This window comes from Pelmatolapia mariae, linkage group LG18, assembly GCF_036321145.2.
Source record: "Pelmatolapia mariae isolate MD_Pm_ZW linkage group LG18, Pm_UMD_F_2, whole genome shotgun sequence".
In the NCBI taxonomy this organism is placed as follows: domain Eukaryota; kingdom Metazoa; phylum Chordata; class Actinopteri; order Cichliformes; family Cichlidae; genus Pelmatolapia; species Pelmatolapia mariae.
Window position 1 is genome coordinate 21,403,106 of NC_086243.1, and position 288,358 is coordinate 21,691,463.

The following is a 288,358-nucleotide window of genomic DNA, read 5'->3' on the forward strand; positions in this document are numbered from 1 at the left end:
GACTTCATCTCTTTTTCTTTATTATTTTTTGGCGTGACAGTGCAATTATTTGCATATACTTTGAATGGTGGACTTCACCAGTGTACACCTGGCGGGTCTTATTCCGACCTTTACACTATGCGGGCTTAAGGAGCTTTAGGTAGGATAGTTATGGAAGTTTTTCAGTTAGATTGGGTAGGTGTGCTGTTTGTTCTGACAGCTAGTGTCACCTGGGGGTTCAGGGGGTTTCTGAGAGGGTTTTTGTGTTCGACTGTCCAAGTTAAGAACCAAGTGTTTTGTGTTTCTTGTTTGAGCAACCAGCTAAAAGTTTTGATATATTTTCAATGGTTACCTCTATTGACTTAGTGACCTGGAATGTTAAAGGCCTGAACCATCCTATTAAAAGAAAGAAGGTTCTCACTCACTTGAAAAATATGGGTGCTGATATAGCCTTTATCCAGGAAACCCATCTTAAAATGTCAGATAGTGCTCGTTTAAAATGTAGTTGGGTGGGGCAGCTCTTCCACTCACGTTTTGCAGCGAAGGGAAGAGGTGTAGCAATATTGGTAAATAAAAGGGTTCCTTTTACCCCTTCTTTGACTCTAGCTGATTCAAACGGACGATATGTTATCAGAATCAGAATCAGAATACTTTATTGATCCCTGGGGGAAATTATTTCTTTGTTACAGTGCTCCATTATACACCAACATTAACAAAACAGACAACACGCTAACTAAGAATAGCACAATATATATATATCTATATATATATACATAAGTCACACAATAATAAATAGCAGGAAAGAAACATAAGTCACACATTAATAAATAGCTGGAAAAGAACCGTGTAGTTGTAGCAGTAACCAGTATGTTAAGCAGATGCATTATACAGGGAGATGGCCACAGGCAGGAATGATTTCCTGTGACGTTCAGTGGTGCTTTTCGGTACTCTCAGTCTCTCACTGAACGTGCTCCTGTGACTGACCAGCATGTCATGGAGTGGGTGGGAGGTGTTATCCAACATTGTCTTTATTTTGGACAGCATCCGCCTCTCCGACACCACCTTGAGGGAGTCCAGCTCCATCCCAACAACATTACTGGCCTTACGGATCAGTTTATCGAGTCTGTTGGCATCTGCGACCCTCAGCCTGCTCCCCCAGCATGCAACAGCATAGAGTATCGCACTGGCCACAACAGACTCGTAGAAAATCCTCAGCATTTTGTGGCAGATGTTGAAGGACCTCAGTCGCCTCAAAAAATAGAGACGACTCTGGCCCTTCCTGTAGAGTGCTTTAGTGTTTTTAGCCCAGTCCAGTTTATTGTCAATGTGGACTCCAAGGTATTTATAATCCTCCACAATGTCAACACTGACCCCCTGGATTGAAACAGGGGTCAAGTGTTTCCTTGTCTTCCTGAAGTCCATGATCAGTTCTTTGGTCTTTGCCACGTTGAGCTGCAGATGATTCTGCTCACACCACGTGACAAAGGAGTCGACCACAGCCCGGTACTCCGTCTCATCATCCCTGCTGATGCATCCAACCACTGCAGAGTCATCAGAAAACTTCTGAAGATGGCAGGTCTCTGTGCAGTGGCTGAAGTCTGTGGTGTAGAGGGTGAAGAGGAAGGGGGAGAGGACAGTCCCCTGTGGTGCCCCTGTGTTGCTGATTACCTTGTCAGACACACACTGTGGAAGACGTACATATTGTGGTCTTCCTGTCAGGTAATCAACAATCCAGGTCACCAGAGAAGCATCTACCTGCATCGCTGCTAACTTATCACCCAGCAGGGTCGGCCTGATGGTGTTGAAAGCACTGGAAAAGTCAAAAAACATGACCCTCACAGTGCTCGCCGGCTGGTCCAGATGGGCGTAGACACGATCAAGCAGGTAGATGATGGCGTCCTCTGTTCCGAGACGAGGCTGATAGGCAAATTGAAGGGGATCCAGATGTGGTTTGACAATGGGTCGCAGCTGGTCCAGGATGAGCCTTTCAAGAGTCTTCATGATGTGGGAGGTCAGTGCCACGGGCCTGTAATCCTGGGGGCCACTGGGACGTGGCGTCTTTGGAATAGGGACGAGGCATGATGTCTTCCACAGCACTGGGACCCTCTGCAGACTCAGACTCAGCATAAACAGTTTATGAAAGACTCCACTCAGCTGGGGGGCACAGGCCTTGAGGATGCGGGGACTCACTCCGTCTGGTCCAGCAGACTTGCCCGAGTGCAGTCTCCTCATTTGCATCTCCACCTGGTATTGAGTGAAGGTGATGGGTGGGGGAGGGGTCTCAGGAATCTCACAGGAGGCAACAGTGTTATGTGAAGAGAGAGGCAGGCACAGTGGTGTGGCTCTGGATTCCAGGCTGACTACAGGTGAGGTTGTGGGGGTGTGAGCAGACACTGTGGTGTCGAATCTATTGAAAAACAGATTTAACTCGTTAGCTCTATCCTCACCTCCCTCAGCTCCCCTGCTGTTGGTTGGCCTGAATCCAGTGATTATAGTGACTGGATCAATTTTTAATATTAATGTTACATTAGCAAATATATATGCCCCAAACTGTGACGACCCCAATTTTTTTTCACGCGTCCTCGGCCTCCTGCCTTGTTTGAATTCCCAGTTACTTATTATGGGTGGGGACTTTAATTTGTGCTTGGACCCTGGGATGGATAGATCGTCTGTAAGAACTGGATACTCGACAACAAAGTCAGCTTCTTATTTACAGTCCTTTTTTTCAACCTACGGCATCTCGGACATTTGGCGTTTTTTACACCCACAAGACAGACAATATTCCTTTTTTTCAAATGCTCATCAAACCTACAGTAGAATTGACTATTTTTTTACTGATAACAAACTAACCTCTCTTGTTAAGTCGTGTGACTATCAGCCTATTGTAATATCTGACCATGCGCCCTTAATATTGACACTGCATATATCCGGTATGGAGTCTCCTAAACGGATGTGGAGATTTAACTCTCTTTTGTTAAGTGATGAAAACTTTATAGAATTTATTTCGGATCAAATTACCTACTTTTTGGAATTTAATTTAACTCCAGATATTTCTATCTCGTCAGTCTGGGAGGCTCTTAAGGCTTATCTTCGCGGCCAGGTTATATCGTTTACAGCTAATAAGAAACGCACTTCTACTTCTAAACTAAAGGATTTGGAAAAGCAAATAGCAGACTTGTATAATAGGAACTCTCGGAACCCCTCACCAAAATTATATAAAGAACGCTTGAAACTGGGTGCAGAATATGATGTGCTCGCCTCACATTCTATAGAATATTTATTGTTAAAGAACCGCAGTGATACCTATGAGCACGGAGATAAGGCGGGAGAGATTCTAGCAAGACAGTTGAAATGTGCAAGAGCCAGGCAAACTATTAATGGGGTCGCAACCCGAGATGGTGGAACTGTTACAGATCAACAGGGGATAAATGATACTTTTCAGCATTATTATTATAAGTTGTATAGTTCCGATAATACCAATGATTCGAACTTCCTCTCTGATTTTTTTAGAGACCTAAAGATTCCAACATTGTCCCCAGATGAGGTTTCCACCCTGGATGCACCTCTGCAGCAGCAGGAGATCATAGCGGCAATAAAATCATTACAGTCTCGCCGATCACCAGGCCCTGATGGCTTACCGACCGAGTTTTACGCCGCCTTTGCTGGGAAACTAGCCCCTGTGTTAGCTACGTTATATACTGACTCTCTTGCCAAAGGTGTTTTGCCTGATAGCCTTAACCAAGCTTGTATAACACTACTTCCCAAAAAAGATAAAAACCCTTTGGAATGTGGATCCTACAGGCCGATTTCACTCCTCAATTCAGACTATAAAATACTAGCGAAGGTTTTGGCCAACCGATTGGAAAAAGTTTTACCCAACCTAATCTCTTCAGATCAGACTGGTTTTATTAAAAACAGGCACTCCTTTTTTAGTATTCGTAGACTACTCAATATAATGTACACTCCCAGTCAAGCTGCTTCCGAATGCCTTCTCTCCATGGATGCGGAGAAGGCTTTCGATAGAGTAGAATGGGAATATCTATTTGAGACCTTACAAAGATTTGGGTTTGGAAGTTCCTTTTTATCCTGGGTGAAATTACTCTATGCCTGTCCTTCAGCTATGGTACTTACTAATAACCATTATTCTAAACCGTTCCGCTTACATCGTGGAACCCGTCAGGGCTGCCCCCTCAGCCCCCCCCTTTTCGTGTTAGCTATTGAGCCGTTGGCAATAGCTATAAGAAGTAATCATGCCATCCAAGGCATTTCGCGGTATGGAACTGAGCATAAATTATCTCTCTATGCCGATGATCTCCTGCTGTTTGTATCCAAGGCTGAGGTAACAATTCCCTACATTCTTGAACTTTTTGATACGTTTGGGCTTGTGTCAGGCTATAAATTGAATCTACACAAGAGTGAATTACTGCCTCTAAATATGCCTCTTTCCACATTAGCAAACATTACTGTTCCCTTCAAGATTGCAACACACAGCTTTGTCTATCTAGGCATAACTGTGACGAAAAACTTCAGTGAGCTCTTTAAAGAAAATTTTACTAAGCTACACCTCAGTATGCAACAAGACTTGTCGAAATGGTCGCTGCTTCCGCTCTCGTTAGTTGGGAGAGTGAATGTAGTTAAAATGTCTGTATTACCCAAATTTCTTTATCTGTTTCAAAGCCTCCCTATATACATTCCGAACGCTTTTTTTAAGAAATTGGACTCTGTAATTACATCATACCTTTGGAACAATAAGAAACCACGTTTGCGTAAAACACATCTGCAAAAGTCAAAGCAAGACGGGGGCCCGGCCCTACCGAATTTCCGTTATTATTACTGGGCCTCCAATTTACGCTGTTTGACCTACTGGCTGCACTATCAGCACGATTGCAGTGGACCTGTATGGGTAGAAATGGAGAAGCTCTCTTCTGGTTCTTTCTTGCTATCGTCTGTCGTAGGTGCATCTATCCCGTTACCCAAAAGCCTGACAATTGAGAATCCTGTAGTAAATAATACTATCCAGATTTGCTTTCAGTTTAGAAAACATTTTAATCTTCTGAAGATCTGCTTAGGGAGCCCGGTAGCTTCCAACTATGCTTTTTCCCCTTCAATGTCTGATGCCACATTTCAGGGCTGGCAGAGGCGAGGGCTGAGATCTTTAAAAGAACTATTCATTGACGGCACGTTTGCCTCATTTGAACAGCTGGCTAATAAATACAACTTACCCCCTTCTCATTTTTTTGGGTACCTACAAATACGACACTTTCTTTCAGGCTCTATCCCAGGGTTCCCAAATGAACCCCCTAATGATGTAATGGATGACATTATGTGTTTTAACCCGGCTAGGAAAAAAGCCATATCATCACTACTTGTTCTGATTTTGCACTAGGGTTCTCCTACTGTGTCTGCAATTAAGCGATCCTGGGAAGAGGATCTTAAAATCTGTATTACTGAAGCAGACTGGGGCAATGTTTTAAGTAATATTCACTCGTCCTCCATGTGTGCAAGACATTGCCTTCTGCAGTTTAAAATAGTGCACAGGGTTCATCTTAGCAAATCAAAATTGGCAAAGATGTATCCCCAGATTGACCCAACGTGCGAAAGATGTAAATTGGCAGAGGTGACCTTGATCCATATGTTTTGGTCCTGTCCCAAAATACAAAAGTTCTGGACGGATGTCTGTGGGGCTTTATCATGCATATTTGGGATAAGAGTGTCGCTTAATCCACTTTTATTTTTATTTGGGGTCAATTCCGATGGTCTGGCACTACCAGCAGGTGGTCAAAGACTTATTGCCTTCTCTACACTACTGGCAAGACGTCTAATACTTTTGAAGTGGAAGGACGCAGCCCCGCCCACAGTTTCGCATTGGGTTAAGGATGTATTATTTCATCTTAAATTAGAGAAAATTAGGTTCGTTTTGAGAGGCTCTGTAAATAAATTTAATAAGGTCTGGAAACCCTTTTTGATATTTTTTGACCAACCATCTAAACAGGTTCAGGAATGACATTTATTTATTTGTCTATTTTTAATTATATTTGTTTGCTTATTTTTTCTTCCTTCTTGTTCTGTATACCTTGGCTGGTGTTATTTTGCACTGATTGTAAGTATTTTCTTTTAAACTTTTGATTACTTGACAGCGAACAGGGGTGTTGTTTATTAGGGTGGGTTTTTATTTTTATTTATTTATTTTTTCTCCCCTCTTTTACTTTTATTTGATGCCTTGTATTTTTGTATTTCATTGTGGAAAATAATAAATATATTAAACACCAAAAAGTGAAAAATAGATTTGGATGACTTCAAGTGATTATGCAAAAGATGCGACATTAAATAAATACAAAGTGTATTGTATGAAAGTATTTACATACTGAATCAATGTTTAATTTAACAAGTGGCCGTTTAATGGAAGGTTGTGCAATTCCAACTGAACAGCAGATCTCTGTGCAGTGAAATCTACAGTCTGACCGGTGTCTGTCTTTCTGTTCTTCCTGCACACATTTTCACTGCGCAAAAGATTCAACAGATGCTTTCACAACTTCTGCGAGAGCATACACATCAGAGGTTTTACCCAGCAATGAGAATACGTAAGTTTTTCACAAATATTGCAAGTGATATGCAAGTATTCCTGTGCCTTACAATCTTTGGGTATATAGAAAGAGGTGATTAAAAGCCAAATATGGTATGGCCCCCAGCAAATAAAAAAGGCTGCAATAATAGAGTGGTGCACCACCCTCCAGAGAGTGGTGCGGTACTCTGAACGGATAATTGGAGGTGAGCTTCCCTCCCTCCAGGACATCTACAAGAAGCGGTGCCTGAGGAAAGCAGGGAGGATCATCAAAGACTCCAGTCACCCCAGCCATAAACTGTTCAAACTATTTCCGTCAGCCAGGAGGTACTGCAGTATCCGGTCCCGAACCAGCAGACTGAGAGACAGCTTTTTCCATCAGGCAACTTTGACATTATGCACTCCACATGTACATCTATGCAATTTCTTTTGCACAATATTCAACTGCTGACCTCTGTATATTTTATTTTATTTTATATGTATATATATAATTAGTATACATATCTAGTAATGTGCATACATTCTTATATTTGTACATATATTTATTATTAAAATTCTGACATTCCTGCTCTTACATTCAGTTGTTTCTTATGTTTATTGTATCGTACCTCTGTTGCTTGTGAAGCTTGCACACAAGAATTTCACTCATATGTGCTGTACCAGTGTACCAGAACGTGTGATGTGACAATAAAAGCACAGCTATAATCCTGTACCTCTCTGCCACCCTCAAGACGGTATTGCTAAGCCTTGCAAACCACCACCCTCAAGATGGTTTTGCTAAGCCTTGCAAAACCGTCTTGAGGGTGGCAGAATAGCAGAAAGTAATGACGGCAAATGGGAGGAAGAATAGCAGTGGTGCTTGGAAATAATGTCCGAGTTTGTCATCAGATTTGATACAACAGTTAAGCTATGCCAGTTTTTAACCTTTACTTTCATAGCATCACTGAGATGCTGATGACCCAGGCAGATATACAGGCATCAGTTGCATATTTTTTCCTTTTAGCGTGGTTGACCTTCAGCTTGTGCAGCAGTTATGAAACGATCCACTGTCATGGCAGTCAGTAGAATGGCACTGCTGTACAAACCAACAGGATATGCAGCAGTCATGAATTTGCAAAGTCCCCAATGATCCAGTGGTGCATATACTCAAAAACCCAGAACAGAAATGTGATGGTGAAGATCAAATCAGAGCAGGCCAGGTTCAAGATAAAAATATTTGTGATATTTTTTAGGTTCTCGTAGATGAAAAGAACACATAAGAGGAGGCTGTTGCCTATGATACTGAGGATAAAGATCAAGATGAAAAAGGAAACAGTGATGGTGGGAACATTAGTATAACAAATGTATACAGCATGATCACTCACTTTGTCGTCAGTGGATGTGAAGTTTGCCATTTTTAATTTTCTGGTAAATATGAAACACAATTGAACACAATGATTGAGCAGTTTTCTCTAAAATGACAGAAACTGTTGATTGTGGTTCTATTTTGTATATTATATTGTGGCAGGGCTTCGTCTGTGGTGCAGCTGCGGGGGAGGTGAGCGGCATCAACACACACACCTCACCGGCATAAATACACAGAACTAGGTCCTGTTGTGGTTGTTGTTGGTATGTGGTCGACGGTGAGCTGAAAAGCTTCAGCCATAAATAAAAGTGTATGCTGAAAAGCATGAAAATGCATTTGGGTCTGTTGTGGATCTTTCACATATATCAAACCAAAAGGACTAATAAAGTACCAAATTTCAGAAAACCGACACAGCAACTTACTCCAAACAACAACTGTCAAGTCTTCCGTTAAATTTTACTGTTGTGAAAATGCTGTAGGATGTTCTTTTGAAATTTATTAGTTCCTGTTTTTGTTTCCCACTAAGTCAGAGATTACACAAAAAACCCAAAACCCCAAAAACGACATCATGAAAAAAAAAGGTTTAAAGTAACTTGTGCAACAATTTTTCACATGAAAAATGAAGCTTCATCAAAACAAACCTGACAAATAACTGTCTATAGTGCTAGCTAAACAAAAACCATATGGTGACTGGAGCAACATCCTCTTTTTTCTTTACACTGAAAATGAACAATAAAATCTATGTTTATTTTATATATTTTTTTTAACTAACTGAAACAGACTCAAAAAGAAATGTAACTTTTGTTCTGTGTTTTTTTTTGTAAAGCATGAGGGTATGTAAAATTAAAATAAATAAAAAGGCAGAAATCCCAGTATTCTTTTGGAAGGAAAGTATTTCTTGCTGAAAATATGTAAACATGATATTAATACATATAAATGCAAAAACATAACATCAAACACAGATCATCAAACTGACGTGGGTTAATGATATTTCTAAGGCATAAAACAGGAGTCAAACATACTAAAATTGCTAAACTAGCATAAAGCTACAGATTTTATTTCCATGTTTTTTTTCCATGGTTAAAATTTTCAAATTGAAATATTTTCCTCACATGGTATATTGTGGTTATTTTCATATCCTAATTTCATTAAAAATGATTCCTAATAAATTCATACAACTAACTTTTTAGTTTGCTAAAATTTTGTTAGATATACAAGCAAATTACCCTGTCGTCGTAACAGGTAGGTTTTCAAAACTCAGGAACTTAGTGTTAAGTGAAGACATGAGCTGTCCACTGATTACCACTTGGTGATTTGCTAGATTACTTTATGGAGGAAGAAATCCTGGGCACCCAGACATATTAGCTGTGTCTCAATTCAGGAGTTGCATCCTTTGAAGGACCCGGCCTTCGCGGTCTATGTGGGCCGGGTCCTCCAAAGACTGAGAAGGCTGGAAATGTGAACCTCTGAAATGGGACGCTCTAGCCTTCAGGTTTGTATCACCGCTGTCTCAGTGGAGTTTAATAAACCCAGCCATCTGCTCCTTGCTATCTAAAATATAACAGGACACTGGAGTAAATTCTCGACCGTCTCATACTTCTGTTTAATCAGTTTTCTGTTTGATGTTTATTCAGCTGTGTAAAAACTGTAACTTTAATCTCAGCCAAACCGATTTGCTCGCAAACAAATAAAACACTGAAAAAAGCCAAACAATAACATTTTGAAGTTATCTAAGTGACTTATAATCATGTTTAACCTGAGTAGCAAGAGACCCCGCGGGGTCTGAAAATGATGTGCCGGGAGTCCGGTCAGCTATTGAGTTGGTGGGTAACAGACGTCTCCGAAAACGTCGGAGCACTTTTGCAAATATGTGATGTCTTGATAAACCAAGCAGATATTTGAAGTTTACACAGCTACATTCTCACCTAAAAATATGTTAAAAGTTTCTTTTGTGACCCAGAAAGAGTAATATTTCAAACTCTTTAGCCGCACTCCTCTGCCACTGCTGCGTTTGAAATGTATTTTTATATTATTATCAAAATATTATAAATTATAATTTAATTAATGAAGTATTGAAAAGAGTAATAAGAGTAATATTGCAGCTAAGTGGGTGCCGCTTAAAACGAAACTGGAATTGGCTGGGCCACACTATGAATTCTGGGATAGGTTGGACCACGAAGAATACACCCGACCCATCCTTTAAATGCGGCGAAATGAAGGACGCATTTGTCACATTTGGAGCAGCGTTCGAATTGGGACAGCCTTCGTCGCCTAGCTGTGACGTAATCGGCCTTCAAATGCGGCCTCCGAAGGATGCAGCCCCTGAGTTGAGACACAGCCACAGTGTGCTATTTCCCCCCGTTTATCTTCTACTGATGAGGAGGACGTCACTATGTTGAATTTTTGAGGCAATTCTTCTTATTGGATGAAAAACAGAGAAATCCAAGGTAACCGGTTTGGATCGGTGTGAGGCAGAAAGGTGAGAAAAGAAAAACAAAACAAATCAAACAAAAAAGAGCAAAAAACACCAGGATAAAAGTGTGTTTTCAGTGCCATTAAAACCCACTAACAATGTTTAATAATAGTTAAATAGATGCATGAAATGAACCTTCAATTCAGCAAAATTACTGTGAGCTTTGGTTATGTAAACTATGAGCTGTATCCACTCCTATAATCACCCATCTGTGTATATTTAGTTGCTGTCTCCCCTTTTTCTCGTGTCAGAATGTCTGATTGTATTTCAAAATCTGTTCGACTTGCCTCATTTTTTCGTATCTCCAGTGTGTTTTCTGTAGTTAAATATTTCAGTCTGTGTATTTCTTTAATTTTAGGTTTTAGTAGCTGTAGTTTCAGTTTCACTTTTTTGGATTGTGTTTTTTTGCAATTTTGTTTTTTCCTTTTTGGATTTCAACAGCCTGGAAATTAATAGCTTACTTTAAAATTTACCTCACTCTACCTCTGCATGTCTGCATATTGGTTCTCCATTCAATATTTAGTCTGCATGTCTCGCAGATTACGACAGTTAAATGCAACCACAGTTTCCTGAACAAGAGGACTGATATCTGCTTACTTAGTTTGTGACTTATTTCACAGAAGTGGCTCTGAAAACAGCCTAACATTATGCACAGTATCATTTTGGAGTCTTTGCAGTTATATTTCTATATTGACCTCACTTGCAAGTTGCATAATTTTAACAGAAAATATATTGGGTGTTGTTGTTCGGCTTATTTTTATTTTTATTTTTTTACTGTTGCCTTGCTTAAATGCTTGAACTACTGCTATATCAGTCTATAGCATCTCTTGCTCTCATGCTCAGTGCACAACCTGTATCTTGGTTTAGTTGTTCAGGCCAAATGTAAAAAAAAAAGTGGTGATTGTTTTCATATTGCAGCATGTGGGGAAAGAAAAAGGTTGCCCAAGTGATTTTGTTTTTTCATGACATGACTGGACATGATATGGTTTTTGTAAGGCGGCGTCTCTTCTTGTTTTTTTAATCTCCAAAAACATCACAGCTTTTTTCTCACAGTGAAATTCAACAGAAGACGTGACAACTGATGCTTACGGTACGTTTATCAGTACTAGTTATACTCTGAATTTGGTACTTAATTACTCTTCATGCTTTACTACTATACAAAAACTAAAGTACACGTTTCTCTCATTTAAGTCAGATTTGCTAAGCTAATGTGTTTAATTATAGTTCTGTGTTTGTGTTTTCTAGAGCATTAAAAATGGCAAACAACATGACAACTAATGATGGAGTGAGGGATCCTATACATTATCTTTGTACAGTTGAATTTCCAATTTTTACCGGGACTTTCTTCATTTTAATCTTCATCATTAGCCTCATAGGCAATGTTCTCCTCTTATGTGTTCTTTTCATCTACGAGGGCCTGAAAAGTATCACAAATATTTTCATCCTGAACCTGGCCTGCTCCGATTTGATCTTCACCATCACACTTCCATTCTGGGCTGTTGCTCACCTACAACAATGGGTCTTTGGGGACTTTGTCTGCAAATTCATGACTGCCGCATTCTTTGCTGGTTTGTACAGCAGTGTCATTTTACTGACTGCCATGACAGTGGCCCGTTTCATTAGGGTGGTGCTGCCAAACTGGAAAAGCAACCGTGCTATAAGAAAGAAGTGTGCAGTTGGTGCTTGTGTAGCTGCCTGGATGATCAGCATCTCAGCGTCCCTGAGTGATGCTATAAAAGTAAAGGTGACAAACCAGGATGGTATAAACTACTGCGATGATGAATCTGTAAATTTCGGACATTATCTCCAAGTGTCACTGCTATTCTTCCTCCCATTTGCCATCATTATTTTTTGCTATTCTGCCATCCTCAAGACAGTTTTACAAGGTTTAAATAGAAAGAAGCACAAGACTGTAGCTGTGCTGTTGTGTATTGTTGCAGTCTTCTTCATTTGCTGGGGGCCATACCATATTATGCTTTTAATTACTTCCCTTTATGAACCCAAAGATTGTAAGGCAAAGAAACAGTTAGAAGTTGCCTACCATATTTGTGAAATGCTTGCCTATTCTCACTGCTGTATGAACCCTCTGCTGTATATGCTCTCAAAGAAGTTGCGAAAGCATCTTTTAAATCTTTTGCGCTGTGAAAATGTGTGCAGGAAGAACAGGGAGAGAGACACCAGGCAGAATGTGGCTTTCACTGCCCAGAGATCTGCTGACAGTCCACATAGTCAGTCATTAAATTAAACATTGATTCAGTTTGTAGATGTAAATGTAGAGACTGTATTTCTTTCACATATATGTATATTTATTTGTGTCTGTATGATTAGTTTTATTCTGATTTTAGTGTTTGCTTGTGAGTGTAGTTTTGATTTTATTTGCATGATTTTATTCTGATATTTGTATTGCATGTTTCTAGTTGTTTGTTTTATTATATAAATATATAACGTTGTTTTAATCCATTGTGGGCTGGCTGGACATGGGACAGTTTAGCTAATAGCAGGCACCTGTTGAGGCGTGAGATTGTTGTTTGTTTTTTTCTCCCTCCTGGGACTAGGCTGGGGTGGTCCCCACGTCAGAAGAGGAGTTCCTGTCTCTAACTTTTACACACAAGGAATATTCGTCTTGGGTTGTTGGACAATTGACTGGCAGGAATGTGTGGGATTTTGGTGTACAACGAACAACTACTTTTATTGCAAGTTTCTTTTCTTTTTTTGTCTTTTAAATCAGGTTTTATTCCTGCTTTCTGCATCTGGGAATACTTTTTTTTCCAATTAGACGTGTTTGGTCTCTGGGTTTCTGATTCACTTGCTCCCCCCGTTGTATTCAAAGGACCTCCTGGTATGACATTTTGGCGCACCAGCTTTAGGTTCTACGTGTGTGAATATATATGTAAAAACTTACATTCACTGCTTTTATTTGCAATGTTGCCTCTGTACAAAATAACAACAATGTAATCAGTCAAAATATAAAATACAGTCAGAATGTTAAATAAAACTTAAAAGTAAGGAATGAATTGTGCTATTAGACAAATCATAAAAATGTGCAGGTATTTAACTTTTACAAATGAAATGTTGGCGTTGTGATGAAAGCAGCAGTGGGTTTTTTTCTTTTTTGTTGCTTTTTTGGTAACGATTCGTTTCATTGAGTCACAGTGACCCCTGTAGATGTCATTTATAGATCTCTGGTTTCATGTCATTGTGCCGGAACACAACATCTAAAGTTACCCACGTTATTTAAATTTTAGTCAGTCTTCTGACTATGGATGGAAAAATAAGACATCCCAGATCTGAATTAATGAAATATTCTTACAAAAATATTCTTATACAACAAAATCACACAAAAATTATCAACGGAAATCAAATTTAACAAGCCATGGAGGTCTGGATTTGGAGTCACACTCAAAATGATACATGGTGAAATGGCCTGCATTTGTATAGGACTTTACTCAGTCCCTAAGGACCCCAAAGCGCTTTACACTACATTCAGTCATTCACCCATTGGTGATGGCAAGCTACATTGTAGCCACAGCTGCCCTGGGGCACACTGACAGAGGCGAGGCTGCCGGACACTGGCGCCACCGGGCCCTCTGACCACCACCAGTAGGCAAACATGGGGTTAGTATCTTGCCCAAGGATGTTTGGCATGCAGCTAGGAGGCAGCCTGGGATCGAACCACCAACCTTCTGATTAGTGGCTGACCTGCTCTGCCACCTGAGTTACGGCCACCCCGGAAAATGAAAGTGGAAAAACACACTACAGGCTGATTCGACTTTGATGTCATGTCCTTAAAACAAGTCAAAAGAGGCTAAGTAGTGTGTGTGGCCTCCATGTGCCTGTATGACCTCCCTACAATGCCTGGACATGCTCCTGATGAAGTGGACTGCTGACACACTCCAGCCACATGTGGTCTAGCATTGTCTTGCATTAGGAGGAACCCAGGGCCAACCGCACCGGTCTCACAAGGGGTCTGAGGATCTCATCTCGGTACCTAATTGCAGTCGGGCTACCTCTGGCAAGCACATGGAGGGCTGTGCGGCCCCCCCAAAGAAATGCCACCCCACACCATAATTGACCCACTGCCAAACCAGTCATTGCTTTAGTTTTCTCAAGCTTTTACTCATTTGTACCATAATGCATGTATTAGTACAACAAATTGTAAACTTGAGTTATATAAATTTGGCAAATGAATATTATATCCTTATTCCTTCATTCGATCAATAGCATTTTCCTTCTAAGGCCTGAAAAAGTCAATAATGGCCATGAACGTGATGATTATGACTACATCTACGATGAGACTGAAATCAGTGAGGTCAAGCTTCACACTGACAAATTAGCACTTCACACATTTTTTTTCATGACTGTGAAGTCAGATGACACACACACCAGTTATTTAAACTTACTTCTTATTAATCTCTGACTCTCTTCCACAGTGTGTCTTTTGTCCTGTCTCCCTTCCCTTCCCCCCAACCAGTCATGGGACATGGCTGTGCCTCCCTGAGCCTGGTCAAGTAAAGGCTTTGACACATATCATTAGTAAATCTGGCCCTCTATGCCCCTCCTTTATAATCTGGTGTCAGACTGTTAAAGAGAGAAGTGTAAGGTCATTCATATTCTCAGCAAACCGTTCTTCTCTTTTCCTGAGCGCTTATCAGTTCTCCTAGTTTCAGCGAGGTGTAGGAACCATGTGAAGGAAGGGAACGAAAAAAAATGTTTAGGAATAGGAGATACTTTTGAAACGCACCCTTTGTGTTTCCCTGATGAGCATCAGTGATACAGAATCTTAGATGCAATTTAGGACACCTTGTAGTGTTTGTGTGTGGCCTCCATGTGCCTCTATGACCTCCCTACAATGCCTGGACATGCTCCTGATGAAGTGGCAGATGGTAGATGGTAGAGGAGATCTGGGAGGGATCTCCTCCCAGACCTGAACCAGAGCATCTGCCAAGGTCTGGACAGTCTATATTCCAACGTGGGTTTGGTGGATGGAGCGAGACATGATGTCCCAGATGTGCTCAATTGGACTCTGGTCTGGGAAACGGGCGGGCCAGTCCATACCATCAATCCCTTTGTCTTGCAGGAACTGCTGACACACTCCAGCCACATGTGGTCTAGCATTGTCTTGCATTAGGAGGAACCCAGGGCCAACCGCAACGGTCTCACAAGGGGTCTGAGGATCTCATCTCAGTACCTAATTGCAGTCGGGCTACCTCTGGCAAGCACATGGAGGGCTGTGCGCCCCCCCCCCCCAAAGAAATGCCACCCCACACCATAATTGACCCACTGCCAAACCAGTCATTGCTTTAGTTTTCTCAAGCTGTTACTCATTTGTACCATAATGCATTTATTAGTACAACAAATTATAAACGAGTTATATAAATTTGGCAAATGAATATTATATCCTTATTCCTTCATTCAATCAATAGCATTTTCCTTCTAAGGCCTGAAAAAGTCAATAATGGCCATGAACATGATGATTATGACTACATCTACGATGAGACTAAAATCAGTGAGGTCAAGCTTCACACTGACAAATCAGCACTTCACACAGTCTTTTTCATGACTGTGAAGTCAGATGACACACACACCAGTTATTTAAACTTACTTCTTATTAATCTCTGACTCTCTTCCACAGTGTGTCTTTTGTCCTGTCTCCCTCCCCTTTCCCCCAACCAGTCATGGGACATGGCTGTGCCTCCCTGAGCCTGGTCAAGTAAAGGCTTTGACACATATCATTAGTAAATCTGGCCCTCTATGCCCCTCCTTTATAATCCGGTGTCAGACTGTTAAAGAAAGAAGTGTAAGGTCATTCATATTCTCAGCAAACTGTTCTTCTCTTTTCCTGAGGGCTTATCAGTTCTCCTAGTTTTCATCGAGGTGTAGGAACCATGAGAAGGAAGGGAACAAAAAAAAAAAAGGTTAGGAATAGGAGATACTTTTGAAATGCACCCGCACCTGGGCAACCGTGGCTCAGGGGGTTGGGAAGGGCACCTGTAACCGGAAGGTCGCCGGTTCAATCCCCAGCCTCTCTGTCCTGGTCGTTGTGTCCTTGGGCAAGACACTTTACCCTACCGCCTACAGGTGTTGGCCAGAGGGGCCGATGGCGCGATATGGCAGCCTCGCTTCTGTCAGTCTGCCCCAGGGCAGCTGTGGCTACAACCGTAGCTTGCCTCCACCAGTGTGTGAATGTGAGAGTGAATGAATAATGGCATTGTAAAGCACTTTGGGTGCCTTGAAAAGCACTATATAAATCCAATGCATTATTATTATTATTTTTGATTAGCATCAGTGATACAGATTCTTAGATGCAATTTAGGACACCTGCACTATACTTGGTGACCTCATATCTAATTTATATGTAGACTATATTTGAATGTTTTTTAAATATATTTAATCTTTACACTCAAAAGTTTTAACAGCACTGAGACTGCAGCTGAAACAATTAAAAGAACAAACTGATAACATCCGAAGTGGTTGTGGTCTGAGGTTTGGTTTAAAATCGACTGCAAGTGCAACGTTTTACCTTTAGTTTCACTTTGATCTTGATCGAGGAAACTGAAGCGATTTTCTCGTTTCCGTTAGCAGGTTGGGAGACATTAAAGTTTCAGAGATGCCGTTTAAAACAAACATATTGCATTTTTTAAACAAAATTGTTATGTATTTGTTATTTTTATTGTCTGTAGTATAGTATATTGTATCAGGTGTTGTTTAATCACAGAATGTTGTGATGTAATAATGTCATACATTTTAAGATAAGACTTTATTGATCCCACGACAGGGACATTTTTGCATTTTTTTTGCGTTACCTCAGCTCAGGTACAGATATCAGAAGGAAATACAAAAGTACAAATAAGTACAATCAAAAACGTAAGATAATACACTATATACAATGGTAGCTTACACAGTATGTGATTATGGATATGGTTGGAAATATGCAAGACATAAATTATATAGCTTGACATAACTATTATACCACTACTATTCCTATGTATAGACATGTACAGACATAGACATATCAAATTTTAAAAATCTATGTGGATTTCCGTTAAAGGAAAATTTGTTACATATTGAAGCAATTAGACAGAAGGAGATGTAATTACTAAAATATCATATTGTGGCATGTTGGGAGTGGCTAGTTATCTCCCATCATGCCTTGGGAATATGTGTTACTGTTTAAGATGTTTATTGTTTATTGTTTTGTGACTCTTAACTGTTCTTTTTGATGCTGCAGTATAAATTCACTGACAGTTATTGTTTGTTGGAAATAATTTTTTACCATGAGAGAGTTCAGGCATGTAGTTATTGACCCTCTGAAGCACAGTGTAATTCAGTGAAGTTCTCCCCTTTTCTGCTTGGGGTAGGATAACATGCTCAACCACACTCATATCAGTGTTAGATCGTTTCATCCACAAATGACGAAGGACCAGGAGGCAGAAAGGATTTTACTCATAACTGTGGAAGTGGAGTCATTCTTAGAGCTGTCAGGAGATGAGATGGAGGAGGGCCAGACATTAGAACAAGAAGGTAAAAACTCAGAGGAGGAAATTTCAAGTTTTGAGGAGCCTTAGAAGTAGGGGTGGGTTTTGATTATCGATTTTCTGATGAAAATCGATTCTAGCTTGAATAACGCAATCCTGAATCCTGAATTCTGAATTGATTTTTAAATATAAATTTATTTTGCCCCAAACGACAGAATCTCAGGTTAAACCTCACCTGGAAATACTAGGTGCTGCAAGCGCCCGGGTGGCTGCAGCTCAAGAGATAGAGTAGGTCACCTACTAATTGAAAGGTTGATGGTTTCATTCCCCAAGTTCATCTCCAGTGCGTCCGTTAGAAGGTGAATGGTAGATAGAAAGCATTTGCATAGGAAATCCAAAAAGCACGTCGAGTCTACGGTAGTGCAAAGTCTACGGTGACCATAGACGATTACGTCTTTTCATTGGCCCGGAGTCTACGGTGTCTACGGTGTAGACTCCGGGCCAATAGGAGCGCTGAATCCCACTGTAGACTACCAATCGTATGTTGACGGAAGTTGGAGGAGGGCGTCACCAAAACAACAACACACGGCGGGACAGCTAAGAAGCCAGCGGCAAGTCCTCTATTTTTTGTGGAAACGGGCATTTCTTTTATGTTTACGGTAAGTTACAGACTCTAAGACGCTCCTGGATTTAGCTGAAATTACATGAGGCTGAATAGCCCATTTAACTCTTTTACTTTAGGGTACATCTAATGTATTACGCCCATTTCTAGTCTTTTCAGTGGCTACAGCTGATGATGGTGACACTAGCAATTCGTGTAATAAATCCAGATGCCCCTGCACCTCGTCAGTAGACCGGGTGAGAAGTATGGTCTTCACCAAACCTCCACAGGAGCTGCTCAGCCGAGTCGCTGCCTTCACTCACGCACAGAGGGTATCCACGTGCCTTCATGTGGTGCTTTCGGTGGCTCGTTACAAACGATGTGAGATATATGAAGTAGTAAGTGTATCGTGTATTTAATATCATACTAGGCAGAATTACTGAACTGCCATTTACTACACATTTACCCGTGTATGACTATTGTCAGTACATGTTTCTCGTAAACTTTCTTTAAGTGTGCAACATTCACAATGATATTGTGGCATGCAGAGGAATCTTAACAAAGAAGTTCACAGAGAGATTGAGCTTGTTGTTCAACCCCAAGCTGGTAGGGGGAGCTCTTTATTAAAACACTTGCCAGTGCTACAATGGGCCTCAAGGGTCAACAACAGCACAACAGAAGTCACTCATGGTACAGCACTCTCTCTACAAAACAACAACTGTCAGTGACTCTGCACCACAGCGTAGACACAACATTCAAGATAACAGTTAAACGTAACGTATCCATAAACAATAAAACAAGAACATCTAAACAGCAGCACATGTCCCAAGGCATGATGGGAGAGAACTAGCTGCTCCCCCAACACGCCACACAGCCCCCACCTGAGTGGTTAGCTGTCCCCAGCAACCGGCATGTCCATAGCGAAGTCTCTGAGGTGTTGGGGAAGGCGGCGGCGTCGTTGAGGACGTTCCATGGGTCCCTCAGCCGTCTCTGAAGCCAGGTTGGGGGCCTGCAGTTGAAGCTGGGACCCTGCCTCCTCCCTGGGTGGACCCAAGGGCTGATAAGGTGCCAGGCGATCACGATGGAGTACGACCACCCTGTTCCGTTTGACCAGCCGCACCCTGTAGACCACGTCGGACAGCCTCTCGAGAACAGCGCAGGGTCCAACCCACTGGCTCATCAGTTTGGGGGAAAGCCCTTTCTTCCTCTTGGGGCTGTAGACCCACACATGCTGACCTGGCGAGAGTCCTTCCCCCTTGCAGCAGGTATCATAAGCTCGCTTCTGCCGGGAGCCTGCATCTCGGAGGGCCTGCCTGGTCAACTGGTGCACCTCCCGTAGCCGGGCAAGGAGGTTGTGGAGGTAGTCCAACCCGGGGTCCCCGTACACTTCCTGCTCGGGGGGGGGGGGGATCCAAACACCAAGCCCACTGGGGTACAAAGCTCATGACCGAACATCAAGGCCACTGGAGTGCACTTAGTAGATTCCTGGACTGCAGAACGGTAGGCCATTAGGACCAGGGAAAGGTGTTGATCCCAGTCAACTGGCGGGAGGTCAGGATAGCAAGCTGGGTGGCCAGGGTGTGGTTGAAGCGTTCCACCAACCCATCGCTTTGGGAGTGCAGTGGTGTCGTCTGGGTCTTCCTGATACCCAGCTGCTGACAGACCTCCTTGAACACCGCAGCCTCAAAATTCCGGCCCTGGTCGCTGTGCAGTTCCTCTGGTACCCCGAACCGGCAGAACATCTCATTGACCAGATGCTCAGCGGTGGTAACAGCACTCTGGTCAGGGACTGCATAAGCCTCAGGCCACTTAGTGAAGTAGTCCATGGCAACCAGGACGTAGCGGTTCCCCTGGTCAGTGGTGGGGAAGGGTCCCAGGATGTCCACACCAACCCGCTCCATGGGAGCCCCCACCTGATACTGCTGCAAGGGGGCATGAGAGCGTTGGGAAGGCCCTTTCTGAGCCGTGCAGGCATCGCACCGATGGACATGGAGCCCTACATCCTGGCGACACCCGGGCCAGTAGAACCGAGACCGAAGTCACCGCAGAGTCTTGGTAACTCCAAAGTGTCCTGCCCCCACCGCACCATGGACCAGCTGGAGGACCCTGGACCGCAACTGTTGAGGTACCACGAGCTGGAAGACCTCACGGTGACCCCCGGGAGCCTGCCAGCGGCGATAGAGGAGGCCGTTTCGGCTTGTGAGGTTGGCCCATTGGGAGTAGAGAGCCTTGGTCTCGAGGTCCAGTGCAGATACTTCTGGCCATGATGGTCTCTGACCGGCTCCAATCCAACACTGAACCTGGGAAAGGGCAGGGTCTTGGTTCTGGTCGTGTTGCAGCTGTTGGGGATCCATGGCCTCCAGACCCTCGGTATCCCCTGCGGCGGACTGGACCTGAAGACTGCTACAATGCCCACCCGGAACAGAGTCATTCTCATGGCCGCCCTGTGGTGACGCGATCACTGAAGTCATGCCCTCCCGGTCCTCCAAGCGTTGGCAGTACCTGCACTGTTTTTCCTCACAAGGGCGTCGGGAGAGGGCATCTGCATTGGTGTGGAGACGTCCCGCCCGGTGACGAACCTCAAAGTGGTAATCTTGCAACGTCTCCAACCACCGGGCTAGCTGACCCTCCGGTTCTTTAAAGCTGAGCAGCCAAGTGAGGGACGCATGGTCTGTGCGCAGGAGGAACTTCTTCCCGTAGAGGTAGGGTCTGAAATGGCGGAGACCCAGGATGATGGCCAGCAGCTCTCGACGGGTGACACAATAGTTCCTCTCCGGTCTGCTGAGGGAACGGCTGTAGTAGGAGATGACCCGCCCCCCCTCAGGGCCTTCCTGCGACAGTACAGCCCCCACACCCGTGTTGCTGGCATCGGTGTCCACGACAAAAGGAAGCTGCAGGTCTGGGTAGGCTAGCACCGGTGCCTCAACCAGTGCAGATCGGAGCCGATCAAATGCCACGGCACAGTCCTCACTCCAGTGGAACTCCCGGCCCTTCTGTGTGAGCCAGTGCAGTAGCACTTTTTGGGGTTGAGACGAAGGCCAGCCTGGCGGATAGCATGGAAAACAGCAGTCAGGTTAGCCAAGGCTTTCTCGAAGTCTGTCGCGTGGACGAGGAGGTCATCCAGGTAGACCACACAGCAGTCGCAGGGAATGTCAGCCAGAACCCTCTCCATTAGGCGCTCGAATGTGGCTGGGGCATTGCAGAGGCCAAAGGGCATCACCTTAAACTGTCACAGTCCCTGGCCAATGGAGAAAGCAGTCTTTGGGCGGGCCTCTGGCGTCAGCTCCACCTGCCAGTAGCCACTGCGCAAATCGAGGGAACTGAACCAGCAGGACCCAGCAATGTCGTCGAGGGCATCGTCAATCCGGGGCAACGGGTAGGAGTCCTTGCGTGTGATGCTGTTGAGTAGATGATAGTCGACACAAAACCACCCAGGGGCTGTTTGAGGGTTCGATGATGCCCGCCTTTGCCATTTCCCTGATCTTCTGCTCTGCTGCGGCACGCTTGGCAATGGGAAGGCGACAAGGGCGGAGGCGGATTGGCCGTGCATCCCCAGTGTCAATGTGGTGTTGTACCAGGCTGGTTTGCATGCAGTCCTCATCCTTGGCTGCAAAGATGTCGGCAAACAAGTCGAGTATCTCCTGCAGCTGCCATTGCTGATCAGCCTGGAGACCCTCGCAGCTCCTCTGGTATAGGTCCTCGACAGCTTGCTTGGTCTCTGTGGACAGTTGCTCTACTGCTGGTGAAGGAGAGGCCCCGTCCACCACCAGCGGCGACAGGTCCTCAGGCTTCCTGACGCTGGCTGAAAAAGTGGAGGCAGGCAGCGGGACTTCCTTGGTGGTGTGGAGCTTCACAGCCTCCGTGCTCAGGTAAAGGATTGCTCGGGACACGTCCACTGTGGCCTCCCATTTGGCTAGCAGGTCCAGACCAATGATGCATTGGTCCTGGATGCTGGCCAGCCAGAACTGGTGGTCCACTGTGCAGTTAGCAACAGTCACCGGGAGGGATCTTTCCCCCTTAACTTTGGCACGCTCCCCCGTGACTGTGGTGATGTGGAGCTGAGTAGGCTGCCAACCCTGCGGTCTTGGGCCGTCAGTACCAGGGAGGACTCCGGCCTGTACCAAGGAAAGCGTGGATCCCGTGTCTTTCAGGGCTCTACTGGTGGTGCCGGCAAGGTCACAGTCCAGATACAGTCCCCGTGTCTGGCCCAGCCGGCCAACCCGCAAGTGTGATTCGGAGGACAGAGTGGTGCCGGGGGGCAGTTCCTCCCTCCATTGTGCCACCCCGCCTTAGTTTAACGGCAGCTGGGGTGCCAGGCTTCGTGGGCTTGGTGCTGGACAGTAGCGTGCGATGTGGCCTGGTTCTCCGCACCAATGGCAGTTGTCCCTGGATTGGCCACCTGCTCGTCTATTCCCTCGCCGAGATCGCCAGGGTGGTGTGATGGTGGTTTGGAGGGCCTTCTCCTCCTGGTCGCTCCTTTTGTAGTCCGTTTGGCGTACTCGGTGACTTGTGCCAGGGCTGCATGCACCTGGGCTGAGCATATGCTCCACTCTTTCTGCCTCAGTTAGAGCTGTTGCCAGGGTTTCTGGTGCGTGCAGACAGATGTGCTCTTGTAGTCGTTTTGGCTGGAGACCCCGAACGAAAGCCTGGAGAGCAAGCTCTTCTTGTGCTGCAGCATCAAAAGCAGGGTACCCTCTTCGTGCATAAAGACGTAGGTCGGCAGCATAGGCACCCAGACTCTCCTCCTGTCTCCGTGGGCGGCTAGCAAGTTTATCTCGGGCATCATCTGCATGTGTACGGAGGCCAAACCTGCTCTGCATCGCTCTGGCGACAGCAGGCCAACTTAAACGCTCTTCTGGCTGAAGATCTGTGAGGATCTGCAGGGCCCTGCCTTCCAAGGCGAGGGTGACTTGGACAGCTGTCTCCTCTGTTGACCATCCGTTTAGCTGAGCAGCCAGCTGTACCTGGATAAGGTAGGTCTCTGGAGGTGCCTCCCCATTATAGCGTGGCAGCTTCATGCTCCCCCAGACAGGAGCCCCTGATGGTAGCGATCGTGGCTCAAGAGTTGGTAGTTCGTCTTGTAATCGGAAGGTTGCTGGTTCAAGCCCCAGCTCGGACAGTCTCGGTCGTTGTGTCCTTGGGCAAGACACTTCACCTGCCGCCTACTGGTGTTGGCCAGAGGGGCTGATGGCACAATATGGCAGCCTCGCTTCTGTCAGTCTGCCCCAGGGCAGCTGTGGCTACAACTGTAGCTTGCCTCCACCAGTGTGTGAATGTGAGAGTGAATGAGTAGTGGAATTGTAAAGCGCTTTGAGGTTTCTCGAAAAGCGCTATATAAATGCAATCCATTATTATTATTATAGCGCCAGCTGTACTTGATCCAGGAGGCAGTTGGCGTTGTCCCCCTCAGCTGCCAGCAATGAGGGTGCGCTGCTCCCAGGCATCACCATGAGTGGAGGCTGGCTGGCTGCTTGTGGTCTTGGAGCCTGCAGCATGCCTTGGCAGTTCCGACAGCTTCCCAGTGGGCAGGGGTGTGAGGCTCCATCTGGTAAGTTCAACAGATCCTCCCCTGGCTGGCTTGCTGCTGCCCGGGGCTCTCCCCACTTCTTCAGTCGTGCTCCATTCACCGCTTCCAGGCAAGTGATAAGCTCCTCAATCTTTCTTAGCTCGTCTTCCTCTTTCAGAATAGCGGCCATGCTCTTGGAATCCCACTTCTGACACCAATGTGGCTCACAGAGAGATTGAGCTTGTTGTTCAACCCCAAGCTGGTAGGGGGAGCTCTTTATTAAAACACTTGCCAGTGCTACAATGTGCCTCAAGAGTCAACAACAGCACAACAGAAGTCACTCATGGTACAGCACTCTCTCTACAAAACAACAACTGTCAGTGACTCTGCACCACAGCGTAGACACAACATTCAAGATAACAGTTAAAAGTAACGTAACCATAAACAATAAAACAAGAACATCTAAACAGCAGCACATGTCCCAAGGCATGATGGGAGAGAACTAGCTGCTCCCCCGACACGCCACAATATTGTTGATGATAACGTGTATGATTCCAGCATACCTGACAGGCACTTTTGACTTTTTGTACACAGTTGATTATGTAAAGCCCCTCGCATTGCATTTATTATCAAGTTCACTGATTGCCTATCCTGCAGTGATGTTTTCCTGTATTCCTGTTTCATCCACTTTAATAAAGTGTCCTGTGTTACAGTAACAGTGAGTTGTGGATTCACTTAATGAATGCCTAAGTTGGGCTTAAATCTGCCTTAGACTTACTGACCTCCTTTGAATCAGCATCACAATAATCCTAAGGGCACTGACAAAACATACAAGTATAAATAAATAAAATCTATAGAAAGGGAAATATGTTTGATATGTTTTTTATTTAGTTGCACACAAATAGCTTTCTCTGCCAACAGGTTCAGAAGACACAGCTATGTAGAAACACATAATAGACCAGAACCACAGAAGCAATGTGTACAAGCAAGTGGCAAACACAAGTATTTGTACAACACATGCCTCTGCAACGGCTTCAGCGTTTCCTGGAATTGATTCAGAAACACTAACAGAGCTATTATCTGACTGTTATGACAGTCAAATTTCCCCCAGATAGTCTTGGTTGAGGTCTAGTGACTGTGAAAGATATGATCACACCATTTTCATAATCAACTATTCAGTGACCCCTCTTCAAATACTAACGTCACAATACAAAGATAATATCTCATAGCAACTTTGTACTGATTTTACGACTCGTTTCCCTTTGACAAGTGGACCCTAACATGGCAGCAAAGTGCAACAATGTCTCTCTGTGTGGGGATCAGAAGTTCAGGGTATGCCTTTAATTTCTTGCTTGTCTGTAAATGACAGTACAATGGTATGAATAATCCTTCTCAATTTACCAGTATAAAAGTAAAACAATTACATCGTCTCATCGGGGCACTCCTCCTATGGGCAGTCTTTGCACATCATAATAACACAGAAGAAAAGAAAGCAATTCATTCTCAATTGCTGTTAATTTCAGGGGATTGTCCAACCTGTTTTGGTTCAAAAGAGCCAAAGGAAAATCCTCATCGATGTTGGAGTAAAAACTAGATGCCTTTATTGTATGTACACTGATAATGCTTACTGTGCTGTCATTGTAAACCACTCAAAATAAATAAATAACACACTGTGATCATACTGAAGACCACAAACAGCAGTCCAGGCATCAGTTGGGATAAAGGAGCTGGAAACATCACCTGATAAAGAAAAAAGACAACAGACTGAATAAAAAACAGAAGTTTCCTTCATTGCACATTTTTCACCAATCACAAGCCTCTTCTTCCCCCTTTTGCCACCCTAGACTTTTCACCAATCACCGATCTGGATGAATTTCACTACCGTACTGTCCGTCCCCTTTCTTTTCTTCTGTGTTATTATGATGTGCAAAGACTAGCCATAACAGGATTCCTATCGGGCCAAGTTCTACAGTGTCTACGGTCACCGTAGACTCCGGGCCAATGAAAAGACGTAACCGTCTACAGTCACCGTAGACTTTGCGCTACCGTAGACTCGACAGGTAACTTCTCCTGAAATTCAATAGAAATTACATGAATTTTTTAATTTTAATGCGCCAAGTAAAAGTAAAATGTATGCGTTTAAGAATCTGCACTTTTCTACTGCATTTTTACTAGCAATGCTGTTTTTGTAAAAAACTAAAATAAAATAAAATGTTGCTGAAATCCAGTGAAGCTGTTTTCACTTCTCTATTCTCTCTACACATGTCATGATAGGATAGGCTAGATGGAAAAAAATGCAATGAAAGCAAATTTCTGTGGTCATATTAGTATGAAGTGTAAGTGTATTAACACAATCAGTGAGGGAAACACAGAGTGCACACACAAGGTAGGCTCTTCTTGGCTGTCTTTCTCTTTTGAATTAGATGATAACACTCATGAGAAATGATTCATGTAATAATAAAATATTAATATTTATTATTTATCATAACAATTATTTATTTATTATTAGCAAAAATAAATGTTGTGACAGAAATATAGGAAATATGAGGAAATGTAGGAATATGGAGTGGAATTTGATATTACTGTGATATGAATTAACCAGAGTATATCATAACATTCTGATTAAACACATTCTATTTAAAATGGTTTATTTTGAGACGAAATTCAGTATCTTCTGTTTTTTATTCCATATTCTTGTTTCTACATTTAATTTTTCCTGAATGCTGTTGAAGGCATGAATATTATGCTGTTCAACTTTATAATCATTGGTTCTAAACTGCATTAGTTTTTATCTTGACTAACATATTTGTACCAAAATGCATTAATTATGTTACTATATATAAATAAAAAAAAACATCTTCACATTATAAGATATTTTTTTTCATTTCCTCAACAGTACTTTCCTCACAAGACCTAAACAAGTAAATCATGGCCTTGGACAGTGACAGTTATGATTACATACACTTTAATGAGACTCAAAGCAGCGAGGCCGAGTATGACATTAAGATATCAGAACTTTACTATCCTGCTGCTGTCAACAGTCTTGTCTTCTGCATCAGCCTGCCTGCAAACAGCTTCCTGCTGTGGGTCCTCTGGATGGAACGAGCTTGGAAGATCACATCTGATATTTTACTTCTTCAGCTCACAGTTTCTAACCTCTGCTTCACTGTGACATTGCCTTTTGCAGCCTGTAATGCACTCCATACGTGGGTCTTTGGAGAGTGGGCCTGCGGAGTAGGTGCAGGGATTTATTTTCTGGGACTGTTCACCGCCGTGGTGATCCTCACTGCCATGTCTTTGCATTCTTATGTTACTGTGGTTCAGCCTTGGTGCTTGTCTGCACAGGCCTTAAGAAAATATGGTGTTCTGATAGGTAGCATTGTGATGTGGCTGGTGTGTGCTGCTGCAAGCATTAAACTGGCTGTGAGTGGTAGAGTCATCGAATTCGCTGACCTGAAAGTGTGTGTATATTTGGTGGAGTCACTAACCATGAAACTCACTGAAATCTACACACAGATTTTTCTTTTCTTTCTCATTCCTGTCCTTATCACTTCATTCTGTTATGTTCACATGTGGATAATGATGAAGCAGGGCAGGATAAACAGCCAACAACAGCCTTCAAAATTGATTTTAGGCATAACTGTCAGTACTTTTCTATGTTTGGCTCCTTATAGCATCCACATGTTTATACAGTCCTTGCTACTATTGGATTTTTATGAGTACACACATGAACTGATATATGCATTGCACTATGCTTGGTTGATCATTCATCCCATCATTCACATCTACTGCTGCTTTATCCCTTTGGTGCATTTAATAGGAGTACAAAGGTTTAGGAGGTATCTTCCCATGCCGTGCAATACATTATCACTGTGCAGAGATGAGACTAAAACTGACAGTCCAATGGCATTAATCCCTCTCCAAAATGCGGAAGAAATTTGAATTTACTGTAGCATGCATGCATTAGGATGAGACAGGTAGATGCTGGAGAATTTGATTAGATAAATTAGCTGAACTTAATATAGTACAAGCAACAGTAACAACAAAAAAAAGCGGTATGATAGAGTCTGACTTTTTTGATGCCAAAGCGGTGTACCACAAAGCAAGATTAATGGCTTAGTGACCTGAGTTTTCTGTTACGAAAGTGACTTTGCTTTTACCTGGCTAAATCACCATGGCAACATGCTTAATCGAGGGCCGGGTCCTGCAGATTTTAGATCTCACCCTGGGTCAACACACCTGAATCAAATGATTAGTTCATTACCAGGCCTCTGGAGAACTTCAAGACATGTTGAGGAGGTCATTTAGCCGTTTAAATCAGCTGTGTTGGATCAAGGACACATCTAAAGCCTGCAGGACACTGACCCTCGAGGCCTGGAGTTCGAGACCCCTGATATAAAGAGAAACATAAGTGACAATTTCAGTTTGACATTGTGCAATGTGTTGTGTTTCAATACCTTTTCTTAATGTTTTTAACTGTGTTTATATACTTTCTGATCAGAATCTTCTATTTTATACTTCTACTACTCCAAAATGATCGCTTGATTATACTGTATTGTAGTAGTGATATTGTAGATCGGTCACTATGATTACATGTCTCCAAAAGTTGATTCTGTTCATCTGGACGTAGCGTTTTCAGTGGGAGAAATGTTTTGTCACTCATCCAAGTGACTTCTTCAGTCTCAGCCGACTGCAGGTTTCCCCAATCTTATAAACAGTACATTTGCATAATGACTGAAACCAGCCCACTTAAAGAACAATGGGCTGGGAGGTCAGTTCCTTCATCATAAATATGCAAATTCTCATGACCATTGATCAACAACCACTGATCAAGGCCCACTGATCAAAGACCACTGATCAATGGCCATGAGTACCATTCACAGAGAGTTGGGGAATGGCTGCAATCACAGCATTGTAAAATGGCAAATGATGTACCCTTAGGCCCCCTCCTCCTTTAAAAAAAAAAAAAATCACTTTAAAAGTTGTTGTTTTTTTTATATACATTTGATATTATGATTATTTTCACATTTTATTTCATGTAAAGTATTCTCAATGAATTTCATAAAAAAAATTAAACTAACTTTTGTATCTTGTTGAAGTTTATTTAATATGAAAGAGATACCTTTTAATATTTTCTTAACAGCATACTTTCTTTTTCAACAAGCGAGCAACTAGCAAATAAATTGCACTTTCGACTTAAGAGGTCGATTATGTAATCATGTTGGACCAAATTCCTGATGCAGATCAGTTAGAGTGTAGTGTCAAGAAGCCTGCAATAACTCACTTAGCATGATAATAGAAAAGGCTCAACGATTGATCCAGTGTGTTAAAAACCTTCCATGTTCGGTTCAACAAAGCAGGCAAGTTCAGCAGGTGCAGACTCAGCCATCAGATTAGCATGTATGAAAAACAAACAACAACAAAAAAAAAACTTGGTTGCTGAACGTCCTTAATTTAACCAGTTAAACCACTAATACAACATCTTAAGTTTCCATATTTTATATATTTAATTTTTTTTTATCACCTAAACAATCTTTGGATGAGAAGGAAAATGTTTTAAGTTTTCTTCATGCACTTACCTGTGACAAAACTGTTCTTAGATCAAAAGAGCCTTTTATTGCTGTACTACTGTAGTAATTATAAAAGTATATTCATCTACTGAGTATGCCACATTACAGATATCACTTTGTTGTTCAGTTTTAGGGGTTTATGTTATTATATCAATTAGTTTTACAAAGTTTTTTTTTATTATTTCCATTTTTTTCAGTATGATATATTTTCTTCCCAAAAAAGTAGCTTATTTTCAAACTTTATATCATCAGCATTTTCAGGCTTTACCAAATAAAAAAAAAATCAGATAAATAAAGCTTTATCTTTATCTTTTGATCAGTGCAGCAAAACTATAGACAATTAGTTGTGAGTAATATTGAAACATAGGTGTAATTTTGTTTAAGTTTCATTTTAAATGTGGACAAAATGTTTGTTTGTTTTTTAATGTAGTTTTTGTTTGGGCGTTATCTTGGACTTAGTGTGAAACAGAAAGAGGAACTGTTGGTTTGCTTAAGATCATCGCAGCTTTTCCTGAACAGTACAGTTCAACAGAAGACTTGCCGGCAGATACAAGAGGTAGGTTTGTGTGTTTAATCCCCTTTATTAGTCTCTGTTTTACATATTAAACTAAAACTAAAATCCACAGTTTCTGTCAGTATAGAGAAAACAGCTAAGTTATAGTATTTAAATGTGTTGAAAAAAATCTTATTTTGTGTTTATATTTTGTAGAAAACTGACAATGCCAAACAACATGACAAGCGATGAAGTCCATTATCTTTGTGACAGAGACTTTCCCACTATTACTGGCCCTTTCTTCATCTTGATCTTCATCCTCAGTGTCATAGGCAATGTTCTCCTCTTATGTGTTCTTTTCATCTATGAGGGCCTGAAAAGTATCACAAATATTTTCATCCTGAACCTGGCCTGCTCTGATTTGATCTTCACCATCTCGCTTCCATTCTGGGCCGTTGATCACCTACACCACTGGGTCTTTGGGGACTTTGTCTGCAAATTAATGACTGCCGTATTCTTTGTTGGTTTGTACAGCAGTGTCATTTTACTGACCGCCATGACAGTTGCCCGTTTCATTAGGGTGGTGCTGCCAAACTGGAAAAGCAACCGTGCTATAAGAAAGAGGTATGCAATCGGCGCCTGTATCGCTGCCTGGATCATCAGCATCTCGGCATCCCTGAGTGATGCAATTAAAGTAAAAGCCATAAACTGGGATAATCATAACTATTGTGATGATGGATCTGACGACAAGCTTGGACGTTATCTCCAAGTGTCACTGCTATTCTTCCTCCCATTTGCCATCATTATTTTTTGCTATTCTGCCATCCTCAAGACAGTTTTACAAGGTTTAAGTAGAAAGAAGCACAAGACTGTAGCTGTGCTGTTGTGTATTGTTGCAGTCTTTTTCATTTGCTGGGGGCCATACCATATTATGCTTTTAATTACTTCTCTTTATGAACCCAAAGATTGTAAGGCAGGGAAACAGTTAGAAGTTGCCTACCATATTTGTGAAATGCTTGCCTATTCTCACTGCTGTATGAACCCTCTGCTGTATATGCTCTCACAGAAGTTGCGAAAGAATCTGTTTAATCTTTTGAAATGTAAAAATTTGTGCAGTAAGAACAAGGAGGAAGATAGTGGCCAGAAAACTTCTGGTATTCAGAATGTAGCTTTCACAGTAGACAACTCTTCTGTTAACACAGAACAACGCAATGATCCATTTAAAAGTCCCTCTTGAAATTAAACACTGATTCAGTATTTAAATACTTTTACAAAACAAAGGTTGTATATAATTCGACATGTTTTGCATATAGGCTTGACATCATATACACAGATTTTGTTTTAGCCTTTTTAATGTGCAAGGTCAAAGATGTGTGTAAAATTGTGCATTTCGCTGACGTAGTTTTATTAGTATTTTTTGTAGAAATGAAAATGTTGCTGAAATCCAGTGAAGCTTTTTTCACTTCTTTGTTTTTGTGGTATGTAATGTCAGATGAATTAGAAAAAAATGCATTGACAGCAGTTTTCTGTGGTCACCGATAGAGTCAAAGTAGTGTGTAGTGTAAGTATATTAACATAATCACTGAGGGAAACCATGAAGCGGAAGGGAAGTCTCTTGGGTATTTAATCTTTCTTTGAAATGGATAATAATGTATAGAGTCATGTAATAAAAAATGAGAAAAGTTTTGGAATAAACAGAGGGAAACATGTATATGAATGTGAGAATATGGACATTAATATTACAGGAATATAAATCATAATAGAAAGAAAATTACAAAATGTTAAAGCTTGGACATATGGAATAAATTATGCTTAACTGACAATTCATACAGGTTTGCAGGTATTCTACAGGTATGCTAACTCTTTGTTTCACTGACTCACAGTGACCCTAGACTCACTTTATCATTTATAGAGCTCTGATGTCATCTCATTGTTCTCAAACACACCATTTAAATTGCTCCACTTTATTAAAATTCCATTTAGCCTTCCCATTTTTTTCCATATAGTTGATTTCATATTTTTTTTAACTGTCTTTGATAACAGGACACATATGCTGACATGCTGGATAAATGTTATGATCATTCTGGATGCTTTTGAGCAGGATTAGTTTCATCTAGCTGTGGCTAATATAGACCTGACACAAAAAGTGAGGAAATTTTTTGCTGTGCTGGAAATGTTGTAATATTCTTAAGCAAACTAATAGCTTCTCTCTGCTGGGTGTTTAGATTGGAAGGTGAGTTGAACCCAAATTCAGACATGAGCAGGCAGAGGTTAACAAAGCGAACTGTGTATTTGATTGATGGCAAAAAAAGCAACGAAAGCAGCAAACATCCAAATGGGTGAAACAAAAGCTCAATGGGGAAAACAGAAAACTAAACTTCTAGGAAAAAACACAATGAGGTGGCATGACGAAACACACTAGTACTGAGAAACACAAAGGACAACGGAAAAAGGAACTAAAACAGATACTCTGACAAAGGACAGTGCGCAAGGAACACAGGCTCACTAAAATAAAACAGGAAGCATAAACACAGAGAGACTAAGATACCCAAACTTGACATTGACAAAACTTAAACATACATGGAGACATGACAGACATCAAGGAGACACAAAAGAATAAAACACAGACAGATGTCTAAAGGGGCAGGAGGAGAGCTAACAGACAAAGTCATTTCTGACTAAACTAGAGATATAAAATAATAGAATAGGGAACTAGCGGGAATAAAAAAAAAGAGTCATAAGCACAAGGAAACCCAAACATAATTAAAGCTGCAAGCAGCGATATGAGGGCCCTCGCACCCCAGCACGTCGAGCCAAGCCCAACACCTAAAACCAGTGCGTCCAATCTGATGTCACATTGATGGAATTCATGCATTTAACCACCAGCTAGCATTTCATCTAATTCAACCATTATTATAGTCATCCCACTAGGTGGCGCTCTAACCATTACTGACAAATGGCATAACAAACATTTCCGAGCTCGAGTCTCATCACGCCTGCGACCTTTGGGAGAGATTGGACATTGTGTTTTTGAGTGATAGCAGATTACTGCTTTTTGGCGAGTGATTGAAACTCCACGTGCCGCCATGACCACCCCGTTTCCCTGAACGTAAAAAGCTTCGCAATTTAACATCACAAAGGTCTTTAGATAACACGTGCTTGAGATCGGGTCAATCTGATGAAATTCCTTAGAGGAGTTCGTCAAAGTATGAGGCCTGAAAAGAGGGGAAAATGTTGCCAAAATTACACATTAATTTTAAAATGGCTGACTTCCTGTTGGATTTGGGATATTGCTCCAAGAGACTTTTTTGTACATCTTGACATCTCCTATAAGCTTACCAGGTTTCAGACTCATACATAAAACACAGATCAGGGGCTGTTGTTTTGAAATTTTGTAGGGGGCGCTGTGGAGCCATTTTGCGCTATTCAATGAAAATGGTAAAATAACAAGAAAGGGTTCATCACATTGGAGGTGTGTGCCAAATTTCAAGACTTCTTAAACTTTCCAAGCCCCTCAAAAGCCACTTCATTTTTCATGGTGAACCGCTTTGCCACCAGGGTGCGCCGTTCAGTTTAAAGTCACAATTTTCTCGCTGAAGCATCAAGAGGGGCTGATGGTGATATTCACCGCTTTTGAAGTGGCCACGATGAGCCTGTGAAAATCAGTACAACAAAGTGAAAGACATGACATTTCCTGTTGCCACTAGGTGGCGCTCTACGTAGTCCTGACAATGGGCACATCAATCTGTTCAGGGTGGGTCTGACATCATCCTTGTAATGTCTGGTTCTGATCAGACTGGATTTCATTGAGTTATACTAATTTGTTTCTTCATGGCGAGACATCAAAGTTCGCCATGCTGCTGGGGTCACACCCTTTCGCAAAAAGTCACAGTTTTCACCATAACCCAAGACCAACTCCTTAAGGCTTTCTAGGAGAAATTTGAGGCTGCAAATCTCACCCATCACAATACTGTACCCCAAAGTGTAAAACATGACATTTCCTGTTCCCACTAGGTGGCGCTCTCCTTGGTGTCAAATATGGCAGTTGAAATATGTTCAGGGATGGAGCCTTATCATATGTGTGCTCTTTGGTCCAGATCAGACAATGTATGACAGAATGAGAGGCAATAAGATTTTCATGGCGAGTCATCGAAATTCGCCGTGGCGCCACGGCCTCACAGTATCGTGAAAACTCAAAAGCTCCGCAATTTAACATGGCCCAGGTGTGTAGTTGACACTGACCAAAGATGAAGCTTATACAACCAAATCCCAAGGAGGAGTTCGCAAAAGTTCGAGGCATGGAAATGGCAAAATTAGGGTCAAAATGTCACGTTCACTTCCAAATGGCGGACTTCCTGTTGGGTTTAGGACACGGCCATAATAGACTTTTTTGTGCGTCTCCTGACCTTAGATATGTGTGCCAACTTTCATACATGCAAGTCATACCCATCTCGGGGGCTCGCGTTTTTCATTTTTCTAGGTGGCGCTACTGAGCCAATTTTCCCTGGACATGTCTACGGACATTGAAATACGTAAATTTTCACCAGGCCTGACGCGTGTGCAAAATTTCATGAGTTTTTGAGCATGTTTAGGCCCTCAAAAGGCCTATTCATTTGCCGTAATAATAATAATAATAATAATAATAATTAAAGCTGCAAGCAGCGATATGAGGGCCCTCGCACCCCCAGCGCGTCGAGCCACGCCAAACACCTACAACCAGCACGTGCGATTTGATGTCACATTGATGGAATTCATGCATTTAACCACCTTCTAAAATTTCATCTCATTCGATCATGATTATACTCGTCCCACTAGGTGGCGCTCTAACCATTACTGACAAATGGCATAACAAACATTTCCGAGGTCGAGTCTCATCATGCCTGCGAGCTTTGGGAGAGATTGGACATTGTGTTTTTGAGTGACAGCAGGTTACTGCTTTTTGGCGAGTGATTGAAACTCCACGTGCCGCCATGACCACCCCGTTTCCCTGAACGTAAAAAGCTTCGCAATTTAGCATCACAAAGGTCTTTGGATTCCACACACTGGAGATTGGGTCAATATGATGAAATCCCTTGGAGGAGTTCGTCAAAGAACGGGGCCTGAAAAGAGGGGAAAATATCGCCAAAATTACAGATTAATTTCAAAATGGCTGACTTCCTGTTGGATTTGGGATATTGCTCCAAGAGACTTTTTTGTACATCTTGATATCTCCTATAAGCACACCAGGTTTCAGTCTTATAGATAAAACACAGAGCAGGGGCTGATGTTTTGAAATTTTGTAGGGGGCGCTGTGGAGCCATTTTGCGGTATTCAGTGAAAATGACCACATAACAAGATAGCCCTCATCACATTGGAGGTGTGCGCCAAATTTCAAGACTTTTTAAACTTTCCAAGCCCCTCAAAATCCACTTCAACTTTGATGGTGAACTGCGTTGCCACCAGGGTGCGCCGTTCAGTTTAAAGTCACAATTTTCTCGCTGAAGCATCACGAGGGACTGATGGTGATATTCACCGCTTTTCAGGTGGCCACGATGAACCTGTGACAATCAGTACAACAAAATGTAAGACATGACATTTCCTGTTGCCACTAGGTGGCGCTCTACATATTCCTGACAATGGGCACATCAATCTGTTCAGGGCAGGTTTGACATCATGCCTGTAAAGTCTAGTACGGATCAGATTGGATTTCATTGAGTTACACTAATTTGTTTCTTCATGGCGAGACATCAATGTTCGCCATGCTGCTGGGGTCACACCCTTTCGCGAAAACTCACACTTTTCACTATAACCCAAGACCAACTCCTTAAGGCTTTCCTGGAGGAATTTGAGGCTGCAAATGTCACCCATAACAATACTGTACACCAAAGTGTAAAACATGACATTTCCTGTTCCCACTAGGTGGCGCTCTCCCTGGTGTCAAATATGGCAGTTGAAATATGTTCAGGGGTGGAGCCTTATCACATGTGTGCTCTTTGGTCCACGTCGGACCATGTATGACAAAATGAGAGACAATAAGATTTTCATGGCGAGTCATCAAAATTCGCCGTGGCGCCACGGCCTCACCGTATCGCGAAAACTCAAAAGCTCCGCAATTTAACATCGCCCAGGTGTGTAGTTGACACTGACCAAAGATGAAGCTTATACATCCAAATCCCAAGGAGGAGTTCGAAAAAGTTCGAGGCATGGAAATGGCAAAATAAGACCCAAAATGTCACGTTAACCTCTAAATTGCGGACTTCCTGTTGGGTTTGCGTCAATGGGCCCACTGACTTTTTTGTTCGTCTTGGCATGATACACATGTGTGCCAAATTTCATACATGTAGCTCAAACGATGTGTTCGTAGGGCTGCATTTAACAAGGCATAGGTGGCGCTACAGAGCCATTTCCCAGTGCTCATGTGTAAAACCATTAAAATACAAAATTTTTCACCAGACCTGGCATGTGTGCAAAATTTCATGAGTTTTTGAGCATGTTTAGGCCCTCAAAAAGGCCCTTGTTTTGCCTGAATAATAATAATAATAATAATAATAATAATAATAATAATAATAATAATAATAATAATAATAAGAAACGGAGCAGATACAATAGGGCCTTCGCACTCTCGGTGCTCGGGCCCTAATAAGAAACGGAGCAGATACAATAGGGCCTTCGCACTTTTGTGCTCGGGCCCTAATAAGAAACGGAGCAGATACAATAGGGCCTTCGCACTCTCGGTGCTCGGGCCCTAATAATAATAATAAGAAACGGAGCAGATACAATAGGGCCTTCGCACTCTCGGTGCTCGGGCCCTAATTAACAGAGTCTGCAAACAAAACCCACATCACAAAATCTGTAATGTAATTGCAAAAGCTCAAAACCCTTGGTCACCTGACCCATAACTATGACATCCTCTTTTTGTTTTGAATCAACTCAGAGATGCTTCCTTAACTACAACAATTTACTTAAATGTTTTTCTCAGTAAAAAGGCATGCATGACTAAATTGGTGCACCAGCAGGTGGCAAGGATTGGCTAAAAGCTAACTCTGATTCTATGGACCAAGAGATGCATCAGTGTATTCCACAATCCTTTTCTACCTGACATTTCTGCTGATGAAAAACCACTGTTTGGGGTGAAGACAGTGAAGAATTGAGGAGTTGTGGGTAAGACAGTTTAAATATATATAAAACTGCATCAGTGAAACTAAAGGTCAAAGGTAAAAACATAAAGGATATATGACTTTGACTATGACTGATTTCAGGCAACTTGTTGCAATCCCTTGAGTCCGGTGCTCTTCCCAATCCTTTTTCTCTAATCCTCCTCATTCACTTACTCTCTGTAGCTTTCCCTCTTTTGCTCTCTCCTTGCCTCCTCCTCTCCTGCATGCAGGCATCACTACATTGCTCAACTAGTTTGATATAAGGATCAGTTTGGCCTTAACGTGATTTTGGTTTGAAATGCTTATTTTCTCCCAGGGAAACTTCTATGTCTTACTGTGCTTCGTGCTTTCCTCTTAGATCTCCCCTTGGCTGCAGTTTGGCTCTGAAACCATGTTGGAAAATAAAAAGCTGTTAAGATGATAGCGCCTTGCTTTCCTCCACCATCTTGTGCAGCAGATTGATAAAAGCACTACAATGTAGGAACCCCGTTAGATGTCTGCCTGGCCATAATATCCTGCAGTTTCTGCATTTCACTCTCTGAAAGACATAAACTAAAACAAACTCCCCCTTTAGTTACAACTATTATAGCAAGGTGTCATCTTAGTAAATAAGTGAAGGTTTTCTGGCTGGGTCACAGTAGGAACCTTCTCAGTGGACTTTGAAGTACTCACTACCCCCCACAAAAAATGTCAGCTATTTTTAGAACAGAAAAAGGAAGTCGAAAAAGAATAAAAATGTATAAATAATGTGCAAACATTACCCATTTGAGTTTCAGAGAATACTGAAGTGTCAGTATACCATCAGAGTCTAAGGAAGTGTTTAAGAGAGGAAGAGAAACACTGAGCACCAACAACCACAGGGTACTTTCAGTTTTACAAATGATGAAATAGGGATTTACTCATCCTTACCAATGCTTAGTAGCGTGTCGTTTACCATATCTTATGGTGTAACAAGTTATTACAAAATAAATGTGAAACTCTTTGTGCAACTAAAATGTCTAACAGTATGCAGATTTAATGGGCAAAGGGTATTTTAACATTATAGTTTCATCATAAAGAATAATGTAAAATTTCCTGCTTCAAACTCAGTATGAACACAGAGAGAATGCAGAGGTAACTACAGGAATGGCCTGTTTAGGATGGAAACACGGTTATTTCCCTTTTCCCTGTTGTTCAAGTAAGCAACATACATGTGTGTTGCTTACTTGAACAACAGCACCTGAAATGACATGGCCTTCTAAAATTAGCCGGACCAGACTGAGCTAGGATAACACAAAAACATGTTGGTGTTATTTTTCATGGTATTGCATCGGGTTTCCTGAGTAATTACACTTTGATTCATTTGTTATAAGTATTAGCCTTCAGCAGGAGCTTAATCTTAGCCAGTATAGAAGGAGCTTGCCCCCTGCTTATACTACAAGGATACAAGTGCGACACTCACATGATGTCCTCTAGTGGACCAGCCAGTGTATTACATATTTTTTCCATGTTACTGGGCTGCTGGTCTTTAGTGAAATGAACTGACTGCATGTTCGTTTATAAGCTAATTTAATTATTATTAGTAATCACCTGTACAATAGCACTGATACTGGGTTGTATGAAGACCAGCACAAACTGCAGTGGGTCAAAAACGACAAATTAATGCAGCTTCCTCATCTGGATGGGTCCTGCGCTCCACCTGAGAATGACTATATATAATGTAAGTGCAGTTTGCAGTTGAAATTAGGATTAGATGCTTCGTATTAGAATTAGATAAATTACCTGAAATTTATATCAGCATCAGATTTGTGATAATAAATAAAGCTGTAACTTTTCAGATCATTTTCCTTAACACTTCTTTTGTCTGACAGTCAGAAATTACTGATGATTGGGTCTTTATCTTTATTACTGGTTGCATATTGCTATCATTTGATTAAACATGAATGTACTAATTTGTTCATTTATAAGGCATATTATTTCAGGTTAAAAAAGGAATGTGACCTTTGTGATTTTAACTTTTTAGTTCCATAAGAGCTGGCTCAAGGACAAGGACTCAGTTAAATGTTACCCATTTTGGTACTTACACAGCTACATCAGGCGTAACATGAAATATGTTGTTTTGATATTACATTTTGACAATTTGCAACAAATTATGTCCCCAAAACTCTGTTAAATCATGTTTGTGTAATTCATTTGAATGCAATTTAAAGTTGCTCATTGTTTTCTTTGTGAGCTGATCTCTGTGTAGAGATGTAACTTAAACAGGAAGCTGTTTTCACTTCTCTGTTCACACAAAATGATTTTGGTATGTCACAATAAACTGGACTGGGGAAAAAAAAAATGCACAGACAGCACTTTTCTTTGGTTCACGTTAGAGTGAAATTAGTGTGAAGTTTACATGCATTAACACTATCATTGAGAGAATTCAATTCAATTCAATTCAATTCAATTTTATTTATATAGCGCCAAATCACAACAAAAGTCGCCTCAAGGCGCTTTATATTGTACAGTAGATAGCACAATAATAAATACAGAGAAAAACCCAACAATCATATCATATGACCCCCTATGAGCAAGCACTTTGGCGACAGTGGGAAGGAAAAACTCCCTTTTAACAGGAAGAAACCTCCGGCAGAACCAGGCTCAGGGAGGGGCGGCCATCTGCTGCGACCGGTTGGGGTGAAAGAAGGAAAACAGGATGAAAGACATGCTGTGGAAGAGAGACAGAGATTAATAACAGATATGATTCGATGCAGAGAGGTCTATTAACACATAGTGAGTGAGAAGGTGACTGGAAAGGAAAAACTCAATGCATCATGGGAATCCCCGGCAGCCTACGTCTATTGCAGCATAACTAAGGGAGGATTCAGGGTCACCTGGTCCAGCCCTAACTATATGCTTTAGCAAAAAGGAAAGTTTTAAGCCTAACCTTGAAAGTAGAGATAGTGTCTGTCTCCTGAATCCAAACTGGAAGCTGGTTCCACAGAAGAGGGGCCTGAAAACTGAAGGCTCTCCCTCCCATTCTACTTTTAAATACTCTAGGAACAACAAGTAAGCCTGCAGAGCGAGAGCGAAGTGCTCTAATAGGGTGATATGGTACTACAAGGTCATTAAGATAAGATGGGGCCTGATTATTTAAGACCTTGTATGTGAGGAGCAGGATTTTGAATTCAATTCTGGATTTAACAGGAAGCCAATGAAGGGAAGCCAAAACAGGAGAAATATGCTCTCTCTTTCTAGTCCCTGTCAGTACTCTTGCTGCAGCATTTTGGATTAACTGAAGACTTTTCAGGGAGTTTTTAGGACATCCTGATAATAATGAGTTACAGTAGTCCAGCCTGGAAGTAATGAAGGCATGAACTAGTTTTTCAGCATCACTCTGAGACAGGATATTTCTAATTTTAGAGATGTTGCGCAAATGGAAGAAAGCAGTCTTACATATTTGTTTAATATGTGCCTTGAAGGACATGTCCTGGTCAAAAATGACTCCAAGGTTCCTCACAGCATTACTGGAGGCCAAGGTAATGCCATCCAGAGTAAGGATCTGCTTAGATACCATATTTCTAAGATTTTCAGGGCCGAGTACAATAACCTCAGTTTTATCTGAATTAAGAAGCAGGAAGTAAGCGGCCATCCAGGTCTTTATGTCTTTAAGACATTCCTGCAGTTTAACTAATTGGTGTGTGTTACCTGGCTTCATGGATAGATAGAGCTGCGTATCATCTGCATAGCAGTGAAAATTTATGCTATGTCTTCTAATGATGCTACCTAGGGGAAGCATGTATAATGTAAATAGAATTGGTCCTAGCACTGAACCCTGTGGAACTCCATAATTGACCTTAGTGTGTGAAGAGGACTCTCCATTTACTTGAACAAATTGGAGTCTATTAGATAGATATGATACAAACCACTGCAGTGCAGTACCTGTAATACCTACAGCATGTTCTAATCGCTCTAATAGGATATTATGGTCGACAGTATCAAACGCTGCACTGAGGTCTAGCAGGACAAGCACAGAGATGAGTCCACTGTCAGAGGCCATAAGAAGATCATTTGTAACCTTCACTAAAGCTGTTTCTGTGCTGTGATGAGCTCTGAAACCTGACTGAAACTCTTCAAATAAGCCATTCCTCTGCAGATGATCTGTTAGCTGTTTGACAACTACTCTTTCAAGGATTTTTGATATGAAAGGAAGGTTGGAGATTGGCCTATAATTAGCTAAGACAGCTGGGTCTAGAGATTGCTTTTTAAGTAAGGGTTTAACTACAGCCACCTTGAAGGCCTGTGGTACATAGCCAATTATTAGAGATAGATTGATCATATTTAAGATTGAAGAATTAATTAATGGCAGGACTTCTTTGAGCAGTTTTGTAGGAATGGGGTCTAAAAGACACGTTGATGGTTTGGAGGAAGTAATTATTGAAGTTAACTCAGAAAGATCGATTGGAGAAAAAGAGTCTAACTTAACATTAATGGTACTAAAAGTAGCTGTAGACGATATTACATCTGTGGGATGATTATTGGTAATTTTTTCTCTAATGATAAAAATTTTATTTCTGAAGAAGTTCATGAAGTCATTACTAGTTAACGTTAAAGGGATTGTTGGCTCAGTAGAGCTCTGACTTTTTGTCAGCCTGGCTACAGTGCTGAAGAGAAACCTGGGGTTGTTCTTATTTTCTTCAATCAGTGACGAATAGTAAGATGTTCTGGCTTTGCGGAGGGCTTTCTTATAAAGCAGCAAACTATTTCTCCAGGCTAAATGATGATCCTCTAAATTTGTGACACGCCATTTCCTCTCCAGCTTACGAGTTATCTGCTTTAGGCTACGTGTTTGAGAATTATACCACGGAGTCAGGTACTTCTGATTTGAGACCTTAGTTTTCACTGGAGCTACAGTATCCAGAGTCGTACGTAGTGAGGAGGTAAAATTATTAACAAGATAATCGACCTCTGTTGGAGTAGCGTTCAGATAGCTGCTCTGCTCTATGTTGGTACAGGGCATTGAAGATGATAACAGTGGGTGGATTATATTCTTAAACTTAGTTACAGCACTATCAGAAAGACATCTAGTTTGATAAAGTCTACTCTCCACTGCTGTGTAATCAATTATTGTAAATGTAAATGTTATCAGGAAATGATCAGACAGCAGAGGGTTTTCAGGAAACACTGTTAAATGTTCAGTTTCTATGCCATATGTTAAAACAAGATCTAGAGTGTGATTAAAGTGGTGGGTGGGTTCTTTTACATTTTGAGAGAAGCCAATTGAGTCTAATAACAGATTAAATGCAATTTTGAGGCTGTCATTTTTAGCATCTACATGGATGTTAAAATCACCCACAATAATTATTTTATCTGAGTTGAGCACTAAATCAGATAAAAAGTCTGAGAAATCAGAGAGAAACTCTGTGTAAGGCCCAGGTGGAGAAGCTGTGAGCAGGACATATCCTGACACATGAGCACATGCACAAGGTAAGGAGTCGATTTATGTAAATGGGAACGTTTGGGAAAAAATGTAATGAAAAATCCAAGAATATGGAGTGAAACTTATATTACAAGAATGTTAATCAAAATGGAAAAAAAAAACATAGAAATAGACTCTTAAATCATCACCATGAAAAAAAAAAAACATTTTGATGTTGTTATACATACAACAACACTTGTTGTGACAATTTCTTTAACGACTCACTATAACTCTTACAGAATACGTTTATGTGCCATTTATGGGTATTATAGTGCTTTAGCACATTTCATTTTATGTGGTTCATTCTAAGTTAAAGGCATGATACATACGGAATTGTGATATTTCTAATAAATATCATTAATAAGCATTCTGATCACTTTGACTGTTTATGGTTTGCCTTACAAAAAAGTGCAGTATAACACAACCTCTTAAACACTTCAAGACAGTTCAAGCTGTGTATTAAAAGATAGGATCTGTTATGTTAGGCTCCATTAGTCTTTATCTAGGTTGGCCTAAAAAAAAATTACATTTTTAATGTATATACTACTACTAATAATAATAACAATAATATATTCTCACTTCTTTGCTAGATCAACAGTAATGTCCTCACAAAGACTCATAAATAATAGCCTCAAACGGTGATTTTAAACTCTTAATTAGACTAAAAGCAGTGAGGTTGAGCTTCATCATGGTTTCACTAGTAGGGATCCCAACCCCAAATACACATTACAAATGTTTAGTGATCATGAAGCAACAAGCTGCAGTGGCTTTTGGACTTGGCAGATCCCCAAAGGGAGCCCTTCTAGGAGCAGAATGAATGTACATGCACTTGGCAGGTGGTCGTGAGTGTAATTAGAATGAAGAGAGATGCATTTGGTGCTATGGGATTGTCCTGAAACCTGACAGCAGTGTGGAAGGTGGATGAAAGGAACTGGTGTCTAAATTAGACAAAACTGATGCCACTGTGTTCACCTTTACTGTACACATTATAATTCACAGGAATAGATGGGGATAGGATACAAACGCAAAAATTATATGTTGAATAAATATTATGATTACTTTGAATTAACTGCTATTACATTAAAAAGCACTCATGGTATTTCTTATAAACATTACAGTATAACACAACAGTCGCCCCAAACGACAGATTTCCAAATCATAACCTTTTAACTTTCAACACTGTTGAAGTTTGTATAGTGTTGTGTCTATTACACTGGACTGGATTAGTTTTTATCGAGATTTGTCTGATAGATTTAAACCACAACAAAAAAATGTAATCATTTATGTATATTTAAAAAAAAAAAAAAAAAACTAACCTTATATCTTCACTTCTTCAATAGATCAGCAGCCATTTCCTTACAAGACCTCAACAAGTAAATAATGGCCTTGAGCAATGACGAGTTTACACTCTTTAATGAGACTGAAAGCAGTCAGGATGACTTTCGACTGTCAGCACTTGAATGCTATTGTGCTGCTGCCATTGTTCTTTTCTTCTGCATCAGCCTGTCCGGAAACAGCTTCCTGATGTGGGTCCTCCGAAAAGAACAAGCTTGGAAGATCACACCTGATATCTTACTTCTGCAACTTACAATTTCTAACCTTTGCATCACTGTGACCTTGCCATTTGAGGCCTGTAATTTACTCCATAGTTGGATCTTTGGAGAGTGGGCCTGTGGATTCATGACAGCAGTTTATTATCTAGGACTGTACGCCTCTATTTTAATCCTCACTGTCATGTCGTTGCATTATTATTTTTCTGTTGTTCAGGTTTCACGTCTGTGTGCACAGGTCTCAAGAAAATGTGGTGTCCTCATTACTAGCATCTTGGTATGGCTGGTATGTGCTGCTGCAAGCATAAAGCAGTTCATGTATACCGAAGTCATATTTGAGGTTCAAGTGTGTCTGTTTGCATGGACCCAAGCTCAATTCTACACAGAGTTTTGCCTTTTTTTTCTCATTCCTTTCCTTATCACTACATTCTGTCATGTCCACATGTGGATAATGATGAAACAGGGCAAGATAAACAGGCAGCAACTGCCTTCAAAAGTGATTTTGGGGATAACTTTTGGGACTTTTCTTTGTTTGACTCCTCTGCATGTCTGGGACTCTGTAATGTCACTTATAATCTGGGGTTTTGTGAAACACACACATGCAGTGATGGAAGCATTGCACTTTTCTTGGTTTATCCTTTATCCTCTGTCTCAGTTCTGCTGTTGCCTTAGTCCTCTGTTCCATATAATTGGAGCACAAAGTTTTAGGAGGTATCTCCCCATGCTACATAATCCTTTATCACAAAGCAGAGACATTAGTAACAATGGGAGTTCAGTTGCATTCATTTCTCTAAAAGCCACTGAAGAAATCTGAATTTGTGATGCTTAGCATTAGATTAGATGTTTTTAGTTCAGATAAGATATTACTAGATCTCTAATTAGATTAGCCTCTTAAGCCCCAAGCCTAACTGATCTCCTGCTTTTTGCCCCCGTTGGGGCTTAAGAGGTTAAATAAAAACAAACAACAATCAAATTGAATAGCAGCTGTTTATAACAGAGACTGATTTTTGTTAATGTGAGGATTGAGGAAGATATTATGCAGTGGTTAGTGCTGACAAATATACCAAAGATACGCAAACCGCCAAACTTTACAACAAGGCCAGGTTTCTTGTGCTTCATTCATTTGTGAGTGAGGTTGCTGGAGTTCTTGTATTAAACTTGAGAGGTTCGACAGTTCCATGTATTTAGTTTTTCTAACAGGAAACATGCCTAAATTGTTCTAATAGTTTTGTATTTTTCAAAGGTTTTTTTCTCCACCAGAATGCCTAGTTTATTTTAACTATTATAAGTTAACCTAGTTTTTTGCTTTTTAAGAGTGTGACCATGACAAAAAAAATATCCAATACTAATTTATGTTTCACAACCTTTTCACTTTAAAGAAAGGGGCTGGTTGAACTTGGATGACCTCGTGTAATACGTGTAATGTGTAACGTGATGTGTTTCGTAACGTTTTGGTTTTTTATGTAAATATCCGTACCGATCAAATTTCTGATCAAACTCTACTGTGATCAAGATTGTTTTTATTTTAATTCTCATCTTTTGCATATTTGCCTTAGCTTATATATTTTATCTATCTTACATGTTTTTATTTGCCAAGTCAAAAATGTATGTTTCTGAAATCTGAATCTCATTCCTGCATTTCATTTGCTGTTTTTGTATAAATGAAAATGTTTCTGAAATGCTGTGAAGCTGTTTTCATTTATCTAAATAGTGATTTTAGTATGTTACAATAAGCTGCACTGAAAAAATTGCAATGACTAAAGCTAGTTGATGCTACACTCTGGTACTTTGTTTTGTTTTGTTTTAACAAAAAACAAACAACAATTAAATTAATGGCAGATGTTTATAACAGAGTTAAAACTGGACATTTGATTTCTAAGATTGAAATTGAAAATGAATAAAAAAAAGAAATAAAAATAAGTGCTCTGACGATGTTTGATTGATTATATGAATAAATAAACAGCAAAAGGAACATTATTGTAGTACAAGTCAACAATATTAATTGAAGTATATGTCAGTAAAATGCAGACAGTTCATATTTTCCCTGACCTTTGACCTTTGACAACGACTCCTTTAGTTGTGATAGGACACTTTTTTTCCTTTCTATATTATGTTGCACGACAAAGGTTGATCAAATAGATACTGGTTTCAGTACTGTTTGTAGGAAAGAGCAAGAATGACTTAAAATTTATCAGAAAAAAAATGTGACTTGAAAAATGCACTTTATAGCTAAAGTAGATTATAATGAAGGAAAACCGTATCACTGCAAATGATTTAGTTTAAAAACAATGCATCCTTTTGTACCTAACCTTTTGTAGGTATGTACAAGATTACCGTATGGGAACAGCAGATCTTGCAATGAGCATTCAAAGGTTAAAGACATATTTGGACACTACACTACACAATTAGCACGGAAGTGCTAGAAAGGAGAACTGTGCACCTACCTGGGAAATCAGCATTTCAGCATCACTGAAGGATGATATTAAAGTGAAGGGACGACAATGTTAATAAGGTTCTTTTGAAGGACCTGATGACAAGTTGTCATGGTTTAACCACTATTATTCCTCCCAGTTACCATAATTGTTTTCTGATATTCTGCCACCTTCAAGGCAATTCTTTTTTTAATATTTCTTTGAAATTATATAACATGGTTTTCACTTCCCTTCCATTTGGACTATTGCAACTCTCTTTACCTGGTCCTCCAACTCTCCCTCCTTCAGCGCCTGCAATTGGTCCAAAATGCGGCACCACACCTCTTAACCAGCGCTAGAAGGCATGAGCACATCACCCCTGTCTTCGCTAACTTACACTGGCTTCCCCTCAAATATCGCATTGATTTCAAAATCCTTCTGCTCACTTTTAAAATTCTAAATAACCTGGCCCCTAGCTATTTAACTGATCTCCTCTATCCTTACAACCCAAAGAGAGCACTAAGATCCTCCAGCCAACTGCTCCTAATGCAAGGAGGTCTCATTTAAAAACCAGAGGTGACCGTGCATTTGCCATCACTGCCCCTAGACTCTGGTATAATCTCCCAGTCAAAATCCGTAATTTGGAATCAATTCAATCGTTCAAATTCCGTTTAAAAACACTCTTGTTTAGCTTTTGAAACAAATTCATTTGAATTTCATTCAGCCTGCACTACACCATGTAAATGCAATTTTAATTAAAATTATACTATTTGTTCTTTGTTCTGCCCGCACTGCGGTTTTATTGTGAAGCAATTTGATGTACACTAGTCTTTTAAATGTGCTATATAAATAAACTTTGACTTGACTTGACTTGACTGTTAAGTTTTTAACTTTCTAATGTAAGGAGTTATCGCCTTGACAAAAGTAAAGCAATCTCTTTCATCTGAAGGAATGCCGTCATCAAGCTCATCAGTTTATCTTGTAGCTGCAGTTGGCTATTGTTAAGCTCTGCTTGTTTCATACTAGTAGGAAACTGTAGCTATCTCAATTTTATGTGTTAAAGCTACTACAAACATATGAAACAATATGATCCTGGACATGGACATTACACAGAATATAAAAAAAAATTAAGAAAGAAAGAAAGAAAAGAAATCACTTTTTTAGATTATTATTATAATTTGTATCTCAAGTAGAATGAAAAGTACAAGATGCATTTTACTACTATTGTTATTATTTATTACTATAACACTGTAACACTAACACTATTGCCGTCTTTTATCTTTGATATGCATGTCATGAATGATAGCATAACTGCAGGTTACATCAGTGCTGGTAATCTAACTGTTCACTGATCAGATTTTTTGCTTTTCCAAAGACAAAATTCAACCTCTAAAATATGGAGGGATTACCAATTTACTTTACCTGTCTTGCTTAAAGCAAACCTTCATCTGCAACACAATAATAATATTTCATCTTAAACTGTAGGCTAGTCTTTAATTTTAATAAAATTTCAAAATAACACACATTGAAAGGCATCAAGGGTAACAAACAAACAAAAAAAACCCCAACTCATTCATTGTCATACGCTGTGTAAAGGAGAAAAATGTGAAAATTCTAAAATTAAACCTTTGTATATTCTCAGTTGTAGTTCTTCTAATTGTTACTATCACTGTAATTCTGTAATTACTGTACTGAACAAATCAACCCACAAGGTGGCAACAAAAATGACAGTAATGACAGAAAGTAATGTAGATGGAAATGTCTTGTTGTGTGTTTTTCTACAGAGAAAATAGACATCATTATTCAATGTTATTATTTGTGATTATTTTTATTTTAATATTGTTAATCTTTTTGCTTTGATTTAACGAACTTAAAAGCAGATTTTATACATGGTGTTTATACAATTTAACCCTATATTTTCAATTTAAAAATAAAAAAAGCACAACAAGACAAAATGACTGAGAGCGTTATAAAACATAACAACTGCATTTGTTAAAGATCAGTGTTTTGTGTTGTGACTCTCACAACATATTTTCAATCTGTCAATCTTTGCAATAACATAGATATTATATTAGTTTTCTATTCTCTCTGGCGTGAGCTTCACTATTTGACACACATGCAAAATGAATTAACTCTCTGAATTATCAGTAGAATAATAAATTCTCCATATAATTGATTAAAGTCAAATGAACATTCTGACATCCCTGCATTTACCTCAAATTATGTTTGGGAGAAAGACAGTTATGCCATATTATTTCAGTAATATGAACACTACATGAACCAATTCCCTGTTTATTTATGGCCTAAATATTTTAACTTTAGTATAAGTAATGCATCACTTTTGGGGTCTGTCAGTGTTCTTGATTATGGTTGACTTGTGAGGCCATGATGGCTCCACTGGGGGTCCTGAGAAGAGTGTATAGGGACAGCTCAGTGGGCCTCTCTAACAGCACTCATATCTGTCTCTAGGGCTAGATTAAGCTTAATTAACTAAACCATCCAGCACGCTTGGATGAATGGATACAAGTCAAGGGCAGAGCAGTCGGGAGTGTGCTCACACTTTCTCTGGCAGAGAATTAGGGAGGGTTTTGTGCCAGATATAATTTCAGTACATGTTGTTTGTGTAATAGCAAAACGTGAAATTATACTGTAGCATGATCAAGTTATGTTTGCACAACTCAGCAAAAATAATGGGCTTTTTAGCGTGTACTATCAGTGACCCATTAGAGCCTACATTTGGTTCCTCTTTCCACACCAATTTGTGCAATTCTCTTGAACAAATTTTGGAGTTATCAGCTTTTTCTCTGTTTGAGAAGGAAGTGAAGGAAGCATTTATTTATCAGATTGTATCCTTTCGTGGAGACAAAAGTTTCCTCTTCTTTCTTCTTTTTTTTTTGTGTTTGTGTTTTTACATTCACAGAAAACAACAGATTTAATAACATCAAAGACTGCAGAGAAAAGATAAAAGTCTAAAACCTACCCCACAGAGTCATCCCATTTCTTATCTTTGAGCCAGTACAATCTCTTTTCCCAGATCATTTTCTTAGCAAATGATGTTGTTGTTCAATCCTGTTTTTAGCCACGAGCGAAACAGCTGTTGTTGTTTTCTTATGGAGTTTCTGCTACTAGCCTCCCTGGCCCTCACATTCACTCCCTGCTCTTCTTTTCTCCAGGGCAACTCACCCTCCTTTTTCACATTGATATCTCCCCTTTCATTTTAGTTATCTATAACGATAATTACTCCAACCATATGTGAATTTAATTGATGCCTAGCAAATGTGTAAGTGCGTGTGTGCATATTGCTAATAAAGTCTTATTGCTTGTTAATCTGGACTGTCAGGGAAATGCGTGCAAATCGATTAAGTGTGTCAGCCTTATAATTACAAACAACTGTTTTAGAGAACAAATATAGATGACTTATCATTTCGTGACACACACTGGCATGTAAGACATTTCACTAATGCACCTAATCCTGATCGAATTTGTCATGGGAGTCTTTTTGTCTTTCCTTTTTGTTTTAAGGCGTAAAATACTTAAATTTACACTTACCATACACACTTTGCAATTTTTTTTTCAATCAAGAATTCAGGTGGGTGACATGGAGCTTTTGAAGTTCACTCTTAAGAAAAAAATATACTTAGAATTGATCATTTGTTATGTTTCATCAAGCATCTTGGCCTGTCTTCTGCCAGAAAGAGTCTTTTGCCACTTGCAAGGCTGCAAGTCTCCACTAGAGGGGACGTTGGTACAGGTTTATGCTGCTTCTTTCTCCACAGTATAACTGAACCAATTGTACTTTCATTTGAGCCATAAATAAATTAAGACAGAGATGTATGCTTTAACAGATCTGACAAAAAATGATTATTCCCTAAATTACTCCACTGCTGTGAGTGGATTTCTGTGTTTATTTTGTTGACTGAACAACTTTTTTGGCTGCTGGTGTGTTTTTCAAACATGAACCACAAAGAACAAATGCAGCTTGTCTCCACATGTATCAGATCTCTATATTGTAGGGTCATTCTCCTCTTTTTACCTGCTGTTGTCAGATGGAAAAAAACAACATGATTAACTACCATGGAGACTTAATTAACAAATCAAACATCTGGATATTCAGACTTAGCCTAGCTGCCTCAGAATGGCCATTTGATGTATCAAACAGTGCGTCCTGATGTTTCTTGCAAAATTTTTCCATCTGGCTTGTTTTGTGTCTTGACTTTTTCAGTTTCTCTTACTTTCTAACTTTAATTTTTAATGTCTCTCATTTATAAGTTTTCCCCTTTTTTCTGTTTACTTACTTCTAACATCATGGAAGAGTTCATCATGGATCAGAGGAGAAATGAAGAATTAAAAGACTGAAAAACTGCCGATGATGACCTGAATGCAACCAAGTGACAACCTCTAAGACTATAAATTAAGAAGTGAGTCCCAAAAGCTGCACATGATAACAGTAGAGTTTGATCAAAAAGTAGATCAGCACGAATAACTTACACTTTACACATCTGTATGTCAAATGGAAGTCTCACATCTCTCCTGGTTTTAGTGCACATTATTCTCTTGTTTTGAGTCACTATTCAGTTTCTAAGGTAACTTCTCAATGTAAGCTAAACCCAAATGTGGTTACATATAATTATAATAACAGCAAGAAGGCGATAGGCAGACATTCCAAATTTGAGGCTTCAAAAAATTAGTTCACAAAACAGTGGCTGACATGGGGGCTATATTTGCATTTTGTATTACACTGTAATAAAAAAATGGATTAAAAATAATGACTTTATTTCAAGCATAAACGGTCAAAAAAGGAAAAAATGAAGGTAATGAAGATGTGCTTAAGGCTGCATTACTTCTAATGACCAGTAGGAGGCAATTCTTTTGCAAGTCTCAATTTATAGGACTAAAGGAAAAACCCTACTGCCTCAGTCAAGCCTTCATGGTGGTCTCAGTCGCTAGTTTCAGATCAAGTTGAATATTCATTTTACATTTAAGTTAAAATAAATGATAAAGCAGAGTATATTTGGGGCGGGGGGGGGGGGGGGGGGGGTACTTTGTGATTGACGGTTCACTCCCCTGTGAGCATGTAGGATCCTCGGTTTCACAGCTCGAGGTGTCACTTTTACATTAGTTTTTTTTTGTTTGTTTGTTTGTTTGCTTTGTTTGTTTATTTGATTTTTATTATTATTATTTGGGGGTGGCATCTGTAAATGTGAAATGTAAACGTATAAATATTTTTATGTAATATGAATAATATGTGAACAAAAGCCCAAGATGCTTAAACTCGTCTATTTGGGACAGGAACTTGTTCCTGAGTATGAAAGCGAAGCCAGCTGTTCCTACCCTAAACTGCAGTCATGAGCTGTGAGATCAGAGACACAAGTGGCAGAAATGAACTTCTTCTGAATGGTGTCTGGGTTCTTCTATAGGACAGGGTGAGGAGCTCTGTCATTCAGCAGGGGCTCAGAGCTGCTACTCCACCCCACTGAAAGGATCCAGATAGTTGAAGCTGACTAGGATAACTCCTGGGTGAAGCATTTCGGACTTGTGCTACTGAGAGGAGGCCTGGGGCCATCCCAGAACTGCTGACCCTACAAACTGGACCTAGGTAAGTGGCAAAAAATAGAGACTAGATGGATAACAGATATGTATGATAAAATTAACTGGCATACTTTTGATTTTTGATAAATACAACCAAGCAAGCAGGTACACCACATCAGTACAGTCCTCTGGAATTTTATTATTATTATTATTTATTTTATTTTTTTTACATATTTAAATAAGCAAATATTTAATCCTCTTTGGAACAGTGCTGACTGAGCAACAGCATAAAAGTTTCAATAATTTATTCAAGGAAAATATCAATATATTAAACATTCTGCAGTGGAAAACAAAAGTACAGCCTTGGTCTCTTAAGTAGGTATTGCCTCTTTTAACAGAAACAATTGAATGTAGCTGTTTTGCATAACTGTCCTGGTGAAACAGTCTTTCAGTTAAATGCATTCGTTCAGTTACATGCATTTGTTTAAAGTCTCTCCCTCAACATTTCAGTAGGATACAAATTCTGGGCTTCGTTTAGCCCATTCTATAACACTCTATTCCTCCTGTTTCATTCATTCCTTCACAAGATGTTTGCTTGTGGGTTTACAGTCATCATCCTGTTGAAAGGTCCCCTTCCGGTTCAGTCTTAACTTACAGACAGATGGTCTCATATCACTTTAAAGTATACTGTGACTTGATGCAGAATTCTGAAGCTGAATCAGTAACTAGAAGCTTAGCATTGCCTAAGGCAGTGAAGCAACCTAAATCTATAACATTTTCATACTTCACAGTTGGAGCTCTTCTCCTGAGAAGCTGCTTTTGGTCTGGGCCAAACAGAACTATTCTTACTGCTGCCAAACGGCTCTATCTTAGATTTGTCTGTCCAAAACACATTATTTTAAAAGATACTTGCCTATAAACTCTCTCTGAAATGAGTTTTTGAGTTCATTTTTTATGGACAGCAATGGTTGTTCTGTGACACGTTTCTCATACAAGTAAAAATTGTGCTGTATCCTTCTGATTGTACACGAGTGTTCTTTGACACCAACTGTTACAACAGTTGCCTGCAGATCCTGTGCTGGACAGTTGGGAAGACTTTGGGGGATGAATTTACTGGGGCAGTTAGTCCTGGACAAACTGGCAATCATTAAAATTTTACCCCACATAGTGACAGTGCAATCACTGAGCTCAAATAATTTGGAGATGTCTTTAAATCCCCTTCCAGACGAAAAGGCATCCAAAATATTTTTTTTTTGTAGGCCTCTTTCAAGCTTGGCATGAAAACCTCACACACTCCAGTACTGAAGAGAAGAGCAAGCCCCAAGGGTCAGAGGTTTAAATGAGACAGGTTCCACCAATCACGTCACCTAATCTGGAAGCCAGGATTCAAAATCATGGATTAAAAGAGCAACAAATGTAAGGAGCTGCAGACTTTTTCTCCATATATGTTTATGCATTTAGATAATAAAATATAACTGTTAATAATTATATTATGTTATTATATAATTATATAATTATAAATTGTAAATGTCATTTGAATTAATAACATTTTTTCACATATATTTTGCACATGATTGAATTTTCTATTATTAACATAACATATAACATAACATGTATGAAATGTTATATTTCTGGTCACACCTTCATATAAGGGGCATAAAATAACATCACAGGATATGCCATGAAATGTTTCTTCCACTGTTGTTTTGCAGACAAATGAAAGCATTAATCGACATAGACTAACATGACTTATATTTAATATGTTTTAGATCAATGATGGATCAGCTGTATTCCTATTTCTATATTTCTGTACCTATTTTACCATATGGGAAAACACCTGGTATATATGCTGCTGGAAATTAAAGATTAAGTCGTTATTTAATCATTTATATTATGACGTGCACGTCATGCATCATATTACATGACATACTTTTTGCTTTAAAGTGCTTTGCATTAACATGAATGAAAACATTTTTATCTTGTATGGTCCCAGTGAGAACCTCCAGACCTGGCACTGACTCTTCAGTGCTCTATTCACTGAGCAAATATCCTACAGACCTTGCTTTTTGGCTTACCCTTCCTTAGCCTCAGGCTGCACCAGCTGCTGTCTACCTCCGACCACACTTCACGCCCCTGATATGTTGTCCTCTACCTACCTCGTCCCTCCTCCTCCTCATTTGTAGGTGTTCTATCTCCGATTTTTGGCCGCAACTTTCCAAAAGGTGAACAGAAGTGATTTTCGATAGCACCGTGCATGACTAATGGTGGAAACATGTTAAAATCATCGCAGAAATGTCCTTGGGAAGACAAATGAATTTTCAGCAGAATAATTAACTTAATTAACAAATTTGCATGCATATTCATCAGGGCCATTGAAGTCTTTCCAGCTCAGCTTGATGAACGTTGCTGTGTAATAACCAGCTCATTTACATTCTGCCATCCACTGCCATTTGTGTGGATTACTGAGAAAAGGCAAAGTGCGTGTGTGGGTGTGTGTGTGTGTGTGCCTGCATATAATGCTAAGGCTACACTCTATGTGCGCACACTTTCCTCTTTCCTTTAACATCTCACACTGAAAGCTTGATGAATTGATTTGACATACAGTTTTGTTGGATATACGCCCCAATATTGGTCCCAGCTGTCTTTCCTCACATACGCAAACACGCGCTGATAAGGGGAGAAGCATTCATATACGTACACATGCATGCACACATACCATGAGGGAATGTGCCGAACAGAGGCCTGACTTTATGTGCGCGTGCTCCTCTACACCCATAACTCTCTTCATCCCCCTCCCCCACACCTATCTCTCTGGTGGGCAGTTCTTGGCACCGATCCTGAGTTGTAAACCCTCCTGGGTTGCCAGACTGTGCATTGTTAAAAACGTGAGGCCCTCCGTACCCCCTCCCTGTCTCTGCAGGGCAATCTTTAAAGGCAGCAAGGTGTGACGGCACAGACTGGCAGCTTGGCAGCCATGCCCGAGGATACCAACACTCTGTCAGCCGTGAACGGGCACCATCACATGGGCTCGCCTAACTAATATGCTCGCCGTACATGTGCCTTTCTCATGCCTCATCTGTGCCAGTCAGAGACAAAGGAATTCATTAAGAAATTTCACATGGCATTGTTTTGTCATTTTGTCGGGATATAGTTAATTGGGAATTTCACACAAATAAGGTAACTGAGGGAGAGATTAGTTGGGAAAAGTTAATTACACTCACTTGGCTTCCATGCCCTTGATCAGGTTGGGCAGAGAAAACAGGAAAACATACTTGTAAATGATTTTTCTCTAACAATATGTTTCCTTTCACATCTTGTTTTTTTTTTCTCCCTCTAATTTAGGAGCTGCTGAACACCATTAGAAACAGATCCTTCCCAGCATGTTACTTTCCAGCCTGTCAGAAAACTGCTGTACCAATAGAATTTTCCCCCCGACATAAACAAGAATGCAAAGCATATTTCTTTGCACCTTTAACATAATCAATATGGTGCACTGTCCCGAGATTTTGAAATAGTAATTATCACATTTAGAGGAGGAAAAAAATGCCTCGCTTGACATATAAAAACTTGCGATATTCAGCATACTTTCCTCTCTTTGCCTCCGTGATAATTTCTCCTTCACTTTTTATGCAGACATATGTGTGGCACTTGAAGCTGTTATCATAGCTCGAAGTGTGAAAGAGAATTGTTGCAGTAATATGCTGCTCTTGAGTGTTGTGACAGGAAAATGCTTTTCAGATACAGAATTGGCATTTTCAAGCCTTGTCTGACACAAAACTGTTTGTCTTCCATACTGATAACAATTAAGCCAAGTTTGCAAATTAATTTCTGCAGCACTGCTTTGATAGTCTCTTTGGAGAACAAGTTGTGTGATATGTTGAAAGACTTATTGCATTTTTTAATGACATGTTTTACTCATAAAAATATCTCATTTATAGCGCTGTCTGACCCTCTTTGTTTTGAAGCTTCCACTGAAGCAAGACGAATACAAAACACAAATGGACCATTAAACTGACCTTCAAACTGGGCCCTATGAAAATCAAATGGCTGTCAACACAATGATGGGGAAATTTACAGAACTGCAACCTGTTTCCCTCCAGTGAGACTATGAAAAGTACAGATCAGATACACATTTTCATGATCCTCCTGTTTGAAGTAACAACTCTCTCAGCTCAAGTGAATAAATTCATGAAAGCTTCGATCACAGAACATGAAAGGGGAGTTTGCTTGGATGCAAACGGAGAGCATCCTCGGCAGACTTGCTTTGTTGGCCCGCTGATGTGATTGTTGCTTTTCTAAAGCAGCAGCACATTATCGTTAAAACTCTGATCTCTGGCACAAACTCCTGTTCCATCGCAGACATGTCTGAAATTAAAATAAAACCTGGTTTGCCGTGGAGGAATCTGGATCTACCTTCCAGTCATCTTCCCTCTTTCTGCCCGTGCTCTGACATTTCTGTGCACGTTAACAGAATACTGCGACTGCCACATTAGCCTCGCTAACTCGCCCAAGTATATCAGAAAATAAAATCTTGTAACTTCTTTGTAACCCCTTCTTTGAGGTAGAGGGAGGCTATATTTGACGATGGTGCCGTTTGATGGTGCAATTGATGGGAAAGTTCTGAAGAAAGTCCCAAAGCCTCAGAGGAATTTGATTACCTCCATCCATTATCTGCACAGTGAGCAATCGCGAGGCTCACCATCTGTCATCCGTTTCATTTGCATCGTCAACACCTGCCCTGCCTGTTTATGCCTTCACATTTTTTATAAGCTGCCTTTCATGGCAGGGAAAAATGTTGACTTTTCCTTCTAAATGCATTAATTTCACAAGTTCAAAGAACATATTGAAGACGAATAACTTGGTTTATGTCTAATAGAATCTGGAAATGCTTCATTTTTATTTCTGCATTTTTGCAAAAAAAAGGCAAAAAAAAAAGTTTCTCTTACAGCTCAGTGTAGATAGATAGATAGATAGATAGATAGATAGATAGATAGATAGATAGATAGATAGATAGATAGATAGATAGATAGATAGATAGATAGATACTCAGTTTCAAGTCCTCCTGTCTGTTACCAACACATTGTGCCACATAAACTCCCTCTTCTCTCCCTCCCATCCTCCTCAGTCCTCCCCCATCCATCCATTCCGTCTCCCATATCCCCAGGTGGTGCCGACGGCTGCGGGGCCCATTAGCGACAGAATTCCTGCCTCCAGCAGGCCATGCGTGTCCCGAGTGACACATTTTTGGACCGGCACCAAGAATCCAACCCTCCACAGACAGCTCACTTCCCTCTGCTGCAGTCACCACAGTATGAGCATGTGTGTGTGTGTATGTGTGTGTGTGTGTAAGAGGGAGGGAGAGAGAGAGAGAGGCCTTGCGAACACAGCATGAGTCCCACAGGAAATACTTGAAAGGCAGTATGGGACAGATTGGTGATGGCATAGAATGGACTAGAATACTAAATACTAAAAAGAAACTGAAAGATTTTCTACAGCACCAAGATCACACACCGATGAGACTCTAACGCCAGGTTGGGACATTTGTTATAGTCGTAACGTCCACAAAATCCCCAACTGTGCATCCGCATCTCTTACAATGCAAACTGCATAGAAGTAGTCTCTTTCATTGAAAAGATTTAATTGGATTTCGCTGATGCACATTGTTGTTTGTGGATGCTCTTTGCCAGCTGATGCATGTGTACCAAGTTTTATCTTACAAACACATCCTGTTCAGGGAAGAGAACTACTTCAAAATGAGATTTTTATTAACTTTGCATTCACTGCATGAGAGTGACACCTCGTCTGAAATGATCTACACAAGTGATATTTGATGCTCGATCAATATTCTTATAAATCATAAGGAGGCGCGATTATGAACCAATACGTTATGAGTTAAGACAGAGGAGCAAGTGGTTTAAGAATAGATATTATGAATGAATTCTTTCTCCATACTAATAGATAGTTAATTATCTACCTAATGACTCCTCACAAAGCTCCATTTAATTAGTCTAGATGAGCCGAGAAAGTTCCTCCTTGTTCTTACATGTTTAATGTTGGTTATTTCTCACTTGCAAATGGGAATGTAATATCTATCTATCTATCTATCTATCTATCTATCTATCTATCTATCTATCTATCTATCTATCTATCTATCTATCTATCTATCTATCTATCTATCTATCTATCTATCTATCTATCTATCTATCTATCTATCTATCTATGTTGAAAAATATCCATATAAATAGTAATAATCTTCATTGTCTTAAATAGAGTGTTTTCTCATAATAAAGTCAGTTTGCTCTCTCAAACACTACCAACAGAAATTCCTACAGATCCCACAGGTAACATTTGAGGCATCTCAACATAATCATTTAAAATGGATTTACAGATAATTACTTAGAAAATGTATAATTTATTTGACAAAAAATGGAAAAAAGTTTATTTTGATACATTTAATCTAAACCATGTATCATGGGGAGTACTTATTACTTACACTTATTTTAGCATCCTGGACTGGTAAATTGAAATGTCACTCTATAACAATGGTCTCTGTAAATATTATTTTATTAAGGGTAATAAACTAGGTATTTATTTAATGTGGAAATAATACAAGTTTTCTTTGCATTTACAGTTTTCTTACTGTGTTGTGTGACACTTACCTTATCCAATACTGTCACTCAAAGAATTCACAGAAATAGTGATCCTGATGTCTAAGCTGTCATTGCCCCAAACCATGACCCTTGTGGAAATGAGAATAGGCATGTTTTTTGTTTTGTTTTGTTTCATTTTGGGGAGGTTGTGTGTGTTAGACTAATTTTGTTATCTGATTGACTTTTTTCTCACTAAAATTAAGTGTTTCATTCAGGTTTATCCCCAATGAATGCTTAGACATCAGTGGGTTAACAGGATTAGGTAGCTGTTCACTATCAATGTTGCCTTTTCAGTCATTCTCCCACCAACTTCCAGTTTTTCTCAATGTCTCATTTTTGAAGTTCTCAGCAGACTTTAGACTTGCCTTTCGCATCTTCTAAATTAAATAAGAGTCTTTCCCCGCAGTATCTGTTCCCTCTAACACTGAATACCTGCTGTCCAAAACTATGATTTGGAGGATAACTGCTTTTGTGTATGAAACTCAAGCAGCTTCAGATGCTGATTCATGAGATCACCACAATACATTCTTCTTTTCAAAGCAAAAGCCCTCCTACATGTATTCCACATTATATTACAGAAAAAAAATTCCTGGGAATAGCTGACTTACTGTTGCATGTGTACATTTGGCACCAGTTTCTCAGCAAACACCTAAAGCTCTCCCTTACAAAGTAATGGAAGAGATTCACTGTCCACTCTTGCATTTTGACAGCATTTGGTTGTTTTCTCCACATTCTGACTCCGCTTTCCCCTCCAACCCCAGTGAAATGAAACTACACAGCTTAATATTTTTTACAATATTCATGGACACAATTTGTATCTGTGGAACTTAAAATAATTTACTTATTTGGTAGATTAGAATTTACACTATGCTAACATATTTTGGAGGGTAAAACTATTCAACTGAGAAGCATAACTTATTTTGGACATGCAAAACCCAGGATTTGTTTTTCATGTTGCACTTTTTCATTTGCCTAAATGTGTTAAAATGTTTGCAAATTGTAACAAAGAATGAGAAAAACTCTTTCTGCTGTGAACAAGCTTCAAAATGTTGTGAAAGCGTTCACATATTTTGTCAAGAATTGAGCCAAAGCAACTGAGAAAAACATTATTCTTCTCTCCTTATTTAGAAGAGCTGACTGTTTTTTTGTTTTTTTTATTTTAACAGATGACTGCTTGAGCTAGTGAACAGTGAGTAATATGATTAATTCTCCAGAACACCAAGATAACAAACATGACCTAAACGCTGCTCTTCAGAAACACCCTGTCTGCTTGCCTCGGTTAGAGATCGGGTAGCTACAGCTCTGAGGATGCATTTCACTAAACTAACCTAAAACTATAACTTGTGTTTCACAGTGAAGTCAAGCATTGCCTACACAATAAAAAGCTCCTCGAGCTGTGTGTAAACCAAGGCAATCAAAATATTCATTTTAACAGAATGACAGCGGATTCTGGAGGTGCGTCTCTCATATTTAGATTTTCTTGCAGTCTCGCCCTGCGTCTCATCAGTGTAACCGAATGCCTGCTGTATTAAAATGCCATTTTTTTTTCTGAGGATAGTTAATTTGGTTTGTGTAGGAAAGTGAATAACCTTCAGATACTGATTTCAAGAACTTAAGGTTTCACATTCTATTTCTGTTAAGAAAAGGAAGTCTGTCAGTTGCATATAATGTGAGGAGAAATATATTTGCATACAGCTATTTGTCCAACACAGTTTTAGAAAAACAAAAAAATGACACAGAACTGTAAAGAACAAAGCAACGTGTAGTATGGACAAAAAACATAGGTCTGCTAAGTGCAATGGAGCGTCACACAAAGAAAAAAGTGCTGTGATTCTCTGGACATCCTGTATCTCCTGTCCCTTTGGTCACAGACTCTCATCAGCGCTCGTGCCTTCACCGATTCTTCAGTTGATTTGCAAAGTAATGGGAAACATGTATGTTTGAACCATCCTCTGCATTTCCAACTGTTTTGAGCACAAAGACATAAAAGAAATATGCATTCAAAATTCACTCATGTCCACAGTCGTGTGCGCACTTTACAAACTGTTAAACCTGTCAAACTACTCCTGGAAATAAATATTAATATATAATAATAAAATATTATAGTGACCAATCTTGACCAGTGTGTCCTCTGCTGTGCTAAATTTAACCAACATTGTATAAGGCCGCATGTAAAATGACTGAGACAGGAGTCTCTTCTAGACACTCTAAACCCACCGACACAATGTACATTTCAAATTCCTTTAATTTTAAATATGTTCATATTGTCTATTTTGTAAACTCCTCAGATTGTCTACTCTTATTTAATTCGCTTAATAAACAGAATTCACCTGCTTGCTGCATACATGCTACTACTGCACATTCACGTAATGTATATATTATATATAATGTATATATAATGTCCCCCCCACCCCCCACCCCCTGCACAAGTCACTGTGTGTTATACGAATAAACGAATAAAGAACCTTGAACCTTGAAATGCAAAATGATCTGGCGAGTAATTCAGCAGTTATGAGCGTTTTCGCAGCAATAGTGAAACATTTCTTTTTGATTGTTTATGACAGTTGTCTGGAGCAGTTGGGTGCATCTGAGGATTTACACAATGTCCATGCTCATAAATTTTGCCCTTTATCACATTACTCATCATCTGACTTATCCATCTTACTTACTTCTCATGTGAAAGTAATATTGAATCTATCTATCTATCTATCTATCTATCTATCTATCTATCTATCTATCTATCTATCTATCTATCTATCTATCTATCTATCTATCTATCTATCTATCTATCTATCTATCTATCTATCTATCTATCTATCCAGCAGATGCTCGCATTCACAGTCGAGGGAATGAAACCACATCACCCAGTAGCACCCGTCTCTTTCTGCCCTGAAATAGGGTGTTGCTGGGGTGTCAGAGGATCACACCCCTATGTGTTTCCCACCTGCTCCAAAACCCACCCTATACTCTCTGGTATTGTAGCCACAGACACACAACCCACACACACTCACTCGCATACACTCAACTACAGTACCCCTAGACAAAGAGCACAAAGCACAAAGGTGATGTAGTGACAGATGCTCCTGTCACATGCTTAGCATATCTCCACCTCCAAAACAGCACAAGTGCAGAAGTCAGTCTGTCTCTCTCGCTCTGTCTGATTTCACTCTGTGGAAATCATCAGCGCTACTATTTTCATGCATTTCCACTCCCCGACGGATAAAAGCGGCTCTTAAACTGCAATCCTTTACCCAATATTTATCCAATCTGACCAAATACTATAATTAATGCCTCTGTCTCTCCTCTCCTCTCTCCCCGAGGCCAATATATCCCCCACATCTCCCTCCCTGTCTAACCTTTCAGTGCCAAGTTCACAGATAGAGAGAAAGTACTTCCTGTGAGAGGCCGGGCCGGCTGCCAGAGAGACTGATCCACCAATCTGACACGTTAATGAGATCCTGGCCCGTAGTACTGGAGTGTCAGGCCTCCTCTGCTGCAGCATCAGCCCTGGCGTGACCTGCGCCACACACACATCCACGCACACCGACGCCTCTGCTCATACGTATAATTTTTCTCACACGCTCACAGGAATATAAGCATAAATGAATCAGAGTGTTTCTACACACACACACTTTAAAGGAGAAAGGGGGGCTCCAGCTCCTTAAATCTGTCTAATTAAAACACCAAATCCCTCTACTCCCCTCACCCACCATCCCAATCCTCACTTCTCATCCCCACCCCACACCCCCTTCTTCTGCACACACACACACACAAACACACGCACGCACGCACGCACCCAGCCCTCCTCCATCCCCACTGCCACCACCCCCGATTCCGCAGGAGAAATGATTATTAGGAATTTAATGGGGGAACGTTTCCCATCCCACACCATCTGGGGCTTGGGAATGGCACAAAATTTGAGGATGCTTGCCGACGTGGCGGGGAACATTATTTTCATTTTTCTTGACTGGTGCTCAGATTTTCAGACATCGCAGGAAAATGCTCCTGATTATAATAAATTACCATAATATATCACAAAACAGTATATTTTTATATATAAAGATGCTTTTTTTTTTGCGCACGCGTTTTTCTGCGCGTGGAGATTGCACTAAACTCTTCACAACTTCTCTGATGATCATTGTCATTTTGCAACTCATCGCTATAGAAACGCGATGATTGTTTTTGCACTAATTATGACACCACGTCTCCGATTACAAATGTACCTCCGTACAGTATATACCCCACATTACTGTCCTTCACCTCCCACACAGAGCCGGGCCATATGCTCGCTCGCACCCTCTCCCCCTCTGTCTCTCTTCCCCTCTCCATTTCTCCTTTACTTCTTTCTCCAACTGTCTCTCTCGCTCTCGCCACCAGGCTTAATGAGCTGCATGAATTGAATGTGCCTGTACACGTTTGACCCCGTGCTAAACTGCAGCACGCCGCCCTTTGAACCCTGTGGGCGTGTGGCACCCTCCTCCCTACACTCCCACTTACCCTCGTCAGCTTCTGTAGGGAGCTCCACGAGGGATTTGAACCTACTTCGCCTCAAAAAAAAAAAAAAAAACACGCTCGCAGACACACACACATACACACCTACACCCGTGTTAGTTGGACTATGAATGGGATTTTTTTTTTTTTTTTTTTTTTGAAAACGGGTGTGGGTTAGAGGGGAGCTCTAGCAACTCTAACTGGATATGTGAGATACTTTTTTTAGTTAAAATAAATTTAAATAATTTTAAATAGAGTTTTTCTTCACTGATTTTTGTGTGGGTTTTTTGTTTGTTTGTTTGTTTGTTTGTTTTTTGAGAGGATGTTTCTTAATTTTTGGAAATAAAGTTCTGTAAATACAGTTAGAGTTATACTTTCGACATCAACGTAAATAACACAAATAAAATGAGTTTGGTTTTGTCTGGTTTGTGAAACCACTTAGAAGTTTGAGATCTATCTGTCACTCCCGATTTGCGATTTTTTTCCACCGGCTTAACTTTCCATGACGGAACTGGACATTTATCAAATGCAACGACAAAATTTGCGCAATTACTTTAGGTCTTACTTTATTTGTAATACACACACACGTGTGTCTGTGCTACAGTTAGGCGATGATTTATAGCCAAACTTTTCACTTTCGGTCCTCTAACTTCCGACGAGTTGAACAAAGAGTTCTTCAGGTTCTCACGTCGTTTATGTAAAAACCGTAACAGTTAGCCTGAGTTGTTTTCTGCTAAATCAGTCTCTTTCTTCAAAACTTAAATCCTGCAGCGCCAATAAGGTGAGATTGCTGAGAGTTTAACTAAAACGGGGAATTGTAATAATTATTGTTTCATCGTTGATAGTGATACAGTAAAGAAAAAAAATGAATAATGAGAATAAAACCCCGGATTCGTTATACATCTAAACCGCACAAATAATACTACTAATAACAATAATGCGCTATGGAGGGCGGACTGTTCTTTATCGCGATGACATAAAAAAGAGGAACCTTCCCTTTCCCACTTTTTTCAGTTAAATAAACAGAATAACTTTACATGAAATTTTAAATCACTTTGAAAAAAGTAACTGTAAAAATTTCCCGACTAAGACGGTATCAGCAAGTGTAACCTCCATTAAATTTAATCACATCATCGGAAGAGAAAGAAAGGCATGTAAGGAATAATTTTAAAACACCGGAAATGTATATGAAGTTATTATTGTTGTTGTTGTTGTTATTATTATTTATTGTTTTTCTTTTTTGTTTCTCTGTAAATTGGACTGTCGGATTCACTTTTTTCCACACCGGGAGCTTTGGGATTTGGATGGTAACCAACAGCTCGTGGGCATTTGACACAAATCAACCATCTGATCAGCTGAAATTAAATTAAATTTTATCGGAAAAACCTTTTTAGACACAGAACTGCAAAATCAAGTTTTAGAGTTCTTCAATATTATTATTATTATTATTTTCAATGTAAGCGTGTGTATTTTTAACATGGCTTGCTGGAAACTTGAGTCTGTGGTTGCTACGATAGCCCTGTGTCACCTTCGAGGTTATTTCACGATTCATTTTCCTAAAAATAAATACATAAAAACGCTCGGGGCATTCTTATATTAATTTTTTTTCTAATCATTATTTTTTTTTCTTAATTGCCGTCTGCCGTCGATCACTTTCACAGAAAGCTGAGAAGCTGGGCTACCACATGAAGCCTCTCACAGCCTCTACATTTTATTGCGACAAACACATCACAAAACATTAACACATTACTTCACGAATATTTCGATCCATAACGAGTTTTCAGGGGTGTGTGTGTGTGTGTGTGTGTGGTGGGGTTGAAGGGAAGGGTTATCAGTAAATGCAGAAATAAAGGAGAAACATCCAAAAATCATTCAGCATTCGGTTAAAGTTACAAAATCAACAGAATTTATGAGCAGTCACCAACATTGTGCAGAAGTACATGAAGTGCATCACAGCTGCTCCTCGGGAGGAACAAGGAAGAGTAAAAAGTTCACATCAAACTATCCAAAACTTTCATTTCGTTGCATATTGATGGTCATCGTCTCTTTTTAAGGCATGTTGTTAGGATTCATATAGTTTTTGATGCATTTTGTTCACCTGACACAAAATGCATTTCTGCTGCCAGTGCTGGACTTTCAGCTTGTGGTGAAATTTATCACAATGCAACGTAAACAAACTTTAAATGCGTGGAAATGCACATAAGAGTCAACACTGTTGATTTTTTTACAATATTTTTTTTTTATAATATATTATTCACATTCAATTTGACGGACTTCATTAAATAAGCTCAAATAAACAAATACAATAAAAATTTACATTCACCGCGTTAACACGCTCACCTCTCCAAATACGAATGCGTTCAGCTGTGACGTGTTTTCCCCCGCAACTTCCTGTATTTATAGGAGCAATCCGGATGACATCATTGGATGACATATCTCCTGAACTCACTGGCTTTCTATAAAATATCTATGTGGCTGTAATTGCCGTCTTTTCAATTAGATCTTAGATTGAGCGGGACGCCTTGTGAGGAGAAGTAGACATATATTATTTTTAATAAGCAGAGATTGCATTTGGCTGCCTTGCATAGCTAAATTGACCTTTATTGCTAGGAGACTGAATCTCTGAACTCCAATCATGTCTCAGTAAACGTCCCCGATAAACTTTTATTTGTTTTATTTTTGTTTCTTTTGTTTTGCCTCAAAAATCGGTTTAACTGACTGCAGTAATGTTTTCAAATAAGCAGAAATTTTAATTAATCATATCTGCTTTATGTAAACTCAATTAGCGACATCTGCACTATGGCCATTAACGAACACGTAAAAATAATGCACTGTAACTGCAAACGATTTACTCCAAATCTGCACCTTCAATTAATTATTTTAGACCACATCTGTTTGAAAACAAATGCTCTGCATTGTACCAGTAAATCATGAATTTGGGCCTTCAGACAGATTTCCCCCCCCTTTTTTTACGAAACAAAACCTTCAGGTGGTGTGTGTGTGTGTGTGTGTGTGTGTGTGTGTGTGTGTGTGTGTGTGTGTGTGTGTGTGTGTGTGTGTGTGTGTGTGTGTTTAAAGTCTATATTGAGACGAATGAAACTGAACAACAACAAGAAACTTGTGAATCCCTTTCATCTGAAATTCTGGCTTCGTATCATCTTTCAAAACACACAAAAAATGACTTGTTTCAGTTGGCATTTTTGCAGTGCATCAGCCTGTCTGAGTCAATTTCATTCCACTCACGACATCTGTGGGGGGAAATTGCATCGCTTCTCAAGCTTGAACTTTGTCCAGCTGATTGATTAATTGTGGAAAGAGCCATTAACTTCTCCTTGTGCTTGGAAGGACTGGCTGCGGACGTGCAGATCGTAAGGGAAACGGGCCTCTGGGGAGACTCGGTACATGGAGTTGTGCGCAAGAGCCGTGCGCCCTGGCGCACTGCAGTAGCGCATGCCATAGTGGCTATTTTTACCGTACTCTGGCGGGTCGTCGTGTTTTAGGGAGAAAATCCCGTTAAAGTTCATTGGTGGGCTCAGCTGACCGTCGAAATGCGGGCTCCCGCTCTCCGGGGACTGGTTCTCGTAGTAGGTTTCGTAGGCGCTGCTGTAGCTGTAGTGACGGAACGGCTTGGCGCTACTGTCCAAGCTGCTCCCGCTGTGGCCGGGGGGCGTGTTCATGTCTGATCCAGGATACGAGTACATGGCATCGTAGGGCGCCCTCCCAGAGAACATCACCTCTCCGTTGTGGTCTGTGAGGAAGTTTCTCGCGTTCAGCTGTAAACAACCCGCCACCAAATTGGTCGTTGGTTGAGATAATCCTTTACACAAAGTCTGTACGAAGGCGAGGAGGTCCGGTCTCTTCCCTGCGCTCAGAGTCTCTGACAGAGCCCAGATGTAGTTTTTAGCCAGTCTGAGGGTCTCAATCTTGGACAGTTTCTGAGTTTTGGAGTAGCACGGCACAACTTTGCGCAGGCTCTCTAGCGCAGCGTTCAAGCCGTGCATCCGGCTGCGCTCTCGGGCGTTGGCTTCCTGGCGCCTGAGTTTGGCCCTGTCAACCTGCTCTTTGCCCGGTTTCTTTTTTCGGGGGCCTCGCTTTTTAGGAAGCCCGTTTTCATCCTGATCGTCCTCTCTCTCGTCTTCATCTCTGTCGGAGATGTCGTCCTCGACCTCCCTCATGTCTGAGTTGGATCTGTCAGGGTTATGTTGTCGCTCCTGCTCCAGGCTCTCAGGTAAGCTTTCACGGGGATAATTGGCACCAAACCGCGGCTCACACATTATATGAGGTTCCTCGAATGGCAGTGTCAACATATTTCCTGTAAAATCAAAGCGGAAACATAAACTATAAGGAAAAGGTAGAACCCCGACGTCTTTTGAAGGTTGTCAGTTAATTACCTCGTGAATGAGCCCTCCCAAGAGGAAGAGTAACAAATTGGCAAGCAAGGCCAGTGTCACAGCTTGCTACCTTTTCAAAGGCATTACACTTAATTGCCTTTAGATTTGTGAAAAATAGCCATGTTTTAAACCTTATATTACATCACATTAAAGTTTATGTTTGCTCCGAATCAGAGTCCAAAACTAGCCAATTCTACGCCACGTATTTAACCACGTTTTAACCCAGAATAAAAGCGCATGATCAGTCAACAAATTGCGAACAAAAATATTACTAACCTCTGGTCAGCATGTACCTTGCATGTTCCCGAATATCTCCTCTGAATCTGCGCCTCAGCTTCTTCACTCGCAAGCTACCAAATTGGAAGAAAGAGCTTAATTCTGCGCACTCTCTTTTCTCTGCCTTGCTGTGATCTGCTCTTCCCTTCCCCTCTCTCACTCTCCCTCCCTCTCTTCCCTTTCCCTCTCTCTTTGAGGAATGACACTCATGCCAACAGCGGGTACCCATGCCATCTGCCGCTGACGTCTTGTGGCAGCCGAGACCACGTGTTCATTGTCCCACGGGACCTCCGCTCCGTACCGATCATCTGGCAGCTCCGGTAATGGGCACCGGGAGGCCCGCGTTTACCGTCAGAAACAGAGACCGGAGAGGGATAACAACTAATATCTGCATCTCCCCGTAAGAAAGATGAATTAATGTCTTTTTGTCTGGAAAATTGGAGGGAGTTTGCAGAGATTCTCAACAGGTAGACAGATTATGAATTTCCGCACTATGTGATCCATCCAGAGCTAAGTATGCGCAAATAAAAGCTGTGCGGCGGAGATGGAAAGCTTAAAAAACCCTCTCCTACATCCCAAATTAAATTACATTAATAAATTAATTAAAACAATTGGAAATGTATTTGGGTGCAAAAGTAAATGGGGGGGGGGGGGGGGAAGCTCTCATATTTGGGTCAAAGGGGATTCAATAACAGCGTTTAGTCTAATTTTTTGTCAAGGGTTCAGGACCCACTTTAACAGCATGAGCGTCACAGGTTTTGTGAGAATTCCTCATAAGCAACATCTCAAAAACAAGAGATGTTCTACACCTGTGAGTGAGTGAATCTGTGAGTGATGCACTCTTTGCATCATGACTTCTGTTAAATATTTCCAAAACATTACAAAAAAAGAATCTTTGACCTCTCCGGCATCTACAAAACCCCAGATTATATCAGTAACAGTGGTAACAGTGTTCATTTCTGTGTCTGTTTCTTTGTGCTTTTGGAAGCAAAAGCAATGTTTTTGTTAATGCAATGCTCATATGGTCAATTTACTATTTAATTACCCTCACCGAATGCACCGCCCTCTTGGTGGCAAAGGGAAGGGTTACTTTTAAAACGCTTAGTTAGTTAATGAATACTTTTTTAAATTCTCCTCTCAAGAAACAAAAGAGAAGCTGTTAATGCAGTTAGCAAACAATGTACTTAAGCTGGAGTGCATATAAAGAATTCATAATGATTGTTACCTACATAGATGGAGTGTTTGGGTCTAAGGTCATATCTCCCATATTACCATCACTATTCTGACTGCCAGTCAGATTTTGAACTGATTTCATAATTGTTTTTTAGGCATTGCTTGGGTTGGCAACTTTTTACCTCTCTAACCTTTGAAGTTGGCATGCTCCCTCCAGATTACTGAAGTCTGAAGCTGAGCAAATGTTCACACAGAGGAGATCGAGCCTTTGCAGCTCCGAAACTGTGGAACAAACTGCCCCTTCGCATCAGGATCTCTCCATCATTAGATACTTTTAGAACCTGTTTGAAAAGCCATTTTAATTCTTAACTTTTGAAATCAGTTCTTTTATTTTAAGTTAAGTTTTCTCATTTTATGTTTACATATTAGAAAGGTAACATATTAACTCGAGTGGTATCCAGCAATGCAGTTAGGCTTTCCCGTATTTTATTATTGTTTACTTATTTTAGTGTCTTTGAGACAACCAACACTAAGATTTCTATAGTTAGCCCATTACAAAAGAGGTCATCTATTTATCTGGTGAACAATATTTGATTGTTGGATCTGTGAAATAAAATAGTTTTCACATTTTCCAGAGATACCTTTCCTTATCCAAGTACAAGTCCAAATCTCCAAGATATTCAGCTTACTGTGATGGGAAAGATAGTAAAAAACAGGTAGGTTCAAATTGGTTTAAGAAATTCCTACAGAAACCTTAAATGCAAAGGATGGTAAGCATAAAAGAGGTGGCTTGCGCAGTGTTGGTACCTCAGTACCATAGACATTAAGCACACCCAGTGGAAAAGGCCCAGTGGCACGCTGCCAATTCCACACTGGGGCACAGCTGGCACTCGATATGGGTATATGCACACCTCAGTTATGTGGAACACACATACACAAGCGCACTGATTCACACACACACACACACACACACACACGGAAATGTATGTGTGTGAATGACCTTGTTGAAAGGATAATCAATTAAAACAACTTATCAATCTCTCTGTATTGGACATTACAAGACATCGATCAGCAGAATGAGCCACGGAGAGCTGATTACATCTTGGTTTGACTTCCGAGCACTGAGGCCCAAGTAAGTCGCAGTTTCTACGGTGACAATGACAGCATGTACACACAGCACCGAATGTGCAAACACTTAGCCTAATGTGTGTGAGACAGGCTAGTGTGCATGTGGGCCAGCACATATACTTTACAAGAACACATCCAAAGTACATGTATAGATCTATGAAAGAAAAAAAAGCATCACTGCCTTCCCCCAAAAATGCCTCAGCTGGTCTGCTCAGGGTTCTGGTCCAGCAAACACACACACACACACACACACACACACACACCTCTCACACATACACATGCACACGTACTGAAGAGTCAAACTCCCCATCTCAGACTAATCAGTTGACTGCACTAATTGCAAATGCAAATATGCAAATTTATATTAATTAATTACTCCACTAATTAGTTCTCTTGTCTTTTCAGGTAATAAATCATGGTGTGGTTGAGAGAGAGAGAGAGAAAGACATGGCAGTGATCTTTTGTGTGTTAGAAACCCTTGTTTCAGATGTTTACTGGGCAGATTTTATCAAGCTGTCATCCACCGAGACTCCTTAAGTTCTCCTTCATTCACAGCAGTTCTAAGTTCAGTCATTATTGCATTTGATATAATACGTGTACACTTCAAGGGTGGAAGCATTGTAATTTGAGAGGTTTAATAAATAGCAGAGGTTGGTAAATCAGAGTGTCTCGCTGACAGTTCTTGCTGTCAGCTCTTTTAATTATCACATTATCAGCTTTTATAGGCACGGTGCGTGGTGCAGAGCTGCAAATGAAGGCGCCATGGATCGCACGCTGAGTTGCAAGCATTTCTCAATTGATGTCAGCAGTTAAGGGGAAATTGTGTCTGGATGATGAGTGTAAGGTGAAGTGGTTGGAAAAGATGGCAACGGTGTGGTAGTAAAACGTGATCCTGTCCGAAATGTAACGTGGAGTTTCTTTAGAAAAAAATCTCTGCATCTGACTCTGATCTCACACTGACGATGTAATGAAGCCTTTAATGCCAATTTTCAGCATCTCAGTGGTATTTTTATTGCATTGCCTTAAACTGAGCTGCATGTACAATTACCCCAACTCAAAACACAAAAGCTAAATGAGGAAGTGCTTACAAAGTGCCACATACGAGTGCGAGCCATTTATTTTGAGTACTTGTTGATACCCAGATGAACACTTCAGTTGCTGTTGATAATAATTCACACCATAAACCTGTTGTTGGCACATTTATCCTTTTAGTGTTGATGATAGCATCCTCCCAAATCTATTTTGCTCTTTTGTAAAGCCTCAAGAATATACTGTCCTTTTTACTCTTTTCCCCTACATTTAAATAGACCAAGCTGCAGAACTTCAGTATCAGTCACGAAATATAATGAGAACAAAAACTGAATTTTAAGTAAATAAGTCAAAGTAAGTCAGTTTTAACTGTTTTAAATTCCTAATGAAGCCCTAACTCTTTCTGAACAGTAGTGATTTTAATGCCCAAGCATAAATATGAGCAAAATAATTCATACTTTTGTAATTGTGACCAGATATTGTGCACAGTAGAATGCAGTGGATGTTTTACCAATACATTGAGCATGAATGCTTGCAACTTGCAAACAAAGAAAACAAAAAAAAACTTTATTATTACGATTGTTATTATTATTACTATGTAAATGCATTGTTTACAAATACAACAGGCATTATGTTTGTTTGTCTGTCTGTCTGCTCATTTTCTGTTACTACAATAGTAACGCTGGTCTGTTTCCAGGAGTTTCTATGAACATTGTGCTTCACATATCCAGAATAAAAACAATATCTATTGAAAAAGGCTTTGGTTAGGAATTTAAGCTTTCGATCATATTAAGCATTTAGTGGACGTGGAAACAATGTGAGGTGATCATTTTCTGGGAAACATTTGTAAAACCTGACAAGCAGAACCCAGTTTGCAATCTCAGCATATTGGAAAATAAATAAATAAAAACAAAAACCAAACAAAGAAGAATTTGTGATTTTTATTTCTTTGTTGTGGAGCAATCACTCCATGACTTGATACTGACATCGGCAGGGGAGAAAACAGTTAACCTTGAGCACTCTGGTATGCAGGGAGTTTAAAAAAATGGAGCCCTCATTTTTGGATTAAACATGGCTATATCATGAGAAGAAAGGACACATATTTATTTTAGATTTATGTGTCCATATAATACACACATACATTAAAAAAAAGAAAAAGGTAAAAAGAAAATAAAAAAAATCGAGAGCACACTCTGGGCACAATAGAAAGATTGCATCGTGTGGCTGGTTTGGAATCATCTTGTTGTCCTCCTGGAAAAGCCCATAGTAAAGGCTGTGCCCACAATTCAGATAAACAGGAGAAAAATGGATGGATGGATGGATTTATTATATATTACACAATATGTTTTAATTTGAAGTTACTGGCTACTTTTCTCATTACTTTTTTACACAGCTCATAAAATAAAAGACCTTATCACATCACATTATATAAAGCAATAAAACGGTCTCTGCCTTGACCATTCACAGCAGTAAAGTACTGCACGCATGCAAACATTGCTGAAACAGGAGCCGGTTCAGAATTCTGAGCTCTTTTAATTTTGATATTTTGCCTTAAATTCATGAATGAGGTCTTCTTATTGCACGCTGTGTGACATTAGTCTACATTGAGTCATGCTCCAGCTGAAAACCTCTAAGTGGACAAGTTTCTTGTTGGTTACAGTGTTGAGACTGAACCCCACCTGCCCGCCTATCAGTGGCTTGCATGCAGCCTGGTGGATGTGCAGAGGAGGGCTGAGGATTGTGGGACTGATTACCAGAGGCCAGGTCCTGGACTGGAGTCCTCCAGCTGTGCTGTTCTACCCAATTAGAAACTCCATATGCTGCCCCACTCAGCTGCTGAGTGGCCACACCCCCCACCCACACAGGTGGAGCATTGTATGTGTATGTGTGTGCACTTGCCTTGTTACCTATCAACAAAATCACTCTAGTTCGAGGTAAAAGGGAACTTTCTCCAGAGTCCTTTTGTGTTTTGAATCTAAAATGCCCCAGTATACAGTAATAAAATCACCTCATAGATCTAATTAAATTTTATGTGATGGTCGACCACTGCACCGCTTTCTTAATCTCAACTCATTTCTTTATGCACAAAGTAACTCAGACTGTCACTGCTCCTTTGATAGCAGACACCCAGGTATTTAGGTGGGTGGCACAGAAGTGCTAATAGCATTAAAATATGGAGATATGAATAATGGATATGTTTTTGAAAATGTATAATGTAAAGATGTTGGTCCCGTTTTCAGACAGAGTCGGGACGCAGACGTGAGATGTTGCTGCAGGCGCTCGTTTCTTTTTCAAAGCACAATCTGTTCACACACGCTCAAAGTGGCTGTGACAATCTGTTGTGGTAGAAAGCCACACTTCCATACGCAGAAAGTGATAAGATGAATAAAAATGTGTCAGATATCATATTTAAGTAAGACTCACATCTTTACTTTTATATAAGTATTGCATGATATGGATGAGAAATACTATTTGCTGCAGTAGAAAAACAGAGGCGGTGGCGTCTGACACCAGCAACTATATACAGTGTGTCGACACAGAGCATAGGTGGAGAGACATGAACATGATGCATAAGGCAGCAGACAGAGTGCTATTTTACTTTACTGAGGGATCAAAAATTTCAAGTGTTTTTAGTGTGCGCACGACTTCAGTGATTTGCCAACTTTTACACATTTTTTTTGTAACAGCTCAGGATTTTTTTTTCTCAAAGGCCTGGGATGATATGATTGACAGGGCTGTGATGCTGTTTCCTCACCTAATTGACACTTTTGGTGTTGATATGACTTTTTCTTCCTTTCCCCTTGGCTTCACTTTTCATCTTTTAATGTCCTCATCCATTCCAGCAGTTCTTATTTTTTTGTTTTGTTTTTAGTTTTCACTCATCTCTTGTGGTCTCTTTTGCCTCCTTTTGTTTTTCTGTTGTCCTTTATGTTTGCTGTAAGGCACTTTGAAATTTATAAAGTTCTTTATAAATAAAGCTGAAAGCTTCCTCATTTCCCCGATCCCTTTTGAAACTGAACAGTTTGAACATAAAAGAGAAATAATTGAATTTGATCATTTTTAGTTTAATTCAGTTTACTTTGTAGTGGTAGTGGTAGATACTATTGTGTCAACTGTCACCAGCCTGCAGACACATTCGTCTCATTACTTTTGGTGTCAATTTTTGGTGTAGGCTCAAGGATAGTCAAGCTTGTTTTCAGTTTTAGTCAGGAAGGGAGGGTAAACTGTTAAAACGATATATATGCTCCATTTGAGAGGACACCCTTAAGAGCTGGGTGATATGTTCTGTAAAAAAAAACATGTCATCCTCCTTGTTCTGGGTACAAAATCTACAATAAATATTTCTGCAAAAAGACATCTGAAAACCAGGTCTCACAAGATTTTCCTAACAGAGCTCATATTCACTGATAAAGAAAACATTTTGGCAAATGTGCATAAACATTGTCTTGCCAAATGAAAATTGAGTATCACTCTCCTGTCTGCTTATTAAATATGAAAAAGATGGTAGAAGGTTGGCTTAGCGGTGTTTGGTTCTGTCCAAATCTCAGTGCCAGTCCTGAAGGATCAGCTGATAATCTTTTACACATCCGATTGATAAATCTCACATAGGGCGTGCTATTTAAGCTGCTTTAGCCTGCTCGTAGCTTCTGCGTAGCTGCAAGCCACTTCGCCACCCACCTCTACACCAGCTCCTTCTTTTGCACTATATCTTGCCAAATCATTGTCATTTCTCTCATTACCGATGGCACTGTTATGTTGCTGCTCTTCTCCACCCCATCTACACATGGAAAGGCAGGGTGCCATACCAAATATGAAATTACAGCAAATGGAAATAATGTTCTTTTGATTGTAAGGGTGCAGACTTAAACATCAGTCATTTGCTGATAGTCTATATATGATGGACAAAACCACAGTGACCCCACCCAGTGATTTTTTTAAGCCCACTTTTTGAAGCTTTGGTAGTCACAAGGTTGTGACTTTTTGCAAGCATAAAAGCATACTCTGCATTATCCTCTTTTTTAGGGAAGATAATTTGCATAATTAACCTCATGTTTTATTCAAGAAGACCTGAAATTAGCAATTGAGATCATCACTGAACTATTTGCTGAGGTCAGAGATTACAATAGTAGAGTTGTTTTCTGATAGACTTCAATAAAATGTGATGTTAATTTATTTTATTAATTTAAATCAGATTGTTTTCCACCCTGCTGAACCTCCTTGCTGTCTTCACAGACTACTCCATCTTTCATTTACTGGCTGCCACTAACACACAGCTGCTTAAAAAGGTTATTTAAAATGTATATATTTGAGTCTTAACAGACTGAAATTCATCTTAGTAGGTATCCCAACACATTTATGACCAGCATCAAAATATGTGGTCAGCCACATGCAAGTGGATGCTCAGTTATAGTCTAACAGATAGACATGATTACTACCTGAATTCATGGGTCATGGGTTGCCAAGTTTCTAACCCCGTTCCTGTTTCTTGTCATCATAAATAAGAGTTTCAGCCTTCTAATGTGCTGGTCAACAGAGCAGTGTTTTACCTTTAATATTTATTTAAAAAGCCAATCATCTAAACTATTCACTGTCCAACATTAAATGAATATTTGAAGATTGTGTATTTTCTTCCAGAGAGTATATGTGCTGAAGTCTATAAGGAATGAACTGGGCTTAGAACAAAGACTGTGAGTGTTGGGGCTTTATAGTCAGGCTTTAATGAAGGTTATTGCCCGAGGTACCTGTGAGACATGAAAAATGATCTAGGAAGTCCACATCACTTAACAGGTCTGTGATGCTGAAGGTTATTGAAGGATAATAAAACACTCACACGTTTGTTTGTTTTCATTTTAAGAGAGGAATTCTCAGCTCTTCCTCCCAGTGCTGGGATGGTACCGTCTCTGTGCCACAGAACTGCTTTCTATCAATGGAAGAGGTATTTAAGATGGTCAAAAACAGCCTTATTAATGTGCTTGTTCATTTCATTAATGTGATTAATGTTTGTTCATTTCTGAGGGGAAATTTTGAAAGCAAGGATTAATGCTTAGGGGTCCATCACCAAAGATCATTTTTCAGTTGTATATAAAAATTGCATAAATAATTTTGTTTCTTTACAATTTCATGCACCATGTAATCTGAAAAAATACAGTAAACATAACAAAGAAACATCAGTAAATGCAAGTAAAACATAACAGGCTTTTAGTACAGTGACATCACTCACAAGGCCAGTTCAGTTCTCACATTGGATGTATTTAGTTTGCAGCTGAACACAAAATACTTTTGATATATCTTTTAATAGAAGGTACAAGCTAAAAAATGTTCGACCAACATTCATGAAACTAAGAATGAGTAATAACGCGGGTCCAATGAATGTTAGATAAAATAAAACCATCACTTTAAAACATCCTTGTAATTTTCTGTCAGTACATTATCTGCTCTTTTTAAAGCAGATAAAGCAGATTATTTTTAAGTTTCCATAAATGGTAAATGGCAAAATGTATTATTAACATGGAGGATTTCTTCATTTTAAAATGATTTATCATTCACCTTCTTATAATTAAGAAGGTGAATGATCCCAGCTTGAGGACTTGTCTTTTATATAAAGACTGAGGCACAATTGCATTTGTATATTTAGGTAAGGTGGTGTAAAGATTTATAATAATAATATATGCAGTGTTCAAGACAACTCTTCAAAACACAGGAAACCTCCGGTATAGTCACACTAATCCACAACAGAGGACTGAACAACAGCAGGTGGCTGGAACAATATTTATTTAATTAGTGATTTATTTTTAGAGTATAACATATCAGAAAATATGAAAATGCCATTATGAGTGCTGAAGGCTCAAAGATTATTTTCAGATTGGTTTTTTATTATTTATTTTTTTTATTTAAAGTAAAACTTTGTAGAAACACATTGTGAAGGTCAGTAGTGACCAAACAACATAGCAACAAACCATATTTCTACAGCTCCTGTATGCATAACTAAACAACTGCTTTCTGAATTAAAACGTGTTCACGCCTTGCATTCGCTGCTCTTCCAAATGAGCTGCTCACAGTTGTCTGGGATGTTGGAGTTTTTCTAAGCCATTACCGCTGTAGTCTTTTACAGAGGATCTTTGTCTTGAGACATTAGGGAGCTCAGTGCCCTCTGTGACTTGCATCATCTGCTGCGTGTCACAATGCTGCAGCCATGATGAGGGTCTGTCCTGCCCCCTGTGCCCACCTGAGGGGGTTACAGTTGGCAGCCACCACTCCTCACCTGACAGGCTTCCAGAAAAGCAACCACTTGGCTGCCAGTAGAAATAGCTTCTTCCTATTTGGGGGTCGGCCCCCAGTCAAGATGAGGAAAGCTTGGCTCTTTAAGATTTGGGCCAATTCCCAGACACACTAGCAGCTCATGCCACAGGCCCCTTTGATTCTGGGCTCTCGATCAGTCACTCTAAATACAGCTCTGTGCGCCTTCCAGTGGATAGAAAGGGTTTAATTTTTATTAAACAGCTTGATATGCAATGTCTACTTCACACACCGAATCACATGACCGCGTGTAGTTAAGTGGCAAAAGCGTGCTGTTAATTCTGGTTAGGTTAGAGAATGGCGTCCTGAAAGGTCAATCGTTGTTTTGCTTCAGTGTAGTACCATCGCATTAGTGCTCCATTTGTTTTCTTATGTGATGGTAAACTGAACATATTTAGATTGTAGATTGATAATGTTACAACACAAGCGATTTGCAGATGTCACTCTTGAGTCCTGGGAGCGTTTGTGTCTATTTTATAAAGCAACATCATCGATGAAAATAATCTTTTCTCTTTTTATTAACATTGCATTTGAGTGTATGAGTCTAAGGGTGTATGAGTTTCCACGTCAGTGACATCAGTGCTGTTATTATTAATATGCAATGTGCAGTTGAGCATAGCCTCTGTGCAGGTGTGGCTGTTTTCCTTTTGATGAAAGAAAAGCAAACAGGTCCAGGTAACATCAGAGCAGCGGTTCCTGCCAGCGGCTGTGTGATTAAATTACACAGAGCAAGTCTCAGACAGCCGGGTAACGAAGGTAAGGGCCGGTGGATGCCTTCACACCCTCCTCCCACCACACTTCCTCCTACTCTTCCTGCATCAAGCAGAACTGGAGCTAAGCCCGAGCCCCGGACAGGAGGTGGGGAGGAGCACGAATACCAGCACACGCTCCCTCACACTGTATGCACGTAGCCCTTTGCTGAATGCACTTCTCTTCATGACGTGTACGGACTTCTGTTTGAGCACATTTGAAGACCTAAAACATACAAGTCATGAGCATGACTCCACAGTGCACATGCACAAAGTAAGAAAAGAGTGACAATATGATGAAACAATCACCACAGGATGCACACTCTATTCAGTCACCCTTGACTGGAGTTAATACAGCAAGGAAACCCATTTGCACATTATACTTCCAAGCTGCTTTAATAGAACAACTACAAAAAACAACAACAGCTCTGTAAATCAATAGTGAGCCAAAACAACAACAGCAGCGGCAAAAATCTCTCAAATCTTACATTTCAGCAGCACCAGATTCCTCAATCAAGCCAAAAATAGGCATTAAAAGCTCTTTAAAATACTGTTGATGGCTTTTGGTTACAGGCAGTCTCCATTCTCATGCCTGGCAACGGTCTTTTATGGCTAGGGACCTAATACAAGATTTCTGTTCTAGTGCAAACACAGTGGCCATGGGCACCAAGGAACAGCTGCCGTATAATTGAATTAACATTCGCCTTCTGCTCCGGCACTCAGCACTGAGCTGAGAACTCATACACATCCCTCCACGAGCTCCATCAACCTGCCCATGAATATGCATGCTACTGGTGATAAATATGCAGTCACGGTGTAATGTTTGTGGAGTTGCCTATATGGTGGATAAAGAGCTATACACGGACTATCTTGGGAGAGTGACACAATATACATCAGGTCCGTTGATCATTTTTAGTACCACAGGCCCTCCGAGGGAGAGAGCTGTGCTGTTGGTGGAGCTGCAGTTTAATTCAAGGTCTAACAGAGACACCTAGTGGACTGTGTATTAACAAGTGAGTCAAGATACAGTTATTGTAATTTAAAATACATACCGTGCACACTCAGTAAATATTAACAATATCGGACAAAGACAAAAATTTCTTTTTTTTCTTTCCATGTGTATCGTGTGTATGTAAATCTAAAAAAAAAAAGAATAACATTATGATGATAAAATTATCTTAAAATGACAATGACAGAACACATGGCATTTAATTTGACATTTTAAAATGGGACTTTGTCATTTAAACACTAAAACAATAGACACGAGGACATTTCTGAGTGACATATTGTGAAATATTGTGTAACACTCCAAAATGCAGGAATATTGGGAATGTGCATAAAACGACTTGTAAATACATGCTGCTATTGCTCCAGTGCATTCTGGGAGGTTTCCAAACATAGCTACCTTGGCAAACGTAGAATTGCACCTGTGGTAGCTTACCAATTATGTGTACTAACCTGTCACATATACACTTTATTAGGTACACCTTGCTTAATTCTTTGTGGCATAGATTCAACAAGGTGCTGCAAACGTTTCTCAGAGAGTTGGGCCCATGTTGACATAATAGCAAAACACAGTTGCTGCAGATTTGCAGATCCATGATGCAGATTTTCCATTCCATTCTAATATGATTTAAGCTTTATGACATAGCCTGTTATCTTGCTAGAAGCAGCCATCGGGAAATGGTTACACTATGGTCGTAAAGTAATGGACATGATCAGCAACAATGCTTGGGTGGTCTGTTGTGTTTAAATAATGCTCAGTTGTTACTAAGAGGCCTGAAGTGTGCCAAGAAAACATCCCCACTCCATTACATCATTTCTCAGCAGCTTCACTCGCTCACTGGATATTTAATATTTAGATTTTCAGACTAGTCTGTAAATCCCAGAGGTGGTAGTGTGGGAAAATCCTATTTGGCACCAACAACCATGCCAATTTCAATATCACTTAAATCACCTTTCTTCCTCATTCTGATGCCTAAATGCACTGAGTTGCTCCCATGGTTAGTGCATGCCATGCACATACTTGCATTAATCAGTGGTTGAACAGGTGTACCTAATGAAGTGGCTGGTGAGTGTAAAAAAGTGCCTGCTGACACCACATAAGAGAAAACATTGCTCAAAGTCTGTTAAAAACCATCACCTTAATCTAACTAAAGTGTGACTGAACACTGTAAAGAAAATAAAATTTTCTGGCAGAAAACTTTTCCTTTCATACTTTACAAAGTTAACACTCCTAGTTTGTGATGCAGATTCTCCTGTATTTTGCAGCTTAAGCCAGATCTGTTAGGCTCATCTCAGCTCCACTGTTGGACTTTCTTCTTTTAGTTTTGCATAACTCACGATTTTAAGAATTCCATATTTTATATTGGACTTTGATGAGTTCATCTACCTTATGAATGTACAACATAATCGGCAAATGTATGCACAATTGTCACTAAGGTAGTAGTGAATATACTGTTGAAAATATTCATTCAACTTCTTTACTTGGGTTAAAGTAAAAAAGTACAGGCTCTGAAAAGTTCTGAAAGTGTAAAAGTAAAAAATCTTTGGAGCACATTTCTACCAGATATTTTTGTGCAAAGCTAAAATAAAATAATATTAAGGAAATACAAACTTTTTCAACTTAAATTCTAATTCTAATGAATGTTGACTGTTTAAACATCTGTCACGTAGAACAAAGAATTTATTTATTTAATAGCTCTTTTTGCTTTTGGCTGTGTTAATACAAGGTTAATACATTGTGGATGGATGACTTTGTTTCCACACCTTAAAGTGTGGGGTGTGGTGCAGGAACGCCAAGGCTGGTTGTAGTGACTCATTGTGGGGAAATGAATCAATTATTAAAAGTCAGAATAATTTCTGTTGTGAGTGGCAGTAGTTTTTGTGTACAGCCTGTGATCAGCTGACCTGTGCTGCTGCTCTTGTTGCAGATGTTAAATGAGCTATCGAGGCTCATTTCCAACTCCAACTTAAACAGTATAAACTAGTACTATAAAAGGTAGAATTCAGTGAATCAGTCATCATCTTAAACTTAATCTGATATCTGTAAACTTTGATTTAAGCCAACATTAACCATGAACACCACAAATGAGCTGCACCACCCCAGTACAGTGCCTAACTGTAACTGCAGTAGTGCAAACTAGACAGTGTGGCCTGCATTAGCCGTCCTAGTATTTCCCTCCAAACTGAAAAACGCACAACTAGCATACTTCACTTTGTTTTACAGTGCATCTGACAGAACATAACTTCACCAACACATGTATAGATCTTATGTTTATTAAAAACAAATGCCAAAATTAATAGGGACATTAAATGTAAGCTTTAAATTTCCAGTTCATCAAATATCACTGCAATCCTTACCTTTAAACATATCCTCTCTTCTTGCTTTTTTGTCCTGTTTTCTTTTTCCATCTCCAATTAAAGTTATATATACAGCAACTGGACCTTTAGCTAACAGACACACTTTATGCCAAACAGCACAGAAGTATTTAGTACTTAGATAACACTTCATAACATGCCCCACAGGCTGTATCATCGAGTGTTGCATGTTACGAACTTGCATTTTCATGTATTTGTTCTGGGCAGGTAACATCTGTTTATGTAAATTCAGCTGTGCCAGGGCCCTGCTCCGATTGGTGCGTGGATACACCGCCCCGACGTGACTGGTTTCAGCTCGAGGACCCGCCAATTAAAATGAGGATAGAGCGCTACAGCAGGGGAGGTCCTCGCGTTTCTCCTCATGACCCAGCAGTGTACCTGTGGCAGTCGTTGGCTGCAGTGTGGTCTGAAAGTTGTGGAAGTGGAGTGGGTAGGGGTGAGCTGCCGTTTCTTTTGATCACCAGTTTTCTCCTGTTTTGAACTAGTTAAGGAGGTCAGACTCTGTCTTTATTTTTGGACTTTGTTTTGGTAAGGTCAGGGGTGCGGGATTTGTGTATATTTGTTTTGTTTATTATTTTGGCCTTGGCTCACCCTGAAGTGATGACACTCCCGTTTTGTTATTCCTCTTTTATTTGTGACTTTGTAAATAAATCACACTATAACGAACGGATTTGTTTCCTGTGGCTGCTTGGGTCTTGGGGGGGAAGCGAGTGCCTCACTCATGTTATTGCCTGGCCCTAGACGGGTCGTAACATGCAGTACTTGTACTTTGTTACTTCCCACCTGTGCTGTACACAGTATAAAAGCTAGACATAGCCACCATGGTGTCAAATTAGTGTCTGGACCCGACCGCATGGGTCTTTCTGGAGCCAAAAGTACCCATATTTGTATAAGGGGGAGAACAAACTTTTTTAGAGGGTCATGTCTGAAAAGAGATCTGGTGTAAAAATCTACCAAATCAAACATGTGGATCTACTTGCTGTGACATTCTCTTATGCTTATTACCATTTTATTTACAGCAGTATGACCTGAAATGAAAGATTGAGCCCATAAACCCATCAGGAAAGTGTTTGTGCAGGTCAAGTCCAAGTGCTGTTTTCTCATACACTTCTATGGAACCCGAAGTCTTTGAAACCAGAAGTTTTGCCCCTGAGTGGTAAAAGAAAACGAAAGAAAAGAATGCAGGTTTAACACAGATCAGGACTGTTGTCTGTGAGGCCAAAAGCAGCACAGCCCACAAACTGGCTGTTTCACATATTTTTACTGTCCCCTGGTGACAGTAAACAGCTACAACATGATGATCTATAAAGTCATTTATGTGATCATCAACATCCTGTGTCATGTAAGAAAAATTACTTTTATATATTCTAACCCAGTGATTTGAAATTTTCACCATGATTCAGTAATGACTTTTATATATATAATCGCTCCGGTCATTTTCTTGAAAAAGATACTCTTATGTATAAAATATGTAGAGTATCTTTATATCTTTAAAAATGTCAGATGGTGTTTTACAGAAATGAAGACAGGCAGACATGATCTGAGCCCTTTGAATCAAGATTTATTGATACGGCTGTGCAGTCACAGAGCATGGTGGCACACACGGCCGCCTGGCCGGCATGGGACAGCAACACACACACACACACACGCACACACACCCACACACACACACTCAGTCAGTCTGTTTATTCAGGGATGTAGTAGAGAGTAGTACAGAACAAAGTGAAATTCAACATCTTTAAAATTATTATTTTTATGTCACCCATCCTTTTTGTCTCAATTTAACCTTGATATTATGAATGCTTTTTATGAAAGCAAACATATCAGGAGTATTGGCCTGATGGAGCATTTAAAACTAATACTAGAATAGATTCAAAATGAATTGTTCACTCAGGTTTACACAGTCCACTGCATCACTTTTTGTTTCTCTCCCACAAACACTCATCTCATCATACTCTCATCAACAGAGAAGATCACAGTGAGGAGATCAGAAAATGCACATTAAGTATTTTGTATCAGTTTCTCACACACAAAGACGCACGCACACACGCACACACACAAATCCTTCAAACCCATCTAACCTCAGTCATTTCAACAGTTTGAGATCAGTCATTATAGAGTGAATCAGACTAAACAAGGAGGAAAAAAAGCATTAAATGAACAACAAATGATTTGTTTCATAGTAAACATTACAAAACACCATGTTCAGAAGTCTTTACATGTCATAACAGCTATGTTTCCTATTATGGTTGGTATAAATTCCTGTTACATATTCATACAGTAGGCTATCACAGTAGCTAGTGGAAGGTAGAGCAAACTACAAGACTGTACATGTGTTGGTCCCTCAGTAGGGCAACTATAATCTGTTTTACCAAGCAGCCTATTGTGAGGATGCAATAAATGTTTCTTTTCAATCTAATTTGGCGAGACTGTCAGAATAGAAATTTACATTTATGAATCTCTTGAATTTTTCTGACTTCAAAGTTGGTGCAAGAAAACATCAAGTGACACAGATAGAGGAGAAACAAAAAAAGTCCCTACATGTTACAGACGCACGTTTTTGACAATCCATCCTCCAAGACAAAGAAGGAGCAAAACGGTACAATAAAACAACAGAGGGACAACATACGTACGGCACAGAACAGCCAGAATAAACGCATCTAAATGAAATAGAGCAAAATATGCGATCATAAATACATTACTTCTGCTGACTTTACAGAGACAACAGTGTGTTTTTCAACTCTTGAGTGTGTTGGAAAATATTAACTGGTTTGTTTGACTTTAACCGGATCAGCACAGATTAAAATGACATCACAAAATTTTCCTACACATGAAAGGTGTGAAAACGGAAGTACAGATAGAGGCACACATTCAGTCAGTTGGCCTGATAACCAATGACTCTCTATTTTTTTCTTTTCTTTTTTTCCTTTTTTTAGGTAAAAAGCAGCATGTGATTACATCGCGTGAAAAACTGCCATACCCCACCAGAGAACTGATGTTCCTGTTACAATGAAAAAAATGAAAGGGGGAAAAGGTAATAACCCCCTTTAGAACGCAGGATAATATATACTATACATATCAGTAGCTGTGTACACATGTATAGTATGCTTACAACTTATTGTAAAAGCCAACTATATGCCAAGAATTTGACCTTGGCACAGTCAATTTGGGAATTTCCAAATAAAAGAATGCAAGGAAAATAAAATAAAAGTGCACCATTGTGGAGAAAGCATGTCCATCATACTGCAAATACTGCCACAATGCTTCTTTTCCTTTCTTCCAATTATACGTATTACATTAATAGTAAAAGCTGAACCTGCATTGCAGTGGTTTAATATATTACATTTGCACAGTAAGCAATATTTGCATCATCTGTACACAAGATTACAAGCCTTAAAAACCTTGGCAAACAACCAAGAAGCGATACAGTGGGGACTCGTAGCCTCTGATGCATCAGATGGATTCAGCCTGCTCATAGGTGTATGAGCACACTGTAAACATGTACATTAAACACTACTCCCACAACCTAGAAGGTGAAGCTGCTGTTATGTAATTGTGCTGGAAAAGGAAAAAAAAAATACATATAGAAGATTTTTCAGCAAACAATGTTGACTTTTTGCTACAGCTTTCATCCATGTAAGAAGGCATCAAGAAGAAGACAAACTTTGTGAGGATCTTAACACACATCTAGGGCATGATTCATACGTGACATGAGCAATACAAATTGTTTTACCAAAAAAAAAAGTACTGAAAAGAGAATTTTATATCTTACAAAAACTTGAATGGATTTGCGTGTGTGATATGTCTTAAATTGCACAAGAGGCATTCCCATTTTTTTTCAACTGTTATTTTAAACCATGTCAAAAATTGTGGTGGATTGTGGATAGATTTCTACTCCTTCTCCAGACATATACAGACTGTCTAATATATACAGTAAAGAGGACATCAACAATATGTTCCTGACTGCAAGGAGCACAAATGTGTTAAAACTTCACGATGTCTGAGGAAAGCACTACGGAAGTAAACATGTTCAGAGGAAAATGAGCCACAACCGGTGGTGAAGATTGCGTGTTAATGTGTCTAAAGTAGCTTCAGCGGCCATAACAAGCTCCCAACAGGAACTCCCAAATCAACGGGGAAGAGCGTTTTACGTGAGAATAAAACAGTAGTGCTGTACACATAGTGCGCTGTACACATGTCCATATACTGTACATGCTATGTAGCAGATAAGAGTCCCTCTGAATGTGCATTTACTCTGCATTTCAAAACAAGTCTGCATTTTGTCTGTGATTGAAGAATTAAAATATGTGACTGCTTAAAAACACAAAAAAAGGTTTTCAGTTTTACACCAAACCATGAAGAGAGCTGCTGAGGCAAAGTGGGACTTGTACAATGGCTACGTGTATGTGGCTGAGTGAAACATACTTATTGAACATACTTGATGAAAAGTAAATCAATGGTATACTTAAAGAAAAAAAGAAAAAAATCACTCTCCGCTGCTCTTATTTTAAGGTCATTAAATCATCTTAGCTGGCTTTATCAGTAAGCAGCAAGAAAAGAATAATGCACGTGAGAGCCTGGGAGCAGAAACGTGATAAAAGCAAAAGAAAAGAAAAAAATGGCTGATTATAAAGACAGGGAAGCAAAGGTGGCTGTTTCTCAGTGTCCTGTAGAGGGCGGCACAGTCCAACTAATGACTCTCTAACATGAGTCTGAGTTCTCCCATGCAAGATTTAAAGCAGGTTTAAGTTGACAGCAACAGTGACAACAGAGTGGCACTGGTACTCCCCAGCTTACTTACTCCATCACGACCTCTGTTTGGGGGCAAGCAGGAAAGAGAAATTAATCATTTAGGGAAATAAATGATATATTTGTGTTATCTTCTAATCAAATACTCCAACGCTGTGATTCACAAAATTAATAAGTTACCTTATTTCAAGGGAGATACAGTGGTGTGGAAAGTATTTGCCCCCTTGGTGATTTCTTATTCTTTTTGCATTTCTCACAACTACATGTTTCAGATCACTGAAACAATTTTAATATTAGACAAAGATAACCCAAATAAATGTAAAATGCAGATTTTAAACAATTATTTCATTTATTAAGGGAAAACATTTTATCCAGATCTGTGTGAAAAAGTAATTGCTCCCTAAACTGGTTGAGTCGCTTTTGGCAGCAAGAACTGCGATCCAGCATTTGTGATAACTGCCGATGAGTCTCTCACACCACTTTTCAGGAATTTTTAACCCACTCCTCCTTGCAGAATTATTTTAATTCAGCCACATTGGAGGGTTTTTGAGCATGAACAGCCTGTTAAAGTCACGCATCTTAATTTGATTTAAGTCCAGACTTTCACTAGGCCACTGCAAAACTTTCATTTTGCTCTTTTGAGCCATTCAGAGGTTGTCTTGCTGGTATGTTTCAAGTGAACTTCAGCTTCAGGGCATGAATTGATGGTTGGACATTCCCCTTCAGGATTTTCTGGTGGAGAACAGAATTCATGGTACCATCACTTACAGTAAGTCCTCCAGGTCTTGAAACAGCAAAGAGGCTCCTGAGCATCACACTACCACCATGCTCGACTGTTGGTATGCTGTTCTTTTTAAATGCAGTGTTAGTTTTACACAGATGCAACAGGAATAAAGCCTCTCAAAAAGTTAAAGTTTTATTTTTTGGTATTTTTTGGTCGACAGCATTTTCTTCAGTCTCTTTCGCATTGTTGAATCATGAACACTGACCTTAACTGAGGCAAGTGAGGCCTGCAGTTCTGTAGATGTTGTTTTGGGTTCTTTTGTGACCTCCTGGATGAGTCACTGTTGCTCCTGGGAAGGCTCTATGCTGTTCCATGTTTTCACCATTTGTGGATAATGGCTTTCACTGTGGTTTGCCAAAGTCTGGAAGCCTTAGAAATCACTTTGTAACCCTTTACAGACTAAAAAATGTTTGTGTCTCATCTGTTTCTTTAAATTGTGGCATGACTCCTTTGAGAATCATACCACGGCTCCTTTTTGAGATCTGGCCTACTTCACTTTGTCAGACAGTTTCTATTTCTATTTCTATTTAAGTGATTTCTTGATTCAGCAGGTCTGGCAGTAATCAGGCCTGATTGTGGGTAGTGAAACTGAACTCTGAATGCTTTCCAAAAAATGTGGTTAATCACAATAATTCATACAATCATGTATGCATACAAAATTGTTAAATCATGTACATGTACTACATGTATGGAGGTAATTACTTTTTCACATAGTGCCTGGTAAGTTTGGATAGCTTTTTTTTCCTCTTAAAAATGAAATAATCATTTAAAAACTGCATTTTGTATCAGGTGGTCTTTGTCCATTATTAAAGTTTTGATAATCTGAAATATTTAAGTCTGAAACAAAAAAAAAGAAATCTGGAAGGGGCAAATACTTTCCACAACCCTGCATACAGACATAGATGGAAATAAAGATATTTCAGTTTTATTTTCTATCAGTAGCTTCAGGCTGCAGGGTTACACTCACCCTCGACTGCTTTGTTTTTGTCTTCTTCACCTTCTGGAGACTCGGCCCCTTCTGACAGCTCTCCTGAAAAAAAAATGTTTTTGTTATTATTCTGACTTTACTTATACATTTAAAATCAGCGTTTAAAAACATGCAATACTCCTAATGAGTAATTCTAAAATACAGACCCACAGAATGGTCTGTATAACGAAGGCAGCATTAAATTATGTACAATCCCCAAATCTACAGAATTTAATCTGATCTGAAGTTGCAACCTCCAAACAGAATATTTTGCTCAGTGTAAATGTAATGCTCTGTATAAAGAGATGGAACAAGCTGATAATACTGTCAGAAAAAGTTGAATATGATAATATTTTAAAACTTGAAGCAAACACTGGGAAAATGAAAATGGGGAAATTTGATGCTCATAAGCTAAAAATATGATTAAAGGAATTTTGCATTTGCTCTCTTTTTTCAAAATTTAAAAAATTGGATAGAAAAAATCCTCCTTGTGTTTCTCATTCTGTTCTAATACAATAACAAACCTATTCTTGGATTAAAAAGCTACAACAATCCATCAAACTGATTAGTCAGTCCAAGTGACACGTATATTTTAATTTCAGCTTTTCATATGTGCTGATGTGAAGCTTTTTCATCTCAAATCGGATACTGTTCACAGTATCTGGACTTCAGAGTGTTGTTTTGATGAAACGAGACATAAAGATCCCATGATTTGCTTTAAGGGTGGGTAGTTTTTTATTCTGACTTTGAAGGGAGGGATTTGGTCCAGTCTAGTTAGGAATTAACAAATATTTTGTAAACATTCATATGTACTCGGAAGATTTCATTAAAACGTTACATTTTGGAAGTTAATCTAAGACTACACTGATGCACTGATCAATATCAAATTCCATGGAAAAGTTAGCTATGTTCTGCAAACTTTTATGATCACTTAAGCTCCCAGAAAAAGTTTGCATGTCAGTAAACTGTATGTACTGACTGCAACATGTAGAGGATTGGGCCTTAGGTCACGTCTTTTAAAAGCCGGCCATGCTGTGGGATTACATAGTTTAAAGGAAGTACCGTTCTGCAGTGGGGGGCTGTTGTGCGTGGCACTCCCAGGCTGTGCTCCCTGCTCTGTTTTCCCTGTGTTACCATCTGGTGGTGTGCTGACCTCTTCCGACTCGGGCGACTCTCCCTCCAATTTGTCCTCCTTTGGTTCAGGCTGTTCGGATTCTGCTTGGACCTCCTGGGGCTCCATCGACTCTTCCTGCTGTGCTCGCTCCTCCGCTTCCTTCTTAGCTCTTTCCTCTGCTTCTGAGGTAATATGGAGTATGGGAGCAGTTTAGAAATATTCATAACTCCTTATTTTTTACTTTAAATGAGGAAAATTCGAGATGACGATTAATAAACAGTGTTTTTTGTTAACACACAACGCAACTTTGCTGGAGCTGTACTTTGTGGACTTTAAATGTAAGTCTAACATTCTTTCTTTTAGCTCTGTTTTTGGTCTCCACCAACTCACAAGACATGTAGCTTCAGTCTATTGTTTTTTGTGCTACTGTAGTATGAAGAAAATTAAATACAAATTAATCCACACTGACATACTGATCAGCAGTGGTGTATTATTTCATCATGTCTCAACAGATCATGTTCCCACCAATGCTGTTGTTGTGCAGGCCAGTTAAAACCCCCCTGCGAATAACTTGAAAGCATTGCAGCTTTTTTAAGCCAATTTTCTGTGAAGAAGGTCATGATCTGTTTGGACAGATCAGTTTTACCATGGCCATAAATCACCATATTTTCACTAGATCGAACTGTACTATACCTTTAGCAGCCTGGGCTTTCCACCTCTCTCTGTTTTGATAAACTTCTTCATTCCACAACGCTTTGAAGTTCTTCATGTCCACCGTCAGCAGAGAGCCCGGGCCCGATGAGCTGCTGTCGGAGCCCATGCTCTTGACACTGTGCCTTTTGCTTTCATCTGAACTAATACTGTTCAGACTGGACAGACAAAAAAGAAAAATGTAAACAAGAGATAAAGTATCTAGAGGTATTCAAGCAGCTCTCAGAGACTGAAATCGGGCCACTTTTACCAACACTGGGCATCAACTGAAAAACACCAATGCTGTGTTTGATATTCTCCCATCACGCATTGTTAAGGGCTGCTTTGATGTAATTGGACCGAGCATTCTATTCTTAATGAATTTTTTTCTACTCTCTGGATCTGGCCCACTGGCCTTTAAGCATGGTGTAGTCCAGCCTATTCTGAAAAAAAAGAATCTTGATTGTTATGATCTTTTGAACTATAGACCGATCTCTAAGCTTCCGTTTCTGTCCAAGATCCTGGAGCGACTAGTTCTTTCTCAGCTTCAGGCGTATTTAGACGCGAACAACATTGCAGAGAAATTTCAGTCTGCCTTTAAGCCACGGCATAGCACTGAAACGGCCTTGCTTAGAGTTCTCAATGACCTTCTTGCAAGCACTTACTCTGGACGCTCTGTGGTCCTGGTTTTATTGGACCTTTCCTCTGCTTTTGATATGGTTGATCATAGCATTCTTCTACTAAGACTTGAGCATACTGTGGGTATAAGAGGCACTGCCCTCAACTGGTTTAAATCTTATCTTGCTGACAGGTCTTTCTCGGTTAATTTGGGCAACTTCTCATCTTCCTCTGTACCTGTACGCTGTGGTGTGCCTCAAGGATCTGTATTAGGCCCTATTCTCTTTTCACTATATCTGCTCCCTCTTGGAGCAATTTTTGAGAAGTATAATATTGCCTTTCATTGCTATGCTGATGATATACAGATTTATTTTGAGATTACTGACGATCTTGCTATGTCTTTTCACTATTTTCGTGAATGCATGCGTGAGGTTAAAGATTGGTTCAAGAGTAATTCTCTTGTCCTGAACGAAAAGAAAACGGAGATCGTGGTGTTCGATAGTAAAATCCCCCGCGACCAATTGTGTGCTGCTCTGATGCCTTTTGCTAGCTCCCCTTCTGATTATGCCAGTAATTTGGGCATATTACTGGATAGCTCGTTTAAATTTGACAAGCAAGTGTCTGCTGTTGTGAGGTCCATTTCTAAGGCTAAGCGCTATATTCCGCACAATGACCTGGAAAAACTTATTCACGCATTCGTGACTTCCAGGTTGGACTACTGCAACTCTCTTTACATTGGCCTTTCCTCCTCCCTTCTCGTCAGATTGCAGACTGTCCAGAATGCGGCGGCACGCCTTTTGACAGGTAGCAGGAAATTTTCTTCCATCACTCCTGTTCTTGCTGGCTTGCACTGGCTGCCAGTTAAATACTGTATTCAATTTAAAGTACTACTTTTCACTTACAAAATTATTAATAATTTGGCGCCGAGCTACCTCAATGAGCTTCTTAGGTTGCACACTCCTGTCAGAGCACTTAGATCTGCTACCCAACTTCTTCTGGAGCAACCTCGTTCTCGGCTGAAATCTCGCGGCGACCGTGCGTTTGCTGTAGCTGCCCCAGTCTTATGGAACCATCTTCCTGTTGCTATCCGGGCGTCTGACTCTATGCCACTGTTTAAATCACGGCTGAAGACTCATTTATTTAATCTTGCTTTTCCACCTAGTTAACATTTGGTGTGCGTTGGTACATTTTTATCCGTTATGCTTGTTAACTACTTTTATATATTATGATTGTCAAGGTTTTATAATTGATACGTGCCAGGTCCTTTCTCTTTTCCCTCCCATCTCCTTTTTCCTATTTTATTTTTTGTCAAGCACCTTGGTATACCCTTGGTTTTTTAGTGTGCTTTATAAATAAAGTTTATTATTATTATTATTATGTATCTGCTGAAAAGAGGTTAATGCAGTTGCATGGCTGCAGCTGGTGGTGTTTAAGACAATGGAGGCATTAGCATCATTGCACAAGACTGGCTGAAGATTTTAAGGAGTTTTCAAGAACAATTTCTTAACGGAAAAGATGTCAGATATTTCAGTCAAAAAAAAAACACACATTGCGTAGATCATCTGGTCTTTCATGGGAGATATTAATGAAAGATTAATTATGCAAATTATCATTACCAAAGTGTAATACCGCAAGCCAGCAAAAGCTGTTTTAAATTAGTAAACCAATGTGCCTACTCAGTGAGCGGCAAAGTGGCAAAACACATACTTGAATTTGTTTCTTTACTTTTACCATCAGCCTGTGTGTGATTCTGTAGTGATATACAGAAATTAGTTTGGGGAGTTGACAGTAGGAGGAGGTGCCACTGAAAAAGAATACCCCAGGGCAGCGTAATAAAAAATATACACTCAAAAAAGGTTAATGCAATCTGGTCTGATGACATCTATTTGCCTGGTATACAGTATTTAGTTTGTACCAAGCACATCTTTCTTAACAATTCATTATGTGAATAAATGAACCTTTGATTTTATAAATCACAGTTACATTTTACTCAGAATTATTGCTTCATGTTTTTTGAGGGTAAAGAATCGTTGTTTTGAATTTATCTGACCTGGTTCCTTTCTGTGATTGTGAACTTACTTCAGGTTGGTTCATTTTAACTCTTTGACCTTGCACTTCCATGTGAACGTATAAATTGCTGCCATCATATTTGTTAATCATGTCACACTTTGAAAGCTCCTGTTTTTCAAACAAAAGTCGGGCATTTAGAAGGTGCTCATGACTGACTGAACAATGGGACTTTTTATTATAGGCACTAAAAGTCACAGACCTCCAGCTGCAGGGAATTGCAGTTCTACACTGCTGGAAGACCCCTTTTAATGGATCAAAAAAGATATTCCAATTTATTATGTAAGGTACAAGAATGTCAGCTTCCTGCAATTCTTTTAATAGTTGCAGACTTTTAATTCAAAGTTACTAATGTCAGTGACGTTAGCCCTAGGGAAAAAAAATCTATGGGATCTTAAAAGTCAGAAGGAATCTGTCTCTGGGGATCATAAATGTCAAAATAAAATTCTTTTTCAGCTAAAAAAAACCTTGAGCTTTTAGATTTGTCTGCGTGTTGAAAAAGCAAGGAAGAAGCAGAGGTGGATAATCATAGGAAGAGAGACAGACATAGTTACAGGTGATTGAAAGCAGCTATAAACGGTGTGAAGAAACAGTCCAAGGAAAATCAAAAGCACCCAGGTGTGTACGTAGACAAAGAGACTGCACAAGTGGCAACACTATCTGAGATTTCCACTCGGTTAGCTTCGACTGGAGGCCCACTGAGTGATGCTAATGACTGCTGTTGAGGAGAACAGGGAGGATGATATTGATGTGCAGGTGCAACAAAAGATGCAGAGCCAGACTCCCCAAGTACTGCTTTATTTTGCAATGAGCCCACTTAACAAAACATAAAGTTTAAACAATTTACAGACTAAAGTTTTTTAATTATCTTTCTCGTTATAGTTTAAATATTATGAACAAAAAAGCAAGCGGAATGTACTTTCTTATTTGGGAGCTTTGAAAGCCTTGCACATACGTGATTGAGTACGAGGCCGGAGGAAAAGTATTGAGCCAATTAATTAAACCAGTGAAGGCAAAATCGCTTCCTTTTGTATCTCGAGAGGCTTTTGTGCATGCCAATCCAGCACCACAGCTCATTCTCGATCACGGACGGTGAGGTGAACTCGACTAGCATCCCTAAAATGTCAATTTCAAGGTGTGTAGCTCTGCTTGATGAAAGGTGGAAACATTTCCACGCACAGAAATGGATTACTCATGGGAGACTCATCTGCTGTTCTCAATACTTCCATTAGATATGCCGTTATTGCAGCAGGGTTGTTGAGGTCTAATCTTGTCATTGAGCAAGTAGTTTCTTGGAAAGGTACACGAGGAGAGAAAACAGCACATTTTTTTTATTCTTGATCGACGAGGCTGGTTGAATAAAATGTAATCTGATTTACATACAGTCACCCACTTCCATCTGCTTGGTTTTCTGAATGAGCTGCACAAAAAAATCTAAACTTTTTATTACTAAATGATCTCTGAGAGAAACCACTGCAGCTTACCTTGAGCGTCTGAAACCAGTCAAACCGGAATGGGAGGCCTCCTCAATGAGTGGCGTGACAATGCGCTCCATCATGTCGGTGAGCACAGTAAAGGTTGGCACTACGATGAAGTCTATGAATCCTGGAGATGAAGACGTCGGCAAAGGTAATGTTAGCATGTCTGCAGTATATAGTCACAGTCTATTTTGTGCTATTAAAGGTTAAAAAGAAGAAAAGAAGCCCAGAGCAAAAAAAACCTCTTTGTAACGTTAATTAGTAAAACAGGCAAACAGCAGTTTGTGATGTAGATGTAGACTGCACAATGTAATAATTATAGAATAATGACACATTTAGACTGGTTGACTATAAGCCTTCCTTTCTTCTTTGCCACTGGGTAAGAAATCTATCGGGAAAACTAAAGCAATAAAAAACAGAAAGAAGACAGTTCTTTGATTCTTCCAGTTAGTTGGAGGTCTGAATGAGAGAATTATTGGGGTAAAAACTACCAGGTAAAAGAAAATATTCCTGTTGGCGACGAAAATAAAGAAGTCAAGATGAGAGAGTGATAGAACCAAAAGTGAAATAGGAGTGAACCTCAGAGGGAACTCAAAACCTGCCTGCTTATCAGCAAATATTAGCTGCTGTTTCAAAATAGATACCAGTTTCCTATATGATTAGTGTTTCTGTGGAGACAGAATAAAATAGCTTATTTTGGTTTATTTTTATTTTTTTCACACATTTTTCTGATATTTTCTTGTTCAAATGTGGCAGACTTCAATTACTCGAAACAAAAATTAGCCTTTTTAATAATTTATGATGCAAAAAATATCAATAGATTCAGTAATCTTCTGTGAAAACATTAAGTACACCTTTGGCCTATGTAACCTCTACACTTTTAAACGTGTTCTAGCTAGTTCAAATGTTTGTCCATTCCTCAGTGCAAAATTCCTTCAGTTGCAAGATGTTTTTCCCCCAAAAAGTGGTGTACTGTATTGTGCAGATGGTTTATGTGAGGGTGGGGAAGCCTCTCACCGATTTGTGACTGTGCCACCATCGTGGACTTTCGGTCACAGAGTGGAGAGAACGGCAGCCCGAGCTCAGCTTCTTTGTCCCCCTGGAAACACAAGAGCTTCTTAAGTCAAAATCCTCCTGTCTTTGATATTTTTGGGCAAATACGACGCACCCTGCAGACATGCACACACACATCTTTGCCTACACACTTACCACTGCACACCATATGCTCACACTTCTATCAACAGACCTTGGATTCATCTGAGCCCCTCCCCGAGTGCGTTTGGGCCGCAAATGTGTTTCATTTTCTCCTCTGTTTTGTCACAAACAGATGAGATGTGGAGTCGGGAGGCAATGTTCTTTGGAGAGGCTATTTATCGGCAATTCGTATCCCCAGAGACAAAAGGCTCGTGAAAGCAACCACAATAACAATAGCACTGATAATGGGAACAATGTGGATTAATAATGGACGAGATTTAAGCAGTGTGGCACCATTTAAACGTCTGTCCTTCTTTATGAGATTTACAATTACGCCATTTATTATTTATAGCATAAATTCATTGTCACGCTGTACATTTTAATCTTCTATGGAGCACGTTGTTCTTTTTAAAAACACATTTGCTGGTGTGACTGCATATTTCTCTTGTTGGTAGTGTTTTGCAAAAGCTTCACATTAACAGCATTATTTCCCAATATTATTATTTCATTTTTTATGTTACACTCACATGAAGTGTGAAACACACTTCATGTGAGTGTGACTGAATCAAAAGAATAAATCGCTTTTGTTGACATAGCACCCAAAAACTAATACAACGCACCAGCGACAAAGATGAGCAATGACTAAAACCAAAAGATAAATAAACTGCATTTCAAATCATGTGTTTCATCTATCAGCAAGAAAGCTCAATATATTATTTCCAATGCCTTCCAATGCCTCTCTTCAACCTCATGTCTTCATGAAGGCTCTGTTGGACTGCGCAGTAGCACCTCAGAAATTTTCAATCTCACGCCAGCATTTAAAAGTCGATAAATCTTGCATGCTAGATATTCAATTCACCTCTAGGTGCTTGATATTGTAAGGTAAAGAACCTACAATAATACAGAGAAAACCCCAACAATCAGACAACCCCCTGTGAACAAGAACAAGGCAACAGTGGGAAGGAAAAACTCCCTTTTAATAAGAAGACTCAGAGAGGTGAATCCATCTGTCGCAATCCGCTGGGCATGAGGGGAGGGAAGATATCATTTTTAATGTATAACACCTTAGATGGTTTTTTTCAATAAATTAATTCAGCAAATTTAACAGGTGTCAGTTTGTCAAAATATAATCAAAGCTATAAAAAAACTCAAACATAGATAGCTACATGTGGCTTATTGATCATGGCAACAACATACTTCCGATTTATGACCCTGAATTCCAGAATTTCATGAAATTGGAGAGCATGATCTTCCCCCAAAGGCTTGATTAGTTCTCAGCATGACTACCTAGTAAACTGCCAGCTGAGGGTAAATTTGACCTTTGTGTCTGAGGTCAACTGAAAAGCATGCCATGTTCTCTCTGCATACATTTAAACCACCACTAAACCATACACTGTACCACCATCATCCAACATGTTACTCTGACGTAACAGAGGAACTCACCTGTCTGAAGAACTCCTCTAGTAGGGAGGTGGTCCAACGGTGGTGGAGGTCCCAAGTCTTGGCCGGGTGGCTGATGTCTGCTGTGTGCAGCAGCAAGGACAGCGCCTTTGGCTTGTCGATGCTAAGAGAGAGAAGACAGGCAGTTTTAAAAATTGCCATCATGGCTGTTTTCTTGAAAAGTCTAATGGTTTATGTTTTGTTTGTGTGTTTTTATAAATGAAAAAAGAAGCTATTTTTAAAGAAAAAAGAAAATGACAGAAGGAAAGAAGGACAAATCACCATTTGCGATGCAGCTAATTGATTTTGGAGGTATCATGATAAACTGTATTGATTGAGATCATTTTTGTGTTTCTGGCTTTAAAAAATGAATGTGAGTCAGAAATACTTTATCTGCCAAGTTCAGAACCAGCTTCAGGTTTTGCCAAAAACCTGGCAAAAAAATAAAAAATAAAAGTTGTTACAAAGACATTGCAGATTAATCTTGGATAAGATTAATGAAAGACCCCAGAAAAGATGCAAGAAAATGCCAATAACGGTAAGTATCCCTGGCACAGCTGCACAAGAGTCTACAGCTGTCCAGAAATGAGTCTGTACAAGAAATTCAGTGTAAGTGACAGGTTAGCTTTTTATTGTCTTTTATGTCTTACTGCACATTCACTGGCTTGAGTTTAGTTTTTCGTCCCCAGTCACTTAGAATATTAAAAAAACACTATTCCAACATGACAGCAAGACAGCAAAACTGGTATTGTTTTCACTTTGGGAGTCTTCAAGTGTGTGTATGTGTGTGTGTGTGCAATCATAGTATAACGAGGTCCTGGAGACACCAACTGTAGTGAGAACTACTACAAAGGCGGCTGTGAGGAGTGTGGCAGGTGTTTAAACAGTATGACTGCATATCTGTTGTATAAACGTAGATTATTTACTAAATGCGATAACATAGTTGGTATTGTTTGCACCTCGTGGGTCTGTGTGTATGTGTGTAATCATAGCATAATGTGATCCTGGACATAACAAATGTAGCATGATCCAGAAAGCCAGTAGTCTGTAGTTGATTTGAGTTTTTATGTCTTTCTGTTTCTGGGCTGACCACACGCGTGAAATATGCAGTCACAAAGATTTACAGATATTGGCTTGAAATCAAAATAACGGCCAATTCAGTGATGACTGTGTTGGTCACACTTTTGTGACACCAGTTCTTAGATCACAAAGACATAATCGTGGGTATCACAGTAACATGTAGTACAATACATACAATACATGTATAATTTCGTATTTATAACTATCCTAAATCTAATTTTCAATACTCAAAAACATGAAATGCTCTATTTTCATTACAGTAAGGAACCCCCTACCTCCAGCACTATGTGTCTATCTGTATATTCTTCCATCCATCCATTCAAAAGTCCTCTTCATTCATATTACTTCCACATTAAAACACAGTATGAAGATCATCTCAGCTCTAGAGAAATCGCTACCTAATATCAAAATCTCATGGTAAACGGACTGAATCATGAACAGACGCATATAGAAAATAGGCAGTCACATGAAAATGCAGGCACAATAATACACGCATAGCAGAGGTTAAACAGAGGTGAAAAAGACTAGCTCACGTTTTTCCCCTCATTCCATTTGTGGCAGATTGGGTCTTAAAGTGCACTCTAAGCAGGCCTGCAGCAGTCTGGTTTGAATTACTTCACATTAGAGTCTATTCAGCATCACAGCTCCCTGCAGACTGCAATCTCTTATTTTGGTGCATGCTTGCGTGTGTGCGTGTGTGTGAGCACCCAATACTCTCCCTTGACGATTACCTTCAGGTCAGCAATTTTCAAGTTATATTCACAAATACAGGGAACACAATATTGTTGATACCAATATATATTTTTAGGAAGCCACTTATCTACATATCAGTGCCTTCTGAGTAGTTTTCAGATAAGTGCTCGGCATTATCACGGTGAAAAGAATACCCTGAAGGTCAACATGTTTCTTGTCAATGCAGCAGCTGCATCAGCACTGATGAGTCATCACATCGCATGATAGTTTGCTTGATAGTGTTTTTATTTCTGTATGCACGCTTCAGCTCAGTGTCTGCATGTACAACAGTTATCGGTCACTGCAGTCGTGTTAGGGTGCTTAAAGTGCTTAAAAAGATGCACACCATTAATGCACTTAAAAATACCAACAGAGTATTATGTAGAACTTCTAAATGAATCAGGCACATATCTAACGTCATTCACTACCATTTAGTTTAAGCAAAGCAGGACCTAAACTTTGTTTTTTATATAGATTCACTGCAAGAATTTTAAAGAGAAACAAAGCTGTAGCCATTCTCCCTCTAGGATAACATTAAGAACCACCTCAGCATAATTTGCCATCCATATTTTTTATGTGTGGGTTTTTCTCTGCACTGGTTCACAGCTCAGTGGCTCGAGTCATTTTTTACTCAGGAACTGCAGCCTGATATTGACTGTCAGAGGTACAAACTTAAGGTGTCCATTGCAGTGAGATTGGATATTAAACAGGCCTTTATATACAACCCCTTTAGTACGACATCCACATAATATCCGACCAAGCCTATGTGAGAACAGAGCAGGCAAATATCTACTGAATTCACAGGGAGCCAACAGGCGTCACGTGTCCTTCCTCTTGCACAGTCTCTCCAAACAGTTCCCTTCGCCTTAAGCAAACAGAGTATTTGCAGTAGTGAGAATGCATCTTAAGTGCGCAGTCTTGCTGAAAAAGGGCAACTCCTGACATTTTCTTACTTTATTCTCTGGATATTTTCCAGAGTTAAAAACCTAAAAAACAGCGTCTTTGCAAGGTCACTTGCTAGCTGTAGCCCTAGTTTGGCTCCCACTTCGCCTCATTAACGCTACATCACATCTGTTACCAATTTATGTTGTTTGTATGGGTTCAACATAAATAAAGAAAATACACAAGAGATTACATGGTAGCCTTCTTGACAAGTTTACTTCATTTTGTAGTCTGTATTAGATTTTGGGAACGCACTTATATGAAAGTTTATCCCATAAGTGACTTTGTTTTAATTTTACTCTTTTCCTTTTTTTTATGATTATTCCATTCTGGGATGAAATTGTGTACCATTTATTTTCCCTAGTTTGTGTCAGTTAGGCATCCCTGTGGCATAATAAGAGATAAGAATATGAAATGCGAACATCAGCGGTTCACAACAGCCAAGTCAGTCGGTGAGAGAACCAGCTCTGTTAGATACTTTGGTTTTTGTTTTCTACTATCGGGGACATTATCCTGCTTGGGAGGAAGCTTCCATCAGATAGTGTGTAACAATGTTTAGGTGGCTGGTGCATGTAAGAATAACATCCACATGAATGCCAGGATTCAAGGATTCCCAGGGGAACATTGCAAGGTAGAGAGATAAAGAGTGTTATTCCCTCATTGTTTCTGGGTGATGTTATTGATAATTTCTCTTCTTGTCTTCCTCTTGTCTAAATTGTTTAAGAGTGGAAAAAGTTGAGAAGTTCCTTTTTTTTCATTTCTCCATTTTTGATTCTGTTCATATTTTCTGCTGTGCAAAGGATTTCTGATATTCTTTACAAAAGTATAACACCCAGAGAATATTAGTGACTGTAAAGTGTGAGGGAGCATTAATGCTAAAGAATACAAGCAGCAGAACAATAATTCTGTCAAAGGAAGTGCTATATTTTTTTTCTGTGAAAACGAAACATTTTCTGCTAGCTCATCAGCAGTAGCAAAAGGACGGCATGCCAACAAACCTGCCAGCAATTTCTGGCAGCGGCCCTTTTTTTTAGCCACAGTGTGTAAATAAATTTCACCCTGCCAAATCTGGTGTGACTACACCGTAACTCTGTTGCAGACGTCCAGCACAGAGAAACAAGCTGCGTTTGTGCCTGAGAGGCACCGTGGTAACTCTCTGTTGAATACCTGCACTGTGTAATGTGCGACATTTGGTACTATTTGGCAGCAAAAGACTCATTGAATTAAATTTTTTTATGTTGAGTAAACAACACCCGAGCAACAGAAATCCTCCCTTGTTTTTCATTCCAGAGGTCCACCTGATATAAAAGAGGCCTGTTTATTGTGTTTCTCTCCGAGTGCCTTCTTCGGGGCAGGATTAATTAGGTTGTAAATGGCAGGTGGTTAGTAAATGGTGGCTGATAGCGGGGATAATGGGTATGTAAATTGCAGGGGCAAGGGCGCACATTATAAACTGTAATGAAGGAAATGGCAACTGACCCCTCCGGTTGTTGTAGGAAGTTCTTCATGGCCTTAACTTGCTGGAAGTGGCAGGACATGTCTGTAGCCAGCACCATTTCCACTACTAAAGCCCGCAGCTCTCTAAATGAAAAAAAAAGAGAAAACATGAGCCATGTGCAGCATAAAAAACAGTCAAACCTGCGGCTAATAAAAGCTGACTTATTTTGAAGTCTGTGTAATTAGATGAAGGCGGTTTTTGAGAACTATTTCTATCTGATTTGACAGTAGCTTATGCTGTATGTAATCAGATTAGAGCTATCTTCATATTACAGTTCCATTTCTATAAAGTTGTTGAGCCTTGAAGGTAATCCAGCTTTGCTGATTTTGACTCTGTGTTTCTACTGTGTATAAGTAGCCTGGAAAAACAGGAGCTCAGTTTACTTTGAGTAGGTGTTCGTTGTGAGACTCTGCTGCTTGACCTGTGCGCTCTGCTTGGTTTTATTCATGCTTCATCTATCTGTTCTCATGTGATATTTTTACATCTGACTTTTAATCCCCTTTGCTGTCACTCACCTATCCTGCACCCTTCCTATCATTCTCTGTCTGTGTTACTGACCTCCAGTCATCCTTAGAGAGGTTGTAGAGGATGTTCATTTCATCGTCGTCCTGCAGCAGGCGATAGGCTGCGCTGACATGATGACTCTCCAATACTGAACGATCATTATACAGGATAGCTGTGTCTGACCTGTCAGTCCAAAAGAAAGAAAACTCTTTTCTTGGTCTATTGCAGGGAAATCAAACAGCTCAGAAAACACATGAGGGATCCACAGATGTTACTAAATCCTTTAAACATTTTTGCAGATGCTAGTCAAAATCAAAGATCCAAATTGGTTGCCTACTTGAGATTCATTTAGCTGCTTCTGTTTTACTTTAGTTCAAAAACTGTAGCTTGATGACACTATAAAGAGTGCTGTGCTCAAAACACTGAGTGCACAACAAAGCTATTGCTGCAGTCTGGGAACTAGTGAAAGATCTGACACATTTCTTTTCTGGAAAATACATCTGACATGGTCAAAGACTAAAATTTGGTTGAACTCTCACCTGCCAAATGCAACAGAAAAACAATGAAAAGAATAAACAGAAAAAATAAAGAAATAACATGTGGAGGGTATTATTTACTTAAACCTGTATCAAAGCTAACATATTTTTTAAAAAGAATTTCATTATTTATTGAAAGGCTGAGGAACACTGACTCTTCTAAGGTTCTAAATCAAAATGAATAAAATAAAGTTCATGCATCCTAAAAATAGGAGGGCACTGGTCAAAAGAAATCAGATTGTTTTTCTCATAATAATAGATTTTAATTGTTGTGTTATGTGAAATGCCAAAAAAGTTTCAAAGGACTCTATCTGCTCCTGTGAAAATGTAAGGACACCCCCATGATTTTAGCCAGATGGGCCCATATTTCGCCCTAAAATGTCCTGTGGCTGAAAAGCAAACCCAAATCATCACCCCTCTGCCACCATGCTTGACAGCTAGTATGAAGTGTTTGTCATGATATGCTGTGTTTTCACGAAATGTGACACTCTGCATCGTGGTCAGACATCTCCACCTTGGTCTCATCTGTCCAAAGAACACTTTTCCAGATGTTTTTGGGTTTGTTCAGGCCCAAAAAGAGAAGAGGTTTTCTCCTGGCAACCATTCCAACTCTGCAGCCTTCTTCCAACTGTACCGTCAGGAACATTAACATTATATCTGTGTGAGTTTGACATTGTCTTGGGGTTTCATAATTTCTCTTAGCACTGCAAGGTCTGACCTTGGGGTTAATTTGCTGGGGCATCCACTACTCGGAAGATTGTAACATGTTGCTAACAAACACCTAAATGCTTTAGACCTGTAAGCTGCCAAAACCTCTGCTTTTACAGAGATGGTCACGGTTGCTGATGATCAATTAATCAAATGCATTTTATTATCAGCACCTGTCTGCTACTTATCTTAAGTCCTATAGAAGCTGTAATAGTGTACTTAGTTTTTCATAGCTGTATATAGAGCCCTGGTGAATTGTTTTTCCTTTTTTTCCAAATGATGGTAAATGTTTTTCTTTCAAGTTGACAAGAGTGAAAAATGCTGAGCAATTCCTTGTTTTGTAGAACAGATTTTTTTTTCAAGAGGATGGGTTTTGGAGTTCATCTGGACTCCCGACCAGCCCCAGTGTTATTACTGCACTGCAGGCGATCACAGTGTGATTGTAAAGCCCTCTTGCTGCAAATGAAAACATTGATCGGGCGAGTCAGTGCCATGCATTTATGATTTAATGATCCATTACCTTGTCTGAATGTGGAAGTTGTTTGTGGTCCCCGTGTGCTCGTAGTCATGGACCGCCGCCGCAAAGATCATGGCAAAGATCTCAAGCTCAGTCAACCAATGCTGGAGGCAAAAGAAGAAGAAAAGAGGAGGACAACGGAGCGAGGAAGGGGTGAGGTAAGGATGATGATGAGGAGGACATTAAGATGGATATATAAGAGGGAACGGTGTTCAGGAGAAGAGGTAACGAGATGGAAAAGACAGACGTTGACAGGAAAAGGAGGTGGGGGAAAGTAATGAAAAGAAGAGGAAAGAATGGACAAAAATTAGAGAAGAGAGATGAGAAGCCAGTGAATTGAAAAAAGGGAGACGCAGGGAATAGAACATCAAGCCATAAAAATGTAGAGGCGATATAAAGTGATATAAAAGATCCAGAGAAGTATGCGGCATGAGAAATACATTACCGTCAGGGATGAAAGGAAACAAATGGGAAGAAGGAGATAGAGGAAAAGGTTAGAAAAGCAAAAAAGAAACTTCAGATAAGACAAGCTCTATTGGAAATTGCATTTTAAACTGTCACTTCATCACTTCTGATTTCAGTTTCTCTGTGATGGTCTGTCAATCTGCTTTGTTCCACATATGTCACCAAATATTACAAAAAAAACCCCACAAGTCTCTTTTTTAAGTTTACTATAAGTTTAGTGTCACAAGGTGAGACTACACATCGCACCTTCCTATGTGTGTTTTTGGGGCATGTTGTAGCTGTTTGATGTGCGATTCATGATTACAGCAAAGAAGATAATGTCGGTGCAGCAGCAGACTGTTGCAGGAATAGTTTGTGATAATCTTATTTAATTTATGGCTGAGATGTCAGTGAGGAAGATCGATAACAACTCTTCAATATATAATTATTTAGTTAATATTATTGGTGGATTTGTGGATTATTTTTTCAGTGAATCAATCATTAGTTTCATCTATAAAATCTAATCTGTAATCAGCACACTGTAATCAGGGCTTTTTTCCCCTCTAAGATGTGCATGCATCTGAGTGCCCTCACATGCACAGAGTGGGGATTTAGCTCAGGAAGCCCAGTCGATATTGGTGACTAATCAACAGTGGGGGGTGGAGGAGTCATTAAAAATGGGGTGGGTGCATGATGGCTGATCCACCACTCACTGTATTTCCTCATGGGTCTGCTTTATGAATGACCTGTTGATTGTTGATTTAATGGAGTCTGGAGGGCCTGCAAAATGATAGATGTCCTTCTCCTGCTCTCCAAGGAGCCTGTGGTTCTAGCAGTAATGTGGTTTCCTCCGCAAGGCACTGCCCAGAGAAACATACCATGTCGACAGCTGTCGCAGCCACCTTATTAAGGTGATTAAATAAAAACACTGGAAGCGGGGGCGGCCGGCTGGTTAGGGACTTTGAACTCAGGCTAGTGTTTTTTATTCCTTTTTTGAATAAATGCTGCATCAGAAATGCCCTAAAGTCACCTCGGTGCAAAGAAGTGAAATATAGGTCACCTGATAGTAAAAAGAGCAAAAACAGCAAAATCTATGGAGCAGCAATGATATACCCAGGAAAAAAAGGCAAGAGGTAATATTTTATTTTAAAAAGGTAAAACAAGCATTAATGTGCATTATATTCGGTGCCTATTCCTTAGATGTTTTCAACCTTCCTAGAATTAATTTTGGCTGTTGTTTGTTTTTTTGTCTAAAAAGATGGTTCATGGATTCTTCAGGCTAAAAAAAGCCATATTTAAAAGCTGAATGTCAGGCAAAGCTGCAATTAGACTGACAGAGATGTTCTGAATACCATGTGGATAAAATCCCCTCACTTTCACAGACTAAGCTTCGATCCATTGAGCCTGCTTTCTTGGAACTAAACCAAGATGTTCAACAGTTTTGGGTTGTTTTTTTTTTTACTTGTTTCTTTTTAGCAGGTTACTGTATGTATGTGTATAACATTATGTTACCTAACTTGTCCATGTTTTACTCACCACCATGCCAGTCTTGAGTAGCAAGTAGTGCACAGTCTGTGTGACATCAGCAGCATGAATCAGGTTGTGGTAGGGGTTTTTATGTTTGCTGTATCCGACCTCAAGGGCCTCGACAAATGACACCACTGCAGAGATTGGGATCTGACATCAGACAAAACAACAAGAAAATGTAAACAGGAAACCCTTCTCCAAGATATCTGGTGACTTGAATGATGTGCGCGCAACATCTAAAACGATTGTCCTAAACTAATGAACTATTTCAGAGTACAGTTACATATTCATAGCTGCTTCATTGCCCACGTCATTTACACACTGAGATGATGTCACTTCAAGAAGTGTCCTCACCTCAAAGACACTATGGAAAATGAGCTCCTGTACTATCAGTTGAGATGAAATGTGGCCAGCCCCCTTCATATAATGATTAAAATACAGTGAGATAATCTTATTCTAAGGTGGAGAGGAGAGTGTGCCCACATCCATCAAATAAGGAACAGTGAAGATTCTTACTCATACTGAATAGTTTTTCTTGTTTTAATGGCATAAACCACCACATACCAGTTTCAGCTGGTACATTATTTCCTTGGGGCTTTACCTTGAAACGACTAATGAGGTCATATCTTGTGAGCAGCTCGTAGAATATGAATTTAAGTGCGTGGTCTCCACTGGCCTCATTCAGAGCGAAGACATCAAACGACCACTTGTCAACATTCTGTATGAAGGAGAAACATTTAAATAATGACACCATCCTTGTCAAACAACTTATTCATCCTCTACCAACACAAAAGGAAAACACACAACACAAACAAATGGTGCCAAAAGCCCACTTCATATAAATATTTCAGAGTATGTAGATTTTCACAGCGTGTATGTGTGCACCAAGTAACTTTTCCTTATGCGTATGTTTCTTTTTGAATGTGAGTGCACACGTTAATACCTTAAGCACAGATATGACAGAAGCTGGGTAGCTAAGTCCCACCATATTGGAGGTACGCCGGTACATCCTGTTTGAACGAGATAAAAACATCAAATGAAAAGCACTGCTGAGTGCAAACAGCAGAGGTTACTACACCAACCCCAAACCACAGCCTGCTAGTTTCCCTAAAGCTTCAAATATGCACAACTCACTGTGAAGCTATATTAGACAGGTTAGGTTGAGAAGAGGCAAATTCTTTGCAAGCTAGTCTTTTTTTTTTTTTTTTTACATGCAAAAGCTTTATCCTCATATATGAGGATAAAATATGGTTTTACTTCATTGCAAGCTGCAACACAAGCTATGTAATTCCCCATGAGACCAATGAGCCATTAGATTCAGTTGGATGGCTACAAAATTGGTGTGTGGTGCTCAGCATCTCGCAATTTAGTGGAATAAGAACAGATGCTATAGTTTCAAATTTAGCATCACAATAGTTTCAATGAACGGCAGATATCTATACAGATAGTGGACAGCTCAGAGTGCACCACGCTGTTCCACATTTTCACTTTAATCCTCCATTTTCCAATATGGCTTCACTGTAAAACAGATTAAGAAAGATTATAACTCACATGTTAGAGGCTTACTGATTTAAACAAATACATGTTGCATGTTACTGTGTGATAAAGCACAGCCTAGAGCTGTATGCAGCTCTCCGAATGATTGTGCTTAGCCAGGCTCGCCAAGGAACTGATGATGTATTGTCGACTCAGGTGAGAGAGCCAGCGTTCCGAGGATGCACACACATTTCCAGCAGATTGAAATTTTAACCAAGGAGTGCGGCTTTAAATTTTGAATTATTTCCTCTCTCTCCTACTTGTCAGTCGCTCTCATTCAGTTTGGTGCTCACACGTTCAGATAAGGCAGTCTTAAGTAAGAACTTCATCACCTATCAGCAATAATATACCAGAGATTTACATTGCAAGACAGAATAAATATATTATTTATATATGTATATATATTGTAATTGAATAATAAATATGCCAAACGGTTTGCCTCTCTCACTTTTACTGCTTTGAATCCTTCCTCCCTCTGCTGTATACCTAAGTATTTATTAAAGCAGCAACAGATATAAATAAAGAAAAACCTAAAAACAGACAACCCTCCTCCTCCAGCTTTTGCTTATCTATTCTAAGAGCCTCTTATATATATGAGCTTTACACCTGCCAAAAGTAAGGTCTCAAACTAATTTTTTGCCTACAAAGAACCACCATTTCCCTCGGTAAAGGATTCTACTTAACCTGCACCCCTGCCTCTCACTATAAAGTCTTTTTGCTTTTTAGACACCTCATACATCTTCATCTGAACTAGAGTAAAAAGACCTGTGGTCAAAGTCTCCTGTCATGATTTGATTATCTAAAGATTGTAAACAATGACCAGAGGAAAGGCACTAGTTCCCTTTCAGACCACTTGAATTACTATATGCTGAAAGGTTATTATTGATCTTTTTGTCTAGTAGTGCCAAAAACATGTTGCAAACCCCCAGCTTTAATAACTACTCTTAAATTATGTACAAAAGAAAGTTCTATTACTGCATTTTAGTATTTGCCTTATTGCCTTCAAATGTTTTTTATGATTTATCTAAAAAGACTTATGTCATATCAAATTTACACATCAACATATCATCTATCCAGACACAAACAAAAGCAAACAGCATGTGCAATAAAATGGGTGACTTAAAATAAGTTTCGAGCCTCTGCATAACTCAGTTATTTACTATTCCTCATTAAATTACACAAAACTTTGAACTACTTTAACAAACAAAAGCAAACAAAACAGTTTTAGAACACCATGTCTTCAAAAATGTGCACGAGTGCTATCCATTTGTTATGCAAGGCCAAACTAAAGACGCTGATTGAACTGCTTCAAGTCGTGACACTGATTTGGATGCACCAATAATAGATTGGCAAGGGGGGAAATAAAAGGTGATAGGCCATGAATTATTTAGGGCTGATGGCTCCAGGCTTGGATGTGATTGTGGAAGTGTTTTTGTGCAACACAAACAAATTCTACCTCTCAACAAATATTCCAGCCTGAACGGCGTGGACGATGCTTCGGAAGCGAGGTTTTTCCTCGTTACGTCTTAGCATCAGGCCCATCTGTCTGGTAAAGGTGGAGGCCAGCCAGTCTCGCACTTCTGAAGGCACTGACTCTGACTGAATGTCGCTGAGTTCATCTTCTGTGTCCACCAAACGCCTGGAAGAAACCACATCATTATTATTATTATTAGTAGTAGTAGTATTAGTGCAAGACAGAAATAAAGGGACAAAAAAGGAAGACGCAGAGACCAAAGATTTACTAAAATATTTATTGTTTATTGCACATTTACATTCACAAAGGATAGAACTCAAATCCTAATGCTGTCCATCAAATAATATTACCTCTTATGTAAGATCAAAACAACCCAGGCCTCTTGAAGCACCGGGACGCAGAATACCAATCCAATTTATAATTCTCCATAGCCACCCTGTTGTGTTGACATGTATGAGGGATCAAGAGCAAAGCCTGCAAACCCTCTGAACTGAATACATGCTCGCATGGCAGAGAGAGTGAGAGAGAGATGGAGAGGGGGGTGGGGGGGAGAAAGCATTCACAACATACTTTTTATGGTGCTACATGGATTCTGCACTGGATAGTTCATCATCCTCCATCCTGGGGTGGCGCTGCCATTGCTGACCCTAATCTGACTGGATCTAGATGATGAGAGGTTTTCATAATTCCATAAGCCTGGCCGTATCTCAGATTTTGGACCTCCACTGGACTTTTGGAATATACTGACCTACTATATTTCCTAATAATAAATTTTAAAATGTGCAGTGGCACCAATGATTCTATGACTTTACCCAAGTAAATTTCTATTTTTAAACTTGGCCAGAGGGGCAGCAGAACAGAAATTATTTGTATTTTGTTCTTTTGAAATTTAAAGACCACTTATTAAATGTATATACCCCTTGCCCATGTTTGTCACAGAAAACTTCAGTGGTAAGTGAAGTACATGTATTTATAAATTGATGAAGAGTAAATTTCTCACATTGAAGGTAATACAGGTCATTTAAGGTAAAAAAAGCAAACTTGTACCATCCCTTTGTCTACCTGATATTGATGCTTGGCCAGTCAGCAGCTATGTCAACCTCTGAGAAAAAGATCTGGCTACCACTTGAAAGTGTGAAATGCAAAAATATTGATTATGTAAAATGACTCTGGTCTATACTATTATATAGTTGGATCATTATTATTGATCCCTAAGTGGGTTATTACCTTGTTGTGGCTGAGGGCTTTATCTTTTACCCCTAAACTTCAGAGGATTCCCTCGTCCTTCAGGTAAGATCCACCAATCATCCAGCCTGGACTGGTGACTGGCCGGTCAGTCTCAAGTATATCTAATCATGACCTGGTCCCTTTCATGCAAGTGCAACGCACTTGCGCACACTGATGGCTGCACACTGATGTGCTCTTAAATCACTTAAATCACCTCCACTCAGCTGAAAAAGTTATGATTAAAACCATATTTATGTATTACAGAAATGTTTATTTTTGACTATACATGCTGTCGGTTAAATTTCCTATAAAAAGAAACTATAATTGGAAAAGAAAATTGTATCAGGAGGTCATACTTAGAAAAACATCAGAAATTGTAGTTGTTGGCCAAGAAATTGCAATCAGTGCATCTCTATTAACATCCCTTTCCTGTAAAAACATTTGTTGTTATTGAGAAAATGATGACGAGAAATCCACATCTGTGTGTAAATGCCTTCACTTGCCTTGGAGAAACAAATGAGGAGGGCTTGTTGTTCTCATCATTAATTAACGAGCTAACTATCATTAATTAACAGTAGTAACAATATTTTAATGTTACATTAAGCTGAGGTGCAGCAAACATTAACAACTTATCTACTTCTGGGTAGTTTATGTGCCCCACGTTTTATGTGATAGACTCCAGCCTCGCTATGACCCTGAACTGGATACGCATGAGAAAATGGATGAATGGATATTATGAAAATGTGTTGCTTGTAAGAATCTGATCCGAAAAGTATGAAAAATCTGAAAAGCATTGATCAGCCTTTTATAGGCTTGGATGATTATCAGAACTGATGTTCTGACTCTTTCCAGTTGTCTCCAAATATTTACTGCTTACAATTTATTACAATATCCTGCATTATAACATAGCAGCATTATCAGATTGTTAATATGCCATAAAAGAAAGAGGAGAACAGAGAGGGAGTTGCACTGTCGAGACGAGGTGTTATCTATGGTAGTACAGATGTTGCTGAGGCAGACGTAGATGTCCACATTGTTATGATGTATTTTAATGATGGCAGTTTATTTATATGGCTAAGGTTAAGTCAATGAAAACAACCAATCTTCTGTTGCTGTGTAGCATGAGCACACTAGCAGAGAACCTGTGTCACACAGCCAGCCAAACGTGTCTCCAAAGTGCTGTATCAGTGCTGGTCTGGCAGCACACATTTTCATTCTGGTACAGAAGAAAATCATTCTGGCTTCTTTATATTTCTTTAACCCAGTCACACCTGTCTTTGGTGGCACTGAGCCCAGGATGCATTGATGCAAAACTCCACTGGAAAAATCTTGTTTTGGTCTACAGGAAGGCAAGCACCAATATAATAATGATCAAACTCCTACATATAAAAATGCCCCCCACAGGTTTTAGTTTCTTTTAGGTAGCTAGCTTAAAGGTTATTTTTTCCGGCTGCCAGTAAAGAAGGAGATTTAGAATATGCTAACATACAGCCAGCAGGAAGCTACGGCTGAGCTAGACTGAATCAGCTGGAGAGATGATCTGTGTGATTAGTTGTTATGTTGTGAGGCAATGTGGGGGCTGCTTTTCTGTGATTAGTTATTATACTGGTGGCTGTATGTAACTTGCTTGTCAGACATTCTAGCACAGGGTAGAAAATTAAACCAGTATTTCAAGTTCTGGTCTGTAAATTCTATTTAGAGTCATAAAAATTAATTAAAATCATGACATATGAATTATTCTATAATCTTTACTGTATCACTGATACCAGATTACTTAAGCCAATTTCCACTTCAGCAAATTCTGCCCTTAGAGCTGCAGGGTTTTCTTGATAAATGGACCATTTCTTGATAAATTAACCATTTTAAAGCAACTTCCAATATTTTCTTACCTTGTTTCCTCGATGTAAACAGATTCCAGCACAGACGCCGCATACTCAAGGTTTTTCTTAAGGTCGGTAAGGGAAGCCTCTCCTCTCTCCAGTTGCTTTACCAGACATCGTAATCTAAAACAGAGATCCAAAAGTCATTTAACAAATGAGATTACACCCATGACATATGACATGACAAACTATTGTAAATGATATTGGATTAACCCCATCTGGGTTGTGTTCCTTGTGTGTGTGTGTGTGTGTGTGTGTGTGTGTGTGTGTGTGTGTGTGTGTGTGTGTGTGTGTGTGTGTGTGTCAAAACAAACTCGTATTTGCAGTACAAATTGCAAAGTAGGCAGCAATAGACCACAAACAAAATACAGCTTGACCTATAAGCTGGATTTAACTGTGTTTTTTTGGAGACGCGGGTTTGTCCGCCCACACCAAGTGACTGAACAGCAGTACAGCAGCAGAGAACCAGATAAAACTAAATTCTCAAACTTACAAGACAAGATTCACCCTCCTGTCCTTTTCAGACTGGGATGAGAGAAGTTGGGCTAGAATAGCGTTAGATAGTTTTTCTCTTTTCTATACTTTTCCATTAAAACTTCCTTGAAAATATCATGTCCTGTGCAAATGATTTGCATAGGTATATTACCATCCAGTGGGCCATTTTCACAAGAGACATTCTAGTCAAACACGGGTAAAAAGTAATAATGACTGCATTTCTTATATTTGTGAGCTACAGATGGTTGTTATTTTACATGCTGGGTCACTGCTGGGACACTTAATTGGAACTGAACAATTGTTAACATTATTAGTTTCACCTGTGCTTTTTCTGCTCTGACGAGAGACACTGTCTGCTGTTTGAAAGGTCTCACCGTTCTAAAAATTGCACATCTTTGATGTGTGCACACTGTGTTTTGACAGTTGGCTATTTTAAATAAAGCAGCTCTAATATTGCTGTTCCAAGTGCTCCTAATACGTGGCTTTTGACACCAACTCTTTTTAAAAAATGTTTTCATGCCTGCAAAACTAGGTTAGAGTCGCATGTTTTTCTTAGATAGTTCAGATTCTATTATCTTCTATTTATTAAGTAATACATGTGACTATAGACCCATGTGTAGAGTGTAATATCCTCAAGCCCTCAAGTCCAATAATAGAATTAAAGAGAAAAGCAAGTTCCATCTTCCATTTTTGCACAGAGTAACCAGTGTGTGCACCACCTGCTGCTGTGCTGGAGGTCATGCTTTACCTTTCACAGTGAAAGCCCAGAGAGGCTACGCTTGTTGTTGAATTATTAAGCAGAGAGATGGGGGAATAGGAGCGTTTCGATGCACTCATTGATTACATTCCCTGACAGCAGTAGCAAATTTTACCAAGTAAAGGCTCCAAAATGTTTCTGTGAAAATGCATCTCCACCATTTTGGTTTCCTTTAGACCATTGAAAGACGTTTTCACAGAGAAAGAGAGAGAGAGCATGCATTTCAACATGTATACCTGACAGCAAGGCCAGTAACACACACTTTGCTGTACAGAAACAACATCAAAATCAGCTTGATTGGCAAAACACTTGTGAGAGTATTGATGTTAGTATGTTAAGTTACAAGGCTATAAGTTATTGCTGTTATGTTGTGTTTGATCCCACGTTGTTGTTGTTCATTTATGTGATCGCCAGTGTTTTCACAGCTGAGGGTTGTGTTGTGCTTGGCTACCGATGATGGAGGCTACGTCCACACTAGCCCGGATAGATTTGAAAACGGCGTTTTCGTCTGAAAACGCTCCGCATCCACACTAGCGTTTTCAGTCGTTTTCACAGAGTTGTGCGTCCACATTGAAACGGCCGAAAACGCTTACGCTCCAGTACTGTGCATGCGTGAAATGCAAGAAGATTCGGCCTGCCTCATTTCTGTCTGCCGCTTTATTACTTTCCGGCTCTTTGAAACATCGTGGCAAAATGTCGAGGAACAGCACCGAGTTTTTTAAATGGACTAACAATGAGGTGGAGTTGTTGCTGCGAGTAACACAAAAGTACAAAGTTGCCAAAGGGAGTGAGAATTAAAGAATTTGAAGAAAAGCTATCTGGAGCATGTACAGACTGATATTAATCTTTAATAGGGCTGTCAAAAGTGAGAGCAAACAAGACAACTGCTGTATAATGCCCTCCGCTATCTTAGTTTAATTGGTCACATGACTGCATCATATGACTAACATGCGTCATCGTTTTAGAAAGTCTCTGTGTTCGCTATCCACACTGTGACGCGAAAGCACAGTTTTCAAATGTATGCGTTTTCGAGAGCATTTTCAAAACGCTGCGTTTTCCATAAGCGAAATCGCCGTCTCGGTGTGGACAGGAGGCCAAAACAGAGAGAAAACGATGCATTTTTAAACGAAAACGCATTAGTGTGGACGTAGCCGGAGACTAGTGTTGGAGTTTGTGACCCCTGGTCACTGTTCCTGTGTGCACAGAAAGCAAGAATTGCAAATAGAAGCTGAAATCTCTGTCTCCTGGTTCCTTCTCTCATGTGAGGTTGCAACATTATGCAAATAGAGCAAAATCTTAACCATTATTAATTTTATCTTAGTAGCATTAAGCACAAAGTGCTGCTTTATGTATGGGAATAAAATACATTTTACAGGCTTTAAACCAAAAAATAATAGTAGAATGGAAGATGAAGTCAGCCATGACCACCTGCATGAAGTAGCTTGAAGATGCCTTAGTGAAAATCTACATTTTAACAATCTAATATATACACATATAAAATAACTTTTGGGCCAAGAACAAAGAAAGATTTATTGTAGTGCTATGCGATCTGCGATCTCCACAGGTGATGGACATATGTTGAGATAGTCTGGACCACGTGGTAAAAGTATATTATCGTATCTTGGGTCATGCAGCTAGCCAAAAAAAAAAAAAAAAAATTAAAGGAAAAGACAAAAACTTAAAGCATGTGATTATATAAAATGTTGTATGAACAAGGTCAACCAGCAACTGCTATGTTGATCTTAAGGTGCTGACAGCTATTTTAAGAATCAGGGAGACATGAACGGATGAAGGATAAGATGCAGCTCTAGAATCACAGCACATTTGATTTGGATGGAAGTAATGATGGTTATTAAGAACAGCTGTGTGCCAGTGAGTCTCCCTGCTAATACACAAGAACAGAGAAAACACCCTACCGCCTTGAACAAATCTCACTGTCAGACTATAATTCACAATACAATGTTCAGTTTTCTCCTGTTGGTCATTTGCTCTGACTTCACATCTGTTATTGCTGTAGTGCTGGCATGCTGCGCTTATCTGAAAAGCCAATGTTCAGTGACATTGGAACAAGTACTGGAAGTGTTTGGGTACAAAATGTAAAAAAAGAAAAAAAGGAAAAACCCTTGTTCCTTGAAAATGTTTCTACACTTCTAATACATTCACAGAACCAGCAAAATCCCCAAACTCTACTGTAAATTATAAATGTCAGTTTTTACGTTTTGCCCTCGGAGATAAATTTGAACATTTTTGTGATTCAACATGAGCTTCAACAACACTTATTTTTCTACCAGATTGGGTTGGAGTTTATTCTGCCCATTCAAGAAGCTCAAAGAATGATTTATAACCCGAAACTGTTGCTGAACGTTTTACAATTTGTAACAATGCCCACTGAAAAATAAGCCATTGGTGAGGCTTAGAAAGAATAATAGAAATGGTAGCAATGCATTACTAAAAAGTTTTCCAACTTTGCAGGTTCAGTGAACTAAATCTAAGTTTTTATTTGAACTTTTTCGAGCAGTATAGGTTGTTTGGTGTAGAATGATTGTCATAGATTTTCTTCTTTTTGAAAACAGACTAAATTAAATGTCCGCTGAATTTTCTTTTGTTCAATAAAAAAATAAAAAATAAACTAGATAATAAGCATCCAGGAGGGCTTTGTAGTGATAATGATTTCTGTTTTGTGTTGAGATGAAAGAAGAAACATTTTCTGCATTGTGGGATGCAGAACAACGGTGAAAATCACACACAACTATTCAAAATTCACTTTGACGAGTCTGCACACTATTAAAACATGATTTGAAGAGACAGAAAGAAAGGCTCGTGATGATGAGCTCAGTGTCAGAACGTTCAATAAATTAATGTCTCTGCCAAGCACAACAAAATTGGCTCGTTTCACCTGCTGTCACTACCAAGAGAGGCAACATGCGGGGTTAATAGCATAGGTCAGACCCAAAGTAACTCGTGGGCACAGAGCCAACAGAAAAATTCCATTTAAGCCAGAGAAAAAGCTGGTCGGGTGGTGGACTGACAGCCATGTCATTTGCTATGGCTGAACACTTAGTGATGAGGCACTGAACTAATTTCCTCACTTCCTTTTATTATCACCAACAGAATGGCTTTATCTCAGATCAAAAATATGCTTTCATTACAGGAAGTAAAAGGGCACTATCTTCTGTAATCCAGTCAAATTGGACCACAAGGATAAAACTTTTAAAATTTAAAAAAATATATAAATATAAAAGAAAAGACTAAAAATCAGACTGGTCTGTTTTAAAGACTATCTACAGTGCTAGTCAATGCTGAAGTTCAAATGGTCTATCAGAATGTGTAAGAAAGGTGATTTAAGTAACTTTGTGTGTGGCATGGTTGTTGCAGTGTGGCTTCTGAGTATACTACTGAATTTGTTGCCTGATACGTAGGAAACAGTGACTCAGACAACTGCTTCTTATAGCTAAGCTATGCAGACAAGCATCTCTGAACATGCAACATGTTGAACTGTGAAACAGATGGGCTAGAGCAGCAGAAGACAACACCAAGTGCAACTCTCAGCTAAGAGCAGGAAACTGAGACTTGCCAGTACTGGACACCAGAATATTGGAAAAACACTGAAGTCTCCAGATGAGGCTTGACTTCTGCTGTGACATAAACATCATGAAAAGATGGATCCATCCTGCCTTGTATCAACTGCTCAGGCTGGTAGTGGTGTAATGATGTGGAAGATATTTTCTTGTCAGATTTTGAGCCCCTTAGCACCAACTGAAGTGTAGCAACTGTGTGATGCTATCATGTCATTATGAACCAGAATTTCTGAGGAATGCCACCTTGTTACATCTATGGCACAAAGGATTAAGGCAGTTCTGAAGGGGAAAGGGGATTCAAACCAGTACTAACATGGTGTACCTAATAAACTGTCTGGTGAGTGCATAACTATGGGAATGTGGTTAGGCTGAACATTATTATTTTCATTACCGGCTATTATTAAACATTGATTGAAATGTCAAAAAATTCTAATAGTGGTGATAAAGTATTCCTTCAGATGGAGGAATAATAGACAAATGTGTTCCTGTTCCCCTTTTTTCTTCTCTGACAGCATTTTTGCATGGCAAATGACTAATCTGTCAACTAATCACTAAAATTGTTTAAGATCCAGATGCTTTCAATATGAAAAATATGCTAATTACTAAAAAGCCCATATGCTATGCAGCAGTGACACTTCAGATTAAAAGTAAAAACTTGAACAGGTGAGAGGATATTATCATAAGTATAAATAGAGAGTAGGTCTAGCCCAGGAATATGGCTTTATATATATATATATATATATATATATATATATATAGAGAGAGAGAGAGAGAGAGAGAGAGAGAGAGAGAGAGAGAGACAGATTAGTAATGTTGGAAAAAGGCAAGTGCACCCTTAGATTTATCACACCTTTAACTTCATAAAAGCAAAATGAGGGCTTCCAGAATAAGTGACAAAGATTTGAATCTCCTGAACAAATGACAGATGATACCTGGTTTCTTTAAGCCTATGACATCTAATGTCTGGTGGTTTCACTGATATTAAATACTGTGGTTCCATCATGCCACGTTTCAAACAGCTCTTTAAGGCTTTTATAATTCCCGTATGGGATTAAGAAACTTCTCAAAATTGTTTTAAATAAATCACATTGTGATTACATTATGACTATCATATTCTATTCAGAACAAGAGCAAACTGCTTTAAGACAGGATCTGCGCGTGCCTTTTATTGGAGATGTAGGGGACACCGTTCACGCTCAGTTCCAGTGCACTTTGCAGACTTAAGCAATGTCTCCTGTTTGACAGCTCAATATTTTACGGGCACCTGCAGTCAGGCAGGGTCAGCTGGTAAAGCCTGACCTGTAGGAAGTGCATATCCAAAGTACTGAAAAAAAAAAAAATCCTGGGATTTGTACTTGAGCTGTCATGTTGTGAGAAATGGAGCTGCAATGCAACGCTGAACATGTCATTACAAACTTCTGTATGTGAACTGTGAGCTTGTGCAGGCTAGGAGGTAGATTAGCACGGCGCTCTTCCTGGTGTTCTTGACTGCAGAGGACCGGTAGAGAAAAAAAAATGCATTAGCATGAGCATCAGAGCCAAGAAACACATTAATAAATATCTTTACTTCTAACTGAATAAAAAAAAGTTATACATTTGTCTGCTTTTAATTTGAAACCAATTATTGAAGTTTTTGATTTTTTTTCAGCATTGTGTAGGAGATTATTCATTATTCATCTACAATTATATAGCCTCCCACCAAGTAAATAGTTTAACTCCTAACATCCCTGAAATTGCGTAATAGATGCCTCTTTCCCCACAAAACTGTCAAATTTTTAGCAGCCGCTGGGTAAAGCTGGCCTGTGACAGAACGAAACAAAGACATCAGCCTCCAGCTGTCTGCCTCTGTATCTGAGAGATTTATTTGTTTTCATAGGGGTGAGCACAGAGCTCTGAGAAGAGATTAGAGTTGGAATTCAGGTTGAGAGTGTTTTCCTCCCCTATTCTTATGGCCTCCAGTTCTTTGGCCTCAACTGACCCGCTCGGAGAGAAGAATGGAAAAGGACTGAAAGGACTGGAGCAACCTAGTGTCAAACTGAAGCAGTGTACAGTGTGGCTCCACAATCCTCAATTTCTCTATAGCAGTTGTGACAAGCAGAAGTGAGCATGAAACAAAGAGAAATTAAACAGCGGAGCAACGTAGTAACGTAGCAACAGCAAATCTCCTTCCTCCAACAATTGTTTTGTCACTTAAAGCAAAAAAATATATACTCCCCACATGCTCGCTAAATGAAATGTATCGCATTCTGACCTAACTCATCATGAAAACAGGTCCAATTCTGTTTTAAGAAGCTGCAGCAAAAACCAGACCCTATTTTCCTCGCAGCAGAACACAGAGGAGGGGATAAATGGGGCTGGCTAAGGAGAAGGAAACAAGAGCAATGCTGGGATGCAAAAATTGGTCACCGCCTGTGTTCCAGTGACAGTGTGTAATCAATGGCCTGGGGTCAATGTAATCACCCAGGGAGATTAGCGTGCTTTCAGAGAACACACACAGGTTTTGGGCTGATAAGCAGAACAAGGCCTGTAAAAACACAATGTCTCAGTGCAGCCTCTGCCATTATTTGTGACTGCAGTGTATAAAAGAGATTCATCATTAAAATACCGTAGTCGTGGGACATCTATGTTTTAACAAGATTGATGAGGTGAAACAGCAATCAGAGGGATGGTATAATTTGAACTGGTGGCTGATAAACAACAACAAAACAGCTCAGTGTTTAGCTCTGATCAGCTGAATTGAAAAAGAAAAAATGAATAGCATCCAGCCGTACAGCAGGTAACCAACCCGAAGAAGATTTTCACATTGTTTTTATCAGAGCAACCACTGACAAGTAATCAGCCGTGATTGAGTTTGGCTCCTTATAGCCAAAGGTTTGCCTGCAAAGTATGCATGTCACTTTCTTAAAGTCATTGTTCACGCTCACCAAATGATTCCACACGTTTCTGTGGTATAATAGCTAGAGGAGATTTTCACAACCAAAGCAAGACTTGTGCTACATACAGTACCAGACTGGCTGACAGACCTGTTTTGGGCTGTAGTCTTCATCAAGATCGAGATTTTCTTTTCTCCGTTACATACCCTGTAAGTATGTGAAATATAGTAAAGCCAGAAACCTGTACTCTGCTAATAAGTGGAGGGACCAGTAAGGTAAACAATGTACGTCCTGACATACTCGGTAACTATGGCCACTTTTTGTAGAGTTTTGAGTTTCTAGGCTAAAACTCTTCATCATCAACTAATGTTTAGTCAACTATTAAGAGGCAACCCTAGTATTTTAATAGGCTGTGGCAGCTTCCTAGTAATGTTAACTAAAATGTTATATTTTAATTTGTTATATGATAATCCACTGTAGGAGTAAGTGGAAGACAACTTATGCAAAATTTTCAAGATAATGTAAAGGACAGACAAAAAAGAACTGATTTGCTCCACTTAAATGTTGTTAAACTCTTTTTCCCCCATTGTGTTTTGTTGTGGAACATGAGTAAAAGTCTTAATTATATGTAAATATAAATGTTAATGTGACACCCACACTGCGTTGGCAGTCTATCAGTTTTAAGTGGGAACATCGACAGCAGGCTCAGCCCGAATGTTTCAGTTGATAGCTCTAAATAAACTTACAAATACTGCTACAAGCAAGCAAGCTCTAAGCAATATTGGTAACTCCTTCAAAAAGTCCCAATATCTGTTCCAAACAAAGCCTCTCCTGTGGGAGGGTTGCAAATGACAGATATGACAAGAAAGGCGTGGGACAGAAGAAACCTTAAAAAAGATCAGTGGTTGGCTAAAAGCAGCCCACTCATGTCAAAGCCTGCCAATCAAATCCACAAGATGAAGTTAAAAAAAAGAGAAAGAAACCTTCAGTAAGACTGCAAATACAAGAAACAAAGTAAGAGAGACAACCCTTTGGTTGAACACACTTTGTGTACATTGCAGAAGCTAAAATATACATCCAGTACTTTCCATTTTAATGTAGCATAAAGACAAAAGCAGAATGTGTCAAAAACAATGCTGCAGATGCAAAACAAGATTGCAGACATTTAGTGATTAGACCCTGTAATATATTTACTGTGCAGTATTCATCTTTTGTGCACCAATCAAAAACCCATTAGCTATTTTGAGGAGGCACACTGTCGCTTTCACTGTAATCACTGAAATAAACAGAATTAGCAATGCTGTCAGACACAATAGACCCTCAATGTAATACCAGAGCATTGTTCAGACCCATTGCTGCTGAGATTATAATGTTACTGGATACAATGTCACGGTGCTTGACACGATACACGTACATTTTTTCTTCGAAAACTGTCACAACTGTATTAGTTAGTTAGACAAAAAAAGAAGTGCATATGGCATTTAATACTATCATCACGGTCTTGCGTATTTCCTACTCTTGGGGAATGAATTACGTCAACCCAATATAACTTGGGAATTTATTGGAAACAACTTGGTTAAATGTTGTGCCTATACACAGAATAAATTGCAATGTGAATGTGCTGAAATACATACTTCTGATATATTTTATAACTGCATTTACATTAAAAAAGGAAGAAAACACTATTATCACTTGACCTCAGCCCTGCGTACCACCACCTTCAGCAGTCAGCTCTATCTGCTTTAAAGCTGCTCCAGGAAACATTTCTGTGGAAAACAAATGTTATATCTAAAGTGGATTATGAAGGACAAACAAGGTCATCCACCTTTATTTCAGATGCTCTAAATTCTTCTCTGTCTTCTTCTTCTTTTCCAAAAAACATCCAAATGTATAGTGTGAGCACTGGATAGAGGACTCTGACAGGTGGCAAAACAGACTGTCTAGAGTTGACACAGCAATACGAGTTATTTAACATATTCAGTCCAAATAAGAAACACTGGAATTTGGAACATTAAGGCAAATGTGCATATGCTTCCTTCATGGTAGCACCAATATGCACATAAAACTGGAAGAAAAACCAGTTCAGCAAATTCCAGCCTGCACAAAGAGAGTCAATGAGAGGCGGTGAACCATTTGGCATCAGGGCTGTGTGGGTGTTTGATTTACCAGCAGCCAAGTCATCATTTTAAAAGACTGAGCATTCATCTGCCATATGGGCTTTTATTGTACCGCTTAATTCTTTATGAATTTCCAAGCTCCATGTGAAAAACAAGCACTATAAATTCACAAAGCAGCCTAGGAATTTTAATTCATGCAGACCCAGATATCCAGATAAAGTTTTAACTTTACGGTCGATAATGTTGTAAGAGTGAAAAATGGCCCGAGTCAAAAAAACAAAGCAGCTCGTGGATCAGAAAGTTGTAAGCTGTTGGATTTTTTTGTAACTGAATTGCTCACTTCTGTAGCTGTATATATAAATATGAACATTTTTTGAAGTGTATCTTAGACAGAAGGCAATGAGAATGACATCATTTTTAAATTGAGAGCATGGCAGAAATAACTACCACTGAGTTCTGACATGAGTTTATAGCGTCTAATAAATTGAATGCATTGGTGTAAGTGTGTTTTAGCTGTTGTATACTCTGTTAATGAGCAAGTGTATTTGTTTTGAATCTGCAAGAATCAAAAGCGCTTGTAAATCCAAACTACGTTTTCTTTAATCCCAGTAAATGATTTGTTGAGTTCTGGGAAGTCATCTGTTCTGCAGGGAAATAAAACAAAGCCTGCAGCTTAACAAAGTGGTTTGAGTGTGTGTACAAGCAGCATTACAACACAGAGACCGTCAGCAGTGCAGACAGAAATACTGAACCCTGAATACCTGTGCATGTGTGCGAGTACTGTAAAACCCGCATGTTTTAGTCTGCATGACATCATCCTGATGTGAATTGTATTTAACTGCAGTATTATAGGTAAAAGCCAGTAGTGCATGGCCATGAGCCAGAAGGAAACTCTGACCTGACCAATCACCCAAAATGAAACACAACTGGTATAACTAAGGGAGGAATACTTGAAAGAAATTTCCCCTCATGAGTTAGAAGTGGGCCTGAAGCACCAATAAAATAAATAATTTAAAATACTGTATCATATCATATAAAAGAGTATATTTTCACCAAGCAGTTTATTAGAGTGCATATCTAATGATACATACCAAATAAAATTAAGCGGTCATGTTCTAGGGTTTCATCAGGCTACTTCCTGTCAATCCAATCTGGCAACAGTGCTCCTTTCTTTCCAAAAATTACATTTCCATGCATACAACCACAGAGAATAACAAGTCCTCAAACATGCATGAGACCTGAAAAAGCAGACATGGCCAATTAATGCTGTCTTTCCATGACTCACACCATTATTAGGTACAAGCTGGGGAAAAAAGTTTAGTGATGGAGATGAGGTCAAACACAAACAAATGAACTTGCGGAAAAATGCGAGCTCACCGGAACGTAGACACAACTGAGGGATCGCACAATTAAGGATTTAATGGACTCAATAATGGCAGTACTATTGTTCGTCTTTTATTTTATGCCTCAAGTGACAGCTAAGAGAAGGGTTTGAGTAACACATTATGGAAAAATGAGAGCCCTTTTGAAGCTTGATTAGCAAACCTATTATTTCTCATTGCAGGAACCAGTCAGAAGCCTGGTGCTGTTAAAGACACAAATGTTTGACACCCTTAGAAATATGCTGTATTTCAATAAGTGGTTCTTTTTACAATAGACCAAAGCAGTCAAAAAGTTATTACCGCTTCTCAACACATTTGATCCTGGCTCTTAGTCATGTTTTGTGTAGTGCATAGTCCACTTTTAACCTCAATTTCTGCGCTTGAGCTGTTAGTATGCTTTTGCCATTTAACAAGATGCATATTACTACAATTTTCTAAAAATTGCCATCGACCTCTGTTTTAAATTTGTGCATTTTAGTAAAGCTGAAAAATTGTCAGACAGCTAAACCTTTAGTAAAAATCAACATTGTTTTAAGGATTAAAAACACTGGGCCATTTCTTGCATTAAAAATATGAAATGGTTTTCAGATATGACTGACTGTATTAGTATTGAGATAGCCCTATTATTACTTAATGTGTCCTTTATCAAAGACGATCTGTTTCACTGAAGTTTCGAGTCAGTGCAAATCAAAACAGGGCCAATGTTGCACATTGCACAAAATGTGGCCTGCTTTAGAAATTAGTCAGCAACAAGTGAAGTGTAACAAAATTGTAATACCTGAGTGAAATCAGAATAAATCACTGCTTCTTTAATATGCTAAACCTGCCATTTAACAGACTTTATTTATTTTATTGTTTTTTTTTCTAAACCCTGAAACCTTTGTTTCCTGGTAGTGTAGGAAGTACGTTGTTGATAATCACCACTGCGAAACAACATGTGGTTCATATTTGCATAAATAGCTGGAAATGCAGCACCAAGATAACAAGCCTGTGTTTTTCTCTCTATTATACTTGATTAGCAGAGCCAGCAGAGTGAAGCAGCTCCATCACACTACCTCACAGGAACTCAGGTCTGTTAAAATGCAACAGACAGGCATGTGAAACTACGGAAACCTTGGTCTGTAATCAAAGTTCATTGACCTGACACAACACAAACCAAGTGCACTGAGCTCAGTGAGATTCTGTACAGCTCCTGTAACTCTAACCATTCACACTGTATCTACATTATGTTGTCCGTCTTCTACCATATGTCCTATGCCATATGTGACATGAGTTTTTGAGTTTACTCTAGTGACCATACCTATAGTACTAGTGGCGATGTCAAACATGGTCTCTCCATGAACATGTGTCAGTAGTGAAGTGTAATCCCTACCACAGTGTAGAGCGTGAGTTGTGTAATCCCATAGATTAAAATGCATCCCATGATCTGTAAGGGTCTACAGAGACAGAGGAGAGGGAGAGACTGTATGTAGATATATTGTATAAGACTGTAATTAAAAACAAGAACCTTCATTTAACCTTTGCTGCTGTCATGTTACTATTTGCCTAGTACTCTACTGTAACTGGACATAACTACATGTTGTTGGTTGAAAAATCAACTATAACAGAAAAAAATCACACATTTGAATATTTGGATGTCATTGAATATGCTTGAATGAGCAGCATGATTTTCACTCACATACATCACTCAGATATGAAAAAATGGATACAGATCAGAGCAGAGCTGCTAATCTCATCTTAATTTCTGATTCTGAGTTTCCAATTTGTAACCAGCACTGGGCTTCAGGTACACTACTGACTGCCAAAAAATACAGAGAATGTGCGTAAGTGTATGTTTACATAAAGTACACACATAAAACATGAGTAAAATGGGAGCTATTCAGCCACCTGTGTCCTGGGAACATATCTTTTCTTGTCAGACACTCAGGAGATAGTGGAAAACACCTTTACACTTGTGTTCTCATTCTTTTTTAGGCGCTACTTTAGCAATTCCAGCAATACAGACAATAACCAGCAGAGTCATCAACAGAAATTTGAGCAACAAGCAACAAGGATTCCACTTGTGGAAATATTGACAAGGCTTTTCCCACTCAAATCCAAACAATCCCACTTAAACAAACATCTTTGAACAATAATAGAATTTTTGGACACACTGGAGAACTGGCTGCACAGTTTTATAAACACAAATGTTTTCCCTCGAAAAAGAGATGTTAATCTCAAGGGACTACTTAGTTAAATAAAGGTTGAATAAGGCATTATAGTCATCCTTGCCTTGATATGCTGTTGAGACTTTCTGTTGCTAAAGTATCTTCAACTCATAAAAGTTGACTCTAGAAGACCTCAGAAAGTGTTCTGTGATATCAGGCTCTGAGATGCAGTATAAGAGTAGAAGACCTACCAATTTCAGTAAGTTGTGAGGTGCCGTAACTGCAAGCCACGCTTTTCCAATTCATCAACCAAAGCGTAGTAACATGATGCTCTGAGCCATATGTAGAAATTGTGATTTTCTTTTTTATTTTAAACTACACATAACCAATGTTGGGGGAATCTGTTTGGCAGATTTTATATGTATGAAAGAAAAAAAAATATCAGCGGACATAGCAGGTTTTTACCAAACATCCATGTCAGTCTTAAAAATCCTATATCAGTCAATACTTTATACATACTATAAATAGCCAAATATTTCACATACAGATAAGAATAAAAGTCCAGAAAATGTACTATTGAGTTCATTTTGTATTTTGAGTAAACATGGTTTTGGTGTGAAAAGCCAAAATAAAAATTTTGCCTATTGCAGGACCGAACATGGTTCTGTTCTAAAATAGGACCATGTTTGGTCATGTTTTGTCTGAACATTCAGAGCTGTGTGCCATGTTCTGGGTTCATAACAGGCTCATTAAATACCAGTAATTCACTTACAACAATCTAATAAGGCAAAACATCTAATAAGACAAAACCAGATTTTCAAAGGTCATTGAATTCCCATGTGAGATAAGTCATGCAGGCTAGACATTAGGAAGGCTTTCTGTCTGTGATAGCAGTATTGCTATAGTTTGCAAAACTAATTCTAAAAGCATATGTTTCACTGCTTTAAATCCCAACCAAGCTAGTGTTGGGATTTAAGAAGTGGTTTCTCCTCCTAAAACTGCCACCAGGATGTTCTTGAGCAGTTTATTGTATTGAACCTCAAGCTGCTTCAATGGTGCTGCTCTGTTGTCAACAGTAAATATCAGACAGCAACCCAAAATCAACGTAATAAAGTTAGTGCTGAGTAGGCTGGTTCAAATGGAAATAGAATGAAATTTAATATTCAGGTAAATCCTAGAACTAGGTTTATAGCAGAAGCACACAGCCGCATAAAGAACATGCATTTGAAAATGAGATCTAGGCACTGTGCAACACTTTGAACTTCTTAATGATCTAAGAATAGCAATTAACCCAGGAACCTTTAGGAGCCTTTCCAGAACTGACTAGCCTGTGCCACACTGGATGCCAGTAACAGGTGTTGCCATTGCGAGTTGCTACTGCAGGGCTAATGGTTTTAGCATGGATTTTCTCCAGCCTGATGGACTCGTGGGCAGAGCAAACTCAAATCTCAGAACAATAACAACCAATTTAGGACAAATAAACCGTGTGAAAACCTTTTCTCATGCTTTGGAAAGCAAAGGCAGCATTACACAATCACAGCTGAAGCTGAACATTCTGAATAAAGCCATCACACAGAAGGATAAAAGTAGTTCACAGAAAATAAAGGACATTCACTGATGTGTACTAGGTCCCAGTCAGATGTGAAGTAACCCTATTACTTTCTTGTATATTACATTCAATTGAATCAGACTGTAGAAATATTAAATGTTATTATTGTGGTTTATATCAGTAAGGAAAGTGGACAAATATTAACTGATAACTTATGGCGAAGGGGTGGGATTAAATAAGTGTGCACTTCTTCCCACTCCTTTTTTGATATGTAAGTGAATCAGAAAAGGTGAAGCGATACTGTAAGTGTATTTTGCTTTATTTTGTATAGCCTTTCAAAATGCTTAACATTTTGATTATCACTGCAATAATGCTTTAAAATGATCATCTATGTCTATGTCATGTAGTGATGTATGTTGATCTATTTCTGTTGTGTCTATGCACTGATGCAGAGATTGATGTTTTATAGGTCAAAGAGACTTTCAAAGAAGCCAACACAGAAATCTAAAAAAAATTTGAATCCAACCTATTTTAACAGACTTATGCATCAAGAAAGCCTATTGGTTGATCCATCTACAATATAGAGATACTTTTTAGTCATAATGACCCCATAACTCTGGGCCTCATCACTGATATATTTCTTTCTTCAAAGACTTTTATTTATGGACTGAGGAAGTGGCTCATCTTCTTCTTTGCTGACTGAGTTCCTCTTCAAGCAGTTCATTGAACATTTTTACCTCTTTAAGCTCGTAATGAAGCATTTGAGCTATAAAACTCTTCATTTATATTTTTTTCTGCTTCAAGCAACTCTTTAATAGCCTGTAGGAAACCCTTAATCAGAGCTGTTCTATGTTTTCCACTCCACTTGCACCTCTTAGCCTTCTTGGCCCTACAGCTTAAACCCTGCTCTTCTATTCAGCTGCCTGACAGATGGCTGCTTCTTTCCCTCTCGAGCCTTAAGTTTCATACTGTGCTTCATTATTTTCACCTCCTGGAGGAGTTTGAAGTCCACCGTGTCAACAGACCTTTCAACAAAGGTATTGGATTTCAGTGAAAAGGTCAGTTGTCTCAGGCGGTTTGTCTGAACACGAGCTGTCATTGGGTGTGGACTGAAAAAGCTATCATTGTGGTGGTCATAGATCTGTTTGTGAAGTATCTTATCTGTCTGTGCTGAGGGCATTATTATCCATTTGCCATTGTTTTATTTAGCTTTTCCAGCAGCTGAAAGATGTTGGCTTGACATATGACTCCAAAAACTACATCCAAAAAAACTACAATTGAAAAAAAATGAGCATTTTGAACTGCACAGCTTTAATTTATTCTTTTATCAATAAAGATTTATGCTCTCTATCCCACAGAGAGCATTCAGTGGTCACACTGGTCACAGGTTAGATGAATACAACAACAACTTAGTATCCATTATGTATATGTTTTTGCATGAAGCTAGATTAAACAGAGCATAAATTAAATTTTACCTCAACTGCTATTAACACAGAATATCTTCTTCCTTGGAGCTGAATGAGAGTGCTGCACTATGGGGGTGGGGGGGGAGGCTGGGTAAGACTTACATAAGAGTTGCAGATGTTGTTTCCTGTATTTAGCTAAAATGCAATATTTATTCAAATATTACTATGTTTAACCTTTTATTTTATTTGTTTATTTTTTTTAGCTCTAAACAAACTCTAAATTCCCAAGATTTAAGAAGTGATTTAATGTAAGCTGAAGCTTTAAATTAATAACAACAAGAAAAAAAACCCTTTTATTTTAAGAGATATTCCTGTGAGGGGAAGTGAGGCCATGTTAAAATTCTGGCTTGAATATTTTTTTGTGTGTTTATTCTATTTAAATGTTTGTTGCTTTGAGATGTCCCCTTGTGGCTCATTTGTGCCTCCCCTCATTTAGACTCTCTGTTTAAGCGCCAAATAAAGTGCCACTCAGGTTTTCTGTTGGGTATTCCCCATTTTCAGGAACCAGGACTGACTTTAAGCCACATCATCAGATACTCGGCCAACTTTGGTGTTGCCTCATTGATAGATGTGTATATTAGACATAAACGATTGATTTTCACTCTGTACATGTGCCATTTAAAATGCTGTCTGTAATATGTTTTATGATGACCCTGGTGAAAGCCATAAGGAAAAATAGATCAGTAAAACAATAAAACTGCTCTTTAAACTACGTGCTGCTAGAGCTTTATCCTCCCAGAACCTCAGTCCCACCTGTTTAGCTGAAAATGCAAAGCAAACTACCTTCATTACTGTAATAAACTGTACAGAAATGGCTGATTAGATTGCAGCAGTGCCGCATTTTGGCTGCATAACACTGACAATAAAATAAAACAGCGCCATAATACTACTTTTTTATCATTTACACTATTGTCTGAATAAGCAGAACGCTGGAGATTGGAGCGTGAAGTATAGCATGTACTGTTTAACCACCTTTTAAAGTTAATAAAGCTTTTTTTATTGGTAAAGAACAATAAAAACAATGGCAAAAGGACATGTAAGGCAGTAAGATTGCTCTTTGTTTACTCCAGGAAAGGCCTTGTAAGGGAAATTGGTGCATCACAATTGACTTTGACTGTCCTTTCATGAGTGAGTTCAGTGTGTTATCTCATGTAGAAGACCTAGAGGCTCTGACAAGTGCAGATGTGAAGGTTTCTGACAGATAAAAAGGGAGGAGCTGTGATAACCTTAAACTGTATCTACTGTAAAGGCAGTTACATCGATAAAGCAAAAATGGCATAGGTCACTTATGGACAGTGGGTCATATGCAGACACACACACACACATGCAAACACACAAACCAATAGGCTAACTCAATGAAACAGGCGAGGTAGAGAAAATAGCGCTTACAATTAGATTATCTCTTTGACTCTAAGCCAGAGCTCCAACATAATAACAGATAGCGCATAATGGCATGAGTCTATCAGATTATTACCACAGTAATCCGGACACAGTGATAGCTAACTATAGTTGCCCCAAAGCTATACAGACAATGAAAGGTGTTCCAACAGTATATCTAGATAACAGATATTGAAACCCATATCGAGATAATTTTGGTTAATTCTAAAACACAATGAGAAGGAGACAAAGGGAAATAAATAAATAGGCCAGAGGCATGATAGCACAGCAGTCTCTGTCTTTGTCCTTGCCACACACACAACACACAACCAAACACAAAGATCAATAAAAGCTAAAAAGCGTTGCATTGTGGTTAGTGCGGTCATCACGATGTGTCCTTCAACCTCAGGGCAGGCAAGGACATCAGAGTGCACTTTGTTTAGCAATGCACCACTTCACACAATGCAGGTACACTTTGCACACACACGTACACAAAAAAAGTCCTCACAACTACAACCTTTATTCCCAATAAACCACTCTTTAGTCCTGTGTAGGGGACTGGGGAGTGGTTCATATATAGACGTTTCATCACCCATGCCTGCAAAATACATTTAACAATGCTAAGCTGAGAATGCTGTTTTTTCCCACAATCCACTTAAAAACCCATAAAAAATATATCTCTTTAGGCAAGTTTGTTAAGCCTGGTATTCTCTTACACTGGTGCTGGGGGTGGTTCTCTGTATAGGACACCTGAAGCCAATGTATTTTTATAGGAATTAAAAATTAGAAAAAACTCAGATCAGTCTATATGTAACAACATGATCGTCGTGATATTAATCAAAGAAAGGAAAATAGCATGACTTATCCACCTATAAAACACCCAATCAGCTTGAAACTTCAAATAAACTTATCAGACTGGACAGAGTGTAGGAGTCCCTGACTTTTATGACGTTTGACAATATCTGAAGGTGATAAGCTGTTTTGAAACTGGTGGTCTCAAAGTATTTTTTACCACAACAGCCTCCAGAGTTTGTTCAGAAAGGTGTGAAAAAGAAAACAACTGGGTAAAGGTGTCGAAAAAGCACAAGCAACCTGTTACCTGCTCTTTATAACTGTAGTGAACAAAGAAGCATCTCACGATTCAGAACCTTGATCCAGATGGGTTACAACAGCAGAAAACCCTATTATGTTCCATTCCTGTCAGCCAAGAAAAGAAATTTGAAGCTGCAGTGGGCACTCGCTTACTAAGGCAGGACAGGTAAAGACTGGAAAATGTAACTTTGCCTAATAAATGGAAAATTTCTACCAAGAATACAGATGCTCACCTCAGAACATGTCATCTACAGCCTGATTGGAGTGTGTGCGGAGACTGTTTTCCTGGCAAACTTTGCTTTGGGCCCTTAATCAAACAATCAATTAATCAGTTATTCCTTGAATGCCACAGTCTGAGAATTGTTGCTGACTAAGTCTATTACTTCACCATCCCTAAAGGCTACATCCATCAGCAGAAAAATGCACACTGTTATCACACACTGATTACTATCTCACACTAGTAATCTCACACTGGTTTTTAATATGACAAAAGGTTTGTCATGAAATGTATCCAATACTGTGTAGAATGGACATAAGGATCTTTTGAAATCATAGTTCTATCATTTGTACCAAATGTTTTGATTGTTTAATTTAAGACAAAAAGGAAAACTTTTTCATTTGATGTTGCTAATTAACTCAGTGGTGTACCTGCCCCCTCTTCCTCCGCTCAGTGGTGGTAATTGGACATTCACACCTTTTCTTTTGGTATGTGGTGTTTCCTGTGGACGAGTTTGGATGTTTATGTACTATTCCAGGTGAGGTTCTGGCCTCATTTTTCTAGAAGCTCACAGACATCCTGAAAATGTTGTTTATAGTTGAAACCTGGAGTCTTCTTTGTGATGACAGTTGGTACCATTTTTAAGATTTTGATCATGGTTATAAAAGTTATAGATATAGGTGCCTTACTCATTTCCAAAGGAAAATATAGCCTAAAATGAAATCCAGGTCAGGCATTAAACATTTAAGAGAAAATATAAGGTCTACTGGGGAGAATCCATACCCCCATACCCCATACCCCAATATCACTTCAAGCTAGGGGAAGAAGTGATCTTGGGGTGAACTTTTCCTTTAATATGTACACACAGATCTGTTCACAGTGGGGTTTTTTTTTTCAATTTTTTAAATTAATTTAGCTCATTGTACATTCTACATGTAGAATTCATTAATGCAATTCTTTGTGTGTTTTTAATTACGACTGATCAATGGGAGCACAAATAAACAGCATTTAGGACCCCTTTATCACCTTATCATCAGGTGCTCTAATGCCATGCAAAACAGTCTTTCAATTATTACCTTAAGAAATGTTTACTTACCAACAAAAAATACATAACACAAAAAAGAAAAACATAAGCAGTTCCACTAAATCAAACTATCCCTTTAAGCCATCTCAAGACACTGAGTGTCTTCATCAAACACCATGGTTACCAAAATTAGCATGCCATTTATGACTCAATTACGCTTCATTATATCCAGCAGGAGCAAGCAGCAGTGTAGTGATGAGAGGATTGTTGAGCTCACTGGAGACTCCTCTCCAGCCTCGTGTCTTTGCTGCTGCCCTGAGGGCCACTTATTTAGCTCAGATTGTTGCACTGGGGAAGGAAGTGCTAGTTAGACACAGCCAGTTTGATGAGAGCCTTTGCTGATGAAGTACCTACTAGCAGTAGACTCGTCCTCACCTTCTACACATGGTTATTGTTCACATAAAAGTTTGTCTTAACATCTGTTTACAACTATGCACACTTATAGCCTGTTATAATAACAACATTTATTAAACGATCACATCTACCGCTTAGGATTCCTGTATAGAGGTAAATTAAAGATTTAATAGTTTGGGAGTGGTAGCCTAATTGAATGCAAGCCATTTGAAAGCCTCGAGTTCTCGGAACAGCAATTTAACCTTGAGATTTAAATCTGAGCCAAGGTAGACCTGAAATGTAGAAGCATCCATATCAGTTTACATTCAGCCTATAGCTGGTTTAGATAACCTTTAGTATTGCAAGAGATAAGTGCTTATCTCTTTCAATGCTTTCTTTCCTTAGTCATTCAAGAGAAGAACAGAGTCATTTCTGTTGTAAAAGTAAAACTGAGAATCCATTACCATTTAAGTCTTTTATTTGGTCCAATTAATATTCCAAAGCCCAGAAGTATGTAATTTACTGTTTTACATTTAGCACCAATAACAAGTGCTTTTTAACATGTGAGAAGCTACAGACGCCAAATGTTTGGCCTTTTTGCTTTTGCTTTTTTTTTCTTTTTTTTGCTTAAATTAAACTAGATTGGAAAAGTATACAACATGTCAGTGATTGACATATTCACTTAAACAAACCATGAACTTGAGACATCCAGTCTCAGTCCCCATGAGTTTAACTGTACAACAGTGAACTACTGTACTGAAAGTTTATTTTCTGGAAAGGATGTTTAGTCCAGCCTGTCCAAAAGAAAGTTTGAAAAACCGTGACAGAAAACAGACTCCTGGGTGCGTGACTGTTGTGATTTCTAGCTTCCCTCTTAGATTAGCATCAGAGAAAACGCCACAGCAGTTTATCCACATGCTCACACATTTAGATTAAAAAGAACAGAAAAGCAAATATGGTGCATTTTTGCAAATACAAACAACAGCAAGTGTTTATTAATTTTCCCATATGTGACCAAGAGATTTTCATCAATTAAAAAGCAACACGTTTCATTTTGCAATGAAATCCTTCAATGTTTCCTGTTTACATAACAACAAAGCACCAACAAGCTGCAAAGCACCACATTACTAATCAAGCCATTAACTCCTTGGCTACCATCCAACAGTGGCTAATGCCATATTTGTTTTGACACAGCTCACTCATTGCTTTTAACTTAATTTTTTTAATTTATCTGCTGGGCTTTCCATGAGGCACATGGTGAGGCAGGGCCTCACTACCAGATGTATATGTTAAATGCTTATAGAGAATGGTACAACAAAATACAAACTAACATAATTGGGAAGTAAATTATTCCCTGATTTCACCAGAAAATGTTTTATTCAGATCTCCATACTTCACTCCACACTTTCAGTTCAAGTTTTACTCATATCGTACCAAATTACAACAGCAGTCACTTCAAGGCACTTTATACTGTAAGACAAAGACCCGAGAATAATGGAGAGAATCCAACAATCAGATGACCTCCTATGAGCAAGCACTTGGCATCAGAGGGAAGGAAAAACTCCCTTTTAACAGGAAAACAAAATAAGCATCCATCTGCTGCAGCTGATTGAGGGTGAGGGGAGAGAAGCAGAGGAGAAAAAATGAATTAATATTAAATCACTGGGTTTGATCATTTGAGACACAGATTTGCTACACAACCAGTTATTATCATTACCAATTACTCAAACTCCCCCATTACCTATAGTGCCATTCCCAGTTATTGCTTTTTTTGTTTTTTAAAATCTCTTAAATCGTCACCATTGCTGCTTAAGAAAATTTTGAATATGTTGTCTTTCACATTGGTAATGACAGAACCTGTGGGCCAGATAAAGTATTTAAATAGGTCATATGTTAGATCTGTGACTCCCACTAGAGCTGACTGAGTAATCTGAAGATGAATGAAACGATAGCTGAATGGAAAGAAAAATATATGCAGCACACACAAACGTATGCAGACAGATGCCAGACAAAGCATGTAGTGTATTTTTAAGCGTTCTCAATCAGTGTGACTGAATATTTTATCTCAATATAAACTCACGGACACTAGTTACACATTGCTGCTCATCCAACTGCCTCTGTCCTGAAGTCATGCCAATTGGACAAACAGCCAGTAGGGACCGGCACAGGGGTGGAATGGTTAGATGAAGGATGGCTATAAACAACCAGGTTAAGGAGACAATCTGCACCATAAATCTGGAATATTATCTGCTGCAGGCAGTAGGAAAGGGAAGCCTGGTGAATTGGCACCATTAAAGCATGTGACGTTTATGTGCTCATCTCTCCTATAGATTCAACTTAGGATGAAAGCCTTTCATTTAGGCTTTGTAATTAATCTTCACTGTATCAATATACTTAGCTTAATGATGGCTCTCTGAGGTAGGCAAAGAGGAAGAAAATAATCAGGGTAGAAGCATATCGCTGTAAAATGAAAATGAAGCACTTACAGTAACACATTCGATTTCTCTGTTATGATGACTGGCTTGCACAGACAACAATTAGTGTGAAAGTGATTTCCCCTGTTTGCATATACTGAAGGGTATTATTCAGTCTAAATGGAAACTCCATACCATTCCATAATAAAATCTACCACACCTGATGTCCATAAACCGATCAGGCTGGACATTAAAATCAATGACAGGTAAAAGTGTGAAACCCGGGGTCCTGGCATTCATGCAGATGTCACTTTGACACTGCATCCATCTGAATATTGCATTGTCCCCACACGTTCCCCACCTGAGCTTTGGCACAATGGCACTCCACAGTAGCAACAGCCTTCCCACAGAGAACAAAATCACCGCAACTCCAATCACAGCTGCCTCACAGAAAAGGACAAAAAAAGCCAAAGCATTGATCTCGCCTGTAATCTCTGCAGATAGCAGTATCCCCAGAACAAGCCTCAACCAAAGAGCCCAACTTCTCAGTGGTAAACACTACAGGACTTCCAGTGTTCATGCCGCAAAGAGTCAAAACTGTCTTTGCTGCATGAGGAGTACCTACACAACATAAAAACGTGGCTTTAATTCTCTTTTACTGATGTTGTTCATGGTGCTGAAAATGCCACATGTTGTATGCATTTATGAATATTAATGTACTCAAGTAAAATAAATTTGTGAAAAAATGCATTTTACTACAGTACCAGCATTTTTTTTTTTTTTAAGAAAAATGCGACATGGAGTGAATCAAGAAACAGTTACGCATGAAAAGGAAAGTTCACCTGATGAGAGGCAGAGTGGAAAGGAAAGGGAGGAAGAAGAAGATTGGATAAGAAGAATGCAATTAGGCTAAGCTTTCAAATTCATTTGAGACAGGTAATTACCCCTCTAGATAGGGAAAGATAGGGAAAGGAAGAAAAACAAGAAAGGAAGACCAAAAGGAAAAGCAAGCATAAATACCAATACATCTGAGCTGGAAAGCACACAAGCAAAAAACTGAGCTACAAAATTGTCCTTAAAAAACAAATGTTTTACACTACTTCTGCTACTTTCAGGATAATGTAAAAAATTGTTCACGTATTCTAAGCAATCATTCTCAAAATGTGTAATTCATAATAATAATTAATGTCTAAAATGAGGCTGTTATCACAAGTGAGCCTGAAGTGACATTTGTGTTTCTAATTTTTAGGTGATTAATGACATCATCTCTGTTTTTCATCTATTATCTCAGCACATCATCATCTTTATTGCCGTTCTAATTGCCCCAGCTCCTTACTGCTCAAAAGACAATTGGGTTGTTTTATAAGACATGATTATATTTGTTCCAGTGGCCGATGAATCCACTCATAACAAACCAATAACAATATAACAATACACCAATGTTGCTCCAAATAAATCATCTTCAATAGACAGGCCAATAGCTGCGGTGACTGACAAATGGCCTTAGACCACAGATAAGAGAGACAGAGAGGCTCGGGTAATGGCTTATAATGGGCTGTTCTTGAAATGCCAATCCTAGGATTTGCTCCGTGATTACTGACATTAAGTAAAGAGTTCAATTTTCCCCTGTGACTCTCAGCCTGACTATATCTGTCCACCTCTCTATTGCTCGTTGCCTTTTTTCTTCTGTCAATGAGCTGTCTTTTATTAATTCACCATTCATTTTATTTGTATTTTTATTTCTATGATTTACTACATAATGACATGAATCAGTGTCACCAATTAAAACCCCTGAAAGGTGAAGCAAATGACATTGATCACTTGTTACAATGCAGTGTCACAATGCCATGGGAAACCTTGTGTCCTGTTGTCATGTAGATATTAGACATGTATGACCCCCTAAACATTGCAGAAAATACACCATGTCCCAGCGGCAAAGGCACTTTTCATGATCAGCTGCCTCTCCCAGGAGGAAAATGTGCCAAAAACTGTTGAGTTATGCTTCAAAACAGGACAAAGAGCCCAATATTGACTTGGCTCTTGAGCTTCTCTGATCCCAGTCCAAATCAGCATCAGCACAATGTTCCAGAAATGGCACAATCTACCGAGTCCCACCCTGCAACCCTTTAGGACCCAAATGATCTAATGCCAGCATCCCAGCGCCAACAACAAATACCCCACAAGGTCCAGTATCCATGTTGAGTTGTTTTGGCAGCAGAAAAGAGACCGTATTAAAAGAAAAGTCAGGCAGGTGAATTAATATTGCTGTACAAGTAGATATACAGAATGAAGACTGATAACAAATCTTAGTGCAGTGAATCTTCAATTTATTTTAACTCTAACATGGTCAAGTGTATACTGATTTAAAAAAATACAATAATAGTTTAAAACTGTATAAGACCTCCAAAATTCTCCTGAATTTTCCTAAAGACATGTCCCAGTTTTTTCCTTAATATTATTCATTTTGTCAGTCATATTGTGGCCTGTAATCTGTATTGTCTGTTCAAATACTTTGAGTTTATGTAGACAGAGGTGCCTTGAACTGCTGCTGCTGAGGTTCGGTAGTAAGAAATGTGGTTATTACTTAGCATTTAAATTTCAGCTATCAGTGAGCGATCAGATAGTATTAGAAGGGTTTTTTCTAAGTAATAACAAGAAAGGGAAAATTTAATGGTTTTGTTAGAAATTTGATGCAGATCTGCAAATGCAATCAAGTGGAGCTTAGATTTGATTTGATACTTTTTTTTAGTTGGTGAATCACAACTACAGTATGAGAAGAAAATGAAATTTGGATTATAGGTCATTAAAACACAAAATAAAGACAATACAAACAAGATGTCTTGTTTGTATATATATATATATATATATATATATATATATATATATATATATATATATATATATATATATATATATATATATATATATATATATATATATATATATATATATGTGTGTTTAGGTTGGAAGACTTCTAAAAATGGAGACACTGTCACTCCCTGAAAATCAATCTATCCTACACAAACTAGCATTTATAAAATATACATAGACAGGGTGTCTGATATTTATGCCAGAGAGGAAACGACTGGGTTGTGCTGAAAAAGTGCAAGACAGCTTTGCCACAGAGAACATGATGTAAGGCCTTGGACAGTTTTAAAGGCCGTGATCTGGACCAAAACACTAACCACGAGAAGGCTAAATGAGAAAAAAAAAAAACTTGTATAAACACACACACACACACACACACACACACACACACACACACACACACACACACACACACACAGTTACTTACAAAGACCATTTAAGGCTGGAGGCCTGTCTGGATCAGATGGCAAAACACTTAAAAGCTAAACTACAAGCAGTGACCACTGTAGCATATTTACAGGCTTAAGTAAAAGCAAGTTTAATTCAGAGTAGCATTCAGGCGCTTGTCATGAAATACAAAGAGACACTCAAGTCCTCTACTTGTAGCTTTTGGCGGTTGATGAATAATCACTGTAAGTGGTAGCGTTCAGATGATCAATGCCTTTTTGGTAAACATAAGAGAAAGTGCTCTTTTCTTCCTAGTGGCTCCAATCAATCTGCTTTCTGACACATTCAGAGGGATTAGTCAAAGAAGTAACAGATTTCAAACAAACCATTCACTAAACCTCATCCACTGGCGGATTTAGTGAATGGTCAGTAACAGGATTGTAAGGTCTTAGTGTGTATCTGGCACTCACTGAAATATTCAGTACTTCTTTTTTCAGTTTCATTTTTCAGTTTCAGGCTGCAAACTGAGGGCAGTCAATTTGCCATGTATACAGTGCTTAATAAATTTATAAGGCCACCACCCAATGTAAGGTTTATGCCACAGTTTCCCTCAATCACTTCTTTAATGAAAATTATATGCTTAACGTTAAAATATAATTATTTCTGTTATCCATACATTTTCAAACTTACTGTTTTACAAAAAGTTTTTTTCTTTTTTTAAAGTAATGCTTATTATAAATTTTTGATTCATTTTTTGATTTAATTTTGATTTTAATTTCTCAAAAACATCCAGCGTGCCATGGCAATAAAAACATGAAATCAGTGTTATTTGCCTTATACGTAATTGTATACAAGTTTCTAAAAGACAGATTTCTAAAACCTTTTCTTGTTTTTATGCCACGTAGTCTAATACATTTCTAAGCATTACAAGTTAGCAGGGTTAGGGTTGAGGTTGGGGCTTAGGGGGTTAGATGCCATGATGTCACTATCTGTGACATAATCTGATCTTCACTGATTGGCTGAGAGAAATCCATGTGGTTTGACAACCTCACAGTGAGCCAGAGGAAGCCAAGCTGAATGAAATAAGGTCATCAAATAAGGTTTCTGACCAGATAATGGATTAAGAGTGTTGTAAGGTTTGCAATGAAGCATAAATCTTACCTCTGTCTTTATAAACTAAGCATACAATGACAATAACAACAAAAAATGTTGTAGTCTATTAACTGTATTTATTGTAATCATCATTGTATGGCCAGCTAACTGCTGAGGCTAAGTGCAAATCACATAACATGAAAAAGCTGTTTTTGTTATTCTAGCTTTTATATGTACTATTAATAAAAGCCTTCTTTATTATTAATAAAACAGCAACAGTTAGCTTGTTTTAGTCTTAAATAACTTTGGATTTGAATTTGGATTACTGCTCCAAAAATTGCAAATTGGGAATTCCAAAATGAAACCTGCCATTTCCATCTTTGTAAATTGCAGATGTGCTGTGCTATGAATGGAAAGCTTGACAACCACAGCAACAGTAACTAAGTGGGAGGCGGGGCTTACCAACCTGCCAACTGTTGAAAGAGAAGAGCAGAACACAATAGAGATCATGTGATCAAAAATGATAACCTATACAGAAGTAGGCAAACTGTTTCCCTATTTCCAGCACCAACCCCAGATAAAACACACAATCATAGGCCTATACAGACTATTTTCTATTCTTTTTACAGCTTTACTTTCATCCCTCTTAACCTCCTTTCTATACAAACACATGTGCACATTCACACAAACACTCCTCTCCCTCGTCACTCCATGCCTCCCTCTGTGAGGAGGGCAGTCTCTGCTTCCATCTGTGTGTGTAAGGGGTTGTCCTGGTGTGTCAGTAATAACAATTTCCCAGTGTTCCTCTCTGCCAATTAGCCCGGCCGTAATTACACAGACACATATGGAGCTGTCAATCACCCGGCTCCTCCACACAGGAACTCACCCACCCAGCGAAGAGAGCGAGAACGATAGAGAGACTGCAACAGGGAGAGAGAAGGAGTTTCCAACAGCTAAGGCTATACCACTCTAAACGACCACACACTGTGCCAATAACATGAGCAGTATTTCTCTGACTGTGCAGCAATCCATCAGTTCCCAGGAAAATGCCATGAAACAGCCTTCAGCAAAAAAAAAAAAAAAAAATGTTTTGAAATTCATTTTGTGGAGTGTTTACAATTTTCTTGTTTACTAATGATCATGATTTGTGCAAATGGTGTAAAAGTAGTTGGAAAAACAAGCACTGTATTCCATGAAAGAATACACTTTAGAGGTATGAATGAAATTGTCTTAATGTTTGTTTTTTTCAACTTTGTTTTTCTTATTTTTCAATAATAAAAAAAACTAATGGGCTGAGCCTGAGGGACCAGGAAAGTTAGATACTTTTGCGAGAAAGTCTATACCGGCATACACACAGGAAGAGACTAGCAGCTATTTAGCCACCGGAGACTCTATGAAATGCCACCGTAGTGATGACAGTCAAAACAAAAAACAAGCAAGTGAAGCAAGTGATAAAAGCAAGTACCGAATGGAGCGAAAGATAACACTGGCTGACATATGATGCAACCAGAGCCTAGAACATTTCCCTAGTAACCAAATGTCCGTTTTAAAGAAGCTGGTGAAAGCAGCTTGCTTTTTATGTAGACATGGCTTAACACATTGTTGGTTTTGGACACAATAATTTGCAGTTGAGAAATTGCCACATCTATGACTTTTATAAGGTTTGAACTTAAATAAGCAAGCTGAAAATATTTGACAATGATGTTGTTGTGTTATGTAGGTCATATACATAACATGTATATATACATATGCATTTAATCATATAGACATGGTCTAGACAACCTGCTGTAGTTTATTAGAATGAGGAAGAAAGGCGATTTTAGTGACATAACATGACACGATTGCTGATGCAAGACAGGCTGGTCTGAGTATAACTGCTGATCTACTGGGATATTCCTGTACAACCATCTCAAGGGTTCATAGATGGTCTGAAAAAGAGAAATCCAGTGAGTGGCAATTCTCTGGGAGAAAATGACTTGTTGGTGCCAAAGTTGAGAGGGGAATGGTCGGAGTGCTTCAAGCTGACAGGAATGCACAGTCTGTGCCATGAAGTATTAAGGTGGTTCTGAAGCCAAATGGAGTCCAACCTGGTGCTAGCGAGGTATAACTAAGAGGTATACGAAGAGAGGCCGGTGAGTGTGAATTAATATTAGAGCACAAATTTTAAGAGAGCACAAATCTTAGTGATAATGCTGATTTTTGACACATATACTGTAGATGCTGAAAAAAATAATTTCTTGTGTAAAACTTCAATAAAATTATCTTTTCACTCAACAAGGTATATTGTTTATTTTGAGAAAAGACATTACTCTTTTATAAAGAATGTAGGAAGATTGTCTCAAACAATACATCAGGTACAAATTTCATTCACCACAAAAGAACCTTACCGTTTGACTATGTGGCACTTTGGATTACAAAGCACATTTTTGAAGGTATGTATAAAGCCTTTTCGTTTTAGACCTTTTGGGTCACCAAGCAATAAAACATGTCTGTTGCACCAAGAAAAAATAACCAGATACATAACTGAAAAAAACGCATGACACCCATTTAATGTTCAATGCAGTAACATTTGTAATAAATGACACTTAAACCTACATTACCCATTTATCTAGCGGCATTAATTAATCCCCGCTTTCACTCTTGTAAATAAATGCATTCAAGTCTCACTTAATGCAGAGCCTGATTTCCCCTGAGCATCTCCAACAGACGAAAACAAATGAAAGTTTAATAAAAATGAAGATAACATTGAGTTATCTGTCAGGCTTTCAAGTTGTGTGCGTGTTCTATGGTAAAACTGTGTCGCCCTGATTTCTATCCATTCTACTCAGTCGACACTTGAATCAACCCAAGAGGGAAAGAGAGAGTGAAAGCAAGAGTATCTGTGAATGCCCGCAAGTGTGGCAAGGTGTGCTTTACTTGTTTAGGTACTATATGTGGGATTTAAGGTGGTGAACAGGGGGATAATAATAACAATAATAATAAGATACTAATCATAATCATAATAATAATAATAACAACCTTTATTTAAATTAGACATTCATAACAATACTGCAAAAGTGTTTTTGCACTGAAAGCAACAATGAATAATTAATAATAATAATATTAATAAAAAATTATTTCCTAAGGTCCGGCGATGCAGATGGCAGGAAATGAAAAGAAGACAGGCAGAAAGTGGAGGGGGTAAAATATGAAGGAGAGATGGGTAGGCACAGGGCAAAAGGAGGAGGTCCAGTCCCAGCAGCAAGTCTTACCTCTGGGATGTCTTCTTGTACTTGCGCCTGCCAGAGAAAGAACAAACACGAGGAGAATGAGGCTTCGGAAAGACAGGATGAAAAGACATCAGGGTCATGCAAAAACCAGCTGAACATTACACTATAAAGAATATACAAATGATTGCGCTATCGCTATCTTTCTTGTGCTGAAAATTTAATAAAAGATGCAGCCCTGTCATATGAACCAAGCACAATCTGATTTTTTTTTTGACAAAGGAAAGAACTACACATTTACACATTATAATGCTTATTTTAATGAATATGAAGTAAAACTGAGAATCCAAAATAATACAGATCAGTTATCAAATTAAAAGGAAAAATCTCCAGGGTTCAGGAACCCTATATTGAAGACATGACGTGGCTCCGTTATGCTTTACTGAGCATTTTGCTCAAATGGTAAGGCTCCACATTTCTCCTTAGAGGAAAAGGTCACGGCAAATCAACACAAAGTTGTTTTAAAGTGATCAGCTTTATCCTAGGAAGACATATTTCAGTCCTGACGGGAGTGTTTTCTTCCAGGATGGCAATGTCCCCATTTTGAGGGTACAATCACGTGCTATGGCCTTTGCATTTACCAGATCTTGACTGAGACTTTCGAGCGACATTGCTCTCCACTGCAATCATCAAAATGCCAAATAAGGAATGTGTTGCTCTCTCCAGTGGAGTTCCAGAGGCAGGGAATCGATACTAAGGTATATTAAAAAGTCTTTAATGTGCATATGGTGGCCCAACAGCTTGCTAAAACAATTCATTTAATTTAGCTTTTTTCCTTTTAATTTATCACTGATCTGTATATAAACTTAATGGCAAATTGCATCATCAACTTCATGGCTTACTAGAATTGAGGCATATCAATAGTGTAACTGATCAAATCTCACAAATGCAAGCCTGCTCATGCAAAGAAGGCATTTATTGAGATGAAATGGGCAATTTAGCACATGTTCAGTGGGTCTAATTCCTAACACTTGACTAACAACATAAAAAGTAAGAGCGCAGTACGATTAGAATACAATAGTGAGTCATTAAAATAAGAAACTTTTTCACTGATACTGGATCAAATGGGTACATTATAACAGTTACCTGTAAATAAGTGAAGAGCTTTAGCGTCTACTTTTTTGAGTCTACTGTTACAGTAAAGAGAAGTAAGAATGCAAATGCTTACAATCACTTATGCAGAAAAGGGATTTAAGAGTGTCATACCAATATGCAAAAAGACGCACACACACACATACACGGCATTCAAACTCCACTCGATCCCACCAACCTTACTTCTACACACACGTACAAACATTGGGAAACCTACACAGCTACATTAACACACCTATTGTACTATCACTTACGTTTGGCCCTAAAACACACCCACACCTCCATGAAGTGATAACAGCATGGCTCTAAAAGCTGAGGTCATACACACACTCACTCACACACACTTACAGCACTCATGACAGCAAACTGGGGGGAGGCATAAACTCACAACTGTTTGACTACAGACATCTATTTAAATTCTAGTCAGGCACAATTCACAGCACTTAGCTTGATTTGCTCCTCCGTTGCTTTCAGTATCAATCTTTTAGAGCTCAGTGCAAAACTGCAAGCTAAGGAAGTTAATCCCCGTAAAGAAATGTTGAGAGCGCCCTTGAAATTAGTGGGAAAGGAAGAATGAATAAATCATTTAGGGTTGATGAAGCCATTGAAATGAAAACAAAATGAAGTTCCACAGTTTAACAGGGTAAACAATACAAAGAAAGACTAAATAAATTGTTTTAGGGGAAATATATTGATGAGACTTAAAAGACAGATCAATACTACATTAAGTAACTATGGGGAAAGTCAGGAGGCAAAAGCAGAACTAATAATGTATTATTTCTTTTTTCTAATCTTAGGTCACAGGTTTTGCCCTTTTACCCTCTTTTGGTGCGTGGGTCTTCTAATTAATTCTAATTAGATGTGGACAAGAAGTGAGGATGGGTCAGAGAATTCTAGGAATTATCACAATTATAAAGGTTAAACATTATAGTAAATGTAACCTTAAAATAAAATAAACATGATATTTCCACGGGGGGCAAGGGGGACGACTCGTCCATCACTGGGGGTGAAGTCACTGAGGCAGTTAAACTCTTTGTTGGCAGGGCCTCAGGGTGGATGTGGGTTGGTGGTTCCCATCTTTAAGAAGGGGGACCAGAGCGTGTGCTCCTACTATAGGGGGAACACACTCGTCAGCCTACCCGGGAAAGTCTACGCCAGGGTGCAGGAAAGGAGAGTCCCTCTGTTAGCCGAACACGAGGTACAGGAGGAACAATGCAGTTTTCGTCCCAGTCGTGGAACACTGGACCAGTTCTTTACCCTCTCGGGGGGTACTTGAGGGTGCATGGGAATTTGCGAGTCTACATGTGTTTTGTGGACTTGGAGAAGGCATTTGACCGTGTCCCTAGAAATGTTCTGTGGGAGGCGCAGGAGTATGGGGTGTCTGGCCCATTGCTACGAGCCATTTGATCCTTATAGAACCACTGGAAGAGCTTGGTTTGCTTAGCTGGCAATAAGTGAGACTCATTCCTGGTGGGTGTCAGACTCCCCCAGGGCTGCCCTTTGTCACCAATTCTGTTCATAAAGTTTATGGACAGAATTTCTAGGTGTAGCCGAGTGGTGGGAGGCTTCAACTTGGGCAGTCTCAGAATCCCATCTCTGCTTTGATGTGGTGGCAGATTATGTGGTTCTGTTTGCTTCATCAGGTGGTGTCCTCCAGCTCGCACTGGAGCAGTTCGCAGTACCGGTGTTACTAACCCAAGTAGAGGACTTCTAAGGGTTACGAGTGGGTGTAGAGTGGAGTGGGAGATCAATTGACGGATTGGTGCTGCGTCTGCGGTGATGCGGATTCTGTACTGGTCCGTCGTGGTGAAGAGAGAGCCGAGCGTAAAAGTGAAGCATTCGATTTACCGGTCAATCTACATCCCTAACCACACCTATGGTCACAAGCTTCAGGCAGTGACCAAAAGAACAGGATCAAGGATACAGAAATAGGGAAATGAGCTTTCTTCGAAGGGTGGCTGGCCTCTCCCTTAGAGATAGGGTGAGAAGTTCTGCCATTTGGAAAAGGCTCAGAGTAGAGCTGCCGCATCAAAAGGAGCCAGTTGAGGTGTTTCAGGCATCTGACAAGGATGCCTCTTGGGGTTGGTGTTTTGGGAATGTCCCACCAGGAAGACCCAGGAGTCGCTGGAGAGATTATATCTCTCGGCCACCCTGGGACTGCTTGGTTTTCCCTCAGACAAGCTGGAGGAGGTGGTCAGGGATAGGGAGTTCGGGGCTTCTCTGCTTAGGCTCCTGCCCCCGTATAAGCAGAAGAAAGTGCATGGAGGGATAGATATTTACACTGAATGTGGTCCTAAATCAGATAGAGATTCAATCGGAATGCTCAAATCAGAATTCATGACACTTTTACCTCATTGTCTGGCCCAGGGGTGGGCAATCTCAGTCCACGAGGGCCGGTGTCCCTGCAGGTTTTAGATCTCACCTTGGGTCAACACACCTGAATCACATGATTAGTTCGTTACCAGGCCTCTGGAGAACTTCAGGACATGTTGAGGAGCTAATTTAGCCATTTAAATCAGCTGTGTTGGTTCGAGGACACATCTAAAACCTGCAGGGACACCGGCCCTCGTGGACTGAGATTGCCCACCCCTGGTCTGGCCTGTACACCTTGCCAAAAGAGTTATATGCCGAGGTGCTGATATTTTAACCTCCTGAGACTCTCTGCCCTCATATGGAGGCATTATATTTTGGTTCTTTTTATCCATATACTTAATTTGTATCATTTGTGTTTTCTTAAGCAATGGTGACTTTATTGTGCTGTTCTTTAAAATAGAGCCTTGTCCTCATATGAAAATATACTTTTTTTTAAAAAGAAATATCTTCTGTTTTTCTGTTACTATATCATTAGTTATAAAGTATTTTATAGTTTATAGTTTATTTTATACTTTATAGTTTATTTGCAGCTTTTTTAGTTAATACAGTATAAGTCCACACAATTATTTGTCGTGATATTACCATATACCATATATATCTTATGCACATAATTTTTGTCTTTTGTCTATGATTATATATTTTTATTCATTTAGTTAGTCTACGTATTAGCCTATCTTATATCATCATAAGAAATGGATAAGAATGAATGTCAGGTTTTATAGCAGGTGCAGAGCTAGAGCTGAGGAAGTTCTGGTAAATATTGCAATTTTTTTGGACAGATTTAATAATTTGTGGTTACCAAAAAGTTTTGAAGCGATATTTCATTTCAGTTCGCACAAAAAATAAATTTTCTATTTATTTACTTACATTAACATACATACAACCAGAGCTCTGCAATTTTAATTAATATAAAGACTTGTTTTATTTGGTCGCCTGCGAGTGGCATCACATCTTCCTCAAACCCTGTAGTCGATAAACCTCCCAAGGAAGCACAGTAAATACCGGATGATTAGGCTTACAATAAAGTTATAACATTACAGTAATATTAGCTATTCTCAATTACTTTGACTCAAGATAACAGCACTAGGCATCCCACAACTGAATCCAACACATGGGATGATAAATATTTGCTCTAATCATTTAAGTACTAATCGTCTCACTAATCATTTTACAATCTGTTAAGTATTTTTAACTATAACAAGCAAAACACACTGTTCAAAATAATTCAAGGAACACTTGATCATTACAGTGTAACACAGAGTCACTTCAACTTCACAGATATCAGTATTTCTAGTAACCAAGCTTAAACCATTGTGAATCAATTTCACTTGCTTTGGTGCAAACCCAAGTGTCTGGAAAGGCATCAACAAGACAACCCAAAAACTGGGGATGGTTTTCAGGTAATGACCAAAGATTATTGCTCTGCTTTTTTTTTATGCTTTTTTTCTTGTTTTTGTTTTGGGTGGGTGTCCTTGTCACTACTAGTAGCATGAGATAATGCCTGCATCCCATGCAAATTGTACAGGTCCAGCAAACCTTTTTGCAAGCCATTGCAAAAAGCACTAATTGTGATTTACTGAAGGAGAGCTGGACAGGGCTTAGAAGTGCATCAACCCAGCACCAGGGCTGGTATTGGTGACTTTGTATAACAGGGGGAGCACTGCCCTTTCTCAATTGGGCTACTCATGTGCACATTTCTGATGGGCTGTGATCAGAGGTCCGACTGAAAGACACCCTCATGCCACCCTGAAGGAGTCGGCTTCTCACCATCTTTTCAGAAACACAAGAGCTAGTGCCTTCAGGTCATTTTGAAGGGCTCTTCAGGAGACCTCCTTAACCTCTTTGCACAAACTAGCAGATACACTTTTTTTAATAGCCCATCTCCTGGTGCCTCCTCAACACTTTTGAGACTCCGCTGAGAGACAAAGTAAACTTTCAGGACAACACCAACATGACAGCACATATGGATGTGATATCCTGGAGAAGTAAGACTACTGACTACTTATGTATTTTGAATGAGCTCCAGGTACTGTGTGTGCTACCAGTAGTGACAGATACTAGCAAAAAACTGGAGAAAAATCAGTCAGGAGGGATGAGGAGAAAGCAATGATCTGTGGACAGCACCTGCAAAACCATTTTAGGGGCTTTCTTTTTGTCTCTCCATTGTGCTCCAGTGCACTTCAGGTAAAGTGCACATTTTCTTACATGTACTTGGGATGTATGTTACTGTTTATGACTGTTATTGGATTGCTATGATTATCATAATTTTATTTTAGTTAGAGCCTTATAGATCAGATGTGGTAAAGCAGTCAGCCACCTTGATTCTTGGGACTTCCTTACACTGCCCTCTCCTCAAGCAAGCACTTTTTTATGAACTGTTTACCCACTAATTAAATAATTCATTTCTATTAATCAGTGGGAGACAGATCAGGTCTGCCTAAGTAAGCTAATTTATTAATACAAATACACTGGAATCCACTAACTGATATATTACATATAAAAATAAGGGCCATCTGTTACAGGCTGGTGACCACGGTGTACTCCTCATCATTAAAGACTGAGCATAGAGATAACTGTCCAAAACATATGCTCTGTCAATCCACAAATGTTTGGTACACTCTGTGGAGTACACTGTGCCAGAAACTGTGCTGTGTCAACCAGCAAACTCACATACAAATCACACAGCTTACAAACAAATCTAGGGTAAGCTAGCAGCACCTATAGTAAATATCCCCAAGTGGACTCAAACATGTCCACAATCTATATCACCCACTCGAACACATGCACAGTCATCCTTTCGCAGTCACAAACACCTCAATGCTACATCATGTTATCTAATCTCTATTAAGCACAGAAAATATACTCTGCAAGTTTATGTTGTGAGTCTGTGTCAACATCTGTGGGTGCTGCCTGTCAGTTGGGGGCTCACTCTTTTTAGACAGAGGCTTTTTGTGAGATTAAAGGCTAATGTGATCTCTGACACACTACAGGAGCCCTCAGAGCACCCAGCCAACTGCTGTGTAGCCCTTTAAAAAAAGAAAAAGAAAAAGAAGGGAGGGGGGGGGGCTGAGCTCCCGTTACATTCATCTGACTCACTATCCATCAATTATCCAAAAAGACAGATGGTTATGACGGTGAGCAAATTGAAGAGACAATGAAGTCATCCAAGGAAACTAAATGTGGCAGAGGATGGTGGTGGAACATCAAGCTTTTAACACAGGAGAGATAAACAATGCATAATCACGGAGCTATATAATTAAATACTGGCAAATAAAAAGTAACAAAAATATTTGGTATTAGAGTTACAGGAATTCTAACTGCTGCCTTTATGTGCAGGAGGGGAAATGTATTTCATTGAGACCTTGAGCAGCAGCATTAAAGATATCCTTCATAGCCCAACCCTCCTAGCAACAGTGCTGTCTCCTCCCCCTGCTGAGTAGGAATGATGTGAACTGAAAATGGATAAAAGAACATTTCACACTTCAACTTACATATAAAGTGCTTTCCTCTCAGGGAGAAAGGTCATAGAGGTGTTGATTGGTGGTGAATGTGACAAAGTAAGTAAGGATCTTTAATGAAACCAGCAGAAATAAGAGATGAGACGTTTGGAAGGTTTGTGAAATGTTAAAAGAAAAAAAGAATGAACCCCATGACACACCTCAGTATCTGAAAAATACACTCTTTTAGCCACTGAAGTTTAAATGTTCAGACATGCTGCACAAGTCTGCATGGGCAGCAGGTGTTTATTGCACATCTGATGAGACAGTGAAAACATAATGAAAAGTTAAGGAGAGTTAAGATTTTCCTGCTCAAGAGTGAGCAACACTCGAGCTCCGATGTTCTTCTTCCTTCCTGTTCAGTTAGGCAAACAAACCATTTGGAAATGTATGGTTATGTTTGGCCTGAGTAATTACATACACACACTCCCTCTCTGTTTTTCTTTCTATTTTACATTTTCACTCTGGGTTCTGTCTCCCATAAACTGACATACACACAACACAACTGAAACTAAGAAATGAGTGTGATGGTCACACTTCTATAATAACAACCATAATAAAGGCTACAGGAACTGCGCCTCTTTTTTTGTCAAAATGTGTAAATAATTCACACGATTGCAGATCAACTCATTTCTAAACATCAAATGCCTCATTCAAACACGCTGAAGCATGCACAGTGCTGCTTCACACACTTGTTGAAAAGAATAAAAGTGGATATACTCACAATCCCCGGAGCCGGAGCCAAATCTTCTCTATCTGTTCTGGCTGGAGGTACTTCAGGGCCGTGCTTTCAAACTCCTCAATCTCTTTGGTGGGAGACTCCATGTCTGACGGAGTTACAGATTTGCCAACAACAGATCAAAAAAAGTTTAATCCCTGTCAAATGTGAACAGTGAGGAAGGTGCAACGCAAAGAAGAGCAGTGCTGCGATGTGTTGGAACCCGGGATGTGACCAAGGTTTCCTCTCTTACAGTAGTTCCCACAGCTGCGACAAACCGGCTGCCATCCCTCCTGTTTCTCTCTTTTCCCTCTAGTTATGTGATAGAGAGTGTGTGACTGAAACTAAATAACACTCAAGCAGCTGTGGTAGTCATGAAGCAGTCCAACTGTACCTCTTTCCTCTCTCCCTCTCTTTCTCTGTTACTCATTCACTTCTCTGTCGTGTCAGCGCAGGGGTCCTGGAGCCGTGCCATGCTCTCCCAGCAACAACGGGATGCAGACGGCAGGGCAGCGCAATCCGGGATTAACGCTCACTGCCGAGCCCTCCACACATGAGGGAGGGAGGGGAAAAGAGCACCAGTCAAAGAGAGGGAGGAGTCTGGCTGATAATGAGAAACCATGTTCTGTTTCATCTACTGGAAAACTGGAGGGAGTGAGGAAGAAAAATGAGTGGGGACAGACATGAGGAAAAGGAAAAAAGCCTTTAGGAGAAGACGAAAGCGCAAGTGCGGTGAATTCCTGTGTAGAATTTGCTGGTTTAAAAAAAGAAAAATACTTGCAAGAGGACATTTTCTTTTGAAATGTCAAAACAGTGACACAGCATTATCTTTTTTAAGCATCTAATTTACAAATGTAGTTGCTCAACATTTAACTCATTCACTAAAAATGTGGCAGCTTTATGACAGCTGAAATGTAGATAATGCATGTTCAGTGCATCATATTAGATGCCATGCCAAGAGGGATTAAATAGCATGCAGAGAGTGTGCTGACACTGATTTGACAGAGATTACTTTGATCCATCGAGCACATTCAGGACCGCCCCACATTCAGCCCCCTAAAAATGGAGCAATTTAAAACATGGAATATTATTCCCTTTGTTTATTTTCCTTGCTTTCTCTAACAAAACACCCTACAGTATCTAAATACCGCAGTGCTCTCTGCCAAGCCCTTGCGGGCAGAAATGTCAGCCAAGCCAGCAATAAGTATAATACTGTCACAACTTTATAAGACTCATACCCATCGTTCTACACAGACCTGTGCATATATAGTGTGGTATCCTCGTATAAAATAAAAAGCTATGTCTGTAATTACCTACAAAGTAGTAAGTCCTCAGTGCTGGATAGTCTATTTTAAACCTGCATTGTGTGCTGAAAATATATTCTACACAAGCATGCTAAACTTTTTGTGCTTGCTTAACAACTAGTGAAGCATATTAATTATTTTCTTAGGTTTCGTTTATTTATCCTTTTCCAAGTCCAACTGGAAGATTGCTTGGATGACTCACCCCCCCTTACCTGCTCCCCTGAGCCCCTTACCATACTCTAAGGTCTTTCAATTACTTGATGCAGGATGTAGGGATAATGCCGGGGCGCCACCTCAAAGGGGCTCTTTCTTTCATCTGGTGAGATGTGTCCTCCATGAGGACAGAAGAGAGGTTTGCCTGAGTGCCACGAACCTGCTGATGTCCTCTTCAAAGGTGCGTTTATGCATCTGTTTTTTCTTTCCTTTCAGTTTCTTTCCTTTCCTGGCTGCCTTTCTTCACACCACTCTTTATAACTATTTTTCTACCTGTCTGTGAAGGTATGCTGCCCCCAGGAGATATCAAGCCACATCCAGAGATGGCAGGTTAACTTGAGCAGAAACTACAATGACAACTTCACTAGTGACTGCTTCTGGTTCACAGATTTGCGCCCCAGGGATTGGATGCACTGTGTAGTCTGTATGTGCGGTGTCATACTGCACCAGGAACACAAAGATTCCATCAAAAACGATGATTTCAAGGAGCTGGTCAATTTAAACTGTGCAGCAGTCACTGCACCCAAGAATCAAGTGTGTTGCAGAGAAGGTAAATAAATCTGTGACTCTTGGTGAGAAGCTTGTGAAAATCAGAAAATGTGTGGACCCTTGCTAAGGGTCAAATTTCCATTTAAAACACACTCAGTAGAACAATTTTGACAATTGTGGACAATTTGGGTAAGAATTACAGCTATCATTATTATTATTATAGCATTCCATGATAGCTGTACATGGAAACTGCTGGAAATATTGTGCTGATAGCAATCAAACCATGGTTAAGGTGTCTGAACATTCAACCCCCTACACCTTTTCAATAATGCAACAAAATCTCAGAATCAACATCCACTTTATGCAGCGAAGGGCAAGATGTGCAGCCTTTTCTCACACAGTCATTTGGCAAATTAGTCTCCTGTAACTACTCTCAGTTTTATACGTAAAAAAGTCCAACAATATGAATACGATTGAGGAAACAGGTCGAAAGTGCTTTCCAGCCTTTCGGGGTACCTTGAAATGTGGCTGTTCAGAGCTGCTATAACACTTTCTCCTTCAGACACGGTTAGATGCCATATCGTACAAACTAATTCATGTCAAGGGTGCCCACAATTTGATGGATAGGCTACCTACAACACTTGTTTAAGGTTAGACATACGGCAGACCCAAACCTGACCTTAGAACATAAACGGCAGACTGTTTCAAGCACTAGCAATAAATGTAGGCATGGGAAGTAAACGAGAAAGCATTGAATCATCTTTAATTATCTCCGAGAGATGTTTATAACAATAAACCCCCCTTTGGCATAAACTATCTTTGGATCGCTCAGTCACATTTAATTACCTGACAACTCGTTGTAGCTTTGGTTAATTATTGACAAATTATTTTACCGTTACTAGAGGTTTAAGGAGAAAATATTTATAGCAACTCACACTGACTAGAAAAACGCTCAGTGATTTATGAAATGCTATGATAAAGAATGCAGCCTGGTTAAGTAGCCTCCAGCCTTTGCACCAAAAGAATCTCAGACAACACTTTAATTACATTGCCACCTGATGAATGAAACACCTTCCAGCAAAAAAGCACTGTAGTAATGTGCCGTGTTTGTGCCACTGAATTGCAGGAGAATGCGATACAACAACGATGAGTATGTGATGAAGTATTAGGAATTCTTTTGCTTGCTGCTGAGTCATCCTCTGTGCCACTGTTGCCAGCGAATTTGACTATAAAATTGAGAGTATTTAACAGGGTGAGCAAAGATGCACAAACACACATAACAAGCAAAATGTGTCGAGTGTAACAGGGTAAAACAAATATGATGAACCAACAAAAGCAAAAAAGCGATGATGGTCCTTCACATAATGAAACTAAATACTGAAAGTCCCTGATAATTACAATTACAAAAGCTGTTCGCCAAAAAAAGGAATTCCAATTAATCCTGTTTTACAAAAATGAATTATTTGCAAGGATCTGCTGAATATTACACTCTGCTACAGCTTCCTTGTCACAGTGCTTGAGTCTTCTTAAAGCTCACACATCGAAATCAAGACATTAACAGCTCTGGCCATTTGGAGGTACATGAAAAATTCAAATCTCATTTAAATTTCTGGGCAAGTCGATAAGGATATCTATGCATCAAAATAGCAGGCGCCTTTGCAGTAATGACCACGTTTTGGTGGAGATCATGAATCACAAAATATGATTACGCATCACTGCTTCATTTCTAGTTTTGTATTGGAAGTACTGTAGATACAGAGATGGGTGGGAGAAATTGAGGGCACCCAGCTGTAAAGCTATATTTATTTGCAAAATGATGGGGGTTGAGAATTACTTCAGACAAGAAATTTGCTATTTCTCCATCCCCACGACTGATTCAGATAAGTCAGAGGTGATGGAACATCTGAAGAGAAACCCAGGGTTAAGGATTAATGTGGTCAAGCTCGCATAATGTAAAAGCAGTTTACACAAGGACAGGCCTTCACTTCCATATGTATGGTTGAAAAAGTCCAGCTGGTTATGGCAGCTTAATCTGGATTTTTTGTGCCCCTCTAAAGGATCTAACTGGGGCAAAAAAACTTTTCTGCTGTCGTGTCATTCTATTCACTCTTTGGGCCTTTTTGTACAGATATTTATGGTCCCAGAGGATGACTCTTGAATCTCTTTCTCTTGATACTCTGCATAACAATAGCCTTCAGTGGTAAATTGCATAATAGTAATTAACATTTTTTGTTACACATACATATTATTTAAGGTGTTTACAAGAGGATTTGAAAGTGTCTGGAAACTTCTATTTTAAAAATTTCACATCTGAAATTCTGTTACGTTGACTTGCTAAATTCTCAGCTTGTCCTCAGTAGCCCTTGTTTAAATCTTTAACCTGCCATCCACACTGAACAGACAGAGAACAGGAGGTTGTGTAAGCTCATTAGTTGCAGATAACTATGGTAACAGGAGGGGTTAACAGGGCATTAATCTGTTTGAGAGACAACTACAAACTAAATACAGACTGTTTAACCTCTCAGAGAGCTAAATGTAGCTTACAAGTGCAGATCCCTCCAGACTTGTACTAAAAATAGTATTGACTATTTTTAGGTAATTTCAGTCATTTTCAAAAACACAAAAGTATTACTTAAACTCACTCAATTTAAACATGTTTTGCTTATTGCTACTCCACTACTTAACAGTGGGATGCCCAGGTTCTGGGGAGGCCAGTCCATGACTGACAGTGCTCCTGACAGTGATCCATGTATGCTTTTAGTGCATTGGCAGCTATTGCCAATTAGATATACCTCCCTCCTAACCTCCTTTTTGTGTCATCCATCTATACGTTGTTTGTTTGCATTTTTCACAGATTCAATTAAAGAAATGAGGACAAAATATGTTTTTGTGAGAGGATGCTCATAAGAAAGTGGCTAGAGATCTACCACAACCAGAACACTGGTTCATACCTCGGTTTAGGTGACTTTTTAATGCTTGACTGATTCATAGATCAACATTAAGTGATCTAACAAACCAAGATATTCTAAAAATGGTGAAGTGCAAAGACTGGACTGAAAATAAATTAAACAGCAGAAAAATGTCCCAAAAAAACTTTGAAGAATCCTGGATTCTGGCTCCTTTGAAGCAAAATATAGAGAAATGTGGGACTTTTGCACAACACTTTAATTTTATGAATGTCAGTCTTTAAAAATTATTATCTCTTATTTATTATGTACCATGAAATGTCTCTGAAACAATTCTATTAATGTTTTTTTTTCTAGTTGTCATGTAAAGCATTTTGGTATTTATCTTAAAATTAAAATATCTTCCATAAACCTCAAGCAGTGAGAGAAAACTTATGGTGGATAATATTATTGTCAGACAGGGGTAAAATCATGGTTACTATATAACAAAATCCAAATTAATGCTTTAAAAAGTAATTTAAATTAAAGTTTTAAAGTTTTTATGAGGGCTTGTCGATATGTGTGGTTCTTTTTTTCCCCCATCACACCTCTGTTGTTATGCCTCTAATATTCCCTTAAAAAGTCTATGATAGATGGTGATTTACTGCGCAGGGTTAAAGCTAAGGAAATGTTGCACTTACTGTAAATAACAGCTTAAAGTGACAAATGCTGCAGGAAATTTATGCTACATGGACAAAATACTTCACCGGCCCCCTTAGTGCCTTCCAGTCTGTAAAGGCTCTGATCCTATTAATACATTAATCCAGCAAGAAGATTGATGTAAAGCAGTGGCAGAGCCTAAAGACAGGCGTACTCATGTAATGGGTGATTATAATGCACAGTGTATTTAAGAGCTGTTATGCGGGCAGAGAGAAGACACTATTACTGAGTGAGGTTAAAGGGAATGAGCTAAGGGAATGGGCAGAACCATAGAAATCGTCTCTGCGGAATTTTTAGTCTACTTCCAAATGTCATTTTATTTAATTACTACAGTGGATGGCAATGCAGACACACATTTTTACCCTTATTGTGCAAATGCAAATAATTAAAAAACTTGGTTAACTTTATTTGGGGGATTTATACACCTATTTCGTTCTAAAGTAAAATGCAGTATCTTTCTATCCCATTAACATTTGAATTTTCTAATATAATACATTATGACTAGTTCCTGCAAGTCACCCTAATGCATCTACTGATCTATATCTAAGAAGAAAGAAAACGGCTGTAGACAGTAAAGATTCAGACTTTGGACGACGCTGCGTTCTGCATATTTTAAAGTTTTACTTTTCTCCCTGCTACACATAAAACTATACTCCATATCAAGCTGTATAATATCCAGAAATGTGTGCCACGCAGCAGTGACTTTGCCCAGCAGAGCCTCATTAACCCGCTAGTAAGGCTAGTGATGGAGCTTGTTGCTGCGGGGAGGATGTCAGCGGGGGGTTGTGAACCTGCGGCGGCAGCCAATGGAAGGGTCAGCCTCAGAAACTGTTGGATGGCACGATGAAGACAGCCACCTTAATCAGCTGTGCAATGTTCACAGCAGCAAACAGCATCCAATTAAGCAGTAGCCGAATCCCACTGAGGACCTCAGAAGAGTGTCTGTCCAGGTTTTGGCTGCATGTGTACATTTATTGAATGTTTGTCTGTGCTGATTCTGTTTTTCTCATCATTTGGTAAGCATCTAGCCACCTTTGTAATCGTTTTCACTACCCTCTATTTTTTTTTCTGCTGTTTTTGAAAGTGCCTTCATTTGGTGAAACATAGACTTGACATGAATTTTTAGTGCATTCCTATCAGTCACTACCTATCCATAAGGACTGTCAAAAAACGGGGGTTCAGGAAAAAAAAAAAAGCACAGTTATAAATCTAGCACTAAATCTCAAAGGACCATTAGTGTAATAAGATTGGAATACAATGGAAATTGGTTTCTAATAAAAAGGCAATTCTAGCTAATGAATAACAACCTCTTCCCAAAAATCTTTAACTCTTCCTCCTATGGGACAATAACAAAATAATCCTAATGGCTTTTTTGTATCATACCTCTTTAAAGATTTGGCTTTCAAAGCCGTAATTTTGAAAAGAAAAAAAAGTCAATCAATTAAAGAAACTATTGCTTCAGATAGAGAGTAAGTGCTGATCAAAATGATGGTTCAGAAACTCCTGCACACTAATATCGTGTTTGTGTTGCATATATCAAGTTCCAGCAATTAGGAAAATGAATGCAATGGCAATCTATCATCTTCTGACATGGCAAATTCTGCAGGATCAAAAAAAAAGACAAAACAATTTGATTCTGCATAAAAATCCCAGGTTTCCCCTTCTGCATGAATGCAAACTACTATCTATTCAATTGGTAGCCAGTGCTTTAAAAGAATATGGTTTCCATAATGAACAGAAGAAACAGCGTGGCACCAGGCGAGCAGAGTCACCGTGTGTTTATATACTAATGGCTCCATATTGTGTTTTAGTCCTCCCAGTTTGTGTGTGTGTGTTTGTGTGTAAACTGTAATCCTAAACCAGTTGCAACAGCAGCCACGTAAGCACCAGGCGACCTTTCAGATTGAAAAAGAAAATCAGGTAATCAAGTAACTGCGGGATTGACTAGAAAACAATTTAATTATATTCAACTAAGTCCAGTTTATGACAGTCAATATGTTTTAAGGCTCTCCAATCCTTCCTGCTAAACATCATGTGATCTTGCTCTATTCTCCAACAAATCTAATTATCATCGCCTGGAGGATAACGGCCAGAACCGGCCTCGGAGGTGACACTGTAGTTACATCATTTCATGGATTACTGCTAGTTCAGTGTCATTTAATCACCCGGTGCCATAATCTGGCTAGTTGTCTTTAAGATGTACATCCCTGTGACTCCCTGCAGTTTTGGCCTGTATTAACTACAGTTGGCGTGGCCGAAGACGTCCCCTGACTTTCAGTGGGATCAGGACAAAGGTAATCATTGAACAGTATAAATCATTGTAAGCATAACATTGCCCTTTTCCACAGCTAACATTCACCACCTGCTATCACTATTTCACCAGCCAACACATTTTAGTAAAAAAACAAAAAAACGACTGTAGTAATTCCTAGCATATTTTATTTGTTTTAAACTGTTAGCGCCATTGAAAAGAATCATTCCCTTGCCAGTTCTTGAAAAACATAGGCAAACTGTTCATCTTCAGCCAAGGATGAACAGCCTCATGCTTGGCAATTGTTCCTGCACTCTGATTGAGGCTAAAGCTATGGCTAAATGACAAATGAACTGTTTCCTCTATGGAAGGTAGGAGTGCTTTCAGCTGCCCCAGTGTTTTTTTTTAATCTGAGCTATAGGTTTTAACTAAAGGACTAGCCTATGTCCAGTCAAGTGGAAAATCACTTTCTCCTTGTCACCACCCTACTCTGGAAAAGGGATCTGTGTTCCAGGGGAGACTGGCAGAGAACAACGACACTGTAATTTGAGATAACATAGAGAAGAGCTGGAGAGGAAGCATTTGTTACTGCAGACTGGAAACGAAGGAAAACCCGAAAACAACACTTGGATGGGATTTGAGAAGTCACGAACTGAGCACCCGATAAATTGTAAAATTGTGATCTCTATGAGGACTTGCTAGACCAAAATATCGGGAAAACAAGTGAAAATCATCTGGCCATAACTCCCTGTCTATTTTCTGTACTATTAAAATCTTGTTATCAAGTACTAAAGTGCACTTTTAGTATCCTCTGACAAATGCTTACTTATTGCCACCTGAGACATATTGCAGTCTCCAGGGCCATCAAGGTTAATTGGAATCAGGTGTTAAAAGACATGCAATATTCTAAAAGTGACAACAAATTATGTTAATGGTAGTTTGAAGTCCTTGTTATCAAGGTGGAATCAATCACGCCCAAGTCCCTCGAGGTCAGCAGCCTTATATAGCAATTAACAGAGTAAATGTGAGTGTGCATGCGTATGTGTGTGCATCAGCTAAATGTCAGATAGGAGATTATCTTCTTCATTAAAAAAAACAAACCTGAAGAGGTTCAACTTTAAATATCGCCTGCTCAAGTTCATTCTGATCGAAAAACAGAAAACAAATACAAAATACAGAGCAATGCCTGATGGTGCACGCTGCCACATTGTAAGATAATAAGATGAACATGGCTGCTGATGTCCCACACAGGATGCATTTCATGATAATTAACATATAATGAGCATTACTTGTTTTGGCATCATTACTGGGATATTTCTGACAGCAGCAAACCTGATGGCAGTTTTCTCTGTGGCATCTGGTTCATCTGCTGCAGGAAGATCATCGGCCAGAATCTCTTCAGGACTCCGTGGGTCATTCAGGGGGGGCTTCTGCTCTTTGCCTTTGATCCCCATCCCTGCAGTGATGGCATTCCACAAAGCACTCTGGGACTTTGAGCCTAAATAAAACAAAAGCCTGCTGGTGTCACAGTCATTTCATACAGTAAATAAACTGTTAATTTGTTTCAAAGTGTTGTTTCACAAAAAATATTGAAGCATTGGCTGCAGGAGTACATTTCACTGAAAGGGAGTGACAGATTTCAGCGCCTCTGTAATACTGCCCTCATGTGGATGATTGTCATTAGTGCCAGTGCGCTTACTTAAGAGGAGAGGAGGCAACTTTTTTGCTCAGTTATAGGTCTTTTTCAGCTAATTAACCACTCCTACATCCACACATTTGCATGAAGAAATCCATTACTGCAAATATATTATAACATATTATTACATATCTTCAGTTTAAGTCTCTATTATTTACAAAACACTTTTTAACCCTTTTTTTTACTTTCTGGTCAGGGCAAACTGTCTCTAAATTATCTCTGCAGAAAAGACTTCCTATGAAAATCTATTGTCATAACAATAACAAAGAAATATGAAGTATGGTTGCAAATATTTCAAAACAGACTTTCAGCACTTTCTTATATTCATTTTATTGAGTTGGTCAGAACTCTTTTTAAATATCTCAAAAACATGGATGGATGGAAATGTGATAAGTTGAATAACAATGAAGTATAACAATAGTGATACTTACGTGCAAAACTGGCCTGAGGTCTTGCTGAGCTGTCTTCTTCATTTGCCACTAGAAGGAAAAACAATTAAATAAATAATTCAACAAATGTTAAAATAGTGCATCAAGAATGATAACTTGAAACCTCTTTAGCCAAACACTTTGATTAAGATGTTTAGTACATACAGTATCTGTAGTACATTATTTTTTATATTGTATTTGTGGTGAATAGGTGTTTGACTTAATGCTTTCATGTATTTACTGATGCTATCTCTGTACTTTTGCCCAGCTGGAATTTTAACAGTCCCTTAAACATATTTGCACAGTATGGTAGTGACGAACACACTCATTAGCTACATCCTTAGCTATACATGTTCCACTGCCTGTTAAGGCAGATATCTGATCAGCAAACCACTTGGCAGCAACTTTTAATCATGTAGGCAAGTTCAAGATGACCTGCTGGAGATCAAAGTGAGCATCAAAAGTGAGAAGAAAGCGAATCTGAGTGACTTTGAATGTGACATGGTTGCTGGTGATCAGATACTGCTGATCTACTGGGATCTTCCCACACCTCCATCTGCAGGGTTTATAGCGCTTGGTCTGAAAAGAGAAAACATCCAGGGTGTAGCAGTACTCTGGGTGGAAATGCCTTGCTTATGATAGAGGTCAAAGGAGAATGACAAGACTGCTCCAAGCTGGTAAGAAGGCAATAATAACTCAAATAACCACTTGTAACAACCAAGATATGCAGAAAAGCTCTTAGAACACACAATATGGCAAATCTTGAAGCAGATGAGCTACAGAACCAGAAGATCGCACAGAGTGCCACTCTTGTCAGCCAAGTACAGAAAACTGAGTTTCACAGTAAAACTTGGGAAGATTGACAAAACATTCCCTGGTTTGATGAGTCTTGATTTCTGGTGTGACATTTGGATCGTAGAGTCAGAACTGAATGTAAACAACATGAAAGCATGGATCCGTCCTGCCTTGTATGTGGTTAAGGCTCCTGTGGTTAAGGCTGTGGCGTAATGATGTGGGGATACTTCTTGGCACACTCTGGACCGTTTAGTACCAGCTGAGTATCCTTTAAACCAGGGGTCGGCAACCTTTCTGATGATGTGTGCCATCTAAAATTTCCTCAGAAGTCAATGTGCCATATGATTGCATTAGCAATAAATTTAATAACGCTCTATATCAACAGTTACACACTATATAGAATAACTTTATAGAATTATATTTGTTCGCAGATGTTTGCAGCTATCAGCGAATAGTTATCAGCTATTTTGAAACAAAAAAAGACACTTTTTATCCATAACAAAAACTCTATAACAGCAAATGAACTGTACAACAGAAAGTCCAAATGCTACTTATGGTCTCGTCACAACAATGATAGGAAAAATAAACTGGGCCAATATGGCATGTTTGTTAATACAGAGATACACATGTTAATGTGATCTCTGGTCTCTCACTCAGACACACAGGTCTCCAAGTGTCCAGCATTCAGACGGCTACCTGAGGACACTCTTCGTGTGAGAGAAAATCTGCTCACACAGATATGTAGAGCCAAATACTGTAAATAATGTCCCTGCAATGTTGTGAAGACAGTTAACCTTGGTGAAAATGCAAGCTCCATGAACACGCACAGTTATGGATTCCAGCTGCGTTCGTAGTTCTGCAAACTTTGACCCCCACAGAGTCGAGCTTTTCAGTTCAATCAGCTGCATTTCGATGTCCTCTGTGTCCAGCCAGTTAATGCAAGACAAATCCAGCTGCTCATTAAAGCTTTCTGGTTTGATCAGAAAAGAAAGCATTGGTCCATACACCTGAAAGTCCCGAAAACTCATTGTGAATTCTGTCTCAAGTCTTCGGTTGTATCCGTGTATTTATGTGGTGCTGATGCTGCGCTGAGCGGACAGCTCCTGAAGCTTTTGAAGTGTCGGAATGTGGAAATTTCAACATCGCTTGAAAAAACTGCCAGCTAGCAACGTCCCTCTCACCGGTAGGCTAAGTTATTTTTAGCCAATTACAAGTTGAATCTGGTAGTTGGGGTTTTTAGCTAAGATACCGTCATTAAGAAGCGGCACAACTAATGTGTTTATGCGAGCTAATTTGCGATGTGCACCGCTGGCCTGGCCATTTATTTTTTAATGCACCTTCTCAGATTAATTCACTGCGTGTTGTGCCCAGGGCTGGACTGGGACAAAAAATCGGCCCGGGCATTTTGACTAGAGACCGGCCACCAGGTATTACAGGAAAAGCCATAAAGCCTTTGAATGAAAAAAAAAAAACGCTGTTGTGACAGTGATGTACACTGTCTTGTTGGTATATGTATGATTTCTATACATTTTACATCAGATAAAAACTTTGGTTGTAAGATTCAGATAATTATTTATTAAAAGCTAGACATTTTAAATGAGAATAAGAAAGAAAAGTATTTCTTTGTGCCCCCCTTTCCCTGTTAATGCCCTACCTGGCCCCCTGGCAAAACTTTGCTAGACCCGCCCCTGCACAGTTACCAGCTGTCAGCTACTTAGAAAAGGATGCTGGTGTTATTTGTCTCTCAGAAACAGTTCATAACTTCCCTTCAACTCATTCATGTCACCTAAAAGGTAAACCTGTTTCTCCATCACCTGTTCGGCTCTGATGATTCAGTAAGGACATCTCCTGGTTTCATCTTCATGTTTCCCTCTCACCACATATCCAAACCGATATCATGACCAGCAGCTTTTACAGCTGTGGCTCCAGCAAACATCAGCTGATACTAGAAATTAATATTAAATAAATTCTAACAACAACTTATCAAGCTTAAACGCGCTGCTGTTGTTTAGCGCAACATCCGCTGGTTTCTTGTTTCTGGTGCAAAGCAGGAGGTAAACAAACAAGAGAGAAAAGCCGATCAGCTGATCATTGATCAGTTTCATGATTGAAGTATCAACAGGAGAGGGAGGGGGAGAGAATGAGAGAAGAAGAGGCAGCTGCAGCATAAAGACGCAGAATAACTCCAGCTTTGTGTCTTTTTCCATTCTAGCTGAAGTCCGGGACAAACTGTTCCTTTTCAGCTCAATACGAAACGCATAATATTTTCTCTGAATACGAGACGATTCCATTTTTTACGGGACGGTTGGCAACTCTAGTAACTAACCTTATGAATAAAATAAAGTTCACTATCAGTAACATCATAGCACCCACCCAGCTGTATAGAAACTCCGTCATGCTAGCTAGTACGCAGTACGAGTTATTGTAACTGACTGTAAAAAGTCAGCACAACGAAAACAAACTGCACCGAAACTTGGTTTATATCTGACCCAGACAGACTGCACTGAGCTATGTTAAATTCATTCATGTCATCACATAAACATGGGAGCAAGCTGCTGACCAAGCCTCATAAGGGGTCATGTGATGTATTCATTAAATCAGGAGGGCATGGAAGAATTAACAGCCAGGATCTTCTTGCTCTGAGGCAACAGTGGTAACCACCTCACCAGCAAGCTGGCCCACAACTACAACTTTTTTAAGTAATTTCCAAATTATCAACACAGTATAAATGAAATGAAACAACAAAAAGTTAATTATTTTGTATTTGGCATAAATTTACAGGTTGCTTCATTTTGTTATCAGCAGGACTAACGCTGTAGGAGAAGGGCAGTGGGGTGCCAGTGTTCACCAACTAAACAGCCTCTCAAATTCAGGCAGTGTGAATGTTGCAGCTCAACCCAGCTCAGGTCCACCAACACTTCACCACAATCAATAACTCTGGCTGTTCTCCAGCACAGTTATTTTGTAACGTCGCAGTTCTGTGAGTTCGCTAAGTGCATCAATGTGAATTTAACTCATTAGGTAAAGCTTTTCACTAAGAGAACTGCTCATTTGGAAAGCTGAAAAATATTTACAGTAGCAGCCATCTTTATGAACCACTAGGTCCATGAGTGAGTTCTCGGGCATTTTGCTTTATTTATTTATTTATTTTTTGTCTTTTGTCAGAACAATTCTGCTTTTGCAGGCCCAATTTTAAATTGGTTTCTTTAAGAACCATGGATAAAACATTATAAAACCAAACAGTTATAAATTTATAAAACATTGCTTACATCCCACTCCAGCAGATCTTCAAGGGTCTTTAAAAAGAGCTTGCAAACACTTAAAACTAGATTTCTGTTCATAAAATGAGTAATTATAAATGGAGAAACTCCATATGCTTTATTAATCACATACTAACATTTTAAACCAGATACAAGATAATCAAAGTGGAACATGATATTTATTAATATCTTAAAAACACTTCTCACCGTAGACATGTAGAGCTAGCAGACTCCATACTAAAACTGCAGGGAGCTGAACTTCACAACCTGGTGGCCCGAAAGGTGTTGCTACAAGGCGCTTTTAACTAATCATGACAGATACATTTAAAAAACATATATTATTATCAGAAGGTTGTATTCATTTTTTTATATGAACATAAATATAACAAAAAAATTACTGTGATTCTATCTTTCATCTCTATTAATGAATTTGAATCTATTTATTGCCCCCTGTTGGTTTGACTTACAGCAATAAAAACAGTGGTTTGTCCCACTAATAGAAGAGTACCCCTATAACTAGAAGATCTGTTGCCCAATTACATGGCTAATGGAGCACATATATGCAGACTTAAGGGACTGCAGTGTCCTGGGTTTTAACAAGAAATAATTTTATGCCTTTGAGATGTGGTCTGTAAGTCAAATTTTAAACGTTCCCAATGTAATTAGCTGTACTGCAAAAGTTCCACAGTAAAAGAAGGAAGTTAGAGGTTACGTTATTGCATTACTATGGAGGTGGCATAGAGGGTCATCATATAACATTGACACAACTCATTACAAAGCCATTAATAGTCTGAGTGTATTGGAGTTTACTTCTTCACTACAGTTAGTCCAGCTACAATTCAAAAACTACATTTGTACACAATGAGTAAAATTTCCTATCAGAAGAACTGCACAGATGTTTGATGGTATCTTAGTTGCTGACAAATTGCATCCCTTCCAATATTATGAAGCACTGAAAGTCATTGACCCACTATCTGACCTACATAAGGAAAAAAAAAACCCACCAGGGACATGTTCAAGACTCGGCTACAGAACCTGTTAACGTCCACACTCCAGAATCCTGAGGAAGGATGTCGCATTATTAGAGCATTTGTCAACAATATGAGAATGAAAGTGACCTTTCACCAGCTAATAACATGAGATGAAAGAGTATCTTACAAGTTCACCAATGCAACTAGTACACCACAAACTCACAGTTGCCTTAAAATTAAGGCTAATTCACGTAATTTAAGTTTCATTAGTTCGTTACCCTGAAAAAGCAGCAGGAAAAATCTTTTATATTCTACTACAATAATTACTATCATCTACACTGTTTTAACAACCTTCAATTAGTGTTTCAGTGACTGCATTTCTAATTTTGTCATCATCAGCTGACTACAGAGTTTCATTTGTGTTTGTTAAAGAACTCAAATCTTGAGATATTTCTTATACTCTTCTCTCTTCATCATTCAGTCTGCAGTTGAACAACTGCGTCTTGAAATGAACTTGTTGTTGTGTCTAATTGTGCTTTGGGACCTAGTGTATTATTTTGCTTACAACAATGTCATGCTCTGTTAATCAACATGGGCAACTGAAGGATAAACGATTTAGAAATGGCCTTGTGGGATATAACGCTGCATTTGGACTTCTGTGGGCCTCCATGAAATTCTACTTCTAGTAGATAATAAAACAGATGAATAAAACCCGTCATCAGCTTCCTGTGACAAATATAAACAGCATTGTTTGATTTTGGCCTTTGGTGTTAATCAGATTATCCACCCTTGTAAATAAGGAACTCTAACAATATGAACAAGGTTAGATGCAAAAGTCAGTGTTCCACGTTTCAGCACTGTAGCCACGAGTGGATCATAGACTCATGAGACTAAAGGTTAAGAACACAGTGAAACAAATCCCCTCTAATCTTTTTTGCTTTTTTGCTTTTTACCCTATATTAATTGTTTGTTTTACTCTGTATGAAGTGTTTTTCATCTTTTCAAGTTTCCATCTTCTCATTTTTTTCCTTCCTACAAAAGATAAAATATATTTTAATGACTCATTTTGAATTTAGGGGTAGTTACATGAATTTATTCCATCAAATGTATTCTTGGGGATGGACAAGCCAGCACAGCCATTTATGTAAAACCCCATTTGATCATGAGACTTTTAGACCATTAGTGGGTAGTTAGAGGAGAAAAATCGCAGATGTGTGCTTGGATTTTAGCTGGCAAAATGTTGCTTATTTTTCCAAGTAAGCAAAATGTGTTTTGTTTCCAGTTTATTTAATTTAAGGTAGGTGAGAAATTCAGTCACAAATGATGGATTTTATTTAAATTAGTCATTTAACTAAACCCATATAAGCATCTTTCAGACATGCACTCCTATCCAGCATCTGAACATGCTAGCTTCATATCTAAATGCACACCATGATCACTTTAAGGCAAAATACACAATGATCTAGTAACATTTATGCATCAGGAACATAGTGTACAAGTAGTCATTTAGATACTGTACAAGTCTGAACAGTTAGACGAGAACAGTTAGGCACGCACAAGATTACAACTGTGCATATGTCTCTCCCACATCTTTGTGCGTTGTTCAGCTCACTAACAAACATGATTTCTTTGGATGATGCCCTAAACAGTAAAAGCAAAGCAGAAAACTGGTGCCTACTCTCATGCTTTTGGCATGAGACACCCACTTTCACTCTCCTCCTCACTCTGCTAAAGCTAGTCTCACAAACAACTGCGAATCACTCTATAAACAACATAAAGTGCATGCATACAGTGCCCGATTTCTATTTTATTTTTGCATATTTGTCACACTTAAATGTCTCAGATCATCAAACAAATTTTAATATTAGAACAAGATAACCTGTAAATACACAATTCAGTGTTGAAATTTTAAAACCACTGTGAGAACCACTATCCACAAATGGAGCAAACTTGGAACAATGGTGAACCTTCCCAGGAGTGACCAGCCTACTAAAATTACTCCCAGAGTGCATCAACGACTCATTCAGGAGGTCACAAAAGTACCCAGAACAACATTTAAATAACTGCAGGCCTCACTTGCCTCAGTTAAGGTCAGTGTTCATGATTCAACAATAAGAGAGAGACTGGGGGAAAATGTCACTGCTGACCAAAAAGAACACAAAGGCTTATCTCACTTTTACCAAAAAATATCTGGATTATCTGGTGTAAAACAGCATTTCATAAAAAGAACAGTCAAACATGGTGACAGTAATGTGATCGTCTGGGACTGCTTTGCTGCTTCAAGGTCTTGCTGTACATGATGAAGCCATGAATTCTGCTCTCAACAAGGAAATCCTGAAGGAGGATGTCCAGCCATCAATTTGTTCTCTGAAGCTCAAGCACATTTATGCACCATGAAACACCAATGGCCAATGAAGTGGCCTCAAAAAACCTGGACTTAAATCTGACTCAGATGCTTTGGTATGACCTTGAGCACAAACTTCATGATCAAAAACCCTTCAATGTGGCTGAATTAACAACTCTGTAAAAGAAGAGTGGGACAAAATTCATGTGAAAGACTCATTGCCAGTTATGATAAATGAGTGGCACAATCAGTTATGTAGTTTAAACCATTCCTATGTAAATCTTTGAGATTTTGCACAGGAACATCCCAGCAATTACTGAAATACTCCAGCTTATCTGGCACCAACAACCATGTCACATTCACAGTGACTAAAATGACCCTTCTGATGTCCATTTGTCTATGCTGAAACACACAAAGTTTTAATAGCAGACATTTTAGATCTTTAACATCAGTGAACACAGACTCCGTATCTAGTTTTTTTCCATCCCCTTTGTTGTTTAATATAACACTTTAATTTTTTTTTAATAAAAATACAACTAGGGTGCAATATTTACTGTGATTATGGCAGGACCTGTGGCAGCTGGTCAGATTAATATGAGTCGCCAGTAATGAAAATATTCCCAGTTTAAAATTTTAACAGTAGCTGAAATTAATTGTAGCTATAATTTGACATTTTCAGTGTTTGCAGAAAATTTTCTTCTGACATTATTATAGGACATATATGGAGCATCAATTTCCAAAGTGAGTGTAAAAAAAAAGTATAAGAAAAATAAGAAGTAGGTCTGGTTAAAGGCAAAATGCATTATCAAATAAAGTTACGTCCCCACAAGCAGGCTTTGCATTAACAAAAGAACAAAATGCCACAGCACTAATTTTCCATTTGCTTACAGAGCACAAGTCTGTTAGGTGGTGAATAGGTCACTACATTTCATCTAACCAGTGAGGTAAATGGGACTGACACTGTCAGTGTTAGTTTTTCCACTTGACCTTCACTCTCCTTCACTACATCCTGCTGTTTTCCAAAAAAGTAGGTCAAAAGTCTGCATTGGAGCTGTGTCACATCGCACTGTCCACACTGGTACTGGTCTAATGTTTTATTCGATATGAAAGTGTCATACTGAGATATCATTGCTATAGCAACGCCATGTATTTACATTCCCTAGTGTGCAAAACAATGAAACGAGCTCGGGCATGTCCGAGAGCAAGTGTCTAAAAGACATAAAAAGGGAGCTACTTAAACAACCTCCAATAATGTGAAATTCTTTGCTAAAAATGCAAGAAAGCTGTTTCAGCTGAAGGTGGCTAAAACTATATTTCAATGCACACCCATTGAGTACAACCAGGTTGTGAAGGAGGAGACACTAGCCGCTGTTGATGTGCGACCGAAATGTAAACAAATGACTCAACAGAGTGCTCACAAGTTGCACTACATATGACAAGAAGAGCAAACAGTGGATGGAAATTACTGTTCTGGTTATATGGTGGAAAAGCAGTGCTCGACCCCCCAAAAAACTCGATTCAAGATACAACATCCCAGCATCCCTAGGCTTGTAGACTGTTTCTAAAAACATCTCAGAAAGAATGGGTTGCTCTCACTAGCTCAGTGTATTCCAGTATGGTGCCATGATAGGATGCCACCTGTGCAGCAGGTCAAGTCATGAATTTTCCTCACTGCTAAATATTCCACAGTCAACTGTTAGTGGTATTATGACAAAGTATCATGAAGTAGTAGGCCACATGAAATCACACGGTGGGGTCAGAGGATGCTGAGGTGCATAGTACACAGAGGTCACGAACTTTCAACAGAGTCAATCTCTATACACTTCCAAACTTTATGCTGTTTTCAGTTTAGCTCTAGAGCAGTGAGTAAAGAGCTTCATGGAAAGGGTTTCCATGGCCTTGCAGCTGCATCCAAGCCTTGCATCACCAAGCACAATCCATAGCATTGCTATGGATCGTTGCGGTGGTGTGAAGCACACCACCAACGGACTCTAGAGCAGTGGACACGTATGACCGCATGGTGCCAAGTTTAAAGTCTGGAGAATCAGGGGTTATGGTATGAGGTTATTTTTCAGGAGTTCCAGCAAAAACGCTAAATCCTTCAGCACACCAAGATATTTTAGACATTTTCATTCTTCTACCTGGGAACTGTGGGAACAGTTTGGGCCCCTTCCTGTTCCGATATGACTGCACACCAGTGCACAAAGCAAGGTCCATAAAGACATGGGTGAGTGAGTTTGGTGTAGAAGAACTTGACTGGCCTGCACAGAGTCCTGACCACATGACAGAACACCTTTGGGATGAATTAGAGGGGAGACTATGAGTCAGGCATTCTCATCCAACATCAGTGTCTGACCTCACAAATGTGCTTCTGGAAAAATGGTCAAAAATTCACATAAACACACTCCTAAATCTTGTGGAAAGCCTTCCCAGAAGACCTGGAGCTGCTATATCTGCAAAGGGTGGGATGACATAACATTAAACTATATGGACTAAGAATGGGTTATCAGTCAAGTTCATATGCATGCGATCGTTTATCTGGTATCACTAAAACTACGTCACTACTATCATGTTATACCGCTGCTGCTGGCACCTTTTTTCTATGGATTCACACTTTGAATTAGAAAGTCTGTCAACTGTCATCAGTGAGGAGGGGTTCATTGGAAAAGATGGATGGAAAATTACAGACATTACATATATATCCCCTTCTTATCTGTATATAAGCTCAATAATGTTTGTTGCTCCACTGGAGTGAAAAGTGAAGCTGAACCTGTCAAATCATTTTGTGAGCACTCAAATTATTATGCCTTTTAAATTTCACAATGAACAAACTTTACCAAACAAGCTTTAATCATAATGCACTCACTGTGATTTGATTTAGACAAATTCTGATAAACAACACTATAACTCAATCAAATCTTACTTTCAGATTCATGGTCTGTTATACTATCCTCCTGGAAATCTCCCAGCTCACTGCTGTATAAAGCGCTAATAAAGGAAAGGCTTTAGCAGTATAAAAAAAAACCCCAAAACCATTCATTATACAGACTGACTTATTACCTAAGAGTCACACAGAAATTAAAGAAGATCCACACATTTCATATAAATAAAGTTCAGTTTTCAAAGGTCACCTGGCTTATGAAAACAGTCTATACCAGAGAAAGAGGGTCAGTCGTCAAGGTGGTGCGAATACTGGCTGGGAAAACGTAGGATCCAGCTGCAGAAAAGGATTCACAATTTTTCAATGTCATCAGAAAAAAAAGAACATAGCAAAATGCCATTATGGTCTCACCATGGAAACAGAAATAAGCATCTGCATAAAGTCTGTCTGTAACCTCACCACTGTGCCCACTGATGTTTGATTATATGCCCTTCTGGTTTTAGATGTTTTTCTTATCTTTCATTCATTCTTTTTTTACCCCTATGAAAAACAAAAGTCCGATTATAGAAAGAAAGCAAGAAAAACTATTAGTGAGAGGTGCCGTTATCATCCAGTTGTAGTGTTATACTAGAAAATAGGTGGTTTTTATGATATGAAGTCCAACATCCATCAGAAGTCAAGAGTCGATCACTCTGAAAGGCAGAGTGAAGAGCTAGTCATCACGGAGCAAGTTAACAGCTGAGCACATTTTCAAATATTCTATCCTGGAAGGCATTTAGGAGAGGTGGGCAGTTCAAGGTCCTAAAATAGACAAAACCACACAAATGCAACCTCAAAAAGTGTTTTAGATAACGGGTCTTTGAAGATATGCCAGGGTTTCCTTCAGTCTAATAAAAGTTGGCCTTAAGCTGTCCAGGCCTAGCACTGGGAATTTTTGTTTCTTTAAAGACAAAAGGTAATATATTTTATTACCATCACTATTATAGTTACTTAAAAAAAGTGAAAAATTATAGGATTTAAAATGAATGGATATTCCCTATGTTGATTAAGTGTGGTAGGCTAATTCATACAAAATGTATAATATACATTACATTACATTACATGCATTATACTTTTAAATATGACTCAGTGTTTACATATTTGCACTTCAGGCTGGAATAAAATAAATAAATTAACTCTCCCGTGTCTCTCTCTCTCCGTCTCTGTCTTTTCTTCTCCTATATGCAAAGCTGCACATAAGCAGCTCAGCCTGAATGCTTCGCAATTAGCAAATATCTAGACAAAGAGGAGCCAAGGCTGGGAAATGAGGACTGCTGCTTTTTGTGTGTCAAACTGTGTGTTGGCTGATTTCTATCTGTTATGTAATTTTGACATGTATCAGTTCACAAAAGCAATTAAATAGAACACCCACACACTGTCTCACTTAATGCTAGAATATTTATTACAATGATTCAGTCTATCCAAACTTCATTAGGTATATGGGCGGCATGTCAGGTTCTCTCACAGGAAATGCTTCAATCATCTCAACATTCAATCAGAATACCATAAAAAAATGTTGTGACTAATGAACACCTTGTATGATCCATCCATCTATCCATCCTGTCATCCATCTTCTTCCACTTATCCAACTGAAGGTCACAGTTGGAGAAAAAAAAAAAAAAAAAGCTATGTTGATGGATATTGAATTGGAAACAGTTGCAGCTATAATAATAAAATAATTAAGTGAAAGTTTCAAAGATTTTATGTTTTTTATTAGTTACTGATATTGTTCACTGATTAATCCTACATGTCCTTTTGCTATTTTATCTTTCAGTCCTAAATGTAATGTCATTATTTTCTTATTACTGAGCCAACATCTCCATGCTGTCACTGAGAGCAATGCTAGGCTGCAGCACAGGAAAACTAAGTCATTTGATGGTAATATGTATCAGTGTGTCTATCAGATTTAATTGCTCATTACCTGAAGGTGCAGGAACACTGTTCTAGGTCATTAAAGCCCATCCTAACCCCTGAAAATATTATAATTTTAAACATAACGATTGTTTATAACATTTAGATGAAAGTGAGTAAATGCATGAATCCATGGACATCACCAAATACAGTGTTTCGTCTTTTAAGTTACTCCGCCAGGCTTTTACAACAGCCAGTGAAAGCATGGGCTGCTGCTGAGGTGATTGATTTGACTATTGAAGAATATCCCATTTGTTTTCATTGAGAAACTCCTTGTTTGATTCTGCCTAAGACTTTGGGTCATTATGCATGTGTATTGTGAAGCTCGGTCTGCTCATTTTTACAGCATTTGGCCGGATGAGAGCAGATAATATAGCCCTGTGCCCTTCACAAATATCCTGTCTATTCAAGTCTATTGTAGCTTTGCTATTCTTGGGTGTAATCAGTGGTGTGCCTAGTTCCTCTAGGCATTTCTTGATTGTAAACTTCAACAATGGCATGCCTGACACTCAAAGAGTGTCCTTGACTTGGTCAGATGTGAAGTTGTTTTTCAAAACTATGGAAATAATTCTGTCATCATGCACTTTAGATGAGTTCCATGGTCTTTTAGGGTTTTGGTGTTGCTGATCTAGCTGGCGTTTTCCTTCTTCTCCTCCTTCTTTTGCTGTCTCTTTGATAGATTTATTTAATTCTTTCAGCCTAACGATGGCCTCTCTCACTGGCGCTGACATCTCTTCAGGCCCCATATTTAAAATTACACTGAAAATTTGTCAATATTTTATCTGAAGTTGACTGAAAGTCTGCTTCACGTATCATAAAATAACAAGGGAACAGACCTCACCATGAAATTGCTGTTCAGTTAACTGTCCAATTATTTCTGTGCCTCTGAAAATGGGGAACTATGTAAAAAAAAGTGTCTATATTTATTTGACATTTAATGTCAAATTCTTGTAAAAACCTCTTGAATTAAATCTGAAAGTTTGCACTTCAATCACATCTTGACTGTTTGATTTAAAATACAGTTTGGTGGTGTACAGAGGTAAAACTACAAAAAGTGTGTCTTTTTCCAGTTTAACTGTAGATAGGTATGTGATTCAAGTTGATTCATGATGTTAAAGCTAAACTAATTATGTGTTTGTTTTAGATAGATGTGTATTGAACTTAACAGTCTTTATTGTGTTATTTGAATTTGATTATAAAAAACATAAGGTTATATAGTGATTATCCTGTAGCAAGAAATGTGCAAGAATGGATGTTTCTGAATCGTTATAAAAAATGTTTGGGGAATAATTGGAAAAAATAGGAACTAGGAATGAAGAACCACATGTCATGGATCTACAGTCTTTATAACAGCTATTAATATGAAATGGACAAAGGAGCTTGTCAGCATTTGCTACTTTTGTTTTCAGTAGAAGTTTGCTTTGTTCAAAATTGGCACCCAGACTATTTGACAAAGACACTATTTCAGACACAAACTGAATGGTACAATTAGAAGAGAAAAAGGAAGAGAAAAGATGGTTTAATAAAATGGAAACAGAAAAAAAAAACAAAAAAACAAAACGTGTGCATAAAAACATGAGTCCAGATGCTTTGTACTCTGACAAATGAGCTGCAAAGTTAAAACTGGCTTTGGCCACATGAAACTCATAACATCAACAGAAATATAACAAATCTAATAAGGCTAAAACTTGACAAAACACCTCAGTGGGAATCTGAGCAGAGGCTGTCAGCTACAGTTGAGGTTCAGAGTTTAATAAAGGAGAAAACAAAAGAGTCCAGCCAGGCAATGAGGACCAGTGCTTAGGAGTCACGCTTCAGAGGAGGTGATTGGTAAAATGCTGCTGCGCGGACTAAAACCTCGACCTAGTGAGCAATTGATTGTGACACTTGTAGGTTACCATGACAACTGCCATGGTTGTGAGTAGATGGCCATGATATAGGGGCATGTGACTGAGGCAGGTTTTCACAGGTAAGAAGATGCAGCAATGTAAGCGGAAAATCCAAAGTCTTTTATCTGTGGGATCATAAAATCTTTTAGGGTACTTTTGAGCACTATTAAAAAAATCATCAAGAAATCATTCACTGCTTCTCTGTTCCTGTCTTTGTATTCTGTGACAGTCTAAAGACTGAAACGTTCATCCTTCTAATCAGCAAAATGACATTGTCCAGACATGGAATCTGTGCTAGAAACAAAGAATAGATAGATATGTAATAGTACTAAGGGACTAAGATCTTCATGTTCCCAGTTCAACCCAAGTTAGATTTTATTTTATCATCTCAATGTTTTTAAACTTGCACACACTGGTCTGGTTGTTACTGACGCAAATAGTAAGGAGAAGGTAAATTAAGATGTGTTAAGATTTGCATAAAAAACACTCCAAACTGGACAGAAATGTCCAGAATAGGCAATGTACCCGCTGTGCATTGTATTCATAATGCAAGCACTTCCTGTTGTGCACGTCATCTTAAATGTGATTCCTTCATAGCGAAAAAACTTAAAATGTACAGTTAAATTAATGTATATACAAATTTGAAAAATCAAAAAGGAAGAGATTTTAAAGTCTTCATTAAGGTAATGAGGAAAATTACCTAGTGCAGTTAGAAGACTGAACTATTTAACTAGCAGGAGGCAACAAAAAAAGTTGTAACAAAGACTTACCCTTATAAAGCTTTTGTGCCAAACATGATAACAAACAGTATTATATTTACACATAGCACCGCCACATGATCACCGGTTAGTCCAGCATTCATTCCTACTACTGACACTTGAAGTAGCTGCTAAATGCACCACTATGTCCACCATTTAATCATTTTATTCCTCAGTAGTTTGATGCTGGCCAGGTTACAGGGATACATCTTAAGAAGCAAGTGGATAACACAACCAAGAATGAACCACAGGCAGCAAAGTCGCAGGCTGTACAAAAATAATAGTAATAACAACAATAATAACTAAGCTTGGGCATGTATTAAGGTTGGCTTACAATTCTCAGTGGATTTGTCTCCACAGGCGACCACACTCCAAGTAATCATCTACTCGACTGTTAACAGAAAATTCCATAATGCAGGTTTAATTAAAATGAATATTGAATTCATAACTATACACTTAGTGCAAACTGTGACAGCGCCGATAGGGGTGCCACAAAAAGTGTTGCGTGTTTTCAGCCTTACATAAAAAGTAAGTATGACAAATGATTATATATAAGTTCTACGCAGAGTTTCTAATTCACTTTGTTTACCAAACTGCAAGACTGAGCATGACCAAGATTTTGTTTCTCATCACAACACGTTCCCACGTGACAAAAGGTCAACACTTCTGTGTATGAAACAAACTTATTCTCATTAACTCCCCCCCATGTTATCTGAGGACACAAGTCTTCTAAGGGAACACACCACAGAACATCTTCAGGACACTCTATTTTTCACATTGCTTCAACACTCAATACTGCTGGAGTTTTCACAAGTCCTGGGAAAACTAAAAAAGGCAAGTGGCACATAAGTTCATTAACACTCTGGTTGTCAAGACAATAGAATGAATTCCTGGTGACGTCAGCTGCACACAGCTTTAGTCTGAAGTCCCCTTGTTTCCATGGTGTACAGAGGCAAGCAGCAACTTCAGCAGAATGGACTAATGTGTCGAATTGTGCAGAGAAGCTGAAATGTGATGATGTGTTTAACGATGTCTCTGTGTTGCTGCCGAACGCCTCACTGCACTGCCTCGAACTCTCTTACACACCCATATAATCTGTTCCACTCACACACGCACACTTTCGGGCTCCCGTGCAAACACACTTAACCTTTGCTCGTGCTCTGCTTGTTGCTTCCATGCTTACCTATGGTGATGTTAAAGCCATCAATGCTGAAGGTGGCACTCCGACCCTTCCTGAATCGATGCTTTTTAGAGTTGGCTTCCATCGCGCTGTCACCCTTCCTCCTTTTAATCTCGTTTTAATGCCTCTTGTCACTTGCAGTGCGTTGTTTTAGTTTTGTTTCAGTCCTCTGACTCCATTTAGTGCCGAGCGCTCGAGGAGAACTGGCAAAGACTCACCACTTCTCGTTACACACGCCAAGCGGGAGAATTTTCTCATAAGTCCTTCTCCACCCCCTGTCTTTGTTGTACATGTCTTTCTCTCGGTCTGTCCGTTTCTCACCCCTCAACAAGCTCATTTCAAGGAGCTTATGGCTCTTGGTTTGCTTTTCTCCTCTCTCTCTCGATTTCCCTCCTCCCCTCCCTCCCCACTCTCTCTCCTTGTCTCTCTTCCCCTAGAGGTACAGTAGGTGTCTGTGGTGGGTGGTGGTGGTGGTGGTTGGACAGGACCTCTCTAGAGGTGTTTAAATGAACGTGACTCCTCCTACTGTCAACAATTTTTAGCAAAAGCTGTGGAAGCTCGGATTTGGCCTATTAGAGTCTCTTCTAGTTGTGATCACACACCCTCAAACACACAAAAACTTTGGTGCACGAGTCAGGTAGGGAGTGATTATATGTTTTTAGTCAAAGCGAGATCTCAACGCGTTGACTTTGCTCTTTATTTTTTAGCAGTTGCATGCTTCTCCACAGAAAGCCGAAGGCCATTACAAGTAAACGCGCACGTTTTTTCTCTTGACAGAAAAAAAACACAGTCTCATCATTATCCCTTTAATGGCAGCGTTTGTAAGAGCGGACAAATTGCTTCAAATGTATTTATTTTTTCCCCTTTAAATCCCAGTAGATTAACTGACACCGAAGCAAGGACGCTGCTTAATTTGTTATCCAGGAAAAATCCTCCCTTTGTGATTATTTGAACAGCATTTCATTTTACCAATGCACACCTCCACATATATGCACACACACACACATACCCACCCCTGATTAATAAAGGATAAAAAGCTCCCCATATTAGCACCGTCTGACATTTAGTTATGGAATTTTTCAGTGTTTCTTCCCCCCCTCTGATTAGTGCCTGTGAGGAGTCTTTATGAACACTTCTGGCTTGATCTCACACCCTCTCTCAAATTCATTAGTTGTGCCTATAAAAGCATTTACACAGATAAGAAAACATGTCTTTCAACCCTAATTTTGTTCTTAATTTAGGTAAATAGATATTATCTGTAAACATTCTGCTTACGGTGTTCATTGTTATTAAGGACTGTTGCAATAAAACAGTCCAAATCTCTTTTCTTCTTTGCACTTTTTCGAGAAAGCTAATATTGATCTAACTTTGTTCATTGTGTTTGTTCCTTTCCCCTTTGTTGTTCCACTTTCATAATAACAGACACAGTCATTGTCATATAATCCAAGCAATGTTAGGCAGGGGATTTGGAAGCATTAGCACGCCACTGCTTTAATAATAATAATAATAACAAAAAAATTAATAAGCAACCTGGGCATTGGAAATTATTTTTTATGCAACAAATACATAAACTTTTAATTTTTTTTTTTCAGTCTAAATTATATGCAGTATAATTGCTGGTCTGATAACAATTAGGGGGAATTTTTTGTTAGATTTTTTTTGTTTGTTTTTAATTGCATAACGTGCTATATTCATAATGGCATAGACCGTGGCTAACTGTAACAGCATAGATGGGCTTGGACAACAAAAATATGTTGTTTAAAGTCAGAGAAACACCATGGTTTCAGTTACCTACAATGACAACAGCCCTTTCCTAAGAGCTAAGTCAAATGCACTTCTCAGCTTATTGCCAAATGTATTAATTGGTTGTATTTCCTTTGTATTTAAAAAAAAATGTAATCTGACAATAATTACTGGTTTGCAATGAATAATGCATGATGCCCGTGTGGCAAAACACCAAAATGCTAACACCTACTTAAAAATATCTGCACACCAATCATACATGCTAGACTGAAAATGAGTGTGTAAAATCAACAGGTGACAAATCACTCTTTGTTATACAAGAATTTTGTCAAATAAGGACACACAGTGTAATACTGTCAACAATAATTAATGCATACTTTCTAAATGATGTAGCAGTTAGAGGTGCACGTATTCCATGATAGCGTCTATATTTGTGTGTCCTGTGCCACTAGAGCTATATAGGAAGCACATGTATCACGGAGAGGGGTAAAGACAGATGGTCAGCAGTTTTTTTGCAGCAGCAGGCAGTTTTTTCTGACTTAACTGTAATGTAACAGCACACAAACTGTAGCCATATATTTTTTGGGTTTGTTAGGGTTAGCCATGGTTGGGAAGCTTTTATTAAACATCAACATATTGAGTTTTTGTCACGTCAAGTAACATCCTTCAGTTCACCTGTTTTTCCTCAACTCCACGTGCGTGGGAGGGGGCACACATCGTGAAACACAAGCACACATACACAGAGAGAGAGTGAGAGCAGAAGAGAGGAGAAAAACTAGTGCAGTGCATTGCAATGGCAATACAACAAAGCCAATGAGTGTATTACAATATGTAAATAATAGTGAGCATCTATGTTTTTTAATTTACATAGTGAAAAATAGGATTATCGTTTTATAATAGGAACGGTATCTTCTAATACCCAAAGGATCTGTATCGGTACAGTCAAACAGCTATCGATCACAATCAGAACATCCATCCAATTACAAGAAAGACAGTTTGAGTCACTCAGTTCGGTTTCAGAGGACATATTACATGGCTGTAGAATAATTACACTCCATCTCATTTTGTTGGTGAGCTACAGTAAGAGCTCTTTACGCGTTCCTTCTGCTGTCACCCTGCTCTCCCGAGCCTCCAATTCATTCTACATGTAGCAATTTGTGAAGATCCTAATTTTGTAACACTCTCACTGTGGAACATCAAGTGGCTGCCTGTTCCAGGGCAGCTTTCATGTTAATGAGGGCATGTGTGGGAATATTGTAGCTTTGCTACTCTTTCCTTTTGTCAGTGGACTAAATAATTGTTTTTGAAAGGCTCAGAGCGGTTACAATATACTTTCAAGCCTTATTCAGTGTGTTTGAATACACTGTTTAGTGCAATAAAATGTAATTAACAAAATTATATTTCTGCCAATGCAATGACACTGCTCCTTAAATAACATGCCTAACAGAATATGTGAAGTCAGTGTAAAGGTGTTAAATGCCAGGATTCTCTTTGAGAGCGTGTTCCATGAGAGCAGGTGTTTTTATATCATGGTCAAAGTGTGGTGCATTATATTCAGATCTTGCTGTTTAATGCATTCAGAGGTTACAGAAGTTAGAGAGGAAGTTATGTAACACACTTAACTGAAGAAGTGGGCCTCTGCTTTTATTTTCCTGATATTTTAGGAGGCTACATGCTGTTCCACACCTGTGCATCACCCTATAAAAGTTGCTATGCAGCCTTTTATATAAGCTTCTATTAAAGCCTTAGTACAAATGCAAGCATGGCGGAAGCTTTACATAGTTTGTTTGTAAGATGCCGGACAACTTTCTCATCCATACAACTTGACCCTAACTTGTGAGTGTCATTCAGTTTTAGCTGATAATCTTTACACAACAGATCTCATTATAATCATTTTTGTCTTCATCTCGCCCTATCTGCCACACAAATTCTCTGCATGTCCTCCTTCACGATATCCAGGAATGTTGTTTGCAGTCTTCCTGCCTGGCAGCTCCATCTTCAGCATCCCTTGTCCAATATATCCATCATCCCTCCTCTGCACATGTCAAACTGTTTAACCTCCAACACACTCAACCTGAACTGTCCCACTGATGTACTCATTTCTGATCTTGTCCCGCCTGGTCACTCTCAATAAAAATCTTAACAGCTTTAACTGTGCCACCACCAGCTCAGCCTCCTGTCTTTTTGCCAGAGCCGCTGTCTCCAAACCATACATCATAGCAAGTCTTACAGCCGTCTTGTAAACCTTTCCTTTCACTTTTGCTTTGTGACTCTTCTGTCACAAATCTCCCCTGGCACTCATTTCCACCCACTCCACCTAGTCTGCACTCTATTTTTCACCTCTTTTATACACTGTTCACTGGTTTGGATGGTTGACACAGGTATTTAAACTCATCCACCTTCATTATCTCGACTCCTTGCAGCTTCACTGTTACACCTCTCTTCCTCTCATTCAAAAACAAAATCAAAGTGATAGCATAGGAGGAGCCAAATCAACACTTTGCTTTACTGACAAAAGAATGCAGTGCTGAGCTTAGAAACACCAGTGTTTTCTTCTGTGGCCTATGTGTCCACCAAAAAAGATGCTGGTAGATGATTACTGGATCTTTTCAAAGCATCCAGCCAAGTGGAAAACATTTTTCAGGCAGTAGGCATATCATTATCCAAGTCTAACATAAAGAGAAGACTTTACAAGAAATAAAAGAAATAAATCTAATCACCCTGTACTGGAATGACAAGAGTAAAAGAACGGTTTGGGAAAGGCTCACTCTATGAGCACAGTATACTAAAAAAGCACATTTTCTTTTAAAAAAAATGGCAGGGGCCATGTGTTGGAATGAGCATAGTTAACCTTCATAATGGAAGACAAGTTTCTAATGATAGAACAGAAGACAGAAGCAGGTGGATACATGGATACATGTTTCTAACACTGGGATACAAATGAGCTCACGACAGTAGGTGATCGAACTGGCAGCCAGAGCAAGGGGAAACTGGAGAACTATGGCAAATAGCCAACAGACATATGAGGCCACTATGTGGGTGGGTTGCAGGTAGGGAGGACAGGGTATTGAGAGGAGGAAAAGGCAGGCGAGACCACTCTGGAGGTCTACCAGGAGAAGCAGAGCAGACAGGCAGTTCAAGTTAAGAACATAGAAGCAGCCTGGAGGCTGAGCATGTAGGCTGGACCGCTCGAGTATGCAGCCTAGGATCAGGAGCAGGGGTTACTAGATATCTCGTGTGCACCTCAAGAGCTGACACAGACTATTAACTGGACCAAAGACGGGCATCGGGTAAAGCTGACCTTGAAAAGGAGCAGGTTAGGGGTCAGTATGAAGTGCTATTAACTTAAGTTCAATCTCCAAGGAGCTGTTAATAGTAAAAATATGGCTCCTTCTGTATATGCTGATGTTACCTCCTTAAGAAACAGAGGACACAGGAGATTAGATTAGGAAGCTTGAGTAATGAAGCTTACAATATGCCTGTGTTCAACAAGGTAGCACTGTATTCACTCATCTGGCTGCATTCATGGGAATTCAGGCTGCTAGTCTATTCTTTAAATCACTTCTGCTTTCCCACACTGCCAACATCAATTCTGTCATCGTCACTTTCACCGAATATTTTACTGGCCCACATTCTGTGAGCCAATCATGGTCCTACTTCCTACAATTGTTGGACGCTTTGCCATGTAGCTTCATCAGTGTCCTTCAAATAATCTCTCAATTGAAGTAAAAGATTGAAGGTAATCAGATAAGATGGAAGTGAACAAGTGGTTAAATATACCCTGAAATTACTGATGGAAAAAGTAATAGGTCATAATGAGAGAGGAACAGAGAATCACAATAAAATAAAAAAATAAAGAAAAAAAAAACCAAGAGGAGAATTAAAATGATAGGAATAACCAAGAATAAAGAATAACAAGATAAAGTTGAAAAAAGAAACAACAAAAGTCCCAAACCATAACAAAAAGCATCCCATGCAAGTGTGATGTGATACTTTGACACTATTGTGTAAGTTATGATGATCTTAATTGTGATGTTCATAATGAAAACAAGCATTTTTATTTTTATTTTTATTATTCCAGTTACAGCTGAGCTCCTAAAACAAGGGATATGTGTACACATGCATGTAACTATTTATTAATGCAAGATTTTTGCTCAGACCCTAACACTAAGGACAAAATAAGGCCAGCACTTCTGAAGTGAAACCTTATATTGCCTTACCCATAAAGAATAATAATGCGAGTGATTCCTCATAGTAAGGAATAAAGCTTAGCAATTTAAAACTAGTGTTGGATCAATATTTGGTATTTGTGGATATTAGTCAGCTAAGGTGTCCGTATCATATTGGAACTGAATAAAGTTTCATAGGTGCATCTATGTTGCCTCTGCAGAATGGTTGAGCCATGAAGGCAGAAATAAAATAACTTTAAACATGTTGGAAATTCTAGTTTTAATTCCCGTTTTGCTTTCTGTTTTGTTTTTTTTTTCGTTCATTTGGGAAGTTTTTTTTTTTTTACATCAGGTGATTATGGGACCATATCTACAGTGCAGATTAGTTTGCCAAACTGAATAAAATCTAACTTGGAAAACAAATTAAATCAGAGAGCAAAAATTAAAACAAAAAATAGTAACATCTCCCATTTCAAGATAAGGATCCAAAAGTAATAAAAACAAATGAGTCAAAATTCTCCACACCCCATTTCAGCAGGCCTAGTAATAGTAGCAGCAATGCTACTCTGGTCCACTCACCACCAAGGAGAGACACACAATGGTTCTCAACAGCACCTGCAACTCCTGCATTTGTGGTCAGTTGCTCCTCCTACTCCAGGAAACAACAATTAAACATCAGTCAAGCACAAAATTAACTTACAGTATTAACTTACAGCAGTGCTTAATCTGTCACTCAAAATAATGGCAATACATTAACAGTGAACAAATGAATATACTAAGAGAATGTGCCTGCTTTCTGTCTATTATTCAATACATCCTTCAAACGTTAGACACAAATCACCATAAAAGGAGCCTAAAAGTAGTTATGGGAAAAGTGAGGCTTTCTCTACATTGACACCTACTGGCCACTTTTTGCTTTGCTATGGTCACTACTACCACTGATTCAAAACAACAGCCACTTCAAGGTGCTTCAATTGTAAGATAAAGATCCAAAAATATTAGATATAGTCCCAAAAAGCCCTTTGAGCAAGCACTTGGCAACAGCAGAAAGGAAAAACTCCCTTTTAACAGGCAGAAAGTTCAGTAGAACCAGCCTCAGGGTGCTGCAGGAAAAAGAGGCAAAATATAGGAGAGAGAGCTAGAGTTGAATAATTTCTAGATAAAGATTGCACAAATCTAAACAAAGTAACATATAGACCAACGACTGCAGGAACCAGCATGTGAGCAGACACAAATTTGCCAACGACACCGTCATCATTAGTCTGCTAAATACTGAGAATACACTGAGAATACCAAGGACGTGGTGATCAGTCTCAGAAAGCCCCCTCACCCTCGACTGCAGAGCAACATCAAGAGTAAAGCTACTGAACTGGTGGAACAATATGAATAGCTTGAAATAATTGAAAATTTGACACTAATGTGGAAGCAGTGGTCAAGAAGCGCTAGCAACACCTCTCACTTTTGAGGAAGTTGCATGTTTTCAACGTCAACAGAAATATGATAACTCTTTCATTGAATCAGTTTTACCATTTTCAGCTATTTCCTGGCTTGAAAAGGAACAAATGACAGCATACAGAGTACTGGAACAAAATGGTGAAAGTAGCCAGTAAAGTAACGGGTCTCCCACAGACCACACTGCCTGCTGTATATGAGCAGCAGGTAGCGCGAAAGGCCTGAGCTATTGTTGAGAGCCAGACTCTCCCCCTGCACAGAGAATCTGAACTGCTTCCTTCAGGCTGCAGATACAGAACACCAAGAGTAAGGTGTAATAGGACCAAAAACTCTTTTGTTTCCAGTAAAATAGCAGTCCTAAATCGGTTTGCGATACCTCTGCATTACCTTGTACCATTTTTGTGTTTTTACAGATTTTACAGATTTTTTACAGATGATACACAGTCAGTGATTTTTAATCACTGACTGTGTATCATTTTTCATATTTTTTATAATATGGATGTGAATGATTTCTCGAGAGCCAGTCTGTAAACCAGACTGGGTGCGTGTTGTGTTATGTTTACTCTTATAACCACATAGGTTTTGTGGGTTTGATTGTCTACGGCATTTGCTACGTGTAGCCAAATAATCACAGGATTTTTTTCTTTATGGTGAAATGAAGTGCAAATGAATGTATTGCGTATGAATGAGTGAAAAATCAAATAAGAATGTCCTACGTATAGATTTTAATTCAAAATCCAGCCTTGGAAAATAACTGTTTTCCACTTGTTGCAGGTATATTTTGGTGTTTTTTGCCCAGATATAAAGGTGTGAATATACAACAGCTAGTGTTGCGCTAGTTGAACATGCGCCCTTTGAATGAATGCATCAGTGAGGTATCATTTAACCCCTACAGTTTCATTAGCAGTTGCACTGTGGTTATTATGGCTTACGCTAACCCAGTTGTAAAAAAAAAATTTCCACACTGTGGATTAGACTTGTAAGTTTTCTGGAAGTTTGAAATGTCATCAGGTTTTTTTCTGCAGGTCAAAATGGGGGTAAAATGTATTAAGATCCCTATTAGCTACAGTCTACAGTCATGTGACTTGGGTGTTTTGAACTGCACTTAAGAGCAGTGGTTCAAAATATCTGCACATAAACATCAGTGTGGACTGTATCATCCCTACACATAAGGGTCGGACTGATTTGGCAATTCTTGGGTCCAAACTAGATGGAAGCCAAGTGCAGCCTGGAGGAGAGATGAGAAACAGACAAGTGAACCAAATCATAATCTTAAAACTAACACCAGACTGCCTTGAGGATCTCATGAAAGACTTGAAAGCAACACACACACAACACAGTTAAGAGTACGATTCATTGTGTTTAGAGATCACGGACCTCCCTGTGACAGGGCCCCTTTAGCTTGAAGAAGAAGCACAATTCAAAAAGCATGTCCTACAACCACTGCATTGAATCCTTGTCGAGATCCATTTTTTTAAGGGTCTTTATTAGGGTGACATCACTATCACTAGGCAACAGGAAGACCTTGAAAATATATACTGCACAAAATAAGACAAAAGGTTAATATTGCTAGCTCTGTTTTTTTAACGATTATTTATTTGGGGCATTTTTGCCTTTAATGGACAGCGGTGACGATCAGACAGGAAAGTGAGGAAAGCGAGCAGCGGCAGGCACGCAGAAAAGCCCGAGGATTGGACTTAAACCCACACTCCTATTTATTAGCAATGCAGTGTACGGGTACCTGCTCAGTCAGTGAGCTAAACCTCCACCCTGCTACCTCTATTTTAACAAGGGTACTAAAGTAACTTTGATATTTTCTTTCTGTTTTCAAATTCGAAGCAAATTTTATTGTCATCTCAGCCATATACACATTTGCAAAAAGACAACATTACAAAGCTCCAACAAACAAAAACAGATATTGTTCCAATAGTCAAAAAAGACTATTTTTGGAATGAGCATAGTTAACATTCATAATGGAAGACAAGTCTCTAATGATAGAACAGAAGACAGAAGCAGGTGGATACATGGATACATGTAGAAGAAAGTACAAAAAAAGAAAATGCAAAAAAAAAAACCAACCCAAAAATATGTTTCCTTTTTTACACATAGTATTGAATGAGATTTGAATTGACTAAAGATGTCCTGGTTGTATGCACAGTACTGTGCAAGACACGCACACAACAGTGCTTGTTCTACTTAACTAATTCAGCTTTGATGGCATTTTTGGATAAGTATGCATGTGGCACGGCTGTAGGAGAAGCTGACGCATCGGACCTTCATCGGCTCATCACGCCGCTCTGCATAATAGTAGTACTGGGTCCTGAGTGGGGTTGTTGTTGTGGGTGATGTGTGCGGCTAGCAGCGGGAGAGCTGCAGCCGAGTGTGTACAGCAACCGTGGTGAAATAATAAAGTATGCTGAAAAGCATGAACATGTCATCGGGTCTGCCGTGGTTTGTTACAATCTATTATGTGAAAATGAGAAAATAAACTTTTTTTCTCCTTTTTAGCAGACCTGTAGTACAGTGACAACAGAAACACACCTGCTTGCTTTGCTGATCTCCATTAATCATGAACTATTGCTCAACCTTTGATCAGGCCATCAAACAACAGGACAGGCCATCACTCAAAGACTTTAATTAGTGGTGAAGATAAAGGGAAGCTGGGGACAAACTAAAGGGCTTAAAAGCAGTCTGTTTTACTAAATTGATGTTTAAACAATACCACCCAAAACACTTTTTGTTTCTGTGTGTGTCTCGTTGTATATAACTAAAATATATGATGATTTTTTTGTTAAATCTATATAATTACTTGCTGAATTATAGTTGCATGAGATTTTTTCTGGATGCTTCAAATTTACCGTCATTTTATTTGATCAGTTTTGAAACTTTTTGATTTCGTAATCTGTCCCAGTAGCACATCACAATTCTTGACAACAACTGCGCGATCACACGGAAAAACAAGCTCATTAGAGATCTCCCTTAGACTGCGGAATGACATACACTTTGTCAGTCCCAACACCGCTGTCACCACAGTGACACACTCATGTAATTAAGACACACTGGGTGCAAGGGAGCTTGTCTTTTCCCCTGCTAAATACTCATTAGAGGCACCTTTAAGGGTAATGTTAGCCTGTGTTGCAAAGCTGAGGGAAATGAGCTGACAAAACAGAGAGCTCCATGAGCTGTCATCTGATTCCTCCTGCACCAAGACCCTGAAGAGAACAAGGAAAAGCAGTCTTAAGAAACAGAGTCCACAGTTTTAGCTAATGATTTTTGCACCAGCATGGTTCCATATCAAAGAGGCAAAACTAGTTTGGTGAGAGTAAGGTCAGCAGGGCAAACAAATGTAATCCTTTTGATTAGAGGCAGACATCTTTCACATCCCAGACATCGTTGCGACGACAGACCAAAGCGACTAATCTGCGTTATTTGGACACAGCGTGAAAACCACAGCAGTTCTGCACTTTATGAAAAAGTCATGTCCAGTTTCTTCACAATTTGGAGACAGAGCAGACTGTGTAAGCTGTGGGGCAGTGGCTACAAAGAAAACAGAATTTGGACTGGATGACCGAAAAATCCTCAGTGTTGGCAGGATAAACCAAAATTAATATTTGCTTAATAGTTATCAAATACTAAACTGAATACTTTAAAACTAGAGTTAGTAAACAGACAGATTTTTTTGTACTTTTTAACTACTGCTTTTCCCACTAAATAACAGCAAACAGCTTTGATTCAACCATTTAATACTTTTGAGACAGTAAGGAGAGATTATAACTGACTATTAAAAGTTTAACCACAAATGGTGTGAAGTTGAGACACCACGTTTTAAAGTGGACATTTTTGAATACCCCTCCCTGACCTACACACTTGCGCCACTAATACAGATAAATGCACATTAGATGCACAGTGGGGAGCAATGACAGTTTAGTGTTGCCAACTTTTCCACTGAACATCAGCTACATGTAAAGTAGTCTGTGGTTCCTAATTAATCCCTTCTCTCTTCATCTTTTCCTTGCACTGTACAGTGACGCAGAGCTGCGAGGATGAAAGATTAGAACATACACTCCCCAGACATTTTATTAGGTGCATCTGTTCAACTGCCCATTAATGGAAATATCAAATCGGCTGATATCATAGTGGCGACTATGATGCAAACATGGTCAAGATGACCAGCTGAAGGTCGAAATGACCACCAAAATGAGGAAGAAAGATGATTTAAGAGAAACTGATTTGAGTATTTCAAAAACTGCTGCACTACTGGGATTTTCTTTAATAACCATCTCTAGGGTTTATAGAGAAAAGAGAAGATTTTTAGTAAGCAGCAGTTATCTGGGTAAAAATGCCTTGTTGATGCCAAAGGTCAGATAAGATTGGCTAGACTGCTTCAAGGTGATAGTAAGGCAACAATAACGCAAGCAACCACTCAATCCCACCAAGGCATGAAGAAAAGCATTTCATGAATACAAAGCATGTTCATGACATAAAGCAGATGGGCTGCAGTACTCCTATCAGCCTAGAACAGAAAACTGAGGCTGTAATCAAAAGTGGACAAGAGAAGACTGGAAAGCATTGTGTGGACTGATAAGTCTCAATTTCTGCTGCAACATTCAGATGGCAGTGTCAGAATATGTGAGTATGAATCCATCCAGTTCAGGCTGGTGGTGGGGGTGTAATGGTGTGGGAGGTAATTTTTTGGCACACCTGGGTATTGTTGCTGACCACATCCATCCCTTTATGAGCATAGTGTACAAATCTTCTGATGACTGCCTGCAGCAGTATAACACGCCATGTCACAGAGCTCAAATCATCTCGAACTGGTTTTCTTGAAAAACAGAGCAGGATGTGGAAGAACAGAAGACTCATAATCATACCTGCACCAACTGTGTGAAGTCATCAGTATTTGTTGATTTAAAAAAAGCTTTTGATACGTTACAATATTCTATTTTGATTTCTAAATTGTATAATTATGGTGTGAGAGGAGTGGCATTGAATTGGTTAAGGAGTTATTTAGAAAATAGGTCGCAATATGTACATTATCTCGGTAACACCTCTGAAAGATTGAAGATTGTATGTGGCGTTCCTCAAGGTTCTATTTTGGGACCTAAACTTTTTAATTTATATATTAATGATATCTGTGACGTATCAAAAAGGTTAAATTCTATTTTATTTGCAGATGACACAAATTTTTATTGCTCTGGGGAGAATTTGAAACATTTGGTTGAAATTATGACTTCTGAGATGTTAAGATTAAAAATATGGTTTGATGTTAATAAATTATCTTTGAATCTGACAAAAACGAAATTCATGATATTTGGCAACCGTGTAAAGGAGGATGAAGTCATTATGTCCATTGATGGAGAATTGATTGAAAGAGTTACTGAATTTCGTTTTTTGGGTGTAATAGTAGATGAAAATTTGACATGGAAATCACATATTGAGTATATTAGAAAGAAGATGGTTAAAAACATTTATATTTTGGGAAATGTAAGAGATTTATTAGACTATAAAACAATGCGCATTTTATATTTTTCATTGTTTTTCTCATACTTTAGTTACTGTGTGGAAGTTTGGGGGAATACATATGAGAATACTATAAAACCTCTAAACTTATTACAGAAGAAAGTGATACGAATGATTCATAATGTGAAATATAGAGAACAAACAAATAAATTATTTATAAAATCGAAATTATTAAAATTAGGAGATTTAGTGAAATTACGGACACTATTAATTATGTTTAAGGCTAAAAATAATATTTTGCCCTTTAAGTTACAAAGAGTATTTTTATTGTGTTCAGAGGGAGAAGATAGCAGAAGGAAATTTTATTTTAAGCATCAGTTAGCTACTACTACACAAAGATTAATGAGTCCAACGGTTAGGGGTATACAACTGTGGAACTCTCTTCATTATAATTTAAAGAATTGTATAAATTTACATTGTTTTAAAAAGTGTTACATGCTTAAAACGATAACTCGATATGAAGAATGTGAATGAAATTGGAGTTCATTGAAAAAGGATCCATTATAATTTTTTGTTGTATTTATTTTAATTTTATTTTTCTCCTTGTTACTATGTGGAGTGGTATATTCTGTTTGTAAATTTGTATATTCTGATTGTAAATTTGTTGTTTGGTTTGGGTTAGGACCGGAGATAAATGTTAATGTTAGTTTGTTCCCTGATTTTTGGTGCCCACTTGTAATATAAGTTGGATTGTAGATAGGGGGCAGGGTTTAATAAGAATATTTTCTTCTTCCTGCTCCTTTTCACACATGGTTGTAGTGCTTTATTGATAGAAAGTGTGGTTGGTTTGTTTGAACTGTTGTACCAAGTAGTGCTGGGCGATATGGAAAAAATATTTATCACGATATGAATTATTTTATATCACGATAACGATATATATCACGATATACCACCTGACCTGTGGTGATCTGGAAAGTATGCAGTCTGTAAACAGCGAGTGGAGAGGGTGCAGTCTTTGTTTTGAGTTACTGTAAAGTATGTCGCAAATCCGGGTGCATGTAAAGCAGCACCATGTTGCAAAACCACAAGACAGTTTCTTTGCGAAAAATATCATTTTTTTATACTTTATTTTCTCTTGCATAAAGTTCAGAGTATGTATAGTGAGAAGACAACACTAATATATTTGCACAGGCTATTTAACCCTTTAAGACCTACCATAGAACCAAGTCCGCCAGAGCTTATCTTTACATTTATTTATTTTGAGTGTCTTCATAGTTTTATTTTTGAGATACACAAATTTTTATATATAAATGAAAATAAATAAATGCAAATTTGCAAAAAAACAGCATGTGCATCAAAATAAACTATTTACAACAGTGTAATTTGACTTCTAAGCATCCCAGAAACGATACAGAAGAGCATAAAGTCAAACATGACTTTTAAAAACACCAACATAGACTTTGAAGCTTAAAAAACTACATTTTCCGCGAAAGTGACGTCACTTCCGGTTTCGGACAGGTAATGGCGGACATGCGATAGTTGCGCTGACTTATATTCCAACTAGGAAGTGTTATGAACAGCTGATCGGATCGGCAAAGCCTGTTTCTGGAATATTATGTTTTTGTTGCTGCAAGTCTGGAATATTATGTTTTTGTTGCTGGAAGTGCTTTTTATGCAATTTTTGCAAAGCTATATGTGGAAGGAAACCGTGACCTAGGGCAAGCTAATGGAATAAGATGTAAGTACAACCCCTACGGTTTCATATGCAAAAAAAAAAAACATTATTGCACTACCTTACGTGGTTACAGTTCTACAGGGATTTAAAAATAGTTAGGGAAAACGGAGTGTGCCTGCTCTGACCGGTTGTAAAGGGTTAATGATATATTTTATGTAATAATTTGTAAAATTCGGGTTAGAAACGATAGAAACGATAGAAGACAAATGGCACGATAGACACTTTTCTATCGTCCACACGATATATATCGTCATATCGCCCAGCACTAGTACCAAGTGTGAAATAAATAAATGAAATGAAATGAAATGAAAAATCATGTCAATATGTCCGAAATATCTGATTAGTGTTTTAATGCCTTTTTTGAATCTATGCCATGAATAATTAAGATAGTTCTGAAGGCAAGAGCGGGTCAAACTCAGTACAATCAAGGTGTACCTAATGAAATGGTAGGTGAGTGTACATTTACACTCATACACACATTTACATTTACACACATTTACATGTACATACCCTAACCCTAACCCACATTCAAGTTAAATAAAAGCTCTATATTTTCCAAGAATTTCTTGTCCATAAACAAAAAAAATATCACAGCAATTACTTATGGACTTCTACATTTGGAAGCAAGTGCTTTCTTCTTTAATTAGAATGTCATTACAGGAAAATCAGCTTTTTTCACACTGCTCAGAAAAGTGTCCGATTATGTGGATTTAGGAATGAAATTATATCTTAACACATGAAGAAAAAATCTGGGATAAAAACAAGTCAATAATTTCTACAAATCAGGTTAAATCTTTTAAAACCTACGATCTTAAACGCAACTTGACTCCTTTATGTAATATGACTGATGTATGCTGCAAGAGCAGCTCCACCCCCTTTAACACCACTTGACATCTTATGACCTATTTTTTGTGCTAGTCATAAAATCCAAAGGGTAATTGCAGTTCTTCAGCATCACATGCACATGACTGTATGACTGGCTGTAAAATAATTCCTGGAACACATGTTGCGTAGTAATGGTAGAAGCTGTTTTGGTACTGATCTGTCCATATTAATCATAGGGTGTGTTTGTCTGTGTGTGGTCTCATCTAGCCATGCTCTAAAGGCCCAATATAAAACCTCTGCAGTCCCTTAACATTATAACTAGGCACTCTGATACTGAAGGGATCCAACCAGATAAGCATGATACTAAGGACGGTGCTTATTTTATTTTTATTTTTTTGGCGTGTGTGTTTTGTTTTGTTTTTCCTCCTCAGGAGGTAGCACAGTCAGGCAGGAGACTCCTCAGCACACATAAACGTCACTGGGGATCAGGAAGGAAACTCAGTGGGAGTCTACACTGTCATATGGTCATGGAAACTGCCCAAAACAGGTGATATTTAAGGAGTCAACCAGGGAGAGGAATTTCCCTTGAGGACAGATATGCGAGGAGTTGTAACTGGAGATGGCAGCGGTAGAGCAAGGTGAAGATAAACAGGATTTGCTGAGAGAAGTGCTGAGCAAAATAAAGGTCAAAACCATTAAAAAACCCACACAGCTCATTCATGTTTAGAACATGTTCATTAACTCAATGCAGATTCACACACCTCTGCAGAGCTGAGTAGGCATTAACCAGACAACACAAGCAGCTTCAGCAAGACTTTGTACATTTGTGCATGTTGTATATCTCAGCTGAAACACATAACTGCCAAACTGCAGGGTTAACATAAAATGATAGGACTGTTAGTTTTGTTTATTTCAGTCGGGGGGGGGGGGTATCTCAAACATCAAAGAGATGCTTTGGTAGTGGAGATATGCTGCATTGAGCCTGGTCTTCAAAGAGCTCAGCATTCATTCAGTGAATACCTTTTGTCAGCAGGATATTCACACGATCCTCTGAAGTGACCAGTTGCTCTCATCTATTTTAAAAAAAATCCATGAAATGAACCACAGAGATCTGCAGTATAAAGTAACACAAAAGCCAGGATGCCCCCCACCCCACCACGCACCCACCCACACACACACACACACACACACACACACAAAGAGAGAGATGTTGCTTTCACATGAAATGAACCTGAGAAATTCTATTAATGAAATAGCTAACCTGATCTATGGAGCGGTCACTTACTTTTACTGGCATTCATCAAAACATCATTCCCACCTTTCAACAGAGTGTGCAGTACATGGCACTCATGGCCAAACCTCAGTGATTACTGCATGTCAGTGGTTTTCTAAGTACAGCTCTAGATACTTCGCTTATTAAATACAAGATGAACCTAACGCTTCCAAAGAAGAAGCAAAAGGGCCACTATCAGTGGTATGGTGAATGTATGAAGCATGAGGAAATTATATAATAACTATTATTAAAACCATTTTAATGACATAAGCCTTTCACAGTAGTCCTATTAGAAAGTCATGCTGCAAAACCCTGAATGCCAGACCTTTAGTTATGTGGAGTATTTATCTTGTGTCGATGGTCACTGCTTGTTTTAAAAAACTTCCACATCTACTGCGTGTTACTCGACCCTTCTCAAAGATTAACTTTTGGTAAGAAAACCACAGGTGTAATCAATGACATTAATAAGTGCAGCTGCAATTTAAATTAGCATCCAAATGGTTCTGCTATTGTACGCCTGGCTCATTAGGTCTCTTAATTGAACTGAGCCATCATTAATTTCACTACTTCCACCTGCGCTTCTCTGTGTCTTAAAGAGTGATAGAAGAAGTATTCAGATCCAGTACTCACTATATAGATTGGCTCCAGCTGCTAACTTTATATTATATATTATATATTATATAATATAATTATATATATTATATTTAGTTAAGCGCGATCTTTTATAAACTCCACATGTGTTTTGTAGTTGTCAAATAAGTGGAAAGCAAAGTAATTCTGTGTGAAATTTAGAGAAGTTAAAGTGTATTTGCATAAATATAACTGGGTAAACTGTACTATGTCTGGCTCTTAAAGTGGCATTAGTATGTGTTGTTCTCCACAACTTCTCCTTGTTATGTGCTATTATGTCGGAAAGCAATCGCATGCTGTATAACTCACCGCTGTGTGGACTCTCGAAAGCCTTTTTCTTTGAACTCTGTTTGGCTCTGTCGGAGTCCTGTCTGCTCAGGACCTCGGACAGCGACTGCCGGGAGCTCTGCCGTGCGGTCTGGTTAGAAACGTTGAACCGTGTTGCCCTTTTCCTGTCTTTGCTATTGGCCCGGTCTGACTCCGGAGCGGACTGGCTTCTCTCCGGGTCATGGTTCTCCGGCTCTGAGCCTACTTTCACCAACGCGTTCCTCGTCCTAGTTAGAGCAGAAGTCACGGAACCCATCGCTAATTGAAAGTTAAACGTCTCAGTTGGAAACGGTTACTCTGAATTTCATTTTACCCAAAACCTGTTGAAAGTGGCCAACAGTCAAAAACATGTACTTCAGCTGTAAGCTTGGGACTTCATCGTAAAGTTACATTCAAAAGAAAGAAAACTCCGCACTTTGACCGGACCATGTCTGCATCTTCCTCGTTTTCTGTTTCCTCCGAAAGACACGTCATCTAAAGTTCCTCCTCTGTCAACAAAAGCGCGGATCTCCCGGGACAGCGAGGCGAAAACAAGCGGCAACAATTAACCAGCAATGTATCCCGAGCTGTTAAAACCAGCAGAGATTTAGCTGCGCTGACATAAATGTTAATTGCATCATCACAAATTACCTGTAGATTCCCTTCGTCACAGGCGCCTTTTAATAGAGGCCTATCTGCGAAAAGTGATCGCGAGATTTGGGCGTGGTCAAGAAAATGAAGGTGCAGTTCCTGGCTACTTCAAACCGGAGGGAAGAGGGGTGCAGTTGTCTCAATCACTGGCAAACAGCAGTTAAAAAAGTAGGCGATGTACTTTTTTATTTATTTATTTATTTATTTTTTACGTTTGCAGCAGCATTTCTATCAGTTTTTAATTAGAACCATGGGGCAATGATTGTTACACTAAGTTTAACGTTTACTAATTAATTTAAATGCAAATAAGCTACATAGTAACCAACTATGATTCTAAGCTGAAATTAAAATGAGTTATCACACTTATTCAAACATATTATATGTTTGTGATGGAAGACCAACACACATGATTAGGGAAGTGTCACAGTGAAAAAACAGTCTGCTGCAGGAGTCTGGGTACTTAATGCACTGAAATCAGTTGACCTCATTATACTTGCACCACATTGACCCCGTTGAAAAACTATTATGTAACACTGTGGCTGAATGAGATGGAGCTCGTGTTAACAGCTTCATGTTATAAGGTGACCTGAAATCCCAGTCTGAAGTACCTATACCTGCCAGATATGTCCTGGGGGTACAGAATATTATATTTCACTTGTAAGAAAAAAAGTGTAGTTTCACAAACATTAAAGTAGATGATCCTTAAGTTACACTTCATAAATTAAAATGTGTTGTTAAATGTTAAGGTCTAATTTTAAGATTAACTGTGTGCAGTTTTGTTATATTTACTTCATATATGTTATAGTCGATCCTATCTCGGCTTCAACCAGTCCAGAGCTTTTGATCATATCACATGACTTTCATCAGCAGATGACATATAACTGTCACATAACTGTCACATAATTTTAGATTTTTAATTATTTTTTCAGAGCCTAAAACAGTAAAAAAGAAGAAGAAGAAGAAGAAGAAGATTCTGTTCATCTGGACGTAGCGTTTTGTGGGAGAAACGTTTCGTCACTCATCCAAGTGACTTCTTCAGTCTCAGCTGACTGCAGGTTTCCCCAATCTTATAAACAGTCTTTCAAGGATGAGGATGTACACATCTTGGACAGGGAGGAACGCTGGTTTGAGCGCGGAGTCAAGGAGGCCATTTACGTGAAAAGGGAAAGACCATCTCTGAATCGAGGAGGGGGCCTAAGGGTACATCTTTCGCCATCTTACAATGCTGTGATTGCAGCCATTCCCCAACTCTCTGTGAATGGTACTCATGGCCATTGATCAGTGGTCTTTGATCAGTGGGTTTTGGTCAGTGGTTGTTGATCAATGGTCTTGCATAATTAAGATTAAGAAACTGACCTCCCAACCCATTGTTCCTTCAGTGGGCTGGGTTCAGTCATTATGCAAATGTCTGTTTATAAGATTGGGGAAACCTGCAGTCAGCTGAGACTGAAGAAGTCACTTGGATGAGTGACGAAACGTTTTTCCCACAGAACGCTACGTCCAGATGAACAGAATCAACTTTTGGAGATTTACTTACCTGGATGATTGAGCATGCATCAAGACGAAGAAGAAGTACACCTTAACTTAAAAGTTTAGTCCAATACTATTTCTTTATTTTGGAAACAGCAGCTGACAAAATAATCTCAGATTCTATTGTATTTACTGAATTGAATTGAATTAAATTGAATTGTGTCATAGTGGCCTGGAGCTTCTTCTGTCTCAGATCTATTCATCAGCTCTGCTTATCATATTCTGTGTTGTTTCTTACTTGAAAAACGTTTCAACAGTAACTAAAATACTGCTGATATATGCCCAGGTGTGTGTTAATTAAACTTGTAATGTATTTTTCCACTGGAACTGTGACAGCGACTTGAATGAACTATCCCCTCAAATGTTTGTGGTCACTTAAAATTGTCCGGTTTTTGACAGAAAAGCACATTTTATTGACTAATGAAATAATTCGATTTTTTTCATATGTAGGGATTAACAAGCACATTTGCAGCAGCCATCACTCCTGTGTTCCAAAGGCACATTGTTTTAACTAATTTGATTTTACTATATTAAAAGGCCAATAGGCCGTGTGGTACCTGTTGTGCTAATAAAAGGTGCAATAAAAAAAGATGCAATAAATGCCGTTAGTTGATTATCAAAAGTAAAAATAAAACTTTTTTTATGCTTAAAAATATCTCTGTTATGTGTTACAGGCACTACAGCACTATACTATAGTTACTATAGTTACCATAGCATAGTAACTAAGAGAGGACTTCACTCTCAGATTGCAGGCTTACTTGCTGAGCCATAGGCCCTCCCCTATGGCACAAACTCTCAGTCTGGATTTGGGAGACAAATACCCTACTTACATTCATACATTTAAAATTCAACGTAAAACTTTATTTTTTCACAAAGCTTATAGTTTGGGTTGGGTCAGGTGATCCTAAACCATCCCTTAGTTATGCTGCTATTTTCTCAGGTCACTGGGGGGGGGTTTTCTTCGCTTTATTGCATATCATTAACTTTTGTGTATTTCTAGTATACTGAGAGCTATCTCCATTACACTGATTCCTTTTTCACTTGTAAATACTTTTAGAACAAAGGTGGTAGGGTGTGATTAGTTGAATCCAAAGACCTCACTGAAGCCCCTGAATATGAACTGTCTCTGGATGAAGCTCCTTGGTAAAATAGTCGCAGATAAACATTATAGGTATATAATGTCTCCATCAATACTGCTTGTCTGATAACCAAATCATCACGACCTGAGAGGAAACCTTATGTTCAGTAAGGCAGTAGTAAATTATCACAGCATTACAATCACAGGAGTTAGTGTGTGGGATAACTGTCCACCAATACGTAACTGCACAAACATTTGTGCAATTTGTTTAAAAACAACAAATTGCACAAATATTGGAAATGTTCCTCTCAATGATTGAGTTGTTTCATTGTGTTCTATTGAAGCCAAGCTGAATGAATTCATTAAGGTTCTTCTTTAAGCCATGATATGGAAGTATCCAAATGTGCATAATATATGCAGAATAAATGAACTAAACTAACAACCTATTCCGCACATATTTAGCATGAAAAAAAAAGTATGTTTATTATGTTTGGAGTCTTACTTTGATTTTCAGAAGCATAATTTAAATTCAATCATAATAACTTACTTTGCAAAAAATATTTTTATCAGACTTACTATTCAAGTTCACTTCTTAGCCTCAAGGACACTTTGACAGTTTGCGTTGCTTAAAATCAGAAAAAAGAGATTGTTTTTCACGTAATGCTTTATATGTATAGCATTAGGTATAGTAAAGTATTTTTATACTTTATAACAATCATGCACTGCAGTATTACAAGTATTACACCTTGTGCACAGTAGCGAGTAACAGTCTTCATGATTTATTGCTGCATACAGGCAATTGTGACATCTTTAGCATACAGTTTTTCTGGTAAGTGCATGCTATATTGATCAAAAATACTACTTTGGTTACAAAGATAGATTTTTGTAGGCCTCAGTGAGAACTGCTGTGTTGTGCTGACTTCATTATTGTGTCTAAACAACTGTGACAAAATACTTGCTGCGGCCAAGGAAGCAAAATACAGTCTGTGTCAACTAACAGGCTTACTGGATCACCACATACAAAGGCACTTCTCGAAGCTGTTTGCTTTTAAGTGTGTTGTTGGTTTGTTTGCTTGCTTGTAGCCCGGGTGAAATGTGTTTCTTCTTATTGCTTTTTGTTGGTGGTTTGGTAAAGACAAGGACATTATTAGTCCATGTCATCGTGGTTCTGGGTCGACTCGTTGATCACCTGAACAAGGGTGCAGAGGAAGAGAGAAAAGGCGATGAGCAGGGATATATCTGTATGTGCCTGTATGAAGTGAAAGATCTCTTTAAGCGTATTCTACCTGACCATCCCTAGTCTCAATGGTCTTGATGAGAACTTTCTTGGTTGTTGTGGTTTCGATAAGTGGTTTGGGGTCAACCATTGTTTCTAAGACAGAGAAGTATCGTTAGAAACTGGCAAAAACTGTAATTCCAACTGTAAAAATCAGCATGGAGAATCTTACCTCTCGGGTTAAGAGATGAGAAGTTTGGCAAGGGGGTGGAGATTCTGCAGACGGAGAAAATACACCTCAATAATTAAGGTTAGCATCTTAAATCTTGAATCAAATGAGTGTTCATATCTGTATTCCAGATTACTGCATTTCAGAAAATGCTTCTCCCATCACCTGCTCTCCTCTCCTTCCAGCAGCTTTCTGTAGGTGGCAATCTCAATGTCCAGAGCCATCTTGACATTTAGCAGGTCCTGGTACTCGCGGAGGTGACGGGCCATCTCATCCTTCATGTTGTGAATGTCCTCCTCCAGACGGCTGATGGTGTCCTGGTACCCGCTCGTCTCCAAGGAGAAGTTCTCCTCCACCTCCCTCATCTGGCGCTCCAAGGACTCATTCTGGGATGGCAGCCAATACAGAACAAAAGACACTTTTGCAGGAAAAGTTCAAGTTAAAGAAAAAATAAATATTTTCCTCTCTGCTTTTCTATTTCGTTAACTTGTGATCAGTTTTTCCCCCTTTGCTTCCAGTTTTACAAATGTTGAATATTTTTATATATATTCTGTATCTTCTATATTGCAGCCCAAAACTGCAAACTCACAGTTCCTTTCAGGGCATCCACTTCACAAGTAAGTGCCTGAACTTGGCGTCTGTAATCATTGGACTCCTGTTTGGCCACTCTCAGAGCTTCATTATTCCTGGCTGCAGCTTCAGTGAGGTCAGCAAACTGGCAATCACAGTGACAAACAGAGAGGAGAGACAGAGGAAGAGAAGGAAAAAATGAGAAATCAACTCTTCAATAAATGATGAGTCAGAGGCTGAAGGAGATGGGAGTACGGCAGCTTTCATGAAGTGTGTAAATTATGAAAGATGTAGCCACGACAGAGCCTTGTAGGGATTACCACTGTGGCACCAGTGCTCTGAGGCACTTTTAAGGTTACTGACTTTCCACTAGTGCTCAAACGGCAGAAAGGAGGATTGCTTATACCTTGCTAGTTCTCAGTATTCTAATGTATAATCAGTTTTTAAGATAAGAAAGACTAATCACATAATTTGGACAAATGATGTTGCATTTATATGGTGAATTTGTTAGCAAACACTTATTTTTTTTTACCTGTCAAACAAATACAAAGAAACATTAGTGACACTTGTTAGTCTTTTAATGGCCTTCCTGATAAATTTTGAGCCTAATATTTACTGGTTCTGTTGTTTGGTTACATACATGGTGATGTTATTAATATAAAAACATAAAAAATTCATGAGTTGAAGGTGGGATTATTTTGAAGCTGTAGTTCATGTTACTGCGCTTGGTTAAATATGCTTCTCTAAAATGCCTTTACCTTCGATTTGTACCATTCCTCTGATTCCTGGATGTTTTTGGAGGCCAGGTTCTCATACTGCAGACGGACGTCCCTCAGAGCCGCTGTCAGGTCAGGCTTAGCTATATCCATGTCCACCTGCACATGCTGCTGCTGCTGGATCTGATTCTGCAGCTCCAACATTTCCTGTAGCAAATTCAGCAGAGTCAGTTTATACAGTTAGCACAGAAAGTTTTTTAACAGTTATTTTGTATGCTTTGTGCAATTAGCCTTAAAGACTTACAAAAGCTTTGGAAACTAAACCCTGCTGATGTGGCGCTTGAGCAGATTAACAAATATTTCAAACTATTTGGCCCAGTTTTTCTAAAGGTACCTTTTTCCTCTCAGGCTGCACACGTGCAGTGATTCTGCAGTAGACCGATTTAGCTTAGGCAACAAAAAAGGAAGGCTTACCTCATCATGCAGCTTCTTGAGGAAGTTGATTTCCTCTTGGAGTGACTCCACTTTCCGCTCCAGGTCCAGTCTGGCGAGGGCAGCGTTGTCCACATCCTGTACGATAACACTGACTCTTAATAAGGTGACTTGTGAAGGTGACATGAGTTATGCATAATGTGCTTGCTGACAAAGAAAAAAAACCCTCTTGTGCACATGCTGTAAAAAGCCCTCACACAATCCAGTGCACAAAATGACCCATTGTATGGTTGATTAAGGTCACAAACACATGCATCCAATGAAAATCAACTGTGGGCACATGACATGTCCTTGCACATGTTGGTAACAGATGAGTAGGTGTTTTCTTGTGTCGTTATACAATTCAGCAGCTGCATTATAGGCAGACATTTGCTCAAATACTGCACATAAGCACTGTAATCAAGTTCAAGAAGATAAGGGACTTTTTCTCATCTACATTTGTTTAGCACAGTTATTTTATCTTTTGCTCTATGATTCCTGAGCTCAGATGGAGCATGAGTTTGCTCACTATACAATAAAACAAACCAATGAACCTCTATAGCTGCTGGCCTGACAATCTTTGTGTGTGGGAAAAGGCTGGACAGAATTGAGTGAAATTTTTAGTACTGGAGAATACCCAGAACCACAACAAATTATTAAAGAAGAGATTATTAATAACCTAACCTGCAATCCCTTGCAGTTTTCTCCAGTGGAATTCCAGATCTCCTGCTGGTGGCTAATTTTGCTTGTTATCATTTTATAACATTACATGAATAAAGTTCATAAAGCAGTCTTCTGTTTTATCATACTTAATCATACATACAGGCTGGCTGTGGCACCATGGCTTTGTTGGGGCGTTGGCAGGCTGGCAACTGAGGTATCAGCAAATGAAGCAGCTTTGCCTCTGCACTAATGCCACAAACAAAGTGTGCTATTCAGCAGGGGTTCCCAAACAAGCCCAAGGCTGAGAGAGTGACTGTCTGCCTGACTGAGCAAGAGCTGGCTGTGGGCACTGCATTGTTGTCAGTGTGCCACTCAGGCAGGCCACAGGGACTTCCTTCCTCCCATTCACACAGACAATGTCATGACTGTGTAACGTATGTATCACTTAAAGCAAGTCCTAAAAGGCATATAATCATCATAAGTCTAACATTTAAACTACATTGGTGGGATGACAACTTTCTTTTTCACCTTTTTATTCCATGACAACCTTTGGAAACTGTCTGCATGACTCATCCCTGTGAAAACCAGTGATACGGAACAATCTCTGACAGGACCATAACAAGTGAGATTTTTCTGTGCTGATGCTCTCCCAGAACGAGACAGCCGGATCACATGGTGGCTTGTCTTCTCGCTCTGATAACCACATTGGATCCACACTGTTGTTGCCCTTGTGTCCGGCTCATTCATTGTGACCAGTCAGACTTAAAAAGATCTCCTCTCACTGCAGGCCTGATTTAACTCAACAGTCACAACTTAGCCTTTTGTACCAGTCCAGGGTCAGTCACTGCTCTACAGCTATTTTGGATCATGCCTAGAATCTGCTGTTGTGCCATCAGAAGAGTGCATTCCTGTCTCCACAGCTCATGGGCAATAATTAGAGAGAGATCACTCAGAAAAGAAAAGAGAAAGTTAATCTTCATATTAAGGATAAAGGTTTATCCGATTACTTTCACCTCACTTTCCATCAGTTTGGTTGCTTAAACCTTAATCTAACCAAAAACAGCTGAGAATATGAGGCACTGCAGGTCTGCCATTGAGATCTAAGACACTTCTCTTTATCACCCTCAAAATGTCCATCTATTGCAGTTTTTGGCTGCTGTCACCAGTGTAGAGCTGTACCTGTCTAAAGCTCTGCATGTTTGCCTCAGACTCCTCCCGCTGGGAAATTTCATCCTGCAACCTGCAAAGAAAGGCATAAAGCAGAGCCTTTATTTCAGCAGCCACTGTAAATATACACTTAAAAATCATTTGCATTTGCGGCATTTACTTCTCCTTTAAGCACGAAAAACAACTTTTTGCGCAGTGCAGGGTAAGAATTTATGTTTACATACTTTCACTCTATACACAGTCTGTTTAGGCTCTAACTAATAAAGATTTATGTAATGTACTAGAGCTGAATAACAGGTCTAGACAACAAAAGAAACAATACATGGAGTTGAGGACAGAAAAGTGCCACGCCTCCTACTTCTCTCTCAGCCTGTCGATGTCGTCCGCCAGGTTATCCCGGTGAACTTCCACGCGGGCCTTTTCGTTGGTGAGCTGGTCCACCTGGCGTCTCAGCTCCCTCATCTCGTCCTCGTAAAGATCTCCGACCCGGGACGTCCCTTTGCCCCGCAGCTGCTCCAGCTCCGCCAGCAGGATCTTATTTTGCTGCTCCAAGAAGCGAACCTTCTCGATGTAGTTGGCGAAGCGGTCATTGAGGGACTGCATCTGCGCCTTCTCGTTGGTGCGGTTCGTGATGAATTCGGTGTTTATGGCGTCAGACAAGGAGAAGTCCAAGTTCTCGGATGCCAGCCGGGGCATGGCTGCACTGCTCCGGAGCCTCTGGGTCTTCGACGCGTATATGGTCGGGGTGGAGGAGAGCCCGAAGGAAACCCGGGAGGAGCGCACCGGGATCGAAAACTGGCGGCTCGAGTAGCTGGACCTTACGGCGGTTTTCTCCCCGCCGAACATCTTTCGGTAAGAGGAATGTGGACCTGATCTATAGGCCATCTTGTTTGTGTCTTTAAGTACCAGAGCACTGTCGCCGATCTGGAATATATCTTGTTTCTATCAGCATCCGCGGAGAGCGCCTGGGAAGGCGTTTCCTAAACCGTTACTCATTTATAGTCTCCTCCTTATGCAAATACGTAACAGTGACTTGAGTGGCACATTGAGAATCCAATCGCAAATCAGAGCACACATATTTGCCTGTCAGACTCACAGATATTTACACCAACTCTTCACATACAGTAGCCTAAAGTAATTGGATTGTGCTGTTGTGCCCAAGATGTTGATCCTGATGATTTTGCACACATTTGAGACTACTCTCAGCAAGTTTGCCCGAACTTTAACGCTCATATTAATTTTTACTGGGACACCAAACATCACAATGAATGATTTTACACTCTCACTTACTGTAGATGAAACAGTGACATTTTTAGCACCCACAAGAGGAAAGGACTTTTTCATCATACAATGCTGAGAACTGTAAAGAAAACAAGTTAGGGTTTTTTTTAAAGCAATGCACCCATGTCAGCACTAAGCATATTCAGTGTATGACTACATGTCTAAGTGTAATACCGTAGTGTTTTACATATGTCTACTATTTTGGTAAAGGGTGTTTGCTTGGGTGAGAAATACAGGTCTAGTAAAGTATGTGCAAGTCAGCAGCCTCACACAACGGTTAATCAGGTTTAAAGAACAAGTCTGATGATGTCACACACTAATCCTAGGAGAGAAAAACAGAGAGCTTGGGGGATATGAGTCAAAGTCATTCAATACTGGCAGGTTTGCTGCATTCCTGAAGCTTTTGTTTAGGGTGTATTATTTGTCACCCTCTTCTCAGACTGACTTGCAACGAAAATAATGAGATATTTCCGTAAGGACTAATCTTTGTGTCCAAAAGCTCTTTCCTTCTTTCCCCTCCTCTGTCTTTTGCCCTTCTCAGTGCACAGGGCTGTCAGTGCTGCAGTGCTGCTGACTTGCTGAGATTCAGTGATTCTGAGGAGAGACGCATGGCAGCAGAGCTGAGCCAATGACACCTAACACCTCCCAACTGTGCTGCACTGGTGCTGCTGAGCGTTATCTGCTCTTTAGTAAACATAAAATAAGTCCAAGATGAGAGATCAAATTGGTTTTAGTGACGTTTTTTTTTCACTAGACAAGACTGAATGCACAAATATCTCTTTCAGGGAGACTTTCAGATTTTTGGCTTGCGGGTGAGGGTGACTGCGGTTATCTGAAGCCGGCGTGCAGCCCCTGAGATATGACTGTGCAGTAATAAACCCAGCTACTCGGTGAGCTTGTTTGATCTTTGTGACGCAAACTTCAAATTATAGCCTGGCTTTGTCTAAGCAGATTGACTGTTTAAAGCTTTTGATTTTATTCTCATAGTCCTTATCTGTGCCATATTTGTTAAGACTGTGCACAGATGTTCTAGTCGACGTTTGTGCCCAAAAGCGTGTTAATCAAGTAAGAAGTAAATGGTGATTGTATAAATTGGATTTCACCTCTCTCATTTTGAATAAATTACCAGAACACACAAAATGTTTGCTTTTTGATTTTGAATGTGCAGAAAATGATGTGAGTGTGCAGATAAATGAGAAAAAAATCATCTGAATCTATGTTTACATGACTCTGGCGCATAACCTGAAAGGCACTGAAAAGCTTTATGTATGCACTGTATATATTATCAGCAATATCAGGGGTCAATATTTTTTTTATTCGATTCAATTCATATTTATAGCATGAAATCACATTCACCTCAAGGTGCTTTATATTATAAGGTAAAGAGCCTACAATAATACAGAGAAAATCCCACCAATCAGATGACTCCCTATGAGGAAAGAGTTGGTGACAGTGGGATGGAAAAACTCCCATTTAATAGGAAGAAGCTTCAGGTAGAGCCAGACTCAGGGAGTGTTCTTTAGAGGTGATACAGTACTGTGCAGTACTATGCATAGAGAAATATACTCTCTTTCTAGTCCCTTTCAGAACTCTCACTGCAGCATTTTGCATTAACTGAAGGCTTTTCGGGGAGTTTTTAAGCACAGCCTGATAATAATAAATTACACTAGTCAATAAAAAAGTAGAAATGCATGAAATATTTTTTCAGCATCACTCTGAGACAGGATGTTTCAAACTTTTGAAACATCCTGTGCAAGCTATTGTGCAAGAAAGCAGTCCCACATTTCTGTTTAATAATTATTTGTCTTTTCTTTATTTGTGCAATTATATAAACAAATCCAATAAAATCACAGTATGAGACGTGAATTGCTTTGAAGTCAATTTTGATACTGATTTGGGGGTTTTGGAGCAGTTTTTTTAATTTCTTAAGTTAGCATGCATGTTGTGTTGTTACAAGATGGCTGTCACTGAATCCTATCCTGAAAAGTGAGATTGTGTAAGTATTTTCTATTTTTAAACAAATCTTTGTAAAGTTGATAAAGTTTATTTGTGTGGTCAGATCTGTATCTAAAGCCATTTAAATTTTTGCTTTTTTTCATGAGATTTAAAGAAGCATCAAATCTTACAAAAGGGCATTTGCCAAATACATGCAAGGATGAGTAAAATAAGGAAAACATGCAAAATTTTCCTCTAGTTAACTTTCAGCATAAAGGGCAAAATGCAGTTAAAGGTATCAAGGAAGATTTTGTACAATATGGCCCACAGATGTTTTAGTATTAAAGTGAAACATTAAAATCTAAAGAGAACTTCAAAAGTTCAATTCCAAACTTTTGAAACTGGAGAAGTGATAGGCAAAAGCATAATAACTGAAGCAGTTTGTGGTACTTGAGCATGCAAACATGAGGCCATGGTTTGAGTAAAACAGTGGAAGCCCATTACCAAAAGCAGCTTCGGAAATTCACATGATCAACGCTCACTTAGAAACAGGGTGGGGGCCATGAAAATTCCTGCTCCCAGGCCCATTATGATCCCGCTCTGCCAGTATTGGCCACAGAGAGAGACAGAGGAGGCCTGGATTGACACAAACAGAGCAGGGATTGTGTATTGCTGATCTGTCACCTAACTGCATCAAGAGAATGCAGACAGTAGGCCGTAATTATTGTGTGTAGCACGGCGCTTGACAGTGCAACAGTTTGGGCCAAACAGCTCCCATTCTTGGGAATTTATCGCTTGGTCTTTTTATTTTTGTTGCTGAGATTCCGCTTTTCTGCTCCAAAGCAACAGCCCTGCGGGGGAGCTAATTAAAGGAGGCGTACAAAAAGAAACAAATAAGACTCGACATCAGTCAGAGTCAGTCACTCTGTAATGGCGCAGGGCAACAGATAAGTTCAATCTTATTTCTGGGTGTGGTCCCTTCAAAACTGCAGGGTAAAAGCAAAAAGGAACCCTTTGTTTTATTTCCCATGATGGTGAATCACAAACCCGTGCGCACCAGTAGCCATAGCGATCATCCCCAACATTATTTACCAGAACTAAAGTGGAGACAGTGGCTGCACTGTTCATCGATTCTCACAGGACATAAGTGATGTGTTCAGCTATAAGGTTGTGAAAATTAGTTATTGTGGTGAGAAGATTGCAAAAAGTCTCTCTCTCTTTTTTTTCTTCCTTTGGTCTTTTTAAATTAGTCAGCATCGCTGCGGGTCATGACCGCTTAGATTAATTGTAGGCAGAATCTGAGCACAAAGTATTTGCTGCACATGAGTTAATGCACAGAGAGCAGACAGTCATAAATCTTAACGTGAGAAAGAAAGGCTGTAAATCCACGGCAGGGCCTTCTGTGGGCTTTTGTCAAGTCAGTGTAAGAGTCAGGTTATTATCAGTGGGGGAAAGTAGAGCCTGTTTAAAACTGGATTCATGTGGTCAATGCTAATTTTTAGAGAGTTAAAAAAATCACATCAAACACAATGTTGTGTTCTACAGGAAAACCTCTGCATGTTATTTAGACACATACCACCTAAACAAGGACATTTATATGTATGTCTTGTCTTTAAGTAGTCTTCAGGAATATTTCTCCAGGCTTTTTAAAGGACATTCAAACCTTTTCTTTGGATGTTGACTGCTGTTTGTTCCGTTCTCTGTCAAGATGATCCCACGCTGCTTCAATGTTGACATTTCCAATTTATATTCAGTACTCCATCAGACCTGATACTGATTTTCATAGTAGTTCTTGTGTATTTAGGCATACCCGCCTTTTCTCCCTCTTTCCCTTCCTTCAGAATGGATTCCTGATATCCACCTTTCCACTGAGTCCATTTCTGATGAGGCTTCGGCGAACAGTAGATGGATCAGGTGAGGTCAGGTTCTGTGTCAGGTCTTTGCTGGAATTTTCAGTTACTTCTTAAGGACATAACTTAGCAGATACTGTTTATCTGGTGTAGATTTTTTTGTCTGTCACTTCTCCAGTTTAGGGTCTTTTTTTATGCTTGATTGATTTATAGATTAGTCCTAAGTGACTTAACAACCAAACAAACAAAACCAAAAGTCCTCTGAAAGCGGTCAGGCTCAAGAACTTTGAAAGACCTTCACAATGCCTGTAGAACTATTCACCAAGAACACTTTAAAAGTTGAAAGAAAGTCTGGCTCCATTAGAAGCAACATATAAAAAAATAATGGGTGTTCAAGACTTTTGCACAGTACTGAACATTATCAGTTTTAGCGATACTGCCTGTTTTACTGCTGTTTTTAAGCTTACTGGATCTTTTCTGTCAATGGTAAGCAAAACACATAGAGCAGGCATGTGTGCTCATTTCGCTTCCACTGGATACCTTTGAACCATGGTAACAACAGAGGAATTAAAGTGCAAGGGCTATTTTCCAAATCTCCATAGTGACCGACAAAACCCTTGGAAAGTATCCAGAATGGTCACTTTGTAAAGACCTCTCTCTCCCATTCTCTTTGTCTCTGTATTTCTTTGTCTCACTCTGTGATTGTGTGTGTGTGTATGTGCGTGTCCATGTGTGTGTGATTGCAGGGAAGGGTCAGGGACAGGGAGCGGAAACACCCACACACACTAATAGCATTTCCCAGCATTCTCCCTTCACATTACCATAAATTCATCATGTGTAGCCTGTCAGATATTTAGCATGTAAATGTCGAAATGAATTATCCCTGTTCAAATTAACACCTGCAGTCATCTGGTCAGACTTGTTTCAAGGATAAGATCCCTCTGGTCACGCATATTACAAGCTAGCCTGTCAGTGACGATCACATCAAGTGTCACTTGCATATGCCTGACTGCATCAGGGGGCCATTGCTGACACCGAGTGACAGCTGCAGATGACTCGCACTCTCCTCTGCACCTTCACCTGCCCGAGGATGAGTGAGACTCAAATAGTGTACACGGACTAAAACACAGACTTAAAACAACAACCAGTAGATAACAATTTTGTATCCAAAATCAGGCTATTGAAGTACATCTTTTAATACTTTAGAGGATAAACGGAGTAATGTAAGCCTACGGCTCGTTCAAAATTCACATTTCACTTAGTTGTAACCAAAGTCAAATATCACCAGAGTCCAGAGATGCTTCTAGGCACTCAACACAAATAGGATTATTTTCACTATTTTATAACTCAACCCTGAAAGTATTTTGAGGAGACAGGGATGAGTGTATATTTTTTGAGCTGCCTTTTTTAACCCCTGCTTATAACTGGGCTACATTAGTCAATTTTCTATTTGAGAGAATAACATCCCACGGGCGTTTGTCACCTAAATCTTTCTAAAAATCAAGCTGACAAACTCACAGACTGACTCACTGATGTGATGATTGATTGACTGACTGGGTGATTGATTAGGCGATGGATAGAGTGGTAGACAGGCTAATAAAACCACCAAAAATAATCTCTTCTGTTTTCAAAACTTCTCCACTGTGGACGTGTGAACATGTAAACACAGGCTTTAAACACAAGTACACCTTTAATAGAGATAGCAATGTAAGTTAAATACTGACTGTACATACAACATTTCAACTCACACACAAAGTGTGGGTGTTAAAAGAAGGCACATAAAAAAAAGTTAAAACTCAGAAATGAAAATGTTCACTTTTCTATCATTGGTTATCCTGATGACCACTTTAACACATCCTGATATGTAGATAAAATAAGAAAGCATTCAATTATTACAGAACCAAAGCAACAGTATCAGTTTTGTGTTCACCCAATCAGTTTCACTCCTTTGTACTCTATTTTTGGCCTCAACCAAACCCTAAAGTAAAAAGCCAGTACTACAGTAGTCCAGTTCACTGTCTCATAAAGTAGCATATATCCTGCTGATTAAACGAGCCTGGGTAAGAAACCTATAACTTATAGATTTTTTGCAAGTAAATCAGTTCTTTAATCTAAAAAGATGAAACAGCTATTAGAAATAAATGTTCTGGACAAACCCAAACCAGCAGTAAAATAATACAAGCAATGAAATCTGCTTTCTATTACAGACTGAGTCTTTTTTTCATTTCCCATATGATGTTCAAGAGATTTGAGGGAGAAGAAAAATAGGTCTTATTTGTTTACATTCTGCTATCCTATCAAACACTACCTGATATTCAGCACCAAAAAATATCGTAAATTTAGACTTTTTTTCTTTTTTCTGTATTCAAATGCAAATAAGAGGCACAACTCTCATGGTTCATAATTATTTACAGATAAAACAACAAATTTTTCAAGTTGCATGAGATTAAACAACAAACACAGTCGATACTAGCAGCTGTTTCTGTTAAATATCATAGTATGGGGCAGTATTGGCCACATCTCAAATGTAGATTGTCCATTGAGTCTTGTGCTTGTAGTACATGGCTTACGCCACCAGATGTCCTACTTGGCTGTGTCACAACCGCTGACTCGCCCTCGGGATGAACTTTTCTGTCTGAGATTCTGAACTCCACTGACGCAAAGGAAGACTGACTGCCATTTTTATTTGCCCAGGTTTTTGATGTGTCAATAGTAGGTGACACCCTGACACCCCTGCCTCGAGCACTGCTTTTAATACTTGAATCGTCTAAAAAGGGGTCCGAGTCGCTACCGTGTGGCAGGTTGTAGTAGATGCATTTTGGAGTTGGAGGCTTCGCCATCTCCTCGAGTTCTGATGAGGATATGGCTGCAAGGGGACTGTGCTGAGTTTTGAAATGGGGCGGGGAATCGTCACTAGTGTTCTCCTGACCTGTGTCTACGGATGTGCTGTCCAAATTGCCGTACATTCCCAGCGAGACTGGAGGAGATTTTCTTATGAGATGGTTCTCCTTTAGGAGCCATCTGCCTTGATCAATCAAAACCCCATCAGCTGAGTTTTGTGAGACAAAAGAAATGCACTGTGCAGCCTGTGTGGTGGCTTCACGATCTGCTTTTAATGAGCTTGCTGCACTGAAGTAAGAAAGATCCTCCCTTGAGGCTTTAGTACCCGAGTCACTGAAACTAGGAAAGGTTCCTGAGTTACTTGCAACAGACAACTTTGAGCTAGCCAGTTCCAGATTTGTCCTCTCAGCTTGGACAGCTGAATGTGTATAGACTGGAGAAGGTTTCTCTGAAGCCTCTCCTCCACTCTCTGACATAATATCTACAGACTCCTGAGTTTTATAGCCACCACTCTCTGATGTTTCTGGTCTGTAATCAGATAAATCAGAGGTGCTCGGGCTTGGCAGGCATTTTAAGCCGTATGAACTGTCTTTTCTGCTTTTCAGAAGAATACTTTGCTTGGTTTTTACAACCTGAGGATTATCAGGCTCTATCCTAATGTTCCCATCCTTGTCATATATGAATACAAGCGAAGAAGACCGGAGGGCATAGTTCACAAAGTCGAGTAATTCCTGGGATATTTCCCCTGGATGGGATAAACTGCCACTTCTTTCTGTAAGCATCTCTCCTCCTTCATCTGTTTCAGTAACCGTGTCTGTTCCGTTACCTTTGTCATCAGCACACTGACCTTCAGAGGAGTATTTGCTTGGGGATTCAGTGCCTTGTTTTTTTTCCTGGTCTAATTTCTCTTGTGACTCCTTCTCTTCATCATCCTCCCTCTCCTCTTCATCTCCAGTTTGACCTGCTGTCAGATTTTCATCCCTCTCTAACTCTTCTCCACATTCTCTCTCTTCTGCTGATTCTTCCTCCTGACTACTTTCTGTTTGCTCCGACTCTCTCCTCCTGTCTTCAGCCTCATCATACTTTTCATCTTCTGTGTCCGTGTTCCTTCGTTCATCTACCTCTTCCTCGTCTGTTGTTGTCCTTGCTCTCTCTTCCTCTGTATTTTTAACCACAGAATCTCCACTACCTTCCTCCTCATGTTCTTCATCTTGTTCTCTCTCTTCTTCTACCTCCTCCTCCTCCTCTTCATTGTTTCCCTCACTAACCTCTTCTATTTGCTGTGTTTCTTTTTCATCCTCAGCTTCTAGTTCATTTCTATGTTCATTAAATTCTTCCATTTCCTTGTCATCATCTGCATTTTCACTAACACTTTCCTCTGCATCTGTTGCAGTAACTGGATTTATTTCTGCTTCCACCTCCTCTTCCTCATCTGCCTCAATACCATCCCCAATTTTCTTTTCCTCATCGTCAGATACCTCAGTACCTTCCAGTAGTTCCTGCTCTACATCACCTGTAACAAGATGTAACTCTTCATTTTCTTCCTCCTCCTGTTCTAATTCTACAGTTACATTTTCTACTCCACCCCCTTTATGTGTCTCTTCCACATTGTCACCTTCATCTTCTTTCTCCTCGTTATGCCTCTCCTCATTTTCCCCTCCATCACTGCTTTTTTCCTCACCTTCCTCGTAAACCTTCTCATTTATCTTCTCTTCCTCCTCTGTCTCCCCAGCACCCTCTCTCTCATCTGTTTCTTCAGCACTATACTGAGTTGGGTCCTCATTCATAAAATCTTCATCTGTCTCATCAGCCTCTTCTTCCTCTCCTTCTCCTAATTCATCCCCCAGCTCTCTTTCATCCAGTGTCATCTCTTCCTCCTCTTCATCTGCCCCTGCTCCTTTCTTGTCAAGAGATTGCTCATCGCTCACTTCCTCTGATTCTGATTGCTCTGGCTTTTCTTCTCCATCTTCCCCTCTTCCCCTATTTTCTTTTTCAGTCCCTTCACTATCAGCCTCTGTGTCTTTTCTATCTCTATATTGCTGGTTCACCTCATCTGCTTCCTCTGTTGTTTCCTCTTCATCTGTCTCTTGCTCTTCTTCATCCACCCCTGCTTCTTCCTTATCAACAGACCCCTCTCCACTCTCTTCCTCTGATTCTGATTGCTCTGGCTCTTCTTCTCTGTCTTCCTCCCTTTCTCCGTCTTCCTTTTCAGTCCCTTCACTTTCATCTTCTGTATCTCCATCCCCCTTAATCTTCACCTCCCTTTTCTCCTCTAGTTGTTCCTGTTCTCTACTTTCTTCTTCTTTTTTCACCTCCTCTCCATCTGTCTCTTTCTCGTCTTCATCCACCCCTGCTTCCTCCTTATCAACAGACCCCTCTCCACTCTCTTCGTCTGATTCTGATTGCTCTGGCTCTTCTTCTCTGTCTTCCTCCCTTTCTCCATCTTCCTTTTCAGTTCCTTCACTTTCATCTTCTGTATCTCCATCCCCCTTAATCTTCACCTCCCTTTTCTCCTCTAGTTGTTCCTCTTTTCTACTTTCTTCTTCTTTTGTCTCCTCCTCTTCATATGCCCCTCCCTCTTCTTTATCAATAGATTCTTCACTACTTACTTCCCCTGATTTTGCTTCTTGCTCCTCTTCTTCCTCTTCCTCTCTTTCCCTATCTTCCTTTTCAGTCCTGTAACAATCAGCTTCTGTCTCTTTTGTATCTTCATCTTCCCTGATCTTTACCTCTTTTTCCTCCTCTAATTGTTCCTCTTTGCCACTTTCTTCTTCTTTTGTCTCATTTTCTTTGTCTTTTAATAACTCTTCTTTTTCTGTCTGTGATTCTTGGGTTTCACTAGGCTGCTCTGACTTGCTTATTATTTGTCCCTGTTGGGTATAAACTGCATCAGGAGTGTCTTCAGTTACACATCGACTATCAGACTCAAGTGATTGTTTTGTTTCATCGTTACAGTCCTGGACAAATTGCTCTAAATCTTCCTCTGAGTCTGACTGGTTTCGATCAGTCTCTACACACTGGCTCTCTTCCACAGGGTAAAAAGTTCTGATTGTCGAAGCGATCTGTTCCCTGAGGTCTTGCGGCATGCTCAGCTCCTCCATCAGCTCATCAATGCCCGAATGCTGTTCCTCAAATGCATCGCCACCTTCAGAGACGACATCTAGCGCAAACTCAGTTTCTGACACTTTGGGAGAAAGGGGTTCACTTTCAAGCCTTTCCCTCAGAATCTGGAAATCCTTCCAGCTCTGTCTTAAACGAGAAGATGCTCTGCTTTGCAAATCAGTCAGACTTGCTCTCTGCTCTTCCTCGTCCTCGATGGCCGAAATCTTCTGCAGGGACTCCATCATTAGCATCGCCTCTGACTTGGTTCTTGATATTTTATCCTCTCGTGGTGTGGAGTCTATGAGGTGATCTCTCAGAGTCATCACTGACAAGAATGACAGAAAGGCTTTACACGACGAGCCAAACACTGAGGCTACTTGTGTCGGGAAATCGGGAAGGCTGTTAGATTTTTCAAGGTTGGATGCCACGTTGGTGTCAGAGGCTCTTCTGATGCACTGAATGGATGAACAGAGTTGTTGCAGGGCAGGCTTTATCTTTGCTTTGGGACTCAAAAAGTTAGATGATGAAGATGTTTCATCGCCAGCTGGACAGATGGCCTCTGCAGATTTGTGTGGCCTCAGTCTGTTCTCCTGATGTTCAAGGTCAGCTCTGACATTTGGCATAGAAACACTTAAACCTTGTACTGTTGTTAGTTCTTGGTGGCTAAGAGGAACTGATAGACAAGATAATGATCCCTTTATAACATCATTGGAGGATGGGTTATTTTCATCAAAATTAGTATGGCATTCATTCTTTTCATCTGATTCAGAATCTCCGCCTATCTGAAATATAACCTTTGTTCGAGGTTGTGTTTCCTCTGTGATCACCTCCTCTGGATATGGCACTTGGTCTGGGGTGACTTTCTCCAACCAGTTCTCAACATATTGGTGGATCTCGGAGGGCGAAGGATCGAGAGAAGGCATCGAAACAAGCGGTTTTGTTGGTGATATTCCGCTTTCAGGCATGGATTTTGGCTTGCTAGTTGTCTTTTTAGTAAGAGATTTGTTGGGTTGCAAAATGTCTGACATGTTCTTTTTCATTTGAGGCCTTCCAGTTGGAGTATTTACATTGTGGCCAATATCGCTAGCAGCTGCTTTGCTTGTGTTTTGTCTCTGTGGTGCTCTTTTCAAATTTTCAGTTCTAACTAATGAGGCTGAGCTCTTTGTTGGTGTTTTTTCACCTTTATTGGATTTCTTAGATTGGAGACTTTCTGCTTTCTTTTCTGCTCCTTTACTCTTTTGACCACTTTTAGCACTTTCAGAAGAATTCACACTCCTTTTTCCCACACTGGCCTTACTGCTTATCTTGTCAGCAGATGAATGCTTGCTATCTTTTGAGGGGCTGATTAGGCTTTCCTTCGGTTTTTTATCCGTGTTACTTGTTGAAGTTGAACTCTTCTGACTCCTGGCAGACCTAGTCATCTTTTTCTTCGGCGTGCTTTTTGGAGTGTTGTCTAGTTTTACTCTCTCTAGAATTTGAAGGTTTCTCTGGGTTTCGTTTTCACTCGGTGAAGACAGATTGTTTGTATTCTCATGTGTCAGAGATACTGGCTCTGATGACAGTGATAGCATCTCCTCTTTCTGCCTTTGCAGTGAGTCAGCAGTGGGTGGCTGCCAGCTACAATCTATATCACAATCATTACTCGATGAATGAGGCCCTGAGTCAGTCGACTGTTTACTTTGTGGTGCCAGAGGGGAGCCATGTAAAGGAACGCCATCTACACTATATTCCTCATTCGCGAAATAGTTGTCATAGCAGTCTTGGGTCTCATAAATATGCATCACAGTCTCTCTAAACTCCATCCCATTATTCTGTATCTGAAGGACCTCAGCAACTCCTGATGACCTGATGGAGGAGGGGGTGCATTTGTTGCTCATTCCTGCGGATGCTGTTTTGCGAGGTTTTGGGATGGGTCTATTGCTGCTGCTGCTGTGTTTGACGAGGCAGTATCCCTCCGTTGTTTCGCCATCGGCTGTCCTTTCCACATAGGAATAATGTCCCAGCATGCTCTCTTGCACCCCTGACTCTGTGACCCTCTTCACACTCTCAATAGACGCCTTTTTATTAACATGTCGAGGACCAGGTGTGGGAGTGCGTTTGACACTTTTTTTCGCTTTTCTCGTAGCTGTTGAAGTGTATCCTTCACATGTTCGCTCATCATTAAAGCCGACACCTTTTCCAGCTGCGGAGGGAAAGTTCTCCTCTTTCGTTTCTTCCTCGCTGATACTAGAGGAGTCTTTGGGAATGGCATTGTTCGAGTCAGGGGAGCGGTTGCCTGACTCAGAAATTGAGGCACAAGCTGCCCTCTTGCTAAGGCTGGTGCGGCTGAGTGTGGTTGTCCAGTGGAGCATCTCCTCCTCCTTAATGGTCAGACGAACTTTCATCTCCACTGTCATGCTGCCATCTTGATTCACGCGGAAAGACTTTTCAATGTCATCATCGTGAGGTACGATGCAGGTTTGATGCACGTTATCTTCCCTGCCAGTTCCGGACATCTCCATAGATGTGTGATGCTGATTGGCTTCTGCTTCAAACAGTCCATTGTGGGGATGCAGGTGGCCATTTTGAGACTTGTTTATCTGGTTCACAATATATCGCTCTGATGACACGGAGAAGTTCCTTGATCCTCGTCCGCTCGACAAAGACTTTTTCTTCTCTGCTTTCAGAGGTGTTTGGAGAAGAGATGGGACAAAAAAGAAAGAAAAAAGATCTTGGGTCACGTAAAAATTTTGCAGTAGTGCTTCAAAGAATAGAATAGCAGAAATTATAATAAGCATGCTTATTTGCTTTCTTCACTCTCATATCTTTCTTTTGAAAATGAATCCGGACAAAAAAAATATATACCATTTTTATTTTATACCATTGTTTTGGTATGGAAGTAAACAAGATACAACGTGAGATTACTCTGTGCTTTTCTAAGGGATTTGACACTTCAAGGAAAAGATTTTATAGATTCAAACATGCGTACAGACATAAGAGAGGTATGAGAGTAACTGAATAGAATAACAAAACATAACATATTTTCGTTTCCCTGTGGCGTAAACTAACACTTACGTGCTCTAGGTTGCAACATTGATGGTTCAGCAGTTTCCACGAACATGGCCTGTGCCATCTGGCCTGTTCTGTGAAAACTATAGTTTGCTAATCTGAAAGGCTCGTTGCCCGCTGCCACAACAACTCCAGAGCACAAGATAAGAGCAGCAAGACCATCAACCTAAAAGAGGAGAAATGAGATTGACATTCATCATGGGAAACCGCAGATTTTCTTCATCTCAAGCATTATGAATGCATCACTTACTCTATATGTGGCTATTCTAAATTATGCACTTCTGAGCTTTTTCTTTGAATAACACGATTTCAGTTTGTAATTTATATCCCTTAAAAACTGCCGAAAATTAGATCATTTTATTTTTGCATCATTCCATCTCAAATCAACACTGGTCTTCTGTTTGATCGTCTCAGATTTGCATATTTTACACACATTTTATGGTACAAAGGTTAAACATATAGAAGGAGTTCTGTAAAATTTTAGCTTTAGCCTCCTAGGACCTGGCGTCCACATATATGGACATCACATTTTGGGTTATTTAGACCAAAATACTCAATTTTGCTCTACAAGGGCCTGATATCCACTTACGAGGACATTATACTGCTACTGTTCTATTGAAATTTTAAAAGAATATCCTCATATGTGGCTCTCATTTTTCTTAGAAACACAAATCAGGTTTAAAAAAAATCTGGTAATTCTTTGTTTTTACATTCATCGGGCCCCAATATGCCCAAATATCAAAGAGAAATTAAAATGCATGCCGTGGAAGAGTTCGGGTCTTAGGAGGTTAAATATAATTTTTTTTTTAAGCGAACCATCAACCTATTTTCATGCCATCGGAGGCGATGTTTGAACACAAATATCTCAAAGATCATTAAAAATAAAAGCCTAAAATTTTCACTCTTTTTTTCTTACCATCAAAATGAATCAGGATTTGTAACAGATACATCAAAATAATCTCTAATGACACACAGTGGTGTGTATATTTTTCATTTTCAAAACCTGAGTAACTCAATTTAAATATTTCTTGGCAAATAATCCTTTAATTAAAAAAACAAAACAAAAAAACATTTAAACTAAAAGACTTTATCCTCATCATCTCAAAGGTACTGAGAGAATTAATTTGGTACGTTAAATGTCAATGGAATAATCGGATGTTTGAGTATCTACGATTGCGTGACAACTGAGAAGACTCCACTGATCACCTGATCGCCTGACCTTGTGTCGTGGTTTAAAAGTCTGGCAGAAGCCCAAGTTGCTTCGTCCAACACAAACACAAGAGTAAAAAGTCAACCTTAAACATGTAATTAGACTGAAAAAATGTGGATAACCACTTTGTAGATTTGTTTATATCTGTCTGCTTTTTTTTTCCATCCTTGTTTTGTGCCAGGCAGACACACCTTTGCTTAATATAGATTGAGGTGTCTTTGGAAAGAAAGTAATATACTTACTGCTATACTTAGAAAGTATAGTAAGTGGAAAACACAGGTCTCACACAGCAGGGAGCCAATTTAAAATTCACAAAAACATTGCTCCTTTTAAACCCACATAGACAATGAAAAATGCATTTCCAAGTTCTAAGCCTATTAGCTTGTGTTATTTTTGGCTGTTATAGTTAAATATTCTAACCATCAAATTCTATCTCCTTTCTCTTCTCATAAAACTTTCTTTTAGAAATCACCTACAATCCTGAGGCAATTGCACAAATTTATTTTCACTGATTGCAGAGTAAGATTAAAACAAAATGTAACTGCACTACATTTACTTAAAAGAAAAACACCCTACATTTGTCGGTATCTAGCTGAGAACAATACTAGTAGGTGCATAGCTGGATCTGTTTCTATCCAAACACACACCTTTAGACAGATTTTTTCCTCGTTGAGCTCCTGATCTAACAATGTGGGTGAGGAAGGTGTGGGTGGAGGGAGACACCTCTGTGGCTCCAGTAGAATGAACTGTGCTCTGTAAAACTCATGAGTGATCCAGTATTTCAGAGATTTAAATCCCTCCATCCCTTTTGTTCAGAAATATACTAGCAAAAACATCTGGTTTGTAAAGGATAAAGACTGAAAACGTGGACAAACAGCAACATGTAACACTGATGACATAAAGATTTATTTTGAAAATTTTACCCATTTCACAGGACTAGTGATGATTCCTATTTTCAGTTTACCAAGAACTTACTCTTCTGCCATCTGTAGAGTAGAGTTTCAGCACTGGGAACTGCAGGATCTGAGATAAGTAATCCAGCAATGCATCAAATGTTGGAGCTGTTCTTCTCTGCAAAACAATTGTGCGTTTAACACTTGGATCCCTGTTCTTGATGACCATAAGCCTCTTTGGTGTCCGTACTGCCACCCTTTCAGTGACCTTTGCTGGCCTGATGGCTTCATTCTTGCTGCCAAACTGACCAAATCTGAGTCCTTGACGCCGCCGTCGTCGCCCTGCACTGAGCGGTCTGGTAGTATTCCAAGGTACCTGCCGCCGGTTCACTTCATCCAGGTTTAGTGGCTTCACCCGTTTCTGGTCAGAGCACACATAAGCACCCCCATCATGTAAGTCATCTAATGCCTTAACAAGGTGAGTCCCCCGGGGTGTGGTGATAGTCCTCACTCCAAATGCCAGAGGCACTTTCTTGGAAAGAACATCCAGTAGAGCATCAAAGGTCTTAAAGGTGCGGGCATTGATGACCATTCGATGCCCACCAAACTGATAGTCACCGCTTTTGTAGAAACATACTCTTTTAGAAGCTGAAGGGTCAGAGGAGAGCTGCAGGGGTCGGGAGGGTAAGGTCTGCCCACTCCCAGAGGACAGTCCCTGGGTAGGGGGTTCCTGGATAGGTGTACTGCTCATACTGTCTGGAGGGAACTGAAAAAAGAACAGAGAGGCCATTTCAGTGTAGTGAAAGTCGCTTTTATCCATTTTTTTCTCTCTCTAATTTAGCTAACTATATAAAAGTTGCTTATAATATAGACAATAAGAGAAATAATACAATAATAACAGGGAAATTGCATTTTTGGCTTAGTGCAAAGGAGATTAGCTGTTTTTGTGAAAAGATAATGAAAAAATAAAATAAATGAATATCAAACTACCACAAACCATTTTCTTTAGAATTTTCTCAGTGTGTAGGTTTTAGGATGCATTTACATTGTCATGAGTGAAATTAAATTGACTGCAAATGTACATAAAGAGGGCTGCAGCATATAAACATTCTTCCTGAGCAAATTCTGTAATCCATTACAGAGAAAGCATTTCACCTTTAATGTAAGGTGAACAAGGTAATAGAAATACCTCTGGTTATACTGCAACAGAGTTCAGTATCATAAACTACATCCTAAAACTTCACAAATGCAGGATTTAATACAGGACAGTTAGACTGAATTACATTTAGCTAAGTGTACCCAATAAACTGGCAACTTTATTTAGATTCTATTAATATGATAATACAATATAAACATTTGTATATTATAAGTCAATATAAACACTATCTAAAAATTTTTTTTAAAAAAGACACATTGAAAGAGCACCATTTGTATTTCAGAGCCTTTGTTGTTCTCATCAATAGAAGATACATATATTAGTGTACAGTAAAGATAGCATGGAAGTGATGATGAATAATATCTTATAACTTATAACTTATAAACTAGTAAACAAACACTGGTATTGTGATCAGCAAGTCAAAGTGAACGTAAACACAGGCCCTTTACATCCCAAGCCTATAAACTAGATCAGGCAACCCACTTGAAACAAATTAAAATGACTGACTGGATAAGCAAACATGTCGATAGATGAAACAAACAAAATCTTACCGGATAGTTCACATTTTACCCTAATAATAACAGCTAAAACAACAGAAAGCGTGTATCTGTTGCTCCTCCGAGCGCTGGTCAAAGCCTCTCAGCAGCGTTCGAGGGCTATTTTAGGACGTGCAACATCATGGCCAATTTGCCTAATCTTTGCTCACACTTAATCAGCACATAAGGCAGCAAAAAAGTGAAAATACATAGGGAGTGTACCACAGAGGACTAGAAAAGAATGCTTTTATTTGTAAGGAAGTAAATAAATGATTATGTTATTGCATTTGAGAAAGTGTGGGATATACATGTATATATTTTTCGAATAGCTTATTTTGTATTATTTCCAGTAGGAAATCTCCATTTACAATACAGAAATGATCTTATTGGCCATATTTACCGGCGATAAGGTTTTCTCAGCCTTATTGGCCATAAATACCTCATCTCTCCTTTTCCTTATTTGCACTTAAAGACAAAGTAATAAATATTGGTTGACTCAGAGAAGAGTCTAGTAAGTACCAGAATAAGAAATAAAAGAAGAAGATGGTGGTGAAATGAAAGTATACCTGCTTTCCAGTTTAAATTATATTAGTGAGTGTTTGCCTCTTCCAACAGATACCACAGGTGGCTTGGACTATTTCTAATTTGCAAGCAGTCTGTCTAATCAGATTTGAGAGGTCTTCGCCTAATAGGGATTAGGTTAAAGACTGCTGACAGCGTGAGGTAGAATAAAGTCTTTAGAGAGCACTTTTACCTCACAGCAGGTATTGAAAATCCACCATCAGGACACATGATGCATCAGTATTTAGAGTTCATGCAGTTCGTGTAGCAGGGCTTTAGTAAATAAACAAGAAAGTGGGGAAATCTGTAGCATTGTATCTACACTTGGATGGGGCAATTCATCCAAATGCATGTTGTGGATTTTGAATTTTGGCCATTGGGAGAGTAGCTAATGTTCGAGCACATGCATCAGGAGTCGAGAGCTGTGTCACTGTACTACAGTTCCCATACGGTATGCCAATTCCTAACTGGCCCCGACTGAATAAAAGGCATTCATATCTCCTGCTAACGTGTACCATCCTAGAAGATGGAGACAGTGGTGGTGAAGAAAGGACCTGTGTAAGTCGCCAGGATTAATCCATTACAGTTTTTGTGTAAATAAATGTAAATAAGTATAATTATTTTTCCTTACCTCATTTCTCTTGCAAACTACATGGCTTTTAGCACTAACTTTAGCATTTAACCTCTCTTTGCTATAATCTCTACATTGTATGTACTGTAGCTACCAGTGTATTGCACTTTCTCTGTTAAAATATTCAGAGTGTTTGCAGTGTTTGCCTAACCTTCAGTCATTAGGTGGTAATGTCACATGCTGGTCTCTTTGGATTACAAAGATCCAAATTAGCAAGTCAGTCGTGTCACAGTGTAAGATCAACAGTCTGCCATCACTGTGGCCTGAATTGTGGTCCTCAAAGGTTACAAGTTTGAACTACACAACAGTTGTGCCTTCTTCAAAAGCCCGAGTCCATCTAATAATTCCTTCAGAAAAACAGGGGCTCTTTCATGGGCTTTTAATTACACTCAGTAATACATTATTAACCACTGCTTGGGGCAAATCTAATAGATATTGTATATTTTAACATGAACTTAAACTCCCAAACCCCAGCTTACAATGAAGCCATGACACCACCACTCTGCATGTCCACTTAGTCCAGCAGACTGTGCCATTTTTTTATACCTCTGCAGTGGTGACAGATGTGGCCAAAGGTCTTCATAATGTCAGGGTGCCTGTCTATCTGTCACATTCTCCTGTAAATTATTTATTTCAGTCCTTTCCTAACTTTTAAATAAAATATTCCTCATATTGTATCCTATCCCTTGAAGGAATCTGTACAAACACATACTTGCACTTAAGGATGAACAAGCTGGATCTTTCTGATTTTTTTGTCTGCTTTTTTTTTTTTATACCAAATTCACCTGGTTTCACACATATGTCTAACAATATAACATCATTACATTTTATATCCAAAAGGTCAGATGCCAACTTTCTTTTCTGATCTATTAGAATGAGCTTTGTTGACCAAATATGAACACATGCAATGAGTCAGTAAACTTACACACTGGTAAAGCAGGGCAATGAAACTCAAAAATATGAAGTCCAGTTAAAAATATAGCCTAGGTGGGCTCCACAATAGCTCTGCAATAAATTAGCAACATGTCCAGGGTGTACCTTGCCTCCTGCACAATGGCAGCTGTCTTGTGTAACTTCAGCTTTTTTTTTTTTTTTAGCTTGAACAGAGTTTCTGATTCCAGTAATATACAGTAATATATATGTCAGTAACATATTATTATTATTATTGAAAAAAACAATTTAACTAACTAAAATAAAAAGAATGGAAAATTGAAAACACTTAAAACTAATTGAAATTAGTTTGTAAATTTGGAAAACTAGCTAATAATAATAATAATTATAATAATAATAATAATATAGAGAAATATATGAAGTTTTAGTATTTGTTAGTTTGGTAAAAAAAAATTTACCACATCTTGCGTAGTGAAGTATTGATGGACTAAAACTAACCCTGAAACTAATTTAAACTGAACTAAAACTATAAACATTTTTACACAATAAAAACTAAACTGAAACGAACAAACCTGCTCTGGAAATTGAATGAAGTGAACTGCCTCAAAAACAATACATGAAAACAAACAGAAAACAAACAAAAAAAAAACAAACAAAACAAAACTAGAACTAACTAGAAAATACAAAACGATTACAACTTATGAATTGTGTAAGTTCTGGACAGTAACCTGTTATGTGAGTGACTGTTTATGTGAAAACATAAAGCAGGAGTGTTTAGGTTGTTGGTCAAGTTGGACCTAGATCCGGGTGGCACTTTGGCGCTATCTAACGACAGGTCGCCATGCTGATTAAAAAAGATCCAGGCTTTGTACGAAGATAAAAATGGCAGATGTTATGAAATATAGTTTTATCTCGGTATTCGGAAAGTCTCTTCTTTGGTTAAATTAACAAGTTGATAGAGGTTCTGGGATTTCAGGCTTCCAGAAGGCTGCGTCTCGATTGAGTTCCCTTGAGCTCATCGTGCATCTACTAGTCAGGTCTGCTGCGGTCGGTGTGCGGTCCCGGTCCGCCGACTAGCCGTCACTGCCGCTGCTTTCTGTTCAGTGGCGTGGTCTTTGTGGCAAATTTAGTTTCTGGCTTGGTTCTAATTCATTTGGACTTTACCAGCTCGGTCACCATGGGCAAAAAGGAAGAAGAGGAGGTCATCAGAATTGCGAAGAAGATCGATAAAATGGCGCAGAAGAAAAACGGGGTAAGATGTGTGTGAGGGAATGAATGCCGATCTGACTGATGGTGTAGCTAACATGAGCGCTAACTGGAGGATCCAGTCAGGATCAGGCTCAACGTGTGCTAAATAACCCCAAAGTTGTCAACAAAAATTCTGCACTGTTGTGTTGTTCCGCTGACGATGGTTTTCCGGTCCTTGCCCTCAGCAATTAGCTCCAAAGCTAACCTACCTGTTGTTATGACTAATGGGTTAGCCGCTAATTAGCTCCCTTGCGAGTCTGTTTATGTGAATGGGAGGTTTCTGTGTTGCTAGGACTTAGCCACGTAGCATCCTACTAACCGCTGTCAGCTTTATGGCCTCGCAAGGCAATAATACAATTCTAGATCTGGTCACTTTTAGCTAATTTAATGACTGAATATCAAATCGTTAAACAAATTAGAGTGATATTGTTCTGTTATCCTTCGGTTTAGGTTTCATTTTGGGGTTTGTTGGGGGAGGTTTCTTAGTAGCTAATTGGCTAACTGTTAGCTACCAAGCTGCCGCTCCTGTAGTCCAAGCATCATTGCATAAACATAAACAAAGCTGCAGCTAATGATTATCCGTTAATCTGCTGACTATTTCCTCGATTAATAAACGGAACCTTAAAGTATAAAAGATAATGTAGTCAAAAGACTGTAACAGTCCAACATACAATCTAGAATCCCCCAAAAAATGAAAGTCGGGAGATTGTAAGAGATTACCATCATAGTGTAAGGAAAGAGTTAGCTTCATAGTTTCAAGTCAATTGTGAAATGGTACTCCGCACAGAGCTTATAAATAGGAGCCTAGACGTCAGATAATATAGACAGAATACGTGTACGATGCCCAGCGTACATGATCACTGAAAATATCTTAAAATTACCCTATCCTGAAGTATAATTACACTAATCCAACGGCACATGAAAATAGTATGATTTTTCTTGTGCTTAACTAAAATTTAGAGGGGTGGTCTATTATTAAAAATGCCTACTATACAGAGTTTCTCCTCAAGAGCTGTTTTTCTTGTGTGTTGTGTGTGTGAAAGGAAGTGTATATTGGGATAAACTCATATAGTCTGTCATTGAGTTTAAATACTACATTTTATGTTAAACGGGAATTTGGAAAAATGTGAGATTCAGTAAACTTCAGAAGTTTATACCCATAAAAAAGGTTTTGACCTTGGACCAATTTGTAGCTTGTATAACTTTCTTTTGTAAATTCTGTAATTTCTCAAAATAAGTAGGATAACATCAAATAAAATTAAAATGTCTTTGACAAATAACCCAACACATTTACATGATTTTGTTAATAGCAATTTGTCATTATGACTACTAAAATTTAGAGTGTGAAACCTCCAAAAATTTTTTAAAGCTTACCCCATTCATAACCCTACTGTTTTCTGGATACACGCATGTTCTACATATTTTTGGTTTCTGTTTGAGTAAAATACCATAAAATTCGTTTTTCTACTATTTAACAATAACATATCTCATTTGTTATGCAAAGAAAATAATTTCCATTAAGATTATTATTATTATTATTATTATTATTATCATCATCATTATTATTCTGTTTTTTTCCCAGTTGACTGACAAACCAATTGTACATTTTTCTATCTGCTTAATATAAATACTTCAGGCTTAAATCCAAAATATGAACCCCCCCGCCCCCCTTCACTTTGCTTTTGTTTGTTTAAATGGTAAGTGGACAGTGTTCCTCTGGTGTTACTTGTAGTAATAATAATAAAGGCAATCTGTTGCACATGCTTCGATGAGATTACTCTAGCAGAGCTGGAGATCCAGCTACAGTCTTCGTTTAGCAGATGTCCTGCCCTGTCTCTTGCCTACCACATTTAACACATTTAATTTCAAAGAGACATGAGGGGTAGTGCCCAAAGTCTGACCTGCACAGGCCAATCTGCTCAGTGTCTTCCTCAGTCAAACCAGTTACCACAATTGTTGTTAACTGGATAATTAACTTTGCACTGCAGTTAGTCATATAGGTGGATATGTTTTTCATTAGTGTAACTTACATTTTAAATGGTATCAGAAGAATTTAGCCAATGGGGCACAGTGGCTTTACTTGGCAGACCTGGACCTCCGATGATGTGACCCAGAAGATAAACACTGGTCACAATCACCTGGATGTGTCATCTTACTTTCTAAAAGCAGACAAGGCTGAAAGGCCAGTATCAGTTGTTCAGACTGTTGCTGCTCAGCTTCCATATCTAAGGATTCCTAAATTACGTATAATCTGGAGTAGATTGAATCCAAAGAAGCTGCCAGTTTGAACAACATTTGTCTTTTAACTAGTCTTTTAACTAAAAGTGGGCAAAAGGTGTTAACAAATTTTTGCTCTTGGTGTTTGTGCCAGATGTGCAAATGTATCAGCAGTAACATGTGTATAGATCCTGCCATATTACTGAGAGACAGTGCAGAGTGATGAATGAGCTCCCATTAGCACAAGCTTCCATAACATAGCAGGATGTTCGAAGCACCACATTTTCCTTTTTTGTTTTACTATGTTTTCTTGTGGCTAAACACAGCTCTGGTCTTCTTCATGTTGATGATAGAGCTGAGTAATCAGTTTAGAGGGGGAAAAAAAAGTGTGTTATGGTCTAAATGATCATCCCTCCACTTTATTCTGCAGGCTGGAGCTTTGGATCTCTTGAAGGAGCTGCGCAGTATCCCCATGACTCTGGAGCTGCTGCAGGTATCATTGCTCATATGTTCTCTGGCTCTGTCCTGGACACAGGCAGCGCTGAAACCCAGATGCTCTGACACCATGTCTTTTCCACAGTCTACCAGAATCGGGATGTCCGTTAATGCCATCCGTAAACAAAGCACAGATGAGGAGGTTACATCTCTTGCAAAATCCTTGATCAAGTCATGGAAGAAGCTTTTGGGTAATTATTATTTTTGTCTTATGTTTACTTCAGGCTGTGCAAAATTGCTTCTATAATGTACTTGGAGATATCTTTTGCATGTCTAAAGCTGTTAGGCATGCTTGTATCAACGCCTATCGATCTTCATGAAATCGAGCCAATTTTGAATTTTCCCCCCCCCCCTTTTTTTACTGTAACACATTGCATTCTGCCGGGTACACCAGCTGTCAAAAATGTCCTCTTGTTCTTTTTATAAATTGCTGACACCAATTCTCAACCCACGGAGTTGTGAGTAAGTGAGCTGTTCAGCAGCACAAACAAATGAACAGCAGCCAGCAGTTTGAGTGAAGATTTGAGTAAAGACAAGCATCAGCCAGAGAAGATTAGAGAGAAGAGATGTTTTTATTGAGGTGTAAATTAGACATAATACTTATTCTTTTTCTAAATGCCTAAAGAGTTTGTGGTTTGTAAAGTGAAATCAATACCGCTGCAAGGGATTGAATGTGTCTTTTCTATTATAATTGGATTTATACATAAATTTGGATTTCTCTTTGAGTTTCACTGTTGTTTGTTTATTATCCGTTTAGAATGTCATAATGATTATTGATACATAGGCCACTCATTTCCCAGCCTTATGTTTACGCTTTAAGGGAAATTACAACGTAATATTAATTTTGTTTAATCTGGCTTGATTCCTCCATCCTTATTGCATACCTTTGCCCTTGCTCACCTTAAGACCCTTTCCCATTGGATGCGGCACGCGCAGTGCTGCGCTCTGAAACCCATTCATTTCTATTGTGTGCGCCGCGCAATAACGGTTTCCGGCTGCGAAAATCAAGGCACGCCAGTACTTGCGCATGCCATGGTCATCTTCATGTGCAGCGCACTGTGATGTTTCTGTTGGTTGTGCGAACGACCAGTAGAAACGAAGCCTACTGCTGCGCCAGTTCAACCACACGACACAACCACACAAATTTTGGATTCTTTGCTCTAGTTAGCGGTAATTGCAGCCCATGCTGCGTCCGATGTGAAAGGCTCCTTATGTTTTATGGCTGGCTGCATTGGTGGTCAAGGGCATGAATGTGATGGTAATTTTGGGCTTTTAGTAATTTCTTTGAACTTTTCTTTTTCTTATTTCTTTTTTAATGAAAAAAATAAAAAACAAACAAAACAAAAAAAATTGGGTGTAAAAGTTTGAATTTATTTTGGATTTTCTTTCATCTACATAGGGTAAAAACACATTGGGTCAAATACAGCCTCAAATATATACATACACTCAAATCTTTTAAAACATGCTGAAGCTTCTGCAATGTTTTTTTAATTTGACAAGGCCTATAGTGATCATGATTGATTGCACACTCATAACTACAACTGGTAGTGTGTCTTTGCCAGTATAAAAAGGATTTGTTTTACAGGACTCATCAGACTCTGCAATACTCAAAACAAACTCCAAGGAATTCAGTGAAGATCTAAGAAGGAGATTTGTAGATTTATTCAAGCTGGGAAGGTCTCCTCTAAACAACAACAGGTTCTAAAATTATCAGTTCAAATAAGAACCACCAAGCCTCAGGCCTGCCTTGGAAACTGCTGGAAACACCAGTGTGTTCACTCCACAGTGAAGCAAGTTTTAGAGAAGTTCTCACCTTCTCAGTCCACTGAGAAGGTGAGAACAAAGAAGGAAGCAACTGCTCCAAACTCGAAACAACACGAGCTCAACTGAAATTTGCAGCTGCCCACATTGACAAACCAAATGCCTTGTCGACAATGATGACGTATGAATGGAGGAGTAAAGGTGAGGCTTTTAAGCCTAAGAACACTGTCAAGCATCATCGTGGTGGTGGCATTATGCTCTGGGGCATAATGCTACAGTAGCTGTCAGTGCTACTGATACGTTGCACAAAGTTGATGGCATAATTATGAATCAGAACTGCCTCCAAAATTTGCAACTTTACCCCAAATCAACAACTTTATGGTTGAAACTTGGACACAGTTGGGTGTTCCATCAGGACAGTGAACCCAAAAACACATAACAACTGGTTTTGGGATGGATAAAGCAGGCTAACATTAAGCTTCTGGAATGGCCTTCCCTTCACCTCTCACTTCCTTGATTCTGATGCCTTCTTAATTCTTCTCACTCATTCTCCAGATGAGCCAGGAGCTGGAGATAAAGCTTCAGAGGAGAAGAGGAAAGAACAATCAACGCCTGTCGTCTCTCCTTCACAAGGAAGCCCAGAGGCAAAAGAAGAAAGGTAATAAGGAAAACTTTTTTTTTCCTCATGCACGCTTTTAGCAATGCTCTCCATTTTAGTGTAAACCTGGAATACATCTTTCATACTTAGGAGTTGGAGAAGATATAAACCAAGCCTCAGCTAAGCTAGTGTACTCATAGTTCAAGCCTTGAGCCTGGACAAATGAGAGAGTTGCCTCAGGAAGGGCATCTGGTGTAAAGTCAGCATCAAATCAGACATGCAGATCCATCCACTGTGATGACACCTTGGGAAACAAGTTAGCAGCTGAAAGAACCTACTATATCTTCTGCTTCTAAGTGTGTTTTGCTTCAGAACTGATTATGACACTTTTTATTGCTCCTATAGCAGCTCCAGCAGCAATTCCAGCAGCAAGAGTGAACCCAGTGAAGTTGCTCCCAACACATTAATCAACACCTTTCCTCGTGCCCCGAGTACCTCTGACTCCATCAGGCTTAAGTGCAGAGAGATGCTAGCAAGTGCTCTGCAGACTGGAGGTAATCTGAAACTTTAATATGACAAACTTTCCAAATCACTTATCTGTAATTGTGTTTGCTTACTCTTTGTTTTTGTCCACTGCCTGATACTTTTTCCTTTACAGATGATTATATCGCTATTGGTGCTGATTGTGACGAACTTGGAGCACAGATTGAAGAATATATCCTTTACATTATAATAATGTATACTTTATTGATCCCTGTGGGGAAATTACTCTCTCTGCATTTGACCCATTCACTCAGTGAGGCAGTGGGCAGCCACTAATCAGGCGTCCGGGGAACACTGTGTAGGGGGACGGTACCTTGTTCAGGGGTACCTCAGGGTAGCTGTTCAGTGGATTTGAACCCCCGACCTTCCGATTATGGGGTGACCACGCTACCTACTGAGCTATCCCTGCTCTCTGATTGAACTCTTTAGAAGCAGAGTTTTGCTATTTCATGATGTTCTGGATATAGCTACTGTCTTCTCAGTGTCTGTTGTGTATTTTGGTGCTGGTGATATAAATGAGCACATTGTGCCTTTCATCTTTTGAATCACTTGTTTTGTCTGAACACTAGCACCCTTTAATTATAGCGTGTTACACAAATAAAGAGACATTGGAGAACCTAAAACAAAGAACGGTAGGCATGCTTGATAAATGACTACATTAACCACTCTAATAATCGACTAGAAGCATCAGCGCTAAGCCACCTGAAAGGCCGGGGATTTCTTTTTGTTATTATTATATAAATTCATTGGTAAAGTTGAATTCTTTGACCTGCAATTACGCATCTTCCAAGAGTTTAAGAACACAGACATGAAATATAAGAACCGCGTGAGGAGCCGAATCTCAAATCTGAAAGATATGAAGAACCCGAATTTAAGGAGGACCGTGCTGTGCGGGAGCGTAACCCCTGAGCGGATGGCTAAGATGACCGCAGAGGTGTGTGAGCTGTTGATGGCACAATCTCAAGAGACAGACAGTGCCCTTAGTAATTGTCATTAATTATATATTTCGCTCTCTCGCGATAGCAGATTTAGTTTACTTAAACACTTATTGGCACTTTTTCTTTCTTTCTTTCTTTCTTTCTTTCTTTCTTTCTTTCTTTCTTTCTTTCTTTCTTTCTTTCTTTCTTATTTTCTTTCTTTCTTTCTTTCTTTCTTATTTTTTCCCCCGCTGTAGGAAATGGCCAGTGATGAGCTGAAGGAAATGAGGAAGAACTTGACCAAAGAGGCTGTCAGGGACCACCAGATGGCCACCACTGGGGGCACTCAGACTGATCTGTTCACCTGCGGCAAATGCAAGGGAAAGAGCTGCACTTACACACAGGTATGGATATGCAGGCTGCCTGTAGAGATCTTTGTGGAGGTTGTAGTTATTTAATTTGTTCAGATAATGTGAAATCTGATAAAGCCGTGTATATTGGTAATGATAGAGCATACGCTGATTTAGTAGTCTATGATTTTAAGTGACTTTCTTTTTCCATTTTCTTTCCCAGGTTCAAACTCGCAGTGCTGATGAGCCAATGACCACGTTTGTCTTCTGCAATGAATGCGGAAATAGATGGAAGGTATGTGCCCTAATGCAGGTTTTGTTGAGTCAGTCTTGGAATGCATTAGCCTGTAGACTTCCATCATCCATCAGACTTAAACTTCAGCGATAGAAGTTTAGATAGTGCACTAAGCTCATTTACAGCAGAAATGTACCAGTTGTGGAACCTTTCAAATGGTTAAAGATACAGTTTGACAAATGCCTAATGCTGATGCCAATATTTTGTTTGTTTTGTTCCATCTTTTGGGTCACGGAAAGAGAGTAGCTGTCTTTTGGTGTTAAATTAGCAAAAAACATTTATTCACAAATTTACACTTTTAACCCTCAGTCCTGCGTATGTTATCAATGTAATACAGGTTTGGGGTATACTAGTAATTAAGTCTTCCCAAGTTCTTGGTCTCAAATTATATTGATATTTTTCCTTTAAGAGAAAGGGGATGAAAGATATTTTATTATGTTAGCCAGTTAGAAATGATTAAAGAAACCATTTATCTGTTTGTCAGGTACCTTTAGAAAAATGGCTAACTGATGCCACATTCAGGCTCATGTTGATTAAAATCTAAAAGGGCCTGTTTGTAGAGGTCAGACTCTCAGCCGACCATCCATGGGAGTAGATTTTCCATGACTGCGGGGTCTGCAAAGACCGCACTTGCTCGATGTGTGCGTTAATTGAATGTGTGATAGTGACTAAATACACAGTGCACACATATCTGGTGTGTGAAGCTGTTGTTGCTTTTATTGCAATTTGTTGCTCTAAAGGTATGCGTATGGTGCCCTCTGCTCTATTTGTTTATTTATTTTTTCATTTATTTTTTAAATAAACAAATGCCATGGCCAAGAAGAAGACTCATGACTCTGCCTTCTACCTACTTGGTTGTAACTTGAAGATCAGTGTTGCAAAAACAAAAAATCCTATCCTATCCCATGATTTTTTATTTTTTTATTTGATCATTTTTATTATTATAATTTTTTTTTGTCCTAGTTCTGCTGAATCTGCGGGCATCATCCACGGCACTCCAACAAGTAGCAAAATTCCTGGACCAGATTCTGTCTATCTGCAACAGATTGGAGCTTTCTATTCTGTGGTACATGGTACACAACATGCCATACAAAGATGCCACTGCGGTTATTGTTTAAGTAAATATCTTGTTAATAGATTGAGCTCATTGTCGGTTCCCTCAACGCCTTCCCCTAAAAATTATTTTACTAGCGTTATTAGTTGTTTCTCACCGTCAGATATATGCGATGGATCTTATCATGCTCTTTTATCTGCATTTTTTATATGTAGTTTTAACACTTTGGACAATGTTGTTTTGCTTCCCCCTCACAACATTGCATTGTTTTATTTAATTTCCCAATAAAGTGTAATCCATTTGATTAAAAAGAGCTGCTTTTCATTAGCTGTCTTTTATGATGGGTTTTCAGTCTCTTCTGGTTATTTAAATCTTTAAAATTATACTAAGCAGGTCGGATCTGAGAGAACAAACATCTTCTGTGTGTGCGTGCGTGTGTGTGTGTGTGTGTGTTACAGAGTATACATTTGTAATTGATGGAATATTCATCACATCAAAGCGAATGCTGATGTATGCATATTAATCCATCCAGGGACAGGATAATATCGTTGGCTGGAGAAGGGAAGATGCACCAATTGTTTTCTGCTTCCTCCAGGATGGTTTTTTTGTTGTTTTTTTTTTTGGAAATAGCCAGGTGCAACCACTTTATGTTGATGGGCTGTTCTGCTGCTTCACCACCACATAAAGTGAACAGTAATACAAGATTAAGATTTTTTTTTTTATTATTCATTGAAAAGGGCTAAAACTGAGGAAGGCCTGGTGGTAGACATTACACTTCTCTATATGTTTTATCTCACCTTCTTATTTATTTTTTAATTGAACCTTTGTTGAAACAACATTTTTTTATTGTGAATTCGATGACCATTTTTATGAAAGAAGCTCCCTGTATAAAATTCAGACACAGCAAAATATTCCTATATTGTTACAATTAGGTCCATAAAATTTTGGACAGTGAATTTTAAATCAAACTGTCAATGTGTGAGTTAAGTAGAATTTATCTTATTTATTTAATTAAATGGGTTTAACAGAGTGTTGCATGTTTGTACCTGTCAAACTGTGTTACCTTTGTACCTAAATATAGAATTTAAAATTGGTTTTATGCTAGGGGTTGTCTGTTATGTGTAGACACAACAACACAACACTGGTTCATCTCTTGCTTTTATGTTTCACAGATCAGGGTTAAGTGGCTTGACAAACAAACAAAACAAAAACTAAAAAGATAGTAAAAAGCAGCTAATTCTCAAAGAGAAACTTTAAAAGACCTTCAGAAAAAAAAAAAAAAAAAAAAAAAAAAAATATATATATATATATATATATATATATATATATATATATATATATATATATATATATATATATATATATATATATATTATACAGTCCGAAGGAAAATATAAAGAAATTAGATGTGGCTCAAGACTTTTGCACAGTACTGTGAAAGAGTATAAACTTTTCAAAGTTTATAAAGCATTTCAAAATAGTGTGGTACACGAGTAACTGCATATTGCTACAATCCTCTGCGCACTTAAGATAAACTGTTTTTGCCAAAAGCTCACACAGAGTTTAATTCTAATTGACATGTTGTGCTCATGTGAACGTTACCGTTTATTTCAAGGAGTTCACAGAATTCATTACTTTTGATTTTAAATGTTCTTAATTAGGATTTCACCTGATCGGTGTTATTTTTAAAAGAAATGTCTTCCAACAGAATCATGAATTTAAACTGCTCAAACTTACACAGGGGCAGATGTACTGAAAAAATTCTTCCATTCCTATCAGTTGGTTGAATTTGCTGTTAGGACATTATTAAAGTCATTTCCTGACACATTTTACTGATATTGGTGTCATGCAGTTTGCTGATTAAATCATTCCAGACTCAGTAAAATTATTGTGCTTTATTTTATCTTAATCGAAATGCCCACAAGTCATTATTTTCTCGGAGAGTAGCAGAAACAAAAATAAAATCAACCATTTACTGTAAACATTCACATTATTCGTATTTTTTTTTAAAATGTATTCTTCAGTAAACTCAGCGCAAAATAACACATTTCATATAGTAAACAGAAAAGGAAAAACATTTATAGGCATCACTCCAAACCACTGGCTTAGGTTGTGTTTTGAGGTTGATCCGCGCAGTGAACCCATCAACTCAGATTGCACACAGGTTGGTAAGAAGTTCAGATCAACCGGCCTGTCCACCAATCTTTGTTTGACATGTGCTGTCGTCAGCCTCTGCCCTACCAAAGTGAACTGATGTAGTCACGACTAAGAAATCAAGACAAAACACTTAATAATTTGGCCAATGAAAGGGACAATTTCCAGTAAACTGACTTCACGCTCCAGTAACCACGCTTATGGCAAGCGTTTGAAAGCAAGCGTTGCCCATGAGAAAGATGTCGTAAAACTGAATGTCAAGGCACTTCCCCATGTGAGGATCTTGTCTTTGAGTGACACGTTTGTGAGGCAACAAAGTAATTCAACTAAAACTATTAGAGTACGTAAAAGTATTAAACACTTGGCAACTCCAATTTTACTCAGTGAAACACTCTCGATAAAACGTATGAGCACAGTTTACATGGTAGCTTTGGTGTTGCTGCTAACCTGGCCGGAAACCTACTGTCACTGATAATCATATGTCAAATTATATATGTGTCTTAAATAGTGATTTTTTTTGTCATTTCAGATTATATTCCAGAAGGTTCCCTAGAAATGACTTTGAATAAAGTCTAATTAGCCTGAGAAGAAAGTCAGATAAATACGAGCAAATACTTAAGCGGAAATTGAGAATGAAAAGCTTTAGATTTAAAACTTAAGAGCATAATAAATCTTCTTACTCTCAGCGTGAAAACAGATTCCATTCCAGCTGTTTAGGTCTTACAACAATATGAATTCATATTTATTTGGGTTTAAATGATGGAATAAATTTCCTTATATTTAGTCTCAAATTAGAGTACCTTCAAGGAAACCTTCTGGAACGTTATTAGGAAATTACAGACCTATAAAACAGAGCCATATACTCTTTAAAAATAACAATATTTAATTTTTTTTGACAGCTTAGTAGAGTTTGGTCCATCACAGGACTTAAATATGATTTGTACTTGTTTTTCTGTATTGTTTGTATACATCAATAAATAAAAAATACTTCATCTGGTAAATAGAATTACTTATGTCACACTTGTAAAACTATAATAAACCTATGAGGTGTGCAGTGAGTAACACTTGAATTCAAATAAACATCTTAGACAGGCAATCTTTTGTGGTTAAGCTCAAGTAACAAAAGTTAAAACACCCTTCCATCTTTGATTTGAGTTTCTTAAGGAAACGAATTGCACGCCGTGACAAGAGCTGTTGTCACTTTCTGTTACTTCACTGATCACCACGCTTACAGTATTTCTCAATCACGCACAGGTTCTACATGAACTGGAGTTGCCAAGTCGCTGTCACAGGTACTGAAGTGTGAGGTTAGGTGACCAAACGGGGTGAAACCAAGGTAAAATCAGTACAGTACCCCACAAAGCTGCCTGCAAGTAGAGCTAACGTGTAGCCTTTGACTTGAGCTTTGATTTTTGTACGCAGGAAATAGAACCAGGCGTTTCCACATAAAATACCCACAATTCCATTTTTACTATTTACAAACTCATAAATATATAGTCTACAGTAGGAATCATTTTCCCCCCAAACGATCATACAAAAAACAACAGACCATAAAAAACTCTGAACACAAATAAAATAGATTATTTCTATCAAAAGAGAAACAAAAAGAAAAACAAAAGAATTAAAATGTATTCATATTCCTTTGGAGTGTTTTGCTTTGTTGATCTGTAGCAGTACTTGTGATGTCAAGCCCTCGGGAGATTTTAAGACCTGAGTGTCTTCAGTCAGGTGCAGATCACAATAGCGCTGAGATCCCTGGGAGGGGACAGGCCCGAGGCCTGATTCATGTAATCCTACACTGAACATACAAAGAAAAAATTTTAAAAAAGGGGGGTAAGGACTGGGAGAGGGGTAAAGAGAGTTAAAAGATCACAGGTCATCACCACCCTAAGATTCAGGGGACTGCTCTGACAGGGTGTTGAGCAGGTTTTTGTAGGCTGGGGAGTTCATGTAGCGGGGATACGAGTCTCTTTGCATTAGTGTGTAGATCTGCAGCTGGGCATCGTCAAAGGTGTGCGATGTGGGCTCCAGCATGTTCCTGTTAATCGTCTCGCGCACACGGGAGTCAAGGCTCACCTGGGAGTCGAGAGAATAGCCCGTTAGGGAAGAACAGCGTGTGCTCTTTTTGTACGACAAAAACTTGAGAAATGTTACTGTTTGCTTCACGACTGAAAATTTGATGACAATCTGAAAGCTAATAGACTGTATAGAAAAGATGGACCAGGGCTCTGTGCAGTCACTCACTGAAGCCTCCAGTGGAGCATTTTGGCTGTCACCATCTAGCAGCTGGATTACTGGTGTGATCCAAGGCATGGATCACACCAGTAAAACCAAGAAAACTTTACAATCATGCAGTAGTGGCTTATTGTTCTGTATTCTCTGTATTGATATTTTTCCCCAAGGGGACAATAAGTTAAAAAATGAACACCATGCTGTATAACAAAAAGAATCTAAACTAGTGATTAAGAGTGGAAGTGCATTAAGAAAGTGTCCAAACAGGAAGAAAGAAACAGGGTCATTTTTGCATTCTTAGCCATTCAGAGCCAAAGGCTACATCCATCTTTTATATACAGTCTTTGAACTGGTTAACTTAGCTTTGCACAAAGACTGGAGTCAAGGGGAAATGGCTAACCGTTGCCTAACGCTAACAGTTTATATCACTAGATGTTTAAAGCTCACTATGTAAGGAGTGTGCTGCTGTTTCTAGATGTTCTAGATGCGCCCTCACACTCACACATACTTTCAGTATTTGTTCGAACAGGTCGCTAAATTTTGTAAAACGATTAAATCAAAGCTCTCTGACCTCTTTAGGCGATAGAATGGAGATGTAGTCTTCGTAGATGACCCGAGCCTTCTCCTCTATCATACTCTTATTGGTCTCTTTCCTGAACTCCTCACAGGCTAGCCAGAAAAGCATGTTCTCCTCGCTGAACTCAGTGCGAAGAAACTGTCGAAAAGAGTTTCTCCCCGCTGGACAGCACATCAGCTTGTCAAACGACTGCCCCCATGAGCGCACCTCCTCCAACGTGGGCTTAGGACTGTGAAGAATAAGCGAGAGAGTGCCTTTAGCCAAGAGGATGCATTTAACTACAAAAAAAAGAATCAAAACACATTTTTGTACAGTGATATAAGCTGACCAGTCTTCACAGTCTGTGGTCCCTTCCTTGACGTCATAAGATGCCTTTCGGTTCCTATCATCTCGATCTTCATTCCTAATGGTAACACAGACATATAAACATACTTGGTGTGCGAAATAAGAATTTTATACCATAACAGTTACTATGAATACATTTAGCTTTCCTCCATTTTATTAGCAGGTGTGCTGACAAAGGAGCTCTTTATTAGAATATTTATTAATCATACAAATACATCAATAATTTATATGAAGTGCAAGTTAAATGTAGTACAACATATTCGGCCTTTAAAGTCATGCACAAGTCCACGCAGAGTGAATGTGTGTATGAAATCAAGTAATGATTATTTCTACTGTGTATGACACGTCACAATGTGTCTTCTAGGCCAAAGTGTGTATTCATGTAGCTTGATTTACTTAACCAACAGCCGTAATCACAAACATGTAAAGTTAACTATAATGAGAAGAAGCTGAGACCAATAATTGTCATTTTTGCTTGAAAACCTACTTTGTAATTTGCTGTATGCACTCTCTCTGTATGTACACATTTAACCACCATTTTTTAATCGTGTGAGTGTGCTTGATGTTACATGGCTGCACTGATATCTTTGGACATGAAGCATTGCAACTGCTTTCCAAGTACTGGACACTTCATGGGCAGCAACTAAATAGTGTCATGATAAATGATTGACAGATGAGCTCCCTCCTAGCCTCCTACAACGGCACAAACACCAAGCAGAAACTGACTGGACAAACGCCTCTCGTGGGCTGTCCACTCCTGGGTTTTAAATCAAAGCCAGCACGGCGGTGCTTTTGCAAACTGACTCTTATATAATGAAAATAGTTCACTTAATGGTGTTTCCAAATAGGGGGCAGATTTATCTTAGTGGGTTAAGCAGGAGACATGTATGCTGTAAGACTAATCCAGAAGACCTGGGTTTGAATCCACCCTGAGGCCACTGTCCTATCAGAGAAAGGTTAAAAAGCCTCACAAAAAAAGTTTGTTTCCCCCAAAAATATTTGAGGTTCAGTTGTAAGTTTAAAAGTTTCTTGCAACTTTAGCCATATGTCAGCATCGTTTAAATATGCTCTCTGTACTGTACTCAATTACAGAAAATTACAGAGTCAAATATATATTTGCCAACTACTTTGATTTTTACTCCAACTCTAAGTTTCCCGTAACATTACAGAAATCAAGACAATTAATGGGCTTATTAAAACTGTGAAATGGGCCCAGCAGATGTACTCCCTGCATGATCTTTAGTTCATTGTTGTCACGGTGCTGCTAGACACAGATTCACAAAAAAAAAGAAAAAATGTCAAGCCCATGAAACACAAGCTGAATCCTGCGGTTGAGACATGGTAGCTGAGAGTGTCCTGCCTTGTGTGCAATAATGTCGGCCATGTTTGTGCCACAATTGGTGATTTCTCGGTTGGGGAAACACCTACCAGGAACAGCTACAGCAGCAACACCAGCAGAAGCAACATGCATTCGAGCCCCGTGGGTTAGCCTGGCCCGGCTGGTCCTGCTGGGCCGGTGCAGTTCCCCCCGCTGCCGACTCCTGCTGCACCGACATCTGCCTCTTTCGCATCTCCATCCGCTCTGATCCCATGGGCTATAGACAGAGGGGAGGGGAGAGGGAGGCGCTGAGTTCAGACTGTTCATGTCAGAAATAGTATTCAACAGAGATTTTGTCTTGTAAGAAAAATCTCTTGGCCTGCAATGCATTCATGTGATACAAATCAGTCCCAGGGTAACAAGGGTAGTAAGGGCATCACTGGGTGTTCTGACAGTAGAGCTGATGATAGTGTGAAATCCTGATCATGAGTCTATTTTTTCCCTAGTACTTTCACCAGGACAGATTCATCAAATTTATTTAGATTTGCCTCACAGGTTGACACCAATCTGTTTCTTAGATGGGCTGCTGATGCTTTCTGGTCGAAGCATGTGCCGGCATCCCCAGAGGTCTCGCTGCAAAGGAATGCTGTTTTGAGGAAACAAGTATGGAGTAACACTTTGCTGATTTTGTTTTGCCTGCTGCCAAATATGCACCCGCCAAGAACATTTCAGTCTTTCTAATCTCAAACTGGCTGTGTGCTCCCTCACACACTCCAAAAAAAAGAGAGTGGATTTTAGACCATAGGTTCGATATCTGTAATCCAACATGTAAAATATCCCATTTGTGAACGCCTTGTTGTAAAAGCACCACATTAAAAGATTTACAATGTTCACTGAATCCAAGTGGAGCAATAAATTAAATACACTTGCAAATATTGAAAATATTTGCCTTTTTTCAGGGGGAGTGAGGAGGGATTTGTAGTTGACAAGCTCAGATTGTCACGAACCTCTGGGCTACATTTATCATGTACATGAGTAATTACTGTGACTATAGGTCTGTAGTGTATTCATCAGAATCCCCTTGGTGTGTAGGCCTATAGACTACAGACAGGCTACGCTCACAGAATGACTTCTTGTCTGATTTTAACAAATGTGTCATCACCAGGTCAGGCACTGCCAAATCCTGTCAGATCATTTATGTAACAAAGCTGTCGGCATCATCCGGCCACTACCTGACACAAGAAACGATGCTTAAAAAAATGTCTAGAGATTTGGTCCACGGGTGGCGGGGAGGGCTGAAGGCGCAGCTTGCAAATCTATAACCGCAGCATCGCTCTATCACATCCTTTAGAGAATACAATACCGTTTGGTCATTTCTAAAATGGATCCGTGTTCTCACTCAGATTCGGAGCTGGCTTCAGCTGCAGATTTCGTGCGCCTTGCCGAATGGCATATTTTACGCGTTAGGTGTTCGGGTACTTCAAAGCTGACACTATTGCAGTAGGCTATGCTTCGACTCAACAGCCATAGACGATGAAATGGGGGGAGGAGGAGGTGGGGGGTGGTCGTATCAATTCAGAGAATAAATCATGATAACGCCAAATAAACCGCTGTTCTCCTTCACAGCGGCATAAACGTGGACGACACTGAGGTTTAATGGCTCCTGGGCGATTTCACAGCAGAAACCATTGCATTAGCAAGTCGCGAATCATATCAATGGAAAGTGCCACCACGAAGAACCATAGAGCTTCATCGCCCTGGACAACCACCGAAAAGACACTGCCTAGACCTGTTAAAAGCCCGCTGTACAGCTAGATAGTGGCATGCCATTAAAGAAAAAAGAAAAAAAAATACCGGGAAACGGCCTCAAACACAACATGTCAGTGCAATGATACATCGCTTTTTCTACCAGTACTTACAATTTCACCATGTATGCACAGCGAGAAGAGGTAATTCTTTGCCTTGATTACATCCGATGGCACATAAGGCTTTTTCCCCCCCGACCGGCTGCTTCAAGTCAGTACGCATGCGTCCTCTCTCAAGCTCGTAGTAGACCGACGAAGAGCATAAAACCCTACAGTATGGCACAGGTTTGCTGAGCAGGTACTGAAAGACTCCAGTAAGAGACCATTATAGGAATAACTGCGTGAGGCAAGTTTATTAGAAACTCGTACCAGGTATATAAATAATAAATTAATAAAACATCCTAAAACTTAACGCTACTGCTATTTAGAAAAAATCTCAACAAGAATACCAGGGAAAAAAACACTTTTTAGTCGGGGTGACTGCGCCAGTGAGGCTTTGCTTGAAGTCGCTGTCTGTGGTGCTGAAACCTTCAGCGGCTAATGAAGTGCACCACTGCGTTCAGCTAAACCCTGCAGGAGGATGGCATGACTTTGCCAACTAATGTTAAATCATTTGTGAAGTTTAGTGTGACATTACGTCGTGAGAGAAACCCTGGAGCTCATATTTCAACGCATGGATACGCCATGCACAAATTCAGATGCATACGGTATGTTTTATCCGCTCACAGGAGAATATATTTGTTTAAACGCTTTTTCTGGCTTAACCAGAAACAGGGGAGGGATGACGAAACTATATATTTGAATGCTGTTGCAATACTTCTACCTCTAAATCCTTTCAATGTGAATTGTCTCTTTTGGATATAAGTGAATAGGCTTCTATTTCCTCCTCTATCCTCCCCCCTAATTTCCTTCCCTTTACAGAGTATTATCTATCAGACTTACGTGTTTTAATCCACAGCACAGGCCTGCGACTCGTGTTATTCTAAAAGACAACACTGCCACCTGGAGGTTGACTGAGCTACGGCACTAACATGATGTGCTCCGTGCATCTACAACATAGGAAGACACCATATTCTGCTGACTTAAAGTGTGCCCATGGATTTCAACATGGAAAGCTTTTTGGAGTGTTATGAGCTCTCACTTGGTTTTCCCTGATCATTTTACACATGTGCACAGGTATTACAGTGTATAATTATGCAGTACAATATATTTTCATACATCTTCAGTGTGATCCATTATATGCCATTAATGACACTTTTGCTTTGACTATAGGCCATGTATTGCTTTTTTAGTATCACCAGGTGGCACTCTGCCCACAATACCTGTCTTTTCTGCAGAACTAAAGTGTAACACACCCAGTTTATTCCTCTTAATTTACACCAGAGCTTTTGTGCGGTGTCTTTTGGGGCCATGTTGCCAGTCAAGATGCCTCCTGGTGCCCTAAAAAATAATCTCACCAATTCCACACTGGAATAAGAAGTGGTACAAAATGTGAGTGTGGAGACTCCATGGAGAACTGTTCTTACACTTTCTGCAAAAACCCAGTACTGTTCTATGACATTGCCAGTGGCTCCACTTGGGAAACAGGCATTCATCTGTTCTGTTATTTTATCAAAAAAGGGGGCAAAGAGTGAATTTGTTTCCTGCTCACATTATTTACTTTGTGACTGAGCTCAACCGGGGTGCACTTAGAGCACTGACACGTCTTTATTACCCCCGAGATGTTATCATGTGACTTTCTCCACAGCACTTCATTTAACACCTCCCCTTGTGTTCATGTTAGACCCACAGATAGCCCTGTGAGGTTGACACATGCACATACACACAAGCAATAAATGATACTTATGTGGGTGTATGCTTTAACGCACACACACTTCCTCAGATGGCACAAGGTCGAGCAGAAGTGGGAGTTTGCCTGAACACACAAGGTCACAAAGGAGAATAGGACGACAGAGCCGTGTGACAAGATTAATAGAATATTTCAGTTGGTGATTAAAGTGATTCAAGTCATTGTGTGGGTTAAAGGGAGACAGAATGAACTTTAGATTTGATTACTGGAGCTAAATATGCAGGTAGGTTCTGGAGACGGTCTATGGTTACCAACTTAAACACTTCAAGAGATCATGCATGGTATCTGTGAGAAGCTGTTCAATCAAATCAATCAATCAAATATAATTTTATCTCTCTTTGAATCTAACTTGCCATTTTTGTTTTTTTATTGTTGTTTTGTAATGAATTGTTCTGTTCCCCTGAAGTGTGTTGATCAAATTGCTGTTTGCACTCTAAATGTCAGACTCAGTTTAATCATGCCTTTAATCAGTTTTGCTAATTATTGTAACTGAGTCACAGATTCATCACTTCTTTTGCTTTTAAATTTAACATCACTTTATCTACGTAACTTGGGGGCGATGGGTCGCTTCACAGAGGGATCCAGTTCAGCAAAATTATTTAGAGGCAAATAGATTTGTTTCAGGATAATTTAAACAATTTTAATACTTTGCAGGACAAATAATTTTGTAGCTTTGTGCACAGCAACATCCTGTAATACTGGATCCGCTTTCTTAAATGTCATGAAAATCTTGTGTGTAATTCTGAGTTTTACAGTCCATTCAGAGCCTATGCTGATCTCTGGAGCTGAATCGAGTCATAGACATTTCATTTCTCATATGCTAATGTTTAAGTTTATTTCAAAGGTACGATGTACTTTTGCATGACCACTTATGCCCATCATGCAGTTATGCCAGATTTAGCCATGTGGTTAATTTCATCTGCAGTTGTTGGCAGGTGGCATTTACACACAATAAAACAAAATGCAAAGGAATCTATGAATAAACATGAGCCTGAAGCAGATGACTGACAAAAAATCCTATAACCATACAACATATCAAACAAATGTCAAAAGCAAGTATAAAATTCACAAACAAAAGCACATGAACACGATTACACAATCATTAGTAAAACAGTGGTTTTTGGTTTTTTGTTTTTGATTATCCAATAACTACCATTTGTGGCAAACCTTGGGAGATACTGTGGGACTTTGTTCTGTTGGTAGAGTTTTTCACACCTGTTATGAAAAAGCCAACTGCAGAAAAGCACTGAAAAGCATTTTAAAATGCATTCTCGTCTACATGGATGTTTTGAATTTTGTTTAAAGAACTTATTTTTCACTAATATGGGGATGGTGTGCATCCTCATAGAGGGGAGTTCACCATGGGACAACATAATAATAAGTAACTGTAAATAACTGTAACATAAATAAAAATAATAAACTGGGAGGGAACTTGTTTAAGCATTGCTGTATAGAATATGTATGTCTATTCCCAATGCCAGAAAGTAAGCGCAGTCTTGGCTTCTCCATTTTAATTTGATTTTACATCTTTGTTCATTTGCGTTAATGTGAACGCTGCTGGAACATTCGCTCAGTTTGTTATTCTTTCATGTATTGCGAATCAATTCTGTTGCCTTGCTCCATGCACACTGTCTGTTGTATCTCTGCCGAACCTGGAGGAGGAATGGAAGGCCCTTTTCTTTCTCTCTCTTTGAATTGAAGTGTCTAAGGACACAGAGTGATCTGTTCTGTGTACCAGTAGCTCAGTTTGACTCAAGAAAGTTAGTGAACACAGAAAGCATCATTCTCTGCTTGAGTCCGCCAGCAGTCACAAAATGGAAAGAGGTCTCATTGGACCTCTTTCCAGTCTGACCTCTTTGAAATAAAGGTTAAGAGCTCGGGCCTTTTCCGGACATGGCAATTATAATTTTTGTAATTCTGTCTGAACTTTGTCTCTTTGCAATTGGAGCATAATTAAACAATCACGTGTAAATGAATGAAATTTCTTTCACAGTTGGTTTTGAAAAAAGCTGTCTGAATATGATAAAGTGTTGCTAAGATAACAACAGGCCAAGCCATGTTTTGGTAGAAAATAAGTATTCATGTGCCAAAGGTGAAGTTCATTATCCAAAACAAATCAAATAAAGTCCATAGTCGATCATTTTAATAGCCTGATATCAAAAGCTGCACATGAATGATCATCACTGTGACAGACTGAGCATAGACTTAGTAGACTCAGAGTTATTCTGACGTGAAGATACGTCAGGGTGTCCTGGCGATCTGAAGGTTTCAACCTGCGCTTCAGTGTCCACGGTTTGAAATCAGATTGAGACGTTTGCTGCATCTCGGTGACAGACTGACAACTCCCCGATTTTTAAGTTAGTTATCTGCATCTGCTAAGGCAAGATAACTCTTTACTTGCTCTCATCAGTATATGTTAACAGAAAATGTGTAACCCCAGTGCTTTATCATTGTCTACCATGAGAAGGGTTTTTATGGCTTTCTAAGATTGATGTTAACATCCACAAGTTTCAATAAACTGTGTGCACTCACGTTTCATGACTGTGAGTTTAGTCTAGCTTGGGTTGATATTGTTACACATATTAACTGAAAATCAACAAGCCGTGTTCCTGCACTAAGATTCCTGACTGCAGAATAACTTTCTTTGATAACCTGAACTGACTCCTCTCTCATTATGGAAACAGCTCCCTTGTCCTCACAGTTCTCTTACAATCCCTTCCCCACTGTGAATAGCAACACGACTCTCCTTACTACAGAAAGCCATCGGAAATCTTTGTTTATCCCTTTACCGAGAATGATTCTGTTGCCAAACTCCAAGCAAAATCACATTGTAAGCCTGTGAGTGTATCCACAACACTCTGATTCGGTCATTACTTATTAAATATCGCGCTGAGATGTTAATGCAGGTTGTCAGCCATTTTTGTGTGACTGACCATGTGATTTGGTTTTTAGATTTCTAATGACTTGTATCACACTATTTCAAGGCACGCTATCTTTTAATCTTCTTAAGCCCCGTTCAAACAGGAAGTGCGTCCCTGAATAGAAGTTTGGCGTGAAGCAAAAAAAGCTGATGATGCTACAAGAGCAATCTGGTTGCTGTAACAACAAAAGATAGCATGAAGGATGTCTCATTTGCTGAGGATTACAATAGTCAACAGTAGTATTCTGTTAATTTTTAGATATCTTGTGTTGATTATTGGCGCTGTATTACATAAGAACCATACTGCTAAGCATGTAGAAAATTCTGTAAAATATATTCTGAGGAAAATGTATTAAATTGTTATAGAGTTTTAGGTTTACTTAATTAGACAGAGACTGCATGAGTTCCATGAAAATTAGCTCCAAATAAAATGGTAGTAGTAGCATTAGTATTAGTGCTATATATAACAATAAATAATAATTTTAAAAAGCAATAGAAAAAAACAAACAACAAAACAAAAACTACACATCCATACCTCAAGGCACACCATCTCCTGTTCCTCTCGGTCTGGGTCATTATAGTTGACTGGGTACCCCGCACCATGCCGGCAGGCCCGGACCAGTCCCCGTATCCGCTGCCACATCAGGGCCCTAGTGCGTTTGATCCCCCGCAGTGTAGACGTGGGCCTGATCTCCCACTGCCTCACTGCTCTAGCATATGGCATGCTCCGACCATGAGGCCTCACTCACCACGTGAGGCTCAAGTCTCTTTGAGATCATAAGAAATCCACGCTTTTCACTCCTTTCCTCTCTATGTTGTCCCGGCGTCCATTCTGTAGCACATCGCGACAGAGAGAGCGAGAGGTGGGGAAAAGCATGAGCGACCCTGACGAAGAGAGCAGTGTTTACAAGGGAGAGGGCAGAAGGGGATTAGGACAATGTCCCCAGTGGATGCAATCCTGATTCCTCTGTGCTTTAGTGCGTCTCACCAGCTTAGGCCAGATTAAGCCTGGAGGTCTTAGTGTCTGAGTTAGATGGACAGTGAAGGGACTAGTGGTAGACCTGGAATCATTTGTGATTGTAAATGTTGAATTCTATTCCAATGGAAATTGTTAAATGGACCTTGTAGAAGAAACATTTGGCAAGAATAAGTCTAACGCTATTAATATGCACACATACAATCTGCTGGCAACAGTGGTGCCAGCCTCTTTTTATTAGGGGTTTTACTGAGAAGATTCTGATGTGTCATACTTGTGTGCTTATTACAGACATGCATGGATCAACACAGATCTAACGTCTTTGGTGTGAGCTCTCATCTGACTTTAGTGCTCTGTCATCCACACAAATCCACAAAGTTCAAACACCTCATCAGCCAACAGCAAAGCTGATTGTGATTGATTGGCTGGTGTCTTCTCATTTTCAATCCTCTGGAATATTTTAAATGTTACAGTCTATAATTATAAATTCTACTTTCTTGTGTTAATATTTAAGCTTTTAACTTTGTCTTGGTTGTGTTTATTAGATTTCATTAGTCAACTGAAATGTAATAAATGCAACCACGACAAAATATTATCAACTGACTAGGGTAATAAATTATTTACGAGCCACCAATTTCCACCATGTGCCTGAATTATTTAGATAGGCAGATATAGAGCATCTTCTTGATATGTTAATAATTTGAATAAATGAGGATTTTGATGTGAAAGAGCTCCTGCTGTAATTACATTTAAATACTGTGTTTCAAAAGGATGGCAGCACTTTCAGTCTTTTTCTTCAGTAATTCGGCTACAGCTCTCAATACAATGGCAAACTGAATAAGAAATACAGGTTAAAACATGCTCAAGCAATGAACAATAAACTCTTTAAGCGGCCCATATCAACACATGGTAAATGGCAGTGGGTTGACATGCAAGAATATTAAATGAAATATTTTATCTTTACTGTAAAGATCAGGATTTGCTTAACTGTAAGTAACTAATGGTATTTTAAAAGTGAAAGTCGTGCATTAATAATAACACTTAAGACTTCTTCTTCTTCTGCTCTGTTAAGGGGCTGCCACAGCAGATCATCTGCCTCCATCTCACCCTATCCCTAGCATCGTCCTCTATGAGACCATCCCTGCATGTCCTACTTGATTATGCCCATGAATCATTACTGTGGTCTTCCTCTTTTCTTCCTGCCTGGCAGCTCCATATTCAGGATCCTTTGTCCAGTGTATTCACTATCCATCCTTAGCACATGTCCAAACATGCAAAACATCTCATCTTGGCCTCCTGACCCTTGTCTCCAAACCACTTAACCTGAGCTGACTCCCTGATGTGTTCATTTCTAATCTTGTCCATCCTGGTCATTCCCATTGGAAATCTGTCTCCAAACCTTACATCTTATCAAGTCTCACTACCAACTTTTAAACCTTGCTTTTCACTCTTGACACTGTCCTTCTGTCATAAATCACTTCTGCTACTCATCTCCACCCATTCCACCTTGCCTAAAGATGCTTCTTCACCTGTCTCGTGCACTTACTTGGATGGTTGATCCCAAATATTTACCTCATCTAATTTCCCTACCTCTACGCCTTGCATGTTGAACTTTCTTCTCTTTCTTCTCCCTCTGATTCGCACACATGCATTTTGTCTTGTGTCTACTGACTTTCATTGGTCCTCCCTCCAGTGCAAATCTCCACTTCTCACTTAAGTCAAAACTGCAATAAGGAAAAGCAAAAGTGTATCATATGTTACTGGGTTGTTAGTGTTGCATTAATAATAAGTAATTAAGTAGGTAGTACATTACTGATGTTAATGACTGGGGAGAAAGTAATTTAAAATACTTTACATATGCTGAATTTGGAAATTAAAAAAAGAACTCACTATATGTCTCAATACAAACTCCTAATCTAAAAAGAAATTTACATCTTTCGACTGCAGTAAGGAAGAAAGTATAAAATTTCCCCCGAGTACTGCCTTACAACAAATATATAAAGTAGGAAGAAAAGTAGTTAATAGTAGTAGTTAGTAGTTAATGTACGTACGCATTAAACACAAAGGTACTTTCTGGCTGATTTCTGTATTCGTTTTTTATAGGCAATTCTTATTTGGCACTTATTTACATCTAACTGCCTAACTGTTACACTAAGGTGATGTGGTAATCCAAAAATACAAAAGCTGTCCCTCTTCCGCGCTGAAGACCGCACACTGAAGTGCGTGCATGTGACTGACTGACTGTCACATGACGGATCGTGACGCTGTGTTGTAGTCAGTCAGCTGTTCATTCATATAGCTCAGAAGCTGGGTAAGAAATTTAACCGAGTTTATACTCTGTTGTTCGTTGACGCATCGATTAAGTTTTTAGCGGGCAAAAAGTGTGTTTCTGAATCTTACTTGCGGTGTAGCTGTTATAATGTGGGCTTTTTACAGAATTGCTTTGAAGCTATATTAGCACAGCTAGCTTATCTTAGCATTCTTAGCTTGTTTTGCAATCGGTTAGCTCTGAGCTAACGATGTTTGCGTCGCCTTTGGCGTTAATAAATGACATATTTGCTTGTACAAACCGTATTAGGCTACAGTTTAGGCACAGCTTGCTGCCAAAAGCTATGTCATCAGTTGTTTTATCACAGCTCTCAGGAAGACAAATGTATGACTTGATGTGACATTGGGCAAGCTAGTTGCCTAGCTTGACCTGCTGCTGCTGGTTTTGTTTTTCTGTTTAGCCATTTAAATTAAACCAATAAAACTGCACGAAAATGTTTAATATATCCACACACGAAGAAAGAATAACGCTATAAAACAGCTTTCGCCCTCGCTTAAGAGCTTTATAAACAGATATCGAGCCCCGTTAGCTATTACAGCATCTTAACTGAGTATTAACAGAAGTACAGCATAAACCCAGGCGTTGTAGTTTCTGTTCTTGGTTCTCCAACTTTCCAGCTTGTGGGTAAGAAAGGGCGGAGGGGGGTGTCACTGTACTGAATTTGAATCTGTTTCTCATAAGGTGGTGCTGGATCTCTATCCGGACATATACTGTAAGGGATTTAATACAACATGGATATTCGCGGGGCTGTGGACGCTGCGGTCCCAACCAACATCATTGCTGCAAAAGCAGCTGAGGTTCGGGCCAATCAGGTCAACTGGCAGTCCTACCTTCAGTAAGTTCATATTACAACGGTACTTCATGGTAATATACACATGTAAAATAATGTAATTCAGGACAACAGTTCTGTCAGGAATTCTTCTTTTACAAATCTCATGCAATTTGGATTTTCGGAGACACTGTAAATCATAATTTTGTTTGACTGTATGTGTATCTTCTTTTGAGCTATGGTATCTGTATTGTAGTGGGCTAAATTATATTTGAAGGTGTGTTTTGTATTTTGTTCTCACCAATTACATATATTTCTCTGCTCTTTCATTGTCACCACATCCAAAGGTTTTCTTTCTTTGCTGTTTGTTTATAATTATTTATTTATTTTTTGCATTAATGTGAAATCTATGCTGTAGGTAGGGTACATCGTAACTGTAAACCCCTCTGAAACCCTTAAATGTAATGTAATTCAGTTGTAACCTGACATAACCTTGCATGTCATGTTAATGCAGCCCACAAACACTGGGATTGGCCTGTTCAGTAGCTGACACAGATAGACAGACAACCATTCATGATCACATTCACACATACAGACAATTTAGAATCACCAAGTAACCTAACCCCCTGCGTGTCTTTGAACAGTGAAAGAAAGATTACCTGGAGTGAGCCCACACAGAGATGGGGAGAGCATTCACTCCACACAGAAAGGCCCCAGACTGAATTTGAACCCTGTTGCCTCAGCTTTGAGACAGTGGGTAACCATGTTCTAAATCGGAAACAAAAATAACCCACTTTCATGGTAGCTATCAGTAGACTGCAGGTTTTTCACGTGTAAGTTTAGCTTCCTGGTCTCATCTTCTCCAGTTGTCGATATTGCTTTGTGGCCCCCACATATCTGAAATTAAATCTAGGTTTCTGTTTTTGTTGTTGTTGTGTATGTTGCCTGAGAGTTAGTGTGTCAAAATCTTGTTAAGCTGAGCTGTCACTTCATGAATATTTATTTTTTTCTGCATACTTTAATGGTCTTAGTGCTGGCTACGTCCTGTAATCTAAAATAGCTACGCTCCTTTTCTTGGACTGAGATTCATTGTCTTGAGTGATACTTCCTTTTTTAACAAGTATGTGTTAGTAAAGAAGGGATGATTTGTGACTCATAAAAAAATCTTCAGATTTAATTCAGCTTTGAATAAGTGTGGTCATACTATTGGCATGTTTTTGGGTTTGTTTGTTTTTTTGTTTCTGTTTTTTACAACATCTACCATTACAGAACCTGCTGTGCATTGTCTTGACTAGGAAATGTGGTATGTTGTGGTCAGTTGACATTATTGTTTACATTGCCCCTTGCAATTCAAAGGATCATGTTAGTGACTGAGCAAATCCCAATCCTCCAGTGAGTGTCTTTGTTTGAGTGTAGCAAATCATTGCACACATCACAGTACCAAGTAATTAAAAATGTATTTAGAATTAAAATTAGTGCTGTCAGCGTTAATCTTGTTAAAATGACGTTAACGCCATAACCGCATTAACACAGCAAATCTCCGTTAGCGAGTTAGTGCGGATCGCCCCGTGCGTGGGGCTGCACAGCGTCAACGCGTTAGCGCGGTTAGCATAACGGAGATTTGCCACGTTAATGTGGTTATGGCGTTAACGTCATTTTAACGAGATTAACGTTGACAGCACTAATTAAAATATAACTTTCAAAATAAATGTCATAAATTATTTCAAAACACAAATGCTAGAACTTAAAAAATCCACAAAAAGTCCACAAATCTCAGGCTCAGTGGGAGAAAGTTCCAGAGTCTGGGGCAACTGTTGCAAAAGGTCTTGTCTCCTTTAATTTTCAGCCTTGTGTGATGCACAGCCAGCAGGCCCTGATCATATGACCTTAGGGACCTGCTGGGGTGGTATGGATGTAAACGTTCACTGATGTACACTGCTGCCTGTCCATGCAGAGCTCTAAAAGTCAGAGCAGGAATATTAAAGTAGACTCTAAAGTTAATGTGAAGCCAGTGCAGTGGAATCAGTAATGGTTTTACATGTGAGTGCTTAGAATAAAACAATTAGAATTAAACAATAGATTACAGTAGTCCAGATTTGATGATATAAAGGCATTTTGGTGATATTTCTTAACCGGTAAAACCAAGAGCAAACCAGAGGTATAATTCGAGCATCCAGAGTGAAAGTTGAGTCAAAAGTTATAGGTTGTGTTATCAGGTTCCTGATAGAAGATATAGCAAGAGGACCTAGAATTTCCATTACTTTAGTCTCAAATCTCAGAGGCGCAAACAAGGACTTTTTATTATTAACTTGGAGAATATTGTCAGCCATCCAACTTTTAATAGAGTCTAAGCCCCCATGCATGATCTGAATCTTAGAAACCTCTTGGGGATAAAAAGAAATATATAACTGAAACATATGTGTGTAGCAGTGATAAGAAAAGTCCTTAAAAGTGCTCAAAACGTGCTGAAGAGGGAGCAGATATAACAGAAACAATAAGGAGAAGAGCTGTTTCGGTGGAATGAGCACTACAAAAGCCAGACTGCAAATTATTAGGAGTGCTGCATTTGTCCAATTTAAGCTTTGTATTAATGTGGAAATCATGTCATGATTTTTTTAGGAGTCAAATGATCTCAACAGAGGACTGTGAATTCATCAAGAAGTTTGAGGTGGCCAGCTCTGATCAGAAACAAGTCATTCTGACCAATGAGGGGCATCAGGTATAGTCCTTTTCTACTGTCTGTCCATTTTATGTGCTTCATCGGTGTTAACATGCAGGGCATTCATACCAGCTCTTTTAGATGTTTTCAGCCTTTATAGATTAAGCAAAAACCAGTCACAGTGAGGAGTCTTAGTTATGCCATTTCAGATAAATGATGGCATTACATCAAAACAATGAACATTAACCATCTCCCTCCATAAGCAGTTGGACAGCTGAACACTGTGCTAATTTAGCATTTACCGTGTAATCTTTGAGGCAGATGTGAAAGTTTTTTTGTAGCATTTCATAGTTGTGCAATTTTACTGAAGTTACATGTCTTTTTTAATCACTGTTGATGTGACAACTTCCTGTTTTTAAAAAAAAAATATTTTCTGCCTGTGTCCACCACTAACAAGACAGCACCAGCTCTTGTGTTTGCTTGTGTTGTTCTGTTATCTGTAAGATCGCAGCTTGCTGTGAATTGAATTCCTACCAATCTATTTCAGACACACTGCTTTGCATTATGTTTACCTGAGCTTGAATCTCTTCAGAGGTTCAGTGCAGAATTTTTAAAATACATATGTGCTTTTTTTCCCGTTTTTGCCCAGTGTGCAAAGACCTTTCTAAACCTGATGGCTCACATCTCCAAAGAGCAGACGGTCCAGTACATCCTGACTCTGATTGATGACACCTTGCAGGTACACAGACAGAACCACTGACTTGGGACAAATGGAATATGCATGTACAAACCTACTATCTATATATATGTAGACAGGGATACTGAGATTCATGCTCTTTATATAGAGGGTGTGAATGGTTCACAGGTCACATTGCTTTACCCTCACATAGACAGACTTGTGATTTAGGTTTTCGAAGCACTCTTAGCCTTGCTAAGTTTCTAGAAAAGCTAAAATAAAACTATTAAAGGTCCCCCTTGTGCTTGGATTATAGAATCAACTCAAGCGTGGGTTAGTAATTATTGAAAACGAAAACAGAGATTTACATCTTTAAACACACAAGTGGTATATTTGGAGGCTTGGCTGATGAGAGTTGTGATTGAAATCTCAGGGGTTCTGCAGCATTCCTGGAAAATAGATGTCTAATACTAAAATCTCAGCAGCTACAGAGATAACTGGAGAAAACTAATTAAACCTTTAATAATGGCATTAGCCATCGGGACAATCACGTTTCTATTAACATTAGATCATTTTCTTCAAAATATTGTGTTCCTATAAAATAGATTATCTGTCAGGCAGTCAGTTGTTTAGTATTCATTTGCACAACCCAAGATCTCATCCAATTAAGTTTTATTTTTATTGTCTCGCAGGAGAACCATCAGAGGGTGAACATCTTCTTCGACTATGCCAAAAAGACAAAAAACACCGCCTGGTCCTACTTCCTTCCAATGCTGAATCGTCAGGATCTCTTTACTGTCCACATGGTGAGTTAGAAACAGAACAAGTCACATCCAGACAATTTTTGTAAATTGTGCACAAGTACACAGTGGACGGTGACCCAGGCGGAAAAACATTTGTGGTCTTGGAAAGCAGGATCATAGTGTACTTAATAGAATACTCTAAATTAGCTGGTATATTCTATTATATTTTTAGAGCCATAAATTTTTCACAGATGTCTCTGTTTCTAATCATGGCAAGGCATCAATAATTCCTCACAAAGCAACCTTCCACGTTTTCCTTAAAAACAGGCAATTAAATGTAATGACTTCTCGCTGCCACCCTTTTCTAATAAAGAATGACCACCTAATGACAAACTGAGTACTATGATAGGGCAAAGCTTAATTAAGAATACCAGCCAGATGGCATCCAGCAGGTGGGCATAATGTGACCCCAAGTCTATGACACAGCACTTAACTCAATCAAACTGTCATGCTGAGTCTTGTTTTTAAATTACAGGCTTGACGTTTCTCTCCTGGCCAGGAGGAAATTGGAGAACTGAAATTGTTCCTGTCTCATCACAGAACACTTACCAAGCTGAAATTGTTTATGAGCCAGTAGCTGTGGCCTCAATCATTGTTTCAACTCCATCAGGCTATAGCTCACAGTTTGTGTTAAAGCAGTAATTTAAATGGGTCTCCAGAGAAGATATTTAAATATATATATATATATATATATATATATATAGATATATATAGATATATATATATATATATATATATATATATATATGATATGTACCTGTTGGACTGCTTATCTCTGACTTCCTTTCTGTATTTCAATTTAATTTAAATTAAATATACAATCCTTTTTGCGCACATCATGTATGCCCAGATCATATAATGATCATTTATATAGTGCTTTTCTATTCTTACAGCCTATTTGCTTTAGACGACACACTTTTTAGAAAATACATTCATACAGTGCTTTATTCTGTGCATTCTATCCATCTCACACAGCCAATTTAGAGTAACCAATGAACCTAAGATATAAGTCTTAGAACTGTTAGAGGAAGCTGGAGTACCTGCAGAAAACTCGTATGCACAGGGAAAACATGCAGACTCAGAGAATATGTAAACTCCCATAGAGAATGCTGTGGATAATATTAAGCTTATTTCCTTTGCTTCCTTATCTTAATACTTGAAAGGTAAAAAACACCTCAAAATATATTGGTACGACAGTAATATAACAAATAGCATATTTTACATTACATACACCGTGATCTGTCAGTACTTTATATTTTATTGAGGATTTTCTGTAAATTTCTGTTGCTAGCAGAGAATATGGATGTAAAATATCCTCCTTCATTTAATAGGCGGCGAGGATCATCGCTAAGCTGGCTGCCTGGGGCCGCGATCTGATGGAAGGAAGTGATCTGAACTACTACTTCAACTGGATCAAGAGTCAACTCAGCTCACAGGTAAATGAAGCGTAATTGTTTGCAAAAAATATAATGTTAAAATAGTTTCTAAATCTGTGTTTTAAAGCTGTTTTCAGTTTTTAAGGTCACATAGATTGTGATTAACTGCTTGTGGAGAAAGAACCTTTAAGTATTTAATTTTTGTGCTACACTATTGTACAGCTAATTGTCTCTTTGTTGCGTGTATGTATAATTGCTGGTATTGGTAGTAGTATATAGTAAGGTTGCTTGACAGTACATTTATTCTCGTTAACATTCATTTTCAGTATGAATATTGCAAGATCATATTTAAATCATTGCACAAATTACATTTCATAATGCTGGTTAGTAAAGATCCATTTCATTTGCACTCTTCGATTTGGTTCAGTTTGAACATTAGTGTTCAAATCAATTTTTGGAGCTGCATGAAATGGTTCCAACTTTTTTTTTCCTGAATCATTTCATGGGTTATTAACATCTCAGATATTGGCTCTCAGCTTCTCGAGACACTGGGCTCCTCTTTCACCTGTGGGGTTTAATTTACTCCCTTTTTCCAGAGTGTAACACTCTAAAAAGCCAAAGTAATTCATAATTTCCACCTATTCATTTTGTCTGCATTTTATTATGTTTTTGGGCTCACAGTGGAAGCCTTGTTTGAAATATAATGTATTCATATTGGGTTTGAACAGACTTGTCAGACCTTGAGATTTTTCCATTGACAGATGCTCTGTAGGTGCTAGTGTTGCTTTGGCAGATGTATGCAATAAAGAGTGGGCTGATAAAACGACATCTAGTTTCTCCATTGTATGCCAGTATTTCCAGCATAGCCCCAAAGTTGTCTTCAGATTTTATAGATATCCAACTTTTGACAACAGCATGGTTTTGTGACTGTTCTTATTTTTAACACGTTCTGTCTTTGCAAGTTTTTTTAAACTGCTTCCTGAAATTGCATTTGATGTTCCTTTCCCCCTCAGCAGCCAGGCAACCAATCAGTGAGCACCTGCTGTCCCTGAATTACATACCGTGTAGAGTCCACTGCCTCTGTACCTTAGCTTGAAGTGAATCCCTTTGAACAATTTTGCACCTCTTTCTTTTGTTTATTTCTCATTAGAATCTACACGGTACAGGTCCTGAAACAAGCATTGGAGCAGGAACTATTTCTCCCAGTGAAGTGAGTATGAGTGAAGTGCAGCTTCAACCATCCTGGCGCTTCCCATACAAAGAGTTTAAAGAAACCAAAATGCTGGGTTTGTGCAAGATGGCATCTGTCAGCTGTCACTGGACTTTCACATCTTTTCTCTCCTCCCCGTTTCTGCCCCATCTTCTTCCTGCATTCAAGATCTTCATTATTAATTCCAGATGGTTGGAGAAATGAGTCAGCTGATGAGACGCTTTTAGAAAGAATTCTCCATTTAGATGGCATGGTGTTTGCTGCCACTGTTTGTTTTTAACTGTCTGATTGAAAATTGCATGCTGTAAGCTAGTTCTCTTTAAAACAGAAAGCGCATGACAAACATCTTTCCCTGAACATTGAAATAAAAAAGGAAAAATATAAAAAGCATTTGCACAGCAGCAGCATCCTACCATTTTATATCTCATATCTTTAATACAATATAATTACTCTGATAAGTATGCTCAGAAATATGTACACGGCTATCTAACAACTGATCGTCATCTTTTCTCTGCATTTTCAGCCAGGTAACCCCCGCTCCTCCACTCTTCTCTCTTCACTGCTGCCTGTTTCTCTCGCTGGACTTCTTTGCTTCTACCCAACCTCTTTAAAATAACAGATTAATGTGATCAGTTCTCTCCTCTCAGCTTCTTCCACTCTAATCTCAATTTACATTATTCTGCTTAGGTGTGATGAGCGTTTTCCCTCCTGCTGCTCTGTATTGTACTGTTGGTGTGTGATCTAGCATGTGTTGATGGACTCATATGAAAAGACTGCATGTGCGATGCCTTGGGTTTGAAAGGTGACTGTAATGCAAAGTTTGGAGTGGTTTTTTTTCAATGTGCTGTCCCTGATCATCAACTTCTTCATGTTTCAGAGCTGCACTAAATGTGTTTGACTTTCTAACATTTTGTTGTTGTTTTTTTCTCCTGGTTTCAATGCTAAGGTTTTAGTTCATGTTTAAGTAAATGTTTGCCACTGTCTTTTGCAGAGCTCTCAGTATGTCCAGTGTGTGGCTGGGTGCCTCCAGCTGATGTTGAGGGTCAATGAGTATAGGTTTGCCTGGGTGGAGGCTGATGGAGTTAACTGGTGAGTGAAGCATGTATTAAGGTTGACTTAAATATTGGTTAAGCTGCTGAAATAGCCCTTGGAATCAATATGAATACAGTTCCTGATTTATCATGGGTTTGCTTATGCTTAGGATTCTTGTAAATACGTTAGTTAGATTGAAAAGAATCACTGAAAGGAAGAATAATGACAGTGACAGTCGCATCATGTAAAGTAGTATTGTAGAGTGTCTCTGTCAGGATGTCATGACACAGTGCTGCTGCTAAAGCATCGTAACTTTGTTTGCTCTTTTAAAATATAGTTGTAATCTCAGCTGTCTAAAAAGTTTTAACTTCATTTATTTTCCATCCTCCTGATTCATACATGTCTGCTCTGCTTTTCCTTGAGTCACCAGTGATCATCTTGCTTCTGCTGTACTGTGAGACTTAAATATCTTGTAAAGACTTAGAGCTTATGGAAAAGGTTGTTCTTTAAAGTTGCTAAAAAATATTTAAAAATTGAATAATTGAGTGATAATGGAGAGTTGGCACAGACATATTTTGATAAAGGCTCTGTACCATGGGAATTTTTGAGAATGGCATAATTATTTGTGAAGTTCCCATTTCACTTCAGTTTCCTGTATGCGATAATCGAGGTTTGGTTCCTGATTGAGTCGATTAGTAGAACCTCTCTGGTCTTCTAATTGTCTTTTTCTCTGTTAGGCAATTGATGATATAAACATGTGAAAAGTTTGTGCAGCAGCTGATTTATTGTTTTGGGGGGTTTTTTCACACTACTTTTCTTCCGATCAAGTAAGTTTCAAAAAACACTGAAAGGTAAAAAACCAGGAAATAGAGCTCAAGATAACAGCATCACAATGCCCATTTTGGCTGACAACAAGCCACATCTCTAGGTGAACAAAAGGACTTAAAGGAAAAGCAGAAAACTCACCTATTTGAAGGAGCAGGAGCCATGAAATTTTGTCATTTTACTGGCTTTTCAGCTATATTTCTGTATCCACTTCATCCACTATTTCAATGTAATATTATTCTCTTGATAGGACTCTTTGCCTGTCTGATGGTTGGATAAGCTAATAACCTAACAGCCAGTCACAGTAGGGCAAACCTCTGATTTACTTTTTACCCAAACATAAGTAAGGCTGTAGTATAAAGCCTGGCTGTTTGTAATCATCTGCATTTGACTTAATTTATATAGGAGACACACTATAAGGTGAAACATTTAGTCAAGACAGCACAAAGCAGCATGAAAAATTCACTGCTGACTCTATACCAAGTTTATATTTTGTTTAAAAAAATATCTGATGTAGCTTTTGGTGCCGCTGTCAAGAAGGTGCAATCTCTTCCCTGACGAAAATACATGAAACTTAATATGTAAACAAAACAAAATTCAGAGCCACACAATTTCAAATGTACTTTTAAACATATTCGTCATATTTGTTACAAATTAGTCTGTAACTGATCAAAAAAAGCAAAGTGCTGAAGAGTCCCCTCAAATATTACTGTACAATTGCCATTCAAACGATCAAGAACTCTGCAGGTTCATGCTCACTAAAACTGAGTGAGACAAAACATGAAAGGTTCAAAATTTAAGGTACAAATTATGTATAATTTACCATCATCTTTCACTAATGCCTCACTGCTTAATCTGTATCACATAATTATTGCACATCTGTGAGATCCACATCTCTGCATTTTACAGCTATTTCTGCAAATGTATGACACTCTGTCTACTTGTAATCATTAGTACCATACTCTCCATTTGAACAACTCTTCTGTTATTTAAAGACTGAACATCTCATTCTCAGCCATCATCACAGATAATGGAAGAGCAGCGTGTAGGGACACAGCTGTGAAAGCTCTCCTATTAGTAAACAGCTAGCAGTGATAAACGTTGGTCTTTTTCCCAGCACTTTTTTTGATCCATTTTACTTTTTATTTATTTATATTGTTTTTCTGCTTAAGCATCACAGCGGTGCTGAGCAACAAGTGTGGCTTCCAGCTCCAGTACCAGATGATCTTCTGTGTTTGGCTCCTGGCCTTCAGTCCTCAGCTCTGTGAACAGTTGAGACGTTACAACGTAGTGCCTGCCCTGTCCGACATCCTCCAGGAGTCTGTCAAGGAGAAGGTCACCCGAATCATTCTGGCTGCCTTCAGGGTTGGTGGAGAATTTTTCACTCATTGTGTGTTTCCCACTGATACAACTGCATCTGCATTTTCTCTGTGCTTTGTCTTTGTCCTTTGTCCTCTGTTTTGGGGGAAACCTAGAGCTATCAAGTATGTGGAGTGGCTACAATTAGTTAGAATATATTAAATAACAATGCATCACAGTGAAAGGGTTCACTTGTGGTGATCACAAACCCAAACAGAAATATAAATCTGCAGCTTTTCCCAATTTTATTGTTTGGTCGATTCTCACCAGTCTCACCGTGTCACCCTGTTACAGCTGACTGCTGTTTGTCAGGAAACAAAACAAAGCACTTTAGCCGAGATGATAAACACCAAACAGCAACTAGCTGGAAAGCGTAGTGGAGTGTGTAGCAGCTGAAGACACATATACTTTCCTGAAGTCAGTGGAGATCTAAAACAGAACTAAAAGACTGGACTACAGGTTCATCAGGTGGCCTGAAACATGACTGTGTAACTGTTGGATGAGTAAATGGAAAAGCGTTTGTTAACACGTCACTCATAGTTCTTAATTCTGATATAGGGCATGCATTTTTTCAGACTCTGGCACAGCATATTTGCATCTAATTGGATTCTGCTCTTTATCACAAGAAGAGGAAACGAAAATGGCAACTCTAAATCAACAGATGGGGCTGCCTATAAAGAAGCAGGGCCATAAATGATACATAAATGCAATTTATGACTATGCTCCGCTTTCAGCTCCCTGCTGTGATTGTTCAAAACATCTATTGAATATTTAATGTAGTCCTAAGAGCTGTGTTCTGGACTTTGTTGTTTTGTGTTTATGCCAGGTAATGAAATCCCTATAGTGTGCTACTGACAAAACTGAATTAATGGCATAGGCCTCATTTTTCAGCTAATGTTAATGTAATTTTTAACTGCACAGAGTTAATAATTCTGACAGGGTACCAGTGCAAGTCTGGAACATATAGGAAATGCACTCTGAGTCAGTGGAGTAACTGTCAGGTCTTCATCAAGCTCGCTACTGTGCTTGGGAAAAGTATAGAAATAATTATGTAGTCCTGAATGATTACACATATTATGCAGATGATTTGTTTTTTCTGAAAAAGACAGACAGCATACTAATGACACAGACTGTAAGGATCCTCTGCTTAAAGCAACACATTAGTATAACTGACAGCCTGCAGTACCTGACCACCATCAGCACACATCATCTTGAATACTAAACAAAAATTCTTGTCTACTCTGTGAAATGTCTAAAGGGAAATATGGATCTTTAAATAAAACTTTTCAGTGATAGCGTTGCTTTCATTTTTTTCAACCCAGACAACTTCAGTGACCTTGCTCAGAGCACAATGGTGTTATAAATGGCATTGATTACATGATTGAAACATGAGCTCAGAGCTGATTTTAGAACCTAAAGTTGAGGAAGGTATTCACTGATGTCATTGTAATCTGAGTCAGTATTCCAATGTTGTTTTTAATGTTTTATTTTTTTTTTTCATTTATGCTGAAAGAAACTTATTTGACACCAAATTTATGTCCTGTTTTATGCGTGTTGTCAATTGCTGCATCTGTTTCTGGTTTTAATTTCAGCCCACAGCTTTTTCATCACACTCCTGCCAGTAGAGATGTCACATGAAGGTTTTGGTAAATGCACTCGTGAAAGATAGAGGCTTTGTTTTCTTCATTGGGAACTTCACTACATTACAGTTAATTAAAAGCAGTGGTGCATGGAGTCACCACATCTTTACGTTAAGCGGGTTTTCTCATGAGTGTGTCAACTTGCTGTATGGTGTGTGCATTTGAGAGCTACAAGACGTTGTTTTTCACCAACAAATGGGGTATTTCTTTGTTGACACCCAGGGGCTCTCCAATCTTTAGAAGGCTGAGATTATTTCGAGATTATTTTACAAAAATATTCAGCGCTTTTCTGCATGTTGCTATTTGTCCCAAATGTCCTAATTATGCAAATGATTCTGCTCACCACATGGGATGAGGAAAGTGACTTATTATCCAGACCATCTGGAAGTCCTTGAACACATCCTCAAAGGCAGAACTGCTGCGTTTGTGATGTGTTAGCATTAGTTTAACTGTGACTCTAAAACTTTTGTTTTGACTACTCTGCTAAGGCCTAAAAATGTTGAACCTTCTTGTAGCCATAACCCCTTAGGTGGTAACTAGGCTCTAAATATTTGGAGTGACTTGACTGTTTGATCTTTGTGAAGACATTGCAGGTTACTCTTAAAAGACATTTGTGAGATATTAGTCACATTTGCTGGTGCCAGAAAAGATGGTGCCAGCAGTACACATGGCAAGGTGTCTGCCAGTTTTTGCCTTGGTTAATGTTAGTTCTCTTCCTTTCTATAATATCTCTAAATGTCTTAGTACTACGTGTGTGATCACCAGTTGCCTTTAGAGATCAAAGCATCTTATGGTCTAGTTCTGAAACAAACTGCTCAAGGACAAGCTTTACCACCTCCTTTACCACCTTTTGACATACCTGTGCCAACTCCCTAATGCCACACCCTGGAAGAAGCTCCCAAGGAAACAGGGAAAACGGGCTGGTACACTCGTCAGAGTCAGGGCTTACCTCTGTGCTTCTCATGCAACTACAGGACCAGTGGAGTACACCTTTAGATGGATCCTGCATGTTGTCCCTGGAGATCCCATAACTTTGGATCAGCTTCTTCTGGTTCCCTGTTTTCCTAAGCGGCCTCGGTCCTGTGGATGTAGCATGGATCTCACAAATCTTTGCACCCTTGCCTATGCTTGTGCTTCAGATGTCAAAATCTGCACTCTTCAAATAGCTTTATTAAATACTAGATCACTACAGTGGCTTGCAAAAGTATTCGGCCCCCTTGAACTTTTCCACATTTTGTCACATTACAGCCACAAACATGAATTAATTTTATTGGGATTCCATGTGAAAGACCAATACAAAGTGGTGTACACGTGAGAAGTGGAACGAAAATCATACATGATTCCAAACATTTTTTACAAATAAATAACTGCAAAGTGGGGTGTGCGTAATTATTCAGCCCCCTGAGTCAATACTTTGTAGAACCACCTTTTGCTGCAATTACAGCTGCCAGTCTTTTAGGGTATGTCTCTACCAGCTTTGCACATCTAGAGACTGAAATCCTTGCCCATTCTTCTTTGCAAAACAGCTCCAGCTCAGTCAGATTAGATGGACAGCGTTTGTGAACAGCAGTTTTCAGATCTTGCCACAGATTCTCGATTGGATTTAGACACCAGACAGGTCAGGGATAAAGTTATTGAGAAATTTAAAGCAGGCTTAGGCTACAAAAAGATTTCCCAAGCCTTGAACATCCCACAGAGCACTGTTCAAGCGATCATTCAGAAATGGAAGGAGTGTGGCACAACTGTAAACCTACCAAGACAAGGCCGTCCACCTAAAATCTCAGGCTGAACAAGGAGAACGCTGATCAGAAATGCAGCCAAGAGGCCCATGGTGACTCTGGACAAGCTGCAGAGATCTACAGCTCAGGTGGGGGAATCTGTCCATAGGACAACTATTAGTCGTGCACTGCACAAAGTTGGCTTTTATGGAAGAGTGGCAAGAAGAAAGCCATTGTTAACAGAAAACCATAAGAAGTCCCGTTTGCAGTTTGCCACAAGCCATGTGGGGGACACAGCAAACATGTGGAAGAAGGTGCTCTGGTCAGATGAGACCAAAATGGAACTTTTTGGACAAAATGCAAAACGCTATGTGTGGCGGAAAACTAACACTGCACATCACTCTGAACACACCATCCCCACCGTCAAATATGGTGGTGGCAGCATCATGCTCTGGGGGTGCTTCTCTTCAGCAGGGACAGGGACGCTGGTCAGAGTTGATGGGAAGATGGATGGAGCCAAATACAGGTCAATCTTGGAAGAAAACCTCTTGGAGTCTGCAAAAGACTTGAGACTGGGGCGGAGGTTCACCTTCCAGCAGGACAACGACCCTAAACATAAAGCCAGGGCAACAATGGAATGGTTTAAAACAAAACATATCCATGTGTTAGAATGGCCCAGTCAAAGTCCAGATCTAAATCCAATCGAGAATCTGTGGCAAGATCTGAAAACTGCTGTTCACAAACGCTGTCCATCTAATCTGACTGAGCTGGAGCTGTTTTGCAAAGAAGAATAGGCAAGGATTTCAGTCTCTAGATGTGCAAAGCTGGTAGAGACATACCCTAAAAGACTGGCAGCTGTAATTGCAGCAAAAGGTGGTTCTACAAAGTATTAACTCAGGGGGCTGAATAATTACGCACACCCCACTTTGCAGTTATTTATTTGTAAAAAATGTTTGGAATCATGTATGATTTTCGTTCCACTTCTCACGTGTACACCACTTTGTATTGGTCTTTCACATGGAATTCCAATAAAATTGATTCATGTTTGTGGCTGTAATGTGACAAAATGTGGAAAAGTTCAAGGGGGCCGAATACTTTTGCAAGCCACTGTATCAAACAAGACATTTGTATTAAGCAACTTCTTAATGACAAAGTCTCAGCAGCTTGGTTTTCTGTTTTTGACAGAAACTGTGGTGAGTCTGTAGCTTTTTCTGAACTTCTTCCTCCAGACTGCACATTCTTCAGCCTCCCTTGGACCTCGGGTATGGGTGGAGGTACATGTACAGTGTTCAACATCCGTTTTCGTTGCCACCAAACACTCAAACAGACATCAACCATGTCTGCTGTGAGTCTAAACCTCTGGTCAAGGACATTCTAAATGTTCTGGACTCTTTTAACCTGACACAGTGGGTCACTGGCCCCCCTCATAAAAAAGGTCACACACTGGACTTAGTGCTATCCCAGAGGTTTGGTGTGTACATAACAGAAATATCTGAATTGTGTCTCTCTGGTCATTTTCCTGCGATATTCACTATAACGTTGCGCTGCTCTTTAGATAAGTCATGCACTCTAGCACATAAAAGACAAGCGCTCAATCGTCTAATAGCCCCTCAAGTTTGTATCACATTTCTTCATTATGGGATAATAAACTCAATCTGTGAAAGCGTCGAGGACAATTCTGATTTAATTTCACCTACACTGATATCTTGGACTCAATCGGACCACTCAGGACTAAGCGCTCTAAGCCATTGTCAGAACCCTGGTTGAATGAATATACACACACCCTTAGACATAAATGCAGCCGTGCTGAGAGGAGATGGGAAAACAATAGGTCGTATGTTTCTTTACAGGTATTTAAGGACTGTATCTCTGTTTAGCAAGGGACTGTAAACACTTTAAATACTAATTTTATAGTTTTAGTGTCCACAAATAATAGGTACTTTTTAATATTTTTAATCATATTATTAGTCCATGTGATAATTTGGTGCTGTACCTTCACCAAGTATGTGTGATGATTTTTAGGCAATTTTTAGCGACACAGTTTCAGCTATTAGGCCCCCTCTCATCATCCACTGCCTCAGACCCCTGCGTGCTCAGCTTTATCCAGAGATTAATTAGCACTTCTTTTATTACAGGCTATGTCCCATCATATTTTAAACAGGCTCTTCTTAAAATCCTCTTCTTAAAAAAACACAGTCTGGACCCAACTGCTCAGGCTAATTACAGGTCCATTTCAAAGCTCCCCTTTCTTTCAAAGGTTTTAGAGAAAGTGGTCTACTCATAGTCTCTGAAAAGTTTCAGTCTGGTTTTAAGTCACTACATAGCACTGAGACATCACTTTTAAGGGGTTTTAATGATATTCTTTTAACTCTGGATTCTGGCAGCCCTGCTGCCCTCTTGTTGTTGGGCCATACAGCAGCATTTGACATGGTTAACCATGATATCCTCCTATCACATTGTAGCCTGAAAGAATCTGTTCTTCAGTGGTTTTGATCCCACTGATCTAGAAGGACCTTTTATGTAACATGGCCCCCTACAGCTTGAACATAGCCCCTCTTTATTATGGTGTACCTCAAGGCCCAATTTTGGATCCAGCCTTGTTTGCACTGTATATGTTGCCACTGGGGTCTATTTTTTCACGGTATAACCTTTCATTTCCGTGTTTTGCAGATGACTTGCAGATCTGTTGCCTTTAAAAGCAGGGATAGACTCATTTCAGCTGTTATTGTGTTGCCTTGGAGATGTTAAACAGTGGATGTCCTTAAATTCTTTAAACCTAAATGAATGTTTGGCAACTCTGTTACTTTATCTACTCATTGTAAGACAAATGTTAAAACCATGCCGTGTACCTTGATGGTTCGTTTAAATTGTGTAGGCTGGTGAGTGCACCAATATAGCTTTTTCCATCTGAGACAGCTAGCCAAGGTAACACCTTCCAGCTAATGCCTTTGAACACATTATTCATCTCTTCATTACTTGCAGATTGGACTTCTGCAACTGTCTTTATTTCAGTTTGTACCAGTCGCCTCCAGCTCATCTGCCTCTTTACACTGGCTTCCTGTTACTTATATGATCCGATTTAAAATTTTACCTTTTGTTTTTAAATCACTAAATGGGCGAGCCTATTCTTACCCATCTTAGCTCCTATCTATTCATGCTCCAGAAAGAACCATGAGGTCTAGTTCAAAACTAATGTTATCCATTCCAAGGCTTAAACTTAAATCTCGCAGTGACAGTGCCTTCTCTGTGGCAGGTCCCACATTCTGGAATAGTCTGCTGCTATATATTAAAGCTGCACAAATGCTGGAACTTTTTTAATAGTGAAGACACTAGACACTTGTTTCAACAGCCTCAGTCATTGTTGTTCTTAGTTTTTTTTTTATTGTCTTATTGTATTGTTCTTTCTTCTTCATATTTTTATTTTTATTTTCATTGTTGTGCATTTTCCTTGTTTAGTAGCTTTTTAGTTTGTAAAGCACTTCGGAAGCTGTTGGAAATATTCGATATAAATACATTTGACTTTGACCTTGACCTAGTCATAGCTTTTCCTTAAGTGTTGGCTGTAGGGGCCAATCAAGGTATGGAGTGATTTCTTCTATCTCAGTCCCAGTGCAGAAGTCACTTCTCTTTTGAGTCACTCTAAGTGTTGCCACCACAATTTTCTCTCCATTAAAGCCTGAGGCCGGGCTCTGAGAACTTTGTCCGCAGATTTTACGTCAAAAATAGCTTTTATAATACTTGAACATTGTGTTCTTGTTGCTGGGCAACTCTACTTTTCTTTCCCTTCACACTCACTCACAACACCTGAATTTGAATCCTAGTTAAGGATGTGTATTCTGAAAAGCATTAACTCCATTGGACAAATTTTATACCTTTTAATAAAGTTGTTTAACATCAGGAGTTGACAATGTTACGATACTACAATGAGAAATACATGAAGATATAGAAAACAAATCAACTGCAAAATGGACCTGAATAAAATGACCAAACACGCACAACCGATTTCTCAAATATCAGTCTAGTCATCACAGTGATTCAGTTATAAAATCATGATGGACACATAAATAAATGCATAATGATGCTGCAGAGGTGTCCTGCTCATTGATTTCTGTATTGTGATTTAAAACCAAGGAATATTACAGCAACACAGTACAGATCATATAGCAACATTTCTGACAGTAACAGTCTATATTTATAAATAAATTCTCATCTTTCATAAGTTGTTACAGGCAAAAACAAAAAAGGTGCAACAGGCAGATGTTTGAGGTTTAGCTCAATAAATTACTTAAACAGTTCATCATAAATGTTGAGGTTTTTTTTTCATTGACTAATAGTTAAGTATGATTTATTAGCCTGTTCGTTCATTGATTCATTTCTTCTTTCTGATTCAGACCTCAGCTAAGTTTCTCATGAATTAGCAAATTAATAATGATCTTTTCTTTGACAGAATCTCCTGGAGAAGTCGGCGGAGAGGGAGACTCGTCAGGAGTATGCACTGGCTATGATTCAGTGCAAGGTGCTGAAGCAGCTCGAGAACCTTGAGCAGCAGAAATATGATGATGAGGACATCACTGAGGACATTAAGTTCCTGCTTGAAAGGCTCGGAGAGAGTGTGCAGGATCTCAGGTACCTAATTAAGATTATTTATGAATAACATGCATTCATAGTTAGTTTACTAAACCATTATTTCTTTAAAAAATGGAGCTTGAATAAAAATTCAAGTGTCTTTGTGCAATCCTTTTCATACAGCTACCATTAACATATCCATATGATATTTCTGTACTTTCTGTACTGTGTTGCACTACACAGCTCAAATCATTCTTCTTCACATCATCAGTTAAAGTAGTTTTTGTTTTTGTCTGAGGTAATGATGTTTATTTTTGATCAACAGCTCATTTGATGAGTACAGCTCTGAACTCAAGTCTGGCCGCTTGGAGTGGAGTCCTGTCCACAAGTCAGAGAAGTTCTGGCGTGAGAACGCTGTCCGCCTGAACGAGAAGAACTATGAGCTCCTCAAGTAAGATGAAGCATCTGCTGTCATGAGATTACTCATTTTCCTCATTGCTTTTGAAAACATGATTTATTATTACCTTGACACTTCAGTAAGAGCAAAAGGACAAAGCTTCTCAAAGTGCACCTTGTTCAGATATTGAAGGGCACAAAGACTATGATTTGTCACTTCTTATCTAGTTTCTCCACAAAAGGAGATAAATAAAAAAATGTCTTAAAGTGTTTTTTCCCATCTAATCTATATGTATTTATAAAATGGAACAATGGCAAAAACATTTACAAAGATATACATGTTCAAATACTTTCTCTGATAGCATTGCAGCTGGTTGGAGTGACCATTTTTTCTAGAATGAAATTTCTCAGGAATGGTGTAGAGTTTGAACACTTTGCTGAGGTCAGAAGTTTTGTTTTTAGCAGATCTGAACCACATCAAACTTGTGACAGTCTGTTCCCCGTACCTGTGTCCTCAGCAGTTAAAATGTATTCTATTATGTTTTATGTCTTTATGACATACTATACTTCTGTTTCTGGTGCTTTATTGCACTTTGTGGTTTTTGTCAGTGAAAAGTGATATATAGATATATTTTCCTTACTTATTTGACTTTTACTGTGTTTTGTCTGTACTTGAGGGTATGGTATGTTTTTCCTCTAAGTATCTGTAGCAGTGTGAAACTGAACCTTACACGATGTTTCTACCTAACAGTAAAAAATTTCCACTTGCAGGCAGCAGCATGCTTTTATTCTGTCTCATAGCAAATGAGTTTTGTGTTCCACTACGGTGTTTTGTCAACACTGTAGTGGAGCTTAATTAGAAGATCCTATGCTCAACTAAAAGCAGGTGTGTCAGACTTCCACACTATTTCTTTGACATATTATTTTAAAACATTGCAGGGTTTAATGCTACAGATAAAAAAACACAATGAAATAAAAAGAGCTGAAAGCATCAGGGTTACAAAGGGTCATTGCTTTGGTTTGTCATTAAGGTAAGTAACTTTACCTTGCCGTGTGCCGGTTCAGTGGAAAAACACTTGGACAGCATGCAGCCTTTCATGGCGTGACTAGATGCCGCTATGGAAAAATCCAGTTTTATACTTGACTCACAATCAATTCTCTCGAGATACCTTTCCAATGCCATACTTTTATCAGCTATGAGTTACACTCACGACATCATGTGTCTGTGTTTCTAATCTAAGGACTCAGATCACGAGAGATAAAACATCCGTTGGTGTGTGTGTGTTCTTCATTATTCGGGTCACACACTGTTGTGCTATTGACATTCTGTAAAAATCCTCATTGTCTCACCGCTGTCCCCTCTCTGTAATCAGCTCAGCCATCACCTCAGCTTAAATTAGTCTTCTGTTTTTTTAGTATTTACCCCTAAATCTCACAAAGGCTTTATTCCACGTTGAAGAAGCCACTTTTTCACTGCACACCTTACATCTAATATCCTTGGCTTCAGAGTTTAGTGTTTGGGATTTCCAGTTTTAAAGTAACACTAACCTTGGCTTAGTGAGAATAAGAGCTTTTCTACTTAGAAAACTGCTTTAAAGAAAGTAATCTCAGCTCTTATATTTTTCTTGAAGCTTTCTCAGAAAAATCTTTGCCTAGAAGCGTCTTTAAAGATACAGTATGTGATTCAGATCAGTAAGAATTAAGTGATTGAATCTTTTCATGCAAACAGACCTCTGCATTTTAATGTTTTATTTTCACTGTGTTTCTTTGAAAGGATTTTGACGAGGCTGTTGGAAGTGTCTGATGATCCTCAGGTTATAGCAGTGGCAGCTCATGACATTGGAGAGTATGTGCGACATTATCCACGTGGTAAAAGGTGAGATGTTTTTCTTTAGTAATTAAAGAGTGGCATTTTAAGCATAAATACTATTAGATATTCACTAAAATCTATTAAAGATTTTTTGAAGATCACCTCCCACACACCCTGCCTCAAATGACAGCCCATCGTTGTCACAGAGTTGTTTTATGCTGGCTTTGCCTAGCACAGTTTGCCCTTGACACCAGATTTTTGGCAGTGGTAATCATTTAAGGCTTTGTGTGTTTCTCGTTTTATACAGTCACATCTAATCTGACTGCTCCACGCAGATTGTGCCAGTTGGGTGTTATGTAGTAATGTTCTGTTCATCTGTTTGTTGTTTAATGGTCACTGGCAAACATCTCATTACTGCCATCTCACCTGCCAGTAATGTTTTTTAACATACTTCAGTGATACTTTCATAGTCATTTTTTAAAATAAATCAAATCTGCTCAAACTTAAAGGTGCCCAAAATGTGTCAATTGGGACTAACAATTTATACCAAACCAAAGTAAGTTTGGAGAGATCGAGGTAAGTGCTGGAGGAAGGAAGGAAAGGCAAGAAAGAATATGTTTGTGGATGAGAGGGAGATAGGTGAAACAGTAAGGATAGCAAATATTAGTTATATGAGTTTAAATGGAGACGAGTCTGGCTGGACTTAGAGGTTCAGTCACTATCTTTCCTGGCACAAACACAGTGTGAGGCATGATTTGTGACAAAAGAGTGAAAGGGAAAGTTTACAATATGGTATTGTGACCTGCTACTATGGTTTGGAGACTATGGCACTGACAAAAAGACAGGAGGCAGAGCGGAAGATGTTTGGATTGTCATTGGGAATGAGCAGAATGTCAGGATTAGATTCGAGTACATCAGAGGGAGAGCTCAGGTTGGGTAGTTTGGTGGTGATCCCGAACCGAACTCAGACAGTTGGTTTAATGTGGAGCAGCAGAAGCTCTACCTGACTAGCAGAACTCCTCATTTAATCACAAGTCAGCACAAGCCTAAACAACCAAAATAGTTTATTTACCCAATTTATGTGCCTTGTTGAATTTAAGTGCCATTTGAGAGGATGATTCAGTGAGGGAATTTGATCCAGGGCCTTCAGTGTGAACCCAGTGACCCTCTAACAAAGTGAACTTCAGGGTCAGTGCTGTAAAGACAAACTGACAGTTCAGTAATATATATACACTACAATTCATTCAGAATATCATGCACCTGGATGGAATAAGTTCACCCAATGGAAATGCGTAATAGTATCAGTGCCAGCACCTACTTTTTCTTTGATCGAACCTTTTGCTTTAATATTACAAGCATTACATCTGGTTTCCTTTTCACTGTGTTTTATCCTTTCACAAAGGCCGGTGACCCTGTATTAGATACACAGAAAATTTCACCAAGGCTGGATTAGATTACATGATGGCTCACTGAATGACCTAAAATACGAAAATAGTACCTGTTTACTGTGTATAAAACCTCTGTCCCATTATTCCCTATAACACTCCCATTTCAGGGTAATTGAGCAGCTCGGTGGAAAACAGCTTGTGATGAATCATATGCACCACGAGGACCAGCTAGTCCGGTACAACGCCCTGTTGGCTGTGCAGAAGCTGATGGTCCACAACTGGTATGAGCACTTTTTATAGCTTCTTTGATGTAACTCACTCACATGAACTTAACCTTAAAGCATTAGCTGAACTTTCCTGACATACAGCCTACACGTTAGTGATTAAGGACCATGCACACCATCATGCATATTATGATTTACTCTGGCTGATTAGACATCCGTTGAGGTTAACGTGAGCGGAGATTGGTTGGAAATGACACAAGGTCAGTGAACAGTCATACTGATGAGAATGCTGATGCAAAAATGATCAGAAAGAGGCAAATTAGTCCTTGACTCTAAAACGATCTAAAAAAGTTAGTCATGTAAGACTATATTGGATGGTCAATGAAAATTTCATTTTTGAGCATTTAGTCATCATAGCTAGGGAGATCCATATGTTTCGCTTATTTAAACTTTATTTAAACCCATAATTAAAATAATGTAGGTCTAAAGCCAATAATGGAAAATGTGAGTTAGCGCAAGTGTGATGTATACACTGAAAATCACATTTTTACACATTGTATCTGTGTCCTGCATGCAGCATCTTGAATAAAAATGTTTAAATATGGTTAGATTTTGTAACTTTCACTTAAGGAGGAAGAGACCATGCAATCTCTCAAATTTGCCTCAGACATATGAGAGAAAAAAGCACTTTTATATCCTAAAACGTGACTGGAGAGGCGTTTTTAGGATTCTGCCTTTGTGCGTTTGATGTGCTGTTGGCTAATCAGGCTAATGCAGGGTGAGAGCCGGTTGTCTGAATTTTTGTTTACATTTACTTGAATTATGGTCGGAACGTGTCCTCACGGGCCTGAAAGCAAGTGTAATGAGGCAAAATAACTGTGCGGACAGCAGGGCTGCGCTGGGGTCAGATCAAGATGTGCATGACTTAGGTTCAAAATATTGACAGACCAGGATGTTCCACAAAATGTCAAATGTGCTGGGCTGTATGTTTCTCATGTCACGAATTTACCCAGAGTGTAGTTTACATAGATAGTGTCTTTCCTCTGCTTCTCAGTCTTACAGAAAATAACTTTAAGAATGATTTTATTTGCCAAAAGTAGATTGATTTAGATGACTGTTCACACTATTTTGCAGCTTGTGGCTGGCATAAATGTGTTCGAGTAAATTTCAGCTGGTAATTACAGTATCAAGAAAGGTCAGTTAGAAAATGCTACAGTGGTGCTATGGCACCTTAATTTAGTGTATCATGTACATATCTATCATTCATATTCTTAACCTGCAGACTGAGATTGCAGCAATCTTTTAGGGTGATCACAACCCCACTTGTGCATCATGGATTTAATACACTTGTGTCTGATACAGACTGTAAGATGATAACACCCACTGAATTGTTGGCTACAGCATTTGGCTGCATTTCCTCTGCTCTTTTCTTCCATGTCTCATTATCAGTTGCACAGTTATAATTACCACTAACAGCTGGATTAAAATATTATGCAAACAAGCTTCTGCTGCTTCTCTGTTGAAATTCTAAATATTTTGTTTGACACTTCCATCCTCCATGCCTGGAGGATGGAAGTCCATCTGCTGGGGTTAATGCCCACCTTTGGAGTTCTCACACTTTGTGATGCATATTTATCTTCATAGCCAAACTTTGCTAACTGTAGGTCATGCTTGATTTTACTTAAGTCACCACTAGCAATATTTTCCGAACATTCACTTCACCTCGCCGTCTTTGCGTGTGTCTTCTGTGTACTGGATTTCTTGGAAACAATAAAAATGAAAGCCAACTAGCATTAAGTGGGAATATGTTTGTTTTTGCTGCCGCTATCTAAAACACACACTTTCAGTTTCCTGAGCAACTGTGGATGGAGGTATTATGATTAATATTACAGTAATGTTCCAAGTGGACTATGTGATCAGTCATGTGTGGACAGAAGTTTATTTGAAATACCACTAAGAGTTACAGAAAGGGAGGAAGAACATTGGATTCAGTGACTTGAAATTTCCAGGAAAGTCAAAGATCACTTACTGTGGAAACGTGTTGAGACACTCCTTATTTCTTTATATTTTAGTAGGAAAATATGTAACAGGTGCAGCAATTTATTGAAACATGCAACCATACATGGAAATTCAAAATATATGGCATATATGTACAATTCTAACGAGCTTGAAAGTCAATATTTGGTGCGACCACATTTTTCTTTTACAAAGCCGGAACTTCTTCAGGAATAATTCTCCTGGCTTCGTGAAGGACATTCAGATCTGTTCTTTGGATGCTGGCTTCTTTTTTGTTCCGTTCACTTTTACGATTGTCCCACAAAGCTTTAGTAATACTGATGTCTGGGCTCTGGGGAGGCCAATCCATGGCTGATAGTATGTGCTTATTTATCCAGGTATTCTTTTACTGCCTTGGCAGTGTCTTTAGGATCACTATCAGGCTGAAAAATAGTGTTGCCAATCAGAAACTTTTCTGATGGTATTGCATGGTGGATCAAAATCTAAAGGTTCCAATTTGTGTTAATAATTCCATCAATTTTGACAAGATCACCAACAAAATTCACTGACACGTAGCCCAAAGCCCTTAGAGAGTGTCCACTGTGTTTAACAGATGGCTTTAGACACTGTTGTAACTCTCTCCTGACATCCTCTGTAATTATCTGTACTGATGAAAATTTGAACCAATAATGTAAAATCTGGCATCATCACTCTATAAGACCTGATGATTATCACTCCAATTCTTGTATAATTTGGCATACCTCAGCCTTTTCTCCCTGTTTCCCTTCCTTAAAAATGGTTTGTTGACAGCCACACTTTCACTGAGACCATTTCTGATGAGACTTTTGCAAACAGTACATGATTCAGCTGAAGGGTCAAATGCATCTCTCAGGTCTTCTATCAGGTCTTTGATGGGTTTTTTTTATTTCTTAGGGGCAGGACTTTCAGATACTGTTCATATCCTGCACATAGTTTTTTTTAATGCCTGCTACTTCTTCAGTTCTCCTCTACTTTCCAGTTTTCTTGTTTGTTTCTTTTTGAGGACACACTGAACACCATGCTAAAATGTGCCATGCTTTCAGTAACTCTTTGAAAACCACCTTGTTGGTACAAAAGTGCTTTTTTATGCCTGTAAAATTGTTGTATCTTTGGTATTTTCATTCAACTAAAGAAAACTTTCTTAGGCTTTAATTATTCAAAAGTCAGTGCTAAGTTGTTCAACAAGCAAGAAACAAATAAGACAAACTAAAATCAACAAAAAATATTTTTTTCTGAATATGATCAAGTACAAGGATTAAGCATGAAAATGTATGAAAAATGCATGAATGTGTGGCTACTTAGAAGCAAAATATAAATGAAATGAAGTATTGCTTAGAACCGTATATATGCATCACCTCTGCATTTACTGCATGCCAAAAATTGGCTTCCGTATCTTGTTTGAGATCAAATTCTCCTGTTTTTACGTAGGGAATAAAAATGAAAGAATCAGAGTGAAGTTAAAGAATGTTAAGTTCAAATGAAGGTGGAAGAATTGTGTATTAAAACAGGAGGAGAAAAAACCTGAAGGCTGCATACTAATGTTTTACTTAGAAGAATGAAAAGCAGGGATTACAACTGTGTATGAAGTCTGGTTTAAAATGGATGCAAAATTTCTGCACACGCCCGAATACAAGACTAAGTAAATTAGATTTTATATGGAAATCGTTTGACAGCTTTTTTTTTTTTCTTCGTCTCTTGTAGCTTTTGAAAGCAGCAGCTCATAATTTTAATGCCCAGCACATAAATCACATTTAAAGACATTCACCTGTCCTTATTTATGCAGGTAGTTCTTATAAGACACCCTCCATCCACACCTACCTACCTCTTGTGTAGGGCATGTTGAGCAACTTTGGTGGTTTTTTGTAAAAAAAAAACAAACAAACATAATAATTAAAGAAAGGAATGTTGCTCATGCCATATTTCTCCATTAAGATGAACACTTTGTTACTAGTTTCAGTCCTCATAACACGACCTCCTAATGTGAGGGGGTGAGCTATGTCTCAAGGTTTTTTCGTCACACTGAAGAATCTGCTGCCTACACTCATTGCCTGCGTGAAAACAGAGGTGTGTGAATGCGCCTATAAGATGAGAACTTTTTTTTTTTTTAATTACAATGAAGAGTTTTTTCAAAGCCGCCTCCCTTATCCGCTGTCACCTTGAGTGGGTTGACTTGTTGTTTCTAATATAACATTTTCTTGTTCCTACCTTTCTGAGACCCCTGATGTCATGACAACAGCATGCATGAATGTGCGCAAACTGTTATCTAGTCATTGTTTTTGACATGTTTCTAAATCTCCAGCAAGCTTTGACTGAATGGTGTTTTTGCCAATAAGCTCCATAACGGTTGGTTGTCGTTTAAGCCTTAAGCTATCGCTGGTCCAGCCACCTTTATGCTGTGCTTGTCTCAGTTAGAGTTAGTCCTCTCTACTGACATTTGACATGTTCATGATATAGTATTGTTTTGCCTTTCATACAGTAGCCTGGCTTTTTTTGCCAAACAAACTCAAATCTGTGCTCTGAGTCACTGTGAACTGTCTCCTTTTTTAATTTGATTTTTTTTTCTTTTTAATTTAAAAACCAAAACAAAAAAGGTGAGAACCCGAGAATTACTGATGATTTCCCAGATAACCATATTCTTGTTTGTATTCTAACATTATTATAGATTCAGGTGTTGCATGAACTACAGCTAGATTTTATAAAACACAAATAAAGAAAAATGGAGAACTCTTCTGGTGTTTACTTTGAACCAGATTTGTTGATTGGGGATTCAGAAATGACAGAAAATTACATAGATTTCTGTCAAATACTGTAACAAATACAGACACACTGCATTTACTGAATGTACACAGATGGTGTTTACATGTATAGTCACTCCCCAAAGGCCACTCGGAGCAAAGAGAGATGCTGTTTGTTTTATAATGCAGTGCAAATTTAAAATAATACTACAAAAGAATCAGCTTATGTTGAATAAGTCTTAGCACCAGTGTTTACTTTACTGAAAACCACAATGCTGTATTTATTCCTAGGGTCATTACTCAAAAAAGTAATGTACAGTGGCTTGCAAAAGTATTCGGCCCCCTTGAACTTTTCCACATTTTGTCACATTACAGCCACAAACATGAATCAATTTTATTGGAATTCAACGTGAAGGACCAATACAAAGTGGTGTACACGTGAGAAGTGGAACGAAAATCATACATGATTCCAAACATTTTTTACAAATAAATAACTGCAAAGTGGGGTGTGCATAATTATTCAGCCCCCTTTGGTCTGAGTGCAGTCAGTTGCCCATAGACATTGCCTGATGAGTGCTAATGACTAAATAGAGTGCACCTGTGTGTAATCTAATGTCAGTACAAATACAGCTGCTCTGTGACGGCCTCAGAGGTTGTCTAAGAGAATATTGGGAGCAACAACACCATGAAGTCCAAAGAACACACCAGACAGGTCAGGGATAAAGTTATTGAGAAATTTAAAGCAGGCTTAGGCTACAAAAAGATTTCCCAAGCCTTGAACATCCCACGGAGCACTGTTCAAGCGATCATTCAGAAATGGAAGGAGTATGGCACAACTGTAAACCTACCAAGACAAGGCCGTCCACCTAAACTCACAGGCCGAACAAGGAGAGCGCTGATCAGAAATGCAGCCAAGAGGCCCATGGTGACTCTGGACGAGCTGCAGAGATCTACAGCTCAGGTGGGGGAATCTGTCCATAGGGCAACTATTAGTCGTGCACTGCACAAAGTTGGCCTTTATGGAAGAGTGGCAAGAAGAAAGCCATAAGAAGTCCCGTTTGCAGTTTGCCACAAGCCATGTGGGGGACACAGCAAACATGTGGAAGAAGGTGCTCTGGTCAGATGAGACCAAAATGGAACTTTTTGGCCAAAATGCAAAACGCTATGTGTGGCGGAAAACTAACACTGCACATCACTCTGAACACACCATCCCCATTGTCAAATATGGTGGTGGCAGCATCATGCTCTGGGGGTGCTTCTCTTCAGCAGGGACAGGGAAGCTGGTCAGAGTTGATGGGAAGATGGATGGAGCCAAATACAGGGCAATCTTGGAAGAAAACCTCTTGGAGTCTGCAAAAGACTTGAGACTGGGGCAGAGGTTCACCTTCCAGGAGGACAACGACCCTAAACATAAAGCCAGGGCAACAATGGAATGGTTTAAAACAAAACATATCCATGTGTTAGAATGGCCCAGTCAAAGTCCAGATCTAAATCCAATCGAGAATCTGTGGCAAGATCTGAAAACTGCTGTTCACAAACGCTGTCCATCTAATCTGACTGAGCTGGAGCTGTTTTGCAAAGAAGAATGGGCAAGGATTTCAGTCTGTAGATGTGCAAAGCTGGTAGAGACATACCCTAAAAGACTGGCAGCTGTAATTGCAGCAAAAGGTGGTTCTACAAAGTATTGACTCAGGGGGCTGAATAATTATGCACACCCCACTTTGCAGTTATTTATTTGTAAAAAATGTTTGGAATCATGTATGATTTTCGTTCCACTTCTCACCTGTACACCACTTTGTATTGGTCTTTCACGTGGAATTCCAATAAAATTGATTCATGTTTGTGGCTGTAATGTGACAAAATGTGGAAAAGTTCAAGGGGGCCGAATACTTTTGCAAGCCACTGTATTACACATTATTCTGTATTTTTCTTAAAAGTAATTCAGTACATTTCCTGCTGGAGAAAGTCATTACACACATTACACACATACTCGTTACACACATGCAATCTTTTTTTACGTATGAAAACCAGCACAAAGCGACTTCAGAGTGATCGCCATAGCGATTCTACTATAGAAGTATGAACAGGTAGAAACGTAGGCTGCAAGTCTGACTGCTCGTCAGTTTGTTACCCATTAAAGATCAGGACATGGCTGCTGCGCTGGGGTCGGCATTCACTCAGATTGTTACTGGTTTTGTCCACTTTAGCATCACATTCGCTTCCTTTTGTGCAATAAAAGTATGTCCATATCTACACTCCTAAAAAGTCGTAGCTCTCTTTTTGATCTACAACTTTGACTTGAGCTGATTGTTGTGCAAGTGCACAGGAAGAAAAAACATGTTTGTTTGTTTGAATTTTTTTCTTCTTTCTATCGGCAGTGAAAAGATTGCTGAAGAACTTTTGTAACAAAAGTAACAAAATAATTGTGTGGCGTGTTACATTACTGCATTAATGAAAATTGTGATCACAGTAATGCGTGACACAGCTGCACTGTGGGTGCAGGATTTTTGTAAACAGTCGAACAAGCTGCCATTCTTGTGAAACGGTCGTGTAGCAGAAACTGTGTCTATTTTTGATCAGCTGTATGTGTCTTTCACCTCAACACCACGGGCAAGCACTTACTGCCATTTCATTTGTCATTTCTTAAGTAGAGGCATGGCACGTGTGGTTGTATAGCCAATTTTAAAAGCAAAAATATAAAAAGTATAAAATAAAAGGAGAGACAAGTTTAAACAAGAATTTATAGAATAAACAAAAAGTGGCACATTAGATTTATTGTAATTCACTTTGGACAGCTGTCTGCAAAATGAAATATTAGATAACATCTTGACAGTAAAAACTAACTGATTTTACTGTGGCTAATACTTCTTAATATTATGCAGTGTTTCATGTCCAAGACTCATTTCGCTGTGTAAATATTGATTCTTACAACAGCTGCAGAGACATATGAAAAGGTGCCTTGGCTGTGGGACACTAACTTCATCAGTCATCCTACCAATTATTGCTATTTGCCTTTTTTTTGTAATCTCACTGGCAGTGCTCTAAATCAGCGTACTGTAACTGATTTTTGAGAATGGGCTGAAGGTTATCTCTGACAGCTCCAGCAGTTGGTGTGCCGTGCTTTGACCCTGCATGGATTAGAGAAAATCCAAAATAAAGTCAAGCTTGTGCACCCAGGTCTGTTTTTAAAGTCATTAAAGATGTATGCTGTACAATCATACCACCCTGGGACAAGAACAATTCAGAGAAATCATTAAAAGACCAAAACTATCATAACATTCACACCCATAATGAGTGTACGTGAAGTTCTGTACAAGCCTGTAGATGGGGGTTAGAGGAGGTTTAGCTAAAGATCAAAGGCTTAAAAGCTCTTGTATGTCTTTGATATATTTGAGTTGATCTATAGCAGCTTGTGGTTTTACCAGCCTGGTTGTTTGGTCAATATTTAACAAAGAGGTATTTGGTATTTTCAGTAAGAGAGGTAGGAGACTAACACATGAAAGTACTGTGCTGTTGTTTGGAAAAAGCTTTTTGCTGCTTCTGCGTTGGATGCATATTGTACTGTTTTATCTCACTGCCGTGATTCATTCTCATAATAGGGCAAATAAAAAAATAACCTCCTTCAAAAATAGAAGTGTACAGTGGTTTCATAAAGACATCCTTACGGCGCTGTTGCTTTGTAGAAAAGGAGAATAGTGATGACTCTAAGCGTGCATATTTTTAAGGAGAAAATATTCTCTGTCGTTATGAGTATTCACCATTCCCATTTTTAGACTATTGAGAGGCATTTGATATTTCTGCTGCTGATAATTTAAGTGTCATGAAGCATATCTAAAAATGTTACTGCCAAGAAGAAACATGAAGAAGAACTGTGACCTTTAAAAGTAATATATAATGGGTCTATATTTCAGCATTACACCATGTCAGGGTCAGGATAACTGGGAGAAGCTCATATTGTTAAAATGAGAAGCTTCATTAAAACCTGTTTTCACATTAAAGGATATAAAAGATCCAGAATCCACCCAATCAGAGAATAGATTAAAGTGAAAACATTCAGGCAGGTGGTGATCGGGGTGGATATTATCCCCCATTTATCATAACTTCATATGCTTACCGGTTAATTACCGGTTATGTTTTTGATTTAAGGAAAAATATGTACTGTTATTGAAAAAACATGAAGTGTTTTTTTCTTGAAGTATTGAAAGTTGAAGTATTCTTGATTTTCTCGTCTGTCACCAAACAGGAAACAAGGAAAATATACAATAAGCATGCCTTCCAAAATATTTCTTTGTTCCTTGTAACAGGATGTATGGCCTTATTTGACAGCATGTTTAGTGTTTCTTGCTTTTTCAGTCTGTAAAAAAAACAAACTAACTGTTTCTCTTTCACAGGGAGTACCTTGGAAGACAACTGCAGTCCACTGATCAGCAGCAGGCTCCAGCGGTGGCTGCTCGAAGCTGAACACTGAATGTTCGTGTGTGTTTGTGTCTCATTTTGTGGACGAGTGTGAACTGTACGCAGATTGGCAATTGTAATGATCAGCTCTTCGTTTTTGTGTAATGACTTGAAAAATCAAACGGTGCGATTTCCGCTTCTACATGCACCCCAAATGATCCTCGATGTTCCTTGATTTCCTTGATGTTCTGTCGTGCTTCGTGTTGTGACTCCCAAGATAAGTGATGCGTGATTAAAGCCGCACTTTGTGTGTCTGTGATGATGTACAAAACTGCAAGTTATTTAAGTCTTAAGTCTGTAAAACATATGAATACCAATAAAAATACTTATCTGTGACATTCCTGTCCTGCACATCCTTTTACTGAGAGGTTGATGAGAAACGAAAGCTGAATAACAAAGAGATTTTCAGACGTGACAGCATTGTTGAGTTTTCTTATCAGCCCATATGCGATTGGCTCCCCAGCAGTGGCAGCAGGGTGGTTAATGAAATATTTATTTATTTGAGGTCATCTTCACTAGCTCCTGCCTTTGAAGGGAAACGTGTTAGGAAGTTAAAATGGCTTGTGGAATTAATTGTAATAATTAGAGTGCTCTTTAGTGAAAACACACTCACCAGCCACTTTATTAGATACAACAACTCATTGTATCTGATTAGCCAACTACATGGGAGCTGTCAGTGCATTCAGGCACGTAGACGTGATCAAGACAATACTGATGGTTGTTGATCAAAGACAGGAAATACGGGAGTATTTCACAAACTACTGATGTGGGATTTTCACACAACTATCTGTATGATTTACAGCGAATGGTTCAAAGAGCAAAACATCCAGTGAGCGGTGGTTATGTGGGTGAAAATGAATTGTTGATGTCAGAGGAAATACACACTTGTTACAAGTAAGGTATGTAGAAAGGCATCACTAAACATTAAAAATGTCAAACTTTAATGGGCTTCAGTAACAGAAGACCACACTGAGTGCTCCTCCCAGTCAAGGAACAGGAAACTTAGACTACAATTCACATGGGCTTACCAAGACTGGAAAAACATTGCCTGGTGTGAAACTGAGTCTCAGTTTCTGCTGTGATCACTATCCCAGTATGGACCACAGTCTCTGAGGGATGTTAAGGCAGTTCTGAATGCAAAATTAATTTAAAAAACAAAACAAAACAGTCCATCCTAGTACAAGCAAGGTGTACCTTATAAAGCGGCCATGAAGTGTGAGCGTATTTCTAACTCATCCTTACAAGAATTTTACACTTGTAAAAGAAATCTTTGTGCCATGTTTAATCTGTTTTCTTTCATGTTCTACATTTTTTTCTTGATTGATTACCAGAATAAAAAAAAAACCCTGAAATTGTGATTGGCCATTTTTGCTCCTTTATGTGAATATCTGCAATTGTAACGTGAATATTCACCTTGAGCTTTTTCTAGTATTTTTCACCCTTTTTTGTCATTTCGATAACAAAATGATGAATTGATTAATCCACTGAAAAGGAGGTCGTGTACGAACAATCTTTCACCCCGTCATTATCTTTGGCCGATCCTTCACCAACCGATGACACTTTCCAGTATTCCTGGATCATCGAGTTACAGAACTTTGTTTCAATAATCAGCTTTTTCTGTCTTCGGTGACTAAGCATACGGGAATGTGTGCATACATGTACACAGAATAGATCTAAATGGAGACTACCTTACAAAAAAAATGAAAGCCAACTATCACAATGTGATAGTTGGCGATCTCCTCCCTTTCTTCCTTTCAGCACCACTTTCCAGTGCCACTTCTCTGCTTCTCTCAGAGACTACAAACCTCAGTATTATGGGGGCGAAAGAGGCAGACGAGCTGAAATCTGGCCACAATATCATTTTGTTCTAATAAAATATCCATCCAAGTTTTGATAATGTATGGTTGCAAAATGTAAAGTTTTTGTTTTGCTACTTGTTTGGGCCTCCAGCAGCGCATGGGTCCCCAGGCGCGTGCCCAGAATGCCCATTGGATAATCCGACCTAGCCATCCAGTCAGGCTCACTACAAACATCACACTGTGCTGCTAACAGCATGACAGCGAATCCAAATCCATAGTTGAAGGTTGTCTTATGGACTTTATTAAGGTTGGACTCTGCTTCCTGTTGTGTACACTCAGTGCTTCTGTCCACAATCTCCCCCTTTAAATTACCATAGTCTATTTGTCGTGGATGAGTGGCTCTTCGGTGGGGGGAAACAATTTTCTACCTGTAACATAGGTTTCAAATGTTACTTTGAGTTGGTGGAGTGCCCCCTGTAGAGTTTAAATTAAATCTGAGCTGGCTGACCTGTTTTAATCTGACCTTCACTGTACATGTGCTCTTCACATCTCTCCCTTTGTTATTTTCTGTTCATTCAGCTCACACACAGTAACTGCAAGCATCAGCTTTCAAGTTTACATAGCAACAGATTCTCTCTGTAGGGCAAAGAGACCACTGCTTGAAGGTCTTGGCTTCCCTAATACGAAGTGTTGATTTTTTTTCTCTTTTTTTTGCACAAGTAACTAAGAAACGGTAACCAAGACTGCTTTTTACATCAGCTGCATCAAGCGCCGTGTTTCGTTTTCTCTTTAATAAATCCCTGAAGGACAGCACACTTCTATCAATGTCGTGTTTTTATGGAAGGCCATGGATGTAATTATCATTAGGCTGCATTCATTTTCTCAAACACTTGGTTTCTTGACACAACTCTGTTTTCTTGGCTGGTCTGAGGACTCTATTGTAAACCACTAAGACATACGATCAGACACTTGGATATAATCATATACTATAAAGGTCAATCTGAAGTATGATGAATTCATATTTATGTCTACTGGCTGCTTACCTTCCGTCTTTTCTATGGCTGCTCAGAAACCTAATGAATGTCACAGTCGCCTTCCCTCTCACTTACGATGACGATCACTGATTCAAAGCTGAATTTAATAAAAGTTTCCACTTTACTCAAACACTAAAAATGCCGTCCATCATAAGCAAGAAGCGTTCCACTGCACTATATGAATGTAAAATAGATGGAAGCACTCGCTACATAAATTTCCATGGAGGACTGAAAACTGCCAAAATCAAAAAACAATTGGCATAAAAAGTTAAATACACAAAATTAAAAACAAGTGCAATATACAAATATTTGATGAATAAATGTGTCTTTATTTGCCCACTTCTCTGATATCATCAGTGTTGTGTGTCATTGTGAGTTTTTAGTGTGTATTTTTGAAACTGGCTTGCTCACCAGATTGATTTCAGTGTTTTGATTGTCTTCCTGATGGCTTTTGTGGGACACCTGTAGGAAACTGGGACTCTGGGGAGAGCAGGAGACTCTCTATGGTTATTTGACATTCTTTCAACACCTACATAAATAATAGGCAACCATATGCAAAGGTTTTGTTAGCAGTAATATTATAAACTTTGTGTTTATGTATGTGGATGCCTTACCCGGACATATCCTCATGAGAACCGAGGAAAAAAGTGTCTTTCAGTTCAACTTTTTCTGTGATTTGCTGCCTCTTCGGAGCTAAGATTGGCCACACAAACACATTAGATATCACTGGAAGGGCTGACATGTTCACTATTGAGCACATCAGAACTTAGCTGGGTACCTCAAATAAGTCAAAAGATATTAACCAAAAACAAATGTCCATTATAGAGGACATAAATGAACAGGCTGGGTCATGGATATGTGTGCAGTCAATGCAGGTGATGCTGGGAAAACATATGTATGAGTAGTAGAGAAGAGGAGAGGTGGCAGCTTGCTGTGAGACTGGAGTTTGATTCATTTCCTTTCCTCTAAGATGTTTTGTTGCTAAATGCTCAATTTTATACCTTCATCTACTCCTGCCTCCAGATCTCCATCAGGAAGTGCAGAGACAGCATGGATGAAGTGAGGACAGCTATGAAGCTATGAGGAGAACGAAGAATGGAAAGGTCTAAATGACATACCTGTATGGAGATGTCTACAAGAGGATAGTGGACTTTTTAACACAATCCTAGAGAGTGAGAGGAATGTAGGAGTGTCAGTTTTCAAGAGCAAAGGTCATGTGCAGAGCTATATTAACAACAGAGAGATAAAGTTGATGAGCCATGCCATGAAGATATGGGAAAGAACTGTTGAAACTAGATTAAGAAGAGAAGTGAAGATCAGTGAGCCGCATTGTGGTTATTAATGTTGAGTAAGAGCTTGTGGCGTGTTGATGGAGAGGTTTAAGGAAGGTCTTGTCTTTGTGGATCCACAGAAAGCATGTGATAGGGTGCCAAGAGAGGAACTGTGGTACTAATTGAGGAACAAACTGAGTGGGAAGCACGTAAGACTGGTGTGGGACATGTACAAGGACATCGAGATACTGGTGAGGTGTGGAGTAGGGGCAACAGACGGGCTCAAGGTAGTGAAGGTAAATGAGTTTAAATATCATCCAAAGCAACGGACAGTGCACAAGAGAGGTGAAGAAGACAGTGCAGGCAGGGTGGAGTGGGTGGAGGTGAGTGTTAGGGATGATTGTTGACAGAAGGAAGTGCCCTAAACCTGCATTCATTTTAATAGCCAGCAGGGGGCGACTCCTCTGGCTGTTCTGTTACCTAGGTGAAGACTATATGAGTTATTATAAATATCCCAGTGTACGGAATAAAATATAAATTAAATGTGTGGTTGGACATTAGGAGTTACATTTAACATCACCACTAATGCAGAGGCAGTCAGCTGCACTGAGGGATCATCCCTCATTAACTTTGCACAAAGATAATCAGAATATAACTGTGTTTTATTTAGTATTCTAGTTTTTTTTCATGGATTGCTGACAGTGATAGAGATTAAGAAATGGCTTCTGCTGGTGTACAGCAACACTTGGACGAACCGCGAGCAAAACTGGACAATGCATTTGCTCATTTATGACTGATAACACACGCTCTGTGCACACACACACACACACACACACACACATATATATATATATATATACACACGTATGCATATTACAGATGGCCGAGACATGTGATAAAGTTCTGAAATTTTACAAGTAAAAACCGTTTCGGCTTAAAATTATTGTCACATTTCTTTCACTTTAATCATTTCAAGAAATATAAAGGTAGTGGTGCCTTGACACGTGAAGTGGTGATCATTTTCAATCTTCTTGTTTCCACTTCAAAAAATGTACAAAATGTGGCACTTGCCCAGGGGTACATGAACGCTTTTGTACAACTTAAGTAGTATTTACAACCGTCACTGTCTGCTGCTTTTATGGAGCATAGTGCTCATGGGAAATCTGCTTCCAGATGCCTTCAGTGCTGCAGTTAAACTCCATGAGGAAAATATGGATGTTCTTCAGCTCTGAATCCTCTGCAGAAATCAAGCTATCGGGCTCAGATTGGTAGTCTAATCAGAACTAAAGTCTTAGACAGCTTGTGAGTCTCCTGTGTGGTGGGATTTAACCTTGGTAAGTAAAGAGCAGCATTCAACAGCAACACCTACAGCCTCTTGAGCATGTAAACATCCCTTAATTTTTTGGTTAGGAAGCATTCAAATCAGGTTTCTCTGTCTCATTCTCTCGCTCCAGCCTTGATGCACTCATCCTTTGTGTTTTAGCCTCTAAAAGGTGTGGTGAGCTGGGATGTATGCAGAGTCAATATTTATGTAGAGGCTCACTGCCTCTGGCTGCAGTTGTCTGACCCCGTTATGCTCTCCAAGCACTATTTACAGCAGCTGGCACGCTGTGGTCCCTATGCAGGCTCACCTGCAACAACTGAGTGAACTCTAGACCCTGAAAAAGAGAGAGTTTCTTTCCCCTGGCTTTTATTTGTATTATTATGCTACCCACATTTGCTGTACAGGGTCGAAGCAAAGTGTGAAACTGGATCTCTGCATTCACTGCCATCCGCCGAGCCTTGGTTTACTCATGAAAGTCCCCTGAGGCAATGTCTTGTCTTGACCTCTAATTAGTTTTATTTCCACTCTATCTGGAAAGTATTTGAATATTTCCAGAATATTTGTGTGTTTAACACACAAAAAGGGAAAATAAGGGCAAGTTTTCCAGTTCGTGCTTCCAAATAGTTTGTGTTTGACATCTTTATCTGCTCAGCCTGACAGATTGTTAGATCAGCTCGCACAGAGGAGGGTACTGTTGCTTTGCTTCATCGATCAAATCCCTTTGCTCTTGTAACCATGGGTCAGAGACTGTCCGTTCCCATAGTGACAATCAAAACAAGACTCTGCCGACAGGCACGCAGCATGAAGCTCGATTTAAGGCTCCATCGAAGGAGAATTACAAATACAAGAGTAGGCTTATGTTTATGTGAACTCGCCCTTAAAACCTGATGATAATGTGTGCTGTGTTAAGCTGTGTGTGCCTGCTATCTCATGCTGTGTTGTATGGACACTGCAGTTACCCATTCCTGACGTTTTCCAAACTTCATATCATTGACTGAGTGCAGGTGCACTGTAATCATTTTCCTGCTGTGCTGCGTGAAGTCACGCTATTTTCACTGAATCATTTTGGTAAATAACACTTTGCGCTGGAGTGACCTAACAGTAGTTATATAGCACTTAGACAGGCCTTACTTAATGCTGATTGATGGCAGCATGGTGTATGCTGTTATTGCACAGTGTGAAGTATGAACCTACATTATTTACCAAAACCTATTAACCTTTTGCATTCCTGAGTCAATCTTTATTATTGAAGAATGGATTGTGTAGACCTTTAACCCCCTGAACCCTAGCAAGAACCCCCCACACACATAGAAATACACACCTTTCCCCAACAGAGTGAACCCCATTTGGTTTTAATGATAAGACACACTTGCAATCATTTCGAAAGTGTCCAGTGTAATTGGAAAAGTTTGGTTGTTTGGTTGCTTCTGCCAGAACCCCCCCACCCCCAAAACAAAACAAAAAAACTTTTTAATCAGTGTATTGCATCAAGTCAGATAAACCTCTGGGATACTGATCTGCTCAGTTAAGTAGCAGAGGGGGCTGTTTATCCTTTTCAGCTACTTTATTGTTAATGAAATAAACACGAGGTGCACTAAAGGCGCAACAGTGAGACAACCCCCCAAAAGGGAATGGTTTTATCACAGACATCAATGATATTTTTTCTCTCCTCATCCTTTCTGACTGTTTTTGCATTTAGTTTGGGCCATTGCCACTGCTGGTAACATGAGACAATAGCTAGACTACTTAAAGGCTGCACATGTCATCCAAGACTTATTTATTGTAAACATGCACTGTGGAACATTTCTGTACATTTACCCAGCAGACATGTGTGCAGGACCTCAAATATCTGAGGCGATGACCGGACATTAACAGGTCTTTAACCTGCCAGCTTAGATGGGCTGCCTCCTGTATGCTCTTTTCCACAAGTGTGGGCACATCTGAAGCACTAGAAACTGTAGAAAATATCCCAAAATTGTTCAGTGTTCATATCTGAAAATATCAAAGTCAGTAACACTGATTGAACAAGTTTCAAATATCTCAGCTACATCTCCAAACATTGTGTTGACTGCATATTTTCCATACTGTGGGTGAGTTTTCTTCACTTTAGGGTGCAGTTTACAGAAAAGCCACAATATTTAGTGTCAGCACCCATTCCCTTTGAAGTAGGAACAGGTCTCCTCATGTCACTGAGTTATCAAGGCCCTTTGGTAGCTTCGTCCTTCTATTCATCGAATGAAAGTCCCTCCAGATTCTTTCATCTTTACGGACAAAATGTTCCCAAAACATATTTCAGCCATAACACTGCATTTTTACAGCATTACATGACAAGATTTAAGATCACGGTGGCAAGTCAGAGAAAGAGTCAAACAGGCATGTAAGATTGACTCAATCTGAGGAAATTGTGTGATGTTCTTTTAACAGTTTTTTGATGACACTGCAACTACTTTTTGTCCAATAACCACACATTTACATTTCGAAAGTACAACCAGAACACCCCAAACTGCAGGTAAATGCTCAAACAAAGTGCATGTCAATCACATCATTACAAAGTAAGTAACTTTCATCCAGAGCAGACCTGAAGGGACCACACCATCTGGATATCTGGATATGCAGGTGATGACCTTTGCGAGACATGGTCTGCATACAAAGTTCTGACTGTCGCCTTCATACAGTGGTTTTCATAATTGGTTGGATAGTTTGGAACCGACACACTGGCAAATGAGAAAGCCAGCAGCAGGTTTGCTACGTGATCCAGGCATTTGTTGCAGAAAGAAGAGCTGGAGATGGCAAGAAACCACATTCAGGTTCAAGATCATTAACAGGCTATCTGTATCTTCCTGCGTCTCTAAATTGTTTTCATCTAAAGTTTTCAAAATCAAATTGAATGCTGTTAAAAACAAGGACATTTTGCAGAAATGCAACATTGACTGGACAGCAGTGAACAAAAAGCCATTTCAGCTCGCTTTTCTTTGTCTTTCTCATGAGATTTCAATGTGCTGTAATGAGGATAAATCCTGGGGTGATGACACATTATTATGAGTTCCTCTGTGATTGCAAATTGATCTTGATGGCAGTAATCTGTAGTTTTGGAAATGACACCCCATTTCATCAATAGGAAGAGACTGCTGAGCCCCAGGGCCAGAGTGGAAAACAGAGGAGAGTGCTAAAAACCCATAAAGTACTTCAATAAATTGAGATTATTCACTATCAGAGTAGGATCTTGAGCATGAACAGTAACTTTAGGTGATAAGACCCCTTCAGTGCTTGCACACTTTATTGTGTTTAATATCAAAGAAAAGAAACTGACTTTTTTGGCATCTCAAAACACTCAATAATTAAAACAATCTTACCTTCATTTATTAAAAATAATTCTCTTGGAAATTTCTCTCTTGCAAAAGTCGTAAACCTTTGCTGTGATGCTTCATACTGTGGTCACATGTATCCCGTTTGCTTTAATATTCACTGAAGTGTGTTTTAAACTTTAGTGGAGCCCACCTATGGTAAGGTGATGGACAGCAAGTAGCCTAGAGTGCTCTCAAAGGCACAGTGGCCTCTGTAATTGTGAAATTGCTAAAATTAACAAGGCTCTTGTTGGGTCGCAAATTCAATATGATAACCTTATTATCCCAATGATGTAGAGGTCCAGCTTTTCAGATCCAATCAAAATCAAATCACTCAAAAAGATCCTGTGCAAAAGAGAAGAATTCTTGGAACAGAGTTTAATACATAGAACAGAAAAACAGTACATTTTACAGCAAAATAATAGCAAAAAAAAACAAAGCGATGTGAACCCCGGGGTTTAAGCACAAACAGCACAGACACACGAAATGACAGACAGGAAAAAAGCAGGCTGGGCCATATCAACCCTCCTCATCCTGCTGTTGGGTATTTTTCCATTCCTTGTTTTTTTCTTGATCAGTA

At 39.2% G+C, this 288,358-nt stretch overlaps 10 protein-coding genes and 1 pseudogene across 18 annotated transcripts; 4 read left to right on the plus strand and 7 right to left on the minus strand.

Annotated features, from left to right (window-relative positions):
• Window positions 1–564: 564 nt before the first annotated feature.
• On the minus strand, window positions 565–7,935 carry LOC134616140 (C-X-C chemokine receptor type 6-like; annotated as a pseudogene).
• Window positions 7,936–11,614: 3,679 nt separating this feature from the next.
• On the plus strand, window positions 11,615–12,604 carry LOC134616141 (chemokine XC receptor 1-like). The gene has a single exon (XM_063460880.1). It carries the CDS (start codon window positions 11,615–11,617, stop codon window positions 12,602–12,604), a length of 990 nt encoding a protein of 329 aa, XP_063316950.1.
• Window positions 12,605–30,049: 17,445 nt separating this feature from the next.
• On the plus strand, window positions 30,050–31,247 carry LOC134617625 (chemokine XC receptor 1-like). The gene is made up of 2 exons (XM_063462930.1): window positions 30,050–30,067; window positions 30,221–31,247. Exon 2 carries the CDS (start codon window positions 30,231–30,233, stop codon window positions 31,239–31,241), a length of 1,011 nt encoding a protein of 336 aa, XP_063319000.1. The 5' UTR covers window positions 30,050–30,067; window positions 30,221–30,230; the 3' UTR covers window positions 31,242–31,247.
• Window positions 31,248–66,513: 35,266 nt separating this feature from the next.
• On the minus strand, window positions 66,514–67,891 carry neurod6b (neuronal differentiation 6b). Its single transcript, XM_063462546.1, has 2 exons — window positions 67,879–67,891; window positions 66,514–67,523 (listed from the first exon to the last, which is right to left on the minus strand). Exons 1-2 carry the CDS (start codon window positions 67,889–67,891, stop codon window positions 66,514–66,516), a joined length of 1,023 nt encoding a protein of 340 aa, XP_063318616.1.
• Window positions 67,892–83,180: 15,289 nt separating this feature from the next.
• Window positions 83,181–150,041, minus strand: LOC134617663 (dual specificity calcium/calmodulin-dependent 3',5'-cyclic nucleotide phosphodiesterase 1C-like). Of its 5 annotated transcripts, none has more exons than XM_063462998.1 (18): window positions 149,910–150,041; window positions 149,522–149,624; window positions 141,821–141,847; window positions 111,351–111,464; window positions 108,217–108,399; window positions 106,168–106,234; window positions 105,826–105,942; window positions 105,234–105,374; window positions 103,257–103,357; window positions 101,547–101,675; window positions 100,970–101,071; window positions 96,740–96,860; window positions 95,120–95,201; window positions 94,109–94,229; window positions 89,943–90,118; window positions 89,198–89,431; window positions 88,136–88,198; window positions 83,181–86,449 (listed from the first exon to the last, which is right to left on the minus strand). In XM_063462998.1, the coding sequence occupies exons 2-18, from the start codon at window positions 149,620–149,622 to the stop codon at window positions 86,433–86,435; spliced, it is 1,896 nt and encodes a 631-aa protein (XP_063319068.1). In that variant the 5' UTR covers window positions 149,623–149,624; window positions 149,910–150,041; the 3' UTR covers window positions 83,181–86,432. The 5 variants fall into 5 exon arrangements, with proteins under 5 accessions (XP_063319068.1, XP_063319070.1, XP_063319067.1 ...); XM_063463000.1 differs by lacking the exon at window positions 149,910–150,041 and adding an exon at window positions 142,922–143,476 and having other exon boundaries at window positions 149,522–149,626; XM_063462997.1 differs by having other exon boundaries at window positions 149,522–150,041.
• On the minus strand, window positions 149,962–193,419 carry LOC134616142 (uncharacterized). Its single transcript, XM_063460881.1, has 4 exons — window positions 193,126–193,419; window positions 159,505–159,552; window positions 158,710–158,875; window positions 149,962–150,160 (listed from the first exon to the last, which is right to left on the minus strand). The coding sequence occupies exons 1-4, from the start codon at window positions 193,397–193,399 to the stop codon at window positions 149,962–149,964; spliced, it is 687 nt and encodes a 228-aa protein (XP_063316951.1). The 5' UTR covers window positions 193,400–193,419.
• Window positions 193,420–197,141: 3,722 nt separating this feature from the next.
• Window positions 197,142–202,391, minus strand: LOC134616346 (vimentin A2-like). Its single transcript, XM_063461161.1, has 9 exons — window positions 201,772–202,391; window positions 201,426–201,486; window positions 199,587–199,682; window positions 199,155–199,319; window positions 198,416–198,541; window positions 197,992–198,212; window positions 197,830–197,873; window positions 197,668–197,753; window positions 197,142–197,570 (listed from the first exon to the last, which is right to left on the minus strand). The coding sequence occupies exons 1-9, from the start codon at window positions 202,296–202,298 to the stop codon at window positions 197,529–197,531; spliced, it is 1,368 nt and encodes a 455-aa protein (XP_063317231.1). The 5' UTR covers window positions 202,299–202,391; the 3' UTR covers window positions 197,142–197,528.
• A 5,759-nt stretch (window positions 202,392–208,150) lies between these two features.
• On the minus strand, window positions 208,151–219,395 carry LOC134616336 (oxygen-regulated protein 1). Its single transcript, XM_063461138.1, has 4 exons — window positions 219,281–219,395; window positions 217,656–218,339; window positions 215,477–215,636; window positions 208,151–215,078 (listed from the first exon to the last, which is right to left on the minus strand). The coding sequence occupies exons 2-4, from the start codon at window positions 218,322–218,324 to the stop codon at window positions 208,972–208,974; spliced, it is 6,936 nt and encodes a 2,311-aa protein (XP_063317208.1). The 5' UTR covers window positions 218,325–218,339; window positions 219,281–219,395; the 3' UTR covers window positions 208,151–208,971.
• Window positions 219,396–222,379: 2,984 nt separating this feature from the next.
• Window positions 222,380–231,732, plus strand: tcea1 (transcription elongation factor A (SII), 1). 2 transcript variants are annotated; one of them, XM_063461119.1, is made up of 10 exons: window positions 222,380–222,600; window positions 225,244–225,306; window positions 225,394–225,499; window positions 227,625–227,727; window positions 228,076–228,221; window positions 228,326–228,382; window positions 228,990–229,144; window positions 229,385–229,531; window positions 229,701–229,772; window positions 230,736–231,732. In XM_063461119.1, the coding sequence occupies exons 1-10, from the start codon at window positions 222,526–222,528 to the stop codon at window positions 230,742–230,744; spliced, it is 933 nt and encodes a 310-aa protein (XP_063317189.1). In that variant the 5' UTR covers window positions 222,380–222,525; the 3' UTR covers window positions 230,745–231,732. The 2 variants fall into 2 exon arrangements, with proteins under 2 accessions (XP_063317189.1, XP_063317188.1); XM_063461118.2 differs by having other exon boundaries at window positions 222,509–222,600; window positions 228,073–228,221; window positions 230,736–231,731.
• Window positions 231,733–232,211: 479 nt separating this feature from the next.
• On the minus strand, window positions 232,212–244,972 carry rgs20 (regulator of G protein signaling 20). 2 transcript variants are annotated; one of them, XM_063461121.1, is made up of 5 exons: window positions 244,562–244,972; window positions 237,563–237,729; window positions 236,118–236,192; window positions 235,784–236,018; window positions 232,212–235,056 (listed from the first exon to the last, which is right to left on the minus strand). In XM_063461121.1, the coding sequence occupies exons 1-5, from the start codon at window positions 244,748–244,750 to the stop codon at window positions 234,868–234,870; spliced, it is 855 nt and encodes a 284-aa protein (XP_063317191.1). In that variant the 5' UTR covers window positions 244,751–244,972; the 3' UTR covers window positions 232,212–234,867. The 2 variants fall into 2 exon arrangements, with proteins under 2 accessions (XP_063317191.1, XP_063317192.1); XM_063461122.1 differs by lacking the exon at window positions 244,562–244,972 and adding an exon at window positions 239,372–239,491.
• A 2,253-nt stretch (window positions 244,973–247,225) lies between these two features.
• On the plus strand, window positions 247,226–279,342 carry atp6v1h (ATPase H+ transporting V1 subunit H). 3 transcript variants are annotated; one of them, XM_063461966.1, is made up of 14 exons: window positions 247,226–247,313; window positions 248,013–248,166; window positions 250,720–250,819; window positions 251,409–251,498; window positions 252,128–252,241; window positions 253,570–253,674; window positions 254,765–254,824; window positions 255,816–255,913; window positions 257,854–258,046; window positions 265,846–266,024; window positions 266,290–266,415; window positions 268,135–268,236; window positions 269,726–269,839; window positions 278,943–279,342. In XM_063461966.1, the coding sequence occupies exons 2-14, from the start codon at window positions 248,063–248,065 to the stop codon at window positions 279,010–279,012; spliced, it is 1,455 nt and encodes a 484-aa protein (XP_063318036.1). In that variant the 5' UTR covers window positions 247,226–247,313; window positions 248,013–248,062; the 3' UTR covers window positions 279,013–279,342. The 3 variants fall into 3 exon arrangements, with proteins under 3 accessions (XP_063318036.1, XP_063318038.1, XP_063318037.1); XM_063461967.1 differs by lacking the exon at window positions 247,226–247,313 and adding an exon at window positions 247,367–247,383; XM_063461968.1 differs by lacking the exon at window positions 254,765–254,824.
• Window positions 279,343–288,358: the final 9,016 nt, after the last annotated feature.

Excerpts from the sequence above, each read along its gene's own strand:
- atp6v1h (XM_063461966.1), top strand. The coding sequence starts at position 248,063 with ATGGATATTCGCGGGGCTGTGGACGCTGCGGTCCCAACCAACATCATT. Across the intron at positions 250,820-251,408 it reads TGACCAATGAGGGGCATCAG|TGTGCAAAGACCTTTCTAAA; the intron begins GTATAGTCCTTT and ends GTTTTTGCCCAG. Across the intron at positions 253,675-254,764 it reads AGAGTCAACTCAGCTCACAG|AATCTACACGGTACAGGTCC; the intron begins GTAAATGAAGCG and ends ATTTCTCATTAG.
- LOC134616142 (XM_063460881.1), bottom strand. The coding sequence starts at position 193,399 with ATGGGTTCCGTGACTTCTGCTCTAACTAGGACGAGGAACGCGTTGGTG. Across the intron at positions 158,876-159,504 it reads ACCTCAGGCCAGTTTTGCAC|GCTCAAAGTCCCAGAGTGCT; the intron begins GTAAGTATCACT and ends TGTTTTATTTAG. Across the intron at positions 150,161-158,709 it reads ACAGAGAAAACTGCCATCAG|TTTTCCAGTAGATGAAACAG; the intron begins GTTTGCTGCTGT and ends CACTCCCTCCAG.
- LOC134617663 (XM_063462998.1), bottom strand. The coding sequence starts at position 149,622 with ATGGAGTCTCCCACCAAAGAGATTGAGGAGTTTGAAAGCACGGCCCTG. Across the intron at positions 106,235-108,216 it reads GCTGGAATATTTGTTGAGAG|GATGTACCGGCGTACCTCCA; the intron begins GTAGAATTTGTT and ends TCGTTCAAACAG. Across the intron at positions 101,676-103,256 it reads AACTTCCACATTCAGACAAG|GTCAGACACAGCTATCCTGT; the intron begins GTAATGGATCAT and ends TTGGACTGACAG.
- rgs20 (XM_063461121.1), bottom strand. The coding sequence starts at position 244,750 with ATGCCATATGCTAGAGCAGTGAGGCAGTGGGAGATCAGGCCCACGTCT. Across the intron at positions 236,193-237,562 it reads TGCTGCTGTAGCTGTTCCTG|GAATGAAGATCGAGATGATA; the intron begins GTAGGTGTTTCC and ends TGTTACCATTAG. Across the intron at positions 235,057-235,783 it reads CCATTCTATCGCCTAAAGAG|GTGAGCCTTGACTCCCGTGT; the intron begins GTCAGAGAGCTT and ends CTCGACTCCCAG.
- LOC134616346 (XM_063461161.1), bottom strand. The coding sequence starts at position 202,298 with ATGGCCTATAGATCAGGTCCACATTCCTCTTACCGAAAGATGTTCGGC. Across the intron at positions 201,487-201,771 it reads ATCGACAGGCTGAGAGAGAA|GTTGCAGGATGAAATTTCCC; the intron begins GTAGGAGGCGTG and ends CTTTCTTTGCAG. Across the intron at positions 198,542-199,154 it reads AGGAATGGTACAAATCGAAG|TTTGCTGACCTCACTGAAGC; the intron begins GTAAAGGCATTT and ends TGTGATTGCCAG.
- LOC134617625 (XM_063462930.1), top strand. The coding sequence starts at position 30,231 with ATGCCAAACAACATGACAAGCGATGAAGTCCATTATCTTTGTGACAGA.
- LOC134616141 (XM_063460880.1), top strand. The coding sequence starts at position 11,615 with ATGGCAAACAACATGACAACTAATGATGGAGTGAGGGATCCTATACAT.
- LOC134616336 (XM_063461138.1), bottom strand. The coding sequence starts at position 218,324 with ATGAGCAGTACACCTATCCAGGAACCCCCTACCCAGGGACTGTCCTCT. Across the intron at positions 215,637-217,655 it reads ACTCTACAGATGGCAGAAGA|GTTGATGGTCTTGCTGCTCT; the intron begins GTAAGTTCTTGG and ends CTCCTCTTTTAG. Across the intron at positions 215,079-215,476 it reads AATGTTGCAACCTAGAGCAC|AGAAGAAAAAGTCTTTGTCG; the intron begins GTAAGTGTTAGT and ends CTCTGAAAGCAG.
- tcea1 (XM_063461118.2), top strand. The coding sequence starts at position 222,526 with ATGGGCAAAAAGGAAGAAGAGGAGGTCATCAGAATTGCGAAGAAGATC. Across the intron at positions 225,500-227,624 it reads GTCATGGAAGAAGCTTTTGG|ATGAGCCAGGAGCTGGAGAT; the intron begins GTAATTATTATT and ends CTCATTCTCCAG. Across the intron at positions 229,532-229,700 it reads AGAGCTGCACTTACACACAG|GTTCAAACTCGCAGTGCTGA; the intron begins GTATGGATATGC and ends TTTCTTTCCCAG.